Genomic DNA, 210526 nt, shown 5'->3' with positions numbered 1-210526 from the left:
CCCTATTATTATGAATAATATGGGTATTATTCCCCTTTCATTTCTCTCCAGAGAATTGCCCAACAATCTTGGAGTCCAAGATCTAGTTGAATTATACAGGGATCCCTCCTGAGAGGGAGAATTATGATAAAAGCTTCAGCTCTGCTCTTTGGCCAAATCCTCCAGGGGAGACTTTGGGCAGAGAAATATGGAGTTTGGGGAGAGACAGGGTCTGTGCTCTTGAATGTACGTCTCTCTCCTTTGCAGCTGAGTGTTTCTCTGTGTTTCAATCAGGAAAGTGACTGGATATTCCACCTTGTGAGAGTCCTTTGAATTCTTCCAATTCTCCTTTAGAAACAGGAAAGGGATTGATTGATTCCTCCCATGAATTATGGACCTCCTGCTTCTGCTTCTAATGCTGCTGGTGTCCCATCCAGTCTCTGGGAAGCTGAGAAGGAAATGCCCTCCAAATTTCAAGCACCAGGATGGAAACTATCCACGCAGCTTTTACAGCCCAGGAGACCATCTCATTGGTATAGTCATCACTGGAAGTGAAAGATTGCATATAAATTTGCTTTTCAACGTGGCTCCTTCAGTTCAGTTTGTTTTCTGTGATTCGTAAGTCATTCTGGGTGATGGAGTTGCTCTCCCTCCATTCTCTCCTTTTCTGGTTTTTTTTCTCATTTATTCCTACTTTGGGGGATAAGTCTAATTTCCTGAATGATTTTGATTTCCATGGTTTCTCTTTTGTGTCTGATTTTGTGAAAGAGACTCACATCCAAAAAGGAGTCTGAAAAAGAGCTGAAAGGACTGCAGATTATTTTCCTCTCTCAGTTCAATCCTTAATTTATCACTTGAATAATGAATTTTATTTAAAGTAGTGGTTGAACTAGTTGTAGTTGCTGCACCTCAGCCAATTTCCATATTTGTGTAACTGATCATTGGTTTTGGATCAATGTTGGATAAAGGCTCAGTAGGCTTGTGGAAGATTAAATATATATTATATATAACAAAAGTATTTGTTGTTTGCTGTTGATTATAACATAGGGATTCTGATGGTTTTTATTATGGCTTTGTATTCATTTTCGCCATTCAAATGGTCAACAAGAATTCCCAACTCCTGCACAATCTCACCCTGGGCTACAACATCCATGACAACTATTGGAGCCCTTTCCACACTTCAGATGCCTTGCTGGACATGCTCTCCACTGGAGAAGCCAATGTCCCCAACTATGGCTGTGGGAGGAAAGAGAACCTTCTGGCTCTTCTTGATGAAGCTGACAGGGCCATTTCCATCCAGATGTCAACATTAGGAGACACCTACAAAGTCTCACAGGTTTGTGTGTTTTTTTCTCTATCAGGTACAGTGAGTGGTGGGTGTTGGTGGGTGAGTAATAGAGGCAATCATGTCTTCTCCATGGAACTCAAGAGTTACTTTTCTCCATATTAGTGAACATATCAATATTTTACCCCATTATGTTCATGTTTAAATTAATCATAAAAGGCCTGAAATGCAAGGAATACATTCCCTGGAGAAGACATTCGACTAACTATTTAATTGATCAATATATCCTAGATGTTGGGGCCTCTATTGGCACCTTCATTTTCACATATAAATAATGCCTGCCATATAAAGTGGGATTGAAGTTGGCAATAGTAGCATTTTAAATATCTAAAATGTGGAATAAAAAGGTCTCTAGCAATTATAGGCAAATAGATTGGCAAATATTGTGGCTAAAATTTATGTGATGATCCTCAAGTTAAACTTGGGACAAATGCATTCCTTGCAGAAGAACCAAAAGGTTTTAGGTAGAGTTAAAAGCTGGATAGATATTACAATAAATCATGCCTAAGAATAATCTAATATTGAAAACAAATTTGTTTTGAAATATCTAATCACAAAATATAAAAATAATAAAAGATAAAGGAGACACAGAATATTAATGTAGAATATATATATATATATATATATATATATATATATATATATATATATATATATATATATATATATATATATATATATATATGTGGATCTTTGGTTATTCGGGTTTTCTCCGCGTAAGATTCAAAGTATCTAGGCAACGCTTCGATGAAGTCTCATTCATCATCTTCAGGCTTGCTTCTTCGCTCTGTGCTTCTCAGAGTGATGTGAGCTTTCAGCTGCTTCTTCCTTCTAACTGCCAGTGGGGGTGTGACTTGACTGGGTGGGGGCTTGGCTGCGTCCGATTGGGTGGGGGTGTGTTCTCATTGGTTGGAGGCTTGGCTGTGTTCTGATTGGTTGGGGGCTGGCCGTGTTCTGATTGGCTGGAGGCGTGCTCTGTTCAGGTGGGGCTTGGCCGTGCTCAGGCTAGTCCCAGCTGCTGGGGGATTTGAGCTGGTGAGCTGGGATCTTGCTGTTTGGCTTTGAGTTCGTGGTCGTGCCACATCTTCATGGTGGGGTCAGTTCGCTTCATGTATGGCTCAGATGGGTTTGAAGTGGGTAGTGATGCAGCTGCAGTGCGGCTTCTGGTCTGTGGTCGTGTCTCATCTTCTGTGGGGTGTGAGTCTGATTTTTACGTGGAAGTGTGGTGGTGGCATCTTGTGTGGCCCTCGTGGGTGTGGGTCTGGTGTCATTCATCATGTTGGGTACTCGTCTGTTCATGAGGGCGGGTTTCCAAATGGCTGGTAAGCGGAGGTGTCATCTCTTTTATTCATGCTGTGTGGGCGTGCTCAGGCTAGTCCCAGCTGCTGGGGATTTGAGCTGGTGAGCTGGGATCTTGCTGTTTGGCTTTGAGTTCGTGGTCGTGCCACATCTTCATGGTGAGGGGTCAGTTCGCTTCATGTATGGCTCAGATGGGTTTGAAGTGGGTAGTGATGCAGCTGCAGTGCGGCTTCTGGTCTGTGGTCGTGTCTCATCTTCTGTGTGGGTGTGAGTCTGATTTTTACGTGGAAGTGTGGTGGTGGCATCTTGTGTGGCCCTCGTGGGTGTGGGTCTGGTGTCATTCATCATGTTGGGTACTCGTCTGTTCATGAGGGCGGGTTTCCAAATGGCTGGTAAGCGGGAGGTGTCATCTCTTTTATTCATGCTGTGTGGGCGTTTTTCTATCTCTATGGCTTCTCTGATTATTCTGCTGCTGAAGTGTTCAGTTTTGGCGATAGTTCTGGTATTTTTAAAGTCAATCTCATGTCCTGTGGCTTTGAGGTGTTGGACCAGGGAAGAGGTTGGTTCTTCTTTTTGATTGAGTTCTTATGTTCTTCAACGCGTGCACTTATTCTTCTGTTAGTTTGTCCAATGTATGTGGTGAGGCAGGCAGTGCAAGGGATTTCATAAACTCCTTGGTTTTCTAACTCGATTTTGTCTTTAGGGTTTCTTAGGATGGTGGATATTTTTCTGTTTGTGCAGAATGCTGTTTTAATGTTGTGTTTTTGGAGGATCTTGCTGATTTTGTCTGTAGTGCCTTTTATATATGGGAGGAGGGCTTTGCCGTTCTCTTGTTCTCTGTCTTGGATTTTGGTTGGGGTTTCTTTTTGGATTAGGTGGGTGATCTTCTTTCTTTGAAATCCATTGGCTGTTAGTACGTTGGTGAGAGTGTTTAGTTCGGTTTTTAGGTGTTGTTCATCAGCTAAGCATTTTGTTCTGGAGATGAGTGTCTCAGCTACGGAATTGATCTGTGCTGGGTGGTGGTGTGAGAGTGCGTGTAGATAGCGGTTTGTATGTGTTTTCTTTTGGTAAATGGTGTGTCCTAGGGAGCCATTGGGTTTTTTGTATACCAAGACATCTAGGAAGGGAAGTTGATTGTTAGCTTCTGTTTCCATGGTGAATTGTATTTTGGGGTGTAGGCTGTTGAGGTGTGTGAGGAAGTTGTTCAGTTTTTCTTTCCCGTGTGGCCAGATTATGAAGGTGTCATCTACGTATCTGAGCCAGAGTTTGGGTTTGTGATGATATTTTTCTAGAGCTTGTGTTTCAAAGTGTTCCATGTAGAGGTTTGCATGACAGGTGAGAGGGGTGATCCCATGGGTGCTCCTTCTATTTGTTTGTATTTTTGTCCGTTGTAGGTGAAGTATGTATTGGATAGACAGTGATTGGTCAGATCTAGGATGTGCTGGGGGTTGTATTTGTTTTGGATGGCTGTCAAGGCTTCTTTTATTGGCACTTGGGTGAAGAGGGATATGACATCGAAGCTCACTAGTAGGTCGCTGGGTTGTAAGTTTTGATTCTTTATGATCTTGATGAACTGGAATGAGTTTCTTACATGTGAGTTGATGGATTCTGCATAGGGCTGTAGTTGTTTGGTGAGAAATTTGGCTAGGTTTTGTAGAGGTGAGCCCATGGAGCTGACTATTGGTCTAAGTGGAGTTCCTTCTTTGTGTATCTTGGGGAGACCATAAAGCTTAGGGCATCTGGAAGATTTCTCTCTGGGTATGATTCTTTGCTGGATTTCTTCACTGATGGGGGAGGCTTTTATTTTGGATCTGGTGGTTTTTTCTAGGTAGGTGGTGGGGTCTGTCTTACATACAAACCCCTAAAGACAGACCTACATACAAACCCCTAAAGAGAGAAATGTACCCTACATACAAACCCCTAAAGACAGAAAAACAAATATATATATATATATATATATATATATATATATATATATATATATATATATATATATATATATATATATATTTCTTAAGTTTTCTACTTACATGTATGGCCTTCAGCTTTGTTCGGGTATTTTCCCACGTCATTATAGTTGTGCTTTTAAAGTTGTAGCAACGTTTCAGCAGAATCTCATCTGCCATCATCAGGCTTCTGTATTGTGTCCGTCTGTGAGTCAGACTTTTACAGTGGTTTCAGATTTAAATTTTGGGCAGCCTATTGCTGTGCCAGAATGGTTTTTTCTTCATCCTGATTGGTTGGGAGTCTTGGTCTGTGTTTATTGGTCTCGGAGTTTGCTGTGTTCTGCTTGATTGGTGTCTCTAATATCTTCTGTCTGTTTTTTGGCTCTTTTTGTATCTTGATTGGCTGGCAGCATTGTGTTACTTTATTGGAGGTCTTTAGTGCAGCTTGGCTTCGGGTAAATGGACGGCTATCATTAGTTAGGAAGCTGGGTTTCATCTGGGTGCCTGGTTGGGATGTGTTTGAGCTGGAGGTATCAGGGGATCTGTTTGTGCCCAGGTGTTTGCCTGGCTTGTGGTGTGGAGATTTTTTGTTTGTGAGTGCAGGCTTCCAAATGATTGACAGCCTGGTGGAATCATCTCTTCTGTTCATGCTTTCTGGTCTTTTTTCAATCTCTATGGCTTCTCTGATGATTCTGTGGCTGGAATTTTCTATAGTGGCTAGGGTTTTGGTGCCATTGAAGTTGATGCTATGACCTGTGGCTTCCATGTGTTGGACTAGTGAGGAAGTGTGTTCCAGCTTTTTGACTGCATTTTTGTGTTCATCCAGGCGGGTGCTTATTCTTCTATTGGTCTGTCCAATGTATGTGGCCGGGCATGATGCACAGGGGACTTCGTATATGCCTTGGTTTTCCAGGTCAATTTTGTCTTTGGGGTTCTGAGGATGGCTGCTATTTTTCTGTCTGTTTTGAAGGCAGTCTTGATGTGGTGTCTGTATAGTATCTTACTAATTTTGTCTGTAGTGCCTCTTATGTAGGGCAGGACAGCTGTTCCATGGGTCTGTTCATCTTCTGGGTCTCTATTATGTCTCAGTGTGTTTTTGTGGATCAAGTTGGTGATTTTGCTTTTGTGGAAGCCGTTGGCTGTCAATATTTTAGTCAGGGTGCATAGTTCAGTCTTAATGTGTGTCTTGTCTGCCAGGCGTTTGGTTCTAGTAATTAGTGTTTTAGCCATGGAGTTTATCTGTGCTGGGTGGTGGTGGGATTGGGCGTTGAGGTAGCGGTTGGTGTGTGTTTTCTTCTGGTATATGGTGTGTCCTAGTGTGCCATCTGTTTTTTTGTAGATTAGTACATCTAGGAATGGTAGTTGTTTGTTTGTTTCTGTTTCCATGGTGAACTTGATTTTGGGGTGTGCGCTGTTTAGGTGTGTTAGGAAATTGTTTAGGTTTTCTTGTCCATGGGGCCAAATCACGAATGTGTCATCGATGTATCTTAACCATAGTTTGGGTTTGAGGATGGCATTGGCCAGGGCTCTGGATTCGAATTCTATATATATGGATCTTTGGTTATTCAGGTTTTCTCCCACGTAAGATTGGAAGTATCTAGGCAACGCTTTCGATGAAGTCTCATTCATCATCTTCAGGCTTCTGTCTTCAGCTCTGTGCTTCTCAGAGTGATGTGAGCTTGCAGCTGCTTCTTCCTTTTAACTGCTAGTGGGGGTGTGACTTGATTGGGTGGGGCTTGGCTGTGTTCTGATACCCACGAGAACCTCAGAATATATATATATATATATATATATATATATATATATATATATATATATATATATATATATGTATGGATCTTTGGTTATTCGGGTTTTCTCCCCTTGTAAGATTCAAAGTATCTAGGCAACGTTTCGGCGAGGTCCCACTCGCCATCTTCAGGCTGGTGCTTTCGGCTTAGTGTCAGTGGAAGCAGTGTGTGACCGGAGCTGCCATCTCTATATATACAAGTGGTGGGGGATGGTGTGTGGGCTGGTTGGCTGTGCTGCAGCCTCTGATTGGTTGATGGAGTTGATGTTGGTATAATGGGCTGTGTAATGGCCTTTTGTTGTAGAGATATCCTGGATCTTGTGCTGTCATCTCCTGGGTCGTTAGCCTCTTGTGTTTTAACGGCTTGGGTAATGGGTTGTGTGATGGGCTCGTGAGTTCTTTTGTTGTGGTATCCTGGGTCTTGCATTGTAATCTCCTGGGTCATTTGTGTTTTGATCTCTTTTCGATTAGCCTCCTGTGTAGTAACAGCTTGGGTAATGGGTTGTGTGATGACCTTGTGAGATTTATTGCTGTGGTATCCTTGGTCTTGTGCTGTGATATCCTGGGTCATTTGCTGTGTTGTGACTTCTTGAGTTCTTGAGGTGTAATTTCTTGAGTTTTCTGATGTGATGTCCTGAGCGGGTGGCTGTGATGTAGCATTTTGGGTTTTTAATATGGCTTTGAGTTTGGGGTCTGGGTCTGTGTTCGCTTTGGCTTCGAGTTCGTGGTCGTGCCACATCTTCATGGTGGGGGTCAGTTCGCTTCATGTATGGTTCAGAGGAGTTTGAAGTGGGTAGTGATGCAGCTGCAGTGCGGCTTCTGGTCTGTGGTCGTGTCTCATCTTCTGTGTGGGTGTGAGTCTGATTTTTACGTGGAAGTGTGGTGGTGGCATCTTGTGTGGCCTCATGGGTGTGGGTCTGGTGTCATTTATCATGTTGGGTACTGCCTGTTCATGAGGGCGGGTTTCCAAATGGCTGGTAAGCGGAGGTGTCATCTCTTTTATTCATGCTGTGTGGGTGTTTTTCTATCTCTATGGCTTCTCTGATTATTCTGCTGCTGTGGTGTTCAGTTTTGGCGATAGTTCTGGTATTTTTAAGGTCAATCTCATATCCTGTGGCTTTGAGGTGTTGGACCAGGGAAGAGGTTGGTTCTTCTTTTTGATTGAGTTCTTATGTTCTTCAACGCGTGCACTTATTCTTCTGTTAGTTTGTCCAATGTATGTGGTGAGGCAGGCAGTGCAGGGATTTCATATACTCCTTGGTTTTCTAACTCGATTTTGTCTTTAGGGTTTCTTAGGATGGTGGATATTTTTCTGTTTGTGCAGAATGCTGTTTTAATGTTGTGTTTTGGAGGATCTTGCTGATTTTGTCTGTAGTGCCTTTTATATATGGGAGGAGGGCTTTGCCGCTTCTCTTGTTCTCTGTCTTGGATTTTGGTTGGGGTTTCTTTTTGGATTAGGTGGGTGATCTTCTTTCTTTGAATCCATTGGCTGTTAGTACGTTGGTGAGAGTGTATAGTTCGGTTTTTAGGTGTTGTTCATCAGCTAAGCATTTTGTTCTGGAGATGAGTGTCTCAGCTACGGAATTGATCTGTGCTGGGTGGTGGTGTGAGAGTGCATGTAGATAGCGGTTTGTATGTGTTTTCTTTTGGTAGATGGTGTGTCCTAGGGAGCCATTGGGTTTTTTGTATACCAAGACATCTAGGAAGGGAAGTTGATTGTTAGTTTCTGTTTCCATGGTGAATTGTATTTTGGGGTGTAGGCTGTTGAGGTGTGTGAGGAAGTTGTTCAGTTTTTCTTTCCCGTGTGGCCAGATTATGAAGGTGTCATCTACGTATCTGAGCCAGAGTTTGGGTTTGTGATCATATTTTTCTAGAGCTTGTGTTTCAAAGTGTTCCATGTAGAGGTTTGCGATGACAGGTGAGAGGGGTGATCCCATGGGTGCTCCTTCTATTTGTTTGTATTTTTGTCCATTGTAGGTGAAGTATGTATTGGATAGACAGTGGTTGGTCAGATCTAGGATGTGCTTGGGGGGTTGTATTTGTTTTGGATGGCTGTCAAGGCTTCTTTTATTGGCACTTGGGTGAAGAGGGATATGACATCGAAACTCAACTAGTAGGTCGCTGGGTTGTAAGTTTTGTTTCTTTATGATCTCGATGAACTGGAATGAGTTTCTTACATGTGAGTTGATGGATTCTGCATAGGGCTGTAGTTGTTTGGTGAGAAATTTGGCTAGGTTTTGTAGAGGTGAGCCTATGGAGCTGACTATTGGTCTAAGTGGAGTTCCTTCTTTGTGTATCTTGGGAGACCATAAAGCTTAGGGCATCTGGATGATTTCTCTCTGGGTATGATTCTTTGCTGGATTTCTTCACTGATGGGGAGGCTTTTATTTTGGATCTGGTGGTTTTTTCTAGGTAGGTGGTGGGGTCTGTCTTTAGGGGTTTGTATGTGGGGTCTAGGAGTAGGTTGGTTAACTTGGTTTGGTAGTCAGATGTGTTCATAACCACTGTTGCGTTGCCCTTGTCTGCTGGTAGGATTATTATGCTGGTGTCTTCTTTCAGGTTACGAAGTGCAGTTTGTTCTTCTTTGGATAAGTTGCTTTTGGGTGGTTTGCTAGTGCAGAGGATGTTGGTGATTTCGAGTCTGATTCTATTAGCCTCATCAGGGTTGGTTTTGGTCAGGCTGGTTTCAACTCCGCATATGATGGTTTCTGTGGGGATGTGTTTGGGAGCAACAGCAAAGTTGAATCCTTTTGAAAGGACCTTGGTTTCGGCTTCGGTGAGGATCTTGTCTGAGATGTTGTGCACTGTTTGTTTCATGTGTGGCTGTGAGGGGGGGGAGTTGGTTTCTGGCATTGTTGTAGTTTTCTGAGTTTGTTGGTGTGTGTGTCTGTCTTGAGGGTGGTCTGTGTTTCGCTCTCCAGACAGCGAGTTGTTTGGATTTGTCCCAAAGTAAGGGGTGAATCTTGCTGCTGAGTCTGAGGTGAAGTGTAAGAAGATCTTTGTTGAATTGGTCTAGGAGAAATCTTTTTGTGTGAAGTTCATTTCTAATTAGGGCCAATTCTGTTCTTTTTAGGATGCGTTTGGTGGCTGCTGTGTTGGTGTGGAATTTCAATTGGAAGCTTGTGGGAATTAAATTTTGATCTCGGCAGTTGCATAGGAATGCGAGGTCACATATATATATATCTATCTCACTGTGGTAAACCACAGTTTGCTGGCTTTCTAGATGTTAATGTAGCATTTGACACAATAAACAGAGAAATATTATGGAGGAAATTGATCGCCCTCAAAATGGAGCTCTGACATTTGGCCCTGATCCAAGCCCTTGTTTGAGAGGAAGGTTTGGGCTCAATGGAGCCCTGAGAAGAAGAATCAATGCTTAGCAAGGATGAAGGGAAGGGGGCATATTTGAACCCTGATTATTCAATTTAGATATGAACGACTTCCTAGGACTAATGAAGGATCCAAAACAGATCACAAATAAATGTTGTTTCATTCTTTGAAAAAAAAAACTAAATTAGTGGACCAGCGAAATGCAGTGCACATTGTAACCTTGGATTTCAGAAAGGCTTTGGCCAAGTAAACCACCACCTACTTCTCGGTAAGCTAAAACTATGTGGGACAGACAGCATGGACTCAGCCTGTGGTCCTCAATGGAACTTCATCTACATGGAGGGAAACAAGCAGTGGGGGACCCCATTTTAGACCCAGGGCTCTTCAACATCTTCATCAATGGGTTGGATGAGGGGTTAGATGGGGAAATCATCAAATTTGCAGATGACACTAAAGTGGCAGGAATAGCCAACACCCCAGAAGACAGGCTGAAGATCCAGATGGATCTAGATAGACTTGAACATGGAGCTTATCTAACAAAATGAAATTCACTGTAGAGAAAAGTAGGTTTTACACTTAGGCAAGAAAAGCCAAATGTACACTTACAGATTAGGTGACACCTGGCTCAATAGCAGTAACTGTGATAGAGATCTTGGAGTCTGAATGGACAATCCCTTAAATATGAGCCAGCAGTGTGTGGCAGCAGCCAAAAAAAGCCATTGCAATCCTAGACTGCAACTGAAGTCTCCCTGTTTCTTGTACAACTGGAGAAGAAGCTGAAAAGATTCCTCCACAAAGAATCTGGGATATGGAAGCAGAAAAAGATGCAGCAATCCTCAAATATTATCATAGACCCTTTATTGGAATACAATCCTTAAGTTGGCATTTGCACATGTTAATCTAGTTGCAATAAATTGCAGGGGGTCATACAGTAATATATGTGTATGTATGTATATGTATGTATATATATGTATGTATATGTATATGTATATATGTATATATGTATGTATATGTATATGTATGTATATGTATGTATATATATGTCTGTCTTGAGGGTGGTCTGTGTTTCGGCTCTCCAGACAGCGAGTTGTTTGGATTTGTCCCAAAGTAAGGGGTGAATCTTGTTGCTGAGTCTGAGGTGAAGTGTGAGGAGATCATCGTTGATTTGGTCAAGACAGACACACACACCAACAAACTCAGAAAACTACAACAACGCCAGAAACCAACTCCTCCCCCCTCACAGCCACACATGAAACAAACAGTGCACAACATCTCATACAAGATCCTCACCGAAGCCGAAACCAAGGTCCTTTCAAAAGGATTCAACTTTGCTGTCGCTCCCAAACACATCCCCACAGAAACCATCATATGCGGAGTTGAAACCAGCCTGACCAAAACCAACCCTGATGAGGCTAATAGAATCAGACTCGAAATCACCAACATCCTCTGCACTAGCAAACCACTCAAAAGCAACTTATCCAAAGAAGAACAAACTGCACTATGTAACCTGAAAGAAGACACCAGCATAATAATCCTACCAGCAGACAAGGGCAACGCGACAGTGGTTATGAACACATCTGACTACCAAACCAAGTTAACCAACCTACTCCTAGACCCCACATACAAACCCCTAAAGACAGACCCCACCACCTACCTAGAAAAAACCACCAGATCCAAAATAAAAGCCTCCCCATCAGTGAAGAAATCCAGCAAAGAATCATACCCAGAGAGAAATCATCCAGATGCCCTAAGCTTTATGGTCTCCCCAAGATACACAAAGAAGGAACTCCACTTAGACCAATAGTCAGCTCCATAGGCTCACCTCTACAAAACCTAGCCAAATTTCTCGCCAAACAACTACAGCCCTATGCAGAATCCATCAACTCACATGTAAGAAACTCATTCCAGTTCATCGAGATCATAAAGAAACAAAACTTACAACCCAGTGACCTACTAGTGAGCTCCGATGTCATATCCCTCTTCACCCAAGTGCCAATAAAAGAAGCCTTGACAGCCATCCAAAACAAATACAACCCCCCCAGCACATCCTAGATCTGACCAACCACTGTCTATCCAATACATACTTCACCTACAATGGACAAAAATACAAACAAATAGAAGGAGCACCCATGGGATCACCCCTCTCACCTGTCATCGCCAACCTCTACATGGAACACTTTGAAACACAAGCTCTAGAAAAATATGATCACAAACCCAAACTCTGGCTCAGATACGTAGATGACACCTTCATAATCTGGCCACACGGGAAAGAAAAACTGAACAACTTCCTCACACACCTCAACAGCCTACACCCCAAAATACAATTCACCATGGAAACAGAAGCTAACAATCAACTTCCCTTCCTAGATGTCTTGGTATACAAAAACCCAATGGCTCCCTAGGACACACCATCTACCAGAAGAAAACACATACAAACCGCTATCTACACGCACTCTCACACCACCACCCAGCACAGATCAATTCCGTAGCTGAGACACTCATCTCCAGAACAAAATGCTTAGCTGATGAACAACACCTAAAAACCGAACTAAACACTCTCACCAACGTACTAACAGCCAATGGATTCCAAAGAAAGAAGATTACCCACCTAATCCAAAAAGAAACCCCAACCAAAATCCAAGACAGAGAACAAGAGAACGGCAAAGCCCTCCTCCCATATATAAAAAGGCACTACAGACAAAATCAGCAAGATCCTCCAAAAACACAACATTAAAACAGCATTCTGCACAAACAGAAAAATATCCACCATCCTAAGAAACCCTAAAGACAAAATCGAGTTAGAAAACCAAGGAGTATACGAAATCCCTTGCACCGCCTGCCCCACCACATACATTGGACAAACTAACAGAAGAATAAGTGCACGCGTTGAAGAACATAAGAACTCAATCAAAAAGAAGAACCGACCTCTTCCCTGGTCCAACACCTCAAAGCCACAGGACATGAGATTTACTTTAAAAATACCAGAACTATCGCCAAAACCGAACACTTCAACAACAGAATAATCAGAGAAGCCATAGAGATAGAAAAACGCCCACACAGCATGAATAAAAGAGATGACACCTCCCGCTTACCAGCCATTTGGAAACCCGCCTCATGAACAGACGAGTACCTAACATGATGAATGACACCAGACCCACACCCACGAGGGCCACACAAGATGCCACCACCACACTTCCACGTAAAAATCAGACTCACACCCACACAGAAGATGAGACACGACCACAGACCAGAAGCCGCACTGCAGCTGCATCACTACCCACTTCAAACCCCACTGAGCCATACATGAAGCGAACTGACCCCCACCATGAAGATGCAGCATGACCACGAACTCGAAGCCAAACAGCAAGATCACAGCTCAGCAGCTCAAATTCCCCAGTAACTAAGACCAACCTGAGCACAACCAAGCCCCCACCTGAACAGAACACACCTCCAGCCAATCAGAACATGGCCAACCCCCAACCAATCAGAACACAGCCAAACCCCAACCAATGAGAACACACCCCACCCAATCAGAACGCAGCCAAGCCCCCACCCAGTCAAGTCACACCCCCACTGGCAGTTAGAAGGAAGAAGCAGCTGCAAGCTCACATCACTCTGAGAAGCACAGAGCTGAAGACAGAAGCCTGAAGATGATGAATGAGACTTCATCGAAACGCTGCCTAGATACTTCCAATCTTACATGGGAGAAAATCCGAATAGCCAAAGATCCACATACAAATACCAAGAACCTCAGAAAACAAATATATATATATATATATATATATATATATATATATATATATATATATATATATATATATATATATATATATATATATATATATATATATTTATTATTTTCCACTATTATTCAATCTTGCTAATATTCTGCCTTTAATATTTTACACAATGTATACTTAACAAACTATTCTAATACATTCATGAGAACCAGGTTGGATTTATGAAAATCTAGTATTTTAGATTTGATCTGATGCCAAGTATAACACAGCATTCGTCATTCCTTTTTCAGATTAGTTATATAACCTCTTCAGAGGCTCTGAGTGATAAAAATCAATTCCCCTTTTTCTACCTGTTGCTCCCCAAAGAAGGATTCCACTACACTGCAATTGTTCAACTGCTCCTCCACTTCAGATGGAACCTGATTGGCCTCTTTGCTTCAGACACAGAGAATGGAGAGATTTTCATGAGGACTTTCCTTCCTATGCTTGTCAGGAATGGAATTTGTGTTGTTATATCACAACAATTCTCAACAACTGGATATACAGCAGCCCTCAGGGAGGCCCTCTCTAAGTGGAGACAAGTCAATGTCTTTGTTCACTTCATAGAATTTGATTCCATCTGGGCCACAATTCTTCCTTTCCATTTAACACTTATGCGTTTGGAAGGATCCATTGAAGGGAAAGTCTGGATCCTCGCAAACTTTGTACCGTATCCAATACCAAAGTACAGACTTTACAAGTACATCCATAGTATTTGGAACTTTGATTATCTGGCAAAAGAAATTCCAGACGATGATACCTTTGAACCCTATTTCTTTGTGGAAGATCCATTTCAAGATCATTATTTCCGCTGTTCTCTTTCCAAGCAGGTCTTTTCTGTCAAAGGCCGCAGAAGATGCACCCAGAAAGCCCCACTGGAGACCCAGGAGAAAGGGGACAGGATCCAGTTCACAAATGACTACCGTGATTACAACCTCATTCAGACTCTGGCCCAGGCCATGAATGCCGCCTATTCCTCCAGATCAAGGAGGGGAAGGAAGAAGGGAGAAAAGAGGTTGAAATCTCAAAGGCTGCAGCCGTGGCAGGTATGGGGGTCCCGATAGGGATCCATTCATCTGAGAACCTTTGGAGAAGGAATCCAGAGGGGAAGGAGGGGAACCATCTCAGCAGATCTGGCCAATTCAATTACTCAGGGAATGATAGCACTGTTGATTCTTTTGTAAATGAATCCCCCTATGTGAGGGTTTGCGATGAGCATGGTGGGATCCCCCCTTTGTTCCATCCCCACTGCACATTGGTCTGTGTGGACCTCAACAGGCAGCCGAACCCCCTCGATCTCCTTCAGTGAAACGGACCCTGGCATGGATCTGGAGGTTTTATTGTGAGAACAGGGAAACTGAGGAAATGCAGAGAGTGAGAGTCAAATATAAAGGTGAGAGAGGCAGCATGAACTAACAGCCAGCAAAGAAGCAGCTGGAACGATGCTCCAGCGATGCTCCACGTGAGGGACGGAGGCCGTTTCCGGAGGTCAAAATGGCGGCTTCCGTCTTCTCCAAGGCTGACAGAAAATGGAGTCTGGCTTCAGCCCATCTAATTAGGCTTATCTGCCCCCGGCCACTAGGTAGGGCTAGAGCAACAACAGCACAATATTTACCTTTTGTGGCAAGTTAATTTGAAGGAGACCCTGAGACCATCTAGTCCAACCCCTCCTCACTGCAGGAATCTCAGTTCAAGCTTCTCTGACTGATGGCTGCTCAATCTTTGCATTCAGACAATCCATGAAGAGGAGACTGAACTGCTTTGCTTCACTGTCTCAGCTCTAAAACAGCTCATCCTTTTAAGATATTTTTCTCTCTCATTCATCTAAAATCTCCTCTCTTGTAAATGAATTCATTTTTCAGTGTCTGATACCCTGGAATGATAGTGAGCAGATCTTATGCTCGTGTGTAACGTGTGTCAGTGGTTGGAAGAAGGCTGCACCCTGCATCCTCCTTCTCCGACCATCCTGCATCCTGCCTTCTCCAACCGAGAGATTGTGTCAGTTGGAAAAGGGGCTCCCAGACTCCTTCTGATCTTCAGCTCTTCTCCTTGTGGTCTTTCCTCCAGGCTAAGAGCAGCTCCTTTCATGTCTTCCTTGGCTTATTTCTCCTTCCCTGAAGTTCACGTAGATTTTTTTGCAAATTCTCCTCCAAGTGTGGTGCCTGCAAGGGGACCTGGTCCTTGAGGTGGGGTCTCCCTAAACCAGAACTGTTCCGAACTAGCAGGCTCGTAAGCCTGTGAACCTGACTGGCCTTTCCACAAACAGGCTCGTAATCCTGCACATTTGATTGGTCCATTAACAGCGGGTCGTGATTGGTCATTCTGGACTGATCTGATTGGCTAGTTAACGGGCTGCTGTGATTGGACGCTCCAAGCGCGGCAAACTTAAACCATTGGATGCTTTGACAGCAGCCAGCTCTATAAAAGGAGCTGCTGCTGCCATTCTCTTTGCTCTGTTTCCTGAAGTCACTAATAAAGAGTTGGAGTCACTATTCGATGTCTCGTCTCCGTTATTGTGCCCACTCTCTGAGATAGAACACTGGCGACGAAGGTGGGATGCGGAGACGATAAGAGCTGACTGAACACTCGCGAAGTATTGAGAGAACACGTGGCTGACAACGCGCAGAAAATGGCAGAATGACCAGCAGCGCAATACCACCCGCTCCAGCTAACGAAGATTGGGACTCGTATATGGACAGGTTCCAAATGTTCCTGGAAACCAACAATCTGAAGGATGTTATGCCTAGCAAGAAACGCGCGGTGTTCCTAACGCATTGCAGACCCGCCGTTTTCAAAATGGCAAAGGTGCTAGCGAAACCGGCTGAAGTCAAAACTATGGATTGGGACACCCTCGCTCCCATTCTCAGGGCTCATTACGCCCCAGCAGTTCCAACCCTCATCAGAAGACACAAGTTTTACCAGAGGGACCAACGAGAAAGCGAGAGCATCGGGGACTTTGTAGCTGACCTAAGAAATTTGGGTGGACTATGTGGCTTCGTGAATCTGGAAGAAGCCATGAGAGATCGGATTGTCCTGGGTCTAAGAGACCTCACCATCCAAAGCAAGATTATGGCAAAAGGAGATATCACCCTCGCAGATGCCATAGCGGATGCTACTGCAGCAGAAGCAACCAGGAAGTCAGCAGCCCGAATGCGCCGAGCGAATGGGTCCAACCGCCAACTCACCAGTGACATTGCAACACCCCCAGAGAGACACACAACAACAGCCCACCACGAAGACATCGAGTCCTCATCAGAAGGTGAAGAGGAAGAAGTCAACAGACTCAGATCAGAGCGTGACCAGCGCGACCAGCGAGGTCGTAAACCCAATTTTCAATGCGCTGGATGCGGGGGAAACCACCCACGAGCAGATTGCAGGTTCCTAGATGCCATCTGTCGTTCCTGTGATAAAAGGGGCCACATCACCAAGGTCTGCAGAAGTAAACCAGTATCCAGCCCCAAGAGGAACGAAAATACTTTCTGGCAGACAGCAGGCAACCACCCATCAAACCGGGACCGCCCAAACACCCAATGGAGCCTGTACAACAGAAACCGAATGCTTGCCACCACTACCAGATGAGAGGAGGCACATCAGACCGTCACCATCGGTCACGCCTCATCAGTGGATGCAAAAAAAATCCGGGTAAAGGTCACCATCGAAGACAGACCATGCATCATGGAAGTCGACTCCGGGTCGTCCCTATCAATGGTCTCCTGGAAAACTCTCAAGCAACTGATCCCTGACATCCGCCGCCAGGATCTCAACACCCAGAGACTTATATTAAAGGACTACCAAGGCAATCGAATCCCGGTTGCTGGTTCCAGTCACGTTCAGGTCTCGTTTAAAGACCACACCACAACTCTACCTCTCACCGTCGTTGACAGAGACCGACCCAGTTTATTGGGATTACAGTGGTTCGCGCCATTAGGAAACGAATTGGCAGGCATCAACCAGACTGTAAGCGAAGACTGGGAGGCGGCCCTCATCCGGGATTTTCAAGATGTCTTCACCGAGCAATTAGGCAAGTACAAGGGGTCCCCCATTTTGTTTAATCTCTGCCCTGATATCGCACCCATCCGTCTAAAGCCACGCCGAGTTCCCTTTGCTCTCAAACCGAAAATTGACAAGCAATTGGACAAATTAATAGCACAGGGCGTGTTAGAACCCATCGACCACGCCCGATGGGAGACCCCAATTGTAACCCCCATAAAACCTGACGGATCCCTGAGAATCTGTGGGGATTACAAGGCCACCCTGAATCACGCGCTTCAACAGAGCGCCTATCCAGTACCCGTGGTCCAACACCTTCTTCACTCGCTCGGGGGCAGAAAAGTATTCGCTAAGCTTGACCTGGCCCAAGCGTATCAGCAGCTGCCAGTAGATGCAAAGACCGCAGAAGCCCAAACTATAGTCACGCACAGGGGTGCGTTCAAATGTAATAGACTCCAGTTCGGAGTAAGCGTAGCACCTGGCATTTTTCAAAGTTTGATGGAAAGGTTGCTACAGGGCATAAAAGGAGTTGTACCCTATTTTGATGATGTATTGATAGCCGCCCCTACATGAAGTCAATTAGAAAAACACCTAAGAACTGTCCTACAAAAGTTCCAGGACGCAGGACTCAAAGTCAAGAAGGACAAGTGCCAATTATGCACTGAGAGGGTTGAATTTCTTGGTTACCTTCTTGACAAACAAGGTATTCACCCTACCGAAAAGAAATTAGCAGCTATTAAAAATGCTCCAAGACCCAGAAACAAGACAGACCTCCAAGCCTTCCTGGGCCTCATTAACTTTTATAACATCTTCCTACCCCAGAAGGCGACTGTTGCTGAACCCCTGCATAGGGTCCTCGACAAGAAGGCTTCCTGGTTTTGGGGACGTCGAGAGGAGCAAGCTTTCCAACAAGTCAAAGACCTTCTAACATCTGATGCAGTGTTAATCCAATATAACGAGACACTACCCTTGACTGTGACTTGTGACGCTTCACCTTTTGGAGTAAGAGCCATCCTGAGCCACGTTCTACCAAATGGTACGGAGGCGCCTATCGCATTCTTTTCAAGAACTTTGTCTAAAACTGAAAGGAACTATAGTCAATTAGATAAAGAAGCCCTTGCTATTGTATCCGCAATTAAAAGATTCCATGAATACATATATGGACAATCCTTTTCCATAATCACAGACCACAAGCCATTGCTTGGCATTTTAGCAGGGGATAAACCAACTCCCCACATCCTATCACCGAGAATGACACGATGGTCGGAGTTCTTAGCCGCCTATGACTACCAGTTAAGACATCGACCGGGGAAAGCCATTCCCCATGCTGACGCCTTAAGCCGTTCGCCATTGCCTGAGTTCCTAGACGACCCAGCTCCTATGCTATCCACACTACAAATTGAGATGCTTCCCTCACCTCCACTAACTGCGCAGGATATCGTGTTAGAAACAAAAAAAGACCCTTGTCTGGTGTGAGTCCTCAGCTGGGTGGAGAGGGGATGGCCAGAAATCGTACCCAACGACAAGTTCAAACCCTTCAAAAACAGACAGACAGAACTTTTCTCCCAAAAGGGGTGCGTGTTATGGGGAGACCGAGTAGCCATTCCAGAAAAACTTCAATGCAGAGTCCTGAAAGTGCTGCACGATGGACACCCGGGCATCGTGCAAATGAAAGCACTGGCAAGGAGCTACGCCTGGTGGCCAGGTATGGACAGACAAATCGAAGCCTGGGTTGCCACCTGTAGCAAATGCCAAGAAACACATTCGGCTCCACCAAAAGCACCCCCAACGGAATGGGAAACGCCCAGGGGTCCATGGTCCCGCATCCACATCGATTTTGCGGGACCTACAAAAGGACATACTTTTCTAATAACAGTAGATGCCTACTCAAACTGGCTCGAGGTGAACAAGATGAAGACCACCACCACAGAAGCGGTCATCAAAAAACTAAACAGACTGTTTGCAACGCACGGATTTCCAGATGTCCTGGTTTCTGACAATGGCCCGCAGTTTACTGCCTTGGTGTTTGAACAATACCTAGCGGACTGGGGGATACGTCACGCCTTGACATCACCTGCTCACCCAGCGGCCAATGGCAGGGCTGAACGAATGGTTCAGTTGACTAAAACAACCCTACACAAAATAGACCAAGGAAACATTCACGACAGAGTCACCAGGATGCTCCTTCTCCAACATATTACACCGAACAGCACCACAAACAAAAGCCCAGCCGAACTCCTGATGGGCAGAAAACTTAGATCACACCTGGACTGCCTACACCCTGCCTACACCCCAGAAAAGCCCCTGGGTTCCAGCAGCAAACATCGCACATTTAAGGTAGGAGACCTCGTATTCGCTAAGAATTTTACAGGTGACCCATTGTGGGTCCCTGCCAAGATAACACAAATTACAGGCCCCCGTTCCTACCGATTAGAAACCACAGATGGAAGATTGTGGAAACGCCACATCGACCAGCTGCGTTCAAGGCTGACAACTACCCCCTCCACGAACTCTGAAATCGAAACCAGAGGGGGAAGGGAAACCGAGGATTTTGAAAACGAAATAACACCTGCTCCAAGACACTCAAACCCACAGTTCACACAATCAAGCCCAGCATACTCACCTGATGAAGAGGACCCATGGCAGATGGTCACTTCTCCAGGCAACAGCAGCCGAGCGGGGTCAGCGAGTTCAGAGGACCCAGACGACAGGAACGAGGGTAATGTTGAAGGCATCCCCGAGTCACCTCCAAGGATACCAAGCATAGAAGCCAGGTCACCGTTAAACAATCCACCAGAACCAGAATCCGAGCAAAGGCAGGTTGAACAATGCAAATCAGGTAGACAGGTGCAAAGACCTGCCTACCTGCGCGAATACATCACCCCACCCCTGAGACGGAACCTAGAGGGGAGGGGTGTTCTGAACTAGCAGGCTCATAAGCCTGCGAACCTGACTGGCCTTTCCACAAGCAGGCGCGTAATCCTGCACATTTGATTGGTCCGTTAACAGCGGTCGTGATTGTTAAGCCTGGATTCCCCAACAGGTGTTAAGGAAAACAAACTAAACAGAACGTGCAGCGAAGTCAGATAGGAAGACAGGTAAATGTGTGAGATAAGCCTTCTCGCTAACACGCAGTAAAAATACAGATACGCTTGTGCTATCAAAATTATAATTTATTCCATTTAAGAATTATAGCATAGTCATGTAAACAGTCCAGTAGTCATATATCAATTTATTTTTATTTATTTATTTATTTATTTGATTTGTCAATTGTTTACAAGATAATAAGTACAAGTGTATACATAGTTGTGAATATATGAAATGGGTACATATAAGAAAAATAATAGAATAAGAGAAACAATAGGACAGGGATGGTAGGCACGTTGGTGCGCTTATGCACGCCCCTACAGACCTCTTAGGAAAGGGGTGAGGTCAATAGTAGACAGTCTAAGGTTAAAGTTTTTGGGGTTTGGGGAAGAGACTACAGAGTCGGGTAGAGTATTCCAGACATTGACCACTCTATTGCTGAAGTCGTATTTCCTGCAATCAAGTTTGGTGCGGTTTACTTTGAGTTTGTATCTGTTGTGTGCTCTTGTGTTGTTATGGTTAAAGCTGAAGTATTCATTGACAGGTAGGACATTGCAATGTATGATTTTATATACCATGCTTAAGTCTGACCGAAGACGGCGTAATTCAAGGTTTTCTAGTTTTAGAATTTCGAGTCTGGTGGCATAAGGTATTCTAAAACGAGTAGAAGAGTGGAGAACTCTTCTTGTGAAATACTTCTGGACTTTCTCAATTGTGTTAATATCACATACGTAATAAGGATTCCAGACTGATGAACTGTATTCGAGTATTGGTCTAGCAAATGTTTTGTATGCTCTGGTTAGTAGTGAGATATTACCAGAGAAAAAGCAACGTGGGATTAGGTTAACAACTCTTAATGCCTTTTTGGCTATGTAGTTGCAGTGGGCTCTAGCACTTAGATCATTAGAGGTGAGTATTCCCAGGTCCTTTACAGAGCTTGGGTCATCAACAAGATCTTGACTATTCAGCTTGTATTTTATTTTCTGATTTTTTTACCAATATGTAAGACAGAGCATTTATTTGTTGAGATTTGAAGTTGCCATATGTTAGACCATTCAGATACATAGTCTAGGTCTTTTTGTAGGGTAGTAGTATTGTCTGTGGTATTGAACAGCTTTACATCATCAGCGAAGAGAACGCAATTGCTCTTGATATGATCACAAAGGTCGTTTATGTAGATTATGAAGAGAGTTGACCAGTCAAGTCTTGTCAGGGATACTCTATTTGCAAAGTCCGTGTTGAATAGCCAATGTCAGTACACTTACAATAAATCAGTCCAATCTTCTCTCCCTTGAGAAATATCAACACACTTCTTCACTCCCCATTTCAGCAAGAACGCAGTCTTCAATAAGCCAGCCAGTAAGAGCCAGAGAGTGCCTTGCTGCTTATATAGTACTTTTACAGCTGCACCCTTAATTACATTCCTTTAGCTTAAAGTCACATACACTTTATCTGACAAACCATGATTCATCATTTTATTATCTTTACCCAAAACAGTTAGGGTAAAACAATGTTATCCCTAACAGTGATTGGTCATTCTGGACTGATCTGATTGGCTAGTTAACGGGCTGCCGCGATTGGACGCTCCAAGCGCGGCAAACTTAAACCATTGGACGCTTTGACAGCAGCCAGCTCTATAAAAGGAGCTGCTGCTGCCATTCTCTTTGCTCTGTTTCCTGAAGTCACTAATAAAGAGTTGGAGTCACTATTTGATGTCTCGTCTCCGTTATTGCGCCCACTCTCCGAGATAGAACAAGAACATTCACTTCCTGAGATTCTTAGGGGTGCATTTGCTTTCTTTCCATGAGCCTCACCTGCTGACTCTGATTCCATTTCCAGTTAACTACGATTTTGAGATCATTTTCACAAACATACATATCAAATTTAGTATCCCTCATCTTTCTCCCAGTCCATCATTCATGTTCTTATATGAGACTCTATTGTTAGTCAAGTCCTAGTTACTAAAAATGAGATATTTTTCTACTGCTTTTTACTTGTGTGCTAATCATAAATATTGTTTCTGGAAACTTGATATTCCTCTTATTAAATTTTATTTTATTCAAGTAAATTCAAGGTAAAATACCAGTTTTGGAAAATAAAATGATTACAAAGACAACACAAAACATTTTTTAAAAATTGTGCATTAAAAACAGACAAAAACATGCATATTGTCCCTCCAGTTGAATACAATAGTTTCTCCCCTTGCAAAATAGGCTCACAATTATTGTCTTGTCTGCAGATTTAACTACTGTTTTGGAGCAAACTGTGGTTAGGCTTGTTCCCTTTTGTCAAGGAATGTAGGGTATTGTCAAAGCTGCTTAAACGTTGCCTGTGAATTCCAGTAAAGGGGGGGGTGCCTATCAGATTTGTGAACAGAATTAAAACAGCAGGCTATGCTTGGGTTACCTATCTTCTGAACATGTTTCTCCAGTCTAACAGCCACAGTTTCCCTTTTTAGGGAGGGGTTTATTCACAGGCAGAGTAGCTAAAGGTATTTATGACTGGTTTCCATGGGGATGGCTTAAGGTAGTTACGACAGCCCCTCGCTGAACACATCAGCATAGTCCTTAAACAAGGTATCCACTTCAGCATTTGTAATAGAGTGGATTCTGCTTACATGGAGGCCAAGGGCAGGGAACCAGTCTAACCCCAACAGGCTAGGGAGTGCACCATCCACTACCACTAAAGGCAAGTGACCTTTAAAATTTCAAAATTGTACAAAAAACTTGCCTTTTCCGAGGACTGGGATGGTTCTGCCTTGGTAGTCGTGAAGGGTTAATTGGCAGTCGAGAAGCTTCTTCTTAGCCATTCTGGGAAGTAGCTTTTTCAGGCTGCTCCAGGAGATGATGGATTGTGCTGAGCCTGTATCAACCTCCATCCTGCAAGGTTTTCCTTCTATAGAACCAAAAACACTAATTTTGTTAGAGCCTTTGTTAGTCTGCTTGGCTTGATAGCAGGTAAAACAGTCTGCAACTTGTTTTTGGAAATGTTGGGTTGTCTGAGGCTTTTGGGTAAAAGTCTTTCCTGCTTGACAGACCCTGGCTAAATGACCCTTCCTTTGGCATTTTAGACAAATGGCATTCCTGAACTTGCAGGATGCCCTGAGGTGGTTTCCCCCACAGCTTAGACAAATGGGCTGATGGCGTGGAGGTAAAATGGGGTTTGGCCTATTTTCCCCTTGACTGGTTTTTTGCTGCCTGAGGCGATTTACTTCATTAGCCCCTTCAGAGCCTTCTTCTGAGGAGGCTTCATTGTAATGGATGGCTGAGCTGCCCTGGCTAATTGGATTTCCCTGAATTTCTGCTGCTGAAAGCGCAGATAGTTCAGCAGCTTGAGACTCTTCAATAGCTATTTTAAGGGTTAAATCTCTTTTAGCCAATAGACGCCTTTGTAGCCTTAAATCCCTGACTCCACAAACTAGTTGGTCTAATAGCATGTCTTCCAGATAGTCTCTAAACCCACAATGCAAAGCGGCTGTTCGTAAGGCAGCCACGTACCCACTAATAGTTTCTCCCTCAGCTTCAATCCGTCTCCTAAAAGCATGTCTCCTGGCAATTTGGGATGGCTTAGGGGAATAGTGGTTGGAAAGAATTTCCTGCAATTCTTCCCATGGAACAGTCTTAACTGAACATGGAGCCAATAATGCCGTAGCAGTGTCAAACAATGTGGCTCCGCAAAAACTTAAAAAGTAGGACTTTTTCCTATGGTCGGAAACATCAGCAAGGTCTATGGCATCTAGAAAACAGTCAAATCATTTTCTGTAGGACTCCCATGTTTCAGCTGTCAGTCTGAAAGGCGGGAATGCAGGGTTCGAAGTCATCTTGCTTCAGCGGTGCCGTATCTTTCGAAGGAAAGTTGAAATTCGTGCTTGCGAATAGTGACGGTAGCTCTTTAAATGACAATCAGCTCAGTAGTGACTTCAGCTCTTTTTGTAGTGACTTCGCTCAGCGATTCTTTGCCTGGTTGCCTCTTATAGGGATCCCGCCCTCGTCGCCAGTGTTGTTGAGCGGCGGAATAACCTGAGGCAAAACTTGGAGCGAACTTCAGCTGTAACTTTATTGACACAATAAAGGGTTGCCGCGGCAGCCGCGCTAACAAGGCAGCCAGCTGGCGGGCAACAGCTGATACTTTATTGAGACAATAAAGGGTTGCTGCGGCTGCCGTGCTAACAAGGCAGCCAGCTGGTGGACAGCAGCTGATGCCGTTTGACAGCTCCTTTTATAGCTGGCTGTCAAACGGCATCAGCCAATAGGAACAGTCCATGTTCTCACTGGAAACACGGACCGGAGTGAAGACTTTGGCTTAGTCCATTGCAAACGCTACAGAATTGATGGATGCTTTTAGGATGGCAGAGGAGAGAAAGGATCTGGGAGCCAAGCCAAAGCATTCCATCTCTGGAAGAAGAGGCCAAACAGTTTTAACCGGACAGTTTGAAGAAAATTATTTTCCTAGTCCCGTGTATACAGCAGCTGAGCCAGACTGGAGAGAAGAGAGACAATTTGAGTCAGAATTCTCTCAAGAAGACATCCCCAAGATTTATCATGGGAGCCCATTGATGGCAGATTTACCACAACAGTTCCAGAATTTAAAGGTGACAGGCTCGGTCTCACAGCTTGTTTGGACGAGTGGAAGCCTGAGACAACCCATTTTCACTTATCCAAGTATTGTGAGGGATGAGATTATACAGATGCCAATTGGAGAAGCCCAGAAAGAAGCATTGACTGATAGAGGTATGTTGCAGCCTCCAATGCAATCCCCTCATTTCCCAGAAGGAATATTGCCCCCTGCAGAGAGTATCCCTCCAGGGTGGGGATTTTATCCAGGCCAAGGGTGGATTCAGTGCCAATGGCAGCCAGCACAAACAATGTCCTGGCATGAAGAGGGGTTGCCCAAACAGACAGCAGTCACTTTCCCTCCACCCAGGCAGGGAACCAGACCACACACATATTCCTCATGGCAACCACAATTGCAGCCCCAACTGACAGCGAGGCCACAGGGACCCCTATTCCAGAGAGGCACCACTCAGCCAGGATTCAGGGGCCTACCCAGCCTACGTACACCACCCGGCCTGTTCCTTCCATTCCAGTAAAACCTGCAGGGGCCTGGCATGTGCCACCTCTGCAACCATGGCCCAGGATGGACAAAGTATCATTTAAGGCCATATTCTATGGCTGCCATGAACATTTCAATTACTTCCTCACTCGAATCTGATACCGCCTCCCTCAGCTTAGACCGCAGCATCAAGCCCCCACAGGAAACCCCTTCCGGTGACCCCGCCTAAGAGAATTGGGGTTAGGAGACCGCTGACCAGACCCCGCCTAAGAGAATTGGGGTTAGGAGACCGCTGACCAGACCAGCCAAGGCTGCTTGTACCCGACCCAATAGGATACTGAAATGTTACCGCTGTGGCCAAGATGGCCATAGAGAAGCAGACTGTCTGGCCCCTGCTCCTGTACCACAAGCAGCACAATCGAAGTCTAGTACAGCTGGTAGAATCAAGGAAGACCTCTGGACATTAGCCGGTTTGCTAGACACAGCTGGGAAAGTCCCCTCTGCACAGATGAGAGCAACGGACCACCAGACCGACACCACGTCCCCGAGAACCCTACCGGCGAAGACGACCCAATGGTGAGTGATCCCATCATACCTTTTACAGTCAAGGTCAAGTTAATGGTACCAAATACGGGGGAGGCTGGGGAGTTAGAAGCTGTCATTGATACTGGGTGCTCTAGATGCCTTATCGGACTCCCTATCATTGATCAATTGGGCATAAAGACTAACCCACTAAAACACCCGATCAGATTTGAGCAAGTGGATGGAACATTAATTCGGGGGACCCCAGCCACCCAAATGACAGAATTGATCAAGATGGAATTAGGGCCCCACCACGAGCTCATAAGCTTCATAGTGGCCCCCAGGATGTCAGAATCAATCATATTGGGACTTGCTGGGCTAGACAAATGGGCCCCTATGATCAGTGGGAGGATGGATTCAGAAAAATCCCCATTGGCCCAGGCTCATTGCCCCCTCTTCCACCCACTACAAAGCCACCAGTCAGCTTGAACCCAGAGATTGAGCCAGCATCCATGGCATCCCACCTTTCCCCAGATAACCCCCAGGTACCCGACCAAAACAAAGACTTGGCTGAAGCATTCAGTGAAGAAGAGTGTAATGTTTTACCTCCCCATCGAGCCACTGATTGTGCCATAAAATTAGAGCCCGGGGCAAAATTACCAAAACCAAAGATGTATTCCATGACGCCTGCTGAAATAACAGAATTAAGGAAATACATCAACAGCAATTTGGAACGAGGTTTTATTGAGCCTGCCAAATCAAGATTAGCTGCCCCCATGTTGTTCAAGAAAGATGGGTTGAGATTGTGTGTTGACTTTAGAAGTTTGAACGCCATATGCATCAAAAACATGTATCCTCTCCCCCTTATGAAGGACTTATTGAACCACCTGTTGAAGGGCAAAATATTCACCAAGCTAGATCTCAGGGAAGCTTACTACTGGGTCTGCATCAAAGAGGGAGATGAGTGGAAAACCATTTTTAGCTGCCCTTTGGGTAGCTTCCAATTCAAAGTCATGCCTTTTGGACTTCAGGGGGCTCCTGCAGTGTTTATGCAGCTCATCAATGAGGTGCTACACCTGCACCTTTACCGGGGGGTCCTCGTGAACCTGGTTTACTTCCTTATCTTCAGCAAAACCATGGAAGAACATGTTGAATTGGTCCGACAGGTTCTAGAAAAACTTCTAGCCGCCAAATTATATGTGAAACTCTCAAAATGTGAATTCCACAAAGAGTTGCTGGACTACTTAGGCTACCGAATATCTAACCTGGGGATTGAAATGGACCCGGGAAAGGTGAAAGTGGTGCAGGACTGGCAAACCCCCAGAACCCGAAAGCAACTTCAAAGTTTCTTGGGGTTTGGCAACTTCTATAGACAATTCATTCCATCCTTTGCTGAAGTTGCCCTCCTGTTGACAGAGCTATTAAAAACGCACCCATCACCTACCAAACCAAAGCCGAGACAATCCCTGGCTTGGACTATGGACTGTCAGAAAGCTTTCAAGACCTTAAAACACCTCTTCGCAGCTGAGCCTATCCTCCAGCACTCAGATGTGACCAAGCCTTTTATTGTCCAAATGAATGCAAGTGATGTAGCAGTGGCAGCCATTTTGCTGCAGACACTCAAGGCCGACTTATGCCGTGCGCTTATGTGTCCAAAAAGCTGACAGACACAGAGCGAAGGTGGGCGGTCTGGGAGAAAGAAACATTCACCGTACAATGGGCTTTATTGACTTGGAGGCATTTTCTAGAAGGGGTGCCAGAGGCCTTTGAGGTATGGACTGATCATAAGAACCTTGAGGCTTTAAAGACCCCTAGGAGATTATTGCCCAAACAAGTCTGCTGGGCCCAATATTTCAAGCGATTCAATTTCAACATTAAATATATCCCTGGAGGGAAAAACGTATTGGTGGGTGTTAGGAATATAAGTCACCTAACAGGTATTTGGGTTAGAAATATATAAACCAGGATAGACATTTTAATACTGTCTCTTTTAGAGCATGCTAAAAACTGCAATTGGGTGTGGTTATTCAAACGGCCATAAGATGGAGCCAGAAACCTGGGTTGTTTAGTCTTAGTCTCAGAAGAGAGTGTGAGTCAGTCTCTGTTTTCCTTATGTTGGAGAGTATTGCCGTTCCTCCATTTTTTCATATTGACTGTTATTATGGATTTGATGTAAGTCTGATACTGAACTGTTTTTGACATTGGACTTTGTTATTGTATTATCCCTGGATTGAAAAACTATCTGATTTACCTGTGAATGACTTTGGACTGCTTATCTTGAACTTTGCTTAAACCTTTATGGAAAGTAAAAACCTACATTTACTGTACAGTGTATCTGTGTGCTGTGTGTGTGTATTATTCAAACACTTCTCTCAAATACGTCTCCCTGTATGCACTCATTCTCCTAATGGGGAATTACCTCAACAGCGGGCGCTCTGTCCAGAAAACCTCAGTCTGACAGCCACCAAGAGGAAATAGTACAAGCCTTAATTTGAGACACTCAATCGGCAGGCCAAGTGATCACTCGAGCCCAAGCCAACCGCAACCCCAAACGCCTGGAAGATAAACTGACTGCGGAATTGAAAACAGCCCTCTTGACCGATCCTTGGTTCCTGTACCATCAAACCGATTTGACAATGAATGGTGGACTAGCTTGGAAAGGGTCTAAGCTTTATGTACCCACAACCCTAAACTGGTACTAAAGCGTAGCCATGACTCCCGGCTGGGAGGCCACTTCAGATTCCTAAAAACCCTACATTTACTGAGAAGACAGTTCTGGTGGCCAAAAATCAAATCTGATGTCGAGGACTATGTAAAAAGTTGTTCAATTTGTGCCACAATGAAACACAGAACTGGAAAAACCCCTGGCCTCCTTCATCAAGTCACTGAACCAACCCAACCGTGGGAAGAAATCACAACAGGCCCATTTTATAGCCTGCAAAGGACTTCCATCTGTGAAAAAGCTTGCAAAGCTGTTCGTGAAACATATCTATAGACTACAGGGAGTTCCTCATAGAGTAATATCAGACAGAGGGGTACAATTTACCGCAAAATTTTGGAGGGAATTTCTGAAATCCATTGGTTCCTCTCAAGGGTAATCCTCAGCTTTCCATCCTTCTTGTAACAGAGAGGGCTAATGCCATGATTGAACAATACATTAGATGCTATGTAAATTATCAACAAGAAAATTGGGCTGAGTTATTACCTTTTGCAGAGGTTGCTTCCAATAATGCAGTACATAGCAGTACAGGATTGACTCCATTCCAAATCAACACTGGAATGGATTTTGTCCCGATGCCAGAATTACCTAGACAACCTCCCTCATCCATGTCCCTAACAGAATGGATGAACTCATTAAAGAAAGGGTGGGAAGATACAAAAAAAGCTTTGACCGAAGCTGCAAAAAATTATAAAAAAACAGGCAGATAAACATAGATCCCTTCAACCGCCTTTTAAAGTAGGGGACAAAGTATATTTGTTGATCAAGTATCTTAGGTTGAAACTGTCCAGTAAGAAGCTGGGTCCAAAATTTTTGGGCCCGTTTCCAATTTCAAAGATAATCAATCCAGTCACTGTCCAATTAAGTCTTCCTTGACTATTGGGGAAAATTCATCCAGTGTTCTATTGTAGTTTACTAAAACCAGCTACTACATCAATGATAAGACCACCACCAATCACTCCCCCTAAACCATTAACGTTACAGAGGAAACACATTATGAAATTCAAAAATTCTTGATTCTAGATTACACCGTGGCCGATTGCAATATTTGGTCTTATGGAAAGGATACCCTCTCTCGGATGCTAGTTGGATAAAGAGTTGGGATGTTCATGCTGATCAACTGCTTAACCAATTCCATGAGGATTTCCCCCACAAACTGAAGGGTCCTCATGGAGGGGGGAGAGGGGGTTCAGGACAATGTATTAACCCCTGTATGTGTTTTTACTTTTTCTTTAGGAGGAGGAGTTTTCAAGGGGGGATGCCTGCCAGCTTTGAAATTCAGCTGTCACATTTTTTTAAGAGAGTTGGAGGAGTTGAAAAGTTCAAGGTTATTCTGTATGGCATATTAAATAATTCCAGTGGCAGTTAATTGGTTCTCATGATTTATGAAGTGTAGAAGTGGGAGGAGAGAAGGGAGGAGAGAAGATGGATTCTGTGTAACGCATGAAAATTTTTCACTTTGGGAAATTGCCTTTGACATGCCAGATCTGTTTCTAAATAAATCAATTGGAGAGAAAATGTCTTGGAGTGATTGATATCATGGATACTTTCTGGATGGCTTACATCTGCTGTATATAAAAAACGTAGTTAACAGGCAATCCAACAATAAAATTAAATTTCAAAACTTCAAAATTGTTTGTTATCTGCTATTGTATTTAACTCACAGAAAATTTACAGGGGCTTCTTATCTACCACAGATCACCACAATCATTATCTCTGATCCATCCACAATCTGTCCAGGGTTAAACATCTTTGTTTTATAGTTAATAATAATACATTTCCTTAAAATTGTAATTAGGATCTTTCCCAACAATTGCTTTCCATTCCCCAAAGTAATAGGACCTCCTGTAAATTGACACACAACGCCTCTTAAGACTTGTTTTCCAGTTAAATATGACAAGTCCATTCCCCCCATCTCCCTCAATCTTCTGGAAAGAATCCATTTCATCCATCATCCGTTCTGTCCACTGTGAGTCTTCAGGGTCCGTGGCCTCTCCAGCTGTCTCCAAGCAGCCTCCCTTCCAACCAGACTCCTCCTTCAGGGATGCCAGGAGCAAATTACGTTCCATTCCATCCCGTCATCCATCCATCCAATCCATCTGATTATTTGTTGCTTAATTCTGATTATCACCTTTAAGTTGATTTAAAACCATTGTTATTTTATCAAAGTTTTAAAATAAAGTTTCAAATAAGACTTGCGAGTTTAAAAAAAATTATATTTCTTAAATGACATCAAATTAGCTTACTCTAAGATCATATTAATTACCATATTAATGACAATATCAGTATCCTTTCCTGCCATGCCCGCAACTTTTCAGACTGAAAAAAATTTGAATGACCATTACATTCATTTCCAATCAAATTGTTCTTTAGATTTGCAAAATTTGTTATTAGAATGACTTTGTAGCATAAGAGGAGAACTGCAGCTGCACAATCAGTAGTCTACTAACTTTCAGACTGAAAGATTTGGTGAATTTGTTCTTTCACAAATTAATGTAGCATTACAATCAAGTACAATTAGCATCTAGATGTTTTCCATCAGGATGACCAGAGAAAAGATTAGCCTGGCAACTTTCTTCTTGCTAAACCTCTGCTTTCTGGGAACCAACCTGTTGTTTTCAAAGAATTTATGAATCATCTTTTTTTTCTCTGTTCATTTTATTTGTCATCTGCTCTAGAATGTTCCCTCTAATTGACCAATTGTATCAGTTATATTTTCTCTATATTTTGTCAGTGTATGATTGACAGTTTTCTCAAACTTTTCATTAACTTATGAAGATAATGGCAGTATTTGTATCCTAATTAAGCATATTTGGAGATTAGACAATTATAGATGAAAGATTCAATGTGGGATAAGAAACCAAATTTTCTCCTCTTCAAATTCCTGGATGTTCCCATTCTAGTTTCATCCCTTTCTGGAGAAGAATGAATTTTGGAATATTTCCAACTTTAAACTGTACTTGGACCAAAATGGAGAGATAACAGCAGATCTGAGGATCTATGGCTACTTGGTTCTTCCCAAGGAGGTTATGGAGTACAAGAATCTGGCATATTTTGAAAGACAGAGACTTACTATCAAACAAGATACTCTTTCATGGCTAAAGTTACTCAATAAGGTGAGAGAAATTTTGGTGTCTCTGTTTTCCAAAGCCTGAGGTCCCATTTCCAGTGGGCCAAGCCTAGAGTCTCCAGGGTGGTTGGCCTTCCATGCCAGTTGGTGTCTTCTAATGGAAATTCTTCAAGAAAAAGGGCCTCAGTGGAGTGGCTTTGTAATGAAATCTTTCAAGATCTTACTGGTCAGAGGTTTCTTTCTTCATCACAGTTTAATTTCATATTAAAAAATCTAATGGAATAAAAGTTTCCTAAACCTTTTACAGTAAACTTTATTCTCAGTTTTAATATGACTATATCATCATACTTAAATCTCTTTTCATTTCCATCCCTGTAGACTTTATTAAAAAGAAAGTACTTTATTGTAATATTAAATTCCAAAAGCAAAAGGGAGGAACTAAATGAAGAATCTGTCAGTTGTTATACTTCATGGATCTGTTTAAAAGTAGTCAGAGATTTCATATTTACCTCAGTGAAGACCAGAGGCTACTTGGCTAACATCCATTTCTCCCTCCATTTTCCATGGATGGAGGGTCCTAACATCTTTTCTTTCGTATTGCTATTTCTTTTCTGCTCAGTCTCTGCCTCAGTCCAGATGTGTGGAAAGTTGTCCTCTTGGATTTGTCAAGAGGGCTCGAGAAGGAGAGCCATTTTGCTGCTACGACTGCGCTCCTTGTCCAGAGGGGACCTTCTCCACTCAGGAAGGTGGGTGTCACCAGAGCAAAGGAAGGCCTGGTGGAACTGGATCCATCCAGAACATTTTCATGAAAGTTCAAGTTAAAAGACAGATTGAAGCTCCTGCTTTTTTTTAACCTGCACAATTTCATATCTAAAAGGAGGTAAATCAAAAAGACTTTGAAAGAAAAGCTGGGAAGAGATGGGAGAAAGGGGTGGCAGACTGGGCAAGCTTTACTAACAGCAGAGGAAATATCTCTTCTGCTTTTTAGTTTGGATAGATGCTGCTAAGTTTACCTTTCTAGGAACACCTGAGTTCTTTGGAACTTGGTGAATTATTTTAGGTCCACCTTCTGAAAGACCTTGCAATTTCCTGTTTATTGGCCTCCCCTTGAGGATCCCTGAGAAGGTGTCCCTGGTCCATAATGGGGTGCTGTGGATAGTTATGGGGGGAACTCATTACACAAATATTCTGCCAGTCATGTGGATAAATCAATCAATGAGAATAGAGCTGGAAGGGACCTTGTGGTCTTCTAGTCCAGCCTCTGATCAAGCAGAAGAAACTATACCAGGGAAATGACTGTCCAATCTCTTCTTAAAAACCTTCAATGTTGAAGAACCCAAAACCTCTGAAGGCCAGCTGTTCCACTGGTTAATTGTTCTCACTGATAGGAATTTTCTTCTTAATTCCAGATTGCTTCCAGGTGTTACAAGATACTGTAGGTATCTTCCAAGTCATACAAAATACAAGATACAAAATACAAGAGCATACAAAACATTTGCTAGACCTATACTGAATACAGGTCATCAGTCTGGAACCCATATCATGTATCTGATATTAACACAATTGAAAAAGTCCAGAAATATTTCACAAGAAGAGTTCTCCACTCCTCTACTCATTGCAGAATACCTTATGCCATCAGACTTGAAACTCTAGTCCTAGAAAACCTAGAACTACGCCGCCTCCGGTCCGATCTAAATATAGTATATAAAATCATACAATGCAATGTCCTACCTGCAAATGAATACTTCAGCTTTAATCATAACAATACAAGAGCACACAATAGATACAAACTCAAGGTTAACCGCACCAAACTTGACTGCAGAAAATACGACTTCAGCAACAGAGTGGTCAATGTTTGGAATACTCTACCTGACTCTGTGGTTTCTTACCCAAACCCCAAAAACTTTAACCTTAGACTGTCTACTATTGACCTCACCCCCTTCCTAAGAGGCCTGTAGGGGGCGTGCATAAGCGCACCAATCATGCCTACCGTCCCTGTCCTATTGTTTTTTATTTTTCTTATAAGTATCTATCTCATGTATTCAAAACTACAGTATATTTATTCTTATACCTGTATCTTGTAAGTGATTGACAAATTAAATAAATACTAGGAAAAAAGTCCAGTATATTAACTGCCATGTGGCAGGACTCAGGATGTTTGCCTAAAAAGATTATATGATTCATTGTTAACTTCTAATAATGTAGGTTCCTATGAAGATTCTACACATTATACCGGAAATAATTACCATACTAGCACTTCCCTCAATTTCATATACCTAACTACATTTTTTTAAAAAAATTATATCCTTCTTATGCTCTTTTTAATGAAATCATTAAAAAATACTTTTGGGAAATGCCCAAGGTATCAGTTGTTATCCAAAGAAGCTATTTCTTGTAAGATAAAAGGACAAAATATTAAAGAAATATTGCTTTTTCGCTTTCTCAGATACGAAAAAATGCACCAAGTGTCCAGATGATAAATATCCAAATGAGGACAGAATCCAATGTATTCCCAAAGTTATAGCCTTCCTGTCTTATAAAGAACATCTGAGCACCATCCTGGTCTCTTTTGCCCTGCTCTTCTCCCTAACCACAGGCCTTGTTTTACTCATCTTCATTAAATACCGAGAAACTCCCCTTGTCAAAGCCAACAACCGGGACCTCTCCTACATCCTCCTGGTCTCCCTCCTACTTTGCTTCTTGTCTTCTTGTCTCTTCATTGGTCAACCAAGGAAAGCCACCTGCCTTCTCCGACAAACAGTCTTCAGCATCATCTTCTCAGTTGCCATTTCTTCTCTCTTGGCCAAAACCATCATGGTTGTGCTGGCTTTCCTGGCCACAAAACCAGGAAACCAAGTGAAGAGATGGTTGGGGAAAAGCTTGGCCAATTCCATCATCCTTTCTTGTTCTGCTGTCCAAGTGATCATCTGCTCCATCTGGCTGGGAGTTTCTCCCCCCTTCCCTGACTCTGACCTCCACTCCCAGCCTGGAGAGATCATCCTGCAATGCAACGAAGGGGCCGTTGTCATGTTCTACGTCACCCTCAGCTACATGGGCTTCCTGGCTGCCATCTGCTTCACGGTGGCTTTCCTGGCCAGGAATCTGCCCGGTGCCTTCAACGAAGCCAAGCTGATCACCTTCAGCATGATGGTCTTCTGCAGCGTCTGGGTGACTTTTGTGCCCACCTACCTGAGCACCAAAGGGAAACACATGGTGGCTGTGCAGGTCTTCTCCATCCTGGCCTCCAGTGCTGGTCTGTTGGTCTGCATCTTCATCCCCAAGTGCTACATTATCCTTCTGAGGCCAGACCTGAACACAAAGGAGCAGACTGTAAACAGAAGAAATGCGGAGAAGTGAGACAGAGGAATTTCAGCTCCAAGCTATTTCCCATACATGAGGGGGGCAACGAGTTTTATTCAAAGAAATAAAGAGTGTCAGGAAGAATGTGAGGAAACCAATTTCTTGGAGGAATGAGAATGCGTTACCAAGATAGAAATAAAGAGTTAATGCACGTGCAACCTTTTATTTAGACAATCTATCTTTCTTGAGGATGGTAACAGTAGGTGGGCATGAAGGTAACTTGAGGTGTGCTAATTATGAATATTCTCAATTATATCATCTATTAGATATTCATATTGATGGTTATCATTTTGTTCTCCTTTCCCCAAATGTATAAATATGAGTGTCTCCTTTTGTCTGTGGGAATCTGTCCTGCCATTTTCTAGAGGGAAATTCCTCCAGTGGACACTGAATAAATAATTACACCAGTGACCTTTGATTATTGGGGATTTTGGGTCCTGCATTTGATTCCATAGAAACTGGTGTCAGGAGTGGGATTCACAATCTTCCATCTGCCACCAGGGACAACAGCTAAGGCATCCCTATAGAGTGAGGGTTGTGAGGATGATCCCATGTTCCTTCCTGATGCTACATAAAGGCACCGTTTAGGACTGTGTGTGAGGCCACAACCTATGTCTGAAGGTCTGTTGTGGTGGGGAGCTTTGTTGAGTCTTTGTGGCACCTTCTATCCTGATTCTCAGCCACCCTGGCCCTGCTACGACCTCAGCCGAGTGATGGCTGGAGGGGTCCAAGAACTGGGGAGGAATTTGGCTTTGGAAGAGCCAGTGTGACCTTCCTGTGTCGAAGAACGGAGACTGGCCAGAAGCTCTGTCCGAACTCCCTTTTCCTTTGTCTGAATGGAGGAATTGATCCCAAGCAGGGAGGGAAGTGGATGATGGGGCTCAGGCAGACTCTGATCAGGGAAGGAATCTTTGCCAAAGAAACAAAGAATCCCACTGTGGCCCAGGACCGGGAGGGGGTCCGATGCTCCCATGGGGCTCCCACAGGCTGAGAAAGAAAGGGAGGGTGTGAACTTGGAGGGGATCCAAGAACCACAGTAACCAGTGCAGGGAAGGAAGAGGGGAAGCCGGCCAGGAATAGCCTCCAATTCCAGAGACAGAAAGAGATCAGACAGATCATGATCTGAAGGGGAAACAAGAGAATTTCTGGGAGAAAAGCAAATGGGAGATTTGTCCACTCTGGGGGTCTTGCAGGGGGATCCACAGGGGCTCCTGATCACTTTGGAAACACCGGTGGGGAATTCCATGTCTGACTGAATATCTGAAGCCTGGACAGAGTCAAACTCAGCGGTCATCTTGTGCCCAGGAAAGTGGACAGATACCCTGGAGGCCTTTTGGGAGAGGAGAGGGGGTCACGGTGGGGCTCCTCTTGGCTTGAGATGGCTGGAGTCAGTCTGGGTGCCAATGGAGACATTCAAAGTCCCCTCTGCCCTCCAGCCCTTCCCTGGATCTGCTGGCTTTAACCTAATGGGTTTCAAGGAATCTTAAATGTCCCTGATATTCCATAGTTACAGGTGATTTATACACAAAGCTACCTGCAGAGGGAAGATTTATGAGTCTATTTTGAATCAGAATAGAGCTGGAAGGGACCCTGGAGGTCTTCTAGTCCAATCCCTGCTCAAGCAGGACACCCTATACCATTTCAGATAGGTGGCTGTCCAGCCTTTTCTTAAAATCTCCCCATGAATTAAAAAATAGAATTTTACAAAAAAAATAATAAATTAGAAGAGGAAAATTAGAAACATCCCCCTTTTCCAGTCCTTCTGAGGAGTGCTAAGGAGGCTTTCCCTGACCGCGCCAGAGCAATGGGGAAAGTGAGGCACAGAGACGGTGAAGTCGGGAAACCCTCTGTGGGGTCCAGGAGGACATCCAAACTTTCCCCATTTCCCATTGGCTGCAGGAGGAGAGAAGCAGCGTCTCTTCTGGTCTCCTCCTCCTCTTCCTCCTCCTCCTCTCCATGATGCTCCCAGGTCCTTTCTGCCCCCTTTGCTCTGGGTCCCTTCCTGGGGATCCCGAGGAGCCTCCGGTCTCTCCTGTCCACCATGGGATCGAGTGGGAAAGGATCCCCCACGGAGAGAGATCCCTGCATTGGCTGTGACCAGGGCTCAGAGGGGGCAGGAGACCCCCATTCTGGACAGGGAAGAGGGACGGCTGGAGGGAGGAGTGAAGGGATCCAGGTGTCAGCTTTGAAATTCAGCTGCCACATAATTCAAGGGGGGATGGAGGAGTTGAAAAGTTCAAGGTTATTCTGTATGTCATAATAAGAAATTCCAGTTGCAGTTAATTGGTTCTTGTGATTTATGAAGTGTAGAAGTGGGAGGAGAGAAGGGAGGAGAGAAGATGGATTCTGTGTAATGCGCAGAAATACTTTTACTTTGGGAAATTGCCTTAGACATACCAGATCTGTTCCTAAATAAATCAATTGGAGAGAAAATGTCTTGGAGTGATTGATATCATGGATACTGGATGCCTTACACCGGGGGGGGGCAAAGCGGATATTTCAATGAAAATAAAAAAGGAAGGAACAACTGGAGAGGTGAGAAAGATTGAGAAGCAGGGGTGGGCTGCTACTGGTTAGGGTTAGGGTTAGGGTTATAACTATCTCTATACCCATTTATATCTTCCTATATATATATTTCTCTCTCTCTCTCTCTCTCTCTCTCTCTCTCTCTCTCTCTCTCTCTCTCTCTCTCTCTCTCTCTCATGAGAGGGCTAATTTCTGTCTGCTCTTCATAACTTACAGAAATTCAATGCTATTTCAAGAGATGGTCGAGGAATGAGTTGCAATAAAAAGAGAAATAGAACAACTGTGAAGGGAGAACCTCAGCCTGACAGAGGAGAAATCCGCCATCCTGAAGAATGACTGAGGAGGAACATTTAGACAGCAGCAGCCCTGACTAAGTAAGGTCTAGGAAAATTATTTCTGGGGTAGATTAGCATTCTGTAAGTACTGTTTAACTCTATCCTCGTCAATATTCTCTTGTGTGTATAGTTTCCCATAACAGTCTCAAATAATTTCCTTCTTCTCTTTACTACCATAGCAAACTTGGCCTTGGTCATCTATTAATTGCAATATTTTCTTTGATTCTTTCTCCTTTCTCAATTTATATGCTAACCATCTACCTGGTTTATTTGCACCTTCAAAATAGTTCTGTTTAGCGCCTCTGATTTTCTGTGCTAGTTCTTCTTTTTCCATTAATCCCATTTTATGTTTAATTATATCCATTTTTAACTTAATGTCCTTTTTCTGTGGCATTTTCTGTAGCTCTTTTTCAAGTCCTTTATACTCATTCTCTAATGCCTTAGAAGCTAATCTTTTCATGGTATTTCTTTTCCTTGTATCAAGCCTCTGGCATATGCCTTCATTGTATCCCATACGTTCTGGATTGATGTATCTTCTTTTTTTTTCTCTCTAAAGAAGAAAGCCAGTTCTTTCTCCATCCACTGTATGAAGTCTTTTTCCTTTAGTGTAGTATTATTTAACATCCATCTAGATCTTCTTCTTTGTCCTTTCCATTTAATTGTCATTGGATTACGATCTGACCAAGTACTTGATTCAATATTTATTTCTTGAATAGTAGCTAACAATTCTGTTGACATCCATATCATATCTATTCTGGACCATGATAAGTGTCTGTTTGAATAGAAGGTGTATTGTTTAGTCTTAGCATTTCTTTCTCTCCAGGTATCTTTTAAATTTATTTTGTCTATCATTTAAAAAAAGGATTTAGGGAGAGTCTTTCTGTTTTGCTTTGTTGTTTTCTGTGCTGTATAGTCCAATTTATTATCTACAATTCCATTAAAGTCTCCCATCATAACTATATTAGCATAGTCCAGTTCAATTATTTTCATATGGAATTTTCTATAAAATTCTTCTTGATTGTCATTTGGGGCATAGATTGCAATCAGGAGTGTTTTCATATTATTATCCATTATTTCCACCATTAGTAATCTTCCATTGTCATCGGTATAGATCAATTTCGCTGGGATAATATCTTTAATGTATAAAACCACTCCTCTTTTCTTACATTGTGTCAAAGAAGTAAATATTTTCCCTAATTTTGGCTGTATCAGCAATTGTTCATGTTGCTTTTTTAATATGTACTTCTTGTAGGCAGATTATATCGAATTTTAATTTCTCTAATTTATGGAAAGTTTTCCTTCTTTTAACAGCTGAATTAAGTCCATTTATGTTAATTGTAAACAGTTTTTTCTCTTCCATGATTATATTTTGTAGTTAGGTTTAGCAGCTCTCGTAGATCTTGGTTCACGTTTTTCTTTGACTTCCACCTTTCTGCCTATTGCACCTTCTTTTTCAGTCTCTATTTGGCACTCCTCTTGGAATTCAATTAGTGACATTTCTTTTTCTGCCTCCTCCTCTTTCCCTCCAAAATATTCTGTATAAAATAATTCAGCTTTCTCAATTGAGTCAATTCTATGTCTCTTTTCTTGCCATGTGAACATTAAACTACATTAAGCTACATTTGTGTTGTGATTACCACAAGTTGAATGCAATCACAGTGAGGAATTGGTACCCGCTTCCCCTCATCCCTGAACTGATTGAGCGGCTTCATCAAGCTAAGATCTTTACGAAGTTAGAGTTGCATGGTGCCTACAATCTGGTTCGCATTCATGCAGGGGACGAGTGGAAAACAGCTTTCCGGATGAGGTAAGGGCATTTTGAGTATACCGTGATGCCTTTTGGATTAACCAATGCCCCAGCTGTGTTCATGCATTTCATGCACGATGTTTTCCATGATTTGTTGGATCAATTCATGGTCATTTATTTAGATGACATTTTGATTTATTCAGACTCCCTGCAGGAAAATTGGCAGCATGTGCGGCTGGTGTCGCAACGTTTGCATGATAACCACCTGTTTGCTAAACATGAGAAGTGTCAGTTTGCACAAACCATGATTGACTTCTTGGGACATCATATTTCACCTGCTGGGGTGGAAATGGACCCAGAAAAAATTCAATCGTTGCAGGAGTGGGAACCTCCACAGCAGGTTAAGGATGTGCAACGACTGTTGGGGTTTGCGAACTACTACCGCACATTTATTCCTTGCTTTGCTGCCTTGACTGCTCCCCTTTCTAATCTGCTCAAGAAGGAGGAGAAGTTCCATTGGAGTGCTGAGGAGAAGGCAGCTTTTGAGGCATTGAAAGTTGCCTTTGCTTCTGAGCCTATCCTCAAACACCCTGATCCAGGCCAGCCATTCGTGGTGGAAACAGATGCTTCCGATGTGGCTGTTGGTGCAGTGCTCCTCCAGGCCTATGCTCCCGCAGGCACCTTGTTCCCATGTGCTTATTATTCCCAGAAGTTGTCGGCTCCAGAGCGCAACTATATGATTTGGGACAAGGAGATATTGGCGGTTAAGGTCGCTTTTGAGACATGGCGGCACCACCTGGAGGGGACTCGTCACCAAATCAAGGTTCAGATGGATCATCGCAATTTGGAACACCTACATACAACTCGGACATTGAACCAGCGTCAGGCGAGATGGTCCTTATTCTTTTCTCGATTCAATTTCCGGGTGATCTATGTTCCGAGTGGAGGGAATCAATGTGCCGACGCCCTATCTCGGAAGCCTGAGTATACCTGAAGGGAGGATAAAATCTTGCCCTGGACGGTGATTCCGTTGGAGAAGTTTGTGGCCACCAAGGAATCTGTGGACCTTTGAGTGAGGATTCAGGAGGCGCAGCGGGAGGATCCATTTGTGGCAGCTCGATGTCGAGAATTGGATGAGAATGGGAGACAAGAGACTCACTCCTTAGGCGTATATTGGGGACCTGTTGCGGTTCCATGATTGCATTTATGTGCCTGGAGGTCCTCTTCGTGGCCTTATCCTACATCAATGTCATGATAGTCTGGCGGCAGGACACTTTGTGGTGTTCAAAACACCGCACCTCATGTCTAGGACATTTTGGTGTTTGAGACTTAAACATGATGTGTCGGGATATGTGGCATCCTGTGGGATCTGTCGCCAAGCCAAATATGCTCCTGGTGCATCCCCTGGTCTCTTGCAGCCCATGCCCAGGCCAGAATGACTGTGGGTGGCAGTTTCATTGGATTTCATCATTGAGTTACCACCATCGAATGGTGCCACAACCATTTTGGTGGTGGTGGATATGTTGACTAAAATGGCCCACTTTATTCCGTGTGCATCGTCTTCCATCGGCCAAGATAACGGCTCAATTGTTTATCTCCCATGTTTTCTGGTTGCATGGGTTACCAGACTGCATGGTATCAGATCGGGGGGGGTACAATTTACAGCATGCTTCTGGCAGACCCTATTCGCGAAACTGCAGGTTCAGGTGTGTCTGTCATCTGCTCATCACCCCGAAACTGATGGGGGGACAGAGAGAGTGAATGCTATTTTGGAGCAGTATCTCCGCTGTTTCAGCAATAATCAACAAGACAATTGGGTGGAAGTGCTGCCAGTGGCAGAATTCACTTATAACAATGCTCAACATGCATCCACCCATGTCCCCTTTCTTTGCTAACTATGGGTTTCATCCATGACTTTTCCCTTAAGCCCCATCTGATTCCCCAGTTCTGGCAGTGGACACGTTTTTGCAGGAGTTAAAAGCCGTACACCACATGGTCCGTGATCAACTAGAGAGAGCCAAGGCAGACTGACATCATCGTGATGTTCCACCTTTAGTGGTCAGTGATCGGGTTTGGCTCTCTACTCGATATTTACCAACGACGCGACCATCGAATCAGCTCGATCACCATTACTTGGGACCTTTTCCGGTCGAGGTGGTAATCAATCCTGTGGCTTATCGTCTCTCCCTGCCATGGACCATGCGTATCCATCCTGTTTTTCATTGTTCCCTGTTAGTCCCTGCCTCGTCCGACAGTCCGCATAGACCGGCTCCATCACTGCCTGCTCCAGTAGCTCCTCTGGGAAAGGAGGAGTACAAAGTGGATAGCATCCAAGATTCAGGCCAGTTGTGGGGCTGATTTCAGTATTTGGTGGCATGGAAAGGTTATGGACCAGAGGACTTCACCTGGGTCAATGCCATTGATGTTCATGCTCCTCGTTTGGTCCAGGACTTTCACACTCGGTTTGCTCGTCCGCCTTGTCCCAGGGGAGGGGGCCCTGCAGGGGGGGGGATTGTGTCATGCCCCTGGTGGAGACTGATTCTGAGGAAGAGGAGGAACAGCCCACAGGGAGTGGGAGTGTGGCTTCAGAGGTGGTGGAGGAGGCTGGGGAAGGGCAGAGGTTGGCTGAGCAGTCAGAGGATCCAGGCCCATCCCCTATCCATCCAAGGTCACACAGGGAGGAGAGGATCAGGGAAAAGCGAGGTTTACTCCAGAGGTCATTACCATGATCCTCCTCGTGGCTTGCAGGTGGGAGCTATGTATATAAGTTTGCAACTGCGTAGTTAGAATTTGCAGGAGTCAATTTTAGTGTTCAACTTGAAAGAGGTTTATCTTTGTTGGCGTTCTTCCCATGGACTTTTCTCGGTTATTTTCCTGGAGTTTATGATTAGTTATCTTGGCTTGCTTCAGAACTCTCATCAATGTGATTTGTTTTGGTTTCCTGTTTGCCTCATTAGTTACTTTTGTGACTTTAAACTTTGCCAAATAAAACAGTGAAGTTAAGTTGAAAGCCTTAGCGGACTTTAATATATGTTTTGGGTTTTGGGTTATTTTGTGAGAGAGTACGGGTCATAACACTGGGTTTCTGATCACATCACAAAATTGTTTGTTACTATTTCCTGAGATCGAGTTATATCAGCAGTATTTCCATAATGTATTTAGGAAATGAAATAATATGTGAGGATGACTTGCATAGAGCACGTAAGTTATATCCCCACCTTTCCTACAATCCATTTAGAAAGGGCAGTGATAGGAGGGAATGACTTTTGGGGGGTGGAGGAGAGATTCTGCCTGGGGAAGAACCAGATAAGAGGAGGACACCTACAGCTGCATAAAAAAAGGGTCGATGGGAGATTTGTACTTTCTGACTCCCAAAATCCTGTCAGTGCAGCATTATAGCGAAGTGGGCCTAGCTCAGGTTTCCTGTCTGGGCTTCCTGGGAGAGGATAACCCTGACAATTTTCTTCTTGACAAATCCATGTTTCTGATAACCAACCTGTTGTTTTCAGGGAGTTCATAAATCTCCTTTTTTCTGTTGTTCAACTACATTTTGTCAAAATCTATATTGTCGGAATATGTTCACAATTTTTTGTGAACTTTTTTCGTTCACTTGTAAGATAGTGGTAACACCTAATTTCCTAATGAAGCATGTCTGTAAATTAGGCAATAACAGAAGAAAGATTCAAATGTGAAAAAGCATCTGGGATAAGGAACAAAGTTTTCTGCTTTTAAAATTGCTGCATGTTCCCATTCTAGTTCCATCCTTTCCTGGAGAAGAATGAGTTTGTCAATATTTCGGACATTAAACTCTACATAGACCCAAATGGAGAGGTAGCAGCAGATGTGACCATTTCAAGCTCCTTGGTTCTTCCCAGGGATGATCCCAGGAGAGAGACTCTGGCGTATTTTGTAAGACAGAGACTTTATATCGACAAAGATGTTCTTTCACGGCTAAAGTTGCTCAACAAGGTAGGAGAAAGTTTGGTGTCTTTCCTCTGTTTTCCAAAGCCTGAGGGCCTATTTCAAGAGGGCTGATGCTATTCCCCAAAGGTGGTTGACCTTCAGCGAGAATTGAATCTGGGCAGTAGAAACCGGATTTTTTTCCTTTAGGTTGCTTGGGAGGCTTCGGTATTGTTCCATTTTGTGGACCACGTACAATTAACGGTCTCCATCAAATGGGTGAGAAACCCACAAGGGCTGGGGAATGGGTCGCTAGTAGCTTCTGGTTGTTTGTTCCTTGTGCCCAGAGTAGCAAAGAAGGCGGCAATTCTGCTGACCGGGGCCTGAATCCAGGCTTGGACTGTGGAGAAAAAGAATAAAGGAGCAAGAAGAAGAAGCCAAAACAGAAAGGAGAAACAAAACGGTGGAAGTGACTGTGCAAATTTAAAGAGGACATTTTGAACTTGAACTAAGAACTGTAATAAGGTATTTATAAAAAAAGAAGAAGAAGAAGAAGATCCATGGACATCATTCAACTGGTCAAACATAGATGTAACTAAATAATATTGGTAAAACATAATCTTAATAAATATATATGTGTTAGAATATTGAGTTAAGAATACTGGTTAATAATTTTTGAATAACTGGACAATTGAAAGTGTGTTGTATAAATATAGAACTCAGACCTTTAAATAATAATCATATAGTAAGAAATTGAGGTATTTTTATTCTGAGGTAAGCATATAATTAAGAACTCTAAAGAAATAGATTAATTGATATTTATATATAGATAAGAATTTAATTACTTTAATGAATTGGCTTTAAATTAATTAATTAATTAAATTAATTAATTAAGCATATAAGACTTTTGATTTTGTGAGTAAATATATCTGTATTTGATTAATATTGAATTCTCTTAAATATTGTAATAGTTGAATAAGTTCAATAAGAAAAAATAGAAATAAGAGCTGATTGTGATTTTCCATAATAGAATTTTGGTAATTAATATTAAGAGCAACTTCGTTCTCTTCGCTGCTGATGTAAAGCTATTCAACACCACAGACAATACTGCTACCCTTCAAAAAGACCTCAACTATGTATCAGAATGGTCAAACAAATGGCAACTTCAAATCTCAACAAAGAAATTCTCTGTCTTACATATTGGCAAAAAAAATCAGAAAATAAAATACAAGCTGAATAGTCAAGACCTTGTTGATGATCCAAGCTCTGTAAAGGACCTTGGAATATTCATCTCTAATGATCTAAGTGGTAGAGCCCACTGTAACTACATAGCCAAAAAGGCATTAAGAGTTGTTAACCTAATCCTACGTAGCTTTTTCTCTGGTAATATCACACTACTAACTAGAGCATAGAAAACATTTGCTAGACCAATACTCGAATACAGCTCATCAGTCTGGAACCCACATTATGTATCTGATATTAGCCCAGTTGAGAAATCCAGAAATATTTCACAAGAAGAGCTCACCACTCCTCTACTCGTTGTATAATACCTTATGCCACCAGACTTGAAATTCTAGATCTAGAAAACCTTGAATTACGCCGTCTTTGGTCTGATCTAAGTATGGTATATAAAATCATACATTGCAATGACTTACCTGTCAATGAATACTTCAGCTTCAACCATAACAACACAAGAGCACACAATAGATACAAACTCAAGGTTAACCGCACCAAACTTGATTGCAGGAAATACGACTTCAGCAACAGAGTGGTCAATGTCTGGAATACTCTACCTGACCCTGTGGTTTCTTCCCCAAACCCCAAAAACTTTAACCTTAGACTGTCTACTATTGATCTCACCCCTTTCCTAAGAGGTCTGTAGGAGGCGTGCATAAGCACACCAACGTGCCTACCATCCCTGTCCTATTGTTTCTTTTATTTTTCTTATATGTACCCATTTCATGTATTCATAACTATGTATATACTTATACCTATTATCTTGGAAGCAATTGACAAATCAAATAAATAAAATAAATAAATAAATAAATAAGTAAATAAATAATATATGTATTAATATTAATATTGAACTGAAAAGGAGAGGAAAATAGTGCTCTACTAGGGATAGTTGATGGTAGATTGGAAAGAGCTGCTACAGATAGTTAAAATGGTGACAACTTCAATTACAAATGTAAAATCAGGAAAGAAAACTACAACAACGATGTCTTCACCTATGGGGCAGAGATCTATAGATGCAATGCTATTGGCAGAAAAAAACTAGTTCAGCTCAAAGCCTGCAGACAGTACAGGCAACGGTCACTATGATGCAGGAAATGATGGCAAAAACCCACAAATTGATAGCGAGGAACCACGAAGACATGAAAACAGAGATGAGAACTGAAATGAGACAAGTGAAAAACAAAATACAAAATTTGAATAGTAAGATTGGAAAGATGCAGGAAGAAGTGATAAAAAATGAACAGAAATTAAATTTAGTAGAGGCAAGAACAGAGATGGTGGAGAAGAAATAAGAGGATTCAGAACAAAATTGGAAAGTGCTTTACTGCGAACTCTGGGATTCGATGGTACACATGGAATTAGAGAAGGCATCATTTCATCTTAGGTTCCAAAATGTGGTGGAAGACAAAAAGGAAGAGTTATGTGCAATTATGATGAATCTGAAAACGGCAGCTTTACAGAAACCCAAACTGGAAATTGAAAATTATGTAGACGAGGTCTACAGAGTATATACACACTATGTGAGGAGACATAGACTACCCTGAGAGTTTCACATTCGATTTGCGAGGAAGACAACACGAGACCTGCTCTATAGTAAGACCAGAGACGAACCACTTGTATACAAAGATCATGAAGTGGTTACACTGAAACAAATACCTAGGAGAGTCAGAGAGCAGAGAAGGGGCTACCAATTTTTATCAACTCAGCTTATTAGAAATGGTATTCCATTTAGGTGGCTCACCCCAGAGGGGCTTTTAGTTTCGTGGCAGGACAAAAAAATACAAAATTGATACAATTGAAAAAGCACAGAAATTTCGTGAACGACACCTAGGACCCAAGGAAGAACAAGAAAGTAGAGACGACCTAAATACAAGAAGCCAAGAGGAACAACTCTCCAGAGAAAAAGAATTTGATTCACACTCTGAACCCCAAAATCTTAGAGAAGAAGGGGAAGATAAGGACCCGGCCACTTCGCTATCCCCCACCATTGCCCTTAACTTCTCAGGCCAGGTGAGGGAGGGAAGGGTGAGGGGCAGGGCCAGCAGCTTCAGCATGGTGAAGAGATGGCGACCAAGCACAAGCGAGTAGAAGCCTGGGAATGGCGGCTCCCGAGGGGGTTTGAGGTTGGACAGCCTGGAACAGCTGAAATCAGAGTGAGCATTGCACCACAGGTTCACCCGATCGCCCACTTCTTTGGTGTTGGCTTTACGGAGCCGCAGGGTGAGGCCTGGGTTGACATGCGACAGCAGTGCCTTTAGCTGCGCTCGCTTGTAAGCGTCCAAATAATCTGGTGAAGACACCGGAGGAGTCGCTCAGGTAGACCTCCTCCTCCTGCAGAAAACGGGTTCCCTCAGCTAAGAAGGCAAGGAGCTGCAACTTGACTCACCCAATTCCTAGGACTACCCAAAATGGTCCCAATTCAGCACGGAGAGGGCGGCTAACCCTGGCAATCCCCCTTTCCCTCGGTGCTCTGACTTCCCATGGCCTGCCACTGGCCTGAATGCTAGAAGGCCACTTCCCCGCTTCTCAGTGGCGCTCCTGTGCTGGCCACTGCAGGACCCTCCACCTCCTTCCCCAAATTCTCCCTCAACTTCGAAATGATGATGCCTGTTGACGACACGGGTGCGACCGGGAGGGAGTGGCAGGGCCGACAAGGGGCGATTGTTCCGGGTCCTACAAAGGGGCTGCAGGCAGGAGAGGGAAGGGATGTCAGGCAAATAGGCCATGCTGCCTGGTCACCCCCACACACATCTTTGCAACCCACCAGCAAGGCCCAGGAGCTGCAGTGAATCCCAGCTACATTTTGTGTACCGGAGGACATGTGGAGAGGCTCGTGTTCTCCTGCTGCTGGGAAAGCAAGAGAGTCTTTCCCGGCACAGCAAAAAGTTTGCAACTTCCCCTCCAATAGGGAAACGGGTGGCTCTGGGTGGCAGAGAAGCAGCCCACTTGAATCCTGTTTCTCTCTGCCGCCCGGAGCTGTGTTGGGAAAGACAGCAGTAGGAGAACATGAGCCTCTCCACATGTCCTCCGGTACAGCGAAATGTAGCTTGGATCCCCACCAGTCTGCATCTCACCCCCTGCCTGGATTCATCACAGCTGCTGAGCCTTAGCTGCTGGGGGTTAAGGTGGTGGGTGGTGGCAGCAAAAGGCAAGTGGGGTGGGGGGGTAAAGGTGACCGGCAGTGGCAGGTAGGCGACTGGGCCCCAGAGCTTGCAGAGCCTCACTCACCCAGGGATATCAGGCAGGGCCACAGCGGAAGGCATGCAGCAATGGCTGGTCTGGCGAGTGGGCAAAAGCAGGCTGCAGGCGATGCCGTGCATGCGCGATAAGGACTGACTGGGCGTGGAGCGGAGGGGCAGGCGGAGAAGGGCAGGGCCAGCCAGTGGTGCGATTTGCTGGTTCTCTGAACTGCACAGAATCATAACAACCGGTTCTATAGAATAGACAGAACCAGTACAATCCCACCCCTGGTTCCATCTCTCCAGACTTTTCTATTTAATAAAGTCCTTTCTTTTTTTTGGCAATGTGAGATGCCAAGAGCAAAAGAGAGGAACTAATGGAAGAATCTTCCAGAAGTTGTATCTCCAATCATTAATAGTGAGAGATTTTGTCTTTACTTAAGTGAAGGCCAGAGGCTAATATCTAATATCTTATCTAATATCCATTTTTACCTCCATTTTCCATGGATGGAGAGTCCTAACACATTTCCTTTGGCAATCTTATTTTTTTCTGCTCAATCCTCAATCTGAATGTGTGCAAAGTTGTCCTCCTGGATTTGTCAAGAGGGCTCAAGAAGGAGAGCCAGTTTGCTGTTACGACTGTGTTCCTTGTCCGGAGGGGAAGTTCTCCACTCAGAAAGGTGGGTGACACCAGAGGAACATGGGAGGCCTGGTGGAACTGGATCCATCCAGAGCATTGTCATGAAAGTGTGAATTAAAACACACTTTAAAGCTTAATTGATTTCTGATTTATTTCCAAAATGCCCCATTATCTAAACAGAAGAGCAAAAAAACTGTGAAGGAAGGGCTGCATAGAGAGAGGTGGCTGTGGCAGATTGGGCAAGCTTTACTACTGCCAGAGGAAATATTTCTTCTTTTTAGCTTGGGTGTGTCCTTCCTTCCACATTTACTTCTCTAGGAACTTTCTTCAGGTCAGAAACAAATACACAGGGAGACCAACAACCACAACTGAGCCCAGAATTTATGTTTGTTAAGTGGGGAGTTAGCTAAGTGAGCTTTGCCCTCATTTTATGACCTCTCTTGCTACAGTTGTTAAGGGAATCACTGCAATTGTTAAATTAGTAACACGGTTGTTAAGTGAATCTGGCTTCCCCTTTGACAAAAGGCCGCAAAAGGGGATCGCATGTGACCAACATAACTAGGAACCATTTGCCAAGCACCCAAATGTCAATCGCATGACCAGGGGGCGCTGCAATGGCCATAAGGGTGGGGAAAGGGTCATAAGTCACTTGATTCAGTGCCGCTGTAGCTTTGAACAGTCCCTAGAGGAATGGTTGTAAGTCGAGGGCTGCCTCTATAATGAAACGATCGGTCCCTCTGGATCGAAACAAAAGCACCCCTCCTCCACCTGAATGAATTCACCTAAAGAAAGGTGGGGAACCTCTCGCACCTTCTCCAAGATTTTAGGGCCTCCCCAGACGAGCGTTAAATCCCATCCTGAACTCTGGATTGCTTTCGCTTGCTTGCTCTTGCCCAGCCAACTGAGGCTGGAGACCGTGTGGCTCCACCAGTTTCTCTGGATACACCTCAGGTTCCTTCGCCCTCTCGCTTTCTTCCCCTTCTCAGTTAAGGCGGCTGACATGCTGGAAAGCCAAACAGGGTCCCTGGCAGGTTCATCTCAACGGAAAAGGACTTTTCCCGCAACCAGTTTACCTCTAACACAGGAGAATTGTAGAACTTCTGAGAATGGGATGAAAAGAGAAATTCTGCTTTGCAACAAGGATGAACCTCCCACTCCAATGATGTCCTCTCTGTAATCTGGTGACTTGTCTTGGGAATGGGGAAGACTCCTCTGGCTGCCATTTTGAGAGGGCGCCCACAGCAGATCCCCTCACCCAGATTCAAATGGGCCCCTACCCTCAAAAAGTTGCCTCAGTTGGGGTCTCCCTTTCCTCGCCTTCCTTCTGATGTGCGACTCACATGGAGCTTTGCTTTTTCTGTCTCCCAAGTGCAAAGAGCTGATGAGCCCAGTGAAGAAGTCCCTGAAGCATCTGGATGAGCCAGAAAAAAGCCATTAGGGAGGAAGAGCAGCTGGAGCAAACTCAGAGTTGCCTGCTCAAGGTAGGAGACTACATGGCTGAATGTTTGAAAATCCACCCTGAATAGGAAGTTCTTGAAGTATGGAGATGGTGATTTGCCTGCCCACCAATTCTTCTCTCTCTCTCTCTCTCTCTCTCTCTCCCTCCCTCTCCCCCCCTCTCTCAGACATTTTTGTCTAAGAGGGAACTTTTGGGCCCCAGAAGAAAGCATCTCTCCACCACTGCTTGTTTGGGGCATCTCTTTCTTCCAGCATGAAAAGTTTGGGCTTCTGGCCCAGCTCCTAAAAAGAGAAAATTAAAATAGCTGTTCACCTCCTTTCAGAAATCTATGGGTATTTGTCTCCAAGTTTACTGAATTGAACACCAAGAAAATACAGAAGTTATACAAGATGGCTAGCAAAAAGCAAGCCCATAAACAGAAAGTAAGAACAGATATGTGTGTGTGTCTGTGTGCTGTGTGGTAGAATGAAAGGGATGCAAATATAAATAAAGAGAAGTATGGAAAGGGAACATTTTGTGAAAAAGAAAACCTCAGGAACTGGAGGAATTCTGGTTGAGACTTTTAGGTGGGACTGTGCTCTTTCCTTTTTCTTTCTTTTTCTCTTTTTTGCTCCTGGCTCTGTCATTGCTGTCTTAAGAGCCAGGCATTGGGTTGTAGAAGAGAGGAGGAGAAATCCTATCTTAGGAGAGGGAAGACTGTCAATGCTCAGGGGACACAGGTTGGGGATCAAAGCCATTGAGTCTTCTGGACACTCCTTGATGGTATTGTAATTCTCTGTGAGTCTTCAGCTCCTTTTGCTGGACTTGGCCCTTTATTAACCAATCAGAATAGAGCTGGAAGGGGCCTTGGAGGTCTTCTAGTCCAACCCCCTGCTCAAGCAGGAGACCTATACCAGAGGTAGGATTCTACCAGTTCGGACCAGTTCTATAGAACCGGTTGTTATGATTCTGCGCAGTTCAGAGAGCCAGCAAATCGTGCCCCAGGCTGGCCCCGCCCCTCTCCACCCACCCCTCCCAGTCAGTCCTTATTGCGCCTGCCCGACATTACTGATTGCGTCCTTCCCCACCCAATCACTCCTCAGGGTATCTTTGAAGGTTCTTTTTGCCCCTCCTGATGATCAGCTGTTCCAATGATCAGCTGTGCCAGGATCCCCCTCGCTGTCTTACTGCTTTGCCCAGGAGGCTTCCCTGAGGCCCAGGAGGCCCAAAAACAAGGGAGGGAGGGTTGCTGCAAAAAAGAAAAAGCCATGCCCACCCAGCCATGCCCACCCAGCCACGCCCACCAAGCCATGCCCACAGAACTGGTTGTTAAAACAATTGAATCCCACCCCTGCCCTATACCATGTCAGACAAGTGGGTGTCCAATCCCCATTGGTGGACTTACACCCTCTTCTTCTTCAAGTTGCCTGCTGAATGCAACTGTGGGGGTCCCTGGGGTGCCAAAAGGGGCTTGACTAGCAAACATTGATGATGAAGACATTTTGGGCCACAAATGAGGAGGTGGGCGGAAGAAAGCCTGAAAGCTTTCACTTTTTTTCTGTTTGTTTTCATCCTTTCCTCCAGAAGAGGCCCTCCAATATTCTCCAGTGATCTCTCTCCTCCCCAGTTCTTGGTTAAGAAGACCCAAATCACTGTTACCGTTGGCCTTTTGAGTTTTCTGGTGATGTTTTCAGAAGAAGAAGGAAGAGGAAATGAGTGGCAAGCGGCTTTGTCCAGAAACTCCTGGGCCCAGCCGAGATATTCCGATATCTCCTGTCCCCCATGGCCCTCATGCTCAAAAGCTGCAGCAGCCATCTCCTCACCCTTCCCAGATGCATGGACATCCACAAGAGAACTACCCGCAGCCAAAGAGAAGGCATTACAGCCAAGCAGGTGAGCGGTTATCAGGCCCGGCCCAGATTGGAACTTCAGGAAAGAAAGACTCGTCTCCATTTGCAGTCGAGCTGCATCTAGTAAAAGGTATGCTTTCACTAAAGCCAAGTGGTCACAGCGAAAGCAAAGCTAGATCTGAGGATTCCTGCATAAACCCGGTAATCTTCCCTTTTTTCTCCCTGGTCATCTACAATCATGTCCACTGAAGGCCAATCATTCAGATGAGGAACAAAAGTATTCCTTTCAATATTTTAGGGAGAAAGCAGGGGAATCCCATCTCTTTGCTCACTAACGCTAGACCAACACAACACTCTTGTATCATAACAAGCAAATATCTGCATCCAGTGGCTACACCATTGCGTCCTTTGCTGAATGGGTGTTGCCCACCATGAAACTGGGATGAAAAGGGCAGAGTTGGACCACGAAAATTGGGCAAATGAACTTGGATTGTTCTTGGTATAAACAAGTGATGGATTTGTCCAAGAAGTTCTAGCTTTGTGGTCTTTGGAGCCATCCAAGGAATAAGGCGGAAAGACAAGAGGCAGCTGATAGAAAAAAGCAGAAGGACCTAGAATGGCAAAATGACCATGTGTGAGATTTAGTATGTGTTCAACTTACTGCACATTCGAAAAAGAGAAAATATGAGCAGACTGATGACAAGATAGATGGCCATGCTTGAAGCATAGAAAAACAAGGCTTTCTGTATATCTGGATGTCCTTCTGGTGCTGTGATGGTCAGATAGAGCTCACAGTTTAAGAGCAGACTGAGCTCACTTTCAAAGGTTGCCCTAAAACTTGTGTGTTGTCAATATACACAGCAAACACACCCACACAATTTGTCCCCTTCGCAAGAATGGGGATACACCCGCCATGGTGTACTCAAAATAGAAAGGGATCAGGATACGTTTTAGGATGGGAGACCTCTCCTCTGGCCCCTGGACCTAAACGCAAGACAATGTTTCAGAGATTCCTTAGCTCAGGTGTTGTACAAAGGAAAACAGGGGCAGTCAGGCCTAAAGAAGGTGCATCCTGTAAAACGGCATTTCCAGAACCTTCCATCTCCGCTTTCATTCCCCAAATGAAACAATGGTGTTGTTTATGGAGCCTACCCATCTTCTGGGAAACGCACAGCCCATTTTTTTTGGCATAAATTGCAGTCAATTTGAGTGAGCTTCCTGATGATAATTGATTTAGGATCTGTGACCCATTACTTATTGGTTGTATGGGCCAAGTTCCAGGAGGCTTTAACTTCTAATCCTCCCTCAGGCAGGAAAACTTTCTGGGGGACTTTGAGCGGATCACCAGGAGACTCTTGAATTCCAGTCCCGCCTTAGTTCTTATTGAATTGGGGTGGGGAAGTTGGAAACATTTTCTCAGATTAATGTGAGATACTAAAATTGGAGTTTCCTAGAGTGTGAGATGGCCGAGTGTCCAATATTGTGTGTTGTGATGGAGGAAAGTGAAATTATGGGATATTCGTTGTGGTGGGGTTCATATTTTTTTACTACTGGTTCTGTGGGTGTGGCTTGGTAGGCATGGCTTGGTGGGTGTGGCAGGGGAAAGTTACTTCAAAAGCCCATTCCCTCCCCACCCCACTAACCTGCTTTCCTGCTCCATTCTCCTGTGCAGGGCAACCAAAGGAGACCCAGCCGATCAGCTGGGACTCAATGGGAGGCAGAGAAGAGATGGGGTGGGGCCAGTCAGAGGTGGGGTTTGCCAGTTCTCCAAACGACTCAAAATTTCCACTACTGGTTCTCCAGAACTGGTCAGAACCTACTGAATTCCACCTCTGGGTAAACGTCTCTTCCATGTGGCACAAAGGCAGAAGTCTTGGCTGCCTTCTACTGCTTGTGGGAGAACCAGAGGGAATTGTGTGAATCTTAGACTGACCTTCTTCTGATCCAACAGAGCTTTTCTTATCTCCTTCAAATGGAATTTGCAAAGTGATCCTATTCGCAGTTAGGAGCCTTTATGAGACATAAAAATGGATTCCCAATTGATCAGCAATCTCTGTGGTTGGAGAGCAGAGCAGCTTCCACGGGTGCCTCTTCCTAGAAACCTAGAAGTACCCTCCCCACTTATTCAGCCCCTTCTTGGACCTGGATGAACATTATGCAGCATTAAAGGTTTGTGACCTGGTCAATGATGCAGCTGCCTTGAGACAGGATCCCTGCAACCTCCTCCTGGGAAGAGTCCCAAGGTCCCCTTTCTCTAGACATCTTCTCCAGCCCTTCACAGACAAGACAAGCTTGGAGGAAGAGCAGAGAAAGGCTTTAGGTACAAACTGTAGAGTGGAAAATTAAAGGGCCTGAAAACTGGTATATTATTTCTCTGGTTGAGGAAAGGAAAAAAATATACAGTGGAAATTTCTTTATACACTTTATTTTTATTTACTTTTTAGTTTTTGCTGTGAAGTACATACCAAAATAAAAACAATCCCAAACTGAAATCCCAGACAGCTGTTCTGCTGAATTCTTTCTGCAAAGGAGGTTTTATCAGGAAATAAAGAAAGACTCATATAAGAGGGATGAAGATTTCCCTCCTCAGCTAAGAGCCAGTCAAACATGGCATTTCACATCATTCTGGCATTTTTAGGGAGAGGATCAGGCAACCAGGCTGGTGTTTGGTTCCCATAGCTTCCTCCTGACCTCTTTTCCTACTCATTCTCTCACATCCACCCACATGTTTAGCTGCTGTCAGTAGGAACAAGTGCATCAATCGTTTTGTATAAGGTGTCATGTTCTGTAGCTGTTGCTGAACAGCTGAATTCCTCTGAATTTTACAGAGGTCTCTTTAGCAATATTTATTAAAAGGGGAGGGAACTACAAGAATTCAATTTGTTCAACAATTCCCCATTTTGAAACATACAGACATCATTTTCTTTGACTCCTGCATACTATCTAAATGGAAATCAAATAAAAGAAACATTAACAATTCTTCCATTATCATAATGATGTTATATCTCATGTTTTTACATTTTTTCTGGCTGTGAGATGCTCTTTTGTGTTCAGCTCTGGCCTCAGAAGGATAATGTAGCACTTGGGGATGAAGATGCAGACCAGCAGACCAGCACTGGAGGCCAGGATGGAGAAGACCTGCACAGCCACCATGTGTTTCCCTTTGGTGCTCAGGTAGGTGGGCACAAAAGTCACCCAGACACTGCAGAAGACCAGCATGCTGAAGGTGATCAGCTTGGCTTCGTTGAAGGCCCCGGGCAGATTCCTGGCCAGGAAAGCCACCGTGAAGCAGATGGCAGCCAGAAAGCCCATGTAGCTGAGGGTGACGTAGAACATGACAACGGCCCCTTCATTGCATTGCAGGATGATCTCTCCAGGCTGGGAGTAGAGGTCAGAGTCAGGGAAGTGGGGAGAAGCTCCCAGCCAGATGGAGCAGATGATAATTTGGGCAGCAGAAGAAAACAAGATGATGGAGTTGGCCAAGTTCTTCCCCAACCATCTCTTCGCTCGGTTTCCTGGTTTTGTGGCCAGGAAAGCCAGCACCACCGTGATGGTTTTAGCCAAGAGAGAAGAAATGGCAACTGAGAAGATGATGCTGAAGACCGTTTGTCGGAGAAGGCAGGTGGCTCTCCTTGGTTGACCAATGAAGAGAGAAGAAGACAAGAAGCAAAGCAGGAGGGAGACCAGGAGGATGTAGGAGAGGTGCTGGTTGTTGGCTTTGACAAAGGGAGTTTCTCGGTATTTAATGAAGATGATTAAAACAAGGCCTGTGGTTAGGAACAAGAATAGGGCAAAAGATGCCAGGATGATGCCCAAAAGCTCTTCATAAGACAGGAAGGTTATCACTTTGGGGATACATTGGACTCTTTCTTTATTTGGGTATTGATCATCTGGACACTTGGTACATTTTTCTGTATCTGAGGGGAAAAAAACCCAACCCCATATTTCTTTGTCCTTTGCATTTCAAGATATATTGTATGTTCTTTGGCAACAAGTGATTATCAGGAGCATTTTCCAGGATGGATTTCTTAATATCTCCAGAGACAGAAAATAAGTGTATCAATTTTTAAAAAAATATGGCTATGGTATATTTTTGATAGGCTATGAAATTGAGGAAAGGCTTGGGACTTGAAAGATTTCCTTTATAATGTTCAGAATATTGATAGGAACCTCTATTACTAAAGGAAAATAATGAATCAATTAATCTTACTAGAGAAACTTACCTGCCAGATGGCAATTCTTGTCATATTTGCCTCAGAGGATTCTGGCGGATCAAGTGACTGCTGCAAATAATTTGGAATGGCCATTGGAGCAGTGGTGATATGGGTGCAGCCAGATGCAGGCATAACTGTCCATGCCACCACATTGTGCATCTCGTATATCAGAAATATATTTTCAGTGTTCCTCAAAGGGAACCCATGTAAACTGCTTTGCAAAACTCTTTCCAGTAGGTGGACCTAAAAGAATTTCTCGTGTTTCAAGGAACTCAGGTGTTTCTAGAGAAGTAAATGTGGAAGGAAGGACACACCCAAGCTAAAAAGAAGAAATATTTTCTCTGGCAGTAGTAACGCTTGCCCAATCTGCCACAGCCACCTCCCTCTATCCAGCCCTTCCTTCACAGTCTTTTTGCTCTACTGTTTATATAAGAAATGGGGCATTGTGGAAATAAACAAGAAATCAATTCAGCTTCAAAGTGTCTTTTAATTCACACTTTCATGACAATGGTCTGGATGGATCTGGTTCCATCAGGCCTCCCATTTTCCTCTGGTGTCACCCACTTTTCTGAGTGGAGAAGGTCCCCTCCGGACAAGGAACACAGTCGTAGCAGCAAACTGGCTCTCCTTCTCGAGCCCTCTTGACAAATCCAGGACGACAATTTTCCACACATTCAGACTGAGGAAAGGACTGAGCAGAAAAAATAATAAGATTGCCAAAGGAAATGTGTTAGGACTCTCCGTCCATGGAAAATGGAGGTAAAAATGGATATTAGACAAGATATTAGATATTAGCCTCTGGTCTTCACTTAAGCAAATACAAAATCTCTCACGATTTCCAAATGGTTGGAGATACAACTTCTGGAAGATTCTTCCTTTAGTTCCTCTCTTTTGCTTTTGGCATCTCACATTGCCAAAAGAAAAAAAAAGGACTTTATTAAATAGAAAAGTCTGGAGAGATGGAACCAGGGGTGGGATTCTACTGGTTCTGTCCAGTTCTATAGAACCGGTTGTTATGATTCTGTGCAGTTCAGAGAACCAGAAAATTGCACCACTGGCTGGCCCTGCCTCTCTCCTCTTGCCCCTCCCCTCTGCGCCCAGTCAGTCCTTATCGTGCATGCGCAGCATCACCTGCAGCCTGCTTTTGCCCACTCGCCAGACCAGCCATTGCTGCATGCCTTCTGCTGTGGCCCTGTCTGATCTCCCTGGGTGAGTGAGGGTCTGCAAACTCCGGGGCCCAGTCGCCAACCTGCCACTGCCGATCACCTTTATCACCCCCCCATCCCACTTGCCTTTGCTGCCACCACCCACCACCCTAACCCCCAGCAGCTAAGGCCCAGCAGCTGCAGTGAATCCAGGCGGGGGGCGAGATGCAGACTGGTGGGGACCAGAGCTACATTTTGCTGTACTGGAAGACATGTGGAGAGGCTCATGTTCTCCTTCTGCTGAGAGAGCAAGAAAGTCTTTCCCAGCACAGCTCCGGGTGGCAGAGAGAAACAGGATTCAAGCTGGCTGCTTCTCTGCCACCCAGAGCCCCCGTTTCCCTATTGGAGGGGAAGTTGCAAACTTTTAGCTGTGCCAAGAAAGAGTCTCTTGCTTTCCCAGCATCAGGAGGACATGAGCCTCTCCACATGTCCTCGGGTACAGGGAAATTAGGCTGGGATTCACCGCAGCTGCTGGGCCATGCCGATGGGGGACATAGGTGTGGGGGGACAACCAGGGAGCATGGCTCATCTGCCTGCCATCCCTTCCCTCTCCTGACTGCAGCCCCTTTGTTGGACCCTGAAGAATCACCCCTGGATGGCCCTGCCACACCCACCTGGTCAAACCCATGCCGGCAACAGGCCTCGTCATTTTGAAGTTAAGGGAGAATTTGGGAAAGGAGGTGGAGGGTCCTGCAGTGACCAGCACAGGAGCACTGCTGAGAAGCGGGGAAGTGGCCTTCTAGTGGTCCGACCTGGTGTTCAGGCCACTGGTGGGCAACGGGAAGTCAGAGCATCGAGGGAAAGGGGGATTGCCATGGGAAGTCAGAGCATCGAGGAAAAGGGGGATTGCCATGGGAGCCACTCTCTCCGCGCCGAATTGGGACCATTTGGGGTAGTCCTAGGAATTGGGTGATACAAGGCACAACTCCTTGCCTTCATAGATCAGGGAATGGCCATTTTCTGCAGGAGGAGGACTGTGGAGGGGGGAGGTCTACCTGAGCAAATCTGGTGTCTTTGCCAGATTATTTGGACACTTACAAGCAAGCACAGCAAAAGGCACTGCTGTCGCATGTCAGCCCAGGCCTCACCCCATGGCTCCGTAAAGCCAACACCAAAGAAGTGGGAGATCAGGTGAACCTGTGGTGCAATGCTCACTCGGATCTCAGCCGCTCCAGGCCATCCAACCTCAAAGTCCCTTGGGAGCTGCCGTTCCAGGCTTCTACTCACCTGTCAGCCTCAAGATATCTTCCATAATATATATATTCTGCATCCTAACTATTGCATCTTCTCTGCTGCTATGCCAATCTATTTCTTTCGGCTGTCATTAGCAACGGAGGGAGGGGGGAACTTGGAGGGGAAGAAAGGTGGAGGTGTTTTGCATTCCTTTGCTGTGGGTAGCAAGGGGAGGGGGATTCCTGTCTTTAACTTTCCATTTCTTGGCTAGCTTCTATCCCTTTTGCGCAACTGCGAACTTTTATCAAAATATGTCAAGGTCAACAGACAGAAGCCTCATCACCACCTGGAGATGGCCACATGATCGTATTCAGAACTTTTAATTGGAAGAGTCATTTGGACTTTGGGGGGTGGGAGCATTTCCATTCCTTTGTATATGTGATCTGCGCACCAATTTCTCAGATTCGGAATTAAATTTGTAGCTTCCACTTTGATTTCCAGTAAAAGGATAACTTTGCTCTAACCCATGGAGTCTGGGTATTTCTTTCTTGGATTTTGAAGGGAGCACACACTGACATTATTCCGAATCTCTGCATCAACCCACACGGAGAAAATATCAACTTTTCTTCCGAGGGGGTTTCATCTCATGTCGTCTCCAGCCAGTGATGAAGATGACCAGGGAGCTGCGGGGGGTGGGGGGGGGGGGGGGCAGTCGATGCTGCTACCAGAGATGCCGGCTGCTGACCTGCTGGCCGACCTTACTCTGGAAGAAACCCCATCTGAGATGCCCAGATGGTCGTTGGGGGTTGGTTGGAGAGACCCTGAAGACCCCCCTCCTCCTGGGATCACTGTAAGTCAAAAAGGTGTGAGGGAACGGCTGTGGCAAGAGAGGGAGGAGATGGAATGCAGGCTGGATCAAGCCGGGAAATTCCTTATGGACTTTTCTGAGAAGCCCGGCACGGCTCCAAGGTATGAGGGGGAAGGGGGAGCGAGTTCAGCCTGGGGAAGATGAGCTGCCCCCACCCCCTAGCCCAGCCTACGCCAGCGCAGCTGCCCACCGCCGCCCGGGGAGCCCCAGCAATAGGTATGATTCCTGGAAGACGCCACCTGCCCCCGTTAAATGTGAAGTTTGGAGGAAATCCCAAGGATTTGGGGTTTTTCCTGGTACAAGTCGGGAGCTATATGGCAGAATTTGAAAGGGAGTTCACCTCTGAGGCAGCCAAAGTGAGATGTGTTACCAGAACCCTGGAAGGGATGGCAGCAGACTGGGTGGTGACTTTGTACAATGATAACTCCCCCCAACTGCGGAGCCTCGATGTTTTCATGACTGCATTGAGGAGGAGGTTTGAGGACCCTCTGGCAGAGAGAAGGGCCAGGATCAGAATGAAGACCCTAATCCAAGGGGGGAGATGGGTTGCTGACTACACCCAAGAATTCAGGCAGCTGGCATACCACATCCGAGGCTGGTCCCAGGGGGCCCTGGTAGAAGCCTACAAAGATGGCTTAAATGAAGATATATACCACATGTGCATCTCCAGAAGGGATCCACATGATTTGCAGTCATGGTACTTGCTGGCGGAAGAAGTGGACATAGATCTGACCCGAAGCAGACGCAGAGGGGGCCCTATTTGGAGCAAACCGCTCCCCCCACGTCTCCGAAAGACCTCCAACCCCCGAAAGGGAGGGGCGATTACAAGAGCCAAATCCACGGCCTGTTTTCGTTGTGGGAAGGAGGGCCACCGGATGGCGGATTGCCGGGCCAAGCCTGATCCAAAGGGAGTGCAAGGCCCAGGGAGGAAGCCCGAAAAACCCCCAACCAAGCCTCGCAAAACCGGGCTGAAGATAAGGGAGGTTGTAGAGGTCGCCCCTCCGGCGGGAGAGGAGCTGGGACCTCCGACCCCCCTCGACGAGAGCGAGACCGACTCGGAAGATGACGTCCCGGTAAGTCCTAACCAAGGGCCCATGACCATCCCAATAAAGTTAAGGGTGCCCACCTCAGGGGCTGAGGGAGAGATGTTGGCCTTATTGGACTCGGGGTGCATGAGGTGCATAATTAACATGAAGGTAGTCAAAGGTATGGGCATCGGACTGAGAACTTTAAGAATGCCCATATCCTTCTGCCAACTGGATGGATCTGAGGCGGGAGGTTGCCCCGCACGTTTTATAACGGAGCCCCTAGAGATGACCATGGGATCCCACCGCGAGACCCTGTGTTTTATTGTGGCCCCTGGGATGGAACAGCCTCTAATATTGGGATTGCCCTGGCTTCAGAAGTGGAATCCCCATGTGAACTGGAGAGAGGGGTGGATACGTATCCGCACCGATCGGCCACCGGAAGGGGAGGAGCAACCCTACCCAGAAGGGGAGGAGAAATCCCATCCGAAGCTCCAGGGTCCGGCCGAGACAGCTTCCGCAGGTGCCGAACGTGTGGAGGGGGAGGAGAAAATCCCGAAGGAGTACTGGGACCTAAGAGAGGTGTTTAGCGAAGAGGCCTCCGACGAGCTCCCCCCTCATCGGTCAACCGATTGTAGTATTGAATTTCTACCGGGGGTGACGCTCCCGAAACCGAAGCTGTATTTGATGACACCATGGGAGCTGGAGGAACTGAGAGCGTTTATCGACAAGAACTTGAAACGTGGTTTTATCCAACCCGCCAGACCTCGAGTGGCGGCACCTGTGATGTTCCGCGAGAAGAAAGATGGCTCCAAACGCTTGGTGGTGGACTATAGAAACCTAAACGCAGTGTCCATGGAGAACGTGTGCCCCCTCCCTCTGATGAAGGACATGTTAGCCCACCTGGCCAAAGGGAAGATTTTCACAAAGTTGGACTTGAGGGAGGCGTACTACCGAATCCGAATTAAAGAGGGAGACGATTGGAAGACTGCGTTCAACTGCCCGATGGGTTGTTTCCAGTTCAATGTTCTCCCTTTCGGCCTACAGGGGGCACCTGCCGTTTTCATGCAAATGATTAATCAAGTGCTCCACGAACATTTATACAAGGGGGTCCTGGTCTACCTTGATGATATTCTTATCTACACGGAGACTAGAGATGAACATGTGAAACTGGTACGCTCTCACAAACTGAGGGCCGACAAATTGTACACCAAACTGTCCAAATGTGAGTTCCATCAAGAAAAAATCGACTACCTGGGATATCGTATCTCACCCGAGGGCATTGACATGGACCCAGAGAAAGTGCAAGCCGTATTGGACTGGGCCCCACCGAGAACCCGAAAACAGCTTCAAAGTTTCCTTGGATTTGCTAACTTTTACCGGCAATTCATCCCGTCTTTTGCTAAAATAGCCATGCCCATCACCAACCTGCTGAAAACAAAGGGGGAAACGAAGCCAAAGCCTAGCCAACTGTTGAATTGGACCATGGAGTGCCAAGCCGCATTTGAAAAGCTTAAAAGACTATTTGCTGCAGAACCAGTACTGAAACACCCAGACATGGACGCCCCTTTCGTGATCCAAGCTGATGTGAGCGATGTGGCAGTGGGGGCGGTCTTACTTCAGTTAAATGAGAAGGGGACACATCTCACTTTGGCTGCCTCAGAGGTGAACTCCCTTTCAAATTCTGCGATATAGCTCCCGACTTGTACCAGGAAAAACCCCAAACCCTTGGGATTTCCTCCAAACGTCACATCTAACGGGGGCAGGTGGCGTCTTCCAGGAATCACACCTATTGCTGGGGCTCCCCGGGCGGCGGCGGGCGGCTGCGCTGGCATAGGCTGGGCTAGGGGGGTGGGTGCAGCTCGACCTCCCCAGGCTGAACTCTCTCCCCCTTCCCCCTCATACCTTGGAGCCATGCCGGGCTTCTCAGAAACGTCCATAAGGAATTTCCCGGCTTGATCCAGCCTGCATTCCATCTCCTCCCTCTCTTGCCACAGCCGTTCCCTCACACCTCTTCGACTTACAGTGATCCCAGGAGGAGGGGGGTCTTCAGGGTCTCTCCAACCAACCCCCATCGACCATCTGGGCATCTCAGCTGGGGTTTCTTCCAGAGTAAGGTCGGCCAGCAGGTCAGTAGTCGGCATCTCTGGTAGCAGCATCGACTGCCCTTCTGCAGCTCCCTGGTCATCTTCATCGCTGGCTGGAGACGACATGAGATGAAACCCCCTCGGAAGAAAAGTTGATATTTTGTCCAGGTGGGTTGATGCAGAGATTCGGAATAATGTCAGTGTGTGCTCCCTTCAAAATCCAAGAAAGAAATATTCAGACTCCATCGGTTAGAGCAAAGTTATCCTTTTACTGGAAATCAAAGTGGAAGGTACAGATTTAATTCCGAATCTGAGAAATTGGTGCGCAGATCACATATACAAAGGAATGGAAATGCTCCCACCCCCCAAAGTCCAAATGACTCTTCCAATTAAAAGTTTTGAATACGATCATGTGGCCATCTCCAGGTGGTGATGAGGCTTCTGTCCGTTGACCTTGACATATTTTGATAAAAGTTCGCAGTTGCGCAAAAGGGATAGAAACTAGCCAAGAAATGGAAAGTTAAAGACAAGAATCCCCCTCCCCTTGCTACCCACAGCAAAGGAATGCAAAACACCTCCAGCTTTCTTCCCCTCCAAGTTCCCCCCTCCCTCCGTTGCTACTGACAGCCGAAAGAAATAGATTGACAGAGCAGCAGAGAAGATGCAATAGTTAGGATGCAGAATATATATATTATGGAAGATATCTTGAGGCTGAAAATAACTTTGCTCTAACCCATGGAGTCTGAGTATTTCTTTCTTGGATTTTGAAGGGAGCACACACTGACATCACCTGTGCTTGGTCGCCACCTCTTCACCTTGCTGAAGTGGCTGGCCCTGCCCCTCCCCCTCCCCTCCCTTGCCTGGCCTGAGAAGGTAAGGCAACGGTGGGGGATAATGAAGCTGCCAGGTCCCTATCTCTCTCCCCCACTCTGTGTGTGTGTGTGTCTCCCTCAAAGCTACGGTTGGGTCAAGCCAACAAGCTCTCCTTGGCGCTCTTCGCTACTTCTTTCATTTCTTCTTTTTGGAATCCAGACTGTCTGAACAACGATCGCCAGACTGTGGTGGAAGTATCCCTTCGGGTGACCCTCCTCCTCCTCCTCTTCCTCCTCTCACAACCGGAAGTTGTGGCGGGGCCGGGAGGGTGTACGCGTGCAGGGAGATGCTCCTCAAGCAAATGGCAAAGCACAGCAAAAACGGATACAGGGTGGGTGTTGCTCACTTGAGGAGCGAGCATCTCCCCACACAAATGCACCCCTCCAGCCCCGCCATGGCCACTGGGCACGAGAGGAGGAGGAGGGTCGCCTGAAGGGATACTTCCACCGTGGTCTGGGGATTGTTCTTCAGCCAGTGTGGATTCCAAAAAGAAGAAATGAAAGAAGTAGCAAAGAGCGCCAAGGAGAGCTTGCTGGCTTGGCCCAGCCGTGGCTTTGAGGGACACACACACACACAAACACACCAACACAGAGTGGGGGAGAGAGAGGGGAAGATAGGGACCCGGCCGCTTCGCTATCCCTCACCGTCACCCTTACCTTCTTGCACTGCTCCATTTTGTGAACCATCTATGGTTTAGTATCTCCTTCAAGCTGGTGAGAAACCCACAAGGGCTGGGGAATGTGTCACTAAGAGCTTCAGGTTGGTTTGCTCCTTGTGCCCGAACTAGCAAAGAACAAGGGAATTCTGTTGACCAGAGCCTGAATTCAGATGAATTTGAATCATGATTGGCTGGAGGTCCTTTTGGTCCCATTGGGAGAGAAGCTTCGTCCTGCTTGGGGAAAAGTTTCCCCTGAAAGGGCAGGTTCATAGTTGGGGAGGTTCTTAAAGAGACCAGACTTGGTCAGACTTATCCATGCCTCTCTTTTACACAAACACACACACACACACACACACACACACAAAGTGGGTGGGCGGGGGCGAGGGGAAGATAGGGAAAGAGGCAGAGAGAGAGACAGAGAGAAACAGAGAGGGGAGAAAGAGAGAGGAAAAGAGAGGAAAAGAGAGAAAAAGAAGGAATGAGAGAGGAAGAGAGAGACAAGAAAGAAAAGAGAAAGAGAAAGAAAGAAAAGAAAGAAAGGAAGCAAAAGGAAGAAAAGGGATAGACAAAGAAAGGGAGAGATGGAAGGAAGGGACAAAGAAAGAAAAAGAAAGAGAGGGAGAATGGAGAAAGTGAATGAGATATATGAATGGATAGATAAATAAACGGAAGGAGGGAGGGAGGGAGAGAGAAAAAAAAGGAGAGGAAGGAAGGACACAAACCCTGGCTTCAGAAGACTCTTTGAAGCAGCACAGCAATCTAGGGCTGGCCTGCAAGGGATCTCAGAGGTCATCTAGTCCAACCCCCTGCTCCAGCAGGAGATCCTTATAGAATCAAAGAATAGCAGGGTTAGAAGGCAGTGCGTGTCTGTGTGTTTGTGTGTGTGTGTGTGTGTGGTTGTCAAAACTCCAAAAACAGGTCAAGGAGCTGTGGGGAGATGAGTCATAAATTAGAATACTTGCTAAGCAATTGGCCATTAAGCGAGGGCCACTTGTATTTGGTTTGCCAGTCACATGGCCACCTGGTCCTGCCCACCCAGTCATATGGCCAACAAGACATGCCCATCCAGTCATGTGACCACCAAGCCACACCCACAAATTAAGCCACGCCCACAGAACGGGTTGTTACAAAATTTGAATCCCACCCCAGGATGGAACTGAGAAAAGATTTCAGCATTAAGTGGTAACCAGTCGGTTCCTTCTCAAGACCCCATTAACATGCATTTCTCCCCTCTTCTTACACCCATAATTTTAAGGTGTGATATCAGAACAATCTTGATAATTTCAGGTGAACTGAAAGTCTTGGAGCTGCTTCCTAGGAGCAGAAGGCCCATTGCTCCATCCCAGGGAGGGTGAAAGGGAGGCATGGAGAGCTCTGGCCAGGTCTGGCCTCCTTAAGAGCCTCCCAGATTAGGAACCTGCCCCTTCAGGGGCACTTTTCCCCAAGCAGGACGAGAGGAAGCTTCTTTCCCCCAATGGGGCCAAAAGGATCTCCGTCCAATCCCGATTCAATCCCATCCGATACAGTCCAAGCCTGGATTCAGGCCCCGGTCAGCAGAATTGCCGCCTTCGTTACTACTCTGGGCACAAGGAGCAAACAACCAGAAGCTACTAGTGACACATTCCCCAGCCCTTGTGGGTTTCTCACCCGTTTGATGGAGACGCTTAATTGTACGGGGTCCACAAAATGGAACAATATTGAAGCCTCCCAAGCAGCCTAAGGGAAAAAATCTGGTTTCTACTGCCCAGATTCAGTTCTCGCTGAAGGTCAACCACCTTTGGGGAATACCGTGTTTCTCATATAATAAGGCCGGGCCTTATTTTTTTTGACCCCAAAAACGGCTAGGACGTCTTTTCGGGGGTGACTTAATTCTCCCCCCTTGCATCCTTGGGTGGGTGGGCGGGCGGCGACAGCTTGGATATTCGGGAGACCTTCGGGTTCGGGCCACCGTTGCTTTCCCTTCTCCCTTGCTGCCGCGGCGTTTGGCGCAGCCACATGCGGCCAGTCAGGGCTCCTCCCTGCAACCGGAGCCCTGAGGAGACACTTGGCTTCAGGCGCTCCCGTCTTCCCTTTGCTTTCAAGGTAAAGCGAATTATTTTACAAAGCCTCCCTGCCCGAGAGGGCAGCCCAACCCCACTTGGGGAGGCTAATCTCCCGGGGCCTCTTCCGTTCCTCCCCGACCTCCCTACGCTGCGCGCCTCTGACGCGCCGCTCCCTTCAGCCCAGCGAGCTCTTCCACCTCAAAGAAAGGCCAGGCGGGTGGCTGCGGAGCAGCAGCAGCGGGTCTGAGCCGCTCGCAGCGGAAACAGCCACCACCCGTAGCCCGACGCGGGGAGAACGAGCGAGCTTAGCGCCCGCCAGCCCGGGCGAGATTTGGGAATGAGGGGCAGGAGGAGGCACGCACACACCCACGGCTCACTTTCCCAGCTTTGCCCAGCCCTTACGGCTCTGGCGCGGCCCTGGCGGGCAGCGAGCGCCTCCCCGCCGGACCCTCCGCTCATCCTGTTGATAAAGAGTTGATAAATCGCTATAAGATTTATAACAATTCTCATGCAAATATACTTTGACTTCATTTAAACATTACCAAATTTCCAGAAAAAATATTTCTGATTTCCTCCTAAAAAGAACTGTATGACTAAAAAGCAGTAGAAAACTATCTGGTTTTAGGATTTGATAAATTATAGTATCTCGTATAAGAACAGTAATGATGCACTGGATGAAGAATTGTGCCAAGGTTGATAGGTATGTAAGGGAGCCAGTTTGGTCTACTGGTTAAGCCCCTGAGCTAGAAAGCAAGAGGCTGTGAGTTCAAGTCCCGCCTTGATCATGAAAGCCATCTGGGTAATTTTGGGCCACTCTCTAAGCCCCTAGTTGTTCCAGTCCCAGATTTGTTACTGCATTGTATAAGGTTGCATGTGTGAGTTCAGTTGTACATTCCTTAAGGGTCCAGTTAATATGAGGTAGATTGAAGTCACCAAGAAAGATAAAACATGTGGGAAGGATGTTGCCCATGTTAGTAGTGAATTTAGCTTGTTTACATGTTCAATGTCATAATCTGGGGCTGTGTAACATAGTAAGAATCGAAATGTGATATTTAAGGACAGTTCACAGATGATGGTCTCAGGAATAGCAAGCTCCTGGGTAACTTGGATGTTTTTAGATGTAAGGACTTTTTATACAAGATAGCAACACCACCTCCTCTACGGATGAAATGAAAGCCATCTGGGTAACTTTGGGCCAGTCATTCTCTTGCAGCCCAACTCACCTCACAGGGTTGATGTCAGCCTCAAGATATCTTCTGCATCCTAACTATAATATTTTCTGTATCCTAACTATTGCATCTTCTCTGCTGCTATGCCAATCTATTTCTTTCGGCTGTCAGTAGCAACGGAGAGAGGGGGGAACTTGGAGGGGAAGAAAGCTGGAGGTGTTTTGCATTCCTTTGCTGTGGGTAGCAAGGGGAAGGGGATATGAATTCTTGTCTTTAACTTTCCATTTCTTGGCTAGCTTCTATCCCCTTTGCGCAGCTGCGAACTTTTATCAAAATATGTCAAGGTCAACGGACAGAAGCCTCATCACCACCTGAAGATGGCCACATGATCGTATTCATAACTTTTAATTGGAAGAGTCATTTGGACTTTGGGGGGTGGGAACATTTCCGAATCCGAATTAAAGAGGGAGATGAGTGGAAAACTGCGTTCAACTGCCCGATGGGTTGTTTCCAGTTCAACGTTCTCCCTTTCGGCCTACAGGGGGCACCTGCCGTTTTCATGCAAATGATCAATCAAGTGCTCCACGAACATTTATACAAGGGGGTTCTGGTCTACCTTGATGATATCCTTATCTACACGGAGACTAGAGACGAACATGTGAAACTGGTACACTCCGTACTGCACAAACTGCGGGCTGCCAAATTGTACACCAAGCTGTCCAAATGTGAGTTCCATCAAGAAAAAAATCGACTACCTGGCATATCGTATCTCACCCGGGGGCATTGAGATGGATCCAGAGAAGGTGCAAGCCATATTGGACTGGGCCCCACCGAGAACCCGAAAACAGCTTCAAAGTTTCCTAGGATTTGCTAAATTTTACCGACAATTCATCCCGTCTTTTGCTAAAATAGCCATGCCCATCACCAACCTCCTGAAGACAAAGGGGGAAATGAAACCAAAGCCCAGTCAACCTTTGAATTGGTCCATGGAGTGCCAAACCGCTTTTGAAAAGCTAAAAAGACTATTTGCTGCAGAACCAGTGCTGAAACACCCAGACATGGACGCCCCTTTCGTGATCCAAGCTGATGCGAGCGATGTGGCTGTGGGGGTGGTTTTACTTCAATTAAATGAGAAGGGGACACTACAACCGTGCGCCTACACCTCCCGTAAGTTGACTGACACTGAAAGGAGATGGGCTGTGTGGGAGAAGGAAGCTTTTGCAGTCCGTTGGGCCCTACTAACTTGGAGGCATTTTTTGGAAGGAGCGAAGCACCCATTTGAGGTATGGACTGACCATAAGAATCTGGAGGCCTTAAAAACACCTCGGAAGTTATCCCCTAAGCAAGTTAGGTGGGCTCAGTATTTCAAGCGATTCAATTTCTCTTTGAAGTACATCCCAGGAGGAAATTTTTTTATGGCAGATGCTTTATCCAGAATGCCTCAGTACAACAGTGTTCATAAAGAAGTGATAAGTCCGATCGTGTCAACCACACAGCTGGCTGCCCCAGTGGTTACCAGAGCACAAAAGAGGAAGCAAGAGAGGGATCTGTCCAGTGACCTGATGGAACGATTTAAGGAGGCCTTGAAAACGGATGAGTGGTTCCTGGCAAATGCGAATAACTGCACTGTTCGAGATGGTTTAGCCTGGGTAGGTGCGAAATTGTACGTACCACAAACTCTGAGAAGCCAAGTGTTACAAGAAACTCATGACTCCAAGGCGGCTGGTCATTTTGGGTTTGTGAAGACTCTACACCTGGTGAAACGGCAGTTCTGGTGGCCTTTGTTGAAAAAGGACATTGAAACTTATGTAGTGAGCTGTCCAGTTTGCGCCTCAGCAAAAAGACCTCCTGGTAAACTACCAGGTCTGTTGCAAGATGTGGCTAGGCCAACTGCTCCTTGGAGGGAAATTTCCATGGACTTTATAGTAGACTTGCCCGAGAGCACCGGGCACACAGTCATCTGGGTGGTGACCGATTTGTTCTCCAAACAAGCACACTTCATACCTTGCTCCAAAGTTTACTCCTTTCAAAGTGGCCACGGGGGAAGATTTTGTGCCCATACCTGAACTTCCTCGTGAAAAACCCAATGTCCAGTCGTTGGACGACTGGATATCTCAACTTCAACTCAATTGGCCGGTCGCTTGTAAAGCTTTGGACGAGGCGCACCTGTCTCATAAGAAATTTGCTGACAGGAAGAGAGCCCCACAGAAGTCTTATCAAGTGGGTGACAAAGTGTTCCTCTCAACTAAGTATTTACAGACCACCCAGAAATCGAAGAAGTTGGGTCCTAAGTATGTGGGCCCTTTCCCTATTGAGCGGATTGTAAATCCTGTGACTGTTCAGTTGACTTTACCAAAAACTCTTCGTCGTATTCATCCGGTTTTCCACATCAGCTTGCTAAAACCTGAACATATCTGTACATTAAGACCGACCCAGACTGATCCCCCCGTACCATTGTTGATTGAGGGTGAACAACATTTCGAGATTAAAGAAATTTTAGACTCTAGGAGATGGAGGGGTCGTATCCAATATCTTGTAGCTTGGAGACATTTTCCTCCGTCCTATGCTGAGTGGGTAAATGAGAAAGACATTAGGGCTCCTGAACTGCTCAAGAACTTTTATGGCAAATACCCTTACAAACCATAGAAGTGTATGCAAATGTTAACATATGTTTATGCTATTTTCTCTTACAGGGACTAATGTCCTTCTTCTAGGGGGTCCGAATGTCAGCCTCAAGATATCTTCTGCATCCTATAATATTTTCTGTATCCTAACTATTGCATCTTCTCTGCTGCTATGCATACTATTTCTTTCGGCTGTCATTAGCAACGGAAGGAGGGGGGAACTTGGAGGGGAAGAAAACTGGAGGTGTTTTGCATTCCTTTGCTGTGGGTAGCAAGGGGAGGGGGTATATGAATTCTTGTCTTTAACTTTCCATTTCTTGGCTAGCTTCTATCCCCTTTGCGCAGCTGCGAACTTTTATCAAAATATGTCAAGGTCAACGGACAGAAGCCTCATCACCACCTGAAGATGGCCACATGATCGTATTCAGAACTTTTAATTGGAAGAGTCATTTTGTCAGTGTGTGCTCCCTTCAAAATCCAAGAAAGAAATACTCAGACTCCATGGGTTAGAGCAGGGATCCCCAACCTTTTCGACGCCGCGGCCCGGTTCCGGCGTCAGCTGGGCGCCGCCATCTTTTGACGAAAAATCACTTCCGGTGACATCACGAAGTGATTTTTCAAAAAAATGGGGCGCAGCTTCTGGTGAGCTTTTTCGGGTAGAAATGGCTTTCTACCCGGAAAAGCTCACCAAGCGCTGGCGCCGCCATCTTTTTGACGAAAAATTGCTTTTTTACCAAAAAAGATGGCGGCGCCAGCAACCAGCGGCCCGGTAAGGCTTGTTCCGCGGCCCGGTACCGGTCCGCGGACCGGCGGTTGGGGACCCCTGGGTTAGAGCAAAGTTATCCTTTTACTGGAAATCAAAGTGGAAGCTACAAATTTAATTCCGAATCTGAGAAATTGGTGCGCAGATCACATATACAAAGGAATGGAAATGCTCCCACCCCCCAAAGTCCAAACGACTCTTCCAATTAAAAGTTCTGAATACAATCATGTGGCCATCTCCAGGTGGTGATGAGGCTTCTGTCCGTTGACCTTGACATATTTTGATAAAAGTTCGCAGTTGCGCAAAAGGGATAGAAGCTAGCCAAGAAATGGAAAGTTAAAGACAGGAATCCCCCTCCCCTTGCTACCCACAGCAAAGGAATGCAAAACACCTCCAGCTTTCTTCCCCTCCAAGTTCCCCCTCCCTCCATTGCTAATGACAGCCGAAAGAAATAGATTGACATAGCAGCAGAGAAGATGCAATAGTTAGGATGCAGAATATATATATTATGGAAGATATCTTGAGGCTGACACATTTGGACTTTGGGGGGTGGGAACATTTCCATTCCTTTGTATATGTGATCTGCGTGCCAATTCCTCAGATTCGGAATTAAATCTGTAGCTTCCACTTTGATTTCCAGTAAAAGGATAACTTTGCTCTAACCCATGGAGTCTGAGTATTTCTTTCTTGGATTTTGAAGGGAGCACAGCCTGACAGTTGTTGTTGTGGGGAAAATGAACACAACTACTCATTAGTACCCTTACTCCTCTTTTTCTTCTCTGAAAAGGGTGCAATTCCAATTATGATTAATAAAAACAAAAACAGATACTCAAGAAATAAAGAAATACATAAATAAAATAAAAATTATTTTACTATTCATCTTGATGTTTCTTTAAGCAAAGGAGAAAAAACATCAAGATGAATAATAAAATAATTTTTATTTATGTATTTATTTATTTCTTGAGTATCTGTTTTTGTTTTTATGATTAATAAAAACAAAAACAGATACTAAAAATAAATAAATACATAAATAAAAAATGAGGTAGGCAACTTCTTGTTAGATTGATGTTATACATTATCTGTTTCTGCTTAAATCAATGTATAGCAACATCAATGTAACAAAAAGTTGCATGCACGCATACATAAATGGAATTTTTTAAAAAATAAAAGTGTTTTTTTTTATACATAAACAAAACAAACCTAAAACATAAACCATCTTCAGTTACATACAGTGTGTTGGTTGGTACAAATTACTTGTGCACAACCTCTGCAGTCTTTCCCTTCCAATTTGCATTAATCCTTATATCATAAATCCCCTATATATATTTAGATTATTACTATTATCAATTACTTACTAGACTACTAATTTTACATCATTTTATGCGAGCAAATCTTCATTTTTACTTAATCTACTTTATAATGTTCATTTCATCATCACCAATCTATTCTATAACAATATATCCTTACTTTACCTTACCTCTGTAATTCTATTATACTTATAAAGTATTATAAAATATTTCATGAATGAAAAAGCAAAGCAGAAACAAATATCAATAAGTACAGCAGTGTAACAGAAAAATTACTTAAATTTCTTTGTATTGACTTATTTCTAATTGTGTTAATTATATCAACATGTTTATAATTATCAACCTTCTGTATTTAATTCATACTTTAATTAAATTAATTAATTCATAATTCAACGATCATTCTCCACCTAATTTCTACCTCTTATCTCTATCCATTTCTGCACATTGTAATTTTTTTATTTCATTTTCATCTATGAGGATCTCTTTGTTTTTCCACTGTTGTGCAAACATAATTCTAGTCACTCTTAACACGCATAACATTAAATATGTATTGTACTCCCTTTCTTTATGTGGGTGCCAACAAAAATATTTCTGGTTTTAAAATTTAAATCTATATGTTGCTTTACCATTTTTGCTAACCTTGATACTACATCCTCTTGAATAGCTACACTAGCAGTGCCCAATACTGAATTCATATATTCCAGTTTTTTAAACTGAGGAATAAATTTCAGAAAAAGAATTCAGTATTGCTCTGTGAATGTGCCTATCAATTCCATTCGTAATCTAACTTCTTAGATGATTTTGTACCATTATCTTCTTTTTGTACTATATATATCTGCATAAGGCTGTAAAAAGCTTCAGTATATTTTTAAGCTGCATTTTAAAAAGGTTAGGCGACCAAACATGGCTCCCCCTGGCTTCTCTCTCTCTGCTATAGAGAGAGCATTCCATTAGGGAGTGTTGGTCCAGGTAAGTAGACTTGGCTAGGAAAGATTTTTGTGCCACTACTGGCACAAAATAACAAATTCCCTTGGTTTGTTAATGATATTTCCATTTTAAGTGTTTCTTTTTCAATTAATGAATTGTAATTATGAAAATATCAGCCATTCTTTTATATACACTGTTCCATATTAGCAGGCTTGAAACCCTGCATTCCTATTGGTCCAGACAAGCCGGATCGTGATTGGACGGCTTGAACGTTCCTGATTGGCTCATAGAGGGTTTGCCGCGATTGGCTGCAACCAAGCGCGGCAAACTCAAACAGTTGTCATTGGCTGCCTAGCCGTGGCCAGCTCTATAAAAAGAGCTGCTGCGGCTGGGGTTTTGTCTCAGAATCTATCTACTTAATAAAGAGCTGTTGTTCACTACTCATGCCTCGCCTATCCTTGGGACCCACTGACCGAACTTAACACTGGCAACGAGGATGGGATTCTGAGACAACGAGACTAACCAGCACGCGGCAAACGGGGCCAAGACGACCAGCGAAATGGCCAGCAGCACCACGCCGCCCGCACCATCTAACCCAGCCAGCGAGGACTGGGAGTCCTACATTGATCGCTTCCAAATGTTTTTGGAATCCAACAATTTGAAAGACGCCACCGGCAGCAAGAAACGGGCGGTATTTCTAACGCACTGCGGGCCTGCCATTTTCAAATGGCCAAGGCACTAGCAAAGCCCGCAGACGTCAAAACAATGGATTGGGACAACCTAACTCCCATCCTCCGAAACCACTATGCTCCGGCCGTACCAACTCTTATCTGAAGGCATGATTTTTACCAAAGAGACCAGCGTGAGGGCGAAAGCATCGGTGAATTCGTGGCCGACCTGAGGGACCTTGGAGGTCTGTGCGGATTCGCCAACCTGGATGAGGCCATGCGAGACCGGGTCGTTCTCGGCCTGAAAGATCCAGCACTCCAAAGCAGACTAATGGCCAAGGATGACATCTCCTCACCGACGCCATAGCCGGCGACTGCAGCCGAAGCTACCCGCAAGTCAGCAGCCCGAATGCGGCATTCAAACGGAACCGATCATCAATCGACTAGCGAGGCAAGTACCACACCAGAAAAACTCGCAGCCACCACCCACCAGGGTGACGTCAATCCCCTCTGACAGTAAAGAGGAAGAAATTCACCGACTTCAGTCAGAATGCGATCGGCGAGACCGGCGCAGTTGCAAGTCGGGGTACCAGTGTGCCGGCTGCGGAGGAAATGGGCGTTGGTACCTACCTGATACGCCCGTTCTTGTCGAGCTGCGAGAGCATCCAGATAATGGGAGGTGCTCTAGTCTTCGCTCTGACAGGCTGAGCTATGATTGAAGGAACGCTCCTCCTCCTCCACGTGACATCTCCACGCGTTCCCCAGTTTTACGAAGACGAGAAGACAGCAACTATCCCCTCGTCAACTATATTACAAGACTCAACTCCGAACTATAAACATCATTGGCCAAAAGGGATTCCCCCCAGATGGACCAAATAGGGTGGGGCTGGATGCTCTACGCAGCTCGACGAGAACGGGCGTATCAGGTAGGTACCAACGCCCATTCTCCGCTGAGCTGCTGCGAGCATCCAGATAATGGGACATACCAAAGCCTGGCTTGTCCTACGGGAGGGACTCCGTCTGGTCCGGAATCACCTCTGGCTCCTTTGCCACCTGTTGAAGGACTTGCCTGCACAAAGGAAGCCTCAGCTGAGGCGAAAACATCGATTTTATAGTGGCGTATGAATGGAGATGGAGAGGCCCAGGTAGCCGCTCGACATATGTCCTGAATTGATAGCCCAGGTAGCCCAGGCAGCCGAGGTGGCCGCACTCCTTGTAGAGTGAACGGTAATGCCACTAGGGACAGGAAGAGCCTGTGCTATATAGGCCTTGGATATAGTGGCCCTAATCCAACGACCAACAGTAGACGGGGAAACCTTGCAACCCAGCGTCTTTGGCTGAAAGGACAGGAATAAGGATTCAGATTTTCTGATTGATTGAGTACGGTAGATGTAAATACGAAGAGCCCTTCGCACATCAAGAGTGTGCCACTGCCTTTCCCTTTCTCGAGAAGGCTTGGGGCAAAAATTAGGTAAGATTAATTCCTGAGATCTGTGGAAGGCCGAGTTGATTTTAGGCATAAAAGCGGAGTCTGGCCTCAGAACCATCCGATCAGCGTGGAAGATGCATAAATCCTTTCTCACGGATAGAGCTGCTATTTCAGATATCCTTCTTGCTGATGTTATTGCCACCAAGAACACTACTTTGAGTGTGAGGAACTGAAGAGACGCTCCCTGAGGGGTTCGAAAGGAGGTTTAGTTAAAGCCATCAGAACTTTATTAAGGTCCCAGGTAGGGTACCTGTGAATCACTGGAGGGCGAATATTGGAAGCCCTCTAAGGAAAGACCTTATGCAAGGGTGATGCAAGAGTGAACCAGAAGAACTGCTAGAAATCACCATTGCCAGGGCTGCGACCTGCCTTCTCAGAGTGTTGGGGAGAGACCCCTATCCAGCCCGGCTTGTAGGAAAGCGAGGAGCTGGGCGATCAAAGGTGAGAGCGGATTCACGCATGACTTACGGCACCACTGACAAAAATATTCCAGGTGGCGTCATAAATACGAGTAGTCGAAGGCCGCCTTGCTACCAAGATGGTAGTGATGACCTGAGCCGACAAACCCTCATCCTTTAATCTTTCCCGCCAACCTCCAGACGGCTAGCTGAAGCCACTGCGGGTCCGGGTGCTGAAGAGGGCCCTGGGACAGAGAGATCCTGTCGAGGGGAATCCTCCACGGTGGTGCCACTGACAGATTGTGCAGATCCGCAAACCATGGCCTCCTGGGCCAAAACGGGGCTATCAGGAGGACCTCCACCTGCTCGATGATCAATTTCTGAATCACCCTGGGTAGTAGCAGGAGGGGTGGGAAGGCGTATAGAAGCCCGGTGGGCCAAGGGCAGCGTAGGGCATCGTGATTCTCTGCGCCGTCGGCAGGATAACGAGAGAAGAACCTCGGTGTCTGGGCGTTGAGGGGAGATGCGAACAGGTCTACCACGGGCTGCCCGAACCTCGCTGCCGCCTCCCTGAATAAGGAGGGGTGTAGGCGCCATTCTGATTGGTCCAGCTTGGCCCTGCTTAGCTAGTCTGCTTGGACATTCAAGACCCCCGAGATGTGCTCTGCCCTGATGGATAAGAGATGTCTTTCTGCCCATCGACAAATGCGCCGGCCTCTCTCATGAGACGAATGGAATGAGTGCCCCTTGATGGTTGATGTGGGCCTTGGTGGTAGTGTTGTCTGTTAAAACCAGAATGTGACTGCCTCGTACCTGAGGGAGGAAGGCACGTAGAGCCAGATACACTGCATGCAACTCCAGCCAGTTGATGCTGCAACGTCGCTCGGCTACTGACCAAGTTCCCTGGGCTGAAAACGACTGCATGTGAGCTCCCCAGCCGTAAAGGCTGGCGTCTGTTGTGAGAGTGGCCCTCTGGGGCTCCTTGAAGAGATGACCTCGATTGGTAGACGGCTTTGTCCACCAGAGGAGCGAGGTGAGAACTCTTGGGGGATCTTCACCACGAGCCTTGAGTTGCTCCTTCCGGAACGTTGGTAAGGCAGAAGGAACCACTGCAGAGATCTGGAATGTAAACGTGCCCAGGGAATAATTGAAATACAGGAGACCAACTTTCCAAGCAGCTTGGACAGGTTTAGTAACGAAGCCCTTTTATTTTGCCTGATTGTCTTGATAGCTTTTTGTATACTGGTGAATCTTTCTTGTGAAAGAAATACCCTCTCCTGAACCGAATCAATAACAGCCCCTAGATGCGCTATACGGGTGGAAGGATTAAGCTGGCTCTTTTCCCGGTTAACGAGAAATCCATGGGCCTGAAGCACTGAGAGGGTAATCTTAGTGTCACTCTCAGCCTGCTGTCGGGTAGGAGACAGAATAAGGATGTCGCCGAGGTAGCAGTGAATGCGAATAGGGAAATGTCTCAGGTGTGCTGCCAGAGCCGCCAACACCTTGGTGAAGGTCCTCGGGCCGAGGCAAGACCGAAGGGAAGGGCTACATACTGGAAGTGTTGATTGTTATAACAAAATCTCAGATACTTGTAATACGATGGATGAATAGGTACATGCAGATAAGCCTCAGAGAGATCGATGGAAGTGAGCCAGTTTCCTTCCTAGTACCCTGTAAGATAGACTGGAGTGTGTGCATTTTGAATTTGTGATGAACTATATAGCGATTGAGCCTTTTAGATCTAAAATGGGTCTCCATCCCCCGAATGCTTCGGGACCAGGAAGAGAAGGGAATAAAACCCTCTTCCCGCTGCGACAAGGGTACAGACTGGATGGCCTTGATGTCTAAAAGATGAGTGACAGCGGACGCCATGAGAGCCCGCTTAGACAGGTCCCTGGAAAGGAGAAACCATAAAGTGTTCCAGGGAGGTGATTGAAACTGAAGGGGGAGACCAAACCTAACAGTATCCCTAACCCAGGAATCAGACATGGATAAGTCCCACTGGTCGGCAAAGTACTTAAGGCGACCGCCAATGGGATAAGAAATTGAAGGTCTACCTGGGACGGCGGGAGTTTTATTCCCAGCACCCCGGAAGGGCCTCCTGTAGGAGCCTCCCGTCTATTTCTATCCCCAGAGTCGCTCCGGTCCTGATAGGTCGACCGAACATTGGGGATCCCTGATACCTGGGGGTGAAGGCCGGGTGGAAAGGAAGATCGAAAGGAGCCCCTCCGAAAGGACTGAGATCCTCTAGACTCCTGCCTCCGAAAAAGAGATGGAAGGAATTTCTTCTTATTTTGGCTCTCCATCAGCAACGGATCAAGTGCAGGGCCAAACAATTTCCCTCCTGACAAAGGAGCTGAGGCTAATTTGGCTTTGTTCTTGACATCGCCTGCCAGTGCCGAAGCCACAGTAATCTATGTGCAGAGACGTGTGAGGAGATGGCCCTAGCGGAAAACTTTACAGAATGAAAAGTAGCATCGGCCGCGAACTCCGCTGCGGCCGTTAGCTTCGCAATGTCCTGATGTGCCCTAGTGTTTGAAGGGGGACATGCTGTCTTAACTGCCTGAGCCACCTGATAGAAGCCCGGTGAAGAACAATGCGGTTGTGGCCGACCTGATGGCCCAAGCATCCGACTGGTGCGCTCGCCGTAAAGCCATCTCGGCCCGCTTATCCTCCGGCTTAAGTGCTTCTAAGGTGTCAGTGGGGTTGGATGAGGACGCTAGCCGCACTATTGGATCGTCTACCTCCGGGTGTTTAGCATGTTGGAAAACTCTGAGTCGAGATTGAACAACCTCTTGTCTAGACTGGAGGGAGCGGGAGGGGGCCGGAGAGGCCCATTGTCTAGCGACCAAATCGGAAAACATCGGGGAGTTGGAACGACCTCGGTTTCGATGACCAGCTGACTGAAAACTAAATCTTCTGGTCCCCCTGGGATCGCCGGTGCTGGTTCAGAAGAAGTCTGGGGAATCAGGCCCGAAACATTCTTTGCCTTGAATAACAAGGACTTATATAAGTGTGGCTTAAATAAGCCTACGTGTACTGGCTGGTCAGGGAAATGCCCTCGTCCTCGGACATTTCCCCTTCCATGGGGTCTACCTCGGAGAATGGCTCTGAATACTGGATTGACCCCCTGTCTGAACCTTCCTCTTCCCTGAAGGGTTCAAACCCCATTTCTTCCTCTTCCTGGGTCACCCCCTCTTCCAGGAAAGGGGCCTCCACATGGGAAGGTACTGACCGTGATGTGACGGCGGCCTGGAGAGAGATCTTCCGGACATCGACTCGACCTCAGGTGCCATCGCTTTGGGATCCAGTTCTGGACAATTGTTGCATGCCCTCTGCTATTCCTTGTTTGATAGCCATCTGCATCCATTCTCTAATGCTGTCCGGGATAATGGATGAGGCCGGGTTTTCTGGACTCAAGCCTGCAGTGGTCGGTGTGAAGGTTGCTTCAGGCTGAGCGGTCTGGAGACTTCTAGCGGAGAACTGCGCCTAGAAACAGAAGGTTGTTCTGGCAAAGGAAGAGGGTGAGTAGAAGTAGAGTGGGTAGGGGGTGGTGTTGGTACAGATTGAGATTCCCTAGAACGCCTATCAAACTCCTTCTCCAAAGCCTTGTGACGCTTAAGTGAGTCCCTTTGAGAGGCTTTGGAAGTTTCCTCGGTCCGCTTGCGCAGGTGATGTGTCTTTGCCTTAGCCTTCAAAGAAGGACCTCTGGGATTTCCTTCTGCCATAATAAAACCTGAATAAGGTAATATTAATACAAAGGCGGTTGGCATGCCTAGGAGTTCGGCCTAGTTGTGGGCAGCTACCTTAATGTTGGACTACGTCCCCTTTTGGTAAAAAAATTTTTTCGTGTTATTTGTATTTGTATTTATTTATTTTATTTTTACTATTTTTTATTTTTTTATTTTTGTTTTTATTTTAATTGTTTATTTGAACAAAAAAAGGATTAAAAGTAGGCCAAATTAAAGTAGGCCAAATTAAGATGTAAAAGAACCAATGGATCAAATGAACACTGGGGCCAGACAAAAAAACAGAACCAAAAAGGAGTGAAATTTTAAAGAAAAAAATTATATAAATATCTATGGAATAAGAACAATGGCCTCCTGAGACAGCCTCCCAACACCAATGGGAAGTAGGTGTCTCTCCTCCACCTCAGAATCGCTAGGTAGCCAACCAAGAGAAATAAAAAGCAGGGCAGCAGGGCACGGAACCACAGACCCCTTAAAAGTAAAAACAAACTGCAAACAGGCCTGCCAGTCCTGTTCTAAGCTTCTCAATCGCCGCAGCCAAAAACGAAAGTGAAAAAAAATGCCACAACAAAAATGGCGGCCGGCCACGAGGCGCACTCAAAATGGCCGCCGGAAGCAGCACTCACTCAGGGAGGAGGAAAACCCCTCTAAAAATAAAGAAAACTGTCGAAAAAAAAAAACGACAGGACGAGGGGCCTGAGAGAGAGCAGAGCTCTCTCTCCTGCGTTCGTGGGGGAAAGACTTCACGACGCGCATGCAGTGCGCTAACACAAGCCGCTGCGATGCGGCTAGAAAGGCAGGGGACCAGAGGAGGGGGGTGGAGGGGCGAAATGGCCCTAAAACCCCCAATCTCCCTGAGGGGCGAAAACAAACGACCCCTTCTAATAAGGATAGTTCAACTGCACAGGGACCGGAGGAAAAATAAGAAGAAAATTCAAACCTGAATAATTTTAAAGAGAAATCCCAATTCGGCCAAGGAGCGAAAAGCAAAAGCTGCCTGTCTCTGCGAGGCTGAGCTAAAAACTGGGGGAACGCGTGGAGATGTCACGTGGAGGAGGAGGAGCGTTCCTTCAATCATAGCTCAGCCTGTCAGAGCGAAGACTAGAGCACCTCCCATTATCTGGATGCTCGCAGCAGCTCAACGGAGAATCACCCGCGTTCCGAATGCAAGTTCCTGGACGCTGTTTGCCGACATTGCAAGAAGCGGGGGCATATTGCTAAAAGTATGCCACAATAAAAGAAACTTCAGCCCCGGCATTGAGGAAACAGCCCGAGGAGACGAAATGGCACCCCCACCAGAAACCGGGACTGCCAGACTGACAGCCGATGGAGCCGGGACAGCAGAAACAAAAGATTCAACGAGGCACCGCGCAGAGAAGAAACACACCAAACAGTTATCATCGCCCATTCTTCACCAATAGATGCACGGAAGGTACGCATCGAGGTCGGTATCGAAAACCAACCATGCACCATGGAGGTAGATTCTGGCTCCTACCTCTCCATGGTCTCCTGGCGCACCATAAAGCGCCTAATACCCAGCATACGCCGCCAGGAACTAAGTAACCAGAAATTGATCTTGAAGGACTACCAAGGGAACTGCATCCCAGTGGCTGGCATCGGGCATTTCAAGATCACCTTCAAAAACCGCACCAACATCCTACCACTTACAATTGTGGAAAAGACCGCCCCAGCTTACTCGGATTACAATGGTTCTCGCCACTGGGGATCGAAATGGCAGGCATCAACCACACAGGCGGAGAAGATTGGGAGGCGACGTCGTACGAGACTTCCAAGAGGTCTTCGATGACACTTTAGGCAAGTACAAGGGGTCCCCAATCTCCTTCAATCTTAGCCCAGACATCGCTCCCATCCGCCTCAAGCCACGCCAAGTGCCATTTGCACTCAAGCCTAAGATGGACGAGCAATTAAATAAGCTCATCGCGCAAGGCGTATTAGAACCTATCGACCATGCCCGCTGGGAAACACCCATTGTCACCCCCATCAAACCAGATGGCTCCCTGAGAATTTGTGGAGACTACAAGGCCACCCTCAACCATGCCCTGCAGCAGAGTGCCTACCCTGTGCCAGTAGTCCAACATCTCCTACACTCACTCGGGGGTGGCAGAATCTTTGCAAAGCTAGACCTGGCACAAGCCTATCAGCAACTGCCGGTCAATGCTGAAACCGCCGAGGCACAAACAATCGTGACACATCGAGGGGCATTTAAATGCAACCGACTCCAATTGAGTCAGAGTCACACCTGGAGTTTTCCAAAGCCTAATGGAAAGACTGCTGCAGGGAATTAAAGGAGTCGCACTATTTCGACGACGTACTAGTAGCGGCCCCCAATAAGAAACAATTAGAGAAACGGCTTAGAGCGGTCTTACAAAAATTTAAAGACTCCGGCCTCAAAGTAAAAAAGAAAAGTGCCAGCTATGTACTGAAAGGGTTGAATTCCTAGGATACCTCCTAGACAAACATGGAATTCACCCTACTGACAAAAAGTTAAAAGCCATCAAGGAGGCCCCCAGACCGAAAAATAAAACGGAACTCCAAGCATTCCTCAGACTCATTAATCTCTATAATGTTTTCCTACCCCAGAAGGCGACACGTCGTCGGAACCCTTGCATAGGCTCCTGGATAAACGGCACCCTAGATCTGGGGAAGGCGAGAGGAACGCGCTTTCCAACAAATAAAAACCTTTTAACTTCCGACGCAGTCCTTATTCAATATAACGAAACACTTCCACTGACTGTCACATGCGACGCATCACCCTTTGGTGTTGGAGCAATCCTAAGTCTCAACATACATCCACACAAAAATCACCACAATGATGTAATTCCCAATTGTAACTTCAAAAAGGCAACTATGATCTTATACACAACGATCTCTCATCCCTTGATTGGCAATCTCTATTCACTGGATGCAATACTGTTGAAGACCATTACAACATATTTTTACTTGAAGTCAAAAGAGTCATCAAACTATATGTACCAACAACAACTCCCAAAACAAAACAAAAAGCAGATTACCCATATCAATAAGGAAACTTCAATCCAAAAAGAGATCACTCTGGCGGAAAAACAAATCTGGTCACGTTGCCAATTTCAAAAACCGATACAAAAATTTATGCCACCAGATAAAGACCGAATGCACCAATTATCACATTAAACAAGAGGAAAACCTTCTAAGCACCAATTCCACCTCGTGCTTTTTACAATTTTGTAAACAACAAACTAAAAGACTCAAGGTCCATCCCTCCCTTGATAGGACCTGATGGTAAAGACTGCAACGACGACACCATTAAAGCCAACATCTTTAACACATTCTTCGGCTCAGTATTTGTAAACAGCAATGGATCATGCCCAGTATTTCCTAGCTGTACCACAGATAACAACAATGATCTAATACATATCGATTTCACAGAAGACAATGTTGAAAAAGCACTACGCAACCTAAAACCATCTCTATCTATTGGACCGGATGGAATATGTGCCTACTTCTTAAGAAAGCTATCCACTGCCATAGCCAAACCTCTAAGCATAATCTTTGAAAAATCTTTCAGAACCAGCTCCTTGCCTAACCTATGGTCACAAGCCACAGTCATCCCCATCTTCAAAAAGGGAGACCCAAGCCTAGTTGAAAATTACAGGCCAATCTCCTTATGCTCGTCACCTGTAAAGTCATGGAATCAATTATTAACCAATCCATCATCCTTCACTTAGAGACAAATAACCTACTCTCCAATAAACAATTTGGTTTCAGAAAAAACTATCCTGTAATCTGCAACTCTTACACTGCAAAAACATATGGACGACACAACTCGACCAGGGCAAAGCAATAGATGCAATCTACATAGACTTCTGTAAAGCCTTTGATTCAGTGGTACACGACAAACTACTCCTAAAAATAAAATCCTATGGTATCTCTGGACAACTGAATAACTGGATAGAAGCATTCCTGTCAAACAGACAACAAATGGTCAAAATCGGAGCGTACTATCAAATCCAGTACCTGTCAATAGTGGTGTTCCCCAAGGCAGTGTTCTAGGACCAACTCTCTTCATACTCTACATAAACGACCTCTGTGATCATATTAAGAGCAATTGCGTTCTCTTCGCTGATGATGTAAAGCTGTTCAATACCACAGACAATACTGCTACCCTACAAAAAGATCTTGACTATGTATCAGAGTGGTCAAACAAATGGCAACTTCAAATCTCAACAAATAAATGCTCTGTCTTACATATTGGCAAAAAAATCAGAAAATAAAATACAAGCTGAATAGTCAAGATCTTGTTGATGACTCAAGCTCTGTAAAGGACCTTGGAATACTCACCTCTAATGATCTAAGTGCTAGAGCCCACTGCAACTACATAGCCAAAAAGGCATTAAGAGTTGTTAACCTAATCCTACGTAGCTTTTTCTCTGGTAATATCACACTACTAACCAGAGCATACAAAACATTTGCTAGACCAATACTCGAATACAGTTCATCAGTCTGGAACCCACACTATGTATCTGATATTAGCACAATTGAGAAAGTCCAGAAATATTTCACAAGAAGAGTTCTCCACTCCTCTACTCGTTGTAGAATACCTTATGCCACCAGACTTGAAATTCTAGAACTTGAAAACCTTGAATTATGCCGTCTTCGGTCTGACTTAAGCATGGTATATAAAATCATACATTGCAATGTCCTACCTGTCAATGAATACTTCAGCTTCAACCATAACAACACAAGAGCACACAATAGATACAAACTCAAAGTAAACCGCACCAAACTTGATTGCAGGAAATATGACTTCAGCAATAGAGTGGTCAATGTCTGGAATACTCTACCCGACTCTGTAGTTTCTTCCCCAAACCCCAAAAACTTTAACCTTAGACTGTCTACTATTGACCTCACCCCTTTCCTAAGAGGTCTGTAGGGGCGTGCATAAAGCGCACCAACGTGCCTACCGTCCCTGTCCTATTGTTTCTCTTATTCTTTTATTTTTCTTATATGTACCCATTTCATGTATTCACAACTATGTATACATTTATACTTATTATCTTGTAAACAATTGGCAAATCAAATAAATAAATAAATAAATAAAGTCACACCTTGCCGAATGGAGAAGAGGCTCCCATCGCATTTTTCTCAAGAACCCTGTCCAAGCCTGAGAGGAACTACAGCCAGCTGGACAAAGAAGCCCTAGCCATCGTCTCCGCAGTGAAAAGATTCCACGAATACATTTATGGTAGGACATTTTCAATTATTACGGACCACAAACCCCTACTAGGCATTTTGGCCAGGAACAAACCCACTCCAAACATCCTGTCACCTAGGATGACAAGATGGTCTAAATTTCTTGCCACTTATAATTACCATTTAGCACACCGGCCCGGCAAGACCATCTCGCACGCTGATGCTTTAAGCCGATCCCCACTACCAGATGTGCAAGACAACCCAGCACCCACCTTATCTATTTTACAAATAGAGACAATAACCACGCCACCATTGACAGCGCAAGACATTGCCCACGAAACAAAAAGGGACAAATGATTGGCGTGGGTCCTCAGCTGGGTGGAAAGGGGTTGGCCGGAAAGCGAAAAAAATGAACTCTTTAAACCATTTAAAAACCAGCAAACCGAACTTTTTTCACAAAGGGGTGCATTCTTTGGGGAGACCGGGTGGTTATACCAGAAACATTACAAAAAAAAGTTTTAGCCATGCTGCACGACGGGCACCCGGGCATTGTACGAATGAAAGCCCTGGCCAGAAGCTACGCATGGTAGCCAGGCATGGACAAACAAATAGAGACTTGGGTCGCTGGTTGCAGCAGATGCCAAGAAACCCGCTCGGCTCCCCTGCAGCTCCACCGCTAGAATGGGAAACCCCCAGAGGCCCCTGGTCGCGAATCCATATTGACTTCACGGGGCCAACCAAAGGACATACCTTTTTAATCACTGTTGATGCCTACTCAAATTGGCTCAAAGTTAGCAAAATGAAGACAACCACCACAGAAGCCGTTATCAAAAAATTAAACAAACTTTTTGCCACGCATGGTCTGCCAGATGTGATAGTATCTGACAATGGACCTCAATTTACTGCATTGGCATTTGAGCAATACTTGGCAGACCCTGGCATCCGACACACATTGACATCGCCTGCTCACCCGGCGGCGACGGGCGAGCTGAGCGCATGGTTCAGTTCACAAAGAAAACTATCCAAAAAATTGAACATGGCAACATCCATGAAAAAATCAGCAAAATGCTCCTAATACAACACATCACACCCAACACCACCATGAACAAATGCCCAGCGGAATTGCTCATGGGCAGAAGACTCCGGTCACCTCTAGACCGTTTGCACCCTACTTACACTCCAGAGAAAGCCCCTGGATCTACAAGCCGACACCGAGCCTTCAACGTGGGAGACACTGTTTTCGCTAAAAACTTTACCGGGACCCACTATGGCTACCGGCAAAGATCACCCAAGTCACCAGCCCCGCTCCTACCGACTCCAGACCACCGACGGTAGGAGTTGGAAGCGGCACATTGACCAGCTACGATCTAGACTGGCCACTTTTCCCCTCACAGACTCTAACCAAGAAATCAGAGGGGGAAACCTCAAACTTAGAAAAGGACCAGTATCTGCGCAAGCAGAACACCCCCACACACATTAAATGAAAATCAAACATTAAACCAGCAATACTCACCTACAAACAGAGAACCGAGGCAGACGGGTGCTTCACCTGGAAGTAGCAGCCGGACAAGCTCAACCAGCCCAGAGAATCCAGGCGGGAGCGACAGAGCGAACGACTCGACCAACCCGGATACACCAGGTGGGAGTCGCAGCTATAGGCCCGGCTCACCCTTCCAGGCGGTTCCAGCGAAAGCTTGAGAGCGACACGGAGCCTGTCCGAACCCGATGATGACCAGAGACATTATGAACCACGCAAGTCAAGTAGGCAGGTCCGAAGACCCGCCTACTTACGTGACTACATTACCCCGCCCTTTGGACGGAACCAAGAGGAGGGTGTTCCATATTAGCAGGCTTGAAACCCTGCGTTCCTATTGGTCCAGACAAGCCGGATCGTGATTGGACGGCTTGAACATTCCTGATTGGCTCATACAGGGTTTGCTGCAATTGGCTGCAACCAAGCGCGCAAACTCAAACAGTTGTCATTGGCTGCCTAGCGCGGCCAGCTCTATAAAAAGAACTGCCGCGCTCTGGGGTTTTGTCTCAGAATCTATCTACTTAATAAAGAGCTGTTGTTCACTACTCATGCCTCGCCTATCCTTGGGACTCACCGACCGAACTTAACATACACAGTGCAACATTTTTTTTATAGACTGTCATTTTCAAATCTACTTTCAGCTCCGTCTCATTCTTGTCTGGTGAAACTTGTTCCATAACATCTTTTAAACACTAACTAGCTATAGTGTCAGGGACTCTTAAAAGTAACTAAATATTACGGATCTCCTCACCTGCTTTCTTCGCTTGCCACTGCCTTCACCACTCAACTTACAACAACAATCTAGTCCAAACCACTACATTGTTGAATTTTTTTGCAGCACATTGCCAAGATGAAAAGGCAAATGAGTTTGTCTGCTTTCTTTGGCAAGAAAACAAAACGAGATCCAAGAGTCACAACCACAACCATTGGAGTCTGAGGAAAGCAGAGCCAGCACATCATCCATCGAAGAAACTGGAGCCAGCACATAATCCACACCATGACTAGAGGAAGGAGCCAGCACATCATCAGGTACTGGAAGAGCTGAATAAGACATTGAAGGGAACCTTCCTGACTGCTGTACACTGCAGCAGTACAATAATTTTAGGGAAAATATGATGGACTGGACGTTTCCCAGAAAAAATAGGTTGCAAGTATTGCAGAAGATTTGAAATTTTGACCAAATAAAAAAGTGTCCACGGAGCTAAGGAGTGGAAGAATTACCAAATTCAACCATCAGGAAGGAGTAAAGAAAGCTTTCCTCAGAAAGAAATTGAAGGAACATTTATCATCTAAGGCTCACAACATCTGTACAGAGAAGTTGAAGCAATGTGAGCAGGATGTCATAAGTAAAGGACTGGAGAAGATGACTGAGAAATATCTGGGTAGTACATGTAGAGTGTTTACTACAGTGTATAGTCTGGCACAAACTTGCAGACCATTTTCATATATAGAAGATCTGATTGAATTACAAATAACAAATGGATTAGATTTGGGAACAGGGTTGCATTCACGCAGAACTGCAGTTGCAATAGTCGATTTCATTGCAAAAAATATCAGGAAACATTTATTTACCAAAATTATTGAGAAAACTCACAAAATCTGTTTGATAATTGACAAAACCTCAACAATATCTTCCAAAACAGTTCTTATACTATACTTAAAAGTTGAGGGTACAGCTTTCTCACCAACAATTTTCCTTGAATAAGTAGAATTAGATAAACAAGATGCAGAGATGATATATTGTTCGGTTATAGAAAGTTTGAATAAAGTTGGGTTTAATAGGAACTATCTGTAGAAACATTTAATTGGATTTTGCTCTGATGGAGCCAGTTATGCTTGGGAGAAAATCTGGGGTAAGCACTATGATAGCCAAAGAGTTTCCAAATATTGTAATATGGCACTGTTTAAACCATCGTCTGCAACTTGTTTTAGATGATTCTATTAGGGAAATAAAGCAAATCAATCATTTTCAAATTTTTATTGATAAAATATATTGTACTTTTCCATCAATCAAATAAGAACTTTAATTGAACTTAACAAAATTTCTGAACAACTTGAGAATGAAATTATAAAAATTGGTAGTTTTTGGACTAAGATGAGCTGCCTGTAGTTTAAGATCAACCCTAGCTGTGTGGCGGGCTTATCCAGCGCTACATCAGTTTTTCTGTTCAAATAAAAATACTCCGGTATGGCTGCCCGTCTTGAAAACTCATATTTTCTTACTGATTTGGCCGTGATGATTGATGTGCTAACTGAAATATCTCTCCTTTCTAATGCATTGCAAGCGAGAAACATAGACATTATAAAGGTTGAAAAACTTGTGATAAGATCAATTAGATCATTTGAAATGCTTATAGAGGAAAAGGTTTCATATGAAATAAGGTTGATGAATTAATTACTTCATAAATCTTTAAAAATATAAATTTTATACAAAATCATCGATTTGTGGGACTTCCTCTTGAAAAACTTATACAAAATATTGTAACTAATTTGAAGAAAAGATTGATGGTTTGCGAACATTTAAAAACAGACTGCCAATTTAAAGACATTGATCAATTAAAATTTCTAAATTATTTGGAGCCAGATTATTGGAACATTGAAGAAGTGATGGTTCCATGGAGAGCAGCTGAAGCAGAATTGGTTGCATTTGGTCAAATTTTCAATTATGAAATCAATATTAATGATTATCGTGATTTCATAGAAAATGTACTAAAAGATTCTAAAAATTAAAACTATTGCAGTCAGCTCAGGAGAGGCGGAAAGGGGCTTCTCACAGATGAACATAATATGCTCAGAGGGCAGAAGTCGCCTTACAGTTTCCAATATTACAAACCTTCTGACCATCAGTCTAATTGGCTTCCCTGTGCAAAAATGGGACCCTGTTCCTATAGTAAAGAAGTGGTTACGGGCACATCATCACACAGCTGAAGATGCTTGTGTTAAACACAAGAAAACTGTAACTCAGGACGCTAATAGAAAAGCAATTTGGGAGTACTTTAAATAAGTTTTATTGTTTTTGTAAAGTTTGGTTATGTAATAGTTTTTAAAATGTTGTAACAATATAGTTTTGTGTACCTTTTTATTATTTAAGCATTAAAGACATGACATAATAAACTACCTTCTGTTTTGGTATATCTTTTTAATTCTTAGTCATTAGGGCAAAGAAATGATGTTGAGTTGGCCTCGCAAAGTCATCTGCAGCCTTCCCTGTATCTGCCCGCGCCTCGCCTTGCCCTCTCCAGGGTTCCCCAGGCCTTGGAAACTGGCAAAAATCACTTCCTAAGCAATTGGCCACGAGCGAGGACCTGGTCATTAAGTGAGGACCACTTAAACTTGGGTTGCCAGCCACATGTTCACATGGCCACACCACTCTAGTCACATGACCCCCTAGCCATGCCCACCCCATCACATGAGCACCTAGCCACTCCCAGTCAGCAAGCCACTCCCACCCAGTCATATTACCAATAAGCCACACCCACAAATTAGGCCACACCCACAGAACCGGTTGTTAATAAATTTGAATCCCACCCCTGAAACTCAGCCCCGCTCCCACCTTTGCTAATGGACCATTACTCTGGCCTAGGCCAGTTTATTTTACATAACAAAGATCTACTCCAGGTAAAGCTATATAGGAATTGCCCAAAGCCATCACCATCATCCAGCAAAGGCTCAACCAAGCCTGGGACTCAGGACAGCCTATAGAGTTGCCCCTGCATGGCCCCATGGGCGTCTGACAACCAATCAGAATACAAGCTCAAATTCAAATCCCAACAGAGGGCATCAAACAGTTGCACTCTCAGCATCTCAGCCCTTCTTTGCTCAACCAAGGCATATGCTCCTGTCCACCATTAAACCATCTTCCAAGCAGTCACCATGTTTCCAGCGTCTTTCTTCCCCACTTGGAACTGAACCCAGAAGGAGATTTCTTCCAACAGAGGCTAGACAGAAACTTCAGATCTGCTCCCTGTTATTCCGGAGCATCAGACAGGAGCAATTAGATGGTGCAAATCTCTTGACCTTTTGCAGCACAAGAAGGTTGAGATGTTCCCCTCCTTCTCCTTTGGGTTCCTTCTCCAAAGGATCTCAGATTAATGGATCCGTATCGGGACCCCTCATACCTGCCACGGCTGCAGCCTCGGAGCCCCCAACCTCTTTTCTCCCTCCTTCCTTCCCCTCTCCTCAATCTGGAGGAATAGGTTCATGACCTGGGCCAAAGTCTGAATGATACTGTACCAATAATGGTGACTTTTGATACTTTTCCTGTTCCTTTTCTCCTGGGTCTCCAGTGGGGCTTTCTGGGTGCATCTTCTGCGGCCTTTGACAGAAAAGACGTGCTTGGAAAGGGAACAGCGAAAATAATGATCTTGAAACTGATCTTCCACAAAGAAGTAGGGTTCAAAGGCAGCATCCATTGGCCCTTTTTTTGGCAGATAATCAAAGTTCCAAATACTATGGATGTATTTGAGAAGTCTGTGCTTCTTTATTTTATACCATGCAAAATTTGTGAGGATCCAGACTTTCCCTTCAATGGGTCCTGGCAAATGCAGAAGTGCTTCATGGAAAGGAAGAATTCTGTTCCAGATGGAATCATATTCTATGAAGTGGACAAAGACGTTGACTTGTCTCCACTTAGAGAGGGCCTCCCTGAGGGGGCTACATGTCCAATTGCTGAGAATCGATGTGATATAACCACACAAATTCCTTTCCTGACAAGCATCGGAGGGAAAGTCCTCATGAAATCCTCTCCCTTCTCTGTGTCTGAAGCAAAGAGGCCAATCAGGGTCCATCTGAATTGGAGGAGCAGCTGGACGATTGCTGGGTAGTGGAATCCTTCTTTGGGGAGCAATGGGTGGAAAAAGGGGAATCTCTTTTATCACTCAGAGCCTCTGAAGCAATCTGAAAAAGTAATGAAGAATAATATGTTATAATGGGGTCCAGATCAACTCCAAAATATTAGTTATTGACAAACCCAATTTTGTTCTGATAAACATATTAGAATTGTTTGTTCCTTAGTCACGGTTTAAATATTTAACAAGATTGTCTATAAAAATGGAATGCAAAATCATATTAAATAAAAAACAATTAAAATGCAATGTAAATTTCTGTGTCACCCCTACAATTCCGACTATTAGATTCAAAGTAGCAGATGTCAGATAACATGTTTGGATCTAAGATATAGGGCAGTATTATATGCTATTTTTGAGTACTGAAACCTCTTTCTCAGCTTCTATGTCCCAAATTCTTTGTGGAACAATTTTTCAGCTTTTTCTCAAGATGTACAAGAGACTAAGAGACCACAACTCCTAACACAAATTGTCAGTTGTACAATCCAATAAGTGTTTAATTGAAATTTTGTCTGTTTTGGGACTCTGCCCGTTTCATCGCTTTAATTTTAAACCAATAATTATATACCTGAATTTATACAAAGTAGAAATTTTGTAAATTCATAGCTTACTGTATCTCTGAGGGCAGGAGCTGAACTCCTTTTATCCACCCCAAAGATACTCTTCAGATCCTGTGATCTTAATATTTTTTTATACATAGACAGGACTCTTGCCAACTTGATTCCAATTGGATAAGGAAGATATTATTGATATGTGAAAATGAACATGCTAATGGAGGATCTCAAAGCCTGGATAGTTTTTCGAGAATTGAATATTCAGTAGAATATCCTCTATAGGCACCTTATGGCTTTTCAGGCCTTTAATGGTGAATTTGAAGATGAACATAATCGACTAAAACATAGTTGATATGTTCCCTAATATTCTGAAAAACAGCTCTTGAATTCTATGAAGATATTGGATCTGTTGTTCATCCCCACGACCCCACTCACCTTAGATAGAGAAAAACACACACAAACCTGTGGGACTTTGTAGGTGCCTACAAACATTGACATCTGGATGGAGATATCCCGCTCAGCTGCATCAATCAGAGCCAGGAGGTTCTCCTTCCTCCCACAGCCGTAGTTGGGGACATTGGCTTCTCCAGTGGAAAGAATGTCCAGCAAGGCATCCGAAGTGAGGAAGGTGCTTATATAGTTGTCATGGATGTTGTAGCCAAGTGTGAGATTGTGCAGGAACTGGGAATTCTTGTTGACCATTTGAATGGCAAAAATTAATTGTAGGGCAATTTTAAAATCAGAATTCCCACTATTGTAAAAATAATGTTCATGTTATAGTGAACAGCAACAACAAATACTTTTATAATATATAATCCTTCACAAACCTGCTCAGCCTTAGGCCAACATTGATCCAAATCCAATGATCTAGGAATAGCTAACAACCAAGAAGATAGCCTCAAGATTCAGATGGATCTTGATGGACTAGAACACTGGGCCATATCTAACTAAATGAAATTCAATGTAGAGGAAAGTAAAGTCCTACACTTAGGCAAGAAAAACCCAAAGTACACATATAGACTGGGTGAAACCAGGCTCAATAGCAGTAACTGTGAGAGGGATCCTGGAGTCTTAGTGGACAACCAGTTAAATATGAGCCAGCAGTGTGCAGCAGCAGCCAAAAAAGCTAATTAACAGAGATACAATCAAGATCACGTGAGGTACTAATACCACTCTATGAAGCCTTAGTAAGACCACACCTAGGGTACTGCATCCAGTTTTGTTCACGAGATTACAAAAAAGATGTTGAGACTCTACAAAGAGTACAGAGTAGAGCAACCAGGATGATTAGGGGACTGGAGACTAAAACATATGATGAACGGTTGCAGGAACTGGGCTTGGCTAGTCTAGTAAAGAGAAGGACCAGGGGAGACATGATAGCGGTCTTCCAATATTTGAGGGGCTGCCACAGGGAGGAGGAGGGCGTCAAGCGGTTTTCTAAAGCACCTGTAGGCCAGACAAGGAATAATGGATGGAAACTGATCAAGGAGAGATTCAACCTGGAAATAAGGAGAAACTTTCTGACAGTGAGAACAATCAACCAATGGAACAGAAATTGCCCTCGGAAGTTGTGGGAGCGCCATCACTTGAGACTTTCAAAAGAGATTGGACTGCCATTTGTCAGAAATGGTGTAGAGCAGTGGTCCCCAACCTTTTTTGTGCCAGGGACCAGTTTCACTCAGAAACACTTTTTCAAGGAACGGGGGTGTCCGAGTTTGGTGGTTTGCTTGCAGACGTTTCATTATCTGACTAGGTAATATCTGATGTTGTTACCTAGTCGGGTAATAAAACGTCTTCCAGCAAACCACCAAGTTCAGGGAACGCCAATGCCTCCTCATTGCAACCCTGAGTGACAGATAGTCCCTGCAGGATGGCTGAGAAGCCTCGCCTCGGCCCTGCCTCCCTCAGCCCCATCCCTCAGGTGTCTGCCTCGTTCCTCTCTCAGTCGCTCTCTCACTCCTCCACCAGCCCAGGAAGAAACTGCTTCAAAGAAGCCGGCAGGGTGGCTTTTCCTGTCGGCGCAGCTTCCCCAAAGTGCCTGTTCACCCCCGCCCGCCCCACCCCACCCCGCCTCGCCGCGGGTTCAATCCAGTGCTCCGTTCTGCCTGCCTGCCTGCCTGCCTTGGTTTCTGGTAGTTTCGGAGCAGCTTCGCTGAGAAAAAGAGGCGAATAGTTATTATTCTCAGCCGAAGCTGCTCCAAAACTACCAGAAACGAAGGCAGGCAGGCAGGCAGAACGGAGCACTGGATTGAACCTGGATTGATTGGCGGCGGGGTGGGGGTGAAACGGTGCTTCGGAGGAGCTGCGCCGACAGGAAAAGCCACCCCCTGCTTCTTTGAAGCAGTTTCTTCCTGGGCTGGTGGAGGAGTGAGAGAGCGACTGAGAGAGGAATGAGGTGGGAGGAAGCCGAAGCCACTGAGCCAGAGAGCAGGACAGGCTTTGGTTGCTTCCTCCCTCCCCTTCTCTCATTTGTGTCCTTGATCCCGATCCCAGCAGCATTCACCGAAGGCGAAGAAAGCCGCCATTTTTTTTATTTTTTTTCCTTTGCGGCCCGGTACAGAGTGCTCCACGGACCGGTCCCGGTCCGCGGCCCGGTGGTTGGGGACCCCTGGTGTAGAGTCTCCCACTTGGGCGGAGGGTTGGACTAGATGACCTACAAGGTCCCTTCCAATTCTGATTATCTGTTATTTGTTATCGATTATGCAACTATGGAAATGGGCTGAGAGAGGCAACTACAATTGTTTCAATCACTACTTAAACAAAGGTTTAAGTGATTCAAGTGATGAACTCAGGATTGAACTGAGAAAGGAAAATCATCTGGATTTCATTCAGGTCCTTTTAAAACTCCATCTTTGGATTTTAATCTCTTCCACAAAGGAAGGCAAAAGAGGGAAGCCATGGAAATAAAACTCATTCAGGAAATTAGACAGGTCCTAAAGTACAAAAATAAGTGAAATAAGAAAAAAAGGAGAGTGTTAGAATTGCACATGGAGGGAGTGCAACGCCATCACCCTGCATGACTTACCAAGAAGAAGGTATAGGAGGGCTGTTGACGGGTGACACATCTATTTCAGATTTGACCACACCAATGAGATGGTCTCCAGGCCTGTAAAAGCTCCATGAACTTTTCCCATCCTGGTGCTCCAAACTCAATGGGCATTTCCTTCTCAGCTTCCCACAGACTGATGGGGACACCAGCAGCAGCAGCAGCAGCAGCAGCAGCAGCAGCAGAAGCAGAAGCAGGAGGTCCATCATTCATGGCATTAATCAATCCGCTTCCAGTTTCTAACACAAACAACAGGAACAGTTGGAAAAATGCAAAGACTCTGAGGAGTGCCAGTGGCTTTCGTGATCTAAACAGAGAATCACTCAGTTTCATCTGCAAAGGAGAGAAAGGTGCAATCAAGAACAGAGCCTGCACCTGTCCCAAAACTTGGTCCCAGAGAGCTTCACCAAGGAATTTATCCTTTTCTGATACAAGATCCTTTGCATGTGGCTTCAGTCTAATGCCTACATCAAAGTCAAAAACTGGAGATATAGCATCACAGGTCTCAAAGGTCATAATTACAGCAAGAAGCAACTTCTCCTCTTGGGATCCTGAACTTTTTCTGGGCTCCATCTGCAGAGGAGAGGCTGGAATAAAACATGTTAGTAAAAATTACAGATACACCCCTGGGATCATTGTTCTGTTGTGGTTGTGGTCCTTCCTTCCTGTCAGGGCAAGCCCAGAAAGTGATGCTGGAGAAGAGAGTTCAGCACCCAGGGAATTGACTTCTGCTGTCCTTCAACATGGCCTCTTGTCTCCAGAGATTGCTGGGGAAGGTCATTCAGAGCTGTGGAGTTTGGTGCCATTTCTAAGTTAATGCCATTTAACTCTAGTGTCTTTTTTTAAAAAGTTTTTTATTTTTATTTTTTACACATCTCTTCACATGAACAACGTGGTTCCAGATTACAACATGTATACATAGTCATACTTACATGTATGGGTCATAGCTTATCATCATCAGGCTTCTGTATTTTCAACTTTCTTATTTAATAACACATCAAATTATCCACTCCACTAATCTTCAAATAAATTTCCATTTCATATTTCAAATCATTAATTCAATATCAAAATCATTTCCTCACATATTTCCATTTTCAGCTTACAACCTATTTTACCTTATGCATTATTATCTTCATTAATTAACTCAAGACCAATATATAGTAAACACACAAAAAGCAAGATTAAAGTAAAATTAATATATTTAGGATCCACATGGTATATTCCTCAATGTACAATATCTCATATATTTATTCCAACACTATTCATATTAGCATTTCATTTTTTTCTTTATTTCCACATAGCCAAATTTTACCCCTGTAATTTAAATAAAATTTCATTCCCCTCTTTTTAATTATAATATTCTCGTTATAAAATTCCAATATGATCCATATTTTTTATTTTCTCATATACTTTATTTAGTCAATTATATTTTCTATTTCATTTAGGATATATATGTATATATATGAGCGGATTAATAATAATAAAACCCTCTTAACATCTCTTAGTTCATCTTCACTTTTCTCATATATCATATATAATACTCAGCGTAATTCCCAATACATTTTGAATTTCAAATCTCCCCATTTTAAGTTTCTAATAAAAAATACCCAAATACATTCCCATGTGGCATCCCCCTTTTATATCCTATCTAACCCTTATCTCTAAATCTCTCAGCCTTGTCATTTCTCTTGGTTTTAGCTAGTTGTCAGACTGTGCTCCATTCGAAATCCAAGAAAGAAATACTCAGACTCCAGTGGTTAGAGCAAAGTTTTTTCTTTTACTAAATTTCAAAGTGGAAGCTACAGAGAAGATTCTGAATCTAAAGGATTTGGCGCGCAGATCACATATATACAAAGGGATGGAGTTGTTCCCACCCCCCAAAGTCCAGAACACTCTTCCAATTAAAAGTTCTGAATATGATCATGTGGGCATCTTCAGGTGGTGATGAGGCCTCTGTCTGTTGACCTTGACATATTTTGATAAAACTTCGCAGCTGCGCAAAAGGGAAAGAAAGCTAGCAAGGAAATAGAAAGTTAAAGACAAGAATTTATACACCCCCTCCCCTTGCTTACCCACAGCAAAGGAATGCAAAGCACCTCCAGCTCTCTTCCCCTCCAAGTCTCCCCTCCCCCCCGTTGCTAATGACAGCCGAAAGAAAGAAAGCAGTGAACATAGTAGCAGAGAAGATGCAGAAGATATCTTGAGGCTGACACTAGTTTTCTTTTCTAAGTTTTCCCAATCTTTCCTTTTAATTTCCATCTGCCAGTCACCCATCTTCTCCCCCGCCCTGTCCTGTTCTCTTTTTTGAAGTTTCTTCTTGTAGAATTTCTTCTTTTTTTGTTTAATCCTGGGAGCGTTTTCTCTTTTATTTATTAACTCTGTCATCAATGTCATAGTTTTAGTTCCTTTAATGTCTTTTGGCGATATCTCTTGTTCTCCATGTTCATCTGAGTCACTTTCCTCTTCCTTTACCTCCTCCTCTCTGAGATTTCTTTGTTCTTCTATGGACTGTGTTAAGCCTGGATTTCCCAACGGGTGTTAAGGAAAAACAAACTAAACAGAATGTACAGCGAAGTCAGATAGGAAGACAGGTAAATGTATGAGATAAGTTTTCTAGTTAACACGCAGTAAAAATACAGATATGCTTGTGCTATCAAAAATATAGTTTATTCCATTTAAGAATTATAGCATAGTCAAAATAACGGTCCATTAGTCATATATCAATTTCAGTCAAGTCTTGTCGGGGATACTCTATTTGCAAAGTCCGTGTTGAATAGCCAATGTCAGTTCACTTACAATAAATCAGTCCAATCTTTATCTTCTCTCCATTGAGAAAAATCAACACTCCTTTTTCTCTCCCCGTTCCAGCAAGAACGCAGTCATCAATCCATCCAGTAATTAGGGATCAGTAAGCCAGAGAGAGCGAGCTGCAATTGCCTCGCTTCTGATATAGTGCTTTTACAACCACACCCTTAATTACATTCTTGCAGTTAAAGTTACACACACTTTAACTAACAAACCATGATACCTTATTTATTATTTTTACCCAAACCAGTTAGGGTAAACAATGTTATCCCTAACATTCTCCCCTTTTGGGTAATAATAATAATATTACAATAATATAACCATTTACACCTTTAAATCATAATTGTCACAACTCTCTTTAAATTTTACAACACCTTGAGCTTTTGTAAACTGGTCTGCAATATTTTCTTCCGTCATGCAGTACTCTAGTTTAATTAGACCATTTTTAACAGATTCTCTAACATTTAAGTATCTTAAATCAGTATGCTTTGATCTAGTCTTTACAGCAATATTAGTAGCTAACTGTATAGCTGCCTGGTTGTCCTCGTATACAATAATAGAATCTTTAACAGTTATACCCATGTCTAATAATAACTGTTTGTACAGAATTAAGTCAGTGCATAGTAATGACAGACATGAAAATTCTGCTTCTATCGTGGTCAAGCTGATATGCTGTTGTCTGATTGACCTCCACCCTATTAAAATCTTACCAAATAATATAGCCATTCCAGATGTTGATTTTCTAGTGTTTATGTCAGTTGCAAAACTTGCATCTGCATAGGCACTAAGATTCAAATCACCTTTTGGCTCTAGATACAATGCATGATGCATTGTTCCTTTAAGATATCTTAAAATTCTCTTTAATGCTTGCCAATGACATTGATGTGGATCATTATTATATCGTGCCAGCTGATTAACACTATAAGCTATATCTGGCCTTGACCAATTGCTTATATATGATAAGCTACCAATCAAAGTTTGATATATGGTCTTATCAAATTTGGGACTTTGAGCATCAATTTTGCAAATTTCCTGACTCATTGGAGTCTTTGCAGGCTTACAAAGTTCCATTTTATATAATTTAATTAATTGGCAAATTTTACCCTCTTGAGATATCTTAAATCCTTTTGTGGTTTTGTTAATTGTCAATCTTAGATACTTTTTAATTTCACCTAAATGCTTTAATTTTATTCTTTTGGCTAATAATGAAATAATCTCAGTAGCTTCATTATTGGTCTTAGTAATCAAAGCAATATCATCTGTAAATAATAACAATAATGACACCGTTCCATTATTTTCTCTTTTAAACATACATGGATCTGCTAAACCAGATTTAAACCCTATATTGTTTAATTCTTTCACAATATATTGGTTCCATTCATAGCCAGATTGTTTCAATCCATATAAACTCTTCTTGAGTTTCCAACAATCATTGCTATTTACTTTATTATCATTTATACCAACTGGTTTTTTCAAATATATTGTATGCTGCAATGGTGCATGCAGATATGCAGTTTCTACGTCTAAATGGTTAATTATATAATTATTCTTAGCTGCCCATACTAAAGCTGCTCTTAAAGTTGTAGCCTTAAGATTTGGTGCAAATACCTCATCATAATCATATGTATTTTGGTTAAATCCTTGTGCTACTAATCTAGCCTTATAAGTTATTTTTCCATTATTTCCATTCTTTACTTTAAATATCCATTTGCACCCAATGGATTTTTCTCCTGGAGGTAATTTTGTTTCTTCATAAACCTTCATTTCCTTTAATGAATTTAACTCTTTTTCCATTGCCTTTTGCCAATTCTCCTGATCCTTAGCAGGATACATCTTAAGTTCATCTATGCTAGTAGGAACTTTATTTACTTGGCAAACAATACTTGCCTGATATCTTTCAGGTGGTTTAGTTATACGAGTTGTGCATCTAAGTATAACAGGACTTACAGGTGGACTTTCCTTTATTTCCTGTTCTTGACTATCCATCTCTTCTCGATCAATTATTTCCTCTTGATCTGATTCTATTTGCTCTTCGTGGACTTCTTCTTTAATTTGACTTTTCTTATAACTAGTCTTTTCTTTCTGCCTCTTGTAAGGTTCTATAATAACATCATTATCTGAATCTTGTTCTAATCTATTCCATCCTATATGTTCTAGGAATTGTGCACTAGCACTGCAGTATACTCTAGATGTACCTGGTTCCCAGAATCTATAAGATCTATGGTTTGCTTGATATCCAACAAAAATTAATCTTTTAGCTCTATGTTGTCCTTTGTGCCTGAGTTGTGTAGGGATATGCACCCATGCTGGTGCACCAAATGTGTGAATATAACTCAAATCAGGTTTCCTACCATGCCACAGTGTGAATGGTAATTCACCTGTTGTTGAATTAACAACATTGTTTAATATGTGATTCCCACACATTATTGCTTCTCCCCACAAATTGTCAGGTAATCCAAAATCAGATAATATTGTCCTTCCCATTGATTGCAGTGTTTGGCCTCGTCTCTCTATAAATGCATTATGCTGAGGCCTATATGGTGCAGACTTTTTATGTTGAATACCTGCCATTCTAAGTCTACTCTGGAATTTATTATTTGTAAATTCCGCACCATTATCTGTTATAAGAGTTACTAGTTTCTTTTTAGTTTTCCTCTCTGCAAATTTTAACCAATTAAAGAAATTTGTATACGTTTCAGTTTTTCTCTTCATTAGAAAACAGAAACCATACCTAGAATAGTGGTCCATTATGCTTAATATGTATCTAGCACCACCTACACTTGGCTTTTTAGGACCTATTATATCGGCAAATACTACCTCTAAAGGCTCTTTGGTAGTAAATCCATCAATTCTATTTGCCGGTATAACTTTGCTTTTGTTTTGATTACAAGCAGAATATTGCAAATACTTATTACAAGGTTTCAAACTTATTCCTTTAGATAGTTGAACAGTTCTCTTAATCATTTTAAAATTTAAATGACCTAGCCGTTGGTGTAACAAGTGAATACATTCATCATGAGGTTTCTTATTATCATAAACCGTGTTAGCCACCTCTAAACCATTATCATTTAACACATACAAGTCACCTCTTAAAGACGCAGTAATTTTCTTACCTTCTTTTTCAATTAAACAAGTATCTCCCTTAAAGGTAACTATGTATCCTAATCTAACCAACATTCTAACTGAAAGCAAATTAAATTTAAGTTGAGGTACATATAACATTTTTATGTTCTCCTTTATACTAGAACAATGAGCTATACCTTCACCATTTGCCTTCATTTTCCATCCGTTTGCCAATGAGATATGCTGTGAACTCATGGACATTTTTACAAATTTTTTGTTATCATTTGTAATACAGTGGGACGCACCACTATCAACCACCCATAAATTATTTTTTACAACTGCATTACTATACATTGCTAACTCATAATTCTTATTTCTTCTTTGATGGCTTACAGCATTCTGGCTTGCATTCTGGCGCTTTTGTTTCTTACAAAATCTTGCAAAATGTCCTCTCCCTCCACAATTAAAACACTTTTTAATTGTGTATGCAGTAGGAGATTCATTATTTTCCTTTTGAGGTTGCTCCCTCCTTAACTGATCTCTTTCAAGCCTTCTTCTGGCCTCTTCAATCAATCTGCCAGTGATATCAGTTAAAGTTAGGCTTTCTTTAGGCAATATTTCAAGGGAAGTTACGTAGTCATCAAAACTTTCATCTAATGAAGATAGAATTATGTAGACTTGGTGTAGTTCAGAGAAAATTAACTCCTTCTCATGAAGTTCTTGAAAAATGCTTTTCATAGTATTCAAATGACTCAGCATATCACCATTCTTTTGGAGATACGTGCGGAAAAGCTTCCGTGTTAGATTTATGTGAGCACCAACATTATCTCGAACATAAATCCTCCTCAGTTTTTGCCAACACCCAACAGCTGTTTGCTCTCCGCATATATGAACAAGTTGTTGATCAGATAGTGTTAGTCCTATGATGCAAAGAGCTTGTTCATTTTTCTGTTTAAAGTCTTCTATCTTTTGACTATCTTCCTCATCTTCAGAATCCCATTCTTCTACGTTTGGTGGGTTTTCAATTATGTTCCACAGACCTTCTCTTCATAGAAGTAGACTACATTTCATAGACCATGAAACATAGTTTGTTCCATCCAGCTTGGATATAAAGGACAAACTTTGTAGACTGACTTGTGCCATGTTTCACTATATGGAAATAAAACTATAATTGATAAAACACAGCTGTCTGTTTACTGTAACGTGTAACAATACAAAATCTCACTTTTTACATAAACCTGTTTTTATCCTAGTTAAACTGACTTTGCAGTCTCTCTGGGCCCATAACCAGTGTTACGCCTGGATTTCCCAATGGGTGTTAAGGAAAAACAAACTAAACAGAACGTACAGCAAAGTCAGATAGGAAGACAGGTAAATGTGTGAGATAAGTTTTCTAGTTAACACGCAGTAAAAATACAGATACGCTTGTGCTATCAAAAATATAGTTTATTCCATTTAAGAATTATAGCATAATCAAAATAACGGTCCATTAGTCATATATCAATTTCAGTCAAGTCTTGTCGGGGATACTCTATTTGCAAAGTCCGTGTTGAATAGCCAATGTCAGTTCACTTACAATAAATCAGTCCACTCTTTATCTTCTCTCCGTTGAGAAAAATCAACACTCCTTTTTCTCTCCCCGTTCCAGCAAGAACGTAGTCATCAATCCAGCCAGTAATTAGGGATCAGTAAGCCAGAGCGAGCGAGCTGCAATTGCCTCGCTTCTGATATAGTGCTTTTACAACCACACCCTTAATTACATTCTTGCAGTTAAAGTTACACACACTTTAACTCACAAACCATGATACCTTATTTATTATTTTTACCCAAACCAGTTAGGGTAAACAATGTTATCCCTAACAGACTGCATTGCCATTATTTTTTTTGCCAGTATGTTCAATAATTCCCTTCTTTCTTTCAGCATTCCACTTACAGTTTGCAATTCTGACTTAAAGTCTTTGCTTATTTCTTCCATTTTGCTTAATCAGTTGAGTTATTAAAATTCAAAGTCTTTTGTTGCGATCCTTGCCAAAGGTCTCCTTTTGTCTCTATTGACCTTATTAATCCTTCTGTCTCTTTATCACAATCAACATCCAACAGTCCCAGATATTGCATTCGTTTATCCTATTACTACAATTTCTTCCCCCCTTTTTTAAGTTTCCGGCATTCTTGTTCTTTTATTATTCTTTTATCTCATAGCAATTATAAGACCAGTGATTTTCCATAAAATCATGAAGGAAAAATGTCTTTAACCATTTGGTGGTGCTCTATATCACTTTCCACTTTTAAATGTGTTCTGTAGTCTGCATCATCTGTGCCTGACTGATCGAGGTGCAGCGCAAGGGTTAAGGCCAGAGACCTGCGAGGTCCTAGAGCGGAAAGGAATGCCTACTTCCGGCCTTCTTTGGAAAAGAGCCTCACAGGTGGAATCGTCTCTCCCTCCAGCTGCTACGGGCAACGTTCGCTCGCGCATGCGCCCTTCTTCCTCTGAAACTGCTGCTCCCGGCTTTCTGCGCCCGACGCTGCGAGGCTTCCCCAGGGCGGGAAGGAGGGGGGCCTCTCCGCAGGGGGGTGTCGCGATGGGAATCGGCTCTGCTCTGCCCCCCTGCGGGGAGGCGGGGCCAGGATTGGGCTCCTCCCCTTTCCCCGCCTTGAACTGCTCGCGTGGGGACCCTGGAGCGATGGTGGGACTTTGTGCGCAGGCAGGGCTGGGTCTTTTTGGGGGGGGGGTCCTAGAGGCTGCTGGGGGGGAACCAAAGGGCCTTTCGGGGTTCCCCCCTTGGGCGGGGGGGGGGGAGGAGTGTGGAAGGCGGTGGGAAAAGGGCCTGGGTGCCCCTCCCCGTGGGAAAGGAGCGGCGGATTTTCCCACGCCTGGCAAGATTCCACCCTGGGGGGAGGGGAGAAATCCTGGGATGTATAGAATATATACTGTCTGTGTAGACTCTATAGGATGGGTAGAATGTCTATTGGAGGTTGGACTTCTCTCTCTCTCTCTCTCTCTCACACACACACACATGCACACACACACACACACACTTGTGACTGTATGATTTTAACTTTGTTGCTTGTATCCTAATGATTTTTTGACTGTTTCCTAAGTATGATTTGATTGCTTATTGTTTCCTATGACTATCATTAAGTGTTGTACCTGATGATGCTTGATGAATGTATCTTTTCTTTTATGGACACTGAGAGCATTTGCACCAAGACAGATTCCTTGTGTGTCCAATCACACTTGGCCAATGAAGCATTCATACACACCCACACTCACCCACACACACACACACACACTCACCACAAATTGAGCAGTCCAACTTTAATGCTAACCAACCTAGCTGGGCTGCCCAGCGGCCTCCCTCTTCTGCCTCTGCAGGAACCCCAAAGGTGGTTTGCCCAGCCATCGCCCCAATGGGAAGAAACCAGGAGAAACTTTCAGCCTTGAATTGTAAGGAAGCAGAGATGGAGAAGGGGCTTCTTGGGGGCTCCATTTGCCCCCAGCCCTTCTTTTCTCCAGGGGAGCAAACTTTGCTGGGAAGGGATCCAGGCAGCCCTGATCTTTAAGGAGGAGAGAAGTTCAAAGTTCTCAAATTGTTCAGTGAAACTTTTTGCCTGAAGCCAAGTTCTCCAGCAGGGAAAGTTTCCATCCGGGTCAGGGGGGAGAAGAGAGAAGCTGCCACAGACTCCCTGTCTCTGCCCAGAGTCTCCCGGGAGGATTCGGCCACAGAGCAGAGCTGAAACTTTGATCATAATTCTCCCTCTCAGGAGGGATCCCTGGATAAGTCAGCTGGTTCTTGCACTCAGAGTTTGTTGGGCCTTTCTCTGCAGGGAAATGAAAGGGAAATAATCCCTATGTGGTTCATAATGACAGGGGCAGAGATTGAATTAAATCCGTCATCTGGAATGGAGAGGTTTGGGAGCTTCATTCTTGAAATTGGCCCCACAGGGAATACAAGGCACCTGTGGATGAAGACAAAAAGAAGTGTGACATTTGTTGGCATCGTTGTTAAAGAGACAATCCCGGGAGACAGTTAATGTCTGAGCATGTCACAGGTGTGAAATTCTTTATTTTGAAAACAGATGCTCAGTGACACCTTCACAAAGGGGTTGATGTAATAGTGTGGCCAGATTCCAAGAATAAAATGAACTTTAATGAAAAATTAGTTATCAAAACTTTGCATAGTTGAAAAAAAATCACACCCAAAAACAAACACATGCACAGAGAGAGAGAAGTCAGAGACAACCAAGTGAAAAGAGATGGAGGAATCAAGGCAGCCTCTCACCCCATGTGGGGAAGGGAGGGAGGGAAGGGGAGCTCAGGAGCTTCGTGTTGCAGACGGAAAACAGACATGCAAAATCCTCTTTCAACCTCCTCCTTTGAGACCTGGGGATGCAGAAACCCATATCCCATGTTCCCCTGCCTCCCTTTCTTTTGTTTTAATAATTTTTTTATTTTTATATTTAAAAAAAAACACCTCTTGGTGAACAGCGTGGTTCCAGGTTTTTACATTTCAATACAAAATGACCATAGTTACATATTCATCTTTCATGTTCAATTTCATATCGTATTATTACTTATTCCATTTTCCTTTAAATATTCTCAAATATTCTTATATTCATTACACTTATCCGGAAAACAGACATGCAAAATCCTCTTTCAACCTCCTCCTTTGAGACCTGTTCCCCTGCCTCCCTTTCTTTTGTTTTAATAATTTTTTATTTTTATATTAAAAAAACACCTCTTGGTGAACAGCGTGGTTCCAGGTTTTTACATTTCAATACAAAATGACCATAGTTACATATTCATCTTTCATGTTCAATTTCATATCGTATTATTACTTATTCCATTTTCCTTTAAATATTCTCAAATATTCTTATATTCATTACACTTATCCGGAAAACAGACATGCAAAATCCTCTTTCAACCTCCTCCTTTGAGACCTGGGGATGCAGAAACCCATATCCCATGTTCCCTGCCTCCCTTTCTTTTGTTTTAATAATTTTTTTATTTTTATATTTTTAAAAACACCTCTTGGTGAACAGCGTGGTTCCAGGTTTTTACATTTCAATACAAAATGACCATAGTTACATATTCATCTTTCATGTTCAATTTCATATCGTATTATTACTTATTCCATTTTCCTTTAAATATTCTCAAATATTCTTATATTCATTACACTTATCCAATTCCAATTCATATCATAACTTATTTCATTTTTCTTTAAATATTCTCATATCTTGTTTTACAGTATTATCTAAGGTTCTTATTTCATTTCTATATTCAGTACATATATTTACTTTCATCTGTCACATTTGCAATTTCATCACATACTATTATTCCATTCATTGTTCAATAGGTTCCATCCTAATTCTAATAATCCAGATGTCCCTTTTAATTGTCAATTCGAGCTTGCCACCCCTTTGCCTTATACACTCCCCCAATTTATTCCCTGCCAAATCCTCCCCGAATCCAGCCCGTTGGAGGCTGCTTGACTGGTGAGGAGGAAGCCAGGCCCAGAGAGGCCCCTCAGCCTCGGCCAGATGGGTGGGAAGGTGGTCCGGAAGCCCCCAGGGGAGGCTGGCCCAGAGATCTTGGCCAGGCTGCTCAGAAGTGGTTCCATTGCCTCTTTCCCAGGGCTCCGAGAGAGTGGCTGGCCCAGAGCCTCCTAGCTGGCTTGGCGCCCCAGGCAGGACTGGAACTCAGCCCCCCCCTCCCGGATTGAAGCCCCACTCACCCAACTGACACCACTAGCATCCATACGACCCTCCGAACCTGGTCTCTTCCCCAGGGGCCACATTCACACATGCACCTCTTAACCATGGTTTGTTTCCCGAGGTTGAACCTGTTGGCCAAGAAGTCAGTGGATGATGGAGACTCGGAAGGAGATGAATTCCTGGAAGAGAAGCTGAACAAGTGGAGATACACAAGCAGGCCTCGACTTATTCATTTAGTGACCGATTCAAGTTACAACTGCACTGAGAAATGGGACTTAGGACCATTTTTCACAGTTAATGACCTTTGTAGCATCAAATGCAGAGATCAGAATTCAGGTGCTTGGCCACAATTTCATGTTTATGACCGTCATGGCTGCGTCTCAAGTCACGTGGTCCCATTTTGCGACCTTCTGACAAGCAAAGTCAGATTCACTTAACAACCGGGTTCTTATTAACCGCAATGATTCACTTAATGACTGTGGCAGGAAAGGTCATAAAAAGGGGCAAAACTAACTTGGCAGATGTCTCCCTTAACGACAGAAATGTTGGGCTGATTTGTGGTCAAGGACTCCCTGTGTTGGGTACCCTTTTCTTCTGGCGAGGACCCCGTTCACACAACACGCTTGACCAGGCCGGGGTCCTCGCAGCCCCCCAGAGAGAAGCCAGAGGTCCACATGGAGCCTCCTCAGGGCCTGTGAGAAACCCTGGATGACCACAGCCCCCCCTCCTCCCCTCCCCTGGGGTCTCCCTGGGACAAACCCAGAAGTTGGGGTGGGCTCACTCCTGACCCAGGAGGGGCTTCCTCCCCTCTGGGCCTCACCAGCTTCAGTCAGACACGGCTGTGAACCTCCTGGAGGAGAAAAGAGTCTCATCGCACATCAACCTGGCCCTGAAAAGCCACAGCTTGAACCCGGAGCCACCCAGGATCTGGTCTGCAGGTCCTGAGAGCAGAATCTGAGGGAGGTTCAGGGGGGAGAACTTCCAAGCGGTGGACCTGGGATACGGGCCTTCCTCTGCTCCTCCCTGCCAGGGTGGGCCTGCCTGTCCCTTCAGTTCCCACCCACACTCAGCCCCCCGGTTCCCCCTTCTGGGCCAAGAAGTCCATATTAATTTCCTCCCCAGTGAAGAAACATCCTCCCTGAACAACGGATGCCAATAAACCAGGAACAAAGGAGTTCCAACAGCACCTTTTTTGGTATAGAAAGTCTCAGCCCCAGAAATTGGGAAGGTCAGAGGGGTTCCTCCCCCCCAGTAGAAGATCCCCACAACAGAGGAAGAGCCACCAGATCTCCAGAAATCATGTCGCTAGAAATGAGGTTGCACCATCCACCACACTGTGGGCATCACCGACATCTTTGTTGGGTTTCCCTGTGATATGATGGGTGGCCAGTAAATTGGATGGATGGATGGATGGATGGATGGATGGGTAGATATTTAGATAGATAGATAGATAGATAGATAGATAGATAGATAGATAGATAGATAGATAGATAGATAGATAGATAGATATGGATGGGTAGGATATGTGATGTGAGATAGGAGATAGATATGGATGGATAAATAGAGAGATAGAGAGGTAGATAGATAGATAGATAGATAGATAGATAGATAGATAGATAGATAGATAGATAGATAGATATGGATGGGTAGATATTGATAGATAGAGATAGATATGGATGGATAAATAGAGATAGAGATAGATAGATAGATAGATAGATAGATAGATAGATAGATAGATAGATAGATAGATAGATAGATAGATAGATAGATGATAGATAGTTAGATGATAGATATGGATGGGTAGATATAGATAGATGATAGAGATAGATATGGATGGATAAATAGATATAGAGATAGAGATAGATAGATAGATAGATAGATAGATAGATAGATAGATAGATAGATAGATACCGTGTTTCTCCAACAATACAGCCTCCACCAATAGGCCCAGCATGATTTCTAAGCATGAGGTGAAATTATGCCCCACCCCCAAAATTTAGGCCTATTTAAACCATGCGTTTCCCTGCCAGTTCTCACATCATTCGTTAGAACTACACGAGGTGAAGAGAAATGAGGGGGGAAGGGCGGGGGTGGGTGAGGAGAAAACTTGCCTTTAGGAGTGCCCTGCAGGTAGCCTAGGCTAGAATACCCTGATCTACCGATAGAACATCAGCCGATAGAAGCTCCCCGAAGGCAGAGTCTCCAGTCGCTTCGGGGTGAGGCATGGCTGCCCATGTCCCCTCGCCATTAGGCAGTATCTTTCGGGCGATGGAAGCTCCCCAAGGGCAGTCACCAGCCACTTCAGCAGCCGGTAGAAGTGGCCTTGGGGAGAGCACACACACACTCTCCTCGCAACGAGGCCACTTCTATTGTCCGACGAAAGCTCCCTGAAGGCAGAGTCCCCAGCCCCTTCAGGGCGTGGCGTGGCTGCCCATGTCCCCTCGCCATTAGGCAGTATCTTTCAGGCGATGGAAGCCCCGAGGCTGCTTCTACCGGCCGATCGAAGTGGCTGGTGACTGCCCTTGGGGAGCTTCCATCGCCCGAAAGACACTGCCTAATGGCGGGAGGACACGGGCAGCCATGCCTCGCCCCCAAGCGGCTGGGGACTCTGCCTTTGGGGAGCTTTCGTCGGTCGATAGAAATGGCCTCGTGGAGAGGTACATGCATATGGGCCGCTCTAGGTGGCGGAGGAAATGAAGTTACCCCCGAAAAGACGGCCTAGGTGTTTTTTCCAGGGGTCAAAAAAAAAAAAAAGGCCCAGACTTATTTTGTGAGAAACATGGTAGATAGATAGATAGAGATATAAAGATAGAGATAGATATGGATGGATAACTAGAGAGATAGAGAGGTAGGTAGGTAGATAGATAGATAGATAGATAGATGATAGATAGATAGATAGATATCGATGGGTAGATATCGATGGGTAGATATAGATAGATGATAGAGATAGTTATGGATGGATAAATAGATATAGAGATAGATAGATAGATAGATAGATAGATAGATAGATAGATAGAAAGATAGATAGATAGGAAGGAAGGAAGGAAGGAAGGAAGGAAGGAAGGAAGGAAGGAAGGAAGGAAGGAAGGAAGGAAGGAAGGAAGGAATGGATAAATCGCACCTGCAGAACTTACAGTCCATTCTTTATTTAAAAAAATAAGAAAAATCAAAATATAAAGAATCTTGGTGTATTACAGGAACATGGTAAGATAACACAGGAATAACAAGAAAATAAAAATAAAAAATTCCATCCATTCTATATTTTTCTCCCTATTTACCCAACGATCTAGTCCACAAGTTGTCACTTTCCTGCTTCTTCATGAGCTTTTATCTCAGAATTAATATTGCTAGAAAAGATGGGAAATGAAATTTCACTTCAGGCACAAGCAATTTTAAAACCGACTGCAATTAAGATCAATATAAGGCATTATGACATAAAAGAGAATTCCAAACAGGGTCTACTCTTAACCTTGGCCAGAGATCAAGGGTGCCGATTGTCATTAGAAGACAGGCAACACTACAGTTAAATTACATTAACTAAGAAGTGGCACCAAACCCTCTGGGTGACCTTCCCCAGCAATCTCTGGAGACAAGAGGCCATGTTGAAGGACAGCAGAAGTCAATTCCCTGGGTGCTGAACTCTCTTCTCCAGCATCACTTTCTGGACTTGCCCTGACAGGAAGGAAGGACCACAACCACAACAGAACAATGATTCCAGGGGTATATCTGTAATTTTTACTAACATGTTTTATTCCAGCCTCTCCTCTGCAGATGGAGCCCAGAAAAAGTTCTGGATCCCAAGAGGAGAAGTTGCTTCTTGCTGTAATTATGACCATCTGGGCCTTTGAGACCTGTGATGCTATATCTCCAGTTTTTGACTTTGATGCAGGCATTAGACTGAAGCTACATGCAAAGGATCTTGTATCAGAAAAGGATAAATTCCTTGGGTGAAGCTCTCTGGGACCAAGTTTTGGGACAGGTACAGGCTCTGCTCTTGATTGCACCTTTGTCTCCTTTGCAGATGAAACTGAGTGATTCTCTGTTTAGATCACGAAAGCCACTGGCACTTTTCAGAGTCTTTGAATTTTTCCAACTGTTTCTGTTGTTTGTGTTAGAAACTGGAAGCGGATTGATTAATGCCATGAATGATGGACCTCCTGCTTCTGCTTCTGATGCTGCTGGTGTCCCCATCAGTCTGTGGGAAGCTGAGAAGGAAATGCCCATTGAGTTTGGAGCACCAGGATGGGTACAATCCATGGAGCTTTTACAGGCCTGGAGACCATCTCATTGGTGTGGTCACAACTGAAACATATGTGTCGCCTATAATGTTGCCCTTCAATAGCCCTCCTATACCTTCTTCTTCGTAAGTCATGCAGGGTGATGGAGTTGCACTCCCTCCATGTGCAATTCTAACACTCTCCTTTTCTTCTTATTTCACTTATTTTTGTACCCCAGGACCTGTATAATTTCCTGAATGATTTTTATTTCCATGTCTTCCCTTTTTTGCCTTACTTTGTGGAAGAGAGTAAAATCCAAAGATGGAGTTTTTAAAAAACCTGAATGAAATCCAGGTGATTTTCCTTTCTTAGTTCGTTCATGAGTTCATCACTTGAATAATGAGCTTTGTTTAAGTAGTGCCTGAAACAATTGTAGTTGCCTCTCTCATTTGCATAATTGATCATTGGATTTGGATCAATGTTGGCCTAAAGCTTAGTAGGTTTGTGACGGATTATATATTTTAAAAACATTTGTTGTTACTATTGAACATAATAACATGAATATTGTTTTTACAATAGGAAGAGTTCTGCTCTAACAAATACCCTAAAATCAATTTTTGGTATTCAAATGGTCAGCAAGAATTCCCAGCTCCTGCAGAATCTCACCCTGGGCTACAATATCCATGACAACCATTTGAGCCCTTTACGCACTTCAGATGTCTTGCTGGACATTCTTTCCACTGGAGAAGCCAATGTCCCCAACTACGGCTGTGGGAGGAAGGACAACCTCCTGGCTCTGATTGATGGAGCTGGCAGGGACATCTCCATCCAGATGTCAACGTGTGTAGGCACCTACAAAGTCCCACAGGTTTGTGTGTTTTTCTCTATCTGGTAAGGTGAGTGGGGTGGTGGGGATGAACAACAGATCCAATATCTTCATAGAATTCAAGAGCTGTTTCTCAGAATATTAGGGAACATATAAACTATGTTTTAGTCTATTACGTTCATTCTTCAAATTCACCATTAAAGGCCTGAAGAGCCATAAGGTCCCTGTAGAGGATATTCTACTGAATATTCTACTATTGAAAAACTATCCAGGTTTTGAGGTCCCCCATTAGCATATTCATTTTCACATATCAATAATATCTGCCTTATCCAATTGGAATCAAGTTGGCAATAGTCCTGTCTATGTATAAAAAATATTCAGACCAAGAAGAGTATCTTTGGGATGGATAAAAGGAGTTCATCTGCTGCCCTCAGAGATAATTGTTAATTTACACAATTTCTGCTTTGTATAAATTCAGGGTATATAATTATTGGGTTAAAATTAAAGCGATGAAACAGACATAGTCCCAAAACAGACAAAATTTCAATTAAACACTTATTGGATTGTACAACTGTCAATTTGTGTTAGCAGTTGTGGTCTCTTAGTCTCTTGTACATCTAGAAAAGAAGCTGAAAAATTGCTTCACAAAGAATTTGGGATATAGAAGCTGAGAAAGAGGTTTTAGTACTCAAAAATAGCATATAATACAGCCCTATATCTTAGATCCAGACATTTTATCTAACATGTGCTAATTTGAATCTAATTGTTGGAATTGTACGGGTGACACAGAAATTTACATTGCATTTTTTATTGTTTTTTTGTTTAATATGATTTTGCGTTCCATTTTTATAGACAATCTTGTTAATATTCTGTCTTAAATATTTTAAACCATGACTAAGGAACAAATTATTCTTATATATTCATCAAAACAAAATTGGGTTTGTCAATAACTAATATTTTGGAGTTGATCTGGACCACATTATAACACAGCATTCTTCATTACTTTTTCAGATCACTCCTGGAATTCCTTCAGAGGCTCTGAGTGATAAAAGGAGATTCCCCTTTTTCCACCAGATGCTCCCCAAAGAAGGATTCCAGTACCCAGCAATTGTCCAGCTGCTCCTCCATTTCAGATGGACCCTGATTGGTCTCTTTGCTACAGACACAGAGAATGGAGATAATTTCATGAGGACTTTCCCTCCAATGCTTGTCAGGAATGGAATTTGTGTGGTTGTATCACAACGATTCACAACAACTGGACAAACAGCATCCCTCAGGGAGGCCCTCTCTAAGTGGAGACAAGTCAATGTCTTTGTCCAGTTCATAGAATTTATTTCCATCTGGAACAGAATTATTCCTTTCCATGAAGCACTTATGCATTTGCCAGGAGCCATTGAAGGGAAAGTCTGGATCCTCACAAGTTTTTTAGCGTATCTAATAAAGAAGGACATACTTCTCAAATACATCCATAGTATTTGGAACTTTGGTTATCTGTCAAAAAAAAGGCCAACAGATGCTGCCTTTGAACCCCATTTCTTTGTGGAAGATCCGTTTCAAGATCATTATTTCCGCTGTTCCCTTTCCAAGCACGTCTTTTCTGTCAAAGGCCGCAGAAGATGCACCCAGAAAGCCCCACTGGAGACCCAGGAGAAAAGAAACAGGAAACGGATCATAAATGACCGTCATCGCTACAGTATCATTCAGACTTTGGCCCAGGCCATGAATGCCGCCTATTCCTCCAGATCGAGGAGGGGAAGGAAGGAGGGAGAAAAGAGGTTGGGGGCTCCGAGGCTGCAGCCGTGGCAGGTATGGGGGGTCCCAATAGGGATCCATTCATCTGAGATCCTTTGGAGAAGGAACCCAAAGGAGAAGGAGGGGAACATCTCAACCTTCTTGTGCTGCAAAAGGTCAAGAGATTTGCACCATCTAATTGCTCCTGTCTGACACTCCGGAATAACAGGGAGCAGATCTGAAGTTTCTGTCTAGTCCCTGTTGGAAGAAATCTCCTTCTGGGTTCAGTTCCAAGTGGGGAGGAAAGACGCTGGAAACATGGTGACTGCTTGGAAGATGGTTTAATGGTGGACAGGAGCACATGCCTTGGTTGAGGAAAGAAGGGCTGAGATGCTGAGAGTGCAATTGTTTTATGCCCTCTGTTGGGATTTGAATTTGAGCTTGTATTCTGATTGGTTGTCAGACTCCCATGGGGCCATGCAGGGCCAACTCTGTAGGCTGTCCTGAGTCCCAGGCTTGGTTGAGCCTCGCTGGATGATGGTGATGGCTTTGGGCAATTCCTATATAGCTTTACCTGGAGTAGATCTTTGTTGTGTAAAATAGAGTGGCCTAGGCCAGAGTAATGGTCCATTAGCAAAGGTGGGAGGGGGGCTGAGTTTCAGCCTCTCTGAGTTTCTACTTTTCTTTTTAGGGGAAATATATTCTCCCTTTTTAGTATATCCTAAAATATTTTATTTTCCTAGGAATGAGAAGGGTTTTAACTCCCAACACCTCTTTCCGTCATTGGAAGAGTGTTGAATCCTCCCTTGTCCAACTGAGAGATTTTGTAAGTTGGAGAAGCTGCTCTCATAATCTCCTCCTTGTCTTCTCTCAAGACTCAGTTTCAGGTTGCAGTCAAGTACGATTTTGAGATTGTTTTCATAAACATGTATTTATTTACAAATAACTCAAGATGGCAAATGTCTCCAACACAGCTTCCTCCTTCATCCAGTCCACTTTTAGTACAGTCAGAGACCAGCATTACAAATAATAATAATAATATAATAATAATAATAATAATAATAATAATAATAATAATAATAATAATAATGGAGAAAAATAAAAATAAATGTCAAGGGGCAGTTAGAGTCTGCCTAGTGCTGAGTCATGTGCGAATATGTGGCAATATAAATGTCCTAAATAAATAAATACATAATTTTGCATTACAGCAGAACAGAATTTGGCCCCATTCAGAGAAACTCTTTCCTATTGATCTGAGAACTGCAGTTGCACGTAAAAGAGTTCCGAATTTCCCAGATATTTTATTAGGAGAGGCATCACAAAATGAATCCCTGAGTCCTGATAGGAGATGCCGCATAGCAGGCTGTGAACTCACTGGTGGGATTCAAATTTTTTTACTACTGGTTCTGTGGGCATGGCTTGAATTTGTGGGTGTGGCTTGGTGGTCACATGACCAGATGGACATGGCTTTGTGGCCATGTGACTGAGTGGGCTTGGCTTTGTGGCCATGTGACTGGCAAACCAAATAGAATTGGTCCTCACTTAATGGCCGGTTGCTTAACAAGTGTTCTAATTTATGACTGATCTCCCCAGAGCTACTTGTCCTGTTTTTGGAGTTTTGACAACCATAAACACAAACACACAAACACACATGCACACACACACACACTCAGACACACACACACACACACACACACACACACAGAGCTTTCTAACCCTGCTATTCTTTGATTCTGTAAGGATCTCCTGATGGAGCAGGGGGTTGGACTAGATGACCTCCGAGAATCCTTGCAGGCCAGCCCTAGATTGCTGTGCTACTTCAAAGAGTTTTCTGAAGCCAGGGTTTGTGTCCTTCCTTCCTCTCCTTTTTTTCTCTCTCCCTCCCTTCCTCCTTCCATGTATTTATCTATCCATCCATATATCTCATTCACTTTCTCCATTCTCCCTCTCTTTCTCTCTTTCTTTCTTTCTTTTCATTTTTCTATCTCTCTTTCTCTCCCTCTTTCTTTCTTGCTCTTTCTTGCTCTCTTTCTTTCTCTACCTTCCTCTTTCTTTCTTTCTTCTCTTGCCCCCGCTCTCTCTCTCTCTCTCTCTGTCTCACACACACACACACACACAGACACAGAGAGTGGGGGAGAGAGAGGGGAAGATAGCGACCCAGCCTCTTCGCTATCCCCCACCGTCCCCCTTACCTTCTCAGGCCAGGTGAGGGAGGGAGGGTGAGGGGCAGGGCCAGCTGCTTCAGGCAAGGCGTCGACCAAGCACGGGAGAGTAGAAGCCTGGGAATGGCGGCTCTCGGCTCAGCTGGCCTGAGGGGCTCCTGCAGGCATATCGCCACAAGGGGGGCAAGAAGCCCCGGGACTGTTACGAACTAAGCAAACACACTGTTTCAAAATCCTAAATAGTTTTACTTCTACAGCAGGCTCGTAATCCTGCTCTTCTGATTGGCCCGCAAGCAGCGGATCCTGATTGGTCGACCTTAGGAACCTGGGAGGACTCTGTGGCTTCACCAACCTTGAAGAAGCCATGAGAGATCGGATTGCCTTGGGTCTCAAAGACCCCACAACCCAGAGCAAGATAATGGCGAAGGGAGACATCGCCCTCGCAGATGTCATCGCCGATGCTACTGCAGCAGAAGCAACCAGGAAGTCAGCCGCTCAAATGCGCCGAGCAAACGCACCACACCGCCAACTCGCCAGCGACGCTACGCCGTTTTCTGAGAGGCATGCAACGACCACGCACCATGAGGACCTCGAATCTTCGTCAGAAAGCGAAGAAGAAGAGGTCAACTGACTCAGGTCAGAACGCGACCAGCGGGACCAGCGGAATCGAAAATCCCCGTACCAATGCTCTGGATGCGGGGGTGGTCACCCGCGTTCTGACTGCAAATTCCTAGATGCACTCTGCCGTTCCTGTGGGAAGAGGGGCCACATCGCAAGGGTCTGCCGAAGCAAGCGAGGACCCAGCCCAACCAGGAGAGAAAACAATCTCTGACAGACAGCAGGCACCCCACCAGCAAAGCGGGACCGCCCAGGCACTCAATGGAACCTATACTACAGAAATTGAGCACCTGCCACTTCGTCCAGATGTGAAGAGGAACATCAGACTATCACCATCGGCCACGCTTCATCCCTGGATGCGAGGAAAATCCGAGTGAGGGTCACTATCGAGAATTGTCCATGCGTTATGGAGGTCAACTCTGGATCGTCCCTATCCATGGTCTCCTGGAAAACCTTCAGACAGCTGATCCCTGACATCCGCCGCCAGGACCTCAGCACTCAAAATATCATATTGAAAGACTACCAGGGAAACAGAATTCCTGTTGCCGGATCCAGCGACGTCCGAGTAACATTCAAAGACCACACCGCAACCCTACCCTTAACCATCGTCGATCGAGATTGACCCAGCCTTCTGGGTTTGCAGTGGTTTGTGCCACTAGGAATTGAGCTAGCCGGCATCAACCAGACCGGAAACGATGACTGGGAAACCGCCCTCGTCCAGGAATTCCAGGACGTGTTCAGCGAGAAGCTAGGCAAGTACAAGGGATCCCCCATATCCTTTAGCCTCAGCCCTGAAGTTGCACCCATTCACCTTAAGCCTCGTCGAGTGCCCTTTGCACTCAAGCCAAAGATAGATGAACAATTGGACAAATTAATAGCCCAGGGCGTGTTGGAACCGATTGACCACGCTCGATGGGAGACCCCAATTGCGACCCCCATAAAACCAGACGGATCGTTGAGAATTTGTGGGGATTACCGGGCCACCCTAAATCACGCGCTCCAACAGAGCACTTACCCTGTACCTGTGGTCCAACACCTTCTTCATTCCCTGGGAGGTGGGAAAATATTTGCAAAATTGGACCTAGCTCAGGTGTACCAGCAATTGCCCATAGACGCTCAGACTGCCGAAGCCCAGACTATAGTTATGCATAGAGGAGCCTTCAAATGTAATAGACTTCAGTTCGGAGTAAGTGTAGCACCTGGTATTTTCCAGAGTTTGATGGAGAGATTGCTGCAAGGCATAAAAGGGGTCGTGCCCTACTTCGATGATGTTTTAATAGCTGCCCCTACTAGAAGCTTGTTAGAAAAACGACTCAGAATGGTTCTACAGAAATTTAAAGACACTGGCCTGAAGGTCAAGAAGGACAAGTGCCAACTCTGTACGGAGAAGGTTGAATTCCTGGGCTACCTTCTTGACAAACAGGGAATTCACCCTACTGAAAAAAAACTAACCGCAATAAAAAACGCCCCAAGACCTAGGAATAAAACAGACCTCCAAGCCTTCTTAGGACTCATTAACTTTTATAACATCTTCTTGCCCCAGAAGGCGACTGTTGCTGAATCCCTGCATAGGCTCCTCGACAAGAAGGCTTCCTGGGTCTGGGGACAGCGGGAAGAGCGTGCCTTTCAGCAAGTGAAGGACCTTTTAACTTCTGATGCTGTATTGATACAATACAACGAGACTTTACCTTTAACCATCACCTGCGATGCCTCACCGTTTGGGGTAGGAGCCATCCTGAGCCACATCCTGCCAAACGGTACTGAGGCACCTATTGCGTTTTTTTCAAAGACTTTATCAAGGACTGAGAGGAACTATAGCCAGCTTGATAAAGAGGCTCTCGCTATTGTAGCTGCGATCAAACGATTCCATGAGTATGTATATGGAAGGCCCTTTTCTATAATCACCGATCACAAACCGTTACTTGGCATTTTAGCGGGAGACAAGCCAACACCCCACATCTTATCGCCAAGAATGACACGTTGGTCAGAGTTCCTAGCCGCATACGATTACCAATTGCTACACCGCCCGGGAAAAGCCATTCCCCACGCTTACGCCTTAAGCCGCTCACCTCTACCCGAAGTCATAGATGATCCAGCTCCAACCCTAACTATGCTACAAATCGAAACCCTTCCTTCTCCACCACTGACGGCACGAGATATCGCCTCGGAAACAAGGAAGGATCCTTGTTTGGCACGAGTCCTCAGCTGGGTAGAAAGAGGTTGGCCTGACAACGAACCCAACGACACCTTTAAACCCTTCAAAAACCGACAGACAGAACACTTCTCACAGAAAGGCTGCATATTGTGGGGGGACAGAGTCGTCATTCCAGATCGGCTACAGCACAAAGTTCTGAAACTATTGCACGATGGACATCCTGGCATCGTGCGAATGAAGGCACTAGCAAGGAGCTACACTTGGTGGCCAGGTATAGATAAACAAATAGAAACTTGGGTGGCCACTTGCAGCAAGTGTCAAGCAACTCGCTCAGCTCCACCAAAAGCTCTGCCAATGGAATGGGAAACACCTCGGGGGCCCTGGTCCCGCATCCACCTCGATTTTGCGGGACCCACCAAGGGACATACATTCCTCATAACCATGGATGCCTATTCAAATTGGCTAGAGGTCCACAAAATGAAGAGCACCACCACAGAAGCAGTCGTCAAAAAACTGAATAGACTATTCGCTACGCATGGGTTGCCAGATGTCCTGGTTTCAGATAATGGACCCCAATTTACTGCTCTTGCATTTGAACAGTACCTAGCAGACCGGGGAATATGCCACGCCCTAACATCGCCAGCCCATCCTGCAGCCAATGGTAGGGCTGAGAAAATGGTCCAATTCGTAAAGAAAACCTTACACAAGTTGGAGCAAGGAGACATCGACGAGAAAGTGACCAGGATGCTCCTTCTCCAACATATTACCCCACACAGCATCACAAACAAAACCCCAGCCAAACTCCTGATGGGATGGAAACTTCGCTCACATCTTGACCGCCTACACCCTGCCTACACACCGGAACAACCCCTGGGGTCCAGCGGCAGGTATCGCACATTCAAGGTAGGTGACCCGGTTTTTGCGAAAAACTTCTCTGGTGACCCATTGTGGGTCCCCGCTACTATAACTCAACTTACGGGGCCCGTTCCTACCGATTACAAACTGATGATGGGATAATGTGGAAGCGCCACATTGACCAACTTCGCTCCAGACTGGCACCTACCCCCGTCACAAGCCCTGAACCTCAAACCTGGGGGAAGGGAAAGCGAGGGGGCCGAAAAGAGCTAGCATCCGACTGGGACTCGAAACCCGGAAGTCAACGCAACCAACCGCGGGATACTCACCGTCCAAAGGAGAGCTGGACCAGATGATCGACTCACCACAAAGCAGCACTGCGACAGCAGCACATCCAAGAAATTCAGAGGCCAGCCTTGGCAAAAGCAGGGATGACAGCCCCGAGTCGCCCAGTGTAGAGGTTGACCCAGCCGTGCCGTTAAGCTCAGTGAATAGCCCAGCGGAACCAGAGCCAGGGCAAGGACTATTGGAGCAACGCAAATCGGGCAGACAGGTGAAACGACCTGCCTACTTGAAAAGTACATCACCCCACCCCTCAGATGGAACCTAGGGGAGGGGTGTTACGAACTAAGCAAACGCACTGTTTCAAAATCCTAAATAGTGTTACTTCTACAGCAGGCTCGTAATCCTGCACTTCTGATTGGCCTGCAAGCAGCGGATCCTGATTGGTCATTCATGGCCGATCTGATTGGCTGTTAACGGGCGCTGCTGATTGGACACTTCCAGCACAGCAAACTCAAAAGCATTGGCTGTTGTGACAGCAGACAGCCCTATAAATAGGGTTGCTGCCGCCCAAGTTTTTGCTCTGTTCTGAAGTCACTAATAAAGAGTTAAGTCACTATCCGATGCCTCGTCTCCGTTACTTGCACCCACGCTCCGGACATAACAGGGACGTCCACCCACTCCCCTGCTGGCTGGCCGGGCTGGGCTGGAAGAGGCGCATCCGCCAGGAGAAGGAAGAAAATGTGATTCGGGAGGGCGGGTGGGCAGGCGGATGTCCCAGGGCTGCTGCACATGCGCACTGCATGAGTAGCGGCGATAAACACAATGCACATGTGCAACAGCCGTGGGACATCTGCCCGATCTGCGCCACAGCCACCACATGGTAGGGAAAGCTAGGAGAGCGACTGGGACAAGCGGGCGACCCGGTTTGGGGGTGTGGCCAACCAGGGTGACCACCGGTTCACCTGAGCCAGTGAGAACCAGTTGAATACCACCTCTGCGTGAGCTGCAGTTCAAGTGGCCCCTTGTCCTCAGGACCCCAGTCTCAGCTCAGGAGCTCTTTCTTTGTGTCGGCCCCCTGAAACTACTCTGGGAGGTTAATTCCATTTGGACTTTTGGCAGGGTTATTCGATATAAATATCGCGTTGCTCTAAAGGCTGCTCAAATAAACATTCTTGGGAAGAGCAGCCCCATCTTGTTGGATTTCCAGATCTTTAAGACCTTGTTTGAGTTCACTAAGTGCACTAACTCATCCCCCATCCTTAAAAGCCCTTCCCTGCAGAAGCCACGGGGCTGAGTACCAATGAGTAGTTGTGTGTTCATTTTCCCCAAAACAACAACCCTGTGAGTTGAGTTGGGCTGAGAGATTGGCCCCAAATCCCCCACCCTGCTTCATGACCAAGGCGGGTCTTGAACTCACAGCCTCTTGCTTTCTACTTTGGAGGCTTAATCAGTAGAGCAAACTGGCTCCCTTATATACTTATCAAGCTTGGCACAATCCTTCATCCAGTGCATCACTAATGTTCTTATATGAGATACTATAATTTATCAAATCCTAAAACCCAGATAGTTTTCTACTGCTTTTTAGTCATACGGTTGTTTCTAGGAGGAAATCAGAAATATTTTTCTGGAAAGTTGGTAATGTTTAAATAACATAAAAGTATATTTGCCTGAGAATTGTTATAAATCTTGTATAATAGCAATTTATCAACCCTATTATATTAATGACAACATAGAAAAATTGATGACTTAACGACAAAATGTTGTATCTTCCCACTTTCATCACAAAGATTAAAAAAACTAAATATTATTTGAGTACCATTTTAAAATCAGTTTTTATCCACTTAATTGTCATACCATCCACCCCTCACTTAACTGGGTTTCTGATCACATCAGAAAATTGTTTGTTATTCTTTCCTGAGATCGAGTTATATCAGCAGTATTTCTATAATGTATTTAGGAAATGAAATAATATGTGAGGATGACTTGCATAGAGCACATAATTTATATCCCCCCCTTTCCCACAATCCATTTAGAAGGGAATGACTTTTGGGGGGTGGAGGAGAGATTCTGCCTGGGGAAGAACCAGATAAGAGGAGGACACCTACAGCTGCATAAAAAAGGGTTGGTGGGAGATTTGTACTTTCCCCAAATCCTGTCAGTGCAGCATTACAGTGAAGTGGGCCTAGCTCAGGTTTCCTGTCTGGGCTTCCTGGGAGAGGATTATCTTGACAATTTTCTTCTTCAGAAATCCGTGTTTCTGATAACCAACCTGTTGCTTTCAGGAGTTCATAAATCTCCTTTTTATGTTTTTCAACTATATTTTGTCAAAATCTATATTGTCAAAATATGATCAACAATTTTTTGTGAACTTTTTTCGTTCACTTGTAAGGTAGGGTTAACACCTATTTTCCTAATGAAGCATGTCTGTAAATTAGACAACTACAGAAGACAGATTCAAATGTGAAAAAGTGTCTGGGATAAGAAACAAAGTTTTCTGCTTTTAAAATTGCTGCATGTTCCCATTCTAGTTCCATCCTTTCCTGGAGAAGAATGAATTTGTCAATATTTCGGACATTGAACTCTACATGGACCCAAATGGAGAGGTAGCAGCAGATCTGTTCATTTCGGGCTTCTTGGTTCTTCCCAGGGGTGATCCCAGGGAAGAGACTCTGGCACATTTTGTAAGACAGAGACTTTATATCAGCCAAGATGTTCTTTCACGGCTAAAGTTGCTCAACAAGGTAGGAGAAAGTTTTGATGTCTTTCCTCTGTTTTCCAAAGCCTGAGGTCCCATTTCAAGAGGGCTGATGCTATTCCCCAAAGGTGGTTCACCTTCACCAAGAATTGAATCTGGGCAGGAGAAACTGGAATTTTTCCTTAGGCTGCTTGGGAGGCTTCGGGATTGTTCCATTTTGTGGACCCCGTACAATTAAGGGTCTCCATCAAACGGGTGAGAAACCCACAAGGGCTGGGGAATGTGTCCCTAGTAGCTTCTGGTTGTTTGCTCCTTGTGCCCAGAAGAGCAACGAAGGCGGCAATTCTGCTGAATCCAGGCTTGGACTGTATCAGATGGGATTGAATCGTGAGTGGATGGAGGTCCTTTGGCCCCATTGGGGAAAGAAGCTTCCTCTCATCCTGCTTGGGGAAAAGTGTCCCCTGAAGGGGCAGCTCCATAATCTGGGAGGCTCTTAAGGAGGCCGGATCTGGCCAGAGCTCTCCATGCCTCCCTTTCACCCTCCCTGGGATGGAGCAATGGGCCTTCTGCTCCTAAGAAGCAGCTCCAAGGCTTTCAGTTCACCTGAAATTATCAAGATTGTTCTGATATCACACCTTAAAATTATGGGTGTAAGAAGAGGGGAGAAATGCATGTTAATGGGGTCATGAGAAGGAACCGACTGGTTATCACTTAATGCTGAATTTTTCTCAGTTCCATCCAGGGATGGGATTCAAATTTTGTAACAACCGGTTCTGTGGCCATGGCTTAATTTGTGGGCGTGGCTTGGTGGCCATGTGGCTGGGTGGGCGTGGCCAGGTGGCCATGTGATTTGCAAACCAAATACAATTGGTCCTTGCTTAATGACCAGTTGCTTAGCAAGTGTTCTAATTTATGACTGATCTCCCCAGAGCTGCTTGACCTGTTTTTGGAGTTTTGACAACCATAAACACAAACACACAAACACACACACAGCTTTCTAACCCTGCTATTCTTTGATTCTATAAGGATCTCCTGCTGGAGAAGGGGTTGGACTAAATGACCTCCAAGATCCCTTGCAGGCCAGCCCTAGATTGTTGTGCTGCTTTAGAGTCTTCTGAAGCCAGGGTTTGTGTCCTTCCTTCCTCTCCTTTTTCTCTCTCCCTCCTTCCATGTATTTATCTATCCATTCATATATCTCATTCACTTTCTCCTCCCTCCGTCTCTTCCTTTCTTTTCCTTTCTTTGTCCCTTCCTTCCATCTCTCCCTTTCTTTGTCTATCCCTTTTCTTCCTTTTGCTTCCTTTCTCTCTTTTCTTTCTCTTTCTCTCTTCTTTCTGTTCTCTCTCTTCCTCTTCTCTCATTCCCTCTATTTCATTCTTTCCCTCTCTTTTCTCTCTCTTTCCCCCTCTCTGTATCACTCTCTCTCTTTCTCTAACTTCCCCCCTCCACTCTCTATGTGTGTGTGTGTGTTTTGTGTTTGTGTAAAAGAGAGGCATGGATAAGTCTGACCAGGTGTGGTCTCTTTAAGAACCTCCCCAACTATGAACCTGCTCTTTCAGGGGACACTTTTCCCAAGCAGGACGAAGCTTCTCTCCCAATGGGACCAAAAGGACCTCCACCCAATCATGATTCAAATTCATCTGAATTCAGGCCCTGGTCAACAGAATTCCCTTGTTCTTTGCTACCGTGTTTCTCACATAATAAGGCCGGGCCTTATTTTTTTGAGCCCAAAAAACGGCTAGGTCAGTTTTTCGGGTGACGACTTCTTTGCATCTCTCAAGAATAGCCGCCTTGTACAAGATTATGGCTGAAAGACAGAGAGTTTCTCTTTACTCCACTTTAGCGCAGATTACTGGTATTCGACGCCAGCAAAGCTTCTCTTCTGCATATACGCCATGGAGCACGTCGCAGCGCGCGCTGTCGTTGTTTGAGCTCCAACGCCGAAGTGGCAGCTCCAACATGATGGCGGCTGATCTTTTGTTTATCCTGTGCCAGCAGCAGAGAGACCGCGATGCTCGATATCGCGTTGAAGTTCTGGGATACGCATGGCTTATCTTTGGGAGCTGCAGAGGAGGAGAGAAGAAGGTGGCACATTCCAGGAGAGGAGGATTATCAGTGTGGAGCCCAAGAAGAAGGGCTGGTAGGCACGGAGAGGGGCTGCCCCATAGCTCGAGAGAGACGAAGACAGCGCAGATGCTGCCCAGGCCTCTGCCAACCGCGCGGCGCCGCCAGTTATGTGCGCTCCGGGCTTTGGACATCTCCGTGTGATCGCGACCCTGTCCTTTCCACCTGGCGCCCTTGCTGCTTTCTGGCTCTTTAGCAAGGCATTGCGGTCTCCCTCTCATGCTCGCTCTGAACTTCGTGCGGACCAAAATAAAAAGATCGCCACCGTCATGTTTGGAGCTTCCGCATTTGGAGCTTCCGCCGCCGCTTGGAGCTCCAAACAGCGGCAGTGCTCCAAACACGAAGCCGGTTGCTAAAGAGCCAGAAAGCAGCAAGGGCGCCAGGTGGAAAGGACAGGGTCGCGATCACATGGAGATGCCCAAAGCGCGGAGCGCACATAACTAAAGGCGATGCACGCAGTTGGCTTGGGGACTACAAGGCAGCATCTGCGCCTCTTCCCGGGCGCGTCTCTAGGCTGCTTCCGGAGCTACAGGACGCTCTCCGTTGCCTACTAGCCCTTCTTCCTTGGGCTCCCTGCCGTGGGGTACACCCACTTCCTCCTGCAAATTACGCCTGCAACTCTTCTCTCCCTTTCCTCTCGCTCCAAAAAGATCGCCATCGTATCCCGCCGATTCGGGCTTCCAGCCACGTTATGATCCACTAGTGAGGTTGCCATCTGAGATGGAGGCATCGCAGTCTCCCTCTCTTGCTCGCTCTGTACTTCACGCGACCAAAATAAAGATCGCCCGCCGCATGTTTGGAGCTGCCACTTCCGCGTTTGGAGCTCCAAATGGCGACGGCACTCCAAACACGGAAGCAGCAGCTCCAAACGTGGCGGCGTAATGGGCAGAAGGGAAAGCAACAGCGGCGGGTGCCAAAGGTGTCTGCAGCAAAGGTGGGAGTAGGGAGCTCTCTGTGCTTGGCCATGATCGCCCGTTAGGAGCGGCTGGTGGCGAGGAATTCGGCCCGCAGGGCGCTCCTAACGGCAGTCTCCCGCCCTTCCCCTTATTTTGCATATTTTAAAATAGGCCTAAATTTGGGGGAGGGGCTTAATTTGATTTTATGCCCAAAAACATGCTGGGCCTTCCTATTGGTGGAGGCCGTATTGTTGGAGAAACACGGTAGTTCGGGCACAAGGAGCAAACCAACCTGAAGCTCTTAGTGACACATTCCCCAGCCCTTGTGGGATTCTCACCAGTTTGAAGGAGATACTAAACTATAGATAGTTCACAAAATGGAGCAGTGCGAGAAGGTAAGGGTGACGGTGGGGGGATAGTGAAGCGGCCAGGTATCTATCTTCCCCCTCTCTCTCCCACTCTGTGTGTGTGTGTGTGTGTGTGTGTGTGTGTATCTGTGAATGTGTGTGTGACTCCTCAAGCCAGCAAGCTCTCCTTGGTGCTCTTCGCTACTTCTTTCATTTCTTCTTTTTGAATCCAGACTGGCTGAACAACGATTGCCAGACCGCGGTGGAAGCGTCCATTGGGCGACCCTCCTCCTTTTCCTCTTCCTCCTCCTCTCACACCTGGCACCTCTGGATGGATCAATAGGGTGCACTTGGGGGAGATGCTCGCTCCTCAAGTGAGCAGCCATCCACCCCATACCAGGTTTTGCTGTGCTTTGGTATTTGCTTGAGGAGCATCTCCCCATGCGCGTGCATCCTCCCAGCCCTGCCACTACCACTGGTTATGGGAGGTGGAGGAGGAGGGTCGCCCGAAGGCGGTCTGGCAATTGTTCAACCAGTCTGGATTCCAAAAAGAAGAAATGAAAGACATAACAAAGAGTGCCAAGGAGAGCTTGCTGGCTTGGCCATGCCACGGCTTTCAGGGAGACACACAAAGACACACACAGAGTGGGAGAGAGAGTCGGGAAGATAGGGACCCGCCGCTTCGCTATCCCCCACCTTCACCCTCACCTTCTTAGGCCAGGTGAGAGAGGGGAGGGTGAGGGGCAGAGCCAGCCGCTTCATCAAGGTGAAGAGGGGGCGACCAAGCACAGGCGAGTAGAAACCTGGGAACGGTGGCTCCTGAGGGGCTTTGAGGTCGGACAGCCTGGAGCGACCAAGATCCGAGTGGGCATTGCACCACAGGTTCACCTGATCGACCACTTCTTTGGTGTTGGCTTTACGGAGCCACGGGGTGAGGTCTGGGCTGACATGTGACAGCAGTGCCTTTAGCTGTGCTCGCTTGTAAGTGCCCAAATAATCTGGTGAAGATGGCGGAGGAGTAACTCAGGTAGACCTCCCCCATCCGCAGTCCTCCTCCTGCAGAAAACGGCCATTCCCTGAGCTAAGAAGGCAAGGAGCTGCGCCTCGACTCACCCAATTCCTAGGACTACCCCAATGGTCCCAATTCTGCTAGGAGAGGGAGGCTCCACCTGGCAATACCCCTTTCCCTCGGTGCTCTGACTTCCCGTGGCCCGCCTCCAGCCTGAACACCAGGTCGGACCACTAGAAGGCCACTTCCCTGCTTCTCAATGGTGCTCCTGTACCATCCACTGCAGGACCCTCCAACTCCTTCCCCAAATTCTCCCTCAACTTCAAAATGACAATGCCTGTTGTCTACATGGGTGCAACTGGGTGGGTGTGGCAGGGCCAACCAGGGGTGATTATTCTGGGTCCAACAATAAGGCTGTGGGCGGGAGAGGGAAGGGATGGTAGGCAAATGGGCCATGCTCTCTGGTCTCCCTCCCCCACGCCTCTGCCTCACTGCCGGCAAGGGTCCAGCAGCTGCGTGAATCCCAGCTAATCCCATGTGGAGAGGCTCATGTTTTCCTGCTGCTGCGAAAGCAAGAGAGTTTTTCCGGCACAGCGAAAAAGTTTGCAACTTCCTCTCCAATGGGGAAATGGGTGGCTCTGGGCAGCAGAGAAGTAGCCTGCTTGAATCCTGTTTCTCTCTGCCACCCAGAGCTGTGCCGGGAAAGACTCTCTTGCTCTCCCAGCAGTAGGAGAACACGAGCCTCTCCACATGTCTTCCAGTACAGCGAAATGTAGCTCTGGTCCCCACCCGTCTGCATCTTGCCCCCGCCTAGATTCACCGCAGCTGCTGGGCCTTACCTGCTGGGGGTGAGGGCGGCGGGTGGTGGCAGCAAAAGGCAAGTGGGGTGGGGGGTAAAGGTGACCGGCAGTGGCAGGTAGGTGACTGGGCCCCGGAGCTTGCAGAGCCTCACTCACCCAGGGAGATCAGGCAGGGCCACAGAGGAAGGCATGCAGCAATGGCTGGCCTGGTGAGTGGGCAAAAGCAGGCTGCAGGCGATGCCACGCATGTGCGATAAGAACTGACTGGGCTTTGGACTTCTGGTTTGAAGGGCTTCGGCAACAGGCAGAAATCCGCGATCGTGCGTGGTTTCTGTCTGGGCTCGCCTCTGGAGTGCCCCGAGCCGCCTGGTTTTGGGGCTAAGCCACCCCATAGAGGTGGTGAAGAGGGGGAGACCGCCAGCAGGGTTCAGGAGAGCTGCATCTCTCCTCCCCAGCTGGCCTTTACTCCCTTTCCGAAGGCGGTTGCAGCGGTGGTCAGAAATGGCAACAACAAAGAACAACTCGACCGGAAAAGAATGTGCAGGAGGAAGATAAGAAGTGAAAGTTTTGGCTGACTGGGTTAAATTGTAAAAGCAACAACCAAGGTACCCGAATTTAAACTTACAAAAAACAACATCGCTCCCAAAGAAGAGTCGGAAGCAGCGAAGGAAAGTGAAAAGGGATAGGTTTGGCTTTTTTTTTCTCTCTCCTTCCCTATACTGACAACTAAGAGACTTAAATAAGAAATCGAAAAATCCGCTTTGACATCAATAGGCAATTAAGCTGAAAATAAAACAAAATGCCAAAGGGATAATAAAGATTTCTGGACATTAAAATTTTTCTTTTTCATAAGCAGGAAGGGAGAGAAAAGAATAAGGGCAGGATCTGGAAGAGGGAGAAGACTGCCTGGAATTAAAAAGAATCTACAGTAAAACTTCAACAAGACTTCTAAAAGATACATTTTAACTGAAACTTTGCAACTAAATAGTAACCCCAGGAAGAGAAAGTGAAAAAAAAGAGCAACAAAGAAACAGCTTGCATGTATTTGGATTATTTGGTGATCTTTGGATTCTTGGTTATTATATTTGAATGACTAAAATCAATCGGGTGGTTGTTTAAAAATGTATACAATGGCACCACTTCTGGATGAATTGAAAATGGAACTTAAAAAGTACAAAGAGGATGCACAAGAAGGGAAGGGTTCTTTTGGCTTCGTTTTCAATTCTTAGAAATGGAGATTCGGAGCTATGAGAAAGAACAAGAAATGACTGCAAAACAAGAAGACTGGGACAAAGAAGAAGCCATCTTTAATGAACAAGCAATTTTATGTGGGGAAGAAAAAGGAAAGGGGGAAAGAGAATGGAGAATTTAAAACTTAAAAAACAACCAAAGAAAAGAAAAATAATTCGAAAAATAAGTATAATATTGGAAAGCAACAGAAAAGGGGAATACAGAAGAGAGAAATAGATGTAGAGAGACAAGGGGGTAAAAAGGGGAGAGAGAAGAAGAGAGGGAAGAAGGAAAGGATAAGAAGTTACAAAGGACCGAACAAGATATAGAGAAACAGGACCTATTTAGAGATAATGGGTGAAAATCTAACTGAAAAAGGATTCTGTAAAGGTACATAAGATTGTATTGTTATATTAGTAATAGAAATAACTTTAGAAAATTGAAAACAACGTATGATTAAAATGAGGGATAAAATAGTTAGTGTAATTTAGTGAAATGTTTGTGAATAAAATAAGTGAAATAAAATAAATGAGAAAATTGAATTAGGAAGGAACGGGAACATTTTAATTAGTTAATGTTTTATAAAATATAAGTGAGAGGGGGAATTAATTATGGAAAGCTTATAATTGTTCCCATAGAAGTATGATATTTAATTGAAAAGTAATGTTAAAGAAGTTAAGATTTTAATGAATATTAATATTAATGATAGAATTGAATTGGAATGGAATGTGTTGTTTTAATTATATACATTTATAATTTTTTCTTTTTTAAGAATACAGTGTGTATTTTAAGAATGTACCAAGCAGAATCCGAATGGAAGTTATATATTATATTGAATGTTACAACTTTAGGGAAAAGATATAAAGGCGTCATACTCCAATCAGTAACTACAGGAGAAATTTTGTTTAATGAGAAAAAATAATAGATAATTGAAACAGGACAGACAAAAATATAAATACAATGATTTGAATTGAGATGAGATAATTAAAATTGAGAAAATTAAAAGAGAGGAGAAGCTATGCAGAAAATGTAAAATAGTAATAAGATATGGAATAGAATATAAAAATGAACATGAACCTGAACTTGAGTCTATACGAAGTATGTAACCCGGGATTATGCTACTTTCAAAAAGATGTTTTATTTGTATTTTTTTCTCTTTGTGAAAACTCAAATAAAATTTACAAAAAAAAAAAAAAGAACTGACTGGGCACGGAGGGGGAGGGACGGGCGGAGAGGGGCAGGGCCAGTTAGTGGTGCGATTTGCCGGTTCTCCGAACTGCGCAGAATCATAACAACCGGTTCTATAGAACTGGACAGAACCAGTACAATCCCACCACTGGTTCCATCTCTCCAGACTTTTCTATTTAATAAAGTCCTTTTTTTTTTTTTTGACACTGTGAGAATTCCAAAATCAAAAGAGAGGAGCTAAAGGAAGAATCTTCCAGAAGTTATATCTCCAACCATTTGGAAATAGTGAGAGATTTTGTATTTATTTAAGTGAAGACCAGAGGCTAATATCTAATATCTTGTCTAATATCCATTTTTACCTCCATTTTCCATGGACGGAGAGTCCTAACATATTTCCTTTGGCAATCCGGTTTTTTTCTGCTCAGTCCTTTCCTCAATCTGAATGTGTGGAAAGTTGTCGTCCTGGATTTGTCAAAAGGGCTCGAGAAGGAGAGCCAGTTTGCTGTTACGACTGTGTTCCTTGTCCAGAGGGGACCTTCTCCACTCAGAAAGGTGGGTGACACCAGAGGAAAATGGGAGGCCTGGTGGAACTGGTGGAATTGTCATGAATGTGAATTAAACGACACTTTTAAGCTTAATTGGTTTCTGGTTTATTTCCGAAATGCCTCATTTCTTATCTAAACAGAAGAACAAAAAGACTGTGAAGGAAGGGCTGGATAGAGAGGTGGCTGTGGCAGATTGGGCAAGCTTTACTACTGCCAGAGGAAATATTTCTTCTTTTTAGCTTGAGTGTGTCCTTCCTTCCACATTTACTTCTCTAGGAACACCTGAGTTCCTTGAAACGTGAGGAATTGTTTTAGGTCCACCTCCTGAAAGGAGGATTGCAATGCAGTCTACATGGGTTCCCTTTGAGGAACACTGAAAAGGTGTTACTGATGTACGAGATACACAATGTGGCGGCATGGATAGTGATGCCTGTATGTGTCTGCACCCATATCACCACTGCTGCAATGGCCATTCCAAATTATTTGCAACAGTCACTTGATCTGCCAGCCACCTCTGAGGCAAGTATGACAAGAATTGCCATCTTGCACGTAAGTTTATCTAGAAAGATTAATTGATTCATTATTTTCCTTTAGTAATGTAGGTTCCTAACAATATTCTGAACATTACAAAGGAAATCTTTCACGTCCAAAGCTTCCCTCAATTTCATAGCCTATCAAAAATATACTGTAGGTATATTTTTTTAAAAAGTGATACACTTATTTTTGTCTCTGGAGATATTAAGAAATCCATCCAGGAAAATGCTCCTGATAATCACTTGTTCCCAAAGAATGTACAATATATCTTGAAATGCAAAGGACAAAGAAATATGGGGTTGTGTTTTTTTCCTCAGATACAGAAAAATGCACCAAATGTCCGGATGACAAATTCCCAAATAAAGAAAGAGTCCAATGTATCCCCAAAGTGATAACCTTCCTGTCTTATGAAGAACTTCTGGGCATCATCCTGGTCTCTTTTGCCCTATTCTTGTTCCTAACCACAAGCCTTGTTTTAATCATCTTCATTAAATACCGAGAAACTCCCCTTGTCAAAGCCAACAACCGGGACCTCTCCTACATCCTCCTGGTCTCCCTCCTGCTTTGCTTCTTGTCTTCTTCTCTCTTCATTGGTCAACCAAGGAAAGCCACCTGCCTTCTCCGACAACCGGTCTTCAGCATCATCTTCTCAGTTGCCGTTTCTTCTCTCTTGGCCAAAACCATCATGGTGGTGCTGGCTTTCCTGGCCACAAAACCAGGAAACCGAGCAAAGAAATGGTTGGGGAAGAGCTTGGCCAACTCCATCATCCTGTCTTCTTCTGGTGTCCAAGTTATCATCTGCTCCATCTGGCTGGAAGTTTCTCCTCCCTTCCCTGACTCTGACCTCCTCTCCCAGCCTGGAGAGATCATCCTGCAATGCAATGAAGGGGCCGTTGTCATGTTCTACGTCACCCTCAGCTACATGGGCTTCCTGGCTGCCGTCTGCTTCACAGTGGCTTTCTTGGCCAGGAATCTGCCTGGGGCCTTCAACGAAGCCAAGTTGATCACCTTCAGCATGCTGGTCTTCTGCAGTGTCTGGGTGACTTTTGTGCCCACCTACCTGAGCACCAAAGGGAAACACATGGTGGCTGTGCAGGTCTTCTCCATCCTGGCCTCCAGTGCTGGTCTCCTGGGCTGCATCTTCATCCCCAAGTGCTACATTATCCTTCTGAGGCCAGAGCTGAACACAAAGGAGCATCTCACAGCCAGAACAAATGTAAAAACATGAGATATAACATCATTATGACAGTGGAAGTATTGTTAATGTTTCTTTTATTTGATTTCCATTTTGATAGTATGCAGGAATCAAAGAAAATGATATCTATATGTTTCAAAATGGGGAATTGTTGAACGACTGGAATTCTCCCTTTTCAATAAATATTGCTAAAGAGACTGCTGTAAAATTCAGAGGAATTCAGCTGTTCGGCAACAGCTACTGAGCATGATACCTTATAAAAAAGATTGACGCACTTGTTCCCACTGACAGCAGCTAAACATGTGGGTGGGTGGTGAGAGAATGTGTAGGAAAAGAGGTCAGGAGGAAGCTGTGGGAACCAAACACCAGCCTGGTTGCCTGATCCTCTCCCTAAAAAATGCCAGAATGATGTGAAATGCCATGCTTGACTGGCTCCCAGCTGAGGAGGGAAATCTTCATCCCTTTTATGTGAGTCTTTCTTGATTGCCTGATAAAAACCCCTTTGCAGAAAGAATTCAGCAGAACAGCTGTCTGGGATTTCAGTTTGGGATTGTATGTACTTCACAGCAAAAAGAAAAGTAAATAAAAAAATTAAGTTTGTAAAGAAATTTCCATTGTATATTTTTTCTTTCAACAACCAGGGAAATAAAATAGCTGTTTTCAGGCCTTTTAATTTTCCACTCTACAATTTGTACCTGAAGCATTTCTCTGCTCCTCCTCCAAGCTTTTCTTGTCTTTGAAGGGCTGGAGAAGATGTCCAGAGAAAGGGGACCTTGGGACTCTTCCCAGGAGGAGGTTGCAGGGATCCTGTCTCAAGGCAACCGCATCATTGACCAGGTCACAAACCTCCAATGCTGCATAATGTTCATCCAGGTCCAAGAAGGGGCTGAATAAGTGGGGGGACTTCTAGGTTTCTAGGAAGAGGCACCCATGGAAACTGCTCTGCTCTCCAACCACAGAGATTGCTGATCAATTGGGAATCAATTTTTATGTCTCACAATGGTTCCTAACTGCAAATAGGATCCCTTTGCAAATTCCATTTTAAGGAGATAAGAAAAGCTCTGTTGGATCAGAAGAAGGTCAGGCTAAGATTCACACAAATCCCTCTGGTTCTTGCACAAGCAGTAGAAGAAGGCAGAGACTTGTGGCTTTGTGCCACATGGAAGAGGTGTTTATCCAGAGGTGGAATTCAGTAGGTTTTGACCAGTTGTGGAGAACTGGTAGTGGAAATTTTGAGTGGTTCGGAGAACTGGCAAATACCGCCTCTGACTGGCCTCGCCCCCATCTCTCCTCTGCCTCCCACTGAGTCCCAGCTGATCGGCTGGATTGGTTGCCCTGCACAGGAGAAGGGAGCTGGAAAGCAGGTTAGTCGGGAGAGGTAGGGAATGGGCTTTTGAAGTAACTTTCCACTGCCACACCCACAAAGCCATGCCCACAAAGCCATGCCCACAAAGCCATGCCCACAGAACCAGTAGTAAAAAAATTGATCACCACCACAGCGATTATCCCACAATTTCACTTTCTTCCCTCACTACCCACAACATTGGACACTCGGCCATCTCACACTCTAGGAATCTCCAATTTTAGTATCTCACATTAATCTGAGAAAATGTTTCCAAATTTCCCACCCCAAATTCAATAAGAGTTAAGGCGGGACTGGAATTCAAAAGTCTCCTGGTGATCCGCTCAAAGTCCCCCAGGAAGATTTCCTGCCTGAGGGAGGATTAGAACTCAAAGCCTCCCAAATCTTGGCCAATACAACCAACAAGTCCTAAATCAATTATTGTCAGGAAGCTCACTCAAATTGACTGGCAATACATGCAAAAAAATTAGGCTATGCGTTTCCCAGAAGATGGGTAGGCTCCATAAACAATGCCATTGTTTCATTTGAGGAATGAAGGTGGAGATGGAAGGTTCTGGAAATGCCATTTTACAGGATGCACCTTCTTTAGGCCCGACTGCCCGTTTTTCTTTGTACAACACCTGAGCTAAGGAATCTCTGAAACATTGTCTTGGGTTTAGGTCCAGGGGCCACAGGAGAAGTCTCCCATCCTAAAACATATCCTGATCCCTTTCTATTTTGAGTGCACCATGGTGGGTCTGTCCCCATTCTTGGGAAGGGGACATATTGTGTGGGTGTGTTTGCTGTGTATATTGACAACACGCAAGTTTTAGGGGAACCTTTGAAAGTGAGCTCAGTCTGCTCCTAAACTGTGAGCCCTATCTGACCATCATAACACCTGAAAGACATCCAGATATACACAAAGCCTTGTTTTTCTATGCTTCAAGCATGGACATCAATCTGATCATCGGTCCACTCATATTTTATCTTTTTGGAATGTGCAGTAAGTTGAACACATACTAAATCTCATACAGCTCGATGTAACTCGACTGCAAATGGAGACGAGTCTTTCTTTCCTGAAGGTCCAATCTGGGCCGGGCCTGATAACCATTCACCTGTTTGGCTGCAATGTCTTCTCTTTGGCTGTGGGTGGTTCTCTCTCTCTTTTTTTTTTTTAAAAAACAAGTTTTATTAATTTTTAAAGACAAACAAATCATCATTAACCATTACATACTTAAACCTTTTTCCATTATAAATTTTACAAGTCAAATAAAACCTTATTTTATACAATATAATTCTATTTTAAACCATTTCCATATGAGCATACAAATACCTCTTATCCAGTTTCTCTTTACTTCTCTTTACTCTTATTCAATTTCACTATTATTATTTCATCTTTTCTTTCTGACTTGGTTACCATTACTCTCATTCTATATTTCTGCAAGGTTTTATTAATTCTCCCAAAAACATAAACACACAACACACAAAACATAAAAAAATCTTTTAGGAAAGTAACTTGGCCCCAGGTATCTCTCTCTTCATGGACTTCAATTATATTCATGCTCATCTTACATGTCATTACTTATTTTATTTACCATTCTATGTCTTCTATATTAGCTTCTCCACACATTTCACTCTTCTTAATTCTATCTTAATTAATCCATCTTAATTTGAGTCATTATATTTGTATCTTTTGTCCATTCTTTATTATCCCTTTGTCTCGTTTCTTATAATAATAATAATAAAAAGAATTTCTCCTGAAATCACTAATCAGAGTATGATGCCTTTCTATCTTCCCCTAAATTAATCAAATTAACATTTAAAATAACACCTAATACCCGATCTGATTCTGCTTGGTACATTCTATCTACTAATTTTTTTTAAAATAAACAAAAATAATAAATCCAAAATGATTAAATACATAGTTAAGCAATAGATCTAAATATTGAATCTTATAACATTCCCATTGCCTTTTCCAAAGACAAATGCTACAATAAAAATTTTATAATAACATCAATACCATAGTCATATTAAACTCTTTAATTAAAACTCAATATTCTAAACATTCCCTTTAATATTTTATTAAATTTTAAAATCAATCATTACTAAACATTTCAACATTTTAATCTTATTAACTCTTAAACCATTCTAATTTTCTATTTCTAATACAATGCTACAATACCATCTTATGTACCTTGCAAAATCTTTTTTAAAGAAATTATACTTTACCCTTTGTCCCTAAAAAAGATTCCTTTTTTCCATCTAATTTCAAAACTTTGTGGCTTTTCTCACCTTTTCCCTTCCTTTCTTCCCCCACCAGACCTTTCTACCCCCTTCTTCTAGCCTCTGCCTTACTGGCTTCCCTTCTCTGTTGTGTTCCCTTTCCCTTTTGTTTACTATCATTATATTGATTTTGCACCTTATTTTTCCCTTTCTTGAGTGTTTTTTTAAATCTTAAGTCCTTCATTTTCCTTCCATTCCCTCTTCCTTCTTTCTTAGTTAAATTCTGAAATTCATTAAAGATGGCTTCTTCTTCTCCTTCTTCTTCTTCTGCTGCCTCCATCTGTTGTAATGTTTGTTGATAGTTAGCAAGCGCCATTTCTAAAAAAAGGAAGGCTTCTTTCACACCATCTTTGCCATTTTTGTTTGTTTGCTCATATTCTTTTCTCAGTTCCTCAGCAGAAAAAGCCATTATAAATCTTTTCTTTTCTTTTTTCCCCTTCTTTCTTCTTGCAACAACCAAGATATTTCAAAAAAAATAAAAAAATAAAAAAATAGAACAATCCCAAAGTCATCAATCAATCCAAGCCAAGGCAAAGTTCTCACTTTCTCTTCCTGGGGTAGTATCAATCAAAAATAAATAAATAAATCCAAATCTGTATTTTAAAGCCTTATTGCAATATATTTCAGTCTTCAAATCCTTAAGGCATCTCCTCCAACAAAATCTTAACATATAAATATATTTTTAGTCCTCTCCCTTCCCACTTATCACATAAAGCCAGTTTTTACCTGAAAAAAACAACAGGTTTCTTAATGTCCACTTGTTAATTCCGTAGGGAAGGAGAGTAAACTTTACTTTCAGCACCTCCAAATTGCCGCTTATTTTCTCTTCTGGAAGGTATCATTCAAAAACCATAATTTCCAGGAATTATGTTAAATATGTCTTAGAGTCCTGGGAACCAAGAAAAACTTTCTCTTTTCAAAGGCTTTCTCCTCTTCCTCCTGCGCATTCTTACCCGGCTGCCAGCTTCTTTGTGGCGGCCATTGCAGACCGCCGCTGCACCGTCTTGGGAAAAGGGGTTCTGCCGGCTGGGAAGGGGGTCTGCAACACCCCAAACCCCTCTCCGGATCCCCCTATCTTCAGCCACCCCTGCAGGGCAGCCTTAGCTCCAAACCCGTCCGGATCGGAGCACCAAAAAGCTAGCGCAGCAGGGATCGCGCAGTATCGCGAATCCCTGCTGCTTGTGAAGCCGACAAACCGGAAGTCCCCAGGCTGTGGGTGGTTCTCTTGTGGGTGTCCATGCATCTGGGAAGGGTGAGGAGACAGGAGATATCGGAATATCTCGGAATATCTCGGCTGGGCCCAGGAGTTTCTGGACGAAGCCGCTTGCCACTGGTTGCCTCTTCCTTCTTCTTCTGAAAACATCGCCAGAAATCTCAAAAGGCGAACAGTAACAATGATTTGGGTCTTATTAACCAAAGCTGGGGAGGAGAGAGATGACTGGAGAATATTGGAGGGCCTCTTCTAGAGGAAAGGATGAAAACAAACAAACAGAAAGAAAAGTGAAAGCTTTCAGGCTTTCTTCCGCCCACCTCCTCATTGTGGCCCAAAATGTCTTCATCATCAACGTTTGCTAGGCCAGCCCCTTTTGGCACTCCAAAGACCCCCACAGTTGCATTCTGAAGGCAACTTGAAGAAGAAGAGGGTGTAAGTCCATCAATGGGGATTGGACAGCGACTTGTCTGACATGGTATAGGGCAGGGGTGGGATTCAATTGTTTTAATAAGCAGTTCTGTGGGTGTGGCTGGGTGGGCGTGGCTGCACCCCCCTTGTTTTTGGGCCTCCTGGACGTCAGGGAAGCCTCCTGGGGGGTTGATATCTTCGCCCCTGGTCGGTCCCAACGGACCTAAACCGTCCCGTAGAGATGGTGATCATGAAGGGCATACTCTGTGGATCCCAGGGACATCACAAAGTCCCTGGTTGATCCGGGAGAAGTCCTTTTGCCGGCGGCAGAGAGGCAGCCTCTATAGCTGCTGAAGTCGGGACAGCTCCGGAAAGGAAGAGGCTGAAAGTTAAAGTGTGTCGGCTGGGTGAGAACTTTCTTTTTTTTATTAAGTTGCTGAGATTTGAAAGGACACTCTGGATATGAGAAGAAACCTGTGAGATTTTTTGACAAAACTGTATGAGCAGCATTTTTTAAAGGGACGTCAAATTGAGGCTTGGTTTTTTTTTTCCTTTCTCTTACTTTTTTTTTTTTTACTGGACCTTAGCGTGATTTTGCAGTTAACCGGACTGAATTTTCTTTCATATATATATTTACTTCTTATGCTCCTTTTTGACTTCTTAATTTTTTTTTAGGCTAGAGCTCCCTTTGGTTATCTTTATATATATATATATATATATATATATATATATATATATATATATATATATATATATGTATATGTATATGTATATGTATATGTATATGTATATGTATATGTATATGTATATGTATATGTATATGTATATGTATATGTATATGTATATATATATATATATATATATATATATATATATATATATATATATATATATATATATATATATATGTATCTATATATGTATGTATGTATGTATGTATGTAAATATTTTTTCTTTTCTCTGGGTGGGGAAGGACGCAGTCAGTGATGTCGGGCAGGTGCAATAAAGACTGACTGGGAGGGTGGGTGGAGAGGGGCGGGGCCAGCCAGGGGCACGATTTGCCGGCTCTCCGAACTGTGCAGAATCATAACAACCAGTTCTATAGAACCGGTCCAAACCGGTAGAATCCCACCTCCAGTATAGGGTCTCCTGCTTGAGCAGGGGGTTGGACTAGAAGACCTCCAAGGTCCCTTCCAGCTCTATCCAGATTGGTTAATAAAGGGCCAAGTCCAGCAAAAGGAGTTGGAGACTCACCGAGAATTCCAATCCCATCAAGGAGTGTCCAGAAGACTCCACGGCTTTGATCCCCAACCTGTGTCCCCTGAGCATTGACAGTCTTCCCTCTCCTAAAGATAGGATTTCTCCTCCTCTCTTCTACAACCCAATGCCTGGCTCTTAACACAGCAATGGCAGAGCCAGGAGAAAGAAAGAAAGAAAGAAAGAAAGAAAGAAAGAAAGAAAGAAAGAAAGAAAGAAAGAAAGAAAGAAAGAAAGAAAGAAAGAAAGAGGAAAGAGCACAGTCCCACCTAAAAGTCTCAACCAGAATTCTTCTCGTTCCTGAGGTTTTCTTTTGCACAAAATGTTCCCTTTCCTTCCTTCTCTTTATTTATATTTGTATCCCTTTCATTCTACCACACAACACACAACACACACACACACACACAGACAGACACCCCTCTGTTCTTACCTTCTGTTCCCGGGCTTGCTTTTTGCTAGCCATCTTGTACAACTTATGTACTTTCTTGGTGTTAAATTCAGTAAACTTGGAGGCAAATACCCATAGATTCCTGAAAGGAGGTGCAAAGCTATTTTAATTTTCTCTTTTTAGGAGCTGGGCCAGAAGCCCAGACTTTTCATGCCGGAGGAAAGAGATGCCCCAAAGAAGCAGTGATGGAGAGATGCTTTCTTCTGGGGCCCAAAAGTTCCCTCTTACACAAAAATGTCTTACTTCAAACTTGAGTGATGAAGAATCCCAAGATAAAGTCTGCAGAGTTTGATGCAAGCATGGCATGAACAGTCTGCTACTTTTCTTGACTACTGCAAATGCCGGTATCGTGGTTTTCTAGGGGTTTGGACTAAAATGTGGATTTTGTTTTTAACACTCATATTTAACAACATATTTCCACAAAGGGGAATTCAACAATTGGAGACGGCATCTCATTTGAGGCATTGCAGCAGGTATTCAAGGGGAGTTGGACTGTTTGCTTGTGGCTATGTAGAGATTCTAGGCGATTCCTCTTTTAACTCCATCCCCAGGTTCTGCCTCTTCTTCCCCTAGACCTCCAAACTCAAAAAGACTCCTGACTCACAAATTTGACTGGAACACCTGGACAAGAGATAGGGGGGAGGGGGGGAGGGAGAGGGAGGGAGAGAGAAAGAGGGAGAGAGGGAGATTGCAGAATTGGTGGGCAGGCAAATCACCGTCTTCATTCTTCAAGAACTTCCTGTTCAGGGTGGATTTTCAAACATTCAGCCATGTGGTCTCCTACCTTGAGCAGGCAACTCCGACTTTGCTCCAGCTGCTCTTCCTCTCTAATGGCTTTTTTTCTGGCTCATCCAGATTCTTCAGGGACTTCTTCACTGGGCTCATCAGCTCTTTGCACTTGGGAGACAGAAAAAGCAAAGCTCCATGTGAGTCGCACATCAGAAGGAAGGTGAGGAAAGGGAGACCCCGATTGAGGCAACCTTTTGAGGCTAGGGGCCCATTTGAATCTGGGGAGGGGATCTGCTGTGGGCACCCTCTCAAAATGGCAGCCAGAGGAGTCTTCCCCATTCCCAAGACAAGTCACCAGACTACAGAGAGGACAACGTTGGAGTGGGAGGTTCCACTCTTGCAAAGCAGACTCTCTCTTTTCATCCCATTCTCAGAAGATCTACAATTCTCCTGTGTTAGAGGTAAAGTGGTTGTGGGGAAAGTCCTTTTCCGTTGAGATGAACCTGCCAGGGACCGTGTTTAGCTTTCCAGCATGTCAGCCACCTTAACTGAGAAGAGGAAGAAAGTGAGAGCGCGAAGGAGCCTGAGGTGTATCCAGAGAAACACCTGGAGCCACACGGTCTCAGGCCCCAGCTGGCTGGGCAAGACCAAGCCAGTGAAAGCGATCCAGAGTTCAGGATGGGATTTAACGCTCATCTGGGGAGGCCCTAAAATCTTGGAGACGGTGCAAGAGGTTCCCCACCTTTCTTGAGGTGAATTCATTCAGGTGGAGGAAGGGAGCTTTTGTTTCGATCCAGAGGAACTGATCGTTTCATGAAAGAGGCAGCCCTCGACTTACAACCATGAGAAACTACAGCGGTACTGAACCAAGTGACTTATGACCCTTATGGCCATTGCGGCATCTTCCTGCCACTAAGAGATGGCAGGGGGGTGTTTGAGGTGCCGGCCCCGCAGGCTCACCCCATTGACTGTTGCACTACTCCGAAACTGGTGCCTCGAATATGGCAGCACATTGGGAAATTAGAGCAAAGCCGCCACGACCACATTCAAGGCACCGGCTCTGGAGTGCAACAGTCAATGGGGTGAGCCTGCAGGGCCGGTACCTTGAACGCCCCCCTGCTGCCTCTTAGTGCCCCTCTGACGGACCCCTTGGGGACGCGAAGAGGTGGCAGGGGGGCATTTGAGGCACCGGCACCAAAGGCTCACCCCATTGGGAAGAGAGTTTAAAAGAGATGCAAGCTGAGTGCGGTGTCTGCTGGGAGCAAAGGTGAGTTTATCTTGTGTTGACTTTGCTTATCTGTGTTCCTGGCGTCTTCCCAACCGTGTTGAGTTATTGCCATGCCTTCAAGTCTGGAATTCCTTCTCCTGCCCTGCCGAACTGATGACCTCCTCTTGCCTTGATTGGACTTCTAGTTACAGTGTTAGTTGACCACGTTTTGGTCCTGATTCTCTGCAGCCAAAGGCTGTTCCTGGGAGACTTTTCCTCCAGCCCAGAAGGTAACCACGACATTGGGGGCAAAGTTGGAGCTAATAAAGGGACTCCTACTGATTATCTTTTTTTAAAAAAAAAACAGCTTTATTGATTTTAACAACAAACAAAAACACATAAAACATAAAAACATCATCCTTTCCTTCATAAATTTACAGACAGTGTATCGGTTGGTTTACCACTTTTTTTGTGCATCCATTTCATAGTCTCCATTGTAGTTATATTACATAATAGCTCATATTATCAATCAACAATTATATAGCCTGATATCATTATTAAACAATCATTTAACTATACTTTTATTAATTCATACTTTAGCGAGATAACTATAGTTTACTTAATTTATTTTATAGCAAATCATAAAATCATGCCTAGTCTATCTTAATAAAATTTTATAAAGATAATATCAAAGAAAAAAAAGAAATATATATTCATTGTTTCCTAAAATCCTAAATATTCTATTATTATATTTTATTATCTAACCATTGATAGAAAAGGTCCCAAATTTGTGATTCAATTGAGAAAGCAGAACTTTTCCACGCAGAATTTTTTGGAAGGAGAGAAGAAGAGGCAGAGAAAGAGGTCTCATTAATTGAGTTTCAAGAGGAACAACTGGAGACTAAAGAAGAGGAAGGTGCAGTAGGTGGACAGGTGGATAGTAAAGAACAGCGTGAAGTGAGATCCATGAGAGCTGTTAGACCTAAATATAAAGCATAATCATGGAAGAAAAAAAATTGATTACAATGAATATAAATGGACTCAATTCAGCTGTTAAAAGAAGGAAAACCTTTCATAAATTAGAGAAATTAAAATTAGATATAATTTGTCTACAAGAAGTACATATCAAAAAACAACATGAACAATTGTTAGTACACCCAAAATTAGGGAAAATATTTACTTCTTTGACTCAATGTAAGAAAAGAGGAGTGGTTCTATACATTAAAGAGGTTATCCCAGCAAAATTGATTTATACGGATGAAGACGGAAGAGTATTAATGGTGGAAATAATGGACAACAATATAAAAATACTCTTGATTGCAATTTATGCTCCGAATAATAAACAAGAAGAATTCTATAAAAAATTACACATGAAAATAACTGGACTGGACTATGTTAATATAATTATGATGGGAGACTTTAATGGAATTGTGGACAATAAACTGGGCTATATAGCAACAGCAACAAAGCAAAATAGAAAGACTCTCCCTAAATCCTTTTTTAAAATGATAGACGAATTAACCTTAAAAGACATCTGGAGAGAAAGAAATGTTAAAGCTAAACAATATACTTTCTATTCAAATAGACATTTATCATGGTCCAGATTGGATATGATTTGGATCTCAACAGAATTAATATCTAATATTCAAGAAACAAATATTGAAACAAGTACTTGGGCAGATCATAGCCCAATGACAATTAAATGGAAGGGACCAAAAAAAAGATCGAGATGGACATTAAACAATACTATTTTAAAGGAAAAAGATTTTACACAATGGATGGAGAAAGAATTGGCTTTTTTCTTTAGAGAAAATAAAAAAGAAGATACTTCAACGCAGAATGTTTGGGATACAATGAAGGCATACATTGGAGGTTTGATAATAGATTATACAAGAAAAAAGAATATTAGGAAAAGGCAAGCCACTAAGGCCTTGGAAGATGAGTATAAAAGACTTGAAAAAGAATTACAGAAAATGCCACAGAAAAAGGATATTAAATTGAAGTTGGATATAACTAAACATAAAATGGAATTAATAGAGAAAGAAGAATTGGCACAGAAAATTAGAAATGCTAAACAGAATTATTTTGAAGATGCAAATAAACCAGGTAGATGGCTAGCATATAAATTGAGAAAGGAGAAAGAATCAAGAAAAATATTGAAGTTAATAGATGATCAAGGCCAAGTTTGTTATGGTAATAAGGAGAAAAAGGAAATTATTCGAGATTTCTATGGGCAACTATATAAACAAGATAATATTGATGAGGAAAAAGTCAAACAGTATTTACAGAATGCTAACCTACCGAAGATACCTAAAGAGACTGAAGAAATGCTAGAAAGCAACATAACAATGATGGAATTAACTGAAGCACTTAAGAAACAAAATAATGGGAAAGCACCGGGTCCAGATGGGCTTCCGGCAGAATTCTATAAAACATTTCAAGAATCATTGAGCATTCCATTGCTAGAAGTTATGAATGAAGCTATGTCAAAGAAGATGATACCCAAAACATGGTCAGAGGCTTATATTACACTTATTCCAAAAGAAGAGGCTGATCCACTGCAAATTAAGAACTATAGACCTATTTCTTTATTAAATGCAGACTATAAAATCTTTGCTTCAATTTTAGCAGAAAGACTTAAAAAATACTTAAATAATTTTATTCACCCAGATCAAAATGGATTTCTGCCAAAGAGACAAATTAGAGACAATATGAGAGTAATCTTGGATACTTTGGAATACTATGAGGCACACCCTGAAAAGCAAATGGCTTTGATATTCCTAGATGCTCAAAATGCATTTGACAACGTGAACTGGAGATTTATGTTATTACTATTGGAACAGTTGGGTTTTGCCAGAAAATTTATCCAAGCAATAGAAGCCATATAAAAGAGAATTAAAATTATATAAAATTATATATATAAAATTAAAAGAGAATAATTATATTAAACTTAAACAACAGATAGCTACAGACTTGAAGAAATGGGAAAACTTGCAATCGTCATTAATAGGGAGAATTTCAACAATTAAGATGAATATTTTACCCAGAATCTTATTTCTGTTTCAAACAATACCAATTAGGCTAGGAAAAGACTATTTTGAAGATTTAAATAAAATTATGTTGAAGTATATATGGCAAGGTAAGAAAGCGAGAATAAAGCTAAAGCTTTTGCAAGATGCTAGAATTAGAGGAGGCTTTGGCCTGCCCAATTGGGAATTGTACTACCAAGCTGCAAGTTTGATGTGGGTTAAGGAATGGATAACATTAAGAAAGACTAGATTGTTGACACTAGAAGGTCATGATTTGCTGTTGGGTTGGCATGCTTTTTTATGGTATAAGGGAACTAAAACACAGGGTTATTTTAGAAGACATTATATACGGGAGTCTTTGTGGTTAAATTGGGAGAAGATTAAAAGACAATGTTATTTGAAAATTCCAGTTTGGTTATCGACTATTGAAGCATTTTCCTATCCTATACTCTCATATTGTCTTTGATTTGTCTCTTTGGGAGAAATCCATTTTGATCAGGATGAATAAAATTATTTAAGTATTTTTTAAGCCTTTCTGCCAAAATTGAAGCAAAGATTTTATAATCTGCATTCAATAAAGAAATAGGTCTATAGTTCTTGATTTGTAATGGATCGGCCCCTTCTTTTGAAATAAGTGTAATGTAAGCTTCTGACCATGTTTTAGGTATCTTCTTATTTAATATAGCTTCATTCATGACTTCTAGCAATGGAATACTCAACGATTCTTGTAATGTTTTATAAAATTCTGCCGGAAGCCCATCTGGACCTGGTGCTTTTCCATTATTCTGTCTGTTGAGTGCTTCGGTTAGTTCCATCATTGTTATAGTATTTTCTAACATTTCTTCAGTCTCTTTAGGTATCTTAGGTAGGTTAGCATTTTGTAAATACTGTTTAATTTTTTTCCTCATCAATATCCTCTTGTTTATATAGTTGTCCATAAAAGTCTCGGATAATTGCCTTCTTCTCCTTATTACCATAGCACATTTGGCCTTGATCGTCTATTAACTGTGATATTTTCCTTGATTCTTTCTCCTTTCTCAGTTTGTATGCTAACCATCTACCTGGCCTATTTGTATCTTCAAAATAGTTCTGTTTAGCACTTCTAAGTTTTTGTGCCAATTCTTCTTTCTCTATCTGACCCATTTTATGTTTAATTATGTCCATTTTAAGTTTAATATCTTTTTTCTGTGGCATTTTCTGTAACTCTTTTTCCAGTTTTTTGTGATCATCATCTAAAGCTTTGATAGTTTGCCTCTTCCTAATGTTCTTTTTCTTTATATAATCTATTATTAGTCCTCTCGCATATGCCTTCATTGTATCCCAAGCATTCTGTATTGAAGTATCTTCTTTTTTATTTTCACTAAAAAAGAAAGCCAATTCTTTCTCCATCCATTGTGTAAAGTCTTTTTCCTTTAAAATAGTATTATTTAATGTCCATCTAGATCTTCTTTTTTGTCCTTTCCATTTAATTGTCATTGGATTATGATCTGCCCATGTACTTGTTTCAATATTTATTTCTTGGATATTAGATATTAATTCTGTTGAGGTCCAAATCATATCTATTCTGGACCATGATAAATGTCTGTTGGAGTAAAAAGTATATTGTTGAACTTTAGCATTTCTTTCTCTCCATATATCTTTTAAATTTAATTCATCTATCATTTTAAAAAAGGATTTAGGGAGAGTCTTTCTATTTTGTCTTGTTGCTGTTGCTGTATAGTCCAGTTTATTGTCTACAATTCCATTGAAATCTCCCATCATAACTATATTAATATAGTCCAGTCCTATTGTTTTCATATGTAGTTTTTTATAGAATTCTTTTTGTTTATCATTCGGGGCATAAATTGCAACCAGGAGTATTTTTGTATTATTATCTACTATTTCAACCATTAATACTCTTCCATCTTCATCAGTATGAATCAGTTTTGCTGGGATAGTTTCTTTAACGTATAAAACCACTCCTCTTTTCTTACAGTGAGTCAGGGAAGTAAATATTTTCCCTAATTTTGGTCGTGCCAATAATTGTTCATGTTGTTTTTTAATATGTACTTCTTGTAAGTAAATTATATCAAATTTTAACTTCTCTAATTTGTGAAAAAATTTTCTTCTTTTGGTAGCTGAGTTCAGTCATTTATGTTCATAGAAATCAGTTTTTTTCCCTCCATGATTATGTTTTGTATTTAGGTCTAACAGCTCTCGTGGATCTTACTTCACGTTTTTGGGTCTCCACTTGTCCACCTACTGCGCCTTCTTCTTTTCCCATCCCCATTTGGTCCTCTTGAAGTTCAGTTGAGATGATCTCTTTTTCTGTCTCTATTTCTCTTCTATCGAAAAATTCATTGTAGAATATTTCTGCTTTCTCAATTGAGTCAATTCTGTGTCTCTGTTCTTGCCATGTAAACATTAATCCTTCTGGAATCAGCCATCTGTAATTCACCTCTTTTTTCAATAACATTTTAGTCAGGAACCGATATTCTCTTCTCTTCTCACTTTTCTGGGTACTTGTTTTAAGACCACAATCTCACTGTCTTTATATTTCAACGTCTTCTCTCTTGCCACTTGTAATATTTGTGTTTTAATAATTTATTTTGTAAATTTGACGTGGACCTCTCTTGGTAGATTGTTCCTCATCGCATATCTTGTGAAGACTCGGTATACCTCATCTACTCCATCCATCATCTTTTCCTCTGTTATTTCCAGAGCTCCAGCCAAAATTTCTATCATTAGTGCAGTCAAATTTTGTCCTTTTTCTTCCTCTATATTTTGAAATCTGAGATAAAATTCTGACCTGTCCATCTCCCACTTCAACATCCCACTTTTGTCGTGTTCAACCATTGTTAATCTGCTATCAATATTTCCAATTGTCTCATCTCTTTGTTTATCTTTCTCTTCAATTTTTTGGAGTCTCTCATCATATTTGACCATCATTTGTTGAATATTTTCAACTTTTTCATCGGTCTTTCCAATTCTTTGTTCAATACTCTCCGTTCTTTGTTCAATACTCTCTGTTCTTTGTTCAATATTCTCAGCTCTTTGTTCAATATTTTCTATTTTCTTTTCAATGATATCCGATTTCATTTTAAGTTCTTGAATTCCTTGCATAATCATCTTTAAATCCACTTGTTCTTTATCTTGCTTCGACATTATCTGGGTTAAACGTCGTCCTCCAATTGTTGGGGAGGCAGGAGCAGAAGTTGAAATGCCAGAAGATGTGAATTTCTTACTCATTTAGGTAAATCAGGATCTTCGAGCTCTTTTAATCCAATTAGTAGAGTGGCCAATTATAATCCAATTAGGCAAAAAGAAAGAAAAAAAGAGAATAAAAAAACAATAAAAATTAAAAAGCCCAAAATTAAAAAGAAAAAAGAAAAGGTTCTTCAGGTTCTTCTAGACCTTAATCCAGTTGAAAGATCTCAATAATAAAAAATAGCCATAAAAATGGATCAAAAATGAAAATGGAAAAGGCAAAAGTCCCAATAAGAAAAAGAAAAAGATATTCTGAGACTTTCCCTTCCAAAAGAAAAAAAATAAAAAATAAATATACAAATATTACAAAATATTATGGGATTGAGGAGGAGGGATAAAACAGCTAAGAAAAAATAAAAAAAGAGCACACTGCATTTTATTTAATTATCCAAGGCTCTTATTATGACTTCTCCACAAATTTCAAAGCCAAGTTTCAAATATTCAATTGTTGATAAAAGTCCCAAAGAACAACTGTAAAAACATTCTCCAGTGTTCTTCCCTCTATCTTATCAAGTTCCAGTGTCCTTGAGAGAGAGTTTTTCACAGTTCTCTCAGCTTCAAATAAAGTATTTTTCAAGCCTCTAGTTGGCAGTGTTACAAAGTTTCTTTCATCCACTCTCCCTTCTTTCCCAAAAAAAGCATAATAAAAAAAGAAGATATATATGTATATATGTGTGTGTGTGTGTGTGTGTGTGTGTGTGTGTGTGTGTGTGTGTATATATATATATATATATATATATATATATATATATATATATATATATATATATATATATATGGATCTTTGGTTATTCGGATTTTCTCCGCGTAAGATTCAAAGTATCTAGGCAACGTTTCGGCGAGGTCCCACTCGCCATCTTCAGGCTGGTGCTTTCGGCTTAGTGCCAGTGCAAGCAGTGTGTGACCGGAGCTGCCATCTCTCTATATATACAAGTGGTGGGGGATGGTGTGCTGGGCTGGTTGGCTGTGCTGCAGCCTCTTGATTGGTTGATGGAGTTGATGTTGGTTTAATGGGCTGTGTAATGGCCTTTTGTTGTAGAGATATCCTGGATCTTGTGCTGTCATCTCCTGGGTCGTTAGCCTCTTGTGTTTTAACGGCTTGGGTAATGGGTTGTGTGATGGGCTTGTGAGTTCTTTTGTTGTGGTATCCTGGGTCTTGCGTTGTAATCTCCTGGGTCGTTTGTGTTTTGATCTCTTTTCGATTAGCCTCCTGTGTAGTAACAGCTTGGGTAATGGGTTGTGTGATGACCTTGTGAGATTTATTGCTGTGGTATCCTTGGTCTTGTGCTGTGATATCCTGGGTCATTTGCTGTGTTGTGACTTCTTGAGTTCTTGAGGTGTAATTTCTTGAGTTTTCTGATGTGATGTCCTGAGCGGGTGGCTGTGATGTAGCATTTTGGGTTTTTTAATATGGCTTTGAGTTTGGGGTCTGGGTCTGTGTTCGTTTGGCTTCGAGTTCGTGGTTGTGCCACATCTTCATGGTGGGGGTCAGTTCGCTTCATGTATGGTTCAGAGGAGTTTGAAGTGGGTAGTGATGCAGCTGCAGTGCGGCTTCTGGTCTGTGGTCGTGTCTCATCTTCTGTGTGGGTGTGAGTCTGTGTGGGTGTGTGTCTCATCTTCTGTGTGGGTGTTCTTGGCTGCTGCTACATACTGCTGGCTCATATTTAGCTGGTTGTTCACTAAGACTCCAAGATCCCTCTCACAGTTACTGCTATTGAGCCTGGTTTCACCCAGTCTATATGTGTACTTTTGATTTTTCTTGCCTAAGTGTAGGACTTTACTTTTCTCTACATTGAATTTCATTTTGTTAGATACCGCCCAGTGTTCTTGTCTGTCAAGTGTGGTGGTGGCATCTTGTGTGGCCCTCATGGGTGTGGGTCTGGTGTCATTTATCATGTTGGGTACTCGTCTGTTCATGAGGGCGGGTTTCCAAATGGCTGGTAAGCGGGAGGTGTCATCTCTTTTATTCATGCTGTGTGGGCGTTTTTCTATCTCTATGGCTTCTCTGATTATTCTGCTGCTGTGGTGTTCAGTTTTGGCGATAGTTCTGGTATTTTTAAAGTCAGTCTCATGTCCTGTGGTTTTGAGGTGTTGGACCAGGGAAGAGGTTGGTTCTTCTTTTTTGATTGAGTTCTTATGTTCTTCAACGCGTGCACTTATTCTTCTGTTAGTTTGTCCAATGCATGTGGTGAGGCAGGCAGTGCAGGGGATTTCATATACTCCTTGGTTTTCTAACTCGATTTTGTCTTTAGGGTTTCTTAGGATGGTGGATATTTTTCTGTTTGTGCAGAATGCTGTTTTAATGTTGTGTTTTTGGAGGATCTTGCTGATTTTGTCTGTAGTGCCTTTTATATATGGGAGGAGAACCTCAGAAAACAAATATATATATATATATATATATATATATATATATATATATATATATATATATATATATATATATATATATATATATATATCTCAAAAACAGAGACGGCTCTGTGGCCCCACGCTTGTGCAGGGTCATTTGCAAAAATGAATCAAGCAAACGTAAATTCATTTACACTATAAATTCACTCGCCAAAACCAACACCAACCATAAGAACCTCCGTTGTCGCCCTGACCTAACCATACAGCAACGTGCCCGCTCCCGTGTACTCCGCACTGAACTCAAAAAACGTCTAGACAATGGAGAGAAGGACCTGTTCATTGACTCCCATGCTGACTGTATCAAAAGTAAGCCACACTACCCGCAACTCAGCTTTAACCCTCAACCACAACCCTACCTCAACCGATCCACCATCACCCAAGACTAGGCATGCACGCCCCTAACTACCTCAATTCCAACTACTGCTGGCCTTAAATGCAAACTACTCAATGCAAGAAGCCTCGTGAATAAAATACCTGAATTTTTCCTCCTACTAAATATGGCTAAATTCGACATTATATTTGTCTGTGAAACATGGCTCAATGCATCTCTCCCTGACTCCATTACCACAGTAAGAGACTATCATGTTTACCGATCAGATCATGAAATTCGTAGAGGAGGTGGTGTTGCTATCTTCTATAAAAAGTCCTTACATCTAAAAAATATCCAAGTTACCCAGGAGCTTGCTCTTCCTGAGACCATCATCTGTGAACTATCCTTAAATATCACAATTCGATTCTTACTATGTTACAGAGCACCTGATTATGACATTGAACATGTAAACAAGCTAAATACATTACTAACATGGGCTGCATCCTGCCCATACCCTTTTATCTTTCTTGGTGATTTCAATCTACCTCATATTGACTGGACCCTAAATGATTGTACAACTGAAATTATACACACAACCTTCTACAATGCTATTACAAATCTGGGACTGGAACAACTAGGAACCAACAACACTCGACTAAACAACTGCCTCGATCTCATCTTCTGCAATAGTTTGAATTTAATTTACGGAATACAAACTAAAGAACCCTTTTCCAGCAGTGACCACAATATGATTGACTTTTGTCTCAACATACGCCCACACAAAAATCACCACAATGATGTAATCCCCAATTGTAACTTCAAAAAGGCAACTATGATCTTATAGACAACGATCTCTCATCCCTTGATTGGCAATCTCTATTCACTGGATGCAATACTGTTGAAGACCATTACAACATATTTTTACTTGAAGTCAAAAGAGTCATCAAACTATATGTACCAACAACAACTCCCAAAACAAAACAAAAAGCAGATTACCCATAACAATAAGGAAACTTCAATCCAAAAAGAGATCACTCTGGCGGAAAAACAAATCTGGTCACGTTGCCAATTTCAAAAGCCGATACAAAAATTTATGCCACCAGATAAAGACCGAATGCATCAATTATCACATTAAACAAGAGGAAAACCTTCTAGCACCAATTCCACCCGTGCTTTTTACAATTTTGTAAACAACAAACTAAAAGACTCAAGGTCTATCCCACCCTTGATAGGACCTGATGGTAAAGACTGCAACGACGACACCATTAAAGCCAACATCTTTAACACATTCTTCGGCTCAGTATTTGTAAACAGCAATGGATCATGCCCAGTATTTCCTAGCCATACCACAGATAACAACAATGATCTAATACATATTGATTTTACAGAAGACAATGTTGAAAAAGCACTACGCAATCTAAAACCATCTCTATCTATTGGACCGGATGGAATATGTGCCTACTTCTTAAAAAAGCTATCCACTGCCATAGCCAAACCTCTAAGCATAATCTTTGAAAAATCTTTCAGGACCAGCTCCTTCCCTAACCTATGGTCACAAGCCACAGTCATCCCCATCTTCAAAAGGGAGACCCAAGCCTAGTTGAAAATTACAGACCAATCTCCTTATGCTGCGTCACCTGTAAAGTCATGGAATCAATTATTAACCAATCCATCATCCTCCACTTAGAGACAAACAACCTACTCTCCAATAAACAATTTGGTTTCAGAAAAAAACTATCCTGTAATCTGCAACTCTTACACTGCAAAAACATATGGACGACACAACTCGACCAGGTCAAAGCAATAGACGCAATCCACATAGACTTCTGTAAAGCCTTCGATTCAGTGGTACACGACAAACTACTCCTAAAAATAAAATCCTATGGTATCTCTGGACAACTGAATAACTGGATAGAAGCATTCCTGGCAAACAGACAACAAATGATCAAAATTGGGAGCGTCCTATCAAATTCTGTACCTGTCAATAGTGGTGTCCCCCAAGGCAGTGTTCTAGGACCAACTCTCTTCATACTCTACATAAATGACCTCTGTGATCATATTAAGAGCAATTGCGTTCTTTTAGCTGATGATGTAAAGCTGTTCAATACCACAGACAATACTGCTACCCTACAAAAAGATCTTGACTATGTATCTGAATGGTCAAACAAATGGCAACTTCAAATCTCAACAAATAAATGCTCTGTCTTACATATTGGCAAAAAAAATCAGAAAATAAAATACAAGCTGAATAGTCAAGATCTTGTTGATGACCCAAGCTCTGTAAAGGACCTTGGAATACTCACCTCTAATGATCTAAGTGCTAGAGCCCACTGCAACTACATAGCCAAAAAGGCATTAAGAGTTGTTAACCTAATCCTACGTAGCTTTTTCTCTGGTAATATCACACTACTAACCAGAGCATACAAAACATTTGCTACACCAATACTCGAATACAGTTCATCAGTCTGGAACCCTCATTACGTATCTGATATTAGCACAATTGAGAAAGTCCAGAAATATTTCACAAGAAGAGCTCTCCACTCTTCTACTCGTTGTAGAATACCTTATGCCACCAGACTTGAAATTCTAGAACTAGAAAACCTTGAATTACGCCGTCTTCGGTCTGACTTAAGCATGGTATATAAAATCATACATTGCAATGTCCTACCTGTCAATGAATACTTCAGCTTCAACCATAACAACACAAGAGCACACAATAGATACCAACTCAAAGTAAACCGCACCAAACTTTATTGCAGGAAATACGACTTCAGCAATAGAGTGATCAATGTCTGGAATACTCTACCCGACTCTGTAGTCTCTTCCCCAAACCCCAAAAACTTTAACCTTAGACTGTCTACTATTGACCTCACCCCTTTCCTAAGAGGTCTGTAGGGGGCGTGCATAAGCGCACCAACGTGCCTACCATCCCTGTCCTATTGTTTCCTTATTCTTTTATTTTTCTTATATGTACCCATTTCATGTATTCACAACTATGTATACACTTATACTTATTATCTTGTAAACAATTGGCAAATCAAATAAATAAATAAATAAATAAATCTCCGCCTGCCAGAGCAGAGTGTAGCACAAGGGTTAAGCCCAGAGAGTTGTGGCATCCTAGAGTGGAAAGGAGGACTCGCTTTCTTCCGCGTGGAATTCTCTCCTCCCCCCCCCGTACATAAATCACTGCGGGCAACGTCCTCTCGCGCATGCTCTGTTCCCCCTCTGAAGCCGCCCAGGATCGGAGGCTTCAGGATGGGCGGGGGGGTCGCAGGAGGCAATCCGGCTTTGCTTTGCTCCCCCCCCGACTTGGCCCCTCCTTTTGCCCCGCCTTGGACTGCTGGGGGGGCGCTGGGGGGACTGGGCGTGCAGGAACCGCCGGTCACCTTATGGGGGGCTGCGGGGAGGCGCAGTGTGTTCTGTAGTCCGCGTCATCTATGCCTGACTGATCGAGCGCAGTGCAAGGGTTAAGGCCAGAGAGCTGCGACGTCCTAGAGCGGAAAGGAATGCCTACTTCCGGCCTTGGAAAAGAGCCTCACAGGTGGAATCGTCTCTCCCTCCAGCTGCTACGGGCAACGTTCGCTCGCGCATGCGCCCTTCTTCCTCTGAAACTGCTGCTCCCGGCTTTCTGCGCCCGACGCTGCGAGGCTTCCGCGGGGTGGGAAGGAGGGGGGGGCGGTCACGCGATGGGAATCGGCTCTGCGGGGAGGCGGGGCCAGGATTGGGCTCCTCCCCTTCCCCTGCCTTGAACTGCTCGGGTGGGGACCCTGGAGCGATGGTGGGACTTTGTGCGCAGGCAGGGCTGGGTCTTTTTTTGGGGGGTGTCCTAGAGGCTGCTGGGGGGAACCAAAGGGCCTTTCGGGGTTCCCCCTTGGGCGGGGAGGAGGAGTGTGGAAGGCGGTGGAAAAAGGGCCTGGGTGCCCCTCTCCGTGGGAAAGGAGCGGCGGATTTTCCCACGCCTGGCAAGATTCCACCCTGGGGGGAGGGGAGAAATCCTGGGATGTATAGAATATATACTGTCTGTATAGACTCTGTAGGATGGGTAGAATGTCTATTGGAGGTTGGACTTCTCTCTCTCTCTCTCTCTCTCTCACACACACACACACACTTGTGACTGTATGATTTTAACTTTGTTGCTTGTATCCTAATGATTTTTTGACTGTTTCCTAAGTATGATTTGATTGCTTATTGTTTCCTATGACTATCATTAAGTGTTGTACCTGATGATGCTTGATGAATGTATCTTTTCTTTTATGGACACTGAGAGCATTTGCACCAAGACAGATTCCTTGTGTGTCCAATCGCACTTAGCCAATGAAGCATTCATACACACACACTCACCCACTCACCCACCCACACACATACACACTTACCACAAATTGAGCAGTCCAACTTTAATGCTAACCAACCTAGCTGGGCTGCCCAGCGGCCTCTTCTGCCTCTGCAGGAACCCCAAAGGTGGTTTGCCCAGCCATCGCCCCAATGGGAAGAAACCAGGAGAAACTTTCAGCCCTTGAATTGTAAGGAAGCAGAGATGGAAAAGGGGCTTCTTGGGGGCTCCATTTGCCCCCAGCCCTTCTTTTCCCCAAGGGAGCAAACTTTGCTGGGAAGGGATCCAGGCAGCCCTGATCTTTAAGGAGGAGAGAAGTTCAAAGTTCTCAAATTGTTCAATGAAACTTTTTGCCTGAAGCCAAGTTCTCCAGCAGGGAAAGTTTCCATCTGGGGTCAGGGGGAGAAGAGAGAAGCTGCCACAGACTCCCTGTCTCTGCCCAGAGTCTCCCGGCAGGATTCGGCCACAGAGCAGAGCTGAAACTTTGATCATAATTCTCCCTTCTCAGGAGGGATCCCTGGATAAGTCAGCTGGTTCTTGCACTCAGAGTTTGTTGGGCCTTTCTCTGCAGGGAAATGAAAGGGAAATAATCCCTATGTGGTTCATAATGACAGGGGCAGAGACTGAATTAAATCCGTCATCTGGAATGGAGAGGTTTGGGAGCTTCATTCTTGAAATTGGCCCCAGAGGGAATACACAGCACCTGTGGATGAAGACAAAAAGAAGTGTGACATTTGTTGGCATCGTGGTTAAAGAGACAATCCCGGGAGACAGTTAATGTCTGAGCATGTCACAAGGTGTGAAATGGAAGCAACATTTTCTTTATTTTGAAAACAGATGCTCAGTGACACCTTCACAAAGGGGTTGATGTAATAGTGTGGCCAGATTCCAAGAATAAAATGAACTTTAATGAAAAACTAGTTATCAGATCTTTGCATAGTTGAAAAAAATCACACCCAAAAACAAACAAACGCACAGAGAGAGAGAAGTCAGAGACAACCAAGTGAAAAGAGATGGAGGAATCAAGGCAGCCTCTCACCCCATGTGGGGAAGGGAGGGAGGGAAGGGGAGCTCAGGAGCTTCGTGTTGCAGATGGAAAACAGACATGCAAGATCCTCTTTCAACCTCCTTCTTTGAGACCTGGGGATGCAGAAACCCATATCCCATGTTCCCCTGCCTCCCTTTTCTATTGTTTTAATAATTTTTTTATTTCTATATTTTAAAAAAACATCTCTTTTGGTGAACAGCGTGGTTCCAGGTTTTTACATTTCAGTACAAAATGACCATAGTTACATATTCATCTTTCGTGTTCAATTTCATATCGTATTATTACTTATTCCATTTTCCTTTAAATATTCTCAAATATTCTTATATTCATTACACTTCTCCAATTCCAATTAATATCATAACTTATTTCATTTTTCTTTAAATATTCTCATATCTTGTTTTACAGTATTATCTAAGGTTCTTATATCATTTCTATATTCAGTACATATATTTACTTTTATCTGTCACATTTGCAATTTCATCACATACTATTATTCCATTCATTGTTCAATAGGTTCCATCCTAATTCTAATAATCCAGATGTCCCCTTTAATTGTCAATTCGAGCTTGCCACCTCTTTGCCTTATACACTCCCCCAATTTATTCCCTTTAAATCATTATAAAGTTTTACCATAGTATAGTCATTTTTTAATTATCACATTCTACATTAATAACAATCTAACTACTACATATCACACATGTATTTATGTATATGTATGTGTGTGTGTGTGTGTCAGATTCTGCATGGTATTTTTTTTCTCAATTACATTCTAAATCATCTATTTCAAAAATATTTATTCAATTATAGAAACTGATAATAGTCTTTCCATTACAATTCTCATCTCATTTTAACTTTATTCACTGCTTTATTAAATATAAATTAATATTCTTACAGTAAATTCCCATTTCCATATCTATTTCAATTAAATCTATGTCTGGTTTAACAATAATCTTTAAAAGAAAAATATCAGTTCCATTCTTTTCCATTTTTAAATCTATGTTCTTAAATATGATGACACGTTACCTTGCAGAATCTTCCTGTTCTTCTTCTACCCATTGTCTCTCATTCTCCTGACTATATAATTTTTTTCATTGTTGTTTGCTTTCTACTTCCCATCATTTTTTGGTCCTTTCTCTTAATTCCCCTTTTTTCCTTTATAATTTCTCTCCATTTCTTATTCCAATTATTTATTTTATCCCCCTCCCTCTCTTGATTTCTCCTCTGAAATTCCCTCTTCTGCTGTTTCCTTTTCCTTTGTTTAATTTTCCAAACAATTCCCCCTTTAATTATCACATCAAACCTCACATTTTTAACTTTAATTCTTTTTTTCTTGTTTTAATGTTGTTCCACTTGTTCTTTAGGGCTGGTTTCCTCTTTATTTCACTCCTCCCCCTCTGGTTCTCTTTGTTCTTCTTTAATCTGCATTGCCATTTCTAATTTTTGTAGTATAATGCTGTACATTCCAAGCTTTCTTTCATCATTTCCTTCCTATTTTGTTGTTCCAATTTTATTTCCACACACATTTCTCCCATTTTGTACACTACTTCTTCTTTTATTTTCCTTTCTTTAATATTTATGTCCAATCCAATTGTCTAGTAGTTTATTGCAACCAGCGTCCTTTATATTAAATTTCAACAGTCAGTGTCCATAAATCTTTGTTTCCAGCTTCCTTCTGTTGATTTCTTTTCCAACTTTTTCCAAAAGTCACCAAATAATCCCAGGGCAATTTCTTCATGTATCTTTTTTCCCTTGTAATATTCTAGTATTTCACTTTTCAGGGTTTTTATTTTATTATAATGGAATTCCTTTTGTTTTCTTTCAAATTCCAATTTTAAAAAGACTTTTCAAAGAGTCACTGAAATTTTCCCTTTGCCATTAAGTGGCAGACTCAGTTCTGTTTCCACGTTCCACCCTTTCTTTTCCCTTTCCCCCTTTTAAAATTTTCATTAATTTCATTATTTCCAGTTATTAGCTATTCTTTCTTTTTAAAACGTTCAACTTCAGCGTTTAATTATGCCTATTTAGTGCCAAAATCCAAATAGTTCCCCTGCCTCTTTTTCCGATGTAGAGGCCAGGCAAGTCCTGGGAAGAGGGAAGCCGAAGTCCCATGTTCCACTGCCACTTTTTTTCATACATGGGGCACTCAGGGGAAAGCAAAGCCCAGATCCATAGAGAGGGCTAGGAAAGAGGAAGGGATTTGAGGGAGGCCCCCATTTCTGGGAAGAGACTAACCTGGTTTATGAATCCCTGGTTGAATGCTGGGGGGACGCAGCCCCGGGGTTTCTCCAGCCTCACTTGAGCTCTGTGTCTTTCCAGGAGAGGCTCCTGTCAGGAAGAAGCCATGCAGGTCTGGGTCTTCAGAGGGGGATCTGGGGTTACCTGGCAGGGAGAGTGGGAGAGGGAGGGAGGGAGACACAGAGAAAGAAACAAAATAGATTGAGCAACCTGTGAGTTAACCAAGTCTTGGTGCAGGGCTTTAACTCCTCACCTCAGGGAAAAAGGTAGACCTGCATTTTCCAAACTTGGAACTTGAAGATGAAGGGACTTTAATTCCCAGAATTCCCTGCCCAGCATGATGAAGTCCATGCATTATTGGGTGGGGAACTCTGGGAGTTGAAGTCCATTCCTCTTCAAGTTTGAAAAACACTCATGCAGACCAACCTCTCTCCACGTGTTGTCTCCATTTTGAGAAACAACAGAGACCCCTGAAGAGACCCTCAGTCATTGGCCAGCTTGCAGAATGCAGAAAACGTGGTTTCTTATGGCCATCAGAAGTGAAACATGCCACCGTGAATTGGACTGACCCTCAATATCCCCTAAAGACCTGGATCCTGGTTTGGGAGCCATTCCAGCTGGTTCTGAGGCCGCACTGAAGCCAAGCCTGGGATGCCCTGCGAATCCGGCCCTTTCCTGGCCCTTCAGGCTCAGGCAGAGTCGCCCAAGCTCCCCGGATCCTGAGTGAGGCTCTCCGGCCAGAAACCTCCTCCTCCTCCTCCTCCTCCTCCTCCATGGCTGCTGCTCTCTGGCTGGGACCCCTGAGCCCCCTGGCTCCTCCCTGGAGGACAGAAGAGCCTCCGCTGGGCCTCCCTTTGGGGCCTCTGCTAAGGACACGGCTGGGGCTGAGGACGATGGGGGCTGGAGTCCAGGCCTTTGGGAGGCCCGCATGGGAACCCACTCGATCCGGGCAGGACAGAGATCCACCCGGAGGACCTGGAAAAAACCCCTGGGAAGCAGCCCCTCCCTCCTTCCTTCCTCCCAACGCCTGGCAGGAGGGAGAGAGAGAGGAAGCCAACCCAGAGAGGGTCACAGCCACGTTCTCCCTTTTTTCTCGGTCTTGGGATTTGCCACCAGCCTTTCTGCCCTGGGGAGCAGCAGCCCCAGTATCCTCAGTCCTGGCCTCACTGGGAATACTGGAAACCAGCATCCAAAACCATGTCTGTGGCTCCAAGCAGGAGAAAGAGCATCAAAGTCACCAGTTGATCCTCTGAACACCCACATCTCTATCCAGGTTTGTCCAGACATTGTGGGGGGATCACTGACCCCCCTCCAACCCTAAAGCTGCCTCTCTGTCCCATTCCCATTGTCCCAACTTTTTTCCCTGAATGCCAAACTCTGATCCGGTTCACACATTCCGCCAACCCCCATTCGCTCAGCCGTAGTTTACTCCAAGTGTTGCAGCTGCTGAAAACCCCCAAGGAGCCAGAAACGGATCCTAGGAAAAGCTCCCCATCCTGTGTGCAGACAGGCTGAGTCGACCCTCCCCACTAGGTAAGTCCACACAACACCCTTAACCCAGGTTGATGGAAGAGAACTGCAATGTTGGCAATAGGTGCCAGGCCAAAACACATAAACCAGATGGTGGCATAGCGTGACGACCTGCTTCCCACATGAACACAGGACAGGGGAAGGTTCCCACCTGCCAGAATGCATGAAATGGAGTCAACCTATTTCAAAACTCCATCCATATTTTCAGGGGCTCCAAGGACGAGACCCCTGCCCCTTAGAGGCTCCTTCGTGGGAAGGGAAGGGAGAAGGAAGCCGTTTTGAGACTGGTTCCCTCTAAAGCCCACCTCTTCTGCACCCCCAGGAAAGACTCAGGACCAGCTGTGGGCAAAGCCCTGCTGAGATGCACCCACCTTTCTAAAACTGCTGCAGAAATGCCTGGAAACACCTGGATGCCCCCAGCAACAGCTGGGAACTTGGCCCACTCAAGGCAGCCCAGGAAAGAGGGTTCCTTCCTTCCCAAAGCAGGTGAAAGAGGACTCAAACTCCTGGGTGAGAAGGCGGAGCTTAGTTTCGGCGATACAGCTGTAATCTCGGGGCTCTGAGATCACAGCTGATATTTTCGCCCCCGGTCGGTTCTAATGGACCTAAACCGTCCCGTAGAGACGGTGACTGTGTAGGGCACATTTCCTGGATCCCAGGGACATCGCAAAGTCCCTGGTTCGATCCGGAAGAAGTCCTATTGCTGGCGGCGGAGAGGCAGCCTCCATAGCTGCTGAAGTCGGGACAGCTCCGGTAAGGAAGAGCTGAGAGTGAAAGTGTGTCGGCTGGGTGAGAATTTTTTTTTTTTTGCTAATTAGCTGAGTTTTGAAAGGACACTCTGAATATAAGAAGAAATCTGTGAGACTTTTTTTTGACAAAACTGTATTAGCGGCGTTTTTTAAAGGGATGTCAAATTGAGGCTTGGATTTTTTTTTTATTTCTTACTTTTTTTTGGAACTTCAGCGACTTTGTAGTTAACAGGACTGAATTTTCTCTTATATATATTTGCTCCTTTTTGATTTTTAATTTTTTTTTTTTAGGATAGAGGCTCCCTTTGGCTATTTTTTTTTCTTTTTATATATATATGTATGTCAATACTTTTTCTTTTTGCTTAATTTAAAAAATGTTTTTCTGGCTGGTGGGGGGGAAGTGGATTAAGAAACTCTGTAACACTGCCAACTAGAGGCTTGAAAATATTTTAATTGAATTGGAGAAGAACTTTGAAAAGACTACTTCTCAAGGACATTACAATTTGATAAGATAGAGGGAGAGCGTAGCAAAATATTATTACAGGTGTTCTCCTGGACTCTTATCAATATTTCAACACTTGAGGCTTGGCCTTGAAGCTTGTTGAGAAGAGAGTCATAATAAGAGCCTTGGACAAATAAATAGAGTGCAGTGGTTTTTTTTTCCGTTATCTTTTTTCAGTCGTGTACCCTTACTCACCAGCCTCTCTGTAAACTTTAATTTTAGTAATATTCTTATTTTTGCTTTTTATTTTAAAGGGAAAGCCTCAGAATATTTTTTCTTTATTTTTCTTTTCTTCTCCTTTTTTTTTTACTGGGATTCTTTCTGCTTTTTTCATTTATATTTTTGGACCACTCTGCCTTTTCTTTTTTATTATTGAGACTTCCCAATTGGATTGAAGATTATTATTATTATTATTATTATTTTTGGGGGGTGGTGTTTTTTTTTTTTTTTTGCTTCCTTCTATTTTTCTATTTTTCATTTTTTACTTTGGACTACTTCATAATTGGATTAGGGTCTAGAAGAACCTGAAGATTTTTTTCTTCTTTTTCTCCTTTTTTTTTGTTATTGGGCTTTTTATTATTGGATTTTTCCATTTTGGATTATAATTGGCTATTCTACCAGTTGGATTAAAAGCTAAAAAGAATTTGAAGGCCTTGAAGCATCAAAATGAGCAGAAAACCCATATCTTCTGGCGTTTCTACTTCTACCTCTGCCTCCCCACCAGCTGGACAACGTCTGATTCAGACAATGTTGAAGCAAGATAAAGAACAAGAAAAACTGACTTTACAGATGATTATGCAAGGAATCCAAGATCTCAAGATAAAATCAGATGCCATTGAACAAAGAATAGAGAATATTGAAGAAAGAACAGGGAAGACTGATGAAAAAATTGAAAATATTCAACAAATAATGACGAAGTATGAGGAGAGATTCCAAAAAATTGAGGAAGAAGGTGCACAAAGAGAGGAGAAGATTGGAAATATTGATAGCAGATTAACAGTGGTTGAACAAGATAAAAGTGGGATGTTGAGGTGGGAGATGGAGAGGTCAGAATTTTATCTCAGATTTCAAAATATAGAAGAAGAAAAAGGAGAAAACTTGGCTGCGATAATGATAGAAATTTTGGCGGATGCGTTGGAAATTACAGAGGAAAAGATGATGGATGGAATAGATGAGGTATATCGAGTCTTTACAAGATATGCGATGAGAAATAAACTACCAAGGGAAGTTCATATTAGATTTACCAAAAAATCCATCAAAACACAAATACTACAAGTTGTAAGAGAGAAGATATTGAAATACAAAGGCAAAGAGATTGTGGTTTTAAAACAAATACCCAGAAGAGTGAGAGAGATGAGAAGAGAATATCAATTCCTGACCAAAATGTTATTGGATAAAGAAGTGAATTATAGATGGCTGATTCCAGAAGGATTAATGTTTACGTGGCAAGAACAGAGACATAGAATTGATTCAATTGAGAAAGCAAAACTTTTCTACGCAGAATTTTTTGGAAGGAGAGAAGCAGAGGCAGAGAAAGAGGTCTCATTAATTGAGTTTCAAGAGGAACAATTGGATATTGAAGAAGAGGAAGGTGCAGTAGGTGGACAGTGGATAGGAAAGAACAGCGTGAAGTGAGATCCACAAGAGCTGTTAGACCTAAATATAAAGCATAATCATGGAGGAAAAAAAATTGATTACAATGAATATAAATGGACTTAATTCAGCTGTTAAAAGAAGGAAAACTTTTCATAAATTAGAGAAATTAAAATTTGATATAATTTGTTTACAAGAAGTACATATTAAAAAGCAACATGAACAATTGTTAGTACAACCAAAATTAGGGAAAATATTTACTTCTTTGACTCAATGTAAGAAAAGAGGAGTGGTTCTATACATTAAAGAGGTCATCCCAGCAAAATTGATCTATACGGATGAAGACGGAAGAGTATTAATGGTGGAAATAATGGACAATAATATAAAAATACTCTTGATTGCAATTTATGCTCGAATGATAAACAAGAAGAATTTTATAAAAAATTACACATGAAAATAACTGGACTGGACTATGTTAATATAATTATGATGGGAGACTTTAATGGAATTGTGGACAATAAACTGGATTATATAGCAATAACAACAAAGCAAAATAGAAAGACTCTTCCTAAATCTTTTTTTTAAATGACAGATGAATTAACCTTAAAAGATATTTGGAGAGAAAGAAATGTTAAAGCTAAACAATTTACTTTTTATTCAAATAGACATTTATCATGGTCCAGATTGGATATGATTTGGATCTCATCAGAATTAATATCTAATATTCAAGAAACAAATATTGAAACAAGTACTTGGGCAGATCATAGCCCAATGACAATTAAATGGAAGGGACAAAAAAAAGATTGAGATGGACGTTAAACAATACTATTTTAAAGGAAAAATTTTACACAATGGATGGAGAAAGAATTGGTTTTTTTCTTTAGGGAAAATAAAAAAGAAGATACTTCATTGCAGAATGTTTGGGATACAATGAAGGCATATGTTAGAGGTTTGATAATAGATTATATAAGAAGAAAGAACATTAGGAAAAGGCAAGCCACTAAGATCTTGGAAGATGAATATAAAAGACTTGAAAAAGAATTACAGAAAATGCCACAGAAAAAGGAAATTAAATTGAAGTTGGATATAACTAAACATAAAATGGAATTAATAGAGAAGAATTGGCGCAGAAAATTAGAAATGCTAAACAGAATTATTTTGAAGATGCAAACAAACCAGGTAGATGGCTAACATATAAATTGAGAAAAGAGAAAGAATCAAGAAAAATATTGAAGTTAATAGATGATCAAGGCCAAGTTTGTTATGGTAACAAGGAGAAAAAGGAAATTTTATGGGCAACTATATAAACAAGAGAATATTGATGAAGAAAAAGTTAAACAGTATTTACAGAATGCTAACCTACCGAAGATGCCTAGATTGAAGAAATGCTAGAAAGCAACATAACAATGATGGAATTAACTGAAGCACTTAAGAAACAAAATAATGGGAAAGCACCGGGTCCAGATGGGCTTCTGGCAGAATTCTATAAAACATTTCAAGAATCATTGAGCATTCCATTGCTTGAAGTTATGAATGAAGCTATGTCAAAGAAGATGATACCTAAAACATGGTCAGAGGCTTATATTACACTTATTCCAAAAGAAGAGGCTGATCCACTGCAAATTAAGAACTATAGACCTATTTCTCTATTAAATGCAGACTATAAAATTTTTGCTTCAATTTTAGCAGAAAGACTTAAAAAATACTTAAATAATTTTATTCACCCAGATCAAAATGGATTTCTGCCAAAGAGACAAATTAGAGATAATATGAGAGTAATCTTGGATACTTTGGAATATTATGAGGCACATCCTGAAAAGCAAATGGCTTTGATATTTCTAGATGCTCAAAAGGCATTTGACAACGTGAACTGGAGATTTATGTTATTACTATTGGAACAGATGGGTTTTGCCAGAAAATTTGTCCAACCAATAGAAGCCATATACAATAGACAGACAGCAAAGGTAATGATGGAGGGAGAACTTACAGATTTTATTAATATAAGAAAAGGCACAAGACAAGGATGTCCCCTATCTCCTTTGCTATTTGTATTGACTTTGGAAGTGTTGAATAGAAATATTAGAGATGATAAAAACATAAAAGGAATGAAAATTAAAAAGGAAGAATTTAAACTGCAAGCTTTTTGCTGACGACTTAGTCTTTATTTTGGAAGATCCGTTAGAAACAGCTCCAAAGTTATTGGAAAAGATAGAGATATATGGTGAGGTGGCTGGTTTGAAAATAAATAAAGACAAAACAAAGATTTTGACAAAGAACATGCTACTGAGACAAAGAGAAGAACTGGCAGACCTGCTGAAAGTCCAAGTTACGAATAAGGTTAAGTATCTGGGGATACATTTGACAGCAAGATGTAGCACATTAAAAGAGAATAATTATATTAAACTTAAACAACAGATAGCTATAGACTTGAAGAAATGGGAAAACTTGCAATTGTCATTAATAGGGAGAATTTCAACAATTAAGATGAATATTTTACCTAGAATCCTATTTCTCTTTCAAACAATACCAATTAGGCTCGGAAAAGACTATTTTGATGATTTAAATAAAATTATGTTGAAGTATATATGGCAAGGTAAGAAAGCGAGAATAACGCTAAAGCTTTTGCAAGATGCTAGAATTAGAGGAGGTTTTGGTCTGCCCAATTGGGAATTGTACTATCAAGCTGCAAGTTTAATGTGGGTTAAGGAATGGATAACATTAAGAAAGACTAGATTGTTGACATTAGAAGGTCATGACTTGCTGTTGGGTTGGCATGCTTTTTATGGTATAAGGGAACTAAAACACAGGGTTATTTTAGAAGACATTATATACGGGAGTCTTTGTGGTTAAACTGGGAGAAGATAAAAGACAATGTTATTTGAAAATTCCAGTTTGGTTATCGACTATTGAAGCATTTTCCTATCCTATAATTTATAAGAAGGAACAAACAGTTAGATATGGGGAACTATTGGATGAAAAGGGTGAACTTAAATCAATACAAAATTTAGAGGAACAAGGTATAAAGATGAATTGGTTTTCATATGCGCAAATACATTCAAGGTATGATGAAGATTCTAAAACAGAGGGATTCTATGATAAACAGACTGATCTAGATAAGATTTTGATGGGTACTGATGAGAAGGTGATTAAAAAATTATATGGTTATTTACTGGGAATTAAATTAGAAGAAGAACAAGTTAAAGAAACTATGATTGTTTGGGGGAAGAATTTTGGATATGGGATTGATTTAGAGAAATGGCAAAAATTGTGGTCTCAAAATTATAAAATGACAATGTCAACAGCATATAAGGAAAATTTGTATAAGATGTTTTACAGGTGGCACTTTCCCCCGACAAGAATAGCAAGAATGTTCAAGAACAAATCTGAAAAATGCTGGAAATGTCATCAGATACCTGGCTCATATTACCATATGTGGTGGACTTGTGAGGACGCTAAAAATATTGGACTAAAATTCACATGTGGTTGGAAAAATGACAAAAAAAACGTGTAGATTTGAAACCGGAGTTCTTTTATTGGGAATCTTATCAGATACATATAGTAAAGATTTGAAATACCTGATTGTAAATGTGTTAACAGCGGCTAGGATTGTATTTGCTAAAAACTGGAAGAATGAGAAAATACCATCACAGGAAGAAATTATTAAGAAAATATTGGAATGTGCTGAGATGAGTAGATTGACATTTGAAATTAGAGAGCAAGAGGATAAACAATTTTATGAAATTTGGGATCTTTTTATCAGTGGCTAGATGACAAAATACGATAATAGAATATTTAGAAAGTTAGATAGCAAGGAATACTTTTATTTTTTCTTTTGCCTATGTTATTTGACATTATATCTATAAAGTGTTTTTAGGATAGATTTGGTATGATTATATGATTTGTTATAAAACTGTTTAAAGTTTTGTTCTCTCATAAAATATGAATGATTAAAAGTATAGTCAAATGATTTATTAATAGCGATATTAGGATATATAAGTTTGGATTGACAATATGAGTTGTATGTAATATAACTGCAATTGAGACTATGAAATGAATGCACAAAACTGATGAACCAACCGACACACTGTATGTACATAAGAGAGTTGATGTTTTAATGTTTTGTTTGTCTTGTTTGTAGAAAATCAATAAAATTGATTTCAAAAAAAAGAAAGAGGACTCAAACTCCCATGATGCTCAAAGGAGTTGGGCTCACTCAGCTCAATGGATCTGAGCCCCTGAAGCCACCTGGAGGGACCTTCACCCAATCCCCTTGCAGGGACTCTGCCTGGGGTCCTGCAATGGGGACTGAGGGGCCCCATCAGTGCTGGGCTTGGCTGGAGGGCCAGGTCCAATCCTGAGCCCCCAAAAGGCACCGGAAGCCCCGTGAATCTCCCAAGAGACTCTCCTCCGGCCTCGGCCGTTCCTCTGGCCTGGACCAAGCTGGGTCGGCTCCACACAACCCCTGACCCCTGTGGGAACAGCAGCCCCCACCCGCCAGGTGCAAAATTTGCACAACAGACTCAGATCCTGGCAAGAGATGCAACCTGGGGACCCTCACCCCCTTCACTCCCCACCTGCCCTGGGCCCCCATGGGGCAGATCACCCCACCTGCGCAGCAAGGCCCAAGGGAGCCCTCTCCACGGGGCAACCCACTTCCCAAGGCAGGAGGAGGAAGAAGCCCCTGGCTGTCCCCGGGGGAAATTGGCAGCAGGGGCCCAGGCTGACCTCCCCTCCCCCCTGGACCCCACCAGCCCCACCTGGCCTGCAGGTGCCCAGGGCTCACCTTGGAGCTCTACCTGTCCCCACCTGTGATGTCAGATCCGCTCTCCCTCCCAGCCAATCCCAAGGAGGGCTCCTCCCTCAGAGGCGGGCTTTCTGACAGTACCTCAGCTGCCCAGACCAGATTGGGGGCTCCCCTGCCTCCCTCTTCCCCAGCCCCCTCCCTCCCTACCCTCACTAGGGAGGGGGTGGACCCCCTGCAGACCCCCCCCTGGCCCTGCAGGACCCCTCCATGCCCCCTCCTCACAGCAAAGCCCCCTGCCAAACCCTCCCCGAATCCAGCCCGTTGGAGGCTGCTTGACTGGTGAGGAGGAAGCCAGGCCCAGAGAGGCCCCTCAGCCTCGGCCAGATGGGTGGGAAGGTGGTCCGGAAGCCCCCAGGGGAAGCCAGCCCAGAGATCTTGGCCAGGCTGCTCAGAAGCGGTTGCCATTGCCTCTTTCCCAGGGCTCCCAGAGAGCGGCTGGTCCAGAGCCTCCTAGCTGGCTTGGCGCCCCAGGCAGGAATGGAACTCAGCCCACCCCAGGATTGAAGCCCCACTCACCCAACTGACTCCACTAGCATCCATATGACCCTCCGAACCTGGTCTCTTCCCCAGGGGCCACATTCACACATGCACCTCTTAACCATGGTTTGTTTCCTGAGGTTGAACCTGTTGGCCAAGAAGTCAGTGGATGATGGAGACTCGGAAGGAGATGAATTCCTGGAAGAGAAGCTGAACAAGTGGAGATACACAAGCAGGCCTCGACTTATTCATTTAGTGACCGATTCAAGTTACAACTGCATTGAGAAATGGGACTTAGGACCATTTTTCACAGTTAATGACCCTTGCAGCATCAAATGCAGAGATCAGAATTCAGGTGCTTGGCCATAGTTTCACGTTTATGACCATTATGGCTGCGTCCCAAGTCACGTGGTCCCATTTTGCGACCTTCTGACAAGCAAAGTCAGATTCACTTAACAACCGGGTTCTTAACTTATTAACCGCAATGATTCACTTAATGACTGTGGCAGGAAAGGTCATAAAAAGGGACAAAACTCACTTGGCAGATGTCTCCCGTAATGACAGAAATGTTGGGTTCAGTTGTGGTCGTAGATCGAGGACTACCTGTATTGGGTACCCTTTTATTCTGGTGAGGACCCCATTCATACAACACGCTTGACCAGGCCGGGGTCCTCGCAGCCCCCCAGAGAGAAGCCAGAGGTCCACATGGAGCCTCCTCAGGGCCTGTGAGAAACCCTGGATGACCATAGCCCCCCTTCTCCCCTCCTCTGGGGTCTCCCTGGGACAAACCCAGAAGTTGGGGTGGGCTCATTCCTGACCCAGGAGGGGCTTCCTCCCCTCTGGGCCTCACCCGGCTTCGGTCAGACATGGCTGGGAACCTCCTGGAGGAGAAGAGAGTCTCATCGCACATCAACCTGGCCCTGAAAAGCCACAGCTTGAACCCGGAGCCACCCAGGATCTGGTCTGCAGGCCCTGAGAGCAGAATCTGAGGGAGGTTCAGGGGGAGAACTTCCAAGCGGTGGACCTGGGATACGGGCCTTCCTCTGCTCCTCCCTGCCAGGGTGGGCCTGCCTGTCCCTTCAGTTCCCCCCCTCACTCAGCCCCCCACAGTTCCCCCTTCTGGGCCAAGAAGTCCATGTTAATGTCCCCCCCAGTGAAGAAACATCCTCCCTGAACAAGGAATCCAAAGAAACCAGGAACAAAGGAGTTCCAACAACACCTTCAAACCCCTTGGAGGTTTTTTGGTATAGAAAGTCTCGGCCCCAGAAATTGGGAAGGTCAGAGGGGTCCCTCCCCCCACAAATAGAAGATCCCCACAACAGAGGAAGAGCCACCAGATCTCCAGAAATCATGTCACTAGAAATCAGGTTGCACCATCCACCACACTGTGGGCATCACCGCCATCTTTGTTGGGTTTCCCTGTGATAAGATGGGTGGCCAGTAAATTTAATGGATGGATGGATGGATGGATGGATGGATGGATGAATGGGTAGATATTTAGATAGATAGATGATAGATAGATAGATAGATAGATAGATAGATAGATAGATAGATAGATTGATAGACAGACACACAGACAGACACACAGATAGATATGGGTAGATATAGATAGATGATAGATAGAGATATAAAGATAGAGATAGATATGGATGGATAAATAGATATAGAGATAGATAGATAGATAGATAGATAGATAGATAGATAGATAGATAGATAGATAGATAGATAGATAGATAGAAGATAGATAGATAGATAGACAGACAGACAGACAGACAGACAGATACCGTGTTTCTCCAACAATACAGCCTCCACCAATAGGCCCAGCATGATTTCTAAGCATGAGGCGAAATTATGCCCCACCCCCAAAATTTAGGCCTATTTAAACCATGCGTTTCCCTGCCAATTCTCACATCATTCGTTAGAACTACACTAGGTGAAGAAAAATGGGGGGAAGGGCAGGGGTGGGTGGGGAGAAAACTTGCCTTTAGGAGTGCCCTGCAGGTAGCCTAGGCTAGAATACCCTGATCTACCGATAGAACATCAGCCGATAGAAGCTCCCCGAAGGCAGAGTCTCCAGTCGCTTCGGGGCGAGGCATGGCTGCCCGTGTCCCCTCGCCATTAGGCAGTGTCTTTCGGGCGATGGAAGCTCCCCAAGGGCAGTCACCAGCCACTTCGATCGGCCGGTAGAAGCGGCCTTGGGACGAGCACACACACATACTCCTCTCGCCGCGAGGTCGCTTATATTGGCCGACAAGAGCTCCCTGAAGGAAGAGTCCCCAGCCGCTTCGGGGCGAGGTGTGGCTGCCCATGTCCCCTTGGCATTAGGCATTGTCTTTCAGGCAATGGAAGCCCCGAGGCCGCTTCTACTGGCCGATCGAAGTGGCTGGTGATTGCACTTGGGGAGCTTCCATCGCCCGAAAGACATTGCCTAATGGCGAGAGGACACGGGCAGCCATGCCTCGCCCCCAAGCGGCTGGGGACTCTGCCTTCGGGGAGCTTTCGTTGGACAATAGAAATGGCCTCGTGGAGAAGTACTTGCGTATGGGCCGCTCTAGGTGGGGGAGGAAATTAAATTTTTTCGGGGGTTAAAAAAAAATAAGGCCCAGACTTATTTTGTGAGAAACATGGTAGATAGATAGATAGATAGATAGATAGATAGATAGATAGATAGATAGATAGATAGATAGATAGATAGATATCGATGGGTAGATATAGATAGATGATAGAGATAGTTATGGATGGATAAATAGATATAGAGATAGATAGATAGATAGATAGATAGATAGATAGATAGATAGATAGATAGATAGAAAGAAAGAAAGAAGAAAGAAAGAAAGAAAGAAAGAAAGAAAGAAAGAAAGAAAGAAAGAAAGGAAGGAAGGAAGGAAGGAAGGAAGGAAGGGATGGATAGATCGCACCTGCAGAACTTACAGTCCATTCTTTATTTTAAAAAATAAGAAAAATCAAAATATAAAGAATCTTGGTGTATTATAGGAACATTGTAAGATAACACAGGAATGACAAGAAAATAAAAATAAAAAATTCCATGCATTCTATATTTTTCTCCCTATTTACCCAATGATCTAGTCCACAAGTTGTCACTTTCCTGCTTCTTAATGAGCTTTTATCTCAGAATTAATATTGCTAGAAAAGATGGGAAATGAAATTTCACTTCAGGCATAAACAATTTTAAAACCGACTGCAATTAAGATCAATATATGGGATTATGACATAAAAGAGAATTCCAAACAGGGTCTACTCTTAACCTTGGGCAGAGATCAAGGGTGCCGATTGTCATTAGAAGAAAGGCAACACTAGAGTTAAATGGCATTAACTTAGAAGTGGCACCAAACCCCATTGCTCTGGGTGAACTTCCCCAGCAATCTCTGGAGACAAGAGGCCATGTTGAAAGACAGCAGAAGTCAATTCCCTGGGTGCTGAACTCTCTTCTCCAGCATCACTTTCTGGACTTGCCCTGACAGGAAGGAAGGACCACAACCACAACAGAACAATGATCCCAGGGTTGTATCTATAATTTTTACTAACATGGTTTATTCCAGCCTCTCCTCTGCAGATGGAGCCCAGAAAAAGTTCAGTTTCCCAAGAGGAGAAGTTGCTTCTCACTGTAATTATGACCATCTGGGCCTTTGAGACCTGTGATGCTATATCTCCAGTTTTTGACTTTGATGCAGGCATTAGACTGAAGCCACATGCAAAAGATCTTGTATCAGAAAAGGATAAATTCCTTGGGTGAAGCTCTCTGGGACCAAGTTTTGGGACAGGTACAGGCTCTGCTCTTGATTGTACCTTTCTCTCCTTTGCAGATGAAACTGAGTGCTTCTCTGTTTAGATCAGGAAAGCCACTGGCACTTCTCAGAGTCTTTGCATTTTTCCAAGTGTTCCTGTTGTTTGTCTTAGAAACAGGAAGTGGATTGATTAATGCCATGAATGATGGACCTCCTGCTTCTGCTTCTGATGCTGCTGGTGTCCCCATCAGTCTGTGGGAAGCTGAGAAGGAAATGCCCATTGAGTTTGGAGCACCAGGATGGGTACAATCCATGGAGCTTTTACAGGCCTGGAGACCATCTCATTGGTGTGGTCAAATCTGAAACATATGTGTCACCTATAATGTTGCCCTTCAATAGCCCTCCTAAACCTTCTTCTTCGTAAGTCATGCAGGGTGATGGAGTTGCACTCCTTCCATGTGCAATTCTAACACTCTCCTTTTCTTCTTATTTCACTTAGTTTTGTACCTCAGGACCTGTCTAATTTCCTGAATGATTTTGATTTCCATGTCTTCCCTCTTTTGCCTTATTTTGTGGAAGAGAGTAAAATCCAAAGATGGAGTTTTAAAAGAACCTGAATGAAATCCAGATGATTTTCCTTTCTCGGTTCATTCCTGAGTTCATCACTTGAATAATGACCTTTGTTTAAGTAACCATTGAAACAATTGTAGTTGCCTCTCTCATTTGCATAATTGATCATTCGTTTTGGATCAATGTTGGCCTAAGGCTCAGTAGGTTTGTGACGGATTATATATTTTAAAAACATTTGTTGTTGCTATTGAATATAATAACATGAATATTGTTTTTCATTAGGAAGAGTTCTGCTCTAACAAATACCCTAATGTCAATTTTTGGTATTCAAATGGTCAGCAAGAATTCCCAGCTCCTGCACAATCTCACCCTTGGTTACTACATCCATGACAACCATATGAGCACCTTCCGCACTTCAGATGTCTTGCTGGACATTCTTTCCAATGGAGAAGCCAATGTCCCCAACTACGGCTGTGGGAGTAAGGACAACCTCCTGGCTCTGATTGATGCAGCTGCCAGACACATCTCCATCCAGATGTCAATGTTTGTAGGCACCTACAAAGTCCCACAGGTTTGTGTGTTTTTCTCTATCTGGTAAGGTGAGTGGGGTGGTGGGGATGAACAATAGATCCAATATCTTCATAGAATTCAAGAGCAGCTTTTCAGAATATTAGGGAACATATCAACGATGTTTTAGTCTATTATGTTCATCTTCAAATTGACCATTAAAGGCCTGAAGAGCCATAAGGTCCCTAGAGGATATTCTACTGAATATTCTACTATTGAAAAACTATCCAGGTTTTGAGGTCCTCCATTAGCATATTCATTTTCACATATCAATAATATCTGCCTTATCCAATTGGAATCAAGTTGGCAATAGTCCTGTCTATGTATAAAAAATATTCAGACCAAGAAGAGTATCTTTGGGATGGATAAAAGGAGTTCAGCTCCTGCCCTCATAGATAATTGTTAATTTACACAATTTCTGCTTTGTATAAATTCAGGGTATATAATTATTGGGTTAAAATTAAAGTGATGAAACAGACATATAGTCCCAAAACAAAATTTCAATTACACACTTATTGGATTGTGCAACTGTCAATTTCTGTTAGCAGTTGTGCTCTTGTACATCTAGAGAAGAAGCTGAAAAATTGCTTCACAAAGAATTTGGGATATAGAAGCTGAGAAAGAGGTTTCAGTACTCAGAAATAGCATATAATACTGCCCTATATCTTAGATCCAGATATTTTATCTAACATCTGCAAATTTGAATCTAATTGTTGGAATTGTAGGGGTGACACAGAAATTTACATTGCATTTTAATTGTTTTTTATTTAATATGATTTTGCATTCCATTTTTATAGACAATCTTGTTAAATATTTAACTGTCTTAAATATTTAAACCATGACTAAGGAACAAACTGTTCTGATATGTTCATCAGAACAAAATTGGGTTTGTCAATAACTAATATTTTGGAGTTGATCTGGACCACATTATAACACAGCATTCTTCATTCCTTTTTCAGATCACTACTGGAATTCCTTCAGAGGCTCTGAGTGATAAAAGGAGATTCCCCTTTTTCCACCAGATGCTCCACAAAGAAGGGATCCAATACCCAGCAATCATCCAGCTCCTCCTCCATTTCAGATGGACCCTGATTGGCCTCTTTGCTTCAGACACAGAAAAGGGAGAGAATTTCATGAGGACTTTCCCTCCAATGCTTGTCAGGAATGGAATTTGTGTGGTTATATTGTGGAAAGGGAACTTCATGAGGACAGTGGTGACACCCAAGCAGGAAAAAGCCCAAAGGGAACATCAGGCCAGCCATAAAACAAACTTGCATAGGAAAAGAGATTTAATAAAAGGTATTGAAAGAAGCCCCCTAGACAAAAGCCAAGTAATTAAGAAAGCTAGGGAAACAAGAAAAAGAAATCCCTTACAAACAACAGGTCATGCCAAATCAGCAAAACAAAAAAGACAAAAGACACGAAATAAATTCCATAGCAGACAGGAGATTGCCACAAAACAAATATAAGAAAACATTAGGAAACTGATAATCCAATCAAACTACCCTGCAAAGTTTGCCTTCTGCACCCCACGGAGTTTACCCTCCGGCGGAAATGAAGACAACCCCTGACAGGATTTAAAACATTAAGAAATACAAACATAAGCACTCACACACAAAAGGAGAAAAAGTATAAAATTCAGGGTTTTTATTATACAAAGAGAGCTAGCTCCAGGAACGCAGACTTCTTGCTATCTCTCGCCTTCCTGAAAAATAAAATAAACCTGGCTTCCAAGTAGCTGTCTGAATCCTTGCACCAGAGTATTCCCAGCAGGAAAATCGAATCCTCAGAAGAAAGGCATTTTCCAGCCTTTCAACAATTGGCGACCATGAAGGTTTTCCAGCCAACCCTGCCACCGGACCGGGCCCGCAGATCCAATCCCAGCCGGCATGGACCTTCTTTGTCCAGGGACAACATCCACGGACCCAGCCCGGAAGGCATAAGGGTAGTAAAGGGAGTCCTTGGGCTTTTCTGCTCAACAGCTGCTTGAAAGCAGGTGAGTACCGCTTCAAATTTATAATCTTACTAGGGAGGGGTGGAGCGTGAGTGTACCAGGTGTGTGATTGTGGGTTTCTCTGCGGAAACAGTGGGATCTCACCTCCTCTGTGATTACCAGCCGCACCCCAGCCAGCTGCTAGCTCCAACAAGCCGTGACCGGCTGGATTTGGGAACGCATGGGGTGATCACAGAGTGTGAGTCCTTCTGAAGGACGTAAGAAAAACCGAGTGGGCTGAGAAAGGAACTGGTGTTGGGAAATAAATAGAAAGCAGAAAAAATAGTCCCAGTGCATCCCGCAAGTAAAGCCCTGTGCATTTAGAAGGGGCCCGTACCGGCTGCTGGCAAACAAAATTGGAAATAGTTTGCCTTACAAAGCAGAGCAGGTCCTTCCAGATCCCCACCTTTAAGGGAGATCTGAAAACTGACGGCGGAGTGTGAGGAGGGGCCCGTACCGGGCTGCTAGGGGGCAGACGGTCCTCCAAGATCCCCGTTTTTTAGGGGGGGTCTTAAAACTGATGGCGGAGTTTCCCTATGAGAAAGGGGCCCGTACTCCGTGTGTAGGGAAACCGGAGTCCTTTCCAGACCTTTTTTGTCTGAAAACTGAAGGCGGTAGCCCGGCTAAACCAAAGTTATCCCCACATCAGGTAGGGAATATGGGAAGTTGTAGCTCGAGGGCAATGGAAGAGACCCCCTTGGATACTTGAGGCTTGGGACGAAAGGCTAGTGCCTGTCCTGCCTGGAATGAATAAAAAAAGATGCAAAGAGAATTTGCAAAAAATGGGCTTTATTGCGAGATGACACGGGTAGACAAATTTGACCTGATAGCGGTACTTTAGATTAAAAAACCCTGAAAGCACTTAGAACATGCATTAAGCCCAGCCAAATACCCTATTGGTACTGCTGGGCTGAAATTGTTAGGACCAAAGACATGACCAAGAAAAAAAATAATAATAAGAAAAGCCTGAAACCCATTTCAGGGAAGGGAATACTGAGGCACGGATTATGGCTCCCCTTTTAAGCAAGCCAGTGCCAGGCAGAAATAGGGGACAACTAGAATATGTTTTTACCCACACCCCCTTCTCTGCCTCTGACCTAGTCATCTGAAAAAAGGATACCCCAGCTTTCAGGGCTGAACCTCAAACAGTTATTAAAACCCTGAAATCTATCATAGACAGCCATAATCCATCCTGGGGTGACATGACTCAGCTGTTGCAAATCTTTCTAAGGAAAGACGAACTATTAAAACTGTTTGGAAAACAAAACAAAACAGACCAAATAGCCAAACTACCAACTATCCCTGGTCAGGCAGCCCCAGCCCACATCGCATGGCCAGTACATCACCCTGACCAAGACTATAATGATACCAATCAATGGGATGAACACTAGAGCAAAAGATAATTTACTAGAAGCTCTAGAGGAAATAAGAAAAAAGAAAAAACCCTTTAAACTAGTCTGAATTTAAAAACAACAACAACAACACAAAGGGAAAAGGAAAACCTGATGCCTTTTGGGTCTGCCTGACAGAAGCAGCTATTACATATGCCCACCTAGACCTTTGCTGCCTGAAGGACCAAAGGATTTTAGCTTCAGCCTTCGTGGATCAGTCCACCTTAGATATTAAAGAACATTTCCACCGCTTTGTCTCTAACTGGCCAACCTTAGACATAGCAGAGTTGCGCAGGATTGCTAACTTTGTCTATGATCAAAGAGACAAGCTGAAAGAGGAAGAGAAAGATAGAAAGAGATGAATAGAAAGACAGGAAGACTTAAAAATGTTTGCTGTAATGAAACATGATGCCAGACAAATGCCAGGTAAAACCCCCTATAATTCAAAGAAATGCTGGCATTGCGATAAAGCAGGATGGTCGCAAGGCAAATATCAGCATTGTTATAGGTGCAGACAGGAAGGTCATTTCAGCAGGCAATGTAGGCAACACTCCTCTTGCAACTGGTATCACCCACCACCTAGGAACATGAGGCCAGCCAATAACCCAGTCCATTACACTGAGCAACAAAGTTTCAGTCACCAGGCACCACCCAGCGCTCCCTTTCCTCCAATAAATAATAACAATAGACATCAATGGGAGCAAAGAAGAGAACATGATTTACCCCTTTCTTGACTAGAGCATGACAATGAAAGCACTGAATTCATGGCTACCTTTAATGGGCTGGCTATCCCCCTAACAAAATGGCCCAGAAGGGGAACCCATTGTCACCATTCCTATAGGAGGAAAGAAATACAATTGCTTAGTTGATACTGGAGCCACCTCCTCATTAATTACTGAACCACCATATAAAGCTTCAGTGGCTGAAGGGGCTCAGGATAGCATAATGGGAGTGGGGGGGGGGGAGAAATAATCCCTGTAAAATTTACCCACAACGTACCAGTAGAACTAGGACCTTTCATAGTAGACCATGCATTTACTATTTGCCCCCAGTCTCCACTGTCTCTACTAGGAAGGGATCTCCTATGTAAAATGGGAGCTACCATAACATGTGGCAAACAGGGGCTGCAATTGGAAACCCCAGGAAAAGGCACACACAAGACAATCATGCTGATAACCAGTAACACAGGGCTTCATGAAAATTTAAAAAGCCTGCCACCCTCCTTATGGGGCTGGGATACATCAGAAGTGGGACTACTTAAAGGAGCCATGAAGAGAGCAAACAAAGAGGTGAAGACCCTACTGGGCAAACTCTGTCAGGAGACACACCTCTCCTGGCCACAAGTGCTCCCAATTGCCCTCTTTTATATCAGAACCAGACCAAGACAAGATATAGGTATTTTCCCCCTTTGAGATCCTTTTTGGTCACACCCCCCCCATACCCTACAAAGCCTAGATCCTCATTCCCTTTGCTTAGATAGGGGGGATAGGGTTCTCTCTTCTTATCTTACAGCCTTGCAAAAGAGACTACAGACCCTCTGGACCCAGAGTGTGCTGACACAGACCTTACCCCTGGAAGAAGCCCTGCATCCATATGAGCCAGGAGATTGGGTGTGGATCAAGCTCTTCACCAGAACCTCCCCTCTACAACCCAGGTGGAAAGGACCCTACCAAGTTTTACTGACTACACACACCGCCATAAAGGTTGCAGAACAAGACTCTTGGCTACATTGGACACATGCAAAGCCAGCAGTCATAGACCAAAGCCAAACTCCACTACAATCAATCCCACCCATCAAACTCAAGAAAGATTGGGACACAGATCAATGGACGCTTGCAGCATTCTTCAACACCGTTGAACCACACCACTGTGAGGAACCAAGTGCAAACATTGCATTACACAAAACTGGACTCCTAGGTGCTGAGTTATAAACTATTTTTTATTTTTTCTCTCACCTTCTCCATTTTTTCCTTTTTTAAACCTTTTTTCATCGTATTTTTTTTTAACAAAAAGGACTTTAACCATACCTTTCTCATAATTTTTTTGATACTTGACCTTTTACATATTTTTTTTAACATTGCTATTTAAAAAAAAAAAAAAAAAAAGAGGGGGGGCGGGAGGAAGGGAAGAAAAGGAATCTAGCAATGGGGAACATGAAATGCAATATATACTATGTATTATTATCTGTAACAATTGTAACATTTGTAACACAAACAACTGCGTTCCTGGAACCAAAGCTTATCCCAGAGAAAGGAAACATATGGGAATATTTAGCAAGAGAAATACTCAACACCACTAACTTTTGCTTAGCAGGAGGGAAATCATAATGTCACTGGGTGCAGCTCACCTAGGGTCACAGAATGCACCAGTCTTAGCAACACAGAACTAAAATGCAACTATACAGAGACCATATCATTTTCATATAGTTACCTGAAGTTCCCACCAGGATGGTTTTTCCTTTGTGGCTTAAAAGCCTACTCATACCATCCTGCAAATGCCACAAATGGCCCCTGCACCTTGGGAAGGTTAACCATGCTTATGCCATCCTTACAGAGATGACACAGGAGAGCCTTCCAAACCCTAGACTCAGACTGTAATTCCAAAGTCTCCCTTCCCACAAAAACAGAATACATCTCATTGGCAATATCCCTGGTAGGGGTACCTGGATTGGCAGTGCGAAATTCTAAAAATTTGAATAGACTAGCATGTACCCTGGCAAAAAGCTTGAATTTGACCTCCCATGCCCTGGATGCCCTTAACAGAGAACTGAGGGAGGTCAGAGAAGCCACCTTGGAGAATAGGGCAGCAATAGACTTCCTTCTCTTGAAGCATAACTATGGCTGCGAAACATTCAAAGGGATGTGTTGCTTCAATCTGAACGAAACCTCAGAACTCGTAGGGAGGGACATCCACCACCTGAAAGAGCTATCTCAGAATATTGGTCAGGAGCAATCATTCCTGGACTTTTCATGGCTCTTCTCATGGATGCCAGATTTCCATTGGCTCAAAATCCTTATAACAACCACAGTCACCATTTGTGTCTTTGGAGCCCTCATGTGTTGCCTCTGTCGATGCATACCGCCCTGCCTTAGCTGCCTAAAGGCCTGTATTCCCTCTCAGAAGAGAAAATTAAAGGGGAGACAGGCAGCCATGATAATGATCCAGATTGATCACAATACCAAGTATACCCAGACATTCAATCAGAGACCACACTCTTAAAAAAAAAAAAAAAAAAAAATGAAGGATTGTGGAAAGGGAACTTCATGAGGACAGTGGTGACACCCAAGCAGGAAAAAGCCCAAAGGGAACATCAGGCCAGCCATAAAACAAACTTGCATAGGAAAAGAGATTTAATAAAAGGTATTGAAAGAAGCCCCCTAGACAAAAGCCAAGTAATTAAGAAAGCTAGGGAAACAAGAAAAAGAAATCCCTTACAAACAACAGGTCATGCCAAATCAGCAAAACAAAAAAGACAAAAGACACGAAATAAATTCCATAGCAGACAGGAGATTGCCACAAAACAAATATAAGAAAACATTAGGAAACTGATAATCCAATCAAACTACCCTGCAAAGTTTGCCTTCTGCACCCCACGGAGTTTACCCTCCGGCGGAAATGAAGACAACCCCTGACAGGATTTAAAACATTAAGAAATACAAACACAAGCACTCACACACAAAAGGAGAAAAAGTATAAAGTTCAGGGTTTTTATTATACAAAGAGAGCTAGCTCCAGGAACGCAGACTTCTTGCTATCTCTCGCCTTCCTGAAAAATAAAATAAACCTGGCTTCCAAGTAGCTGTCTGAATCCTTGCACCAGAGTATTCCCAGCAGGAAAATCGAATCCTCAGAAGAAAGGCATTTTACAGCCTTTCAACAATATCACAACGATTCACAACAACTGGACAAACAGCACCCCTCAGGGAGGCCCTCTCTAAGTGGAGACAACTCAATGTCTTTGTTCACTTCATAGAATATATTACCATCTGGGAGAGAATTCTTCCTTTCCATGAAGCACTTATTCATTTGCCAGGACCCATTGAAGGGAAAGTCTGGATCCTCACAAAGTTTGGACTGTATACAATAAAGAAGGACAGACTTCTCAAATACATCCATAGTATTTGGAACTTTGGATATCTGAATAAAAAAAGGCCAACAGATGCTGCCTTTGAACCTTATTTCTTTGTGGAAGATCAGTTTCAAGATCATTATTTCCGCTGTTCCCTTTCCAAGCACATCTTTTCTGTCAAAGGCCGCAGAAGATGCACCCAGAAAGCCCCACTGGAGACCCAGGAGAAAAGGAACAGGAAACGGATCATAACTCACAGTCATTGGTACAGTGTCATGAAGACTTTGGCCCAGGCCATGAATGCCGCTTATTCCTCCAGATCGAGGAGGGGAAGGAAGGAGGGAGAAAAGAGGTTGGGGGCTCCGAGGCTGCAGCCGTGGCAGGTATGGGAGGTCCCGATAGGGATCCATTCATCTGAGATCCTTTGGAGAAGGAATCCAGAGGAGAAGGAGGGGAACATCTCAACCTTCTTGTGCTGCAAAAGGTCAAGAGATTTGCACCATCTAATTGCTCCTGTCTGACGCTCCGGAATAACAGGGAGCAGATATGAAGTTTCTGTCTAGCCTCTGTTGGAAGAAATCTCCTTCTGGGTTCAGTTCCAAGTGGGGAAGAAAGACACTGGAAACATGGTGACTGCTTGGAAACATGGTTTAATGGTGGACAGGAGCACGTGGCTTGGTTGAGGAAAGAAGGGCTGAGATGCTGAGAGTGCAACTGTTTGATGCCCTCTGTTGGGATTTGAATTTGAGCTTGTATTCTGATCGGTTGTCAGGCTCCCATGGGGCCATGCAGGGGCAACTCTGTAGGCTGTCCTGAGTCCCAGGCTTGGTTGAGCCTGCCTGGATGATGGTGATGTAATGAAAGGGCTTTGGGCAATTCCTATTATAGCTTTACCTGGAGTAGAACTTTGTTATGTAAAATAGAGTGGCCTAGGCCAGAGTAATGGTCCATTAGCAAGTGCGGGGGGACGACTGAGTTTCAGGCTCTCTGAGTTTCTGCTTTTCTGCACTGCATCAGTAGCGGCTGCACACACAGTGCACATGTCCAACAGACCTGGGACATTTGCCCGATCTGCGCCACAGCCACCACGTGGTAGGGAAAGCTAGGAGAGCGACTGGGACAAGCGCCAACCCGGTTTGGGGGTTTGGCCAACCAGGGGTGACCACCGGTTCGCTCGAGCCAGTGAGAACCAGTTGAATACCCCCTCTATGTGAGCTCCAGTTCGAGTGGCCCCTTGTCCTCAGGGCCCCAGTCTCAGCTCAGGCGCTCTTTCTTTGTATCGGCCCCCTGAAACGGCTCTGGGAACTCCGTTGCAGCTCTCGGAGGTTAATTTCCTTTGGACTTTTGGCAGGGTTATTCGATATAAATATCTTGTTGCTCTAAAGGCTGCTCAAATAAACATTCTTGGGAAGAGCAGCCCCATCTTGTTGGATTTCCAGATCTTCGAGACCTTGTTTGAGTTTACTAAGTGCATTAACTCATACCCCATCCTTAAAAGCCCTTCCCTGGAGAAGCCACGGGGGCTGAGTACCAATGAGTAGTTGTGTGTTCATTTTCCCCACAACAACAACCCTGTGAGTTGAGTTGGGCTGAGAGACTGGCCCCCAATCCCCCAGCCTGCTTCATGACCAAGGCGGGTCTTGAACTCACAGCCTCTTGCTTTCTACTTCGGAGGCTTAATCAGTAGAGCAAACTGGCTCCCTTATATACTTATCAAGCTTGGCACAATCCTTCATCCAGTGCATCATTAATGTTCTTATATGAGATACTATAATTTATCAAATCCTAAAACCCAGATAGTTTTCTACTGCTTTTTAGTCATACAGTTGTTTCTAGGAGGAAATCATAAATATTTTTCCAGAAAGTTGGTAATGTTTAAATAACATAAAAGTATATTTGCCTGAGAATTGTTATAAATCTTGTATAATAGCAATTTATCAACCCTATTATATTAATGACAACATAGAAAAATTTATGACTTAACGACAAAATGTTGTATCTTCCCACTTTCATGACAAAGATTAAAAAAACTAAAGATTATTTGAGTACCATTTTAAAATCAGTTTTTATCCACTTAATTATCATACCATCCACCCCTCACTTAACTGTGTTTCTGATCACATCACAAAATTGTTTGTTACTCTTTCCTGAAATCGAGTTATATCAGCAGTATTTCCATAATGTATTTAGGAAATGAAATAATATGTGAGGATGGCTTGCATAGAGCACATAAGTTATATCCCCCCTTTCCCACAATCCATTTAGAAAGGGCCGTGATAGGAGGGAATGACTTTTGGGGGGTGGAGGAGAGATTCTGCCTGGGGAAGAACCAGATAAGAGGAGGACACCTACAGCTGCATTAAAAAAGGGTCGGTGGGAGATTTGTACTTTCTGACTCCCCAAATCCTGTCAGTGCAGCATTACAGCAAAGTCGGCCTAGCTCAGGTTTCCTGTCTGGGCTTCCTGGGAGAGGATTACCCTGACAATTTTCTTCCTGACAAATCCGTGTTTCTGATAAGCAACCTGTTGCTTTAAGGGAGTTCATAAATCTCCTTTTTTCTCTTGTTCAACTATATTTTGTCAAAATCTATATTGTCGGGATATGATTGACTTTTTTCATTCACTTGTAAGATAGTGGTAACATCTATTTTCCTAATGAAGCATGTGTGTAAATTAGACAACTACAGAAGAAAGATTCAAATGTGAAAAAGCATCTGGGATAATAAACAAAGTTTTCTGCTTTTAAAATTGCTGCATGTTCCCATTCTAGTTCCATCCTTTCCTGGAGAAGAATGAGTTTGTCAATATTTCGAACTTTAAACTCTACATTGACCCAAATGGAGAGGTAGCAGCAGATCTGGGCATTTCGGGCTTCTTGGTTCTTCCCAGGGATGATCCCAGGAGAGAAACTCTGGGGTATTTTAAAAGACAGAGACTTTCTATCAACCAAGATTATCTTTCACAGCTAAAGGTGCTCAACAAGGTAGGAGAAAGTTTGATGTCTTTCCTCTGTTTTCCAAAGCCTGAGGTCCTATTTCAAGAGGGCTGATGCTATTCCCCAAAGATGGTTGACCTTCACCGAGAACTGAATCTAGGCAGGAGAAACCAGATTTTCTCCCCTTAGGCTGCTTGGGAGGCTTCCATATTGTTCCATTTTGTGGACCACGTACAATTAAGGGTCTCCATCAAACGGGTGAGAAACCCACAAGGGCTGTGTCCCTAGTAGCTTCTGGTTGTTTTCTCCTTGTGCCCAGAAGAGCAATGAAGGCGGCAATTCTGCTGACCAGGGCCTGAATCCAGGCTTGGACTGTATCGGATGGGATTGAATCGTGATTGGACGGAGATACTTTTGGCCCCATTGGGGGAAAGAATCTTCCTCTCATCCAGCTTGGTGAAAAGTGTCCCCTGAAGGGGCAGGTCCATAACCTGGGAGGCTCTTAAGGAGGCCGGACCTGGCCAGAGCTCTCCATGCCTCCCTTTCACCCTCCCTGGGATGGAGCAATGGGCCTTCTGCTCCTAGGAAGCAGCTCCAAGGCTTTCAGTTCACCTGAAATTATCAGGATTGTTCTGATATCACACCTTAAAATTATGGGTGTAAGAAGAGGGGAGAAATGCGTGTTAATGGGGTCATGAGAAGGAACTGGCTGGTTATCACTTAATGCTGAAATCTTTTCTCAGTTCCATCCAGGGATGGGATTCAAATTTTGTAACAACTGGTTCTGTGGGCGTGGCTTAATTTGTGGGCATGGTTTGGTGGCCATGTGACTGGGTGGGCATGGCCAGGTGGCCATGTGATTTGCAAACCAAATACAATTGGTCCTTGCTTAATGACCAGTTGCTTAGCAAGTGTTCTAATTTATGACTGATCTCCCCAGAGCTCCTTGACCTGTTTTTGGAGTTTTGACAACCATAAACACAAACACACAAACACACACACACTTCTAACCCTGCTATTCTTTGATTCTGTAAGGATTTCCTGTTGGAGCAGGGGGTTGGACTAAATGACCTCCGAGATCCCTTGCAGGCCAGCCCTAGATTGTTGTGCTGCTTTAAAGAGTCTTCTGAAGCCAGGGTTTGTGTCCTTCCTTCCTCTCCTTTCTTTTCTATCTCCTTCCCTCCCTCCTTCCATGTATTTATCTGTCCATTCATATATCTCATTCACTTTCTCCTCCCTCCGTCTCTTCCTTTCTTTTTCTTTCTTTGTCCCTTCCTTCCGTCTCTCCCTTCCTTTGTCTATCCCTTTCCTTCCTTTTGCTTCCTTTCTCTCTTTTCTTTCTCTTTCTGTTTTCTTTCTTGTCTCTCTTTTCCTCTCTCATTCCCTCTTTTTCTCTCTTTCTCCCCTCTCTGTATCACTCTGTCTCTCTCTCTCTCTCTGCCTCTTTCCCTATCTTCCCCTCTCCCCCCACCCACTTTGTGTGTGTGTGTGTGTTTGTGTAAAAGAGAGGCATGGATAAGTCTGACCAGGTCTGGTCTCTTTAAGAACCTTCCCAACTATGAACGTGCCCTTTCAGGGGACACTTTTCCCCAAGCAGGACGAAGCTTCTCTCCCAGTGGGACCAAAAGGACCTCCAGCCAATCATGATTCAAATTCATCTGAATTCAGGCCCTGGTCAACAGAATTCCCTTGTTCTTTGCTATTTTGGACACAAGGAGCAAACAAACCTGAAGCTCTTAGTGACACATTCCCCAGCCCTTGTGGGTTTCTCACCAGTTTGAAGGAGATACTAAACCATAGATGGTTCACAAAATGGAGCAGTGCGAGAAGGTAAGGGTGACGGTGGGGGATAGCGAAGCAGCCGGGTCCCTATTCCCCCCCTCCCCTCTCTCTGTGTGTATGTGTCTGTGAATATGTTTGTGATTCCCTCAAAGCTGTGGCTGGGCCAAGCCAACAAGCTCTCCTTGGTGCTCTTCGCTACTTCTTTCATTTCTTCTTTTTCGAATCCAGACTGGCTGAACAACGATTGCCAGACCACGATGGAACCGTCCAATCGGGCGACCCTCCTCCTCCTCCTCCTCTTCCTACTCCTCTCGCACCCGGCAGCTGTGGATGGATCAGAAGGGTGCAGTTGTTTGGGGAGACACTCGTTCCTCAAGTGAGCAGCCACCCACCCCCTACTCGGTTTTGCTGTGCTTTGGCATTTGCTTGAGGAGCATCTCCCCATGCGCGTGCACCCTCCCGGCCCTGCCACAACTGCCGGTTATGAGAGGAGGAGGAGGAGGAGGAGGAGGAGGAGGAGGAGGAGGAGGAGGAGGAGGAGGAGGAGGAGGAGGAGGAGGATCGCCCAAAGGGACGCTTCCACCACGTTCTAGCGATCGTTGTTCAGCCAGTCTGGATTCAAAAAACAAGAAATGAAAGAAGTAACGAAGAGCGCCAAGGAGAGCTTGCTGGCTTGGCCATGCTTTCAGGGAGACACACACACACACACAAACACACAGAGTGGGAGAGAGAATCGGGAAGATAGGGACCCGGCCGCTTCGCTGTCCCCCACCGTCACCCTTACCTTCTCAGGGCAGGCGAGGGAGGGGAGGGTGAGGGGCAGGGCCAGCCGCTTCATCAAGGTGAAGAGGGGGCGACCAAGCACAGGTGAGTAGAAACCTGGGAACGGTGGCTTCTGAGGGGCTTTGAGGTCGGACGGCCTGGAGCGGCCGAGATAGGAGTGAGCATTGCACCACAGGTTCACCTGATTGACCACTTCTTTGGTGTTGGCTTTATGGAGCCACGGGGTGAGGCCTGGGCTGACATGCAACAGCAGTGCCTTTAACTGCGCTCGCTTGTATGTGTCCGGTGAAGACACCGGAGGAGTCGCTCAGTTAGACTTCCCCTCTCTGCAGTCTTCCTCCTGCACAAAAAGGCCATTCCCTGAGCTAAGAAGGCAAGGAGCTGCGGCTCGACTCACCCAATTCCTAGGACTACCCCAATGGTCCCAATTCTGCTAGGAGAGGGCGGCTCCCCCTGGCAATACCCCTTTCCCTCGGTGCTCTGACTTCCCATGGCCCGCCTCCAGCCTGAACACCAGGTCAGACCACTAGAAGGCCACTTCCCTGCTTCTCAATGGCGCTCCTGTACCATCCACTGCAGGACCCTCCAACTCCTTCCCCAAATTCTCCCTCAACTTCAAAATGACAATGCCTGTTGCCTAATGGGTGCAACCGGGTGGGTGTGGCAGGGCCAACCAGGGGTGATTATTCTGGGTCCAACAATGGGGCTACGTGCGGGAGAGGGAAGGGATGGTAGGCAAATGGGCCATGCTCCCTGGTCTCCCTCCCCCACACTTCTGCCTCACCGCCAGCAAGGGTCCAGCAGCTGCGTGAATCCCAGCTAATCCCATGTGGAGAGGCTCATGTTCTCCTGCTGCTGGGAAAGCAAGAGAGTCTTTCCCGGCACAGTGAAAAGTTTGCAACTTCCTCTCCAATGGGGAAACGGGTGTCTCTGTGTGGCAGAGAAGCAGCCTACTTGAATCCTGTTTCTCTCTGCCACCCTGAGCGGTGCCAGGAAAGACTCTCTCCCAGCAGTAGGAGGACACAAGACTCTCCATATGTCTTGCAGTAAGGCGAAATGTAGCTCAGGTCCCCACCAGTCTGCATCTCGCCTCTCGCCTGGATTCACCGCAGATACTGGGCCTTACCTGCTGGGGGTTTGGGCGGCGGGTGGTGGCAGCATAAGGCAAGTGGGGTGGGGGGGGGTTAAAGGTGACCAGCAGTGGCAGGTAGGCGACTGGGCCCCAGAGCTTGCAGAGCCTCACTCACCCAGGGAGATCAGGCAGGGCCACAGCGGAAGGCATGCAGCAATGGCTGGCCTGGCGAGTGGGCAAAAGCAGGCTGCAAGCGATGCCGTGAATGCGCCGATAAGGACTGACTGGGCGCGGAGGGAGGGGCGGGCAGAGAGGGGGGGCCAGTCAGTGGTGCAATTTGCCAGTTCTCTGAACTGCGCAGAATCATAACAACCGGTTCTATGGAACTGGACAGAACCAGTACAATCCCACCACTGGTTCCATCTCTCCAGACTTTTCTATTTAATAAAGTTTTTTTTTTTTTTTTGGCAATGTGAGATTCCAAAAGCAAAAGAGAGGAACTAAAGGAAGAATCTTTCAGGAGTTATATCTCCAACCATTTGTAAATAGTGAGAGATTTTGTCTTTACTTAAGTGAAGACCAGAGGCTAATATCTAATATCTAGTCTAATATCCATTTTTACCTCCATTTTCCATGGACGGAGAGTCCTAACACATTTCCTTTGGCAATCCGGTTTTTTTTCTGCTCAGTCCTTTCCTCAATCTGAATGTGTGGAAAGTTGTCATCCTGGATTTGTCAAGAGGGCTCGAGAAGGAGAGCCAGTTTGCTGTTACGACTGCGTTCCTTGTCCAGAGGGGACCTTCTCCATTCAGAAAGGTGGGTGACACCAGAGGAAAATGGGAGGCCTGGTGGAACTGGATCATGAAAGTGTGAATTAAAAAAGACTTTGAAGCATAATTGATTTCCAGTTTATTTCCAAAATGCCCCATTTCTTCTCTAAACAGAAGAACAAAAAGACTGTGAAGGAAGGGCTGGATAGAGAGAGGTGGCTGTGGCTGTGGCTGTCCAATGTATCCCCAAAGTAATAACCTTCCTGTCTTATGAAGAACTTCTGGGCATCATCCTGGTCTCTTTTGCCCTATTCTTGTTCCTAACCACAAGCCTTGTTTTAATCATCTTCATCAAATACCGAGAAACTCCCCTTGTCAAAGCCAACAACCGGGACCTCTCCTACATCCTCCTGGTCTGCCTCCTGCTTTCCTTCTTGTCTTCTTCTCTCTTCGTTGGTCAACCAAAGAAAGCCACCTGCCTTCTCCGACAAACGGTTTTCAGCATCATCTTCTCGGTCGCTGTTTCTTCTCTCTTGGCGAAAACCATCACGGTGGTGCTGGCTTTCCTGGCCACAAAACCAGGAAACCGAGTGAAGAGATGGTTGGGGAAGAGCTTGGCCAACTCCATCATCCTTTCTTCTTCTGCTGTCCAAATTCTCATTTGCTCCATCTGGCTGGGAGTTTCTCCCCCCTTCCCTGATGCTGACCTCCACTCCCAGCCTGGAGAGATCATCCTGCAATGCAACGAAGGGGCCGTTATGTTCTACGTCACCCTCAGCTGCATGGGCTTCCTGGCTGCCATCTGCTTCACAGTGGCTTTCCTGGCCAGGAATCTGCCTGGGGCCTTCAACAAAGCCAAGCTGATCACCTTCAGCATGCTGGTCTTCTGCAGTGTCTGGGTGACTTTTGTGCCCACCTACCTCAGCACCAAAGGGAAACACATGGTGGCTGTGCAGGTCTTTTCCATCTTGGCCTCCAGTGCTGGTCTGCTGGGCTGCATCTTCATCCCCAAGTGCTACATTATCCTTCTGAGGCCAGAGCTGAACACAAAGGAACATCTCACAGCCAGAACAAATGTAAAAACATGAGATATAGCATCATTATGATAGTGGAAGAATTGTTCATGTTTCTTTTATTTGATTTCCATTTAGATAGTATGCAGGAGTCAAAGAAAATGATATCTGTATGTTTCAAAATGGGGAATTGTTGAACGACTGGAATTCTTGTAGTTCCCTCCCCTTTCAATAAATATTGCTAAAGAGACCTCTGTAAAATTGAGAGGAATTCAGCTGTTCAGCAACAGATACTGAACATGACACCTTATAAAAAATGATTGATGTACTTGTTCCAACTGACAGCAGCTAAACATGTGGGTGGGTGTGAGAGAATGAGTAGGAAATGAGGTCAGGAGGAAGCTGTGGGAACCAAACACCAGCCTGGTTGCCTGATCCTCTCCCTAAAAATGCCGGAATGATATGAAATGCCATGTTTTTATTTTATTAAATTATTTTATTAAATTATTAAGGACTATATTAAATAGAAAAGTCTGGAGAGATGGAACCAGGGGTGAGATTCTACTGGTTCTGTCCAGTTCTATAGAACCGGTTGTTATGATTCTGCGCAGTTCACAGAACCAGCAAATCGCACCACTGGCTGGCCCTGCCCCTCTTCTTCTGCCCCTCCCCTCTGCGCCCACTCAGTCCTTATTGTGCATGCGCAGCATCGCCTGCAGCCTGCTTTTGGCCACTTGCCAGGCTAGCCATTGCTGCATGCCTTCTGCTGTGGCCCTGGCTGATCTCCCTGGGTGAGGGAGGCTCTGCTAGCTCTGGAGCCCAGTTGTCAACCTGCCACTGCCGGTCACTTCCCCCCCCCCCACTTGCCTTTTGCTGCCACCACCCGCCTCCCTAACCCCCAGCAGATAAGGCCCAGCAGCTGCGGTGAATCTAGGCGGGGGGGAGAGATGTACACTGGTGGGGACCTGAGCTACATTTCGCTGTACTGCAAGACATGTGGAGAGGCTCGTGTTCTCCTACTGCTGGGAGAGCAAGAGAGTCTTTCCCAGCACCGTTCTGGGTGGCAGAGAGAAACAGGATTCAAGCGGGCTGCTTCTCTGCCACCCAGAGCCGCCCGTTTTCCTATTGGAGGGGAAGTTGAAAACTTTTCGCTGTGCAGGGAAAGACTCTCTTGCTTTCCCAGCATCAGGAGAACACTGAGCCTCTCCACCTGTCCTCCCGTACAGCGAAATTTAGCTGAGATTCACCGCAGCTGCTGGGCCGTGCCGGTGGGGGACATAGGTGTGGGGGGACAACCAGGGAGCATGGCTCATCTGCCTGCCATCCCTTTCCTCTCCTGATCGCAGCCCCTTTGTTGGTCCCCGAACAATCACCCCTGGATGGCCCTGCCACACCCATCCGGTCGCACCCATGTCGGCAACAGGCTTCGTCATTTTGAATGATTTGGGAAAGGAGGTGGAGGGTTCTGCAGTGGCCAGCACAGGAGCACTGCTGAGAAATGGGGAAGTGGCCTTCTAGTGGTCCGACCTGGCGTTCAGGCCGCTGGTGGGCCACGGGAAGTCAGAGCATCGAGGGAAAGGGGGATTGCCAGGGAGCCACTCTCTCCGCGCTGAATTGGGACCATTTGGGGTAGTCCTAGGAATTGGGTGAGACGAGGTGCAACTCCTTGTCTTCTTAACTCAGGGAATGGCTGTTTTCTGCAGGAGGAGGACTGTGGAGGGGGGGAAGTCTACCTGAGCGACTCCGGTGTCTTTGCCAGATTATTTGGACTCTTACAAGTGAGTGCAGCTAAAGGCACTGCTGTCACATGTCAGCCCAGGCCTCACCCCATGGCTCCGTAAAGCCAACACCAAGGAAGTGGGAGATCAGGTGAACCTGTGGTGCAATGCTCACTGGGATCTCAGCCGCTCCAAGCCATCCAACCTAGTGAAGAGCACCAAGGAGAGCTTGCTGGCTTGGCCCAGCTGTGGCTTTGAGATACACACACACACACACACACACAAAGTGGGAGAGAGAGAGGGGGGAAGATAGGGACCCAGCCACTTCACTATCCCCTACTGTCACCCTTATCTTCTCACACTGCTCCATTTTGTGAACCATCTATGGTTTAATATCTCCTTCAAGCTGGTGAGAAACCCACAAGGGCTGCGGAATGTGTCACTAAGAGCTTAGACGCTTCCACCACGGTCTGGCAATCATTGTTCAGCCAGTCTGGATTCGAAAAAGAAGAAATGAAAGAAGTAGCGAAGAGCACTAAGGAGAGCTTGTTGGCTTGACCCAGCCACAGCTTTGAGGGAGACGCAAACACATTCACAGACACATACACAGAGAGGGGGGGAGATAGGGACCCGGGCCGCTTCGCTATCGCCCACCGTCACCCTTACCTTCTCGCACTGCTCCATTTTGTGAACCATCTATGCTTGAGTATCTCCTTCAAACTGGTGAGAATCCCACAAGGGCTGGAGAATGTGTCACTAAGAGCTTCAAGTTTGTTTGCTCCTTGTGCCCAAACTAGCAAAGAACAAGGGAATTCTGTTGTCCAGGGCCTGAATTCAGATGAATTTGAATCATGATTGGGTGGAGGTCCTTTTGGTCCCATTGGGAGAGAAGCTTCGTCCTGCTTGGGGAAGAGTGTCCCCTGAAAGGGCCAGTTCATAGTTGGGGAGGTTCTTCAAGAGACCAGACCTGGTCAGACTTATCCATGTTTCTCTTTTACACAAACACACACACACACACACACAAAGTGGGTGGGGGGAGAGGGGAAGATAGGGAAAGGCAGAGAGAGAGAGACAGACAGAGAGAAACAGAGAGGGGAGAAAGAGAGAGGGAATGAGAGGGAATGAGAGAGGAAAGAGGGAATGAGAGAGGAAAGAGGGAATGAGAGAGGAAAGAGAGAGACAAGAAAGAAAAGAGAAAAAAAGAAAGGAGAGAAAGGAAGCAAAAGGAAGAAAAGGGATAGACAAAGAAAGGGAGAGATGGAAGGAAGGGACAAAGAAAGAATAAGAAAGAAAGGGGGAGAATGGAGAAAGTGAATGAGATGTATGAATGGATAGATAAATACATGCAAGGAGGGAGGGAGGGAAAGAGAAAAAAGGGAGAGGAAGGAAGGACACAAACCCTGGTTTCAGAAGACTTTGAAGCAGCAATCTAGGGCTGGCCTGCAAGGGTTAGAAGGCTGTGTGTGTGTGTGTGTGTGTGTGTGTGTGTATGGTTGTCAAAACTCCCAAAACAGGTTAAGGAGCTCTGGGGAGATGAGTCATAAATTAGAATACTTGCTAAGCAATTGGCCATGTAGTGAGGACCACTTGTATTTGGTTTGCCAGTCACATGGCCACCTGGTCCTGCCCACCCAGTCATATTGCCAACAAGACATGCCCATCTGGTCACGTGACCACCAAGCCACGCCCTCAAATTAAGCCACACCCACAGAACCGGTTGTTACAAAATTTGAATACCACCCCTGGATGGAACTGAGAAAAGTTTTCAGCATTAAGTGGTAACCAGCCAGTTCCTTCTCATGACCCCATTAACACGCATTTCTCCCCTCTTCTTACACCCATAATTTTAAGGTGTGATATCAGAACAATCTTGATAATTTCATGTGAACTGAAAGCCTTGGAGCTGCTTCCTAGGAGCAGAAGGCCCATTGCTCCATCCCAGGGAGGGTGAAAGGGAGGCATGGAGAGCTCTGGCCAGGTCTGGCCTCCTTAAGAGCCTCCCAGATTATGGAGCTGCCCCTTCAGGGGACACTTTTCCCCAAGCAGGACGAGCGGAAGCTTCTTTCCCCCAATGGGGCCAAAAGGACCTCCGTCCAATGACGATTCAATCCCATCCAATACAGTCCAAGCCTGGATTCAGGCCTCGGTCAGGAGAATTGCCGCCTTCGTTGCTCTTCTGGGCACAAGGAGCAAACAACCAGAAGCTACTAGCGACACATTCCCCAACCCTTGTGGGTTTCTCATCCCTTTGATGGAGACCCTTAATTGTACGGTGTCCACAAAATGGAACAATATTGAAGCCTCCCAAGCAGCCTAAGGGAAAAAAAATCCAGTTTCTACTGCCCAGATTCAATTTTCAGTGAAGGTCAACCATCTTTGGGGAATAGCATCAGCCCTCTTGAAATGGGACTTCAGGCTTTGGAAAACAGGAAAGACATCAAACTTTCTCCTACCTTGTTGAGCACCTTTAGCTGTGAAAGAGCATCTTGGTTGATAGAAAGTCTCTGTCTTTTAAAATACACCAGAGTTTCTCTCCTAAGATCATCCCTGGGAAGAACCAAGAAGCCCAGAATGCTCAGATCTGCTGCTACCTTTCCATTTGGGTCCATGTAGAATTGAAGGTCCAAAATATTTATAAACTCGTTCTTCTCTAGGAAAGGTTGGAACTAGAATGGGAACATGCAGCAATTTTAAAAGCAGAAAACTTTGTTTATTATCCCAGACGCTTTTTCACATTTGAATCTTTCTTCTGTAGTTGCCTAATTTATAGACATGCTTCATTAGGAAAATAGTTGTTTCCACTATCTTACAAGTGAATGAAAAAAGTTCACAAAAATTTGTCGATCATATTTTGACAATATACATTTTGACAAAATATAGTTGAACAACAGAAAAAAGGAGATTTATGAACTCCCTGCTGCACTGACAGACTTTGGGGAGTCAGAAAGTACAAATCTCCCACCGACCCTTTTTTAATGCAGCTGTAGGTTTCCTCCTCTTATCTGGTTCTTCCCCAGGCAGAATCTCTCCTCCACCCCCAAAAGTCATTCCCTCCTATCACTGCCCTTTTTAAATGGGTTGTGGGAAAGGGGAGGATATAACTTATGTGCTCTATGCAAGCCATCCTCACATATTATTTCATTTCCTAAACACATTATGGAAATACTGCTGATATAACTCGATCTCAGGAAAGAGTAATAAACAATTTTGTGATGGGATCAGATGTCATAATCTGGGGCTCTGTAACATGGTAAGAATCGAAATGTGATATTTAAGGACAGTTTACAGACTATGGTCTCAGGAAGAGCAAGCTCCTGGGTAACTTGGATGTTACCTGGGTAACTTGGATGTTACTTTTTATAGAAGATAGCAACACCACCTCCTCTACGGATGAAATGAAAGCCATCTGGGTAACTTTGGGCCAGTCATTCTCTCGCAGCCCAACTCACCTCACAGGGTTGTTGTTGTTGTGGGGAAAATGAACACAACTACTCATTAGTACTCATTCCCCTTACTCCTCTTTTTCTTCTCTGAAAAGGGTGCAATTCAAATTATGATTAATAAAAACAAAAACAGATACTAAAGAAATAAATAAATACATAAATAAAATAAAAATTATTTTACTATTCATCTTGATGTTTTTTTAAGCAAAGGAGAAAAAAACATCAAGATGAATAATAAAATAATTTTTATTTATGTATTTATTTATTTCTTGAGTATCTGTTTTTGTTTTTATGATTAATAAAAACAAAAACAGATACTAAAAAATAAATAAATACATAAATAAAAAATGAGGTAGGCAACTTCTTGTTAGATTGATGTTATACATTATCTGTTTCTGCTTAAATCAATATATAGCAACATCAATGTAACAAGAAGTTGCATGCATGCATACATAAATGGATTTTTTAAAAAAATAAAAGTGTTTTATTTTTTTTATACATAAACAAAGCAAACCTAAAACATAAACCATCTTCAGTTACATACAATGTGTTGGTTGGTACAAATTACTTGTGTACAATCTCTGCAGTCTTTCCCTTCCAATTTGCATTAATCCTTATATCATAAATCCACTATATATATTTAGATTATTACTATTATCAATTACTTACTAGACTACTAATATTACATCATTTTATGCGAGCAAATCTTCATTTTTACTTAATCTACTTTATAATGTTCATTTCATCATCACCAATCTATTCTATAACAATATATCCTTACTTTACCTTACCTAATTCTATTATACTTATAAAGTATTATAAAATATTTCATGAATGAAAAAGCAAAGCAGAAACAAATATCAATAAGTACAGCAGTGTAACAGAAAAAATACTTAAATTTCTTTCTATTGACTTATTTCTAATTTTGTTAATTATATCAACTTGTTTATAATTATCAACCTTCTGTATTTAATTCATACTTTAATTAAATTAATTAATTCATAATTCAATGATCATTCTCCGACTAATTTCTACCTCTTATCTCTATCCATTTCTGCACATTGTAATTTTTTAATTTCATTTTCATCTATGAGGATCTCTTCGTTTTTCCACTGTTGTGCAAACATAATTCTAGTCACTGTTAACACGCAAACATTAAATATTGGACTCCCTTTCTTTATGTGGGTGCCAACAAAAATATTTCTGGTTTTAAAATTTAAATCTATATGTTGCTTTACCATTTTTGCTAACCTTGACATTATATCCTCTTGAATAGCTACACTAGCAGTGCCCAATACTGAATTCATATATTCCAGTTTTTTAAACTGAGGAATAAATTTCAGAAAAAGAATTCAGTATTGCTCTGTGAATGTGCCTATCAATTCCATTCGTAATCTAACTTCTTAGATGATTTTGTACTATTATCTTTTTTTGTGTACTATATATACCTGCACAAGGCTGTTAGGCGACCAAACGTGGCTCCCCCTGGCTTCTCCCTCTCTGCTATAGAGAGAGCATTCCATTAGGGACTGTTGGTCCAGGTAAGTAGACTTGGCTAGGAAAGATTTTTGTGCAACTACTGGCACAAAATAACAAACTCCCTTGGTTTGTTAATGGTATTTCCACTTTAAGTGTTTCTTTTTCAATTAATGAATTGTAATTAATTGTAATTAATTGTAATGAATTGTAATTAATTGTAATTAATGAATTGTAACTGTAAAGCCTTTGATTCAGTGGTACACGACAAACTACTCCTAAAAATAAAATCCTATGGTATCTCTGGACAACTGAATAACTGGATAGAAGCATTCCTGTCAAACAGACAACAAATGGTCAAAATCGGGAGCGTCCTATCAAATCCAGTACCTGTCAATAGTGGTGTTCCCCAAGGCAGTGTTCTAGGACCAACTCTCTTCATACTCTACATAAACGACCTCTGTGATCATATTAAGAGCAATTGCGTTCTCTTCGCTGATGATGTAAAGCTGTTCAATACCACAGACAATACTGCTACCCTACAACAAGATCTTGACTATGTATCCGAATGGTCAAACAAATGGCAACTTCAAATCTCAACAAATAAATGCTCTGTCTTACATATTGGCAAAAAAAATCAGAAAATAAAATACAAGCTGAATAGTCAAGATCTTGTTGATGACCCAAGCTCTGTAAAGGACCTTGGAATACTCACCTCTAATGATCTAAGTGCTAGAGCACACTGCAAATACATAGCCAAAAGGCATTAAGAGTTGTTAACCTAATCCTACGTAGCTTTTCTCTGGTAATATCACACTACTAACCAGAGCATACAAAACATTTGCTAGACCAATACTCGAATACAGTTCATCAGTCTGGAACCCACACTACGTATCTGATATTAGCACAATTGAGAAAGTCCAGAAATATTTCACAAGAAGAGTTCTCCACTCCTCTACTCGCTGTAGAATACCTTATGCCACCAGACTTGAAATTCTAGAACTAGAAAACCTTGAATTACGCCGTCTTCGGTCTGACTTAAGCATGGTATACAAAATCATACATTGCAATGTCCTACCTGTCAATGAATACTTCAGCTTCAACCATAACAACACAAGAGCACACAATAGATACAAACTCAAAGTAAACCGCACCAAACTTGATTGCAGGAAATACGACTTCAGCAATAGAGTGGTCAATGTCTGGAATACTCTACCCGACTCTGTAGTTTCTTCCCCAAACCCCAAAAACTTTAACCTTAGACTGTCTACTATTGACCTCACCCCTTTCCTAAGAGGTCTGTAGGGGCGTGCATAAAGCGCACCAACGTGCCTACCGTCCCTGTCCTATTGTTTCTCTTATTCTTTTATTTTTCTTATATGTAACCATTTCATGTATTCACAACTATGTATACATTTATACTTATTATCTTGTAAACAATTGGCAAATCAAATAAATAAATAAATAAATAAATAAAATAATTATGAAAATATCAGCCATTCTATTATATAAGTGCAACATTTTTTTTATAGTCTGCCATTTTCAAATCCACATCTTTTAAACACTAATTAGCTATAGTGTCAGGTGTTGTGAACTAAAGAAGTGTATTAATAAAGATTCATTTGCATAGCAGGATCGTAATCCTGCACTTTCTATTGGCCCATATATGGCAAGTTATGATTGGTTCATCCCGAGCAATCTGATTGGCTGTTGGCGGGCCGCACCAAGGTTCAAACGCTATACGCTATCCATTGGTTATCCGAATAGCAGCTTACTCTATAAAAGAGTGGCTGCTAGCCGGGGGTTTTTTGTCTCTATTTTGCTTTTGAATAAAGAGCTGAAGTTCACGGTTTACAGTCTGGTCTCCGTTCCTTAAACCCATGCCTCAAACTTAACTCTGGCGACGAGGGTGGGATGCGGAGACAAAAGAGCTGACTAAACCCTACAGAGCACCAACCGAAGCACGTGGCTGAGAGCGCATCTACATCGGCGAGATGTCAGGTGGCGCTATACCACCCGCTCCTTTTGACCCGGAAAAGGAAGACTGGGAGTCGTATATGGATCGGTTTCAAATGTTTCTAGAAACCAACAACTTGAAAGACGCTACACTCGGGAAGAAGCGGGTGGTATTCCTGACCCATTGCGGACCGGCCGTTTTTAAGATGGCGAAAGCGCTCACGAAACCGGCTGAGGTGAAATCAATGGATTGGGACAACCTCGAAGCTATCCTACGGGCTCACTATGCCCCCGCCGTACCAACGTTGGTCCGAAGACACGAATTTTATCAACGGGATCAGCGGAAGGGTGAAAGTATTGCAGACTTCATCGCTGACCTTAGAAACCTGGGAGGCCTCTGTGGTTTTTCAGACCTAGAAGAAGCTATGCGAGACCGCATAGTCCTGGGATTAGATGACCACACAGTACAGAGCAAGATCATGGCAAAAGGGGACATCGGTCTTGCAGATGCTATTGCAGATGCTACTGCAGCAGAGGCAACCAAGAAGTCGGCCGCTCGAATGCACCGCACCAATGCACCGCTCCGTCAATTCGCCCGTGAAGCCTCGCCTCAGCTAGAAAGACACTCAGCAACAGCGCACCACGAGGACCTCGAGTCCCAGTCCGAGAGTGATGAAGAAGAGGTTAACAGACTTCGGGCCGAACGAGACCAACAAACTCTAAAATTTCAGCGCCCATGTGCGGGTTGTGGGGGAAACCACCCGCGATCCGCTTGCAAATTCCTCGACGCAATCTGCCGTTCATGTGGGAAGAGAGGCCACATCACACGGGTCTGCAGAAGTAAGAGGGAATCCAACACAAACAGAAAGGAGAACAACCTCCGCCAAACCACAAGGAACCTCCCTCCAAATCGGGATCGTTTGAATAATCAATGGAGCAACCATGCCTACAGCAGCAAAACATCTGTTCTTCCAGCAAGACGAGAAGAGGCACACCAGACTATTATTATCGGCCATGCTTCGTCATTAGACAAACAAAAGATCCGAGTGAAAGTTACCATCGAGAACCAACCTTGCCTGATGGAAGTCGACTCTGGGTCGTCCCTCTCGATGGTTTCCTGGAAGACCCTTAAACAGCTGATCCCTGCCATCCATCGTCAAGACCTCAGGACACAGAAAATCATCCTCAGAGATTACCAAGGGAACACGATCCCAGTCGTCGGAGTGAGTCAAGTCCAAGTATCTTTTAAAAAACATGCCGTGTCACTCCCATTAACTGTCGTCGATGGTGACCGGCCCAGTTTACTAGGCCTACAATGGTTCGCCCCACTCGGAATCGAGGTGGCCGGCATTCACCGGGCCGGAAGCGATGATTGGGAAGAGAGCGTCGTCCAGGAATTCCACGACGTATTTTCTGACAACTTAGGCAAGTACAAGGGGACCCCTATATCATTTAGCCTCAATCCAGAAGTAGCCCCTATCCGCCTTAAGCCTCGTCGGGTGCCGTTCGCCCTTAAACCCAAGATTGACGAGCAACTTGATAAGTTAATAGCCCAGGGGGTGTTGGAGCCTATTGACCATGCCCGTTGGGAAACCCCAATCGTAACCCCCATCAAACCGGATGGGTCGATTAGAATTTGTGGAGACTACCGCGCCACCTGAACCACGCACTCCAACAGAGCGCTTATCCGGTGCCGGTGGTTCAACATCTTCTCCACTCCCTGGGCGGCGGGAAGATCTTCGCAAAGTTGGACTTAGCGCAAGCGTATCAACAACTACCCGTTGATGCGGAAACCGCAGAGGCACAGACTATCGTTACACACCGAGGTGCCTTTAAATGCAACAGACTCCAGTTTGGAGTGAGTGTAGTCCCGGGATATTTCAGAGTCTAATGGAGAGACTTTTACAGGGAATAAAAGGGGTTGTGCCGTGCTTGATGACATTTTAATTGCTGCCCCAAATAGAGAAGAGCTTGAAAAGCGTCTCAGATTAGTTTTACATAGATTTAAGGACGCCGGTCTCAAGGTTAAAAAAATAAATGTCAACTGTGCACTGAAAGGGTAGAGTTTCTCGGATACCTCCTCGATAAACAAGGTATTCACTCTACCGAAAACAAACTCAGGGCAATCAAGAACGCCCCAAGACCTAAAAATAAGACTGATCTCCAGGCTTTTCTGGGACTTATTAACTTTTACAACATCTTCTTGTCCCAGAAGGCAACAGTAGCTGAGCCCCTACATAGACTTCTCGACAAGAAAGCCACCTGGGTCTGGGGACATCGAGAAGAACGCTCCTTTCAAAAAGTGAAAGACTTATTAACATCCGATGCTGTTCTAATGCAGTACAACGAGACTTTGCCATTAAATATTACGTGTGACACATCACCATTTGGGGTTGGAGCCATTTTGAGTCACGTGTTACCAAACGGGCATGAAGCTCCCATTGCGTACTTTCCCCGCACATTATCAAAGGCTGAACGAAACTATAGCCAACTCGACAAAGAGGATCTTGCTATTGTATCGGCCGTGAAGCGATTTCACGAATATGTTTACGGGCGGCCCTTTACTCTAATTACAGACCACAAGCCTTTACTTGGCATTTTAGCAGGTGATAAACCAACCCCGCATATATTATCGCCTAGAATGACTCGTTGGTCAGAATTCCTAGCAGCCTACAACTACATATTGCAGCATCGCCCAGGGAAAGCCATTCCCCACGCTGACGCTTTGAGCCGTTCCCCACTTCCGGAAACCGTCAGTGACCCAGCTCCAACCCTCACTACGCTGCAAATTGAAACCCTCAACTCGCCGCCACTAACGGCAAGAGATATCGCCGCCGGCACAAAACGGGACTCTATCCTCGCAAAAGTTCTCAGTTGGGTCGAACGCGGGTGGCCTGTCGAAGAAACCCCGCCACTTTTGCGCCGTTCAAACACCGGCAAACGGAACTATTTTCCCAGAAGGGCTGCATCCTATGGGGAGATAGAGTCGTCGTGCCAGAGAGACTACAGCGACTCGTGTTGCAAACCCTGCACGAAGGACATCCGGGTATTGTCCGCATGAAGGCTCTCGCTTGAAGCTACGCGTGGTGGCCGGGCATCGATAAACAAATTGAAGCCTGGGTAACCACGTGTAGAAACTGCCAGGAAGTCAGCAACGCCCCACCGAGAGCAATTCCCACTGAATGGGAAACTCCTCGAGGCCCGTGGTCCCGCATCCACATGGATTTCGCGGGACCCACTAAAGGACACACCTTTCTTCTAACCGTGGATGCTTACTCCAACTGGCTCGAAATCCACAAGATGAAAAGCACGACTACTGACTCTGTTATTAAAAAACTAGATAGATTATTTGCAACACACGGTTTCCCGGACGTTCTAGTTTCCGACAACAGACCCCAGTTCACGGCCCTCACCTTCGAACAATACCTGGCGGACCGGGGCATCCGCCATGCCTTAACTTCGCCGGCTCACCCTGCGGCAAGCGGTAGGGCGGAACGGATGGTCCAATTCCTTAAAAGACACTACAAAAATGGATCCGGGGGACATTGACGCCAGATTGAACAAGATACTCTTACTACAGCACATTACCCCCCACAGTGTCACCAACAAAACTCCAGCCAAACTTTTAATGGGCCGGAAGCTTCGCTCCCACCTCGACCGATTACACCTGTCGTATTCGCTGGAGAAACCTTGTGGATCCAGTGGAACGTATTGCCAATTCAAGGTAGGTGACTTGGTCTACGCCAAAAACCTTTCCGGCGAACCGTTGTGGGTCCCAGCCACCGTAGTCTACCTCACTGGCCCTAGATCTTACCGCCTTAAGACGACAGACGGCAAGATATGGAAACGCCACATAGATCAACATCGATCTCATTTACAACCCAATATCCGCAACCCCCCGGACTTCCAAACTCAAGGGGGAGGGAATACCGAGGGGGACGAAGGCCGTATAGACGATGACGTAATCGAGGACAGACGGCTGCTAAACCGAGTACTCGCGCCACCTGAAGAAGGTCCGGGATCGGGGGCATCCTCCCCACAGAGGAACACCGTAGTGGAATCATGCCCGCCCGATCCAGGAATGGGCTTAAGGGACCCTGATAGTATCGAAAACAGCACCGCGGAATCAACCCCGTGCGAAGACGAGCCTTGCGTTCCGCCGGAACCGAACTTTAAACAAAAACCGGTGGAACAGCGAAAATCAAATAGGCAGGTAAAATGACCTGCATACCTGCGCGATTACATCACCACGACCGTCAAACGAAACCCAGGGGGGAGGGGTGTTGTGAACTAAAGAAATGTATTAATAAAGATTCATTTGCATAGCAGGATCGTAATCCTGCACTTCCTATTGGCCCATATAATGGCAAGTTATGATTGGTTCATCCCGAGCAATCTGATTGGCTGTTGGCGGGCCGCACCAAGGTTCAAACGCTATACGCTATCCATTGGTTATCCGGATAGCAGCTTACTCTATAAAAGAGTGACTGCTAGCCGGGGGTTTTTTGTCTCTGTTTTGCTTGTGAATAAAGAGCTGAAGTTCACGGTTTACAGTCTGGTCTCCGTTCCTTAAACCCATGCCTCAAACTTAACATCAGGGACTCTTAAAAGTAACTGAATATTACTGATCTCCGCTCCTCACCTGCTTTCTTCGCTTGCCACTGCCTTCACCACTCAACTTACAACAACAATCTAGTCCAAACCACTACAATGTTGAATTTTTTTTGCAGCACATTGCCAAGATGAAAAGGCAAATGAGTTTGTCTGCTTTCTTTGGCAAGAAAACAAAAGGAGTGGAAGAATTACCAAATTGAACCATCAGGAAGGAGTAAAGAAAGCTTTCCTCAGAAAGAAATTGAAGGAACATTTCTCATCTAAGGCTCAGAACATCTGTGCAGAGAAGTTGAAGCAATGTGAGCAGGATGTCATAAGTAAACGACTGGAGAAGATGACTGAGAAAGATCTGGGTAGTACATGGAGAGTGTTTACTACAGTGTATAGTCTGGCACAAACGTGCAGACCATTTTCATATATAGAAGATCTGATTGAATCACAAATAACAAATGGTTTAGATTTGGGAACAGGGTTGCATTCACAAAGAACTGCAGTCAATTTCATTGCAAAAAATATCAGGAAACATTTATTTACCAAAATTATTGAGAAAACTCATAAAATCTGTTTGATAATTAACAAAAACCTCAACAATATCTTCCAAACCAGTTCTTATACTATACTTAAAAGTTGAGGGTACAGCTTTCTCACCAACAATTTTCCTTGAATAAGTAGAATTAGATAAACAAGATGCAGAGACGATATATTGTTCGGTTATAGAAAGTTTGAATAAAGTTGGGTTTAATAGGAACTATCTGTAGAAACATTTAATTGGATTTTGCTCTGATGGAGCCAGTGTTATGCTTGGGAGAAAATCTGGGGTAAACACTAGGATAGCCACAGAGTTTCCAAATATTGTAATATGACACTGTTTAAACCATCGTCTGCAACTTGTTTTAGATGTTTCTATTAGGGAAATAAAGCAAATCATTTTCAAATTTTTATTGATAAAATATATTGTAGTTTTCCATCAATCAAATAAGAACTTTAATTGAACTTAACAAAATTTCCGAACAACTTGAGATTGAAATTATAAAAATTGGTAGAGTTTTTGGACTAAAATGGGCTGCCTGTAGTTTAAGATCAACCCTAGCTGTGTGGCGGGCTTATCCAGCGCTACATCAGTTTTTCTGTTCAAATAAAAAATACTCCGGTATGGCTGCCCATCTTGAAAACTCATATTTTCTCACTGATTTGGCCTTGATGATTGATGTGCTAACTGAAATCTCTCCTTTCTAATGCATTGCAAGCGAGAAACATAGACATTATAAAGGTTGAAAAACTTGTGATAAGATCAATTAGATCATTTGAAATGCTTGTAGAGGAAAAGTGTTCATATGAAATAAGGTTGATGAGTTAATTACTTCATAAATCCTTAAAAGTATAAATTTTATACAAAATCATCAATTTGTGGGACTTCCTCGTGAAAAACTTATACAAAGTATTGTAACTAATTTGAAGAAAAGATTGATGGATTGCGAACATTTAAAAACAGGCTGCCAATTTTAAAGACATTGATCAATTAAAATTTCTAAATTATTTGGAGCCAGATTATTGGAACTTTGAAGAAATGATGGTTCCATGGAGAGCAGCTGAAGCACAATTGGTTGCATTTGGTGAAATTTTCAATTATGAAATCAATGTTAATGATTATCGTGATTTCATAGAAAATGTACCAAAAGATTCTAAAAATTAAAACTATTGCAGTCAGCTCAGGAGAGGCGGAAAGGGGCTTCTCACAGATGAACCTAATATGCTCAGAGGGCAGAAGTCGCCTGACAGTTTCCAATATTACAAACCTCCTGACCATCAGTCTAATTGGCTTCCCTGTGCAAGAATGGGACCCTGCTCCTATAGTAAAGACGTGGTTACGGGCACCTCATCACACAGCTGAAGATGCTTGTGTTAAACACAAGAAAACTGTAACTCAGAACGTTAATAGAAAAGCAATTTGGGAGTACTTTAAATGTTATTGTTTTTTGTAAAGTTTGGTTATGTAATAGTTTTTGATTAATATTTTAAAATGTTGTAACAATATAGTTTTGTGTACCTTTTTATTATTTAAGCATTAAAGACATGACATAATAAACTACCTTCTGTTTTGGTATATCTTTTTTAATACTTAGTCATTAGGGCAAAGAAGTGGAGTTGAGTTGGCCTTGCAAAGCCCTCTGCAGCCCTCCCTGTATCTGCCCGCGCCTCGCCTTGCCCTCTCCAGAGTTCCCCAGGCCTTGGAAACTGGCAAAAATCACTTCCTAAGCAATTGGCCACTAAGCGAGGACCTGGTCATTAAGTGAGGATCACTTAAATTTGGGTTGCCAGCCACATGTTCACATGGCCACACCCACTCCAGTCACATGACCCCCTAGCCATGCCCACCCCATCACATGACCACCTAGCCACTCCCAGTCAGCAAGCCACTCCCACCCAGTCACATTACCAACAAGCCACACCCACAAATTAGGCCACTCCCACAGAACCGGTTGTTAATAAATTTGAATCCCACCCCTGAAACTCAGCCCCCACAACCTTTGCTAATGGGCCATTACTCTGGCCTAGGCCAGTCTATTTTACATAACAAAGATCTACTCCAGGTAGGGCTATATTAGGAATTGCCCAAAGCCAGGCTCAACCAAGCCTGGGACTCAGGACAGCCTAGAGAATTGCCCCTGCATGGCCCCATGGGAATCTGACAACCAATCAGAATACAAGCTCAAATTCAAATCCCAACAGAGGGCATTCTGGATTTAAAACCAGAAATATTTTGTTGGATTCATTTAATTTTACACATACAACAGCTGCTAGAATTGTGTTTGCACAACAATGGAAAAACAAAGATATGAAAATGAATTAAAATATTAGAATGTGCAGAAATGAATAAATGAACAATTACAAATTTACAATCAAGGAGAAGGCTTAGAATACTTTTTAACATGGTATTTCTTTTATCAATGGCTAACGAACAGAAACAGAGGTTAGAAATGTAAAAGTATAAAAGAAAAACACCAATTATATGAGGAAAGTTTAGTAAAAAGGATAAGGAAATATTAGTATTTGAATGAGTAGATAACTTTGAAAGCATACAAACACCCCAAAAATATTGCAGATAAAAACCAGTTTTTTACGGTGCACGAGGTGTGTAATCAACATGAGAGTAGTTGAGGAAATGGGCATCCGACTGAAAACTTTAGAAATGCCCATAGCCTTTTGTCAATTGGATGGATCAGTGGCGGGAGGTTGCCCTGCACGTTTCATAATGGAACCCCTAGATATGACCGGGGGGCATAAAGAGACTGTGTTTTATTGTGGCCCCTGGATGGAGCAACCGTTAATTCTGGGATTGCCCTGGCTTCGGAAGTGGAACCCCCATGTGAACTAGAGGAAGGGGTCGTTGCGCATATGCACCAATCAGCGACTGGAAAGGGAGGGGCGATCCCAGCAGAAGCTTCAGAATCTGGTTGAGCTAGCCTCCACAGGTAGGAGGACTTGGAGTGGGAGGAAAAAGTTCCGAAAGAATATTGGGATTTAAAGGAAGTGTTCAGTGAAAAGGCTTCAGATGAGCTTCCCCCTTATCGGTCAACAGATTGTAGTATTGAAATTTTGCCTGTATATTTATGAAAGAAAGTTGGATGTTTTTATGTTTTGTCTGCTTTGTTTGTTTTTAAAAATCAATAAAATTGTTTGTTTTTTTAAAAAAATTGCCTGGGGTGATGCTCCCGAAACCGAAGCTATATTCGATGACACCACGGGAATTGGAAGAGCTGAGATTGTTTATCGATAAAAATTTGAAACGTGGTTTCATACAACCCGCTAGACCTCGGGTAGCGGCCCCAGTGCTGTTCCGTGAAAAGAAAGATGGCTCCAAGCGTTTGGTAGTGGACTATAGAAACCTGAATGCAATTTCCATTGAAAACGTGTACCCCCTCCCCCTGATGAAGGACATGCTAGCCCACCTGGCTAAAGGGAAAATTTTCACGAAGTTGGACTTGAGGGAAGCATACTACCGAATTTGAATTAAAGAAGGAGATTAGTGGAAAACCACTTTTAACTGCATGATGGATTGTTTCCAGTTCAAAGTTCTCCCATTTGGTCTACAAGGGGCTCCAGCCGTATTCATGCAGATGATCAATCAGGTGTTACATGAACATTTATACAAGGGGGGTTTGGTGACATCCTTATTTACACAGAAACTTGGGATGAACATGTGAAACTGGTGCGTTCAGTGCTACAGAAACTGTGAGCCGCTAAATTGTATGCTAAATTGTCCAAATGTGAATTCCATCAAGAGAAAATCGACTATTTGGGGTATCGCATTTCACACGAGGGCATTGAAATGGATCCAGGGAAGGTGCGGCTATGTTGGAGTGGGCCCCACCGTGCACCCGAAAACAACTTCAAAGCTTCTTGGGATTTGCCAACTTTTACCGGCAATTCATCCCGTCTTTTGCTAAGATAGCAATGCCTATCACCAATCTCTAAAAAACTAAGGGAGAAGCGAAACCAAAGCCTAGCAAGCTGTTGGAGTGGTCCATGGAATGCCAAGCTGCCTTTGAAAAGCTGAAACGACTGTTTGCTGCAGAACTAGTGCTAAAGCACCCGGACATGGATGCCCCTTTTGTGATCCAAGCCGATGCGAATGATGTGACTATTGAAGCGGTATTACTTCAAATCAATGAGAAGGGAGCTTTACAACCCTGTACCTACACCTCCCGTAAACTAACTGAAACCGAAAGAAGGTGGGCCATCTGGGAAAAGGAAGCTTTTGCAGTTCGCTGGGCTCTATTGACATGGAGACATTTCTTGGAAGGAGCGAAACACCCATTTGAGGTATGGACTGACCATAAGAATTTGGAGGCCTTAAAAACGCCTCGAAAACTGTCTCCTAAACAAGTTCGGTGGGTCCAGTATTTTAAGCACTTTAACTTCTCACTGAAGTACATCCCGGGGGAGAGGAATTTTATGGCGGATGCTTTATCTAGTCTGCCTCAATATAACAGTGTTCGTCAGGAAGTGATACGGCCGATTGTCTCAAACAAACAGCTAGCCACCCTGGTGGTCACTAGAGCGCAAAAGAAGAAACAAGAAGTGGATTTATCGAATGATTTGACGGCGCAATTAAAGGAGGCCCTAAAACTTGATGAGTGGTTCCTGGTGTTAAGCCTGGATTCCCCAACGGGTGTTAAGGAAAACAAACTAAACAGAACGTACAGCGAAGTCAGATAGGAAGACAGGAAAATGTGTGAGATAAGTTTTCTAGTTAACACGCAGTAAAAATACAGATACGCTTGTGCTATCAAAACTATAGTTTATTCCATTTAAGAATTATAGCATAGTCATAATAAATGGTCCATTAGTCATATATCAATATCAGTCAAGTCTTGTCGAGGATACACTATTTGCAAAGTCCATGTTGAATAGCCAATGTCAGTACACTTACAATAAATCAATCCAATCTTTATCTTCTCTCCATTGAGAAAATCAACACTCCTTCTTCTCTCCCCGTTCCAGCAAGAACGCAGTCATCAATCCATCAAAGTAATTAGGATTCAGTAAGCCAGAGAGAGTGAGCTGCAATTGCCTCGCTTCTTATATAGTACTTTTTACAACCACACCCTTAATTACATTCTTGTAGTTAAAGTCACATACACTTTAACTAACAAACCATGATACCTTATTTTATTATTTTTACCCAAAACAGTTAGGGTAAACAATGTTATCCCTAACACCTGGCTCATTTGAATAACTGTACAGTTAGAGATGGGTTGGCCTGGATGGGAGCAAAGTTGTATGTACCAGAGACACTGAGAAGCCAAATATTGCAACAAGCCCATGACTCTAAAGCAGCTGGTCACTTTGGATTCGAGAAAACCTTACACCTCGTTAAGTGACAATTCTGGTGGCCTACGCTAAAGAAGGACATTGAAACTTATGTGGCTAGCTGCTCAGTTTGCGCCTCAGCAAAAAGGCTTCCTGGTAAGCCAGCAGGGCTGTTACAAAATGTGGCTAGGCCAATGGCTCCGTGGAAGGAAATCTCTATGGACTTTATAGTAGAGTTACCCGAGAGCACCAGAAACACGGTTATTTGGGTAGTAACCGATTTGTTTTCCAAACAAGCACACTTCATACCTTGCTCTAAGATTCCCTCTGCAAAATCGTTGGCTAAACTGTTTATACTACATATCTATAGACTGCATGGCGTTCCTGAACATATAATTTCTGACCGAGGGGTTCAATTCACCTCGAACTTTTGGAGGGAGTTCCTGAAGTTAATAGGCTCCGCCCAGGGCTTAAGCTCTGCCCACCATCCCCAAACTAATGGGGCCTGTGAGAGGACTAACGCAGTGCTAGAGCAATACCTCAGATGTTACATAAATTATCAACAGGATAATTGGGCTGATTTGTTGCCATTTGCCGAGGTGGCATACAACAATTCTGTTCATAGTAGTACTGGATTCACCCCCTTTAAAGTGGTGTCAGGACAAGACTTTGTACCCATACCTGAGCTTCCTCGTGAAAGACCTAACATCCAGTCGCTAGATGAATGGATATCTCAACTCCAACTTAACTGGCCAGTCGCTCGTAAAGCATTAGATGACGCACATCAATCTCATAAGAAGTTTGCAGATAAAAAGAGAACTCCACAGAAGACCTATCAAGTGGGTGACAAAGTTTTCCTGTCCACCAAATACCTCAAAAGTCAAAGAAACACAAACCACTCAAAAGTCGAAGAAACTTGGTCCTAAATATGTGGGTCCTTTCACGATTGAACGGATCGTAAATCCTGTGACAGTCCAATTGAAGCTACCAAAAACTCTTCAACGAATTCATCCGGTTTTCCATGTTAGCTTGTTGAAACCTGAACACTTCTGGTCTGAGACCAACCCAGACTGATCCTCCTATACCATTGCTGATTGAAGGTGAACAACATTTTGAAGTTAAAGAAATTTTGGACTCTCGAAAATGGAGGGGTCGCCTCCAATACCTCGTAACTTGGAAACATTTCCCTTCTTCCCAAGCTGAGTGGGTCAATGAGAAGGATGTTAGAGCCCCATGGCTGATCAAAGACTTTTGCACAAAGTATCCTGATAAACCCTAGAAATGTACTTGATTGTTAATCAGTATCTTTTATGTTTTTCTTTCCTCTCTTGCAGGACTAACGTCTTTTTTTCTAGGAGGGCCGAATGTCAGCCTTCAAGATCTTCTACTACTGCTTTGCATCTTTTGGCTGCCATAAGTAATGGGGGGAGGAGGGGGGTTAATGTCTGGGAAGAGAGCTGGAGGTGTTACATTCTTGTGTTGTGTAAATGAGGAGTGGGGGGGAGCATAGATTCCTGCTTTTAGGTTTCTATTTCTCACTTAGCTTTCTTTTCTCTGCGCAGCTGCAAACCTTAATCAAAATATGTCAAGGTCAACGGACAGAGGCCTCATCACCCCCTGAAGATGTCCACATGATCATATTCAGAGCTTTTAATTGGAAGAATCTTTTGAACTATGGGGGTGGGAACAATTCCATCACTTTGTATATCTGATTTGCGCGCCTTATTTCTCAGATTCAGAATCCTACTGATGCTACCACTTCATTTTCAGTAAAAGAATTCTTTTCTCTAATTTATGGAATCTAAGTATTTCTTTCTTGGATTTTGAATGGAGCACCGATTGACACTTATGTACTTTTTTGGTGTTCAATTCAATAAACTTGGAGGCAAATACCCGTAGATTCCTGAAAGGAGGTGAACAGCTATTTTAATTTTCTCTTTTTAGGAGCTGGGCCAGAAGCCCAGACTTTTCATGCTGGAGGAAAGAGATGCCCCAAAGAAGCAGTGATGGAGAGATGCTTTCTTCTGGGGCCCAAAAGTTCCCTCTTACACAAAAATGTCTTACTTCAAACTTGTGATGAAGCGATTCCTCTTTTAACTCCATCTCCAGGTTCTGCCTCTTCTTCCCCTAGACCTCCAAACTCTTTCCCATTGTCCTCCTCCTATTTTTTCCTTTCCTTTCCTTTCCTTCCCTTCCCTATCCTTTTCTTATTCTTTTCCTCCATTCATCTATTGACTTCACTTCCTTCCCATCTTCCTTTTCTGCTTCTTCCTTTTCCTTTCCTCCTCCTATTGATTTCCTTTCCTTCCCTTCTAATCCTGCCTTCAAAAGAAAAGCTCCATGGGCGAACTATCCTCAGGGGAGTCTGAGTTCCCATGGAAAGACAAGGGGGAGAGACCCGTCCACCTCCTTTGGGGGGGTCTCTCTGACCCCCCGATTTCTTCCCCTCTGCTGGGACTCGGGGGGACCCTGAGCGGGTTTCCCTCCATCCAGACCATTCCAGGCATCCTGGCTGGGCCTGTCGGTCAGCAGAGGAGCCGCTTTCTCTCTGGCCCCAAGTGCCCCCCTTCCATCAGACTCAGGGAAGGAGGGAGGGGCAGGAAATATGGGGCTGGGGGGAGGAAAGTCTGAGGAACTGGGTGGTGGGGGGACTCATGGGGGGGTGAGTCTGCCTACCGAGATGAGGTGGACCCTGTTCTGTCTTTCAATTGCTGGCTGAATATAAAGACAGTCAGGCAAACTACAAAAGCTTCCATACAAAGTTTCTTTATTGCATCACAAGGCATTCTTAAGGCATAAATCACAGTTATGTCGAGATTCATCTAATGTCCAAATCTTTGCATAGCTGACTTCATAGTGTGAAAGTATAGTGATCTTCATCCCATAATGATAGAGCAAAGGGTGAGATTCCAGCACGTTGCTGGGGTCCAAACAAGAGTAAAGGCAACTCCCCCAACACAACCAAGGGTCAATTCAGTGACCAATCAGGATTATAGATGTGACCACATGACATGAACTACATTTCCCATGATGCATTAACTACATTTACCATGACACATTCCCTTAAGGGGACAGCTCCCAATTCTCAATTAACTATATACTGTCTGGACTGTCCAGTCCAGTTGCTTTCATGGTGTGGAGACAATAACTTGGTTCTTAACATCAATAATACCTAGGAGCTTATAGTGGACTATAGAAGGAACAGATCAGGCCTCCAGCCCTTGCTTATCAATGGAGACCGAGTGGAGCAAGTGGCCAGTTTTAAATTTCTGGCTGTTACCCTAAAAGAGTCCTGACATGGCTGCCCACATTGCAGCCCTGGTCAAAAGGGCCCAGCAGAGATTATACTACCTGAGGCTTCTCAGGAAACAACGACTGAATGGAAAACTGCTGGTGACTTCCACCCGCTGCACCATAGAGAGCATTTTAACTTACTGCACCTCTGTATGGTCTGCCAATTTTATTCTAATATAATCAACATGGAGGCCCGGAAACATTGTCATGGCAATGCAATATATTTTTTATTAGCTGGGACCTTTTTCTGAGACCTTTTGCTGCTTCTTCGGGCTGATTCACTTTGACAGGGGGATTCTGGGCAGGCAGAGAGTCGTTGGAACATACCAACTTCTGAAATCCTGGGGGGTCATTTTTGACCTTCCTGGGGGCTGGTGAGGAAGCAGCCCAGGAAATGGGGGAGGGGCAGTTGTGTCTGAGCCTCCATGGAGGGAAGGAGCCTCCCTCTCGAACCCCTCACCTGCTCCTTCTTCAATGGGGTCTTCGCCCTGCTTTTATGGCCAGAAGTGCCTGCAGGATGGCAGGTCTCTCACTGTCCCCCCTCCTCTGGCTTCCTCCTGGAGGCCAAAAGACTGGCCACCCTCCTCTCTATGGAAGTCAGACTGGCCAGCAGATCCAGGGATGAAGGGCTGATCCAGGGATGGAGCCACCGTGAGGGCTGGAGGGCAGAGGGGACTTAGAACATCTCCGTTGGCACCACAAATTCCCTCCCAGTTATTGGACCATCGCTCGGCTGAGGTCGCAGCAGGACCAGGGTGGTGGAGAATTGGGATAGAACGCGCCACATACACCCAACAAAGCTCCCCACCACAACAGACCTGCAGACACAGATTATGGCCTCACACACAGTC

The 210526-nt window shown here is 43.8% G+C and overlaps 3 protein-coding genes and 2 long non-coding RNA genes across 5 annotated transcripts; 3 read left to right on the top strand and 2 right to left on the bottom strand.

Annotated features, from left to right (window-relative positions):
- Window positions 1–46: 46 nt before the first annotated feature.
- Window positions 47–37214, top strand: LOC148128641 (vomeronasal type-2 receptor 26-like). Its single transcript, XM_087948676.1, has 6 exons — window positions 47–597; window positions 1027–1315; window positions 13719–14513; window positions 31741–31953; window positions 32527–32653; window positions 34354–37214. The coding sequence occupies exons 1-6, from the start codon at window positions 371–373 to the stop codon at window positions 35262–35264; spliced, it is 2562 nt and encodes an 853-aa protein (XP_087804802.1). The 5' UTR covers window positions 47–370; the 3' UTR covers window positions 35265–37214.
- A 21553-nt stretch (window positions 37215–58767) lies between these two features.
- On the bottom strand, window positions 58768–209763 carry LOC148128637 (uncharacterized). Its single transcript, XR_015746218.1, has 5 exons — window positions 209186–209763; window positions 157012–157158; window positions 139253–139365; window positions 138451–138550; window positions 58768–59298 (listed from the first exon to the last, which is right to left on the bottom strand). It is a non-coding gene; the product is annotated as an uncharacterized LOC148128637 (long non-coding RNA).
- Window positions 103233–103495, bottom strand: LOC148128640 (uncharacterized). Its single transcript, XR_015746219.1, has 2 exons — window positions 103406–103495; window positions 103233–103371 (listed from the first exon to the last, which is right to left on the bottom strand). It is a non-coding gene; the product is annotated as an uncharacterized LOC148128640 (long non-coding RNA).
- Window positions 109668–137443, top strand: LOC148128639 (vomeronasal type-2 receptor 26-like). Its single transcript, XM_087948675.1, has 8 exons — window positions 109668–110084; window positions 110221–110468; window positions 110959–111190; window positions 112160–112954; window positions 121483–121695; window positions 129669–129795; window positions 130640–131446; window positions 137439–137443. The coding sequence occupies exons 2-8, from the start codon at window positions 110251–110253 to the stop codon at window positions 137441–137443; spliced, it is 2397 nt and encodes a 798-aa protein (XP_087804801.1). The 5' UTR covers window positions 109668–110084; window positions 110221–110250.
- Window positions 169882–208750, top strand: LOC148128638 (uncharacterized). Its single transcript, XM_087948677.1, has 7 exons — window positions 169882–170451; window positions 170588–170835; window positions 171325–171556; window positions 181776–181988; window positions 186267–186393; window positions 208326–208490; window positions 208713–208750. The coding sequence occupies exons 2-7, from the start codon at window positions 170618–170620 to the stop codon at window positions 208748–208750; spliced, it is 993 nt and encodes a 330-aa protein (XP_087804803.1). The 5' UTR covers window positions 169882–170451; window positions 170588–170617.
- Window positions 209764–210526: the final 763 nt, after the last annotated feature.

Source organism: Notechis scutatus, unplaced genomic scaffold (genome assembly GCF_049901735.1).
Source record: "Notechis scutatus isolate UNSWTSFEM ecotype Mainland unplaced genomic scaffold, rNotScu1.2 NSCUCTG41, whole genome shotgun sequence".
NCBI classification, from domain to species: Eukaryota; Metazoa; Chordata; class Lepidosauria; order Squamata; family Elapidae; genus Notechis; species Notechis scutatus.
The sequence above is the reverse complement of the archived record's forward strand: the minus strand, read 5'-3'. Positions and strand labels throughout refer to the sequence as shown.

Bases quoted from the DNA above. Each gene is read 5' to 3' on its own strand.
- LOC148128641 (XM_087948676.1), top strand. From the start codon at position 371: ATGGACCTCCTGCTTCTGCTTCTAATGCTGCTGGTGTCCCATCCAGTC. The intron at 598-1,026 runs GTAAGTCATTCT...ATTATAACATAG, and splicing joins CAGTTTGTTTTCTGTGATTC to GGATTCTGATGGTTTTTATT. The intron at 32,654-34,353 runs GTGGGTGTCACC...TCGCTTTCTCAG, and splicing joins GACCTTCTCCACTCAGGAAG to ATACGAAAAAATGCACCAAG.
- LOC148128638 (XM_087948677.1), top strand. From the start codon at position 170,618: ATGATGGACCTCCTGCTTCTGCTTCTGATGCTGCTGGTGTCCCCATCA. The intron at 181,989-186,266 runs GTAGGAGAAAGT...TTTTCTGCTCAG, and splicing joins AGCTAAAGGTGCTCAACAAG to TCCTTTCCTCAATCTGAATG. The intron at 208,491-208,712 runs GTTCTGCCTCTT...TGCCTTCAAAAG, and splicing joins TCTTTTAACTCCATCTCCAG to AAAAGCTCCATGGGCGAACT.
- LOC148128639 (XM_087948675.1), top strand. From the start codon at position 110,251: ATGATGGACCTCCTGCTTCTGCTTCTGATGCTGCTGGTGTCCCCATCA. The intron at 111,191-112,159 runs GTTTGTGTGTTT...TTACTTTTTCAG, and splicing joins GCACCTACAAAGTCCCACAG to ATCACTCCTGGAATTCCTTC. The intron at 112,955-121,482 runs GTATGGGGGGTC...TTCCCATTCTAG, and splicing joins CGAGGCTGCAGCCGTGGCAG to TTCCATCCTTTCCTGGAGAA.